Source organism: Crocuta crocuta, unplaced genomic scaffold (genome assembly GCF_008692635.1).
Source record: "Crocuta crocuta isolate KB4526 unplaced genomic scaffold, BGI_CrCroc_1.0 scaffold562, whole genome shotgun sequence".
Classification (NCBI taxonomy): Eukaryota; Metazoa; Chordata; class Mammalia; order Carnivora; family Hyaenidae; genus Crocuta; species Crocuta crocuta.
Genome location: NW_027531012.1, coordinates 2,150,728 through 2,418,583, shown reverse-complemented (window position 1 = coordinate 2,418,583; position 267,856 = coordinate 2,150,728). Strand labels below are relative to the sequence as shown.

The following is a 267,856-nucleotide window of genomic DNA, read 5'->3' as shown; positions in this document are numbered from 1 at the left end:
GTTGCACTCTTCAACCCAGGCCAGTCCCAGTCTCCAAATCCCAGTTCGCGCGCCCCACNTCAAGCCCAGCGATTAATTTTATGACTACTGTTCTAAATTCTTGTTCAGTTATGTTGCTTATATCTTTTAAGAGCAGTTCTTTAGCTGTCATTTTTTCCTGGAATTTCTTTGGAGGAGAGATCTTCTGTTTCATCATTTTGGTTACTTTTCTATCTCTTGTTAATTTTGAAAGCTTGAAATCTTCCAGACGGGAAGAAGTCTGGAACACCTCCAAAAACATGGAAGTTAAAGAACACCCTACTAAAGAACGAATGTGCCAATCAGGCAATTAGAGAAGAAATTAAAAAATATATGGAAACAAATGAAAATGAAAATACAACAATCCATACTCTATGGGATATGGCAAAGGTGGTCCTAAGAGGAAAGTACATTGCACTCCAGGCCTATTTCAAGAAATCAGAAAAAGCACAAGTACAAAATATAACAGTGCACCTAAACGAATTAGATGGAGAGAGATAGGAGCACCCCAAACCCAGTTGGAGAAGAAAAATAATAAAAATGAGGGCAGAAATAAACATTATAGAAACCCAAAAGAAAAAAAAAAACAGTTGAGCAGATCAACAAAACCAAGAGTTGATTTTTTGAAAAAAAAACAAAAAAACAAAATTGACAAACCTTTAACCAAGTTTCTCAAAAAGAAAGAGAGAGCATTCAAACAGGCAAAATCATGAATGAAAAAGGACTTATTACAACCAACACCTCAGAAACACAAGCAATTATCAGGGAATACTATGAAAAAGTATACGCTAACAAACTGGACAACTTAGAAGAAATGGACAAATTCCTAAACACACACTAACTACCAAAATTCACATGGGAAGAGATAGGAAATCTGAACAGACCCATAACTAGTGAGGAAATCGAATCAGTTGTCAAAAATCTCCCAACAAATAAGAGCCCTGGACCTGATGGCTTCCCTGGGGAATTCTACCAGACATTTAAAACAGAATTAATCCCAATTCTTCTCAAGCGATTTCAAAAAATAGAAATCAAAGGAAAACTTCCAGACTCATTTTACGAAGCCAGCATCACTTTGATTCCCAAACCAGACAGACACTTAGAGAAAAAAAAAAAAGAGAGAGAACTACAGGCCCATATCCTTGATGAATATAGACTCAAAAATCCTCAATAAGATACTTGCAAATCAAATCCAACAGCACATAAAAAGAATTATCCACCATGATCAAGCGGGATTCATTCCTGGGATACAGGGCTGGAACAATATTCGCAAATCAATCAATGTGCTACATCACATTAACAAAAGAAAAGGTAAAAACCATATGATCCTGTCAATATGCAGAAAAAGCATTTGACAAAATATAGCATCCCTTCTTAATAAAGACCTTTGAGAAAGTCGGGATAAAAGGAAGTTACCTAAACATCATAAAAGCCCTCTATGAGAAACGTTCAGTTAACATCATCCTCAATGGCGAAAAACTAAGAGCTTTCCCCCTGAGATCAAGAACACGACAGGGATGTCCACTCTCACCACTGTTGTTTAACATAGTGCTGGAAGTCCTAGCATTAGCTCATCAGAAAACAAAAAGAAATAAAAGGCATCAGAATTCGCAAAGAAGGAGTCAAACTCTCAGTTTTTGCAGAAGACATGATACTCTACATCGAAAACCCGACAGACTCCACCAGAAGGCTACTAGAGCTGATCCATGAATTCAGCAAAGTTGGCAGAGTACAAAATCAACGTACATAAATCAGTTGCATTTTTATACACCAATAATGAAGCAACAGAAAGAGAAATCAAGAAACTCATCCTATTCACAATTGCACAAAAAACCATAAATTACCTAGGAATAAATCTAACCAAAGATATAGGAGATCTGTGTGATGAAAACTATAGAAACCTTATGAAGGAAATTGAAGAAGACACAAAGAAATAGAAACACATTCCATGCTCATGGATAGGAAGAATAAATATAGTTAAGATGTCATTACTACCTAAAGCACTCTACACATTCAATGCAGTCTCAATCAAAATTGCACCAGCATTCTCCTCAAAACTAGAACAAACTATCCTAAAACTTGTATGGAACCACAAAAGACCCCAAATAGCCAAAGTAATATTGAAAAAGAGAACCAAAATGGGAGGCATCACCATCCCAGACATTAGCCTCTACTACAAAGCTGTCATCGTCAAGACAGTATAGTATTGGCACAGAAATAGACACATAGACCAATGGAATAGAATAGAGAACTCAAAACTGGACCCACAAATGTATGGCCAACTAATCTTTTACAAAGCGATAAAGAGTATCCAATGGAAAAAAGAAAGCCTCTTTAACAGATGGTGCTGGGAGAACTGGACAACAACATGCAGAAGAATGAAACTAGATCATTTTCTCACACCATACCAAAAATAAACTCAAAATGAATAAAGAACCTGAATGTGAGACAGGAAACCATCAAAACCCTAGAGGAGAAAGCAGGAAACAACCTCCTTGACCTCAACCGCAGCAATTTCTTACTTGACACATCCCTAAAGGTAAGAGAATCAAGAGCGAAAATGAACTATTGGGACCTCACTGAGATTAAAACTTCTGCACAGCAAAGGAAACAATCCATAAAACTAATAGGCAACCAACGGAATGGGAAAAGATAGTTGCAAATGACATATCAGATAAAGGGCCAGTATCCAAAACATATAAGGAACTCACCAAACTCCACACCCGAAAAACAAATAATCCAGTGAAGAAATGGGCAGAAGACATGAACAGACACTTCTCCAGAGAGGACATCCAAATGGCCAACAGGCACATGAAAGGATGCTCAGCATCCCTCCTCACCAGGGAAATACAAATCAAACCACACTGAGATACCACCTTTTGCTGGTCAGAGTGGCTAAAATGAACAAATCAGGAGACATTAGATGCTGGCGAAGATGTGGAGAAATGGATACCCTCCTACTCTGTTGTGGGGAACGTAAGCTGGTTCAGCCCCTCTGGAAAACAGTGTGGAGGTAACTCAAAAAATTAGCAATAGAACTCCTCTATGACCCAACAGCAGCACTGCTGGGAATTTACTCAAGGGCTACAAGAGTGTTGATGCATAGGGGCACATGTACCCCAATGTTCATAGCAGCACTCTCAACAATAGCCAAAACATGGAAAGAGCCTAAGTGTCCATCACTGATGAATAGATCAAGAAGATATGGTATATTTATACAATGGAATACTACATGGCAATGGGAAAGAATGAAATCTGACTATGTGTAGCAATATGGATGGAACTAGAGGGTATTATGCTGAGTGAAATAAGTCAGGCAAAGAGGGACAGATACCAAATGTTTGCACATATAGGTGGATTAGGAGGAAGCTAATGGAGGACCATGAGGGAGAAGAAGGGGAAAAATAGTGGAGGAGAGGGAGGGAAGCAAACCATGAGAGACTCTTGAATGCTAAGAACAAACTGAGGGCTGATGGGGGTGGGAGAGAGGGGAAGGGGGTGATGGGAATGGAGGAGGTCACTTGTGGGGATGAGCACTGGATGTTATATGTAAACCAACTTGACAATAAACTATTTAAGAAAAAAAAAATAACCATGCATGTTTTTCAAGGTGAGGTTGAATTTCCTTTGTCTTTTTATATTCTCTCAACAAACTATATCCCAAATATGTGTGCATTAAACAACAATATGCTTAAACAGAGGCTCTTACACACACACACATACACACATACATTCAACTCTGATATAATCCAGTTGTGTCATTATATTAAAAAAACATGAAATGGATTTCAGTTGTTATTTTAACATCACAATTCATAATTTATAGGTGCTCATTCTACAAAATATGAGTTATGCTTAGTACCATGCTTAAAATCAAAATGTGACATCCCAAATTTAATTTTATAAATTAGAGTTTGAAGAGAATTTAGAGTTACCATAACCCAACTTTCCCTTCTGAGACAGGAATAACTTCTTTCAAAATGACTTTTTCACTAACCACTCAATTTGTGTATAGGCAGTAGCTTCCAATACGATTTGATTATGAAATTTTAATTATCTTCCAGTAATTTCCATTTATTGATCCTAGTTTAGCACTCTCCATGTGAGAGTCAGCTGAGTTCTTGGAGGTGCTTTGTCTTTCTCCTTTTGTCACATGCCCTTCAATCCTAATACATTCTACCAAATCTTCAATGACACCATCTACAATATAATTTTGAGATCTTTTTTTCCATCTCTTCTGTCTTAAAGGACAAAGTATGCTTGACCAAGGCTACCATACCATACATGATTTATTCTGTGCCCTCTTGCATCTTACAAGTTTTTAAGCATAACATATTTGCTTTGAAGATTTGATGAAAACATTTGTCTTAGTCAGCTTGGGCTGCCATAGCAAAATACCATAGATTGGGTGACTTTTTAAAGACATTTGTTTATCTGGGTTCCACACTGAGCATGGAGCCTGCTTAAAATTCTCTCTCTCCCTCTGCCTCTCTTCCTGCTGATGTTCTCTCTCTCTCTCAAATAAAACAAAACAACGCACACTGTTTAAAGATATTTATTTATCACTTCATTCTTGATAAGGGCCCTTTTCCTGGCTTGTAGATGGCTGCCATCTTACTGTGCACTCTTATAGATTTTCTTTGCTACATGAACATAAAAAGTGAGAGCTTGCTTTCTCCTTCTTTTCTTATAAGGGCACTAATTCTATCATATAAGTACAACCTTTATGGCCTAACCTAAGCCTAATTATCTCCTAAAGACTACACACCCAATACCATCATTTTGGGAGTTAGAGTTTCTACATGTGAATTTTGGAGGGACATAAATATTCAACCCATAACACGATTCCTATGTTGATCTTCATATGGCTAGAGTGGAGTCTGGCACAAATAGATATACAGTAATGGAATAAAGTTTCATAACTTATATTGTCAATAAGTTTTCTTAGGCTATGAGCCACTTAAAGAAAAAAAAACATATCTTAAATGGGTCATTTCTCAGAATATTGCAAAAACTCCTTAAGAAAACTGTCAAGCTGATTGTCTAGCATGATTGATGCAAAAAGAAAACAAACAAAAAACAATGTTTTAAGAATGAGATCTCCATAATAACAGATTAAGGATTAGAATTTAATCATATCTCTTGGTTCTTTTACAGTTGGAAGCCAGAATAAGTCCTAAGGTCATACATAAAACTCTTTCTTTTAAATAGATATAAGCTGACTTCTCTGTGAACAACAACAACAACAATAACAACAACAAAATGCTAGGAAAAAAGCAGCTCTCCAGTCATTGCTGGTTTGTCATCATGTCAACATGGATTATTTCTCAATCCCATCATTAATTAAATGAGGCAGTCTAGGAAGTCAACAAATACTTGTTTATTCTCTCATTATATGCTTTGACTTGGGGAAATTGGTGGAAGTCAACCTTTTCTGTTTCCATACTAATTAGAGGCTAACATATTTTCAATTCAATACTCCTAAAGATGCATTAATAGTGGTCCTCTACAAAAAAAATTCTCTAAAGGGAGATAAGAAAAGAGCGAAGTAGTATATGTGGTTTGCAAAGCCTCTCTAAGTGATTTTAAAAACATTTTTTAATGTTTATTTTTGAGAGAGAGAGAGAGAGAGAGAGACAATGGTAGAGGGGGAGTGGCAGAGAGCTAAGGAGACAGAATCCTAAGTAGACTCTAGGCTCTGTGTTTTCAGCACAGCACCTGACACGGGTGCTCAAACTCACAAGGTGTGAGCTCTTGATTTGAACCACTCAGGAGGCCCCTCTAAGTGATTCTAACAAACAACTTTCAATACCTCCACTTGAGCTGAATCACAGGATTTCAAATTGAAGAGCATGGTGTTACATTAAACCCTACAACCCTAAAGGCAACCAGGGAATTATTCTCATTGTTATTGTTATTTTGGCCAGGAAAGACAAGTATGCTTCTAATTATTAGCCCAATGAAGGTAAAATTCAGTAAAATACTTTGATAGAAAGAAAGAAAGCATGCTCATAACCAACATATATTAGGTGAGAAATAGAGTAATCAATCAAAACTAGTCATAAAAACTTGGTATGCTCAAAAGTCTCTGCCTCTAATATTGAACTTTAAAATAGAGTATGTATGCATGCATTGAACAATGATCAATATATTGATGGCAAATACTGTCATTTGAATACACAATTATAAGCATCAGTTTCCATCTTGTTGGAACAAGTGTTGTTTTTGGTGCTTCCCAAAAGTTCAGGGGAAACGCTTTTTGTTTAAAATGAAGTGATTTGTAACAGCCCTAGAAAACTCACCTCTTGCGGCAGTATTGGCATTTTCCTGTCAAGCCATGCAAAAATGATTTAGGATTTTTGTTTCTGGGAAGTATGCAGACTTGAGGGAGGATTTTTTCCCCCTCTTCTAGCAAGCTTCATAATGAATGCCTTAATCATTAGGAAACCCATTTAAAATCTTTTACTCACAATTTCCTGAAAATAACCATACTTCTATATTGAAAACCTTCTAGGACAGCCTTTATTTTATGGCAAGAAAATAATAAATAATGTCCTCATGCTACTTTGAGTAGGGAAGCTGGAGGCTAATGTAGAATGAAGTTCAAGAGAATTTTTCTGAAACAGGAGTGAAGAAATGACACAGACATTATTTCCTTGATAATTTGGTACCTTATACATGCAATCACTTAAACAGTGATCTTAGCAAAACTGAAGGTCATTTAGGTTTCAGTAAAAGTAAACAAAATCTAAACTAAAATTGAATGCTACTTTTTTTCGTATAACGAGAATGTTTTTAAGGACATACTTCATATCAACAATTTTGTTACCCCAGGATAAAATGACTTCGCAAAACAATTTTTAACCTGTCCACAAATCTTCAAAGCCACGCCTCTAGTGTCACTGTGTTGCCATCACAGTTGTCTCTATCTTGGCCCCCTTGGGCATTCCCTTCCTTAGAAGGGCCATTATTATGACCTGCTGCCCTTTTCACCTTGAGCTATTTATTCCTGGCCCTCCACTCCCAGAGCCACTGTTTGGGAAGCCACTGCCATTAATTCTTCAGTTATCATGATCAGCATTAATATGGTATAAAAAACAACATCATTTCTCTTTTACATATGTTCTCTATGTCAAATACCCTTTAACCTTCACAAATTATAAAATATTTGTTTTTTATATAATTATGGTTACGTCCATAAAATGGATTCCTGCTAGAAGAAGATTTATTTATCATCTACTATCAGCCCTTTCCCAGGCTAGCTTTATTTTATAAGACTGTGGGTCAATGAGAGCCAGACTTCTTGCCCTTTATAAAATCTCATCTTTCTGGCGAGGTGATTAGTCTCCATGTCTAAATGCTATGCTATCATTACTTTGTTTAATCTCACCCCTTTATAGATTGGCCATTGTGATCCAAATTCTATGGAGATTATATACAGCCTGGAGGCAAGCTACTCACGTTGGTATCCTACATCTGTCACTTACTATGGTATAAACGATCCAACTCCTCTTCGACAAAAGACCACCAAAAATAGCCCTCAACTTTCAGAGTTGTTTTGAAGATTAAATGAGCTAATACTCTTACAGTAATTAAAACATTGCTGGACTTATATTAAATATAAGCTGGACTAATAAAAGCAAACATACACTGCCGTGGTAGTTGGAAGGGAATTAATTCCATTACGGAATGAAGAGCCAAAAACTGTACTAGATAGAAGTCACAGTACTGACTCTGGAAAAGTGGTAGAGATGTAGAAGAAAGAAGATCTAATATGAGCTCGCAATGCAAAAAAAAAAAAAAAAAAAAGATGTAGCTAAGAAAATGGTCATGAGTAAAATTACAAGAACACAACTTATAAAAACCTATGAGTGTGTTGAATAATACAGAGTTCGGAATTGCAGCAGGTCAGAGATATTTTAGAAATTCCAAATGAGAGTAGCAAAATTAATTACATTTAGAATACTACCCTTTTCAACATATGGAAAAAGCAATGAATACAGGTGGTACAGAAAGCCAAAGTTTAGTACTGAGTTTTATTTTAAAAATATAACTATGCGAAGAAATTCTAAACAGTGAATGAAAGGAGAGCAATTTTCAACAGAAATATTGCAATATACAAATGTAAAATCAGATAAGAAGTTAACTTGTCTTTTCTAAATACATTTTGGGGTCCATAACTGTCTTTATTTGGTTGGATTGTGAATCATGTGGTAAGTCTGGCTTCACTTCTAAAAAAAGTATTAAAAGTAAGTAAATGTAACTCAAAATTCCATGAAAAGTATTCTAGCAGAATCTTGCCCAAAGCAGAGAGGAGGAAGAAAGTACTAAGCCGTTACGTAGACAAGGAAACTGGCTACCATGAAAGATGATAGAACTTTCAGAGAAAGCTGAGGAAAAAGTTGCCTGGAAGACAGAGACCATCTAAGGAAAAGGTAACTGAAGCATATTTAGGATATGTGAAAGGATGATTGTGCAAAAAAAGAAAGATTAGGCAAAATAATTTCTAGGCTGGAAAATTAGAAAGATATCGAGTTCCCACTAAGGGAGCTAGTCACATAGCTGCCCAAAGCATAAACCTTCCTGGTTTCTGTCACTGTAGGTCAGCTTCCCTAGCATGGTTCACCATCATACCCAGCACACAAATAAGGTGTAGGATCAGTTATGCAACATCTCAGTCTTCTTCTAACTGATCTTACTGTTTTGAACTTACAATCAAGGTAAATGAGAAGCAGCCTTTATATTTTTGCCAGCCACATATTAGGGGATGATGAGTTTAAGTGTAATCGTACTCAAAAACTGTGTAGTTGCAAACATGCTAACAGTAAGAGAAGGCTTATACATGCTCTAGTATGCATATCAGAAAATTATTATGTACCACTTGAAGTCCTTTTTAGCATTATCTCTCTTGTGTAAGCCGCTGTCAGGTCCACCAGTTGTTTGTAGTCTCTGACTTCATGCAGACACAAGCTGAGAGTGCCTTGTTTGATGTCTACACTATACATTCCTCCGGAACTTCCCTGCTGATGTTGAGACATCAGATGCCTTATATCCCCACTCAGTGCCCACCCATGTGCAAACCAGAAGTGCAATGATGCTAAGACCTTATAAAGCAAACTTTTAAACAATAAGAAATAGGACCCAATGGATAATTTCTTTTGTTCTTTTGTTTTTTGTTTTTTGTTTTTTGGGTTTTTTTTGGCCTTTCCTTTCTTTACGTCTATGGTCCTCAGAAGCAATGATTTATAAGCCTTTTACAAGCCATCAGAAGATTATCCTGAGATTAGGCTATAAAGCATCTGACCTCCAGTGTCATGGAGGATGGAATATTCCCACCAGCAATTCTTGGACACTAGCTGGGTATCCTACAATTCAATTCAGTTCTAACACTATTTACCAGGAGATAGCAATGGACTCCATGGATTAAGTTAGTCCTCCAAGACTGCCTTCCAATCGCCCCCACCCCCACCATTTCAGACATCAGTTGCAAGTGTAGGTTACTACCTGTGTTTCAGATTGACTGGCTAGAGATGGGAGGTTCCAGTGATTCCCCACCCATTCCTTGGGTTCATTTAATTTGTAGAGTGGCTCACAGAACATAAAAAAACCTTTTACTTACTGGATTACCAGTGTATTATAAAAGGATATAACTCAGTACCAGTCAGATGGAAGAGATGCCTAGGGCAAGGTAGGAGGGAGGGACCTGGAACTTCCATCCTCTCTCTGAGTGCACCACTCTCCCCAAGTGTCCACTTATCCACCAAATGGGAATGTCTCTAAACCCTCTTCTTTTGGATTTTTAGTGGAACTTCATTACATAGGCAAGATTGATTTAAATTCTTGGCCCTTGGTGATCAATTCACCTTCCTGTGCCTCCCCAATTCCTGGAGATCAGATGGGTGGGACTTAAAGGTCCAGCCATTTGTTCATAGTTGATCCCCCTCACAATGAACTTTCATCCTTAAGTATTTTCCAAAAATCACCCCATTAATATATCCCCTTTTGTAGAAGAAAAGGAGCTTGCTATAAATAACAAGGATCTCTTTTCTGGGGATATTTGGTATCAAACTGATCCCAAAAAGAAAACTTGAAAAATAAGATCTGGGAACTATATCACTCACTTCTCTGATATTTCAGTGGATTTAAATGCTCACATGATGGTGCTAAATCCCATAAAGACACATGTCTGACAGAAGATTGGAGATAAAATCAAGTTTTCAGGAGCCCAATGGTATGGAGTATGGCAAAAATCCTCTCTACCAAAAATGACAAATAGATATGTCTTATGCCCCTACCACTAAGAAAGATCTGCAGTATTTGATTACCCTCTTTGGATGGGAGAGACAACATACATGAAAAGTTATTCTAACTCATTTATTGGTTAACTCAGAAGAATTTCAATTCCAAGTAGGGATTAGAAAATGAACCACGTCTTGGGTGTAGGCTACAGATAAGATGTCCTAGTTTCATTCAGAATATTTGACCTAACAAATCCAATGATGTTAAAAATATTTGTGGTAAATAACAAATTTATGGGCTGTCTCTGTCAGGTACAGTGAACATCATGAGGTTCAGCAGTAAAGTCATGCTTGCTTCTGGGATAATTGCTTTCCATTTGAAAAAGTGCCCTTGCATCTTTTGGGGCCCCAGTCCATTTGTAGGAAACAGTTGGAAAAGGAGAAGAAATCGAATCCGGTACAGATATATATGAATTCCTGGGCATTAGCAAATGGTTTAATTATGGTTAGAATCTAGAAAGATCCCAGACTATCCAAGACAAACCAGTCTGAAGAAAGGGTATGTGGAAGTGACCACTCATTCTTGGTTGGACCCCTCTAATGCTTGTACAGAGGACATATAAATTGAGTGTCCCTGATGGCAAGGATGGAGGCTATGCCTATATCCAATAGCATGTGTTCCTTCTCACCAAGGCTAATACAGCTACTCCCACTGCAAAATGCTTAATCCTCCAAGAGCAGAGATTGATGTAGACCACTTGATATGTCCCCATTAACTAAAAAGTATCGCACTCTTTCCACCACATTTTTTTGAATCATTTTGAAATTTTGTTGAAAGATATAAATTTAGTTTCAAGAAATTTGGTGAACACTGACTTGTGTAAATGCAAAGAAAACCCCAACAAAGGACATTATTTCAAACAGATAAAAGCCAGGAAAAAGAGAAAGTGTCATAAAGTAAAGTCGCACATCGCGTTTAAGGAAATAAAAATATGAAGGTCACTGACTTCTCATCAGAAACAGTGAAGGCCATAAGATAGTAAAATATGGGGTGCCTGGGTGGCTCAGTCACTTGAGCATCAGACCTCAGCTCAAGTCATGATCTCACATTTCTGTTCGTGATTTTGAGGCTGGCATAGGGTTCTGTGCTGACAGCTCTGAGCCTGAAACCTGCTTTGGATTCAGTGTCTCCCTCTCTCTCTCTGCCCCTTCCCCACTTATGTTCTGTCTCTCACTCAAAAATAAAATAAACATTAAAAATTTTAAAAAAAGGAAGGAGAATAATGTTTAAAGGGCTAAAAAGTCAAGACAGAATTCTTATATGGTGAAAATGTCCTTCAATGTAGGTGAAAATACACATTTTCAGATAAAATGAAACCAAGAAAATTCATCATTTAGTAGACCTTCACTATAATAAATGCTATACAGAAAGTTATTCAGACTGAAAGGAGAGAAATTAGAAATGAAACTCAGGTATTTAAGAAATACATAAATACAGAAGACTATTTTTTGGTTATGTTTTATGAAATACATAAAACTAAAACAAAAGTTATAATATCTTATTGTCGACTTATAACATACATGGATGCAGTGCTACAGCACTGTAGCATAAAAGATGGAGCTAGGTGTGGTAAATGAAATTTTATGGACTGCAAGTGTTAGAGGCCCGCTCCAGCCAGGGTGCAGGGGTCCCTGAAGGAAGGACGGTGTCGGCAAGGGAGGGGTGAGAGAGCCCCTAGAGTCTCTCTGGTCACCAGGCAGGCATCTCTGCTCTGACTGGGGCTCAACTTTATTTTATAATTAAGTGTTTGGGGGATGGCACAGAAGTGGCATTTGCCTTAGACAATGATTTCTGATGACAAACTTATTTGATATGTAAGAATTTCCCAGAACATAGATTTGTAGAGGACTCTACCTAACCTTTATCAATAGGGATTGAGGTAGGTGATTTAGATGCTTATCCTATGGGGAAGGAAGGTATCTTTAGCATACAGGACAATGTTTTTAGCATAAAAAGGGTAAAGTTACTTCTTTGTGAGCAGGGGTCAATAGCTTGTTTAAGGAATATTAAGAAAAACAGGTCTTTCAAAAACACCTTTGCTCCCATAATCACAAAAAAAGAAGTTCCTCAATAGGTCCCTTCACAGGGAGCAATCAGCATATTCAAGGCCAGAATAAGTCACTCACAAATGCCTTGGGGGGCCGGGGCTCCAAGCAGAAACAATTGGGTGGGGGTGGATATCTGTCCTTAAGTCTAAATTAGGCTCTTTGTCTCAGGGCCAGACTCCATTGTAACTCTTGTGTTCTTAGCCCCCTTTATTATGTAAGTCTGGGATCTGCAAGCCCCTTGGAAGACCCTTTTGACAATCATCCACAGTGCTTTCATCTGAAGAATCATTTGAAAAGGGAATATGCTTTTCCTTATGAGCAATCTGTGTGGGGAATATGGGTCTGATCTGGAATATTGTGAGGTCTGGTCAATACCAGCAGCCTCATTTCCAACATGAGCCAGTAGTAGCAGAAGGAGATACCAGTTTTCATTTCTCATGGCAGGAGCCATGCAAACACTGCCATTTCCTCACTATGACTGTCATCCAGCGAGGCCTGTGTGGCTCCCAGCATGCAAGAGGTTTACATTTTTCGAGGAGCAGTCCAGTGGGATAATTGAGAATGTATAGTGTGATCTATTTAACAATAATTTAAAAACAAGGTGAAAAGATAAACACTTAATTTAGGATGTCCACATGATGACCTTATCAACACTGTTGGATGAAGCTGAAGCAATGGGAAAGAAAAAAAAATCAGTTAATTCACTAATCTTAATTCAAAAACTATGGTACATGAAATCTTTTAGGTATTTTATGTTTCACTGTGAAGAAGGAGTGTGAACAAAACAGAATGAGAATCTGTCAACTATAAGGTTTTGTGCTGACTGAATAGTTTGAGGTATGTCTTATTGCCTTAGTCTTGAAAATACCCAATGTCTGAGATACACTCCAAAATTATTTGTCAGACAAAGATAAGGAAAATGTGACTCATTTCCAAAAGAAAAAAATAAATAATGAAAATTGACTGCAACATGGTGTAAAAATGTCCAATATATGTTTTCACACTGTTACATGATTACAAAATCACAAAATGGTTTTTACAAGCCCTTTTGAAACATATGGATAAAAGGACCAATGGTCAATAGGAAGTCATTACACTTCAGCAGTTTAAAAAGCAGTCACTAAAATCAGATATACATCGCTATTCAATTCCTTAAAATGTTTGTCACCAAAAGCAGAGCACTGGCTGTGTGGTTGGGGTAGAGGTGGCGTAACTACGAAGTGTATGATGTATATGTTGAAGGATAATAGAAATGTTCTATATCTTAACTATGATGGTGATTAGATGAGCATATAAATTTGCCAATACTCATTCATCTGGGTAGTTAATAAGGCAGATTTTGATATGCAACTATACCAGAAAAGCTTTTACTTATTTAAAAAATGTGGGGGTGCCTGTGTGGTTGAGTCGGTTGAGCATCTGACTCTTCGTTTCGGCTCAGGTCATGATCTCACGGTTTGTGGGATCAAACCCCATGTTGGGTTCTGCACTGACCATGTAGACCCTGCCTGGGATTCTCTCTCTTTCTCTGTCCCTTCTCTGCTTGCTCTCCCTGTCTCTCAAAATAAATAAATAAACTTTAAAAAATGTAGATCAAGTCCATTAATTTATTGTATTCCTAAGAAATAAAATAATCATAGTCAATAGTTACTAGCTAAAATGCCATTTGGTTTACATTTATATTTGAAGAGAAGTACTTTATGAAGAAAAATGCTTATTTCTTCAAATTAGTTGCTTAATTGGAAATACAGAGATTGTTATGTAACAACTTTAACCAGAACACATTTGATTTGTTTTTTCCTTAAGAGAAGAGCACCTTATCAAGTGATACCCAGAGAAGAGATTAAAAGGACAAGAGATAAAATTAAAGTAGTATATTTCCTGTTAATGAACCTCTACAAATGGGTATAAAATGTAGACTTCAGAAAGATAATACAGGTAGTTGAGAAAATGAAACAGAGTAATGATCCAGAAACATCATAAAGAGTTGCAGGTTCAGCTTTGCATCTTTACTATCAGCAAATATAGTTCCAAGTATATGGTAATGGCTTTGTCATTACTTTTCTGTGTTTCTCTCAGGTTTAACTTAATAGCACACTTTTAAATTCTGAGCTAATTGGATGCTTCAAAATGTTAACCTTTTCTGAACTCCTTTTCTTCTTTTTTGCCAGTTAATATCTATGTTATTAAATTCCTTTAGAATTGTTAATTTTATAAACATCTTACTTGGACTTTTAATAAGTAAGAATAAATAAAATAAAACTAAAGTAAACTAAACTAATAAAACAAAATAAACAAATAAAGTAAAATAAAATAAAATAAAAAAATAAAATAAAATAAAATAGAGCAACCAATTGGCCTGATAGAATTGGGCCTGTAGCTTGGTTATATTCACTCATCTATTTGGTGAACTACACTATGTGTATGACACAGCTACGTACCGAAGAGCTTGGAAAAGACATACTGCCTATTCCAAGACCTTTACATATGAAAAAGTAGAAATAGAGATGGTAAAAAAATATATAAGTACCAGAGCAAGGCCATATAGAATTGATTACCAAATAAATTATCTAAATGTCTAGCCAAGAAAATAATGACTAAAAAGATCATTGAAAATTAAGAACTTTCTAGTTTAGAGTCACCAAAACAAAATGAAGCTTGAGCTTGACCTTGAGAGATAGTTTAATGAATAAAGGAATAACAGAACTGTTTTTGTGATTTCTACTTTCACTTTGCCAAGGACAAATAGAAAAACAATGTTTTGCAACATGTTTTAGCATAACTACTAATTTAGAACTTAAGCACAAGCTTGCATTTTATAAAAGTATTTATTTTTATTTCTAAAATAGAAAAAGGACATTTTCAAAAGAGTATATTACCCTAACAGACAAAAGAACCCAAACTATTACATTTCTTTTCTGAAGCCACTTTCATAAAATATTAGATGCAATATGCTACTGGGAAGAGACACAGATTTGTATGCATGAGTTCACACTTCCTTGGCTCTTTTTCCATAGAAAATACAAATCAAATGTTTTCTATGGCCATCTTTTATAATGCAAAATTATTTCTTGGCTATAATTTTAAATATAGTATATGATCTATGTAAAGGGAGAATAAAATTTAATCCAAAGGGAATCCAAATATTGTTAAAATATATTAGGTAATATAGGGACGCTGGGTTCAATAGATTGGTCCAGTTGGAAAGAAGTAGCACTTTTGATATATTTAGAACATAGTAGGTTTGTAGGGGTTTAGAACTCTATTCTAAATTTTTCTTAGCATATTGGCTGTCTACGAGTAAAACAATTATCCACTTGTGTTTCAACAATTACATATATTTCCATTGAGAGTTAAAGGTCTTCATGATAATAAACACTAGTCTATCTCACTGTCTTTAGATAACATTCCAGAAAAATATCCAGATATAGGCATTTTTCCTCTACCATATAAAATACTTATAAAGACTATTCTGCAAATTCATGCACTAAAAATAATAGAGCTAATGGGAAAACAATAATTGAAGGCAAATCACTTAATAAAAGACTTATGAAACTTTTTTATCAAATCATATGTATAAACAGATATATAATACATATGCTTATAGATACATATTTACAGTTACATATTCACAGGAAATTGCACCCATTATTACTGTCAGTCAATCCTTTTCAGCCTTAACCTTGATGTTGTGCTTATATCTGATATATTGTCCCCTAGAAACATTTGCTTCTTTGTAGAATTCAATTCTATCCAAATTGAGAATCTAATCAACAGTGCAGATTTCTTCATCATTCTTTCTTACCGAATAAAGTTGCTGATCCTTGTTCTAACTGATGCCTGAGTTTCTTGTCTCTCTTTTTCAACATACTGTGCCTTGAGCTGATGAAAAAGTCATTAACAAGTAGCATTTTGAATATTTAAATCTCCACTTTAAACAGTTCCTTTGAGACTATAATTTCAAATCCAGTCCCTTTCTCCTAGTGCATTGATTTTCTCCATTAAAACCATGTCTCTGGCATCCACTTGAATTGGGCTATATAATTTTAAACATGTGAGGCTGTAGATGATTTGAGAATGTAACATTGAAGATTCAACTTTGTTTACATTTCTGCAGTGGAAATATCTGTATCCCTGAAGCATTTAATAAAGTCTGCTGTGATCATAATACATTAGGTCAGTGAAGATCAAGGAAAAACAGGCGGCTAGCAAAACAAAAAACAAACAGATGAAAAACCTAAACAGAACTGAGTTTGCAAGAAAACCTATAAACTAAATTAGGCTCTGAGCTTCAGGTCACCATAATCATTTATATTTCTACTTCAAATAGATCCTTCTTCCTAATCATTTTAATTCCATTCTTGTATTTAAATGTTCTTCCGCATTGCAAGTTTTCTTGAGATCTTTGAAATTTCCATAATTATCAGAGCCCATACTATCTACACCTTAAAAAGCAATGTGACCTCAACTGAAAATTGAGGTTTAAAAGATGATGGAGATATAGTCTCTAGCAACAGTGATTTCTAAGACCATATGCACATGCATACTAGACACTTTAGACACATGCATAAAGTACATTTCTGTGGATTTTGTATAGTTTCTGTGCTGTACACCAAGTGGTATGGGAGCAGAGAGGTGGTTTGGCACTCCTCCTGCTTGGAGATCTGAACATAAGCATCTTGATGAGAACTTGCCAAGGGTCTTCCCTTTTCTTTCATAAACTGCAAGGCTATTGAAATAAAGCACTCTTGACACTGGGTTCTTAGAGCAAGACCTCTCCATTAGGCTTTTGCAGTTAATGCAGAAGCAATCATATTCTTTTTTCTTTCCCTAGTCTAGATATGGGATATCACAACTTCTAGAACCCCCTACCCCCACCACATATACAGTTTTTTAATCAAGAAATGAAAGATTCACTTAAAAAAAACTCTCCTTGGAACAACTTAGCAATGCTCTTATAATTCAAAAAACATTAAGGATTAGGGTCAGGTTTCTTGATCCTCAGATCAACATGCATTTTATGGTTACATGGATGCATGGATGGATGGATAGATGAATGGATGGATGTCAGAGATCAGGGAATCCCTGATGATTCAGTTCACAATGCCATTCATATCAGAAATCACACTGTTCTTGTTTTGTAATTTCACTTTTGCTACTAACTCATAGTACACATTAGCTCTACATGAGATCTCTTGTCTGTAGAGCACAAGACCCATGGAAATATAACTTTTTGATAGGACATTTTTAAATGTGAGTTTAAAATGACTAGTATTTCCTAGTTCCTGCTTATGGCTAAGACATCATTTCATGTTTATTATTTAAAAGCCTCAATAAAATTCTCAAAGTTATGCAATGTTGTCCATTCTGGTCAACAAAAATTTTTATTCTGTGATAACATCAAAGAAGAGGTGAAATAAAAGCTGGACTTTAAGGTCCTTCAACTAAGAATGTCACATATAAGAAAGAAGTTTGTCTAGATGGAAGGAAAAAGACTGTTTCTAAAAAAGGAGGATTTAATGCTTACTTAATCCACTTGAAAACAGCATTTAGCTTTAAAATACTTTTTTTCTGTTCCAATCATGTACATTGACCTCTTCCTAGTTATGATATGCAGTGTAATGATAATATATAGATTTATTTGTTTCTATCCTTTCTTTTTCCAGAGAAGAATTTAGGTTGGCTACCTGAAATACCTATAATACAATATATTAAAATAAAACTTAAACCAAAGAATGAAGTGGTTAAAAAAACAAAAAGACACAGTTTATGGTAAAGTCAAAAGTGAGATTAATATGAAATTTCGTCAATAAACTTGCCAAATATGGGAGAAAAAATATACTTCTTTGCAATTCAGAAAGAAACAAAAAAGATAAGGTCAAATAAAAAATCATATCACGTATAATTAAAACTAAACTAGGTGCACAGAAGTAGTCTAATTACATCACATGCTGAGGCTAGCGAAAATGTCCTGTGAGCTTTCAAGAAGAGAATAGCACTCCACAGTACTATAAACACGTTCCTCAACGCCATCTTTACAGTGAATGGAGGCTATAGGAATTTTTTTTTTAATATTTTTATTTATTTCTAGGAGAGAGAGAGACAGCGTGAGCAGGGGAGGGTCAGAGAGAGAAAGAGTCACAGACTGAAACAGGCTCCAGGCTCTGAGCTGGCAGTCAGCACAAAGCCTGACGCGGGGCTCGAACCCACAAACCGCGAGATCATGACCTAAGCAAAAGTCGGATGCTTAATCGACTAAGCCACCCAGGCGCCCCGAGGCTATAGGATTTTTAAAAGCACTTTTGGATAATATCCTTCCAGGTGGGCTAAAAGCTTAATAAGAACAATTCTTTTAACGATCAAAATAATAGAGCCAAGCTTCTGGATAAGGATAAGGAAAGTAGAGTTTCTCTCTCATGAATTAAAACTAAAACACATGAATAAAAATTTTCAGTGGCTATAGACAGATCTCCAAGAAAATCACTCTTTTTTAGGTCAGAGAATTTGGAAGGGCCACCTCTGTATGAGAGTGGAAGGAAATCTTTTTGTTTTCTTCCTCTTTGTACTCTCCCAACACTGCCTCAGAGAATGTCTCTTGTAGGAAGCTGCATGGCCAAGCAGGCATGATGGCTGGCTCGGTAGATGTGGCAGTTATCTGGGCTCCTTACTGACAAGAGAAACTGGGGAAATAGGCCTCTGTGATCAAAGCATGGGATGGGGGTGGGGTGGGGGGATCTCTATTACCTGTTCTCTCTTTTCTTATCATTACTCTTCTTTCTTTTTTTAAATTTTTTTAATGTTGCTTTTTTTTTTATTTCTAGGAGAGAGAGAGAGAGAGAGAGTGTGAGCAGGGGAGGATCAGAGAGAGAGGGAGTCACAGACTCTGAAACAGGCTCCAGGCTCTGAGCTGGCAGTCAGCACAGAGCCAGATGCGAGATCATGACCTAAGCGAAAGTCGGACGCTTAACCGACTAAGCCACCCAGGCGCCCCTTATCATTACTCTTCAAAACAGACCTAACTGTAGAGAAAGCCCTCACAGCACAGAATGCAACGTTAGCTTTCAAGCCAGAGCACCAAAATCAGTTCTATGGGAGTTAAAGTACATGAGAGAAATACAGACAGAGTGTGCCAGAGAAGCACAAAGATATTTTTGGAAATTAAAATGAAAAGGGTTTAATATTGTCCTAGACAAAGGTGAAGGAGAGGAGCTATGAAGAATGGCTATTAGGATTATGATTGAACCACATGCTTAATGGGCTCTACTCACTCTATTTACTAACCTAAGAAGAGAACCAGATCTGATGGGTTAGATCTTGACTTTAATTTTGAATATAAAAGAGTTCTGAGTACCTTAGGAACATCAAATTTCATAGGTCAGGTATTTTTGGGTCCAAAGCTTAGGGAAGAGATTAGGGTTAAAAAAAAGATATATTTGGGAAATATTGGAGATACAGAGTTTTTAAAAGAGAATGTAATTAACAGTATTGAATTTCTTCAAGAATTCAAGTCATGAAAGACTCAAAAGCAAAATTTTGTTATTAGGTCGTTATTGGTGACATTTGTCATAACTGTAAGTATAGTGTTTTTATTTATTTATTTTTTGAAGTAGGAAGCAAGACTAAGAAGAAGAAGATTGATAATTATGAGGAACATAGAAATGTATCCCAATAGCATGCCAGGCCCAGTATGTTGGTGATTATAATCAATTCATGTTGTTACCAATCTACTCTATTTCTTTTTTCAGTAGTGATTAACTTACTGGCCATTGTTAAGTTCACATACCTCTTCAAAGAAGAAATTTAAAGGGGAAATAAAATATGTTGTGTTCTGTTCCTATATACTGAAAAGAGCATATCAAGGATCCAATATACTTTTTTAAAGAGGAAAAAGTCAAGGTGCCTGGGTGGTTCAGTCGGTTGAGCGTCAGACCCTTGATCTTAGCTCAGGTTATGATCTCATGGTTTGTGAGTTCAAGGCCTATGTCAGGCTCTGCATTGACTGTGAGGAGCCTGGTTGGGATTTTGCCTCTCCCTCTCACTGCCCTTCCCCAGCTCGTGCTCTCTCTCTCTCCTTTGCTCTGTCTCTCAAAATAAATAAATAAGCATACAATAAATTAATTAATTAAATAAAGAGGAAAAGGTAATCTCATAATAGACACAGGAAGCAGATGGACATTATTGCTAGTGGAGTATTTATCTTAAAAGAATTACTTTTAATTCCTGGGGGAGAGGGGAAGCATGGACTGTTCACACATGGTCATGGCTCCTTGGCCCAATTCACAATATTATGTTACTCACCTCCTCCCTGTAGACATTTGAGTATATAATTCTTCCCATACAATATGGTTACCATGATAGTATTTCTTGTATAAACAATTAAGTCATATATAATTCATTAAGAAAATCAATAAATAGGTTAATTTTGAACTTATCATAAATTAATGTACTTAAGAAAATGGATGTTATTATTAAACAAAACTGTTAGATTTTAGGGATATCAATAAAAGTAATAACTTTGATTTAAAAATAGAATGTAGGCTCTTCCTATCACTTGACCTATACTCTTGAAGAATGAATCCTCTTCCTTTGAGTTTGGGTAGAGCCTATTTATATGATGGGACATAGTTACCATGATTACATAATATTATATGGAACAAAAAGATTCTGAAGATGTCATTTGGGTTTCTGATCAGTAGATTTTAGCTAATCAAAAAGGAGTCTATGCGAAATGGGTCTGACCTAATCAGAAGGTGATTTTAAAAAGACTCAAGATGAGAGAGAATCTCCCACTGGCTTTAAAGTAGGAAGTTACCATGTGATGAAAAGGTCACATGGCTAGGACTTGAAGGCAGCCTCTATTAGGAGTTGAGAGTGACCCCCAGTCAACAGCCAGTAGGAAAATGAAGACTTCAGTTCTGTAACTCCCAGAAACTAAATTCTGTCAACACCCTAAACGAAATTAGAAGATGAACCCAAGGTTCAGATGAAACTGTGGACCAGCTGACACTTTGACCAAGCCTATAGGACTGAACAAAGAATCCAGTTACACTATGCATGAACTCCTACACTACAGATGGATGGATGAGTATTGTTTTAAGACACTAAGTTTGTGATAATTTTTTATGGATAATAATAACTGAATGTTGTTTTAAGACATTAAGTTTGTGATAGTTTTTTATGTTGTGATAAAAAACCAATACAGGGGTGCCTGCGTGGCTCAGTTGGTTAAGCATCCAACTTCAGCTCAGGTCATGATTTCAGGTTGTGAGTTCAAGCCCTGTGTCAGGTTCTGTGTGGACAGCTCAGAGCCTGGAGCCTGCTTTGGATTCTGTGTCTCCCTCTCTCTTCCCTCCCCTGCTCGTACTCTGTCTCTCTCTGTCTCTTTCTCTGTCTCTGTCTCTCAAAAGTAATAAACATTAAAATATATAAAAAAAGAAAATCAATACATGTATCAAGGCCACACCTATTTTGTAATAAGTAGTTCATAATATGCATCTACATGAGAATTGTCATATCTGTTTTCCATCTAGCAAAAATTTAAAAATATCTGTCAAACGTTGGAAACCCATTTTAGAACTCCATAAAATTCAAGAGCAATAAAAAATATGTACAGGCCATTTGTTTTTTCTGAAAAAGTGAATCCTTATAAGGTCCCATGTAGGGAGCTCAGGAGGAAATGTATAATCTTACAGTGTAAGATTAGCTACTTCATCATGTAAAAAATACCAGTGAAAAAGTAGGCAACTTTTTAGCACTAAAATGGTAACATCTGGGTATATATGAGAAGTAACAACATGAAGGCAACATTCAAATTTTTATATCCTGAAATTAGATATCAGGCTGTATTGAGAAGCCAGTCATGGCCAGAGTTTTTCATTGCCAATATGGACTATCAAGAAGCAGCAGTTTTAAAGAACTCATCTGGGCTTTTGAACTGCCACTTTTCTATGCATCATGGGACTTTATAGTTTCTAAAGGCAAAGGGAGTTCAGAAAAACCCTTAAAGCAGTATGGAAAAAATGGCTGGAATTCTTCACAAATACCATACAATGCAGTAAAAGAAATATTATCAGTATTGTTGTGTTAGACTTCTTATATAGCTTTCAATCAAATGTATTATTAGTTATTCCTGAACGTGTTTGAATTTGAAGCAATTTATTCAGCCTTTTAAAGAATCTTAGGCTTATCCAATCTTATGAGAAAATGAAAGAACACATTATGGTTGCAGTTTTGATGTTAGTTTTTGAAATTAGAAATAACTTTGAATTGTTAACTTGTTGGTTAAAAGGTAAGTTGTGTATTTGCGTTAATGCTGTTCAGGGAAGAGAATGGCATAGTTTTGAGCAAACCTCATGAATCAGCTTTCATTTCTATGTAAAGAATACTTACTTATAATTACTTTGTAGTTAAAGATCTGATTTTCTTCTTTAAAATTTGTATTACTCAAAATTATTTATGAAGATCTGTATTAACATTAGTCGCCTGTGTTGTGTGATAACCCCCTTCTTCCCTATCTCACTGGCTTATAACATCTAGCCTGTAGGAGCCAAGTATTTCACAGTGGAGAAGAGTAAGGGCTGAGCCAAACCTTGCAATAGTACTTAAAGCTTCTGCTCAGATGTGGTGTGTGTCATGTAGGCTCACTTCCCATTAGCTAAAGTAAGTCACATAATCAAGCTGGAGTGCAATGACACAGGGATCAAGGAGAGAGGTAAAATCACAAGGCAAGGTCAACGATATATAATTCTACTGAGAAGTGGTGGGGGGGGTGACTAACTGTAAAAGATAATACAATCAAGATCAGGATTGATGTTGAATGTTGTGGTAAAATGCATTTGAATAAAATCTGTCATTTAATTAGTTCACTATCATATTCAGAGATTTATACATTTATAGGTAGGAGTATAAACACTTTCAAGCATTAGATCATAAGTTTTTTTTAATTTTTATTTCAATATTTACTTTGTTTTTGAGAGAAAGACAAACCACAAGCTAAGGAGGGGCCGAGAGAGAGGGAGATACAGAATCTGAAGCAGGCCCCAGGGTCTGAGCTGTCAGCACAGGGCCTGATGTGGAGCTTGAACCCAAATCCCATGAGATCATTACCGGAGCCAAAGTTGGAGGCTTAAACCTGCTGAGCCACCCAGGTGCCCCGATCATAAGTATTAATGGAAATTTAGGCGTGAACAGTTGCTAATTTCTACTCAAGCACAATAGGAATAGAGACAAATATATTCAGAAAATGAAACATATTCAGGAAAAAAAAAAGGATCAAATACATTTCAAAGGCAAAATGAGAATATTCACCAATTTTACATTTACTTAGATTTCCCCCAAATCGTGATATACTGTGATGAATTTTTAGGCTGGCTAACCATATGAAGAATATAATCTTTAGAAGCATCCAGGGAACTTCTCTAGGCATACCCTTAAGAAATATGCTGTTAAATGTTTAATTTTGTTTTGAATATTCACATCTGATGATTTTATTTTTAATAAAGGAGGACTTATTCTATTATGAACTATTTCAAAAAATCTGTTTAAGTAGTATACTAAGCAGCGTTTTATAAACACTAGATCTCACTTGTAGATTTGCACTGAATTTGTTTTCACTTAAAATAAATGTCTTTGTCTTTAGCCTGACAAATAATTTAAGTTTGCCCTCTTTAAAATACTTTCATCTTAAAAAAATAAATAAATAAAATACTTTCATCTTGTAATCTGGTATCTATTTCTAAAACATTTTCACAATAATAGCCTTTAGTATTAATAACATATACATGCAGGTCTGTGAGTATATGTGTACCTACAATAATGTATACCAAATTGTTTATTATGATAATTTTGAAAGTGCAGTGGATAGAAAATAGGATTAAATATTTTAAAAATGTTTATGTGTTGACTTGAACAAGAATATATTCGTTTTTAAATAAATATGCTTAATGGTTAGTCCAGAAAGGAAATTCTGTTCATTCTTTTTTGTCCTCAGAATTTTATTCTGAATTTTATGTTAGTTCACCATAGATCCTTGGGAACATATTAAAAGTTCCAAATTATAAAGTGGCTGACTGTTATTCAATGATAATCCTAGATTCAGAATTCAAGGATGTTAAAAGATAAGTGTAGGAACATTTTCATTTTATTGGAAAATTTAACCTCCAAAGGTCTCATCTGGTCTCAGGATTGTGAAGCCATCAATGTTATTTCAAGGACACTATGCACATTTCTGAATAAGAAATATTACAGAAGAAAAAAGCTAAACAATTCTCTATGAAAGATTCATGTATATGTCAATTATTTTCCCATACTTACCAGGATATCACCTAAATCATTCGGAACATTAAATTGATTCTATTATCATTTTAAAATGCTACAATATTTTTCTAAATCTATATTATTTATGGCATACAATTGTGGTTTTATTTTTTGGTAAAGAAAATTTATTGTCTTTACATATTTTTATAGATTTTGTTGTTGTTGTTGTTGACAATATAATCAAATTTGTATAAGGAACTAAAGACCTTCTGGGAATTCAAAGCTACTGAATTCTGTCCTGTGGGTAGAGCTGATCTGTCTCAAAGCCACTGTCTGGTGAGAGTTGTGGGTCTCGAAGTGGTAAAGCTCAAAGCTGAGTCGTGACGTCAGGTCTCTCAGTGCAGACACCACCACGTCGTTCCCAAATGCATCATCCTGAAGGAAAGCAATTGTTCTAGAGAAAAGACTAAGAAGAATGGTGAGTAATTTTTTAAAGGAGCATAGTTTGGGAACCTCAGTTCAATTCTGACATCGGCTCAACTTTGGCAAAATTTGGCACAGCCAGAAGACGGTCCCACCTTGTATCTTGTGGGCCTGATGCAGGCCAGGGTGAGCTCTATCAGTTCCCTAGGCAAGAAACAGACAGGAAGGTTTACAAGTCACCTCCCTTCATTGGATAGGACATGGAATGGACTCCAGCCGGTACAACAGCCTCTGATAACAGACACCTCTTTTGGCCATTTGTGTGACCAGCATATGCCAGGCTCTTGTGGCAACAGAGTAGCACTGAACCAAGTCATTTGGAGCAACCAGCTTGAAGTATGATTGGGAAATTCTCTGTATCAGGGGGGCAGGTGAGTTCAAGGTCAAGCATAAGGTTCACAGAAGATATAGACAAGACAAAGGACAGTGTGAATCTGGGGGTTCTAAGACATCAACATTGGGAGAGTGAGTGGAAAGGGCACAAAGGCAGGAGACTGGACTTCCTATCAGATTGCTGAATATGGATGTGCTACAATTTGAGCTCTTTATTGCATATAACCTGAAGAGTTTGTGGTTTGTATCTCAAGATTTTAATAGGAACACTTTAATTAAAGAAACATTATCTCATTTAATTTCAAAACAACTCATTACAAAAACTATTATCTCTCTTACATGCCACAACGAAAAGAAATTTTGGTTATCTTGCCTCAGGACATACTGGGAGTAGAGAGTGCACAGCCAGGATTGTAAAGTAGGTTTATCTGACTCAAAGCCTCTTTCTTTTTAGAACGTCGGGGTGAAGAGAGTAAATGCTATAATTATATATCAGATATTGAAATGCTAATTGTGAATAGTGGAGTGGTTCGCTTCAGAGTCCAGACCTTAATAAGTAGCAAAGCCAAAATGAGAATACGAGTTTTCTCGTTCCTGGCATTGTACCTTATTTGCCCTTGAAATACGTTATTAAATTATTTTCCTGTTTACTTAATGACAAAGAACCTCAGAAATATACTACATGCTTCATTTAAGGTCATTTCCCTCATAATCTTAGATTTTGGAAACCCAAAATTTCCTAAGTGTGAACACTGAGACAGTATTTACTGCCAGAAATTTATCTCCAAGTGTATTTTTTTGAGGCTAAGGAATAAAGCTTTTGGCCAAAAATAGACCTCATGTTTGCACTGAAGTTCAGTCCTACAGGATGTTGAAAGAATAACTTAATCACATATTCATCAGTGTTTTCTTATGTTCTTGAAGCAGAGAAAGAGCATCGTTAATCTTGTTGGGCTGTGACAATTTATCTTCAAAGACTTCGAGTGGTGTAGAGTTTATCAAAAGATTAATAAACCTTGAGTGCAATTTGGGTTGAATTAGCAAACTGTCCAAAATATTTGATTTGGTTTAATATTAATCTTTATTTATGAAAATATAAATTTAAAAAAATCAAGAACCTGGCAAATCGCTTCAGACTTTGAAATATTTGCAGGTATATGTTTTTGAGAATGTGGAATTAATACCTATGGCTAAAATACTTTTAATCCTGACCATTTGAAGAATTTTTTAAAAACATGCTAATTAGTTTCAAGCTATAAGCTGTATTACTACTTAGCATGGTATTAGTGCATATATTTTCTTTGTTTAATTTTCTTAAATGACTACTTTTCTCAGCTTATACAGTCTTTTCAATCAACTTTTATGAAAATGGGAGAAATCAAATTTGTTAGGATTTTTTTTGTCGATGTGTAGGTTCCAATCAGAAATTATTCCTCGGGGCACCTGGGTGGCTCAGTCAGTTGAGCGTCCAACTTCAGCTCAGGTCATGATCTCACGGTTTGTGGGTTCAAGACCCATGTCGGGCTCTGTGCTGACAGCTATCTCAGAGCCTGGAGCCTGTTTCAGATTCTGTGTCTCCTCTCTCTCTGACCCTCACCTGCTCATGCTGTCCCTCTCTCTCTCAGAAATAAATAAAAAAAAATTAAAAAAAAGAAATTATTCCTTCATGTATCAACATCTATTTTTTTTTAATATTTTTATTTATTTCTAGGAGAGAGAGAGACAGCGTGAGCAGGGGAGGGTCAGAGAGAGAGGGAGTCACAGAATCTGAAACAGGCTCCAGGCTCCGAGCTGGCAGTCAGCACAGAGCCCGATGCGGGGCTCGAACCCACGAACCGCGAGATCATGACCCAAGCGAAAGTCGGACGCTTAACCGACGTCGGACGCTTAACCGACTAAGCCACCCAGGCGCCCCTCAACATCTATTTTTTTTTTTTATCACTTTACCAATTGCAATTTGTGATAAAATAATTTCTAGGAAAAAAGACTTTAGTTCATATCTTGCTGACAGCCAAATTTTTAGAGAAGGTCAAATCACATTGTTCTAAGAAAAATTTTGCAGCATTTGTACAATGATATCTAGTTTGCTTTGACAAAATAAAATTTCAGAATCATAGAGCATAGCCAGTTCAGGAGTATCAGTTAATGTACTCTGTTTATTCTTTCAGCAAACATTTATTGGAACTTACTATGAGCCAGGTAGTGTACGTGGCACTGTTAATATTAAAAACAAATAAAACTTAGTCCTGTCTTCATAAAGCACATAGTTTAATAAGAAGACATGTATATGAAAAATATAATTACAAGATAAAGTAGAAGTAGATGTGATGGGGGAATTAGCAAACCCAAAGCAAGGTGTGCCTCCTATGTCAAGGAACTGGAATGTTATCTATGGAAGGCATTAACTTGTCCCCCACCCTTTTTAAAATCTTCTAATTTTATTTAAACCCAAGTTTTTTTTAACATACAGGGTAATAATGGTTTCAGGAGTAGAATCTAGTGATTCATCGTTTACATACAACACCCAGTGCTCATCCCAGTAAGCGCCCTCCTTAATGCTCATCACTCATTTAGCCCATCTCCTTACCCAACACCCCTCCAGCAACCCTCACTTTGTCTCTGTTTTTAAGAGTCTCTTATGGTTTGCCTCCCTCTCTCTTTTTATCTTATTTTTCCTTCCCTTCCCCTATGTTCATCTGTTCTGTTTCTTTAAATTCCACATGTGAGTGAAATCATATGATATGTATCTTTCTCTGACTGACTTATTTCACTTAACATAATGCACTCTAGTTCCATCTACATTGTTGCAAATGATGAGTTCATTCTTTTTGATCACCAAGTAATACTCCATTGAAGATATGTTCCATGTCTTTATCCATTCATCAATCAAGGTACATTTGGGCCCTTTCTATACTTTGGCTATTGCTGATAGCATCACTATAAACATTGGGGTACCTGTGTCCCTTTGAATCAGCCTTTTTTATCTGTTGGGTAAATACCTAGTAGTGCAATTGTTAGGTCGTAGGGTAGGTCTATTTTTAATTTTTTTTAGGATCCTCCATACTGTTTTCAAGAGTGGCTGATTTTTTAATCAGTTGGGAAGTTCAGGGAGAATAGTTGAAGAAGACTGAAGGCAGGAGTGTAACTATGGGGATCATCTGAGTTCAAGAGAAGATCTGATCCAGGGCAGTGATAGTAAGGCTAGAGAAGATATATTCAATTTTTTTTTTTAAATTTTTTTTTTTAATGTTTTATTTATTTCTAGGAGAGAGAGACAGAGACAGCATGAGCAGGGGAGGGTCAGAGAGAGAGGGAGTCACAGATTGAAACAGGCTCCAGGCTCTGAGCTGGCAGTCAGCACAGAGCCCGATGCGGGGCTTGAACCCACGAACCGCGAGATCATGACCTAAGCGAAAGTTGGACGCTTAACCGACTAAGCCACCCAGGCGCCCCGAAGATATATTCAATTTTAAGAGATTCTTTAGAGGACAGATCAGCAGCATTTGGAAATACATAAGAAATATGTAAGAAAAAGAAAAAGTGAATACAGTTTAAAATTATTTGTTTTATCTTGTTTTATTTAATTTTCTGTATCTTTAATGAGGTGGGACTACATTACAATAATGTTGAGATCTCAAGTATACCGTTTGATGAGTTTTGAAAAATGTATACTTCTCTGTAGCCTACACCTTAATCAAGATATAGTACATTCCCATCTCCCCAGAAAGATCCCTTTTACCCTTTTCCTGTCTCTCTGTACCTTACCTGCTATATGGAACCACTATTCTAACTTCTATATCCTTGGGTTAGTTGGTTTGTTACTTAGTTTTCTTATGTATGCCTACCTTCTTTTTCTCAGCATGATTTTGAGATTAATGCCTGTTGCTAAGTGTTCCATCCTTATTATTGCTGAGTAGTAGTCTATTGTTTTAATATAGTAGAATTTGTATATGCAGTATTCTGCTCATGGATATTTAAGTCCCTGATAACTTATTTGTTCTTTCTGAAAGCTTCTGAAACTCCATCTTTGATTTATGGAACTTCCTCTTTGATTTATGGATTATTTAGAATTTTTTTCTAGTCTGGAGATTTTCTTTTTATGTTAATCACATTGAATTCTAATATACTTGCATTATGATCAGAGGACAAACTGTATGATGTCATTTCTTTTATATTTTTCAAGCTCTGGTTTATGGCCCAGGATATAGTCTGTATTGGAATTTGCTCCATGAGCTCTTAAAAAATGTATGTTCTGAGGCACCTGGGTGACTCAGTTGGTTGAGTGACTGACTCTTGATTTTGGTTCAGGTCATGATCCCAAAGTCATGCGATTGAGCTCTGTGTGGAGCCTGATTGAAATTCTCTTTCTGTCTGCCTCTGTCCCTTAACCCCTCTACCCAGCTATCCTTCTCTCTCAAAAGTTAAAAAGAAAAAAAAAAAGTATTCTGCTGATGTTGAATGGAGTATTCTAAGAATGTTGACTACATCTTTTTGTTGATGGTGTTGAATACTTCTAAGTCCTTGTTAATTTCTTGTCTGGTTTTTCTACCAATTATTGAAAGAAGGGTATTGATATAGCCAACATAATTGTGGATTTATGTATTCCTGTTTTAAGTTTTTAAATATTTTTAAAAATTTTAACTGTGGTAAAGTTCCATCACTGTTTGCTTCAATATTTCGCACCTCTGTTATTTGTTGCAAACACACTTAGGATTGCCATATCTTCTTGGTAGATTTACTCTTTTTCCTTTTTTTTTTCAAGTTTATTTATTTATTTTTAGAGTCAGAGAAGGTCAGAGAGAGGGAGAGAGAGAATCCCAAGCAGGCTCTGTGTGTCAGTGCATGACATGGGGCTTGATCTAGTGAACTGTGAGATCATGATGTGAGCCGAGATCAAGATTCAGATACTTCACTGACTGAGCCACCCAGGTGACTCTATTTTTTTTTTATTATATAATGTCCTTCTGTCTCTATTATTGCTTTGTTCTATTAGAGTCTACTTTATCCAGTTTAGCTACTCTTGCTTTTATAGAATAATTATTGAGGGATGCCTGGTTGCTCAGTCAGTTGAGCCTCCGACTTTGGCTCAGGTCATTCATTTTCTGACACTTTGTGGGTTTGAGTACTGCATCAGGCTCTATGCTGACAGCTCAAAGCCTGGAGCCTGTTTTGGATTCTGTGTCTCCCTCTCTGTCTCTGCCCCTCTCTTGTTCATGCTCTGTCTCACTCTCTCTCTCAAAAATAAACATTAAAACTTTTTATAATATAATTATTGAAAAATTTCTTTTACATATATTTATAATCATATCAGTGTTATAATTCTGCTTCAACCATCAAAGATAACTTAGAAAATTCAAGAGAAGAAGAAAAATCAGTTTTATTTATACACACTTGCCTGCTGTCTTCTTTTCTTCCTGATATTCTAAGGGTTCATTGTTTCCTTTGTGTTTAGAGAACTTTCAATTTGGGTAATATCTACTCCTCCATATTCTAGTTCACTGAGTCTTTCTTCTGTCTTCTTTTTTTCTATTGTTGTATTCTTCTGTTGACATTTTTAATTTCTGTTATGTATTGTGGTTCTAAAATTGTCATTTCTTTCTTATATATTCTATTTTTTGGAAGAGAATATTACATTGGTGAAATTTTCTAGTTTTTTATTTGCTGAAAGTGTGTTTGTAATTCTTCCTTGAGACATATTTATCATGATCACTTTAAAATATTTGTCAGATACTTCTAGTATCTCTGTCTTCCGGGTGCTAACATCTGTTGCTTATCTTTTTTCATTCACTTTGAGATTTTCCTGGTTCTTGGTGTGGCAAATGATTTTTTATTGAAACCTTGACACTTTTGTATTATGTCAGGAAACTATATCTTATGTAAATTTTCAAATTTAGCTGGCTTTCTCCCATACTGCTCTGGCAGGGGAAGTCAGGGTGCCAATTTGTTAATGCTAAGGTACCAATGACAATCCAGGCTCCCCACTTGGCTTCCATTGACACCTGAAGATTTCCTTCCTTGATGTTGGGCAAGGTAGGAGTTCAGGTGCCCCATGTGATTTCTAGTGACACTGCAGTGGAGATGGCTTTATGACCACTGGGCAATTGTGAAAGTGCTGACTTTCCACTTAACTCAAACACTATCCCAGTGGAGAGGGGGAAAGGTGTTGGTTGAGGATGGAAGTCTAGGCTCCTTAAGTTGTCTCCACTGACTGGTGAAGCTCATAGGCAGGAAATTGGTGATGGTCTTATTACTGGCTAATGTGGATGAAATTCTCTACTCTCTACCTGGACTTCTCTGAAACAACCACAACAGTGGCTTTGGGGTGTCTCAGTATAGCTTCAAGAGGGTGCAAGTCTAGTTCCCCAACTGGCTTTTGCTGGCATGGGTGAGTGTGGGGAAAAGGTTTATATCTTGCTTTATTGCCCATTTCTTGACCTATTAGCTAGAGAGTAGTGTTTGTCAGAGCTTTTGTTGTCTGTGCCTGTTGACATTTCTAGGTTGTCAGTTTCTTCAACTTCAGGTCTGGGAATCTATGAGATGAAAAAGAAAACCCAGGAGAATTCACCATCATTTCCCAAGACAGCCTCTTTTCTTCTCGTCACCTTTCAAATTTTTCTTGTATTTTGGCTATATATATAGCTCAGAGATTTTTGTTCTTTTGGAGGAGTAGTTCTAGTTTGTTCTTTTGTATATCTTTCTTCTGAGATTTCTGTATCTATTTATCAGTTATTTGGATTTTTCTATAGATTTGTTAATTTATTGATAACAGCTGCTTTAAAGTCTTTGACTGCTAATTCTAGTCTTTAGCTCATCTGGATAGTAACCTCTGCTAATTTATTTCTTGATTGTGTATCACATTACTTTCATCTTTGTTTTTCCAATGCTTTAAAAAATTTTTTTGTACTAGATATTTTACATAAAAAAAGAACAGTGATGAGGCAGGTATAGTAACATTTTGGTTTTTATTCGCCAGAAAGTGTGGGCTTATTTCTATGCTTTGTATCTAAGCTGAGATGTCAACTGTGCTGTCGTCTAGGATTGAGCCCCAGCACTAAGAAGATTGACCTCACTTCTGATTAACCAACTCTTACTCCACATTGCCACTGCTGCTGGGAGCTCATAACCTCATTGGTCTTAACAGCTTTTTAGCTTGAAGCCAAGAGTCTTGTTGAGCCAAGGTGAACAGTTTAGGTGAACAGTTCTAGACACAGGAAAATTAAGTGAAGCTGCCCACATTCTTTCTTCTGTTCGGTCTCAACTTTATTGACCTTTTCTTAGCAAAATTGGGATAAGTAGAAATATGCGTAATGCCAACCCAAATAATTGTTGTATTTTGGGTATACTGCGGATTTCAATCTTTCCCATCTGTCCCCATCATCACCAGTAGCTTGGCTGGCCTCTTTTAGACCCAGTGAGGTGACTGTTTTTGGCACATCTTTTAATCCATCTGTCAGAAAGACATGGAATTTGTTCCTACTTGTACTGTGATGGAATTATAGGTCTGGAAATCAATTCATAAGGTTTTCTTTAAAAAGAAATTAAAGAACCATTGGGATCTTTTGTATTCTAGTTATTAATTATTGTTTTATTTCATTTTGTTTTATTTATTTGTTTTTTTCATACATTAGTTTGCTTATTATGAGCCAGTTTGTGAAGAAAGACACTGAATTTGAGGTTTTTCAGGTAAAAAAAAACACCTCACACAGGTAGACATGCCATTCCATTCTGAAGCCAAGCACAGGTGTAGAAAGCGATGGGAAGGCTCAAATAGAGAGCAGGAAATAAGGATATGGGTAGTGGAATATTTATAGTCTTTCCTTTTTCTTTTTAAAGAGAATGTTCTATAATTTTACCAAAATTGACTATACATTATAGACAGAAACTTTTATACCTTAGATAATAGAAAGAATGTTCTAGAGGCACTCTGAATGGATTTGAAAATACTTACAAACTTTATCTGCACAAAGCATATGTGTCTTTTTCCGTTCACTACTTACATCCTCCTAAGGCTCATACATCTGTTTGCTGGATGTTTCTGCCTTTCTCCTTCAGTGTCCAGGTTCCGTCAGTTTTCTCTGTATCTCCATTATCTTTAAAATTTCCTTCTTTTCTGGCTATTTCTCATAGTCCTTTAAATGTTTTCAAATCTTTCTACCTTAAAACTGAACAAAGAATTTTCCCTCCCTCATCCTGACAGAAAAAAATTCCTTTCAGAATGATCATTAAGCATATAAAAACAAAACTCTGAAAAAAATATATAAAACAAGTCCCTGAAGACACTGGAGAGTAAATAACATCAGGTTGGTATTATAGGGGACTTAACATTTAGACAAGAGAACATAGGGTAAGTTTTCCACTTTTTAGGAGTTTTGATTTGTTTTTTACAGCTTCTGACCTGACATCTGCTCAAGTCAGCATGATATGAGAGGGTACCTGGAACTCAGATAGAAACCTTATGTTTTACAATCATGAAGAAATGGAAGGCAGACTTCAATGAAAACATAGGTACTAGAAATTGAGGTGTGAATCTCTGAAAGAAGGCATCTAGTGAGAGGAAGTCCAGATGCTATGTAAGCTTTACTCCCTCTTTTAACCATGTAGTATAACTGGCTGAGGAAAGGAAAAAAAAGTGAACTTCACTTGAGCTGTGGTTCTGCAGGTGACAGGAGCAGTTTCAAATGTTAGTTCATCCAAGTTAATTCCCTACTTAAAGAATTGCAGACATATTTTGTTTTATTGAGCTCTACTTTATTGCACTTTGCAATTACTGAATTTTTTACAAATTGAAGGTCTGTGGCAACTCGTGGGTTGAGAAACTCTATTGGCACCATTTCTCCAACAGCATTTGCCCACTTTGTGTTTCTGTGTCATATTTCAGTAATTCTCACAATATTTGAAGCATTCTCATTATTATTAAATCTGTTATAGTGATCTGTGATCGGTGATCTTTGATGTTACCATTGCAATTATTTCAGAATGCAACAAACCATGTCCATATAAGACAATGATCTTCACTGACAAATGTGTGTATTCTGACTGCTCCTCCAACCAGCGGTTCCCCACATCTCTGTCCCTTGCTTCAGGCCTCCCTATTCCTTGAGACACAACAATATTAACATTAGGGCAATTAAGAACCCTTACAAAAGCTTCTCGGTGTTATAGCAGAAGGAAGAGTCATATATCTCTCACTTTAAATCAAAAGCTAGAAATGATTAAGCTTTACAAGGAAGGCATCTCAAAAGCCTAGATAGACTGAAATTTAGGCCATTGTACAAGTTAGGCAAGTTGTGAATTCAGATGAAAAATTATTATCTTTTTTTAAAAGTTTATTTATATATTGAGATGGAGAGAGAGAGTTGGGGTGGAGCAGAGAGAGAGGGAGACAAGAGAATCCCAAGCAGGTTCTGTGCTATCAGTGCAGAGTCCAGTGCAGGGCTTGAACCCACAAACATGAGATCATGACCTGAGCTGAAATCAACTCAGTCACTTAACTGAGTAAGCCAGGCACCACAGGAAAAATTCTTGAAGGAAATTAAAAGTGCTACCCCAGTGAACACATGAATGATAAGAAAGTGAAATAGCCTATTGTTCATATAGGTGATCTGGAGAGATCAAACCAGACACAACATTCACTTCAGCAGTAGCCCAATTTGGAGCAAGGCTCTAAGTCTCTTCAACTCTATGAAGGCTAAGAGAAGTGAGGAAGGTGCAGAAGGAAAGTTTGAAGCTAGCAGAGGTGTGTTCATGAAGTTTAAGGAAAAAAGTCATCTTCATAACACTAAACAGCAAGATGAAGTATTAAGTGCTGATGTAGAAGCTGCAGGAAGTTGGCCAAAGATCTAGCCAAGATCATTAATGAAGGTGACTACACTAAACAGCAGATTTTCAATGTAGATAAAATAGCCTTATACTGTAAGAAGATAATATCGAAGACTTTCGTAGCTAGAGTGAAGTCAATGCCTGGCTTCAAAGCTTCAGAGAACAGGCTGACTTTCTTTTTAGGGGTTAATACAGCTGGTGACTTCATATTAAAGCCAATGCTCATTTATCAGTCTGAAGTCCTAAAGCCTTTAAGAATTATACTAAATTTACTCTGCCTGTGTTCTCCAAATGAAACAACAAAGCCTGGATGACAGCACTTCTGATTACAGTATGGTTTACTGAATATTTTCAGTTTGCTGCTGTGAACTACTGTTCAGAAAAAATGATTCCTTTCAAAATATTACTGCTCATTGACAATGTGCCTGGTAGCCCAAAAGGTAAAATTGAAATGTATAAGAGTAATGTTCCCACTTTGGTTAACCCATGGATCAAGGAGTCATTTCAACTGTGAAGTTCTACAACTTAAGAAACATATTTTGAAAGGTTCTAGCTGCCATAGAGAGTGGTTCCTTTGATGGAACTGAACAAAGTAAATGGGAAACCTTCTGGAAAGGATTCACCATTCTAGATACCATCAAGAATACTCATGATTCATGGGGAGAGGTCAAAATATCAACATTTACAGGAGTTTGGAAAAAGTTTCCCAGCCTCATGGATGACTGTGATGGTTTCAGGACCTTGGTGGAAGAAGTAACTACAGATGTGATCAAAATAGCAAGAGAGCTATAGTCAGAAGTGGAGTCTAATGATGGAACTGAATTGCTACAGTCTCATGAGAAAATTTGAGCGAGTGAGGAATTGCTCCTTATGAATGAGCAAAGAAGTGGTTTCTTGAGATGGAATCTACTTTTGGTGAAGTTGTTGTGAAGATTGTTGAAATGAAAACAAAGGATTTAAACTATCACATAAACTTAATTGATGAAGCAGAGTCAGGGTTTAAAGGAATTGGCTCCAATTTTGAAAGAAGTTCTCCTGTAGATAAAATTCTATCAAACAGCATCAGATGCTACAAAGAAATCACTTGTGAGAAGAAGACTTAATCAATGTGGCACACTTCATTGTCATCTTTTTTGACATTAGTTATCGGAGATATGCAAATTAAAACCACAAGACAGGACTATATCCCTACTTGAATGGATTCAACTGAAGAGACTGTAAATAACAGTTATTAAGGAGTATGTGGAGAAACTGGACCTCTTCTATATTGTTGGAAAACTACTTAGGAAAACATTCTGACTGTTTCTTGTATCACTAAATGCATAAATACTCTACAAGTATATGATCCCACTTCTAAGTAATTACCCAAGAGAAATAAAATCATATATGCACAAAGAAATCTTTATAATATTGACAGCATATTTATTCATCATGCTAAAACTGGAAACACTCTATGTGTCTATCAATCACACTGTTATGTATTCACTCAATAGCAGTAAAAAGAAATGAACTACTAATACATGAAATGACACGGATATATCTAAAAAAATAAGCTCATTGAAAGAAGCATTTAAAAGAATTAATAACTCAAATTGCAATTTGTATGATTCTAAAAGAGGCAAAAATAATATGAAGTGGAGAACATTAGAATACTGATTGTCTTTGGGAAGTGATTGACTGGGAAATGGTAAGAAGGAACTTTCTGTGTTTGACAGAAATGCTAGTATCTTGATAGGGATTCTCGTTGCAAATCCTCATGCATTTGTTACAACTCAAAGTAAGGTATACTTAAAAGACTTTTGCATTTCATTTTATATAAATTTTATCCCCCAAACTAAAAGAACTATAAACAAGCATTGGATCCTTTAATTATATGAGTATTTGGGGCAAAATGTATTGCTATGTATAAATTACTGAGCAAATCAAATTATTGATACCTACAAATTACTGATCCAAAGGATTGGATCAATGGATGTGTAGAGGGCTGGATAGATGAATACATGTAATAATGCAAATGTATTAAAATACTAACTGAATGATAATAATAATTAACAATGTGTTAGTGGTGTTTGTTTGGATTTTCACTGTAAAATTCTTTCAATTTGGGGGCACCTGTGTGACTCAGTCAATTCAGCTTCTGACTCTTGATTTTGGCTCCGGTCATGATCTCATGGTTGGTGAGTTTGAGCCCCACATCAGACTGCATGCTGACAGTGCCCTTCCCCTGTGCGCTCACTCTGTCTCAAAATAAATAAATAAACATTTAAAAAAATTCTTTCAATTTTTTGTGTTTTTAAGCTAATCTTAATTTTGTATATTAAGCTAATCTTAATAAAATGTAGGGAAAAATACACATCTAGCATATCTAATACGAATGAGCCTGACAAAAATAAACAAAAACTCATCCTCTCACAGCCCCTCTTTTTACCAGGATTTTGAAGGACTGGCTTACATATGGTCTTCACAGCTCACTTCTCATTTACTCATCAATGCATTACACTGTCTCTCTTCTCACATAATTTCATTGAAACTGCTTGCTTTAAAAGCCTTTTTTGCTAAATGTAAGAGTCACAGATATATTTGATATATTTGCTAAATAAATCTACTTCCTCTAGGATCCCATGACATTACACTCACTGGGTTTCCCATTACTTGTTTTATTTCCTCCTAATCTCCTCTTTGACCCACTTTGTTTATGACCATTCCTAAAGAGAGTGATGATTCTCAACATTCATTTCTGCCTTGGGATCTCCTGTATTCATAGACCGTTAGTGCTAGTACACATTCTAAAGTGGATTTTCAACTTTTGTAACTCTTCTGAGAATCCAAGTGGATTATCAAGTTGCCTACTTGATATCTACATTGAATTTTGCATGGGCACTTATATCTAAAAATGTGCAAAATAGTTCTCCCCTAATCCATATATTTCTCATATCAGTGAATGATTCTAATCTTTACTAAACCAAACAAATTCTAAACTAAGTGACATTCTCTTACTTTTTATTCCACATTCCACACATAATCAATCTTTAAGTTTAATTTTTGTTATCTCTTTCATATATCACAACTGTATTTCTCCCTAATGACACTGCCTTTATTTTAGTCAGTCACTGTTTTCCTCTTGTTCAGATGGTACAAATGCCTCCTAAATAGTATCATTATTATACTATTTAAGGAGTATCACTCTTTGAGATCTTGCTTTCTCCAGCCAATGTCAATATTATAGCCAACATGATCATTCTAAATGTAAGTCTGATTACATTGCAGGCCTTGGAAAAATTATGCAGCATTTTCCATTGTCGTCAGAATCAAGTCTTGCTTCTCACCCTGCCCTGTTCGGCTTATTATTATCTTCCCTCTATTTATATCTCTAGTCTCATCTCAATACTTACCCAGTGTGATAGGCTGAATAATGTCCTCCCCTGCAAAGTTATCCACACCTTAATCCTCAGAATCTGTGATAATGTTACATTACATGATCATAGAAACTGAGTATGTCCCCTGTAAATTCATATGTTGAAGACTTAACTCCCACTGTGATGACATTTGGAGGTGCGATTTTAGGGAGTTAATTAGAGTTAGATTTGGTCATGAGGTTGGGATCCTCAGGATGGGATTAATGGTTTTCTAAGGAAAGATATCTCTCTCCATTTGCATTCAAGTACCAAGGAAATACCAAATGTGTACATAGCGAGAAGGTGGCCATTTGCAATCCAGGAAGGCAGCTTTCACCAGAAACCACACTGGGCATCTTAAAGTGTGAGAAAACAAATTTCTGTTATTTAAGCTACCCACTCTATGGTATTATTTTATGACAGGCCCAGCTGAATAATACATATGGCAAAAGGAACTTCATAGAGGAAATTAAATTTACAAACCTTGAATAAGGAAAGTATCCTATATTATCTAAAGGGTACCACCTAATCATATGAGTCCTTGAAAGCAAAGACCTTTCCTTTGCTGAAATTAGAGAGATGAGGCAGAAAAGAAATCAGGAGAGAGGAGGTACAGGTAGGAATTGACCTGGGTTGCCTGTTTGAAGATGAGGAAAACCTTGTACCATGGAATATGAGAAGCATCTAGAAGGTGACAGCAACCCCAAGGTAACAGCCACAGAAGAAATGAAGCCTTCAGAACTGCCATCTCAAGCACCTGAGGTGTGCCAACAATGTACATGAGCCTAAAACTGATTCTCCACAAAGCCTCAAGTAAGAATGCAGTCCTGTTACATCTTGATTGTAATGCCTAGAAACCTTTGTCAGACTTCTGACCTATAGCACTGTGAGATGATGAACTTGTGAGATGATGAACTTGTGCTGTTCATCATCTTAGCCACTATCTTTTTAGTGATTTGTTACATTGGCTGTAGAAAACTCATACACCCATCCTGAATTACAAGCTTTAACACCTCAGAAACTTCCTATACATCTTTTGTCTCCAGACGTTTTCCTATGCTCTTCTCTCTGTCTGGTACACCCTTCTTTATTCTTACATCCATCGTTTCCATAGATATTTTTATCAATATTGTGTCTTATTATTGTAATATCCTATTTGCAACAGAGTTAGTTAATCTATCTGCCCTTCTGATACCAGGACTTTTTCCCCTCAAAGTGCTTGTCACATAGTAGTAAATTTTTCCATATTCCTGACTGTCTTACTCACTAGCCTCAGGCTACTTGAGGCAGGGATTGTATTTCTTTTTATTTTTTATTTTATTTTATTTTTTTTTACTTATTTCTGATAGAGAGAGAGAGAGAGAGAGCATGAGCAGGAGAGGGTCAGAGAGACAGGAAGACACAGAATCTGAAGACAGCCTCCAGGCTCTGAGCTAGCTGTCAGCACAGAGACCGACGTGGGGCTCAGACCCACGAACCCATGAGATCATGACCTGAGCCGAAGTCGGACACTGAAATGACTGAGCCACCCAGGTGCCCCAGAGATTATATTTCATTTATTATTTTATCTCCTTCATCAATCATAATTCCTAGAATATGGAAGACTCTCAGTAAATATTTTTGAGTGAATGAATAAAGGTTATTACAAAGCAAATAAACTCTGTTTAGAATTTAGAATTTAGTATTTGATAAATGTTATGCATGTTCTAAGATTACTAAAGTCAATCATTTTAATCAAATGGAAAAAAAGAGGAGGCTATTTACATATGATGTCTTTTGATTTCTCTATCTAGTAATCTTCCATCCTGTTATTTCCATCTGAAGATTGCTGTTGCTCATTGTTAACATGTTCTTAGTTACTGGATTTTTGTGGATTTTAAGTTTAGCTATTTCACCATCCCTAATATTATCATTACAAGTCTGTGTCAGCTGAGTGAATATTTTGCCTTTCCCAGACCTAGCTATTTGTATGTGTCTGTAAAAGAATGTTCTGGAATTTTATAATTTAACTTCCTCAGTCTCCCAACCACAACTTCCTATGTACAAGTGAAAGGCAAAACCCCATTAAGAGAAGGGACATATTGAAAGACAGTAGCTTGGAATAACTCTGGATGGAGGGGTGTATTTTGTGGGGCACTAATGTTTTCTACATTGGTTGCAATGGACTATAACATCACAAAACCCTCAAATCAATCAAAGACACATGGCAAAATGGGTAAATAATTGGGGGCATTATTATGTCTGGCATTTTTGTTTGTTTGAGTTTAAATTTTTTTTTAATGTTTTTATTTATTTCTGAGAGAGAGAGAGAGAGAGAGAGAAACACAGCATGAGCAGGGCAGGGTCAGAGAGAGAGGGAGACACAAAATCTGAAGCAGGCTGCAGCCTCCAGGCTCTGAGCTAGCTGTCAGCAGAGAGCCCGACGTGAGGCTCAAACCCATGAACTGTGAGATCATGACCTGAGCCAAAGTCGGAAGCTTAACCGACTGAACCACAGAGGCACCCCAATTGTTTGTTTGAGTTTAAAGTGACCTTTGAAGTTAGTCTCGATTATTTCTAAAAGAAGGAGTTGGGGTGTGGGACAATAAATGCAACAGCTCACAGTGCCTCATAGTTAACTCCAAGCTGCTTTCATATGAGTCCAACAATTGTCATAGGATAATATTGGGTCTATCAGAAATAATGGTCAGAAATCAGGGTGCCTGGGTGGCTCAGTTGGTTAAGCATTCGACTTTGGCTCAGGAGCCGGTTTCCAATTCTGTCTCCCTCTCTCTCTGTCCCTTTCCCACTTGTGCTCTGTCTGTCTTTCTCTCTCAAAAATAAATAAACATTAAAAATTTTTAAAAAGAAATAGTTGTCAGAATTGTTTTTGAATTATTTAAAGCAAGGACTTCAGTGACTGGTTTGTGCCCAGATGTGTTATATATACCCAATTCAGGGTTTCAAATGGTTCTATGAATCATATCTCTAATACAGACAAAATTTTATATGCCTGTATAAGTTTTAGGGGAAGGAAATTCATAACTTTTATTAATATCTCCCAGGAGGCAGTAGATGAAAAAGGTTAAGAACCACTGCATTTAAACCACTTTGTAAAATATATACCCCAAGTCTATCAATGGATTCACAATACACTAGTATAGTTAAAGTACTGTCAAATATAAATACTATAATACTCTTTGTAATAATTAATAACTCATAGTCATTCCTTATGAATGCTAAACAAAACAAATGTTATAGAGAATTTCCTAAGTTTCATTTTTCTCTTTATTTTCCTTACTCCACATTATGATAATTAAAAACCTAATTTAATTAGGTTTGGCATTTTTGTTTGTATCCTGAAATCTAAAATAAAGTCCTTGCTCCACCTTTTGCCAAGTAATGTATCTTTGCAATGATTTTCAAAGCTAAAGAAGGGTTTAAGAAAATGAACTTGTTGTTACTTTGGTAAAAATTTCACTAAGGCTTTGACCTCTAATTTAGGGGGACTCTGACTTTGGGCATCATAAATCTTCCTCACAATGGCCTTCACAGAGCAGACTTCATTTGCTGCTTTCACAAGCCACATGAAACAAAAGTTTCCTTATCAGTGACAACCATATAGGAACAGAGAAAACATTTAACCCTTTGGATGTTCACTATTCCAATTTATAGCAAAATAATTGGAACATATATGAAAGAGAGTGGATTAAAAGTAGGGCTTTAGATTTTAGCAATTTAAAAAAAAAGTCTCTACAGAACACTTGAGTCCTAATTACTGAACACAAGCTATTTATCAGCAATAATCAATGAACAGCTTCATTGCAAAAGAAAAAAAAAGACATGTATAAAAACTATTTTATAAAGTCAAAAAATTATGGGTTGACAAGCAGTTTAAGTGATTCTGACTGGCTCATATTGCTAGTTTGTTGTGAAATGAAGCTAATGAAATATGTAAACTTATAATCAGAAAGCCTTGATTAGAGATTCATCTCTAGAACTTTTCATGTATGTGAATTTTGGCAAATGAAACAATATCTCTAATGCTTAGTTTAGTTAGTTTGAAATAATATATCTATCTCACAGCTATTATTTATGAGACTTAAATTAGAGAATTTATAACACTTTATAAGTATAATAAATATGTAAGATCCTTCCAATATTTAGAGAGAATTCTCTTCTTTCATGCTTTTATATATATATATACATATATATGCATATGTATATGTGTCTATACATATTTATACATATATATTACTTTCTTTTTTTAGAGAGAGAGAAAATGTGTGCATAAGAGTACAAGTGGAGTAGGGGAAAAGGAGAGGAAGAGAGTATCGCAGCAGGCTCCACTCTCAGCACAGAGCCCCACAGTGGGCTCAATCCCACAACCCTGGTATCATGACCCAAGCTGAAATCAAGAGTCAGACACTCAAATGACTAAGCCACCCAGGCATCCCACTTGCTTATATTTTTAAGCTTTTGAATTGTATCTTTAACTGTCTCCTCACTATTCTATAAACTCTTCAGTGTTCATATATTTATTGTACCAAACACAATGCTTAACACACAGAAGAGGCTTAAATAATTTATATGTCTTAATAACTACATAAACATACCTACTAACCTACTACTTATTAATTTGCCTTTAGCAATGGTGATATGTCTCTAATTGGACATGGTAATAGTGATTTTCATTTAACTTTATTTTGGGGAAAGATGTCTTTTGTGAGGGGAGGGAGATGTCTTTAAAACTTGAATATACATAGGGGCATCTGGGTGGCTCAGTCGGTGAAGCATCCGACTTCGGCTCAGGTTATTATCTCACAGTTCATGGGTTCGAGCCTCACGTCAGGCTCTGTGCTGACAGCTAGCTCAGACCCTGGAGCCTGTTTCAGATTCTGTGTCTCCCTCTCTCTCTGACCCTCCCTTGCTCACTCTCTCTCTCTCTGTCTCTCTCTCAGAAATAAATAAAACATTAAAAAAAATTTTTAAACTTGAATATACATAAACATAGAATTTAAGAAACTGTGTCCTTGCCCCTCTCTGATTATATGTTACCTAAGAAATACTTCAATTCTAAGATAAAAATAAAGAAATTTGCCCATTGAAAGGGTGAAGATAACCTAAAATTCTACAAATAACCTTCTTTCACCTCTCCATTGTGGATAGTATTATGATCATACTCATAGTTGGTACTATTTATTGATTGCCTAATAGGTTCTGATACCTGTATTGATCTTTTTTTATATATTTATTTTTGAGAGAGAGAGAGAGAGAAAAAGAGGGACAGAGAACAAGGCAGAGAGGGTCAGAGAGAGAGGGAGACACAGAATCTGAAACAGGCTCCAGGCTCTGAGCTGTGAGCACAGCACAGAGCCAAATGTGGGGCTCAAACTCATGGACTGTGAGATCATGACCTGAGCCAAAGTCGGACGCCTAACCGACTGAACCACCCAGGCACCCCGTGTACTGATCTTTTATGCATCATATCACTGAGTCTTCTTAACAACCCATTAATTATAATTATTCTTATTGCCAAAAATGAGGAAACAAGACCTAGAGAAGTTAGTTTATTTTAACAAAAATAATGATAAAGCAAGAGTTTGTGTCTAAACATGATAAGCACACATATTCACAGTTTAACGAGTAATTCAGAATTATTTTTCTGAAGAATTTTTCAGCCTGTTAAATCATTAGTTCTAGAAATATCAGGAGAAGTCACAAGATTGTTCTTACAGACATCCTCAAATTTCTACATTTTTTAATGTTTGTTTATTTATTTTTGAGAGAGAAAGAGAGAGAACAAGTGGGGGGGAGCAGAGAAAGAGGAAGACAGAAAATCCCAAGCAAGCTTTGCACTGTCAGTGCAGACCTCAGGGGCTTGAACTCACAAACTGGGAGATCATGTGAAAGTAAATACTATTCTATAAGTTGTAAAAGTACATGCCTACAGAACCAAGAAGTTTTGCCCAAAGATGTGGATGAAGATGATGTTGCTATAATTGGAAATCTGTCATCACTGTCATCCACACTATCCTGACCAATAAGGACCAGGTTGAAGACAGTTAGATACTGTTTATGAAATAACAGTCAAGGAAACTATTATGCAGAAAAGTTTGCCCAGACAGAAGCTACAAAGCTATAGAATGCCCTAGAGTTCGGGTGGAGGAGAGGGCATAAATAAGGATTGGCTTTAAAAAAGAAATACAATGAGTTATTTAACCAAGTTATTTAACCAGTACAATGAGTTATTTAAGTAAACATGAATTGAAAGCGTGTCTATTTCTGTTTGCTTTTCAAGTAGTTTCTTGGTTCCTAGGATGAATTCCAGGAAAATGGTGGCATCTTGAGGATACATCTGATTCACACTTTCTCACTACTCAAAGAAATCACCTAGAAAATGTACAGTTTGGAGAATAACATCTTCTGGATTGGAAGGCTGAGACAAGAGCAAGCCAGAAACTCTGAGGAATTTGGCAGTTTAAATGCAGATGAAATCAGACCAAACAGGAGAACAGAATTCTGGCGGACAGGATACTTCTTCCAAGTAAGACCAGAAATTGGAGAAAGAAAGGGCAAACACAATGCAAGAAAACCCAAGATGAAGTGAATGAACAAAGTCTTATGAGGACTTAACACCTACCAAAAAAACAAAAACAAAACAAAACAAAAACCATTAAGTCCTTTTATTGCCTCTGAGCCAACACAGTTTAAGAATACCTGTGGATGGCCATCTGGGTGGCTCAGTTGGTTAAGTGTCTGACTTAAACTCAGGTCATGATCTCACAGTTTGTCGGTTCAAGCCCCATGTCAGGCTCTTAACTGACAGCTCAGAGCCTGGAGCCTGTTTCAGATTCTGTTCTCCTTCTCTCTCTGCCCCTCCCTCTCTCTTTCTCTCGGTTTCTCTCTTTCAAAAATAAATAAATGTACAAAAAATAAAAAAAATAAATAGAATACCTGTGGCATCACAAAACAGGGCATAGGTGACTACAATGGTTATGGTTATGATACAAAATGTAGGTGACTACAATGATTATGGTTATGTTACAAAAGATTATGGCAGAGATAGTTGTCAAAGCAAAAACTGTGCCAGGGGATGTTAAACAGGCAGGGAAGACAGTTTACTCAAGGCTCATGCAATCGGGTAGGGAGGCCAGTCTGAGCTCCTGTTGAAACAAAATGCAAGAGAGTTTGTAAGAGCTGGGATGGTGAGACTATAGAGGCCAGGAGATATCTGTGCAACTTAGAACAAGGCACCCACTGAAGTTGGGTTCTTATCCTCCCACAGACACCAGGAAATAGAAGTGCTGTCTTCCTTAATGATTAAATTCCAAAGCCCTGCGTTTCTGATCCTGAAAAATGAAATTCCTGGGTTTTAAAACTGGAGAGAGACTTTTAAAAAGAGTTACATCCCAAAGGAGTAAATAATTTACAACTGTAAGTTTTCTAAAGTAAATGCTCTAAGAAAAGGGCTTACAGTCTGGAAGTAGCTTGGCTAAAGTTTAGTCAAACTGAGGGAATTAAGTCATAGGTAAAGTCACAGTTTAAGGAATCATAAAAAAGATAAGATTTATGATATAAAAACAAGAATATTTTCTTAGTCTAACATGTCAGATTTTCCTTTTCCTCAATTTTTCCTGGTATTGCCTTTCAGTACTCAACCCTAAGATCACTTTTCAGTTTTTTTCCTCTGTACAGTTTCCTAAATAGATATCAACAACCTTCATGACTTTAATTACTGTTTAATGGTGACAATTTCTAAGCTATGATATTTTTACTCTCAAAAAAAATACATTTTACTGATTCAAAGGGGGTACATGCACCCTGATATTTATAGCAGTGCTATGGACAATAGTCAAATTATGGAAAGAGCCCAAATGTCCATCAGCTGATGAAAGGATAAAAATGTGGTATTTACACACACACACACACACACACACACACACCATGGAATATTACTCAACCATCAAAAAGAATGAAATCTTGCCATTTGCAATGATGTGGATGGGGCTGGAATGTATTTTGTTAAGTGAAATAAGTCAGACAGAGAAAGACCAATACCATATGATTTCACACAGGTATGGAATTTAAGAGACAAAACAGATAAATGTAAGAGAAAGAAAAAAAAAGAGTGGGAGGCAAACCATAAGATTCTTTTTTTAAAAAGTTTTACTTTATTTACTTTATTTATTTTGAGAGAGAGAGAGAGAGCACATGCAGGGAAGGGGCAGAGAGAGATTGGGAGAGAGAGAATCCCCAGCAGGCTTTGCATTGTCAGCACAGAGTCCAACTCAAGGCTTGATCTCATGAACTATGAGATCATAATATGAGCTGAAATCAAGAGTCAGATGCAGGCAGAGGATTGGATAATGGATGATGATGGGTTTTAAAGAGGGCATTTGTTGTGATGGTCACTGGGTCTTGTATGTAAGTGATGCATCCCTAAACTATAATCCTGAAAGTAATATGACACTATATGTTAAATAACTAGAATTTAAATAAAAACTTGAAACACAAAAAACTACATATTGATTCAAACTTCTATATTTAGTGTCTTTTGTTTGTCTTACTTATAAAAAAAAGATATATAAAGGGTACTCAAGCACAAAAACAAACGAACAACAAAAACATGAATTAAAATAACAAAGGAACCAGGGGTTGCATTAGAAAACTACTCTAAATACAGTTATAGGAGAATATTAAGATGCCAATGTTTCTTAAAAGAGATTTATTATAGAAATTAATTTTTAAAAAGTAAACTAGATATAAATTTCCATATTATCCTAATAAAACTGGGTAGGAAGATAATAAGTAGACAAATAAAGAAAATATTATGTGCCTAAATTATAGTCATTAGAATTGGTTTTATAATTAGAAAATTTTTTAGAGAAAAGAATATATGTATTTTCTTCATATACAAAGACTAGCATGTTGTATACATTTTTCTTTATTTTTCTTTTTCTTAACGACATACTCTGAATATCTTTCTATATGACTCCATGGAGAGACATAAAATGATAACATAAAAAGACATTAAATGATAAAATGGTAGAACCAATAACTGCACTGTCATCTAATTCATTAAATAAAGAGGTAATCAAGAGCTCAATAAAACATGACATGAATTATAAAACAGGGTAATAACTAAAGTTATATTAGGATATTTTTAAATAATAGAACATATATAATTCTTTACAGTTGAATTTAAATATCTCCATTAAATATATGCTATTTTAGGAAAACAGAAATGATCAAATTGACTCAGGGAGAAATAGAAGCCTGAAGAGTACAATAAAGTCTGAAGAATTTCCTTCAAGTAAAAATTGATAAAAGTCTTTCAAAGATGACATTGCAATAGCCTTTAAAATTTTTAATTTAGATATGCATTACTCTACTATTAAAGACTTGTCTTATATGCTTGCAGAAGCATTCAAATATATATTTCAAATATATAATTGCAACATCTTACATTTAAAAAATAGTCTAAATATCTATGAATACTTGCTTTAAAAAATCATCACAAATATCAAATATTAGAATATAAGCTCCATGTGAGTGTGAATCTTTGGTTTTGTGTCATTGTTCATCATGGCTTCATCAATAGTACCTTTGTTTGCACATAGCTGGCCCACAATAAATATTAAATGCACAAATATGAGGAATACTATCCTAGTTGTTAGGAATAATAAAATAGATGTTTCAGCATGTTTTAGGTGAAAAAGCATGTATTTACTTTTTCCCACAATTACTGTTCTTTTTAAAATTTTTATGTTTATTTATTCTTTGAGAAAGAGAGAAAGAGAGCATGAGCAGGGGAGAGGCAGAGAAAGGGAGACACAGCAGCTGAAGGAGGCTCCAGGCTCTGAGCTGTCAGCACAGAGCCCAAGAGTCAGACACTTAACCAACTGAGCCACCCAGGTGCCCCGCCACAATTAGTGTTTTAAAGGTCATTCTAATACACCAGAGGCAAAAGCAATAAATGAAACATGAATTGGGCTCTGTGCTGGCAGTGCCGAGTCTGCTTGGGATTCTCTGTCTCCCTTTTTCTCTGCCCCTTCGTCTCTCTCTCTCTCTTTCTCTCTCTGTCTTTCTCAAAAATAGACATTAAAAAAAATTCATCCACTACATCAACTTTAAGATCTTCTTATAGCTAAAAGTTGCCATAAAATCTTACAAGATAAAATAATAAATAAATAAGAAATGTACAGAATACTGTGGATGAAAAATTATTAATATATCTTAAATATATTAACATATCTTAAAAATCAATAACCAAATATGAGCCCATATGCAAATGATCGAATATTACCAATGAGTAATTTTAAAAGAAGAAATATAAATAAGAGGGGCATATGGTGGCTCAGTCCATTAAGCATCCAACTCTTGTTTTTGGCTCAGGTCATGATTATCTCATGGTTCATGAGATCAAGCCCCACATGGAGTTCTGTGCTGACAGCGTGGAGCCTGCTGGGGATTCTCTCTCTCCCTCTTTCTGCACCCTTTCCCCTTTGTGCACACACATACACGCTCTCCTTCTATCTCTCCCTCAAAATAAATAAATATGAAAAAAGAGTCATAAATAGGAAACAAAACAAATAAATAAATAGATAAATAGGAAACAAGCTTGTGTAAAAACCTTACTACTTATTAATAATCAAATAAATGCTACTCAATAAATTGACATCATAGATTTGTGACTTAATGGATCAGAGGAATTGTGTGAATTCTGGCCCTGTCACATACTACCTCAACATGTTCATTAAATTCTTTATTCCTTCTCTGTGTTTTGTTGTAAAATACAACAATGCTACTTATCTCAGAGTGATGTTAAAGATCAAATGACAAAAGCAAGAATACACCAAAGTTCTACTTTTACTTCAATAAGTAGAGTAGGCTTTCGAATATAAAAATAATGTATCAACTAGTTGAATGATATTTCTTGGCATTGAGGAACTTAAGTAAAATCAATGATCGTTAATTGGTTATTACCTTATTTAATTAGTATAACACCATTGATAACGAAGCAAAACTTCCCTTGCATTAATGCTAGTAGCATATGTAAGCATGTTATAGATTTCATTATGTGACTTTGTTAAAATTCTAAAGTTAAATTCTACACTTACAAATAGAACACTATAATAAATAATGATTTCTGCATCAAAAGAAAATTAAGAATATTAGAAAAAAATGCTTTTAGCTCAATCCTAAAAAAAGTACATTAAAAATCCTTTAAAAAATGTATATAATATTGCAAGACAGCACAATAGAAAATTAGATTTTATTATACTATTAAACATTTCTAATTGGTCTATTAACATTCTTACACCTAAAAAGTTAACCTTTATGAATTCTGTTGAATTTTTATTTCTGAAGTTTCATTTAGATTATGAGTCTTCCAAGCAGTCTTGTATAGGTATTCTTTACATCTTTTGAGGGTGAATTAAAAGCAGGTTATCAACTCTGCCATGTTAAAATTTTATAAGAACTCTATGTTCTATGTGGCAGTAACTAATTGTCTACATCCAGACACAATAGAGAAAAGAGAAGAAAATCCTGAAAAAGGAAGTACTCCTATTTTATGCTAATGAAACATTAAAACAGTAGACTTCACAAAATGGGTCTAAGATGTCTCCTTATAGTGCAGAATTATCATAGCTAAAAATTTATTATTATAATTTTTTTAATGTATGGATTCCAAGAGATGGCATTGGTCATTCCTCAGTGGGTAAACCGTCTATAACCTTTATGGGTCACATCAGTTTTAGGCTCTTTGGCTTATTGTTTAGCATTCAGTGCACTTTTATTCACAAGCATAAGGTGTCATGTCTGAGAAAATGGATGCTGTATATTCCCTTTTCATGTATCTGGTTGAGTGCTAAGTAGTAGTAAAGTATGGTAAAATTATGGACAAAGTGCATGCTTCGAGCATATGAAAGGAAAAGTTGCTATTTGCTTTATGCCAAATCATGTCTTTTTAACCTGGCCTCCACAGCAATACCAGGAAGCTATAAAATTGCTCACTTGTGAGTAATAGAGTCTGTGTAGTTTTGATTCATTAATTAGGTTTTACCTTCTATACTGTAAAAGACAGTATGACACCACAATCACATACGGTGGTAAAGAATGTACCTAAAATCTTACTCAGAATTATTGTGTGCCAAAGTGAATTCTTTTTTTTTTTTTTTTTTTTTAACATTTTATCCCTTTAGCTCATTTCTCCTATTGCCAATCCATCACCTCTGGCAACCAGCAATCTATTATCAGTATCTAGAAGCTTGTTTTATTTTGTTGTTTTTTTGTTTTGTTTTGTTTTAGATTCTACATACAAGCAAAATCATATGGCATTTTTCTTTCTGTGTGACCTATTTTACTTAGCATAATGTCCTGAGTTCCATCAATGTTGTACAAACATCAAGAATTCACTACTTTTTATGGTGGAATAATATTTCATTGTGTATGTATACACAACTTCCTTGTTCTCTCATGCATCAGTGCACACTTAGGATGCCTCCATACCTTGACTATTATAAACAATGCTGCAATGAACATGCACTGGTAGACATCTTTTCAACTTAGTGTTCACATTTCTTCTGATAACTGACTAGACATGGAATAGTTAGATCATATGGTTATTCTATTTGTAAATTTTTGAGAACACTTCTTATTGTTTTCCATAGTGGCTACACCAATTTATATTCCCACCAACAGTGCATAATGCAATGTCCTTGCCAATGCTTGCTAATTCTTGTCTTTTTGATAATAGCCATTCTGACAGGTGTAAAGTGACATCCTCTTGTGGTTTGATGTCATTTACCTGATGATTAATGATGTTAAGCATCTTTTGATGCACTTGTTGGCTATCTGTATGCCTGCTTTGGAAAAATGTAAATTCAGAATGTCTGCCCATTTTTAATCAGATTTTTTTGGTCATTGAGTTGTAGGAGTGTGTATGTGTGTATATATATATATATATATATGGTTATATATATATGGTAATATATATATATACTACCTTCTTATCAGATATATGATTTGCAAACGTTTTTCTCCCATTCAGTAGTTTGCTTTTCTTTTTGTTGATGGTTTCTTTTGCTGTGCAGAAGTGTCTTAGTATGACATAGTTCCAATTATCTGCTTTCCTTGCTTATGTTTTTGGTGTCAGATTTAAAAACCATCACCAAGATGTACGCCAAGGAGCTTATTGACTATGTTTTTATGGTTTCAGGTCTGACATTCAAATCTTTAATCCATGTTGGGTTTACTTTTATGTGCACTGTAAGATCATGGTATAGTTTCATTCTTTTGCATGTGGCTATCCAGTTTGTCCAGACCATTTACTGAAGATAATGTATTTTCCCTATTGTGTATTCTTGAATCCTTTGTTGTAAATTAATTTATCATATATTGTGGGTTTACTTCTGGGCTCTCTGTTCTATTTATCTATGTGTCCATTTTTATTCCAATACCATACTGCTTTAATTACTATAGCTTTGTAATATAGCTTGATATCAGAGATCATGATGCCTCCAGCTTTGCCTTTCTTTCTCAAGATTGCTTTGGCTGTTTAGACCTTTGTGTGGTTACATACAAATTTTAGAATTTGTTCTATTTCTTTAAAAAAGTCATTGGAATTATTTTAGGATTACATTAAATCCATAGATTGCTTTTAATTGTATGGACATTTTAACAATATTCATTCTTCCAACCCATGAGTGCAGAATATCTTCCCATTTACAAGACTTCATTAAGACACTTTTTCATAGTTTTCCATTATAGTAGCTAAGAATCTCTGTGTGTGTGTGCACATACACACATGCAGAAAGGTGCTTTTATTATAGCATGGAGACAGAATTGTGAGGAACAATTGAGTAGCTAAGAAATTAAACAGAATTTCTCTTTTGTATAATTGCTTGAGGCCATCAGCAATTTTCAGTAGTTGAAAAAGAAGGCTTATTCCCAAACTATGAATCTTAAGAACAATATTCCTTCTAGAAAATGTTGCTAAAAATATTTTTCCAGAAATAAATTCTCTGTACAAAAAAGACTAGTGATACTATTAAACATTCCAGTTAAAAGTAGACATTTTGTCATTGTGAAAATCACATTTTTAATGTGATCATAGGAACAAAGTAGCACCTGAAGGTTCTAAGAAATTGCTGTTTCTGGAAAATAAATTTCATTTACTAAACTTTTTAATAGTTAATAAAATAATAAAGTAAAATTCTAAAATTAGCTGTGTTTCTTTGCATCAAATTTCAATATTACTCTGCTTTAATGATACTCAACTTTGACTCCAGGTGGGAATGACTGTTGATTTTAGCATCTAACCATTTTTCAAATAAAATGTGTATTTTATGCACCTCTTCGTAATGTTTATTTATTTTTTAAATAAAGACAGAGTGTGAGTGAAGGAGGGACAGAGGGAGAGAGGGAGACACAGAATCTGAAACAGGCTCCAGGCTCTGAGCTGGCTGTCAGCCCAAAGCCTGATGCAGGGCTTGAACTCAGGAACGGCAAGATCATGACCTAGGCTGAAGATGGACACTTAACCAACTGAGCCACTCAGGCACCCCTTTATACATCTCTTCTTAAGATTTGCAAAGTATTTAGCATAGTGCCTAGCACATAGTCAATAAATCCTGTCTATTTAATATTACTATTACTGGATGAAATTAAAGATAATGTGATATATTGTATCATTTATATAATTAGATATTATTTTTTAAAATCTTACAACAATCTTTCGTGTTGAGGGGGTTGTAGAAACAAAAGTCCATCTTATACATTGATGATATAAGTATAGATTGGCCTAATTTGGACAATATGTTGTATCAATTCAAAGTCTTAAAAATATCACTATTCTTTGGCTCAACAACTCCACTTCCAGGAATCTATCTTCAAGGAAAAATTCACACAAGTTACCAAAGGTAAATGTGCTTGAAAGTTTACCTCACAAGCTAGATGTCAAAACAGAGGTTAAATAAATCATAGTCTATATAATCAGTACCAAGTTTCCATTTAAAATGAGAATTTAAAGAGGATATTTGTTGATGCAGAAATATTTTAGTAACATATTGTTACATAAAAAACAAGTTGTATCTATATGCATTACCATATTGTAATTTTATTTTAAATATGCATATTCATAACTATTATAAAAAGATTATGTATAGAAGGACAGCAAGAGAAAAGTAGACCCTGACATTCAAAACTAGCTTCATACTAGTGGCAGCATCTCAGTGCTCTTAGGCGCTACCCTGTCATTCTCATGAGGGCCACGGTGTCATCCTGTTGAACCCACACAATCTCACAGAACACTAACATCAGGCAAAATCATTTTTGTGACTTTAATGAAGTGGGATCAAACAAACAAACAAGCAGTACTGCTTCAGGGTCTTGTCTAAGCACAGACACAAACAGGGTCACTGTGCAAACCAAATGCTAAACATTCTCCTTTCCTGGCTTAGTGTCTGCAATTTATTTACAATTGTTAGCTTCACCAGATCTTTCCTTCCTTCTGCATGAAATTAACCAAGAAACCTGGTCATAGAATTAGCCTGCTGCCTCACAGCATCCAATCCAGAACATGTCCCGGCTTACTTCAAACTTCCCCAAATCACTTTGCTCAAGTCCTGTAAGAAGTCCTTTCTAACACCTTTTTATAAAGAGGCACATGCTTCCCTACGTCAACTCCTCCTTAACCCTGTTCTTCCTTGTTGCAATGAGCAAGGAGCCCAAGTTGGTAAAAGTACAGATATGTCTCTGATGGTTTTTGCAAGAAGACACTGGCAGTCTATATAACACATATTATATAACATTATATATATATATATATACACACACACATTACCATTTATTTTTAAAGCAACTGGTTTTAAAAATGATAGAATGAATAAGTCATGGGAATAAAAGGAACAACATCCGGAATATAGCTAATATATTGGAATAACACTGTGTGGTGACAGATGGTAGCTACACTTGTGGTGAACATAGCATAACATATAAACTTATTGAATCACTATGTTGTACACCTGCAATTAATGTAATATTGTATGTCAGCTATACTTCAAAAAAATCAGTTACTAAAAATGTAAAAATGATGTGATGTGAAATTTTTATTCTTTTTTAAAATAAATAAGTAATGTTTAGTTTCTAACATAGAAAAATCTGATATAACTCTGTTAGAAATTCTATAGAAAAGATGTAGGCAACAATAATTCAACACAGTATTGTGGACATACAAGAGAAATTTCTTTTAAGCCTTGAAAGCTGTGGGTTTTTTTTTTATGTTTTATTTATTTCTGAATGAGAGAGAGAGAGAGAGAGAGAGAGAGCATGAGCAGGGAAGGGTCCGAGAGAAAGGGAGATACAGAAACAGGCTCCAGGCTCTGAACTGGCTGTCAGCACAGAGCCCGACGTGGAGCTCAAACCCATGAACTGTAAGATCATGACCCGTGCCAAAGTTGGACGCTCAACCGACTGAGCCACCCAGGCTCCCTGAAAAGCTGTGGTTTTTAAGGACACTGTGAATCATATTACTGATGGTATTGCCGTGTATTTTATAATCCATTTCTAATAAAATGTGTAGTTACCATACATTTTGTCTACTGATATCACCACTAGCTTCATCTTATTTAGAATAATTCTTATTTTCTTGTGCTTCTTAAGTCATGTGAAGAATAATTTTACCCTAACTTTGTTTTGTAAACAGACTCACATCAACTTGATTGGAAAAATGATTATAAATAAAATAAAATAAATATTTTCCTTTGGTTGAGAGTGTAAAATTTATATTACTCATCAAAGTAGGTGTTTGGTCACACGAGTATTATCACATAGCCAACCACAGACCTTTTAAAAATGAATGAACAGAAATAAATTAACAAAATAAATGAGTAAGAATAACCTGATTATTTATAAAATAATCAGGACACATGCATATACATATACAAATAGATACATTCATTTATTCAAGATAAATTTTCATGATAAATTATATTTACTTGTTAGAGTTCAATTACTTGAAGAAATTTTGGGTGTTTCCTTTTTCTTAAAACTGGTTTTCTTACTGTTTAAGATGAACAGAATGTAATTATCAATTGCTATACAATAAACTAATCAAATAATTATTTTAAGATTTAAAAATAATCTGATCCTTGCTCTATATCTTTCAGGGAATTTTTTTTTACTTTTATAATGTTTATTTATTTTTTGAGAGACAGAGCACCAGCAGGGAAGGAGCAGAGAGAGAGGGAGACACAGAATCCAAAGCAGGCTCCAGGTTCTCAGCTGTGAGCCCAGAGCCTGACACGGAGCTCGAACCCACAAACTGAGACATCATAACTTGAGCTGAAATAGGATGTTTAACCAACTGAGTCACCCAGGCACCCCCCAGGGAAATTATTAAAATTCAAACTGAAACTATGGTACTGTTTTAGATAGAATCATATTGAGATATGACTCCGAGATTTAGGAGACAAATCAAAGGTTCCCTGCACTTAAATGTTTTGGTATTATGCCATTTTGTTTAATTATTTTAAATAAAAAGAATTCAGTGTAACAGTCAAGTTCATGGGCTGTACAGTCAGATTAATTCAATATGAACTATTATATGACCTTGAGCAAGTTACTCTTTGTGCTTCAGTTTCTGACATATTAATTGAAAGTAATAATAATATCTCTCATTTTACATGTTTACACATGTTAAATGAGTAACTACCTCCATGGGGCATCTGAGTGTCTCAGTCAGTTGAGCATCTGACTCTTGATTTTGGCTTAGGTCATGATCTTGTGGTTCCTGGGATTGAGCCCTTGTCAATTCTCCCTCTCTCTCTTTCTCTGCCCCTCCCCCAATGTGAGTGCATGCACTTGCTTGCTCTCTCTCAAAATAAATAAATAAAACATTTTTTTAAAAACAAGTACGTAACTCTAATGCACTAAGAACAGTGGCACAATGAAGTACTATAGGCAACTATTTACCTCTAAGTGTCATGTTGGTTTAATTTTTACTTTTTATATGAAAACAAGAGAAAAAAAAGGACTTTTTTTTAGAGTGTACCTAATTGGAATATGAATTTAATGAGGTTTTATTATCACTTACATCAACAATCCCTTCAAAAAGTAATCAAAATTTAATACTAAACAACTCGATCATGGTAGAAAAAAAATTAAATTATAATGTAATTAAGAAAAAGTGGAATACAACTGTTTGCTTTCATGGAAAATAATTATTTTCCCCTTATTGCTTTTGGTGTGTGAGTATTTCTTAACAACCAAAGATATGTTTGGTTTTCATTAGGAAAATAAATCATTTTCACAATTTGACCTCCTTTATAAGTTTATCATTCATAATTTTGCCATTTTTTGTATGATTTGTGAGAAAAGTTATAGAAGCAGGGGAGGTTTTGCTGTTGTTATTATCAATACAAAAGTTAAGTTACATAAATGTTAAGGACCATACCCTAAGTAATAGTTACTTCTAGTAAAAATAAGAGTAGAATTTTTATTCTCTGGCTGGTATTTCTTGAGGTGATTTATAATGTAACTTTCTCATTAATATTAAAATTAAATTTCCCATTTTCTGTCAAATTGAACATAATAGTTAGAGTGGCTTTCAGGCCTACAGGGTAGTATTAATAAATACATTTTCTTATTACCGGATAAAAATTACTATGGATCTTTGTACTATCAGCTCTATAGGTAATTAGTAGAACTTTCAAGAAATCAAACCCACAACTCATGATTTGAAATATTATGTTACTATATAAAACAGACATAAAACCCATCTGTTAAACCAGAATCAGGACAGTGCTTATAAAAGAAAAACAACTACTCTTTTAGAAAATACTTAGGGGCGCCTGGGTGGCTCAGTCGGTTAAGCGTCCGGCTTCAGCTCAGGTCATGATCTCACAGTTCGTTGGTTCAAGCCCCGCATCAGGCTCTGTGCTGACAACTAGCTCAGAGCCTGGAGCCTGCTGCGGATTCTGTATCTCTCTCTCTCTCTGACCCTCCCCTGCTCATGCTGCCTCTCTCTCTCTCTCAGAAATAAAACATTAAAAAAATTTTTTAAGAGTTTATTTCTTAAAAAAAGAAAGAAAATAGCTTAATATTTAGTCTGTGATACTGTTAAGATGACTTAAGTTTTTTCTATCTTGTGAAAGATTATAAAAGACTTTACAACTCTTATTTTTAGTCTACATTGCACACAATCTTTTCTTAAAAATACAATTAAGGTAGTTCTTCATAATATTTATGGGTTATGAGAATGTTTCTAGAAATTGATAGGTAATATAACAGATTTACATCAATCAAACATTATTAGGCATATCTAATTGGGATTTTTACAAAAAATACAAATATGGCTAAACATACAAAAATCATACAAAAATAACTATTATTTGAAGTAGACAAATTATACCTATGATGATATTTTAACAGTAACTTTTTTTTCCTGGTAATCCATGGATAAATTATATATTTCATTTATAGAAATTTAATTTTCTGTGTATAAGTCCAGGCTTACATGTTGAAAAATGTTTCAAATGCAATTATCTGGACAATAAGTGTTGGATATTTTAAATCCAGTATAAAAAATTAACAAGTAAAACTTTTGTAAGTTTCAAGACAGTTGAAAACATGGTTTTAATAATATAAGCATATAATTTCTGTTAAATGGGTGCTAAGATTATGATTAAGCTTCTATATAATGGTAGGCAAATCTCTATATTATCTTTAGCTATGGCAACAGTCATAGAGTCAAAGGAAAACACAGCATGTTGGTTTCTAGAATTTTAATTTTATTCCAAGATTTAAAAGAACAAATACATTATTTTATATTAAAATAAACATGAATATATTACAGTAAAATTTGAGAATTAGCATTAAATTTTAGAATAAAATGTTTTTGCAACTTTATAATACAACTGACGAGATCTGGCCATATTTCTGATTTTCAGGAGCTATTTTTGCTCTTTTGATTTTTCTTAATTTGAGAGAGAGTGTGTGTGTGTGTGTAAGCATGAGAGAGGGGCAGAGGGAAAGAGAGAGAATCTTAAGCAGGCTCCAGGCTCAGCATGAAGCCCAATGCAAAGGTTCAATCTCACCACCCTGGGATCATGACCTGAGCCAAAATCAAGAGTTGGACATTCAACCAACTCTGACACCCAGGTGTCTTTGTTTTGTTTTTTTTTTTTAATTTTTTTATGTCTTTATTTTGAGAGACAGAGACAGAGAGCAAGTGGGGGAGGGGCAGAGAGAGAGAGAGAGAGAGAGATACAGAAACCAAAGTAGGCTCCAGGCTCTGAGCTGTCAGCACAGAGCCTGACACGGGGCTCAAACCCACAGACTGTGAGATCATGACCTGAGCCGAAGTCGAACTATTAACCCACTAAGCCACCCAGACGCCCCTCTGTTGCTTATTATTAGCCTATTTGATGAAACCATTTAAGAAATATGAGATTAATTATTTCTGTCTCAGTTTTTGACATAATAGTTCCATAGTTTTATCAGGCCACCAGCCATCATTCTTTCTGGATGATTTTATGAATAAATTTTTATTAGTATACTTCTTCAATAAATATACATGTGCTGTCATTAACCAGATTAGGAACTCAGTAATGAACAAGACCCACTCCTTGTCCTCCAGGTGGCTCATGATAAAGAAATCAAATCTACAAAAATTATCAGCTACAATGCTACATGGATGAACTTGGAGGACGTTATGCTAAGTAAAATAAGCTAGTCAGACACACACAAAGACTGTATGATTCCACTGACATGAGATACATAAAGTCAAAATAATAATGACAGAAAATAGAATGGTGGCTGCCAAAAGCTGGGGGAGGGGAAAATAGGGCGTTAGGGTTTATGGAATAGAGAATTTCAGTTTTATAAGATGAAAAGAATGATGGAGATGGATGATGATGATGGTTCCACAACAATATGAATGTATTTAATAGCACTAACCTGTGCACTTAAGCGTGGTTCAGATGGCAAAAATTGTGTTTTGTATTTAACCATCCACACATAAATATTAAGTTACTATCTTAAAAATGTATCTTCTTTTTAATGGCTTGGCTTATAAATTTGCGTGAAAACACATCTAAAGAAGATAAATTATTTACCAGATTGTATTAAATGATTCACTTATAAATATTCATACTATACAATTTGCACAATATTTGGGATTTTCTGTCACATTGTAGAGTAGATAGAGATTTTGCATGGCGAAAAGTGTAAGGGCTCTGAGATTCTACAATTAACTCCTATGTTCTTGATTATGAGAAAACTTTTTAAAGGATTTCGTGAATACCTGAAAAATGAATATTGTGGCATTAGTTAGAATGAGAGACATAAAAGTTTGCCAGCCTCTGTTACAGATTTTGTCTTAGTAGGTAAGTGTTCTTGAGTCTGTAAGTTTTATTTCATCATATGCCTCCTCTTGAGCCCAGAATTTGATATTCTCCAAAGCGTATTTTTCTTATTCAAGCATTTCTGGCATTTCTGATCAGGGTTTTAGTGACTCTCTATCAGAAATTTAATTAACTCAATGTATTTTCTCCAGTGTGTCATCAATACTACAACTAAATAAGTAGAGATTTACCAGGCAATTATCTTTCCTGTTCTTAAAAAAATATAGCTTCCATGTAAGTAAGTGTTCTGGGTTTCTGCTAATTCCACAAAAATATAAAAATTCTCTATCTGAGAATAATTAGTTGAATGTAAATTATATAACCACGGCTAAATATATTATTGTTTAATTTCAACACAATTCTCTTTAATTCACAGTCAGACATAACTGATTTTTTAAAGTAAATCTTAAGTGTAATCACATATTTTAAAAATAGCAACTTTTACAGATGAAAGAATGGAGACTTTCACTTCTGGACAGACGGATTAGTCATACTGCTCTGTATTTCCCTGCTAAGTACAACAAAAATCCCTGCACATTACATACAGAACAAGTACAAGACTCTGAATGGGAGACTGAATAAGTCACACGAGCTAGGAAACTCAGAATTCATATAACAACATGGTGGTGATTCCTCTGGGATTCTTTTGTCTTTTTTGCCTCATGGCCTGGAGCTAAAAATGCTGAAAATTAAAAAACATCAATGGGCATGGAGAAAACAAAACAAAACAAAACAGAAACCCTCCAACAGAAGTATGCTTTTTCTAGCCAGAGAACCAACAATGGGCAGTATAATAGAGAGAAAATTTCTAATCACCATTCTACTCCAGCCAAACACCAGAAAAACTTTTTCCCCCAGCCGTCCATGCCAACCGAGCTGGGAGCCTAGACTTCCATGCTCCCAAGCTACAAGTAGGCAAGCCTATCCCCTCACTGTGATGGTGTCAGAGATGGAACCACAACTTTCAATCCCAGTGGCCAATAAAGAAGCCTCACCCAATACACAGCGACAATGGAGACTGTGTGGACAGCCAGGACTTCTACCTTTACCTGAAAGTAGCAAGATGCTCCTCTTGATTGAAAAGATGTTAAAACAGGCCTGGTGGAGAGTCATGGGTTTTACATCAGCAGCAGAAATGAGGCTACTTCTGCCCTTCTGCCCCCAGCGTGTCAGTGAAGACCACCTGGGGAGAAATCATTAGGTATTTCTTTTGCTATTAGTCAAGGAAGTATTAGTGAAGTTCTAAGGGAAAGCCAAAAATTGTACCTCCACCCAGCAGTAACAAGAAGCTCCTCACTCCCTTCAGGTGCCAACAGAAATTGATGGGGGAACCTGGATCTTCCATCCCCTCCCCCAGCTGCCAGTATGTAGGAAGTCCCTTTTCCTTTCTCTGCTAGAGTGGTGTTGGAGGAAGTGAGTTCAAATGCAAGGTGCAAGTAACATCCAGAGCCTTATAGCAAAATTCTTAAAATGTCTAGCTTTCGATAGAAAATCACATGTTATGTCAAAAACCAGAAAATCTCAAACTGAATGAAAAAAACAATGAATGAGAAGATAGAGATGCTCAAATGAATATAGAAAGTATGACTAGGAAAATAAAGGGATGGATAAATAAATGAGTGCCAAGATAATTTAACTTTCTAACAATGTATATGCCAATCAGATGGGCATAATGTATCTTCTAGCTAAAAAGAATACAAAATATTTCCTGCAGCATCACTCGCCCTAAAATTTTAAGCTTGTGTGCCCCTGAACTCCTTGTATCCAGAGGAAATGACTGTCAGGAAAGTAAACTCTGTTTCTCTTTTTACCAGAAGCTAGTTTTAGGATGGAAAAAATATGCAGAGTTTTATAGACTCAGAGTTAATACGTCTTCTTTTGGTTCTCAAGTGCAAAATTTTCCTTCACATAAATTGATTAGGTTTTTGGACTGAACAGAAAATATAGCTCTGAAATATGTGATGATAAATGAGGGAAACAATGGCATCATTTCAGGATTCAATAGAAAATTTTCCAGATGTTACAATGGTTTAAAATAGTTTTCTCAAGTACAGACTTCTGGCTGCTGGCAGTGTCCAAATCCATGCTACCAATCGCTTCCTTATTGAGATCTCACAAAGTGTCCCTGCCTGGAAAACTCCTCTTTACTTGGTCCCGAGACTGGCCTCTTTTCGGAGTGGAGGTTCCCAAACCCAGCCAGAGAATCACTCGGAGATTTGTTAAAAGACAGTTCCTGTGCTTCACCTCCAGAATTTCCCATTCAATAAGTCTGGGGCAGGGCCCCAAGTTCTGCATTCTTGTTTCCCCATGATGCTGATGTTGTCGGTACAGGAACCAGACTTTTATTAGCTCTGCTTTAGACTAGCATTTCCTAAGTATGAAATCATATTTATTCAAGATTGAGCAAATATTCTACACCATATCTCATAAAACCTACTAAAATAAGGATTTATGAAAAATCTGTTAGACATAACTTTGTTTATTATTATGAGAAACTCTATCTTTTTAAAATGTGCCACAACTGTAAAAACCAGGGAATTAAAAATCACCAGACTCAAATACTCATGGTTTCAAATTTCCCACAGAAGCAGCATTTCTTAACCATTTGACATTTTTGGTGTGATTGTTACTGGTCTATGTTGTATGTTCTTAGTAATATATATATATATATATATGCATATTTATATNACTTGATTATATTTTTTGATTACATTATTTATATATTATATAGAAAATATATTTATAAAATATATAAAATATATAAAAATAGGTGATATACATATTTATATATGTCTATCACATGATTAGATTATTTTTTATTTTTGTTTCTTACAAAACAAGAAGTACTATGGAATCAAATTTTGATCATTATACGGCAATAAGTCTGCTGGTTCATTTTTTACCCTGACCAGTTATTTCAAATTACAATAAGGGCCCAAAAGTTCTGATGGATATGTCACCCATGCATTATGAATTACAACACACTTTGTTATCATACAATCACTTAATAAAATACTCAAAAGCATTTTATCCAATACTACTCAGTAATATACTCTTTGATGAAGGTGGGCTAATTCAATACATCTATTAGAATATATTTTCAAGATGACCAAATTGATAATTCATCAGATTGGTTCTCATAGAAAGTCTACTCCTGTAACCAATACTACACAGTATGTTAATGAACCTGGATTTAAATAAATAAGTTTTTTAAAAAAAGAAATTTTATTTTTGTTTACTAATAACACTTTCTTTAAAAGTATAATTTGTAAGTGTGTAATGCAATTAGTTAGGCTTCATTTGGACACAGGCATTTGTTTTTGCCTGCAAGGTATATTTTATTTTGTTTTGGACAACAAGAATTCCAGTGAAGTCTCACTTATAAACCCAGATATGGCAACATTCCAAAAGCTTTTAAAGTGCCTTTCTAAAAATATTGGCAGGAGCCTATGGATTTTGGTGGTTTTATGTTGATTTCTTGTTGTATTTTTCCATCATGCTTTTGTTTCCTTTTTCTCTTTGGAGAATATAAGACTTTGCAAACAATTCTGGGGCTTGCCTGGAATGCTGTGACAGGGAATTACATCCTGTTTTAAAGGGAATTGTTTATGAGGAGGTATTTACACTGGATGCAGATCAGGCCCAAAGAACCAGACCCACAATTAGTAGGAGAGACATTTATCTCCCAGTGCACAGTCCGCCCGTGGGCACAGTCTGGAAGCCAGGCAAAACAGATGTAAATAGCCTTCTGCAAGCCAGCAAAGGTGGAGTCTGGGATGGTTTGAGGCCCACTGATTTTTGCCAGAAGAGTTGGCTCAGGATAAGCTAGAAAACACACATCTGTACATAGTTGTCTTCTCTCTTTTTCTTTTAAGTAGTTTGACTCAAAATCCTTATGCCATATTTTGCTTTCTATATATGAATAAGCCCTATCACTTTGTATAATTTGAAATCATTTAAGAATACAGATAGTCCCATGGGGCACCTGGACGGTTCAGTCTGTTAAGTGTCAGACTCTTGATCTACTTAAGATTCTCTCTCTCCCTCTCCCTTTGCCCATCTCCAACTCATGCTCTCTCTAAAAATAAATAAATAATAAAATAAAAAATACAGACAGTTCTGACTTGTAATAGTGCAACTTTGACTTTTTGGCTTTACAATGATGTGAAAGCAATATATGTATTTAGCAGAGATTGTATTTCAGATTTTAAATTTTGCTCTTTTCTTGGGCTACCAATGTAGTGAACAGTCCTCTCTGGTGATGTTGGACAACAGTAGTGACCCACAGCTCCCCATCAGCCGCAGATCACACGGGCCAACAACTGATACTCTTACAAGCATTCTGTACCCATACAACCATTCTGTTTTTCACTTTCAGTACAGCATTCAATAAATTACATGAGAGAGTCAACACTTTATAATAAAATACTGTTAAATGACATTGTCCAACTGTAGGTGTGAGTGTTCTGAGCACGTTTAAGATCAGCTGGGCTAAGTTATGATATTTGGTAGCTTAGATGTATTGAATGAATTTTTGATTATGACATTTTCAATTTACAATGGGTTTATCAAAATGTAACCCCATGGTAAGATCTGTATAACAATTTTCCAAATACAGAGTATATTTTTCAAGTTAGCAGAGCAAGATCATCTGACTAAAAATGTTTAACCTATGGTTTCTCATTGTCATCTCAAATGATGTGTAAAAGAAAATTTATCTCATTGATGAAAATTGCCTCTCATTATAATTATATGTTGATGATATTTTTATAGCATGAAATTGCAATGGTTAGTTCTGGAAACCAATTACAGAGCCTGGAATGGGGGAGAGTAGAGAAGAAGTAAGGAACAAAGACTGAAGGAGGAAGAAAAATGAGAAGCCGATTTCTCTGGTGAATCAAAAAGCATCCAGGCAATGCAGATAGAGAAGGCTGCATCCAGAAAAATGTAAAGTGTGAGAGCAGCAGTGGCACTGCACAAAATTAAACAGGCAAGGGAGATTTTACTTGAGTTATAACAATGGGGGAGGGAGACCAGAACTAAATTAGAACTCAACTCCAATGGAACAAAGAATGGACTACTTTGACAGGTTGGGATAACCTAGTGGAAAAGTGTGGGATGACACCAGGGGAAGATTAATCAATGGGATATGACAAGCACATGAATGTATTCCTGAGTTTGCAGGATTGGGCCATGTTGTGATTAGGCCATCTGTGTTTGCTAATTGGTGTCCACTGAGTTAGTTAGGTTTCTACTATCCTGGGGCATAAGGATGCTATCTTCCTTGATGATTATGTGTCAAAGGGATGGTTTTTAGGTCCTTGAGAAAGGCATTTCTGGACTATAAAACTGGCAATAGGCTTTTAAAAAGATTTACATATATCCCAAAGAGGGTGAGAGAGAATTTGAAAGTATGAGCTTTCTAAGGAAAATATCCTAAGAAAAAAGAAGTCAAGAAAGGGCCTAGAGCCAGGAAGAGATTCACCCAAAGTTTCATCAAGTGCTTATGGCCCCTCCAGCCTGTGGCAGGTGCCCCCATTCTGTCTCTGTCTCACTTTGGCCAGACAGACACATATAAATCATATCCCTAGGTCCTTTAAGCATTTAAATTAAGGTTTCCTGCACTAGCAGTTAGAGTGGGCAACTATACCTAATTCCTCTCATGAGGAATACATTCATTATAATAACTCCTGCAAAAATGCCTCAAGCTATGCCTGGCACAATTTGTGGTCTTCCATGAATACTAATAATTGTTATTTGTTACATTCCTTTTTTTTTTTTCTAGTAAGGATGGGACACAGGTTGGAACATGCTGTGGATGGAGGATGGTGAGTGACATGGATACTGTAAGACAATGTGCTAACAGCTCTAATTACTCTCCTTTTAGGGTTTTGCTGCCCTAATGTATGTGTGGACAAGTATTTTTCTTGAAATGATAAATGCAGAGTTCTCAATACTCACAAATACGTTTCCAACCATGATCACCCACAACATATTCAAAGAAGTATCATAGCAAGAATAGACAAACTGACAAAGATTTCTACCTAGAGAAAGTCAATAAACTCAGTTGCCATCAGAGTTTACAGCTTTGCAGAAAAGAAACCATATGAGTTACGTGTCTTCGGCCTTAAACTGACATTAGAATAAACTAATTGTTAATGGAGTGTGGTATCATCTCACATGCACAGTCACACACATCATCGCACATACGTAGATACATAGATCCATTAATATCCACATAATGTCCATTATAATTCTATTCTTTAGATTTATTTTGAAATAGGATGTGTCAATTCTATTTTCCTAAAAAGGTCACAGCAATATTTCTAGACCCACATGCTTCTTCAGGAACTTGCCATTCCCTCTCATGTGTTAGAATCTATCTCTTCTTCCCTTGAAACTGTGCAAGTCTTTGTGACTTTGTGATAAAGAGAATGGGGCCAATGACACTGTATCAGTTAGTATAACAGGAGTTAAAATAAAAATCTTAATTAAAAAAAATAGAGAGAGAATGGGATCAAAGAGGTGCTGCATAACTCTGAATACAAGTCTGAGCTACATGGCAAATGCCTGGAGTTCTCTCTCTTTCTGTCTGTCCCCATCTCTCTTTAATCTCTCTCTTGCATGTGCACATACCTTTGGATGATTTCACCTCCTAACTTTGGAGAGTTTTAGTTAAGACAGTCCCTGGAGCAGAAAAAGAAGCCCGTTCTTGTACCCAATCCAAATTCTCAACATGAAAAATCCATGATTATATTAAATGGTAGTTTTATACCACTAAGATTGTGAGTTATATGTTTTATAAGTAAGTAATCATAGCAGAGACAATGGGAGTTGTGACTTGTATATATTTCAATTATTTCTATGCTTTAAAAGTGTTTGTAAAAAGAGCTGGGGCTTTTTTTTTTATGTTGGCAAATGTAATACTCTCAAAAGAAAGGCAACAGTCTAAATGGCCACAGGTCATGACTGTATGAACTCGTGGCTGAGGACCTAAGAGACAATAGAAATCATTTAGCCTAAAACGTTCACACATTCTGGTTAAAACTGCCTTGATGTGTGTTTACCTAGGCTCCAAGTAATGTCAGACCTGAGGAATGTTCTCTGCTTGATTTTCAAAAATAGCTTGCTGTTGCAGTTTACACAAAGTTCAAACAGAACTTCATTCTATAGTGAGAATTTTTCTGGGGAGCTTATATTTATTTTTAACTTATTTTTTAATGTTTCTTTATATTTGAGAGGGAGAGAGAGAGAGAATCTGAAGCAGGTTCCAAGCTCTGAGCTATCATCATAAATCCCAACATGGGGCTCAAACCCAGGAACTATGAGATCATGACCTGAGCCAAAGTTGGATGCTTAATTGACTGAGCCACCCAGGAGCACATAATTTTATTTAAAACTCCAGTATAGTTAACTAATGTAGTTTGTATTAGTTTCTGGTGCACAATATAGTGATTCAACACTTACATAGGACACCCAGTCCTCATCATGACAAGTGCTCTCCTTAATCTCCGTCACCTATTTCACCCACACGCCACATACCTCCCCTCTGATGACTATCAGTTTAATTCTCTATAGTTAAGAGTCTGTTTCTTGGTTTCTCTCTCTCTCTCTCTCTCTCTCTCTCTCTCTCTCACTTCTTATGAAAGGGTTTATTGGAGTCTGAGAAAATTTTCAGCCAAATTCCATATCCTGAACCATTGTCTCTCAATATCCTGCAGAGTTGATAAGTGGATGACAAGAACATACATTATTTTTCTAAAAAAAAAAACGTGTGCCCTTGTTGTGGCTTTCACTCAGCTTGACTAACCCCCTTGCACACCCTAATCTTTTTCATTTAAAGTTTAAATTCTCAGAAGGTCAATAAGTGGGCACAAATGACAGATATCTTTCTATGTATGTCAGTGTCTATATCCTGGGCTCATATTGTCTGAGAATACCTTCTATTACTCAGTTCTTCAGTGACGGGAAAGAGACCATGAATATATGGCAATGCCTTTGTCCTTTATTTTAATAAGGAAATTTTACTGCATGTCCATTGCTGGGCTAATGAGTTCACTTCATAAAATCCTATTTCTAGATCTGTCTTAAATAGATGACCCAACTATCTTATTAAATTGTTATTTCCCTCCCCAATAAAAAACTTTCTTCAGAATCCTTTTAATAATTTTATCTTGATGAAAAAAATTATCCTTGATAAAGCATTCTTCATTAACTTACTAGCATAAAAAGTATCTTATCATTCTCTTCTATTTAAATGAGAGTAAAAAGTAACCACAGTGTTTCAGGGTTGGGAAACTTGAAAAGTAATGATGTCATTGTAATAAATAGGAAGTTTGGAAGTTTGATATCTGAATAGAGTCATGCAGGAAAACTTCCAATGAAGGGAAAGAGTCAAGGATAGAACCCTAGAGTTTTGAGATTTGTCTGTACAGACACAATAGCTGAAATCATTAAAATGAGCTAGCGCCTGAGTGAGTGTAAAGAAGTAAGAATACCACTTATGTATTAATTCATGGTATATTTCCAATTGTATTCATTTAAACATATTATTACTTTTGTCTCTTTATACATATCAACCCAATACTACTAGTTAAAGCAGCTTAGGGGCACCTGGGTGCCTCAGTTGTTTGAGTGTCTGACTTTGGCTCAGGTCATGATCTCCCAGTTCGTGGGTTCAAGCCCCATGTGGGGCTCTGTGCTGACAGCTCAGAGCCTGGAGCCTGCTTTGGATTGTGTCTCCCTCTCTCTCTGCCCCTGACCCACTCATACTCTCTCTCTCTCTCAAAAATAAATATAAACTTAATTAAAGCAGCCTGAAGTTTCAGACATGGTGGAAATTTAATATGCTTTACAAAATATTTGTTACAACACAAAATCCACTGAGAAGCTAAGAAAACTTTCATAAGCACCCTCAATCTTTCTCATTGGTTTGAACTCCTGCTAAAAATGACCAAAGGAAAAAAGAACACATATTCTGTGCAAGGCACTACCCCCAGGCAATGGTGATACAATGAAGAATGAAACACATTAACAACCCTGCCCTCATGAAACATATTTTATTAGTGATGGAGATGAATAGAGTCAATATAATCAACAAACAGCTACTTAACATATACAGTGTCAGATATTGCTATGTGCTTTGAAGCAAAGTGAACTTGTGAAGGAGGATAAGGAAATGCTGGGCTGGAAGGTAAGAGGTACAATTCAAATAAGGGGCACAGTGCAAGTTGCACTGAGACGTGGCAACTGCACAGCCGTGAAGGATAGGAGATGTATCTGGAGGAGAGCATTCCAGCAGAGAAAAAGTGCGAGGCCCTGGCATGGCAGATGACTGGAGTGTTGGGAGAACAAGAAGGATGGTAATATAGGCAGAGGGAAGTGAGCCAAGGATAGGTAGCAAGGGAAGTCAGAGGGAGATAGGAAGGGTAATTCCATAGACCTTCAAGGACTTTGTAAGGACATAGATTACTTTCCTTTTTGAAAGATGGGAAGCCTCTAGCAGAACATGAGCAGAGGAGGGACATGAACTACCTTACATTCTAAAATGGTATTTCTTTTTTTTAAATTTATTTCTGAAAGAGAGAGAGAGAGAGAGAGCGAGTGAGCGTGAGCAGGGGAGGGTGAGATAGAGAGGGAGACACGGAATCTTTTCATGATAGGTTTAAGGGGAGGATTGATAGAATGAATAGAAAAGAATATTAAAGTTTTTAGGGATGTATTTCATATAGAACTAGAACCAGTGGCCCATAGTCAGTATCAACTGTGGTCATTTCATAAAAATAGGTTAGAATACTACCTATGTCTGAACTGGATCATGAGTATATGGAGTTTATAATAAATGCTCTGTAAATATTGATGTATTTGAATTTTATTTGGAAGCTGCAGCATAGTAACATATGGATCCACCAGTCTGGTTGGCCAATTGTTCATTTCCATACTGCCCTATAATTATTCAAGCTGTATTGAACATTTTTAAATAACATGTAAGAAGAACTTCTCATGAAAATGCTATTGGGAGCACCTGGGTGGCTCAGTCAGTTAAGCATCGACTTCAGTTCAGGTCATGATCTCATGGTTTGTGGGTTCAAGCCCTGCGTTGGGCTCTGTACTGACAGCCAGCTCAGAGCCTGGAGCCTATTTCAGATTCTGTATCTCCCTCTCTCTCTGACCCTCCCCTGCTCACACTGTGTCTCTCTCTCTCTCTCAGAAATAATTTAAACATTAAAAAATTAAAAAAAGAGAAAATGTTATTTGATGTAAATTCTCATTAATAATTAGAATTTATAGAGCTATAAATATACTGAATTAACCGTAAACTGGATGTGGTTAATATGAGATACACACTATGTATGAATATTTCTTTTTTGTTCTACTCTATCATGAAATAATGTGGGGTAAAACTGTTAGAGAAAAGTATTTGGAGTTGAGTCAGTAATACAAATCATTAGCATTTATCAAACATTTTAGCTGTTGTTTAGAAAATATGATGGACATGTCTACCTACTAGAAGAGCTATAATTTTAACTATAGAGGGAGAGAGAGAGAGAGAAGGAGAAAAGGAGATTGAGAAGGAGGGAGGGGAGAAGAGAGATTTTTCCAGACTGAGCATGTCCTTATATCCCTGGGCCCAGATGATTTTTGGATCACCCACTGCTTTGCATAATTTCTGTCATTCAAAATCTCTATTGATGTCAGTAATCTAAAAATTGAATAATACCTTGAGGTGCATGCAACTCAGGAATTAGCAAACTTTCCATGTCTATTTACCTGCGTACTCTAGGAATGTGGGAAAAGAAGGGAGGATGGTGAGAATAAAGAAAGGGATCTGGACTTTTTGGAAGATCCTCCAGTCAACAAGATCTCCCTCATCTTGCTCACCATAGAGAGACACTATGAACTAACAGGTATCTCCTTTTAAATGCAAATAACCCCTGAGAAGTCCAGGTACTGGCTTTGGGGTCAAATATATCTGTTGTTGAATCCTGGCTCTACCATTTACTACTCATGTGACCTTGGTAAAGTAGCTATTATTTATCTACTGATTTTTATACAGACTTGCTTCCTTTCATATAGTAGAAAGTTATTAACTGCAAATAACCTCTCCCTCTCTGCATTCTTCTTGAAATACTAACACTCATTCTTCTCCTTCTCTCCCCTCTTCCCCTCTCCTCCCCTCACCACCTACCCACTCCACACACAGCGGTAGTTTGCCCTGAGAGATTTATATAACTTTATTCACTTATTTCCAGATAGAAGTATTTTATTCCTTTATTCATTCAATCAGCTAAAATTTATTAGGCATGCCAGTAAGTATTATGTCCCCTCAGTATACAAAACAGTATATAAAACAGACAGTGGTGCCTGTCTTCACAGAGCTTCATTTTTAGTAGAGGATGCAGATGATAAATATATACATAGTAAAACATCACTTTCTATAGAATTTTGGAAGGTGATGAATGCTTTGAAAAAAAATGAAGTGGAATACAGTACTTGGAGGGTATTAATCATGAATTAATTGGTTATAAAAGGTCTCCTTGAAAAAGTGACATTTGAATAGATGTGTATAAAGAAAAGGAACTTAAGGAACAGTCCAGAGGCTGGTGTAGCTAGGAAAGGAGAAAGATGGAGATAGGAACAGGGTGAGTTAGACCTGGCAGGGCTGAGTTGATGAGGGCATGACCAGTCACACACAGGGCCTTGTACCCAGAAAGGCCCTGAGCTTGGGGCTGAATGTTTCATGGCCACCTTCTTGAAATTAGTAATAATTTGTCTTTGAATTTATTTTTTGCAGATGTGTGCTGATAGGACAATGCCAGAGCTTGGAGAGCTCCAGAGCTTGGAGGCTCAGTACATGCGTGATCCCACCTTCCAGGGCTTCGTTGACTTACCCTTCTGTTCCCCCATCCTCCACCCTAAAGGCATGGTGGGGCCTGGGTAAGGACTGGAAAGAGTCTAGGTTAGTGCCTCAAAGCAGACCACAGTAGTGGCCATCTGGTTCAGGACTAGCAGGGCTATGTGCATTCTGTGGATGAGTTATTGGGGAAGCTTCACCCATCCCAGATCCAGGTGCCTCTGGCATCTTGGTACAAAGTTTGCAATAGCCTTGACAGTGGCTCTTCAACTGTATGTTGGGGCAATGGTCCTGTGGGAAGTGGACCCTCCTGGTTGTACTTCCTTCTCCCAGCAAAGGCACAGCCTCTGAGTCCTGTAGCTTGTTGGGAGGAGGGAAAGGAAACCCAGGAGCTAGTGAGTGCCACACCATATTCAGTAGTGAGGCAAGGCCACTGGGCATCAGGGATGGCCTTTCCTTTCTGGAGGGAACGCATGACAGGTCAAGAGGAACCATGAAAAGAAGAAAAACAACCCTATATTTTAGTACTTTTAATGGAACTTAGAAAAGCAGAAAAAGAGAACCTGAATTTTCATTTTGATCTGAGCCCCATAAATCAAGAAGCCAGTCCTACAGATAGGTAAGAGAAGGCAGATTATTTAAGATTGTATAAACTCTTCATTTCAAGGACAGTCCCTGCAGGGTTTTGAAAAGAGTGGATATGGCATAATCTGTGTTATATTTTTAAAAGTCTTTGCTGTTGTTTTGAGAGATCCTGAAAATGGGTTAGGACATCATTTCCAACCCAAGTGAGAGATGTGATGGAAGCTTAGACCAGGTGAGAGAGGAGGTGGTGAGAAATTGCAACAATCAGGATAAGATCTGAAGGTGGGGTTGAGATAATTTACTGATGGGTTGTGTAGATCTCTGAGCTACACAAGTATATACAATTTCCCAGACTCACTGAGCTGTATACTTATGATCTGTGTATTTTACTATATAGAAATTACACCTCAATAGAAGTAAAAATAAAAACAAAATGATAGTGCAGAGGAATTTTCATGGTATAGCCCCACGTGTGAAGAAAACAAGGAGGGGCTTTCTTCTTTAGAAAAATATTCTTCTGTGTGTGAAATAATAATTTCTAGGAGATTACACAAGATACGTTAGCAATGTTAACCTGTTCAGAATCTGGGTCAGGGAATAGGCAGAGAAATATAATTATTCTCTAAATACTTTTTATAATTTCTATATTCTTGAGCATATAAAATATTACCTAATAAACTGGTAAATAAATATATTTTAAATTATGTGCTTGGGGTACATTTTGAAAGTTTCACCATCCAGTCTCAAAGAAATAAAATATTACCAAACACTTTCAATACCAATAAAAGAAACTCTGGTTTGGGCTAGCACCAGGTATTAGCAATAATGTTTTTGGTGTTCTGAATCCATGAAATTCATACTTTCTATCCATGACTAGAACAAAGCATATTTCTACATGTCACTTTTGAAAAAGGACACAAAGAGGCTTTAATCAAGTATAATAAGTCAGGGGAATCAAAAAGTTGCATTCTGTCTTTGGCAAAATCCAAACAGAGCAGATAAAGGAGTAATTTTCTAAAACTAATAGAAAATGGACAGAAAGAAGTATAACAGAGAGCAATCATCACCCCTGGAAGAAAATATCTGACCTAAGTTAATACAAACAAGCAGCGTGTTCCAGGGCAGAGAACAAAAGCACCATCTGCTTTGCTTGGATTCAACACTTCTCTCTTACCTTAGCCAACTGTGTTCATCACCCTATTGCTCTGCCCCACTCCTGTTTGCTGTGCCTAACTTCCCCACACCAGAGAACATTTTTAAACTATAAAGCCAATCATTTAATCCTCTTGCTTAAATCCATTCCAAAGTGTTAACATGATCAACAATGGTCTGCACCATGTCTATTTCCATCTCCATCTGTAGTTACCCGCTTTTTTGTCTCCTCAGTACATTGGCCCTATTCATATCTTTCTTGATTCGGGATCTTTGCATATGCTTTGCATATGCTGTTCCCTAACTATCTAGTGCTCTTTCCTATAGTGCTTTGCTTGGCTAACTTTCAATCATACTTCAGGCCTCAGTAAGTGGTCTTCTGAGTCACTCAGTAAGTGAATTTCTGATCTAAGCTCATAAGTAGTCTTTGTTATAGTCTTTCTGTTACTTTTACTTAATGATACTTATCATGACTTACAATTTCATAATTATTTAGTTTCCGTCCCCTGAGGATACTGTTGACCCTATCAGTGCAGGAACTCAAATTACTCAGACAAAATGATAAATTTAATATTTACTAACTATGAGTGCCTATCGTCCCTATGTTATTGCAAATTTAAGAGATAGAAAGAGTAAAGAATTTTTTCTTAAATGCTTCTTGTCTGCTTAAGTCAGACTCTGGTCTCACTCTCCTGACCTTGGCTTACTCCTGTGTCTAAGTGTACTTCCTTCTCAAAGTCCACAGGATACATCTCCACTCTCCTTTAGGAAAATGCCATCTCTATCTCTGAGTTTACAACAGCAGTTCTCAATAGACAAAATAATATTCACTAAGGAATGTTTTGGAAATTGGTGGGAACATTTTTGGCTGTCAGATAACTGGAATTTAGTGGACAAAAGCTGAAGATGTTGGATTTCCTGCAACATGTACTATGCAAAGAATTGAAAGAATTCCATTTTCTAGCAGATTTCCTGATAACCAACTGGAAATTCATGTAGATGTGCAGGCAAAAGACTGTTTCATTAAAAAGAAGTGACACTTTTTAATTAAAAAGAGGAACACCATATTAAAAATAGTGACTGACTATCCTTGATTATATAAAACCAAAGCAGATAGTTTCTCAGCACTGTTTTGGTTTGTAATAAAATTTTAAATGAAGTTTATATGAAGGATTGCTAGACTGCCCATTTTTTTCTACTTTTTTGTTAAGTTTAGATTTCTCTCTAAGAAAAGGAAAAAAGTCTCAAGACCAAGAATTACTCAATCAAATAGGTAAGTGGCTGGGGCCAGCTAGAGGATAGAAAAGACCCAAGCTGGTTAGGTTTTGCACACACACACACACACACACACACACACACACACAGAGTTTATTAATTAAAATTACTCTCTAGGTTGTTATTGAATTATGTTTGGCACTAGGTGAACAAATACGAAAACTCTCTGTTGTCCTTATGTGATCTGAAGCAATTTTAAATAAATATAAAATGTACTTGACATATTCCTGTCATCTTCCTATTGATATCAATACAAATGTTTCTAGTATGCAAAATTTTAAGTGTTTTGCTGGAGCAAAGCTCCTTTTTTATAGAGCAATTCTCACACCAGAATTATCCTTCTTATCTTAATTGATTTATTTAAAAGGAACACCATATTATTCATTTGCTAATTCAGTGACAGTCAACAGGGTGCGTTATGGAAGGTAGCAAGAGAGAAAAAGAGAAGAGGCATATGCGAATTTACCAAGTTGTTTCTCAGATTTCACCCACCAGGCAGAGGTAAGAAAGAAATATTAGAAAGCCTACTATTCTGAATTTCATCACAATCCATTCTGCTCTACATCACCTTGACCTATTTAAGCCAGAAAGTACACATCTAATTACTAATACAGCCGACCGGTTCCTTCACTGGCTTTCTACAAGCAGGTGATCAGAGCATGGAGACGATGGCAATGTCACCTGTGTGTTTCAGGCTTCTGTTGCACATTGCGCTGCTGAGAGGGCAGGGGCTGGAAACTGAAAAGAAGGGCACAGAGCAGCAGGACTTCAATGTTCCCACTCCACAGGGCCTGCCAGCCATATGGCTCTCCCAATGCCCCGAAATGCACACATGCGTGCATGCACCAGCACATTTATTTCAGAGGACCTCATTATTTCACAGTTACATTTCTGTTTATGTGTATTAACAGAATCTTTGGTTGTCCTTTGAAATTTATTAAATTTATTATGGAAAATGTTGAGAAATATTAATTATGAAAAACAGTGGGGGGGTTTGTTTTAAAAATTGTATCTAAATTAGCAAGGAAAAGATGGATAACACAAGTGATCCAGAAAAACAGACCATGAGGAGAGTGTTGGGATTATGGAAGCTTTGATGGTTAACGTTAAAAAGAGGCTAAATAGAAATGTCAGGGAACTAGAATTTCCTGTCTCCCATTAGGTCTTTCTTGCTGGACTAAGAATTAAATTGACATGAGACAGAGTAATAGGAGAAAATAAAATTTAATGTCATACATATGGAGAATCCACATAGACATGGAAATCCTGAAGACAGGCAAAATGAATATATATAAGTCATCTTGAACTAAGGAGAAGGGAGTAGAGGTCTGGGACTTCAAAGAGAAGGAATGTAATTAGCAGGGTAATATGAAGAAGAGCAGATGTTTGGTAAATAAGTAGATGTTTGCCCTGCAGTACAGATGGGTCACTCAGTCAAATTTTATCTCTGGTATTAACCCTTATTCTGGAAAGGGCCACCAGTTTAGATTCTTCTATGTAGTTAAGGGAACAGCAAAAATTTCTCCTGAACCTGCAGGGTCTCAGTTGCATTCAGCTCAAAATAATGTTCATACCAGTGACCCATCTTGGGGTGGCCTGTCTTTGTCCCCTACAGTATCATCTAACCAATGCTCTCTCTTTATGGCCAAAAAATACGAAGATGTTTATGAAGTCAAAAGACTTCTCCAGGATCCTCAGGACCATGAGGAAGGGTACTGCTGTTCCCGGAACCCAGACCACATTAACCCCACTCCCAGCCCCTGTCCAACCAACCAGAAGATACATAGATATTGAAGGAAACAACTGAAATTTTGGAATAAGAAGTAGAAGACAACAAAACTGAGGAGGCTGAGTTTATAGTGTATTTCCTTGTTTATGTGGGTGATTTTTCACCTTGGCAGATGGAGTGGACATATGTAAAGCCCATTAATATTAATGGGCCCCTAATATTAATATTTTAATGGTCCATATTTATTTTTATTTATTACTTTTTACAGTTTATTTATTTATTTTGAGAGACAGAGCATGACAGTGTGAGAGGGGGAAAGGCAGAAAGAGAGGGAGAGAGAGAGTCCCAAGCAGACTCCAAGCTGTCAGCCCAGAGCCCATCATAGTGCTTGATCTCACAAACCATGAGACCATGACCTGAGCTGAAATCAAGAGTCAGACACTTAACTGACTGAGCTACCTGGCAGACCCAACCCATATTTATTTTAAATAATGTGAAATGAGAGTAAAGAGTTTCAAGAATTTTGGAGAAATTTTCAAAATACTGACAATTATGCAAGAATGCTTCATATTTGCACAATGCTTAGCTCACTTAGATCATAATGTTTGCAATTCTATTAATTAATAATGTTTCAATATTCTGAATGTAACATATTTTTTATTGGATTTTTTGGACAGAATTCTTCCAATCTGCTGTATCAACCTTACTGCTCTTCCTGAAAGGAATGTGAGAATACATTAAGAATATGACAAGATATTATATAAACATTATAAGAAACCTACTGTTTTATCTCTGATCTCATTGAACATCTGGGTTAATAACAATATATCATGCCCTGTTTTTAAAAGTTGGTCCTGCCTCCATAAGTTGGTAAAATTCATATTTATCTAAAATTCCTTTATAACATTATATATATTATATATGTGTTATATATATATCCAAATAGGATACAAACAACTTTTCAATGTATAAATTCTATACCTTTAAGACACTCAAATTCTAGAACTTAGTATATACCATTTAAAAAACTCTTGATGTGCTTTCGTATCCAAAGTTTCTAAATGACTGCTTCTTCATAATCTAATATAATAATTCCATCTGGAAGTATCCAGGCAATATGTTCTTTGATATTATTTCTTTAAGAGCTGCTAAACAACCTTCAGAGTTTCATGGGTTAGTAATATTTTTTCCTTATTTCTATTCATATAAAAACTTGAGAAAAAATCCCCATTTACATTTACTATAAATCATATGCCTTGTTCATCTGGGAGGCATGCAATATAACAGAACATATGTTCAGAATTTCACAGGAGTAAGGAAATTGTAAAAATGGCAATCAAACTGTAAAAATGTAGCTAGAAAAGTCCTTTTCTGAATTATAGTTTCACAGAGAGACTGGTTATTTGGGTGGTGGTAGGGAAGTTATTTTAGTCTGTATTTTAAAAAAAGTAACTTGTCCTAAGTAATTGTTTCCCTCTTCCTCTACACAGCTAAAAATCAAGAAATGAGTTTCCTTTTGTAGTGAATATATTTCCAAATTTTTGTGATCAAAAGTATGTTGGATATGTATATATATATTCAGTGTCTCAGTTAAACAAACAGTAGGTTAACTTCGAAAAATAAATGTTGGACAAAGAAAGCAACAATCTAATGAACAACCTGCACTCAAGAGACAACTTTGCCTGGCCCACACCCACCAGGCAGAGATTTTCTGAGCCCTATCGGACCACTATAGATTATGGTTCCTCTCAATTGAAACACACAATCAAAGCCACATGGTCTTTCAACCACCGCAACATGATGTTGTCTTTCTTGGCTTGAGCATTTTTGCATATACTTTCACAATATGTTAAACTGCTTATAAATGAAGTCAGACTTCACATATTTATTGTCCTCCCATCTGGCCTTATAAACTAACAAAGCTATCATATTAAATCACTGATTCATGTTGGTTTTTTGTTTTGTTTTGTTTTGGTTTTGGTCCTTAAAACTTCCCATTCTTTCCCATTCCCTTACCTACTTTCCATGCCAGCTAATTGAAGACACTCATTGTTTTCCAGATAGAGCAAGTACAAAACAACCTCTTAAATGGCTTACTTGTCTTCAGTCTCACCTGCATCCATCCATTCTCCCTGAGAGTTATGTTCCTATAATGCGAATTAAGGCTGAATCCCTCCTGCTTGAGATTCTTTACTTTCTCCCTTCTTTGTAAATAAAAAGTTGACTCTTTTGTGTGGCATTCAAGATTTTTTCAGAAATACCCTCCTCCAGTATATTTCTCCTGCATTCTTGTCACTTCTCAACCTTCTCCAATTCTTAAGCCCCACAAAATGTCCTCAAAAGTGTCACTCTTTGATTTTTACCCTTTTGGCTTCCTCTGCTTTCTTTCTTTTTAGCTGGGCTACCTCAACCTAAATGAAATCTTGATTCTCTGAACCTCAATTTGAGTTGAGATCCTTCCTTCATTTTCCCAAAGATCTCTGTGATTCACTCATATCCAGTTACTCTTTAGGTATTAAATTTTCTATTTTAGGGACCAAGGGCAGGCTGCTCCAAAATGTACCCCTTTGGAAGGCAGATTATTTCAAGCTAAAAACAATCAAGGCCCAAAAAACTGAAGAAGAAACTTTGATCCCCTCCCCTCAAAACTGCATTAAAATTTTTGGATGGAGTGCCTGCTTCAGAAAGAGAGCTATCACCATAGTTAGCTACCTTACAATAGAACCAAGTACAGTAGACAGGGAGGAACCTAGCAAGGCCTGCTTGATCAGAGTGTTCTCTATGCCCCATTCTCTCTATGCCCCATTGTTTCTGAATGGGCCCATAAATATTTCTTTTCCAAACATTTACAAGTGTTCATCTTCCTGTGAATTGTATTCTTTCCCTTTGAAGTCCCTTCCAATCCCTGAGACTTAGCGTGCTTGCCAATGAGCTGTGCACTACAATACCAACCCATTGAAGTCTACTACATTTTTGTTTCACTGAATTTAAGAATAAAACTCTTGACTTTCAAAATCTGCAAAAAGCTCTTATGCCCAAGCTAAATTACCTTATTCATTATAGGTTATATCTTAGTGTCATCTTTAATTTCTGTCTTCAATGGTCTTAAAAAAAAGACATACTGAAGTTATCTTGAGATTTTGCAAAAAACATACAGCTTTAAAGATTATAGTTCAAAATAGATAAAGATGAGAAACAATAGCTTCTCCTTAGCATAATTCAGGGTGTGTGTGTGTGTGTGTGTGTGTGTGTGTGTGTGTCTGTGTGTGTGTGTGTTTTAAATGAGGCCCAGGGTTGGGGTGCCTGGGTGGCTTAGTCAGTTAAATGTCCGACTTTCGCTTAGGTCATGATCTCACGGTTCCTGGGCTCGAGCCTTGCATCGGGCTCTGTGCTGACTGCCAGCTCAGAGCCTGGAGCCTGTTTCGGAGTCTGTGTCTCCCTCTCTCTCTGACCCTCCCCTGCTCACGCTGTCTCTCTCTCTCTCTCTCTCTCCTAGAAATAAATAAAACATTAAAAAAATTAAAAATAAAATAAAATAAATAAGGCCCAGGGTAGCCCTGCCACAGGCTGTCTAGAGGGCACAGTGGCTGTTTTTTGTCTGGCTCCAGTGAGAATCAAGGCCATAGCTGTCCTGTGTCCATTCTCATTTAGCTTCTTCTAAGGTTCTGTTGAGGTTCCAAATTCTTAGGGGTGAGAAGTGCCATTCCTGTCACAGAAAAGCTGAGTAATGGGCTGACAGCAATGGACCAGACTTAGTTTTCAGGTTGGATAGTGTGTTACCACTGCCCCAGCCAGCCTGAGGCCAAAGGCCACACCTGTCTCCCAGTCTAAACTGCCCTTATTAAAGTCCATTTAACTCAGTGGGTTCTTGAAGAGTGGTCCCCAAACCAGTAGAATAATTGCAAACTTTTTAGAAATGCAAATTTTTGGTACTATCCCAGATTGTTGAATCAGAACTTTGGGTTCCAGCAATTTTTTTTTTTTTTTAAGGAACAGTTCTTTTTTTTTTTATTTTAAATGTTTATTTATTATTGAGAGACAGAGAGAGACAGAGCATAAGCATAGGAGGGGACAGAGAGAGAGACAGAATCTGAGGCAGGCTCCTGACTCCGAGCTGTCAGCACAAAGCCCGACGTGGGGCTCCAAACTCACGAACTACGAGATCATGACCTAAGCCAAAGTCTGACGCTTAACTGCCTGAGCCACCCAGGCTCCCCAGCAGCAATTTGTGTCCTAAAAATCCTTTGGATGAATCTACTTTCTAAAATTTGAGAACCATTGATATAACTTTAATACTCCTAAAATTAGGTTCTGAGAATAAATAAAGCAAGAACTTGCGAAGAACTATTTTACTGAAGAGTCAACATTGCTTGTAGAAATTTTCCTCTTACTCCAATTCCCTGCAGTTTTCCAAACCTCATGCCTCTGATATGCAAAAGAGACGTTTTAAAGCTTTAATGAAGATTTTTGCTCTTCTTAAACTTGTGATGCATTTCTGTCCATCTGTTCTTAGAAATAAGGGGATTTTGATTAAATTAACCTGTAATATGAGAGAGTAATTTGGGTACTTAAACTCTTTAATTTTGACATTAAAGTGAGTGAGTGAAGGCTTTGCAAACCCTGGGCAATGCAAGTTTCTCAGAAGGCTAACCCAGGCTCTTTAAAGAGTTGTCCTTAATCAACAAGCCCTAAGCATCAGAATCACTTAAGGCAATTGGTAAGAACATTGATTTCTTTTCTTCACAATAAATCTACTGAATCAAAATTTGAAGATGAAGCTACAAAATCTTTATTATGAAATCGCTTGTGCTCTAATTCTCATGCCCACTGAAGTTGGAGATTGTTTGACCAGAGGGATACTTGGGAGTTTATACAGTTGTGACCAACCTACAAAGCAACAAAAACTGACAAATTAATTTGTATAATTGTCTCACACAGAAAATATTTGCACTTTCATGTGACTTAAAATATTTTTTTTTCTTATCCTGAGATTTCACCTTCAGAGAAATGGTATGCAGTGTCTCATTAGAGTCAGTCAAGTGTAAAAAAGTGAAAAGCGTGACTCAAAATTACAAAGATGTAGGAGTTAAAACAACTGCTACCCGGATTCTTCTATTCACAGGTACATCATGTGATGTACACAGGCACATTAAAAGACCTCAAACTATAACTGTTTCTGACATGCTCAGGGACAAGTTCTTTATAGATCTGTACCTGTGAAAGTTGAGGTTAGGTGCTCAGAGCCTTATACTTAATGGTATGCAATAATTTAATTAGGGAATAGAAAATAACAAAAATGTATGTTGTTTGGAGATTTTGAAAACTATAAATGCCTGATGTTTAACCTAATTATATTCAGCGCTAGAGCAAAAGGTAAATAATTATTTTGTGAATAGCTATATAAATATAGGTGTTTTTCTTTTAAAAATGTTTAATGTTTTATTTGTTTCTGACACAGAGAGAGAGAGCGTGAGCAGGGGAGGGTCAGAGAGAGAGGGAGACATAATCTGAAGCAGGCTCCAGGCTCTGAGCTAGCTGTCAGCACAGAGCCTTACGACCAGCTCAAACCCACGAATCGTGAAATCATGACCTGAGCCAAAGTTGGACACTTAACCAACTGAGGCACCCAGGTGCCCCAGTGTTTTTCTTTTATATTGCTAACAAATTCTTGCCAACCAGTCCATTCAAAGCATGTTAGTCTAGACACCTTGGTTTTATAAATGTCTCAACATGAAAATTTTAAAACTAAAATATTTTCGATATAATATTTCCAAAATCTATTAATGAATATTCTATCACATGTAACAGATAATTTTGAATGTACATATGTACACACACATTTGCTTTTGCTTATTGACTTAACAATCATCATGAATACCATGGTGTTATGCAGAGAAGAATGGCATAGTCCATTCAGGATCTTCTGAGGCGAAAGGACTATCTGCCTCTAAACCACATGGTTCTACCTCTGAGACTCCTGTTCTGCGGCCCATCTGTAGTATAACTCAATATATAGAAACTAAGTAATTGCAGTCCTGAGTGTTTTTCTAATAAAACTGCTGATAATCTTGATATTAAATCTACATTTTTTCTTCTTTCTTTCAATTGTGTATGCATAATTGTTTGTGTGTGTGTGACTGTGTGTGTGTGACTGTGTGTGTGTGTGACTGTGTGTGTGTGTGTGTGTGTGTGTGTGTGCATATGTGTGAGAAGGAAGAGTAGGAGTAGGACTCGTGGTAGTTGTAGTTATTTTTCCTGCATTCTGGTGGCAGCAACCTTATCTTCTTGCAGAAATTCGCCAATCTAAAAAGCCTTGTTAGAATTGCATGTAAGAGTGAATAGCTGTTGTCTCATAGCCCTGACTTTGAGATGTTTGAAAACAGAAAGAATATCAATAGCCGACATTTATGTAGAGCTTTCTATGTGTCTGGCATAGTCCTCTGGTCTTTGTGGACGGTATTCTATTTAAACCATACACAAGTATCCTTCAATCTTATAAACTCTTTTATACAGATGAAGAAATTGAAGTTTTAAGAGCATAGATTTGGACTGTGAGCCTGTGTTGTCTGACTCAGGCTCTGGGCTTCTACCCTCTAAGCTTTACTACTTTTCTTTCAGCAGAAATCTGGAGTTTGGCCTCCTATATATAATTTCACATCTAAAGGATTCTGATCATCAATGAGATTTGAAAACAAGTAAAAGGATTTTAAGTAAGGTCTTGAAAGAGTTTCCTTTGACTCAAAAACATGCACTGTGGTGTATTTTAAAAATTAAATTTTAAAAATTTTGTTTTGTTTTGTTTTCCTGCTTGTGCCCAGAGAGTTAGTTATGAAACAGCAATCTGTATTCTAGAAACCCATTCAAAAGTCTGAGAAACTAGAATATTAGACGATGTGAGGAAGCCATAAGGAATATCCAGTTATGCTTTCTGCAAAAGCAATCTCCCAAACAGCATTCACATAATTCTGTTTTGTCTGAAAACATATGATAGAACTAAATAGAACCTCCAAACTGATAAGCTGATTGGAAGAAATGAATATAGTTATTGTACGTTATTAACATATAATGTATTAGGAAATGTATCTTATATTGCTCTGATGAACATTATTTAAATCTCTCTTCACTTCAGTTTACTCACTTATAAACTGATAATAACATTTTCCACCTCTAAAAACTGTTGTCAAGAGTAAATCTACCCCCAAGGTACTACTATACTCTATATGAGTTATTCATCAGTAATACACTTGGGTATAGGTTTTAAAAATGTCTTCTCTATTCATAATCTTTTCATGGGCTATTGATTGACTCATACCACATTGTTCAAAAGAAAGAAAAGGTATAAAATGATTTGAAATTGGGCTGACTTCAAAATAAATTTACTTTGGCATGTTTTATGCATTCTATATCAAATCAAGATAAAGCAAGATCGAGGCATAACAGCCTCTTCATTCTGATTCTCTCCATTTCGGCATTTGGTCAGGTAACTGTTAACATCATAAAAAGCAATTGTAATTTAAAAGCAGCTAGTGACAATCCATTGTACATCTTCAATCAACTCACAGTGGGCCATTTATCATGATGATTAGCAGTTCCAGGTACTTTCAGGAATTATAATACTTGTCTGAGCCTTCATTCAGAATTTGAGCTCATTTCTACCATCTAATACCACTAAATGTCACTGAATAAAAGGAAACATTATGTACAGCTATTGCATGAAAAGCAAGAAAAATAATAAATGTTTCTATAGCTACAGGTTTGAAAAAAAAATGACATGTTGAGATATAAAGCAGAATAAAAGTCATGCACAAGTACATTGTGCACCCTAAATTCTTTTCTCTAAAAGCAAATAGATTAAAATACAAATGTCTAATATGTATGATGAAGTTTTGGGGTGATGGTGGGGTGGTCCGGAGCCAAAGCCAAGAAAGAATTCTTAAAAACATTTGCAGTGCAAAAAGGTGATTTTATCAAAGCATGGGGGCAGGAACCCAAGGCAGGAAGAGCTCCCTTAGGGTCATGATAGGTAACTAATTATCTACCCTCAGGTTGGGAGGGAATCAGGGATAGAGTAAATATCTAGGAATTTTGGAAACAAGGTTTCCAATATTTGAGGGACTAGTTGCTGTGAGGGAAATGTCACTTACTACCATTTAGTAAAATCTCAGTCATGAGACCCTTCGAATGCATATTAGGGGGCCATAACCTTGAAGTATAATTGGCAGTATATATCTTGGGGGAGTTGAGATAAAGGAAGTTTACAAAGGAATTTTCATATGTTAAAGTAGACTTACAGGATCCTTGAGGTTGGGATAAAGTTAAGCTAAGATTCTCTTTTGCCCCTAGCAAAATATTGTTGTCCAGGTATCTGAGCTCTTAGAGGGAGGCCACTCTGCTGGTTTCAAGGACTTGTCATCAGGTTAGGCTGTAAGGGAATTTAACTTTTCATTTGCCTTAGTTTCCCACGTTACCATGGTTCCCACAGAACCTTTCTTTTGTTCTTGGGTAGCTAGGACTGTTGAGAAATACCACACATGTTCCACCTGGTGGGGGCTAAGTGGTGCTGTTAGCCTGTATTTTGCCCTCAGCTTTCCATACCTTCCCTCATTAGGTAGTCAGGACACCATTTTCTTAACCAATGGATTCAAGAAAGTGTATAGGAGGTAAGTACAACGTGGTAAAAGATTTTGTGTGTGTTCGTGTACATGTGCACATGCACATACACACTATCAAAATCATATTTGTACAAATAAAATTAAAGGAAATAACTACCGAAGGCACCTTGACAAGAAAATAGACCATTCCAAAGGAGAGAATTTAGAGCTTTGCCCACTTTATCTTGATTGTTGCTGTTTTGAGTTACTGACTGTATGGGGTCACAGTTAACATGTAACCTCTACTGAGCACCAGCTACCAGATCACCTTTCCTTTCTACTTGGCAGAGTCTGTTTTTAACTCTCCAACGCTCACCTACTGAGAGCTCATCAGAGAGGATGGTGTGCCACTCTGGGTTGGTTTTTCTCACAGGGTGCTATGTTGTAGCTCATACAGCCCCATGACACATAAGGAGTGTGGTCTGTCAGCTGTACGGACTGTATAGATGCACTGCAGGCAGGCTTAGAGAGAGTTTTTTTTTTTTTTTTTAATGTTTTATTTATTTCTAGGAGAGAGAGAGAGACAGCGTGAGCAGGGGAGGGTCAGAGAGAGAGGGAGTCACAGACTCTGAAACAGGCTCCAGGCTCTGAGCTGGCAGTCAGGCACAGAGCCCGACGCGGGGCTCGAACCCACAAACCGCGAGATCATGACCTAAGCGAAAGTCGGACGCTTAACCGACTAAGCCACCCAGGAGCCCCAGGCTTAGAGAGAGTTTAACTCAATTTGCATCTGTCTAGGAGTATAACTATTAGAAGATATATCGGGTTTTTTCTTAGAATTCTTTTAGGGTTCTTTTCCATTTAGATGTAATTAAGGACACTTCAAGATCGAATTATGCATCTATTTTATTGTTTTAACTAATCAGAATGGTTTGCCTATTTCAAGGTCAGTGAGCCATGGTGGAGTTTGCAAAACAAGGCATGTTTTTACTTTCCTACCATTTGGGGCACTTTTCTCTCACCAATCCCAAAGTCTGAAGAAATTCTACATAAGAAAATAATAAAGCAATAAACAAGAGCCTTAAAAATAAATGCATTTGCTGTTTTGAAGTGATAGAGCATATAATACAGTTATAAAATAAGTACAGGGAATTAAGAAACAAGAACAAGTATTTAGGAAAAAGAAGCAAAAAAGTGCATTTGTTGTGATGAACACCAGATGATGTATGGAAATATTGAAATAGCGTATTATATGCTTGAAACTTCTATAACACTACATGTTAACTAACTGGAATTAAAATAAAAACTTAAAAAAAAGGCAAAGACTTTTTAAAAAATCAAATGAAAAATCTAGATATAAAAATATAACTACTAACATAAACTTTCAATAGAGGACTTTTATCTGTAACAATATTTTAAGTTTTATGTTGAGAAAAGTTCTTGCTGATTCAGAACACCAAAAATACTGGGATATTTGTAAAGTATTTTTAAAAGCATGGCTGATCAATAGATAGTAAAGAACACAATTCAAAACCAAGATTCAGACAGCTCAGATCTGCGGGTGTCAGCAAACCCTGGAGTGAGAATTTGATTTGATAACCTGTGTTTACCTGGAGCTGGGGTTTTAGTTGAACATTCAAACCTGGGGAACAGGAGGTAAAACCTGGGGTTTTAACAAGATAAAAGAAGATCCGTGACATATGGAATAAAGACAGAAACCCCAAACTACTTAGAATTCATGACAAATTGGGGGAAGAATGTCTTGTAGGAAAGGGTTGTGTACCAACTTGTTTCAGCCATGTCACTAGGTAAAAAGCTGAAAAAAATATTAAAAAAGTTAATTACAAAGCCATCCTCAGAGAACTGAAAACGCACAAACAAACAGAAAAATGAAAATAGTCTGGAGTTGCTCATGCTCATATATATATATGGAAAAAATAAAATGGAAATTTTTTCTAGGGTTTTGCACTTAAAATACGTGGCTGAAATATATGCTATGGGAATGAGTACACACACGAATACTCACACACAGACATGAACACACGCACAAGAGGAAAAAAGCCACATTATGCAAAAGGCTTAAGAAACAATAAAATCCAAAATGAGACCTACTCAGACTAATAACAGTAAAATCATCTGGTAAGCAGTAAGTCTTATAAGCAACAATATATGATACACATGTTATGTTTAAGATTGGAAAAATATTAATTGTATATTGAAAGATAAAGACTGTTTTTTAAAATTTAAATAGAACTTCTTGGGGCACCTGGGTGGCTCAGTCAGTTGGGCATCCGACTTCGGCTCAGGTCATGATCTCACGGTTTGTGGGTTCAAGCCCCATGTCGGGCTCTATGCTGACAGCTCAGAGCCTGTAGCCTACTTAGGATTCTGTGTGTCTCCCTCTCTGTGTCCCTGCCCTCCTCATGCTCTGTCTCTCTCTGTCTCTTAAAAATAAATAAACATTTTAAAAAATTTAAATAAAATTTAAAGAGATAAATAAAATGTGATAATTAACAATTCAATAGGCATACTTAAAGAGTAGAATAAAAAGAGACTTAAAAGCTTTGATATATTCTAAGAAAGACCTATTTGAGGAAATACTCAGAATGCAGACCAGATAGATGGTATAATAGAGAACATAAAAGTGATATTACAAGCCATGAAGCACACAGGAGAAAAGCTAATATAGGCAAGATCAGAATCTTGGAAGAAGAGACTAGGACATGGAGGAGAGACAATATTTGAAAAAAAAACACTTTATACGATTGATAAAGGACAACAAGCCAAATGGATATTGATACAACAAATAAAAAGAGATTCAGGCCTAGATACATATCAGAGAATGATTTTGAAATCTGCCAGAAAATACAGACAAGAACTGCAAATAAACTATAATGAAATTAACTGCTGACTTCTCAGCAGCAACAAAGGAAACCAGAGAGAAAGGATTAAAATTCTCAAAGCACCAAAAACCAAGCAAGTGTTGACAAGAACTCTGTGCCCTCAAATATGCATTTGAAGAGAAACTACTGATAAAACCTTTACAAGCAAGTAAAATTAATACTTTACCCAAACCAACTTCTATTAAATGGACTTATAAGTTATATGCAGACATACATCAAAATGAGGGAAAATCTCCCCACATGGAAAATCTGAGACTCAATAATGTAACAGTGAGCAAAATAAAAACGAAGATATTTGTTATATCTAAAAAGTCTTTATAAAAGAATAGCAATTGTTCCTATGATATTTAAAATAAGGGCAGAACCATAATACTAAACAGTAATAATGTTGCTAAGGGTTGACCTGAGACAAAATAGTCTAAAGTCCTTTCGGGGCGCCTGGGTGGCTTAGTCGGTTAAGCGTCCGACTTTCGCTTAGGTCATGATCTCGCGGTTCGTGGGTTCGAGCCCCGCGTCGGGCTCTGTGCTGACTGCCAGCTCAGAGCCTGGAGCCTGTTTCGGAGTCTGTGTCTCCCTCTCTCTCTGACCCTCCCCTGCTCACACTGTCTCTCTCTCTCTCTCTCCTAGAAATAAAAAAAAAATATTAAAAAAAATAAATAAATAAAGTCCTTTCATTGTTTGTGGATGTGAGTAGATTGGTTAGTATGTTGTTGATTCACTGATTGTAATCCTAAATATGCATTTTACAATTTCAAGGGTAAACACTAATTGAACGCACACAAATGTCTAATTTCTAAACCAATACATGGAGGACAAATGAGAATAGCAAACAAACATAGGAATTCAAAATATAAAAGTAAAGTCAGGGAAAAAAGTAAAGGAAGCATGGAAAAAGCAAGATATGTTAAAAAGTACAATATAAGATAGTCATGGATCACCTGGATAGTTTAGTTAGTTAAGCTTCCAACTCTTGATTACAGCTCAGGTGAAGATCTTAGGGTTCACGAGTTTGAGCCCCCTATTGGGCTCTGTGCTGACAATGAGGAGCTTGCTTGGGATTCTCTCTCTCATTCTTTTTGCCCCTCCCTCCCTCAAACTTTCTCTCTCTCTCTCAAAAATTTTAAAGAATGATATAAGGTAATATAAGAATAATATAAGAACAATAAAAGAATAATAATATGTAAGCAATCATAACAAGGGTACATAATCTAAGCTTACAAGTTAAAAGACAGAGATTGTCCAAAAGGACTTTTAATCCAGCTATAGTCTTTTTCAAAGGTCACTCATGAACAAAAAAGACATATAGGGCTGAAAGGAAAAAAGAGGGGAAAATATACCAGTAAAAAACTCACCAAAATAAAGCTGGAGTAGTTATATTAATAACAAATAAATATGTACTTTAAGATAAAAGCAACACCAAAAAATAGTGGTACTACCTAAAGAGAAAAGGTTTAACTTAATTTACCAAAAAGATAAAACACATTTAAACTTATAATCATTTCATGTCTCCAACTGTATTTTATAAAACTGGTAGAAACATGGAGAGAAGTTTTATAAATTCTACATCATACAGTAACTCTCAAAATATCTTTCAATTTTATAGATGAGGTGCCTCCCCAAAAAAGGTTACATATAGAGGAATTGACAACACCACTAATACCTCAATATTATTTATTTATTTATACATTTATTTATTAAACTTCTTCTATGTGGCAGGTACTGCTTTAGTCGGTGCTTCTTAATCCATATTCGCAACATATGCTAGAACTAAAGTAATGTTAACATACTGAAAAGGAGTGAAATCATGTGCAGAGATGAGTACAATGAGTACAAATGATAATTATATGCAATTGGAAATTACAACACTTCCAAATAACGTAAATGTTGAAAAAACAAAAAAGTAACATACAATGGAAAATCTTAAATACTTAGAACTTAGAGCTATTTGATAATAAAATTACATGTCAAAGTCATAGAAGTTGGTTCTTTGAAATGACTAGTAAAAAGGCAAACTTCTATTGAGGGGAAAACAAAAGACAATTAAAATATATCAAGAATGAAATAGGTAGGTATCTATACATGGAATGTAAATAAAATAAGATATATTGCACATAATTTCAGAAAGCCTGAAGTACCTCCAAACAATAAAGACGTTGAATTGGTATTTTAAAATTTTCTGAGAAAAAAATCAACATAAATAGTTATAAGCTAGAAGTTATTAAATTTAAAGCCAGAATTACTTTTCAGTCCTGTACAAACCATTCCTGAGAGAAAAGGAAGGGGAAATATACCCAATTTATTCTGAGAAACCAGCATAAACTTAAAGTGAACAAACAAAAACATACAAAGGCAGCATAATAAGGGGAAATTATAGGCTAACTTCATTAATGAAAAAAAAGGCAAAAGTACTAAATACAATATTCATGAAGTAAATCTACAAGTGCTTTTGAAATAATCAATCATGAGCAGACTACTCATCACATTATCATATTAAAGGAATAATGTGATTATAATACTTGCAGAAACATTTCAAAAAGATTAAAAATTTATTTATTACAAACAATTGACACACTTGGACAAGAAGACTATTTTCTGATCATGATAAAGTTTAGATACTAAAGAAATACAACAAAAGTCATTCTTAAAGCTAAAATGTGAAGTGTATTTGCTTTAAGTTAGTAATAAAATGAAGATACACACTTTTGTAAATATGGAGTTTTTAATTTTTAAAAACGTTTATTTATTTTTGAGAGAGAGACACAGTGTAAGCAAGGGAAGGGGCAAAGACAGAGGGAGACACAGAATCTGAAGCAGGCTTCAGGCCCTAAGCTGTCAGCATAGAGCCCGATGTGGGGCTCAACCCAGGAACTCTGAGATCATGACCCAAGTTGAAGTCAGATGCTTAACCGACTGAACCACCCAGGCACCTGAAGATGTCCACTTTTATTGTTTCTATTTAATATTTACAAGTCCTAGACTAAACTGCAAGACACAAAAAATATCGATTGATTGATTGATTGATTCAGGAATAAGCAACATAAAGGAAAGACAAACTTTTTCTTGGCACATGATATGATACTCAGCAAAGTAATTCTAAAAATATCTATAGATTTTTAAATATAATTGGAAAATTTTTGTATGACTATTTATAAGATTAAATCTGCTTAGAAAACTATGTAAAAACAATTAGATTTAAATTTCTAAAGCATACCATCTATTCTTTTCCTTTAAGACACAAATAAAGGAGAAATTTAATCTGTGATGTTAGAAGTCAGCAAGGTGATTTTATTTGGAGAAGTTTATTACTAGAAAGAATACAAGAAGGAGTTTTGGGGTGATGGTAGAGTTCTGTTTCTTGATCTGGGGCTGATATAGACATGTACAGTTTGTAAAAATCCATTCATCTCTATAGTCAAGATACTTAACGGAAAATTCTACTTTAACAAAAGAAAACAAGTAACTCAGGAATTACTTTAAAAAGAAATTAAATTATTTAAAGTGTAAATGAATTGAAAGAAAAAAGTAATTTTATTGAAAAAATTTGAGAAATAAACATAGTGATATACCACATTATTGGATGAGATGTTTCAATATTGAAAGATATCACCATGGAAAGATCTCAATCCCAGACTGACCTATGTATTCAGCACATATCCCAACAAATTTGGAATTCTTCAAGCTGAAAGTAAAAGTTATGTGGAAAAGCATATAGCCACATGCATAGCAAGATGCTACTAAAGAAACAGCATACTTACATAAAATGTAAAATAAATGAGGCTCACATATGCCAAATCAATTTCATGTAGATTAAGAAAATACTTGACTGAGACCAGCTCACTTCAAACTTAGAAAAAATACAAGGGTATCCAGATGGTCCCCAATTTATGATGATTCAACCTACAATTTTTCAACCTTGTAATGATGTGAAAGCTATACACATTCAGTCGAAACCATACTTTGAATTTTGAATTTTGATCTTTTCCTGTGTTGGTAATATGCAGAACCACCGTGAGCCACAGATCACAATCAGCTACACCATCACCAAGGCAAACCACCAATGCACTTACCAGCATTCTATACAACCATTGTTTTTCACCTTCAGTAGAGTAGTTCAATAAATTACAAGACATAGTCAACACTTTATATTTTATTTTTATTACTTTTAATGTTTATTTATTTTTGAGAGAGAGAGAGAGAGCCAGAGTGTGGGCAGGGGAGGGGCAGAGAGAGAGGGAGTCAGAGAATCTGAAGCAGGCATGACCTGAGCCGAAGTCAGACACTTAACTAACTGAGCCACTCAGGCACCATCATAGTCAACTCTTTATAATAAAATAGGCTTTGTGGCATTGTGTATTCAGACAATAAACTATTTATCATTAAAAAAATAGGAAAGACAACAACAAGCAACCCCATAGAATGTTGGGCAAAGACCAGAAAGATGTGTTCCAGAAGACTGAAAGAAAAAAGTGCTGTCTACTTATGAGAAATTCAGTTGCTTTGATGAGGTGATTCAAAATAAAATACAAAATACTGTATCTTACTGGTACACACACACACACACACACACACACACACACACACACAAAAGCACAACTTCCTGACACAGTGTAAATGTTGGCAAGTATTGAAAGTTCATGAGAATATGCAGCATAACATTTCTTGCACAGTATTAGTAGAAATTTAAATAGGGATGATCTTTTTAGAAAACTGCTCAGGAATTATGTAGCAAATATAAAAATGTAAATACCTTACAGACCAAGAATTCCACTATTTTACTCCTGGGTAGCTACTCTGGAAAACTCTTACACATTTCTAGTCTCTATTTTTTCTTTCTGAAACTCTAAATGGGTATTGGGGTTTCTGTATCAATGTTATATGACCCTTAAAATTCCTTTCATACCTTCAGTTTCATTATGTCTTTGTGTAATCTTCTTAAAGATTTCTTAATTTAATTTTTCAGCTCACTAATCTGCTCTCCAGCTATATCATATGCTATCTACTCACATTAGTTTTATGTCTTTATTTTGTAGTGTAGTTTGTATTGCACAAACTATAGGATATCTACAAGTATTGATAATTTTAAAAATTATAAACCGAATTCCTGATACACTTAAAATTCCACATAAAAAAGAATACACTGATAGTATCTTTGGAGTCCTCTTGATTATTCATAAGGAGAACACAACTAAAGAACATTCCCCTGATGGGATTTTGTTTATTTCTCATCAATTCCCTCCCTAACCTATTGTGGACATTTTCTTGCAGTGAGAAGGCTTAGTGCCGCTTGATGAAGCCCAGACTTTAATTAAACCAGTGAATTTTTCTCTTCTTCCTGTTATATTAAGACTTGTTTTGAGGATTGCTACAATACATGAGTCCCCTCGCAGATGCTTCAGAAGGAGCGACGTGGGTTTTCTTTTCTTTATGGTTGTCATCAACTCCATCTCTGCTGCCTCTCCATCAATCTTTTCTACCCATCAACTTGGTCACAGTTCCTGCGTTCCTCCTCTCCAACTTAAAGATAGTTGAGGTGAAAGGGAAAGAAAGGTGAAGAAAACTGGGTTCAATGAATAGAACCAAGTACTGTCAGATATCTTTTATCTCTACCTATTTGCATTCAAAAAAACACAAAATGACTGACTCACAGTGTTTTATTTACTAATTTGTCGTTTCACAAGGTTAGTAGACAATGAACCTGAGATAGACTTCAAAAATTAGGGCAGGAGGAAAGGGAGATGGAGCACAGTTCTTGCTCCTCATATTTGAAAATAGTATAAAGTCTTGGTAGCTTTTTCAATTACCCTCATCAACAGGGGGTGCGGGGAGAGGATGAGGATAGTATAATCAAATATAATTTGTAAATAAGGCAGATGCTACTGGTCCCCATACCCATTATTCCCTTTAATAATAAAATCTCTGAATTTTAGATGAGAACATAGCATTCAGAGTCAAGACTGGATTTCTCACTCAACATGCCTTGCAGCTAGGTGTGACCATGTAGCTCAGTTCTGACTGATAGGATGGGGACAGAAGAGATCTGTTGCCTCAGTCTTTCTGTTCTCACCTTCCTGAAAACTGATATGTGGACATAATGGTGGGAACAGGAGCATTGGACTATAAAATAATAGATGCATTTTAGTATTTCAGCAAGATAGAGGAAATTTTTGCATCCAACATGAACAAGCCACTGTAGTAGCTCTGAATCACATGCATACACCCAGGGCAAAAATGTACTTTCACCTTGATTAAGCCACTGTTGTTTAGGTTTACTTTGCTATAGTAAGTTAACTTGCAACCTAATTATTATAGCATCCTTACAAGACTAATGTGGATTTGTCAACATATAACACTAATATTATAAGGAAAATTAAAAAATCATTAAATTATGGATAAATTGAAATGTGTGGTATTTAAACATTCTGTTTGTTTGCTGAAACTATATTTTATTTTCTTTAAATAATATATGTATTATTTATAATATAATATGCTTTAATTTACTTCTACAACTAAGTGAAAATTATCTACATCTTATATTGATATCAGGGCTAGAGTCTACTGCTATCTTTAAGTAATAACATAAAATAAAAACATAAAACAAATAAATGACTACTTTCAATCTAGAAATGAAAATATATTCTAGTTATCATTTTCCAAGTATTCTTTGTTACAAGTGTGTTTTGGATCAATTCTGTTCCATTAAATATATATACATAAATAACCCTATGACTAATACTTGATCTTTTACTCATAATCTCATTACAGAAAATTTGTTGTGTATGTTAGTGAAAGTGGAAAGGGAACCTATTTCAAATCATTTAATATATATGGCATAAATATCCAATTGCTCTTCTAAGTTTAATGCTTTGCAAAAGTTGTATTAAATCTCATTCGATTTATATCAATCATTGTTATATCAAAATTACATACCAGTTCTTTCTAAACTTTATCAAAATTATTAAAATGATTTGCTCTACTTTCTGTTTTATATATTCCTACAGAATACATAGAAAAAGCTTTGACCAGTTCATATCAGCATTTGGTAACCCTAAATGCCTGGTTACATAAATCTGCTGATCACACCCAGGCTTTAGGAATAAACATGTAATTAATAGGAATAATAAGAAAACTCATTGCTTGTGTATCTCATAATATATTATTTCAGAGCAATTAACAGAGAGAGAGAGAGAGAGAGAAGTAGTTGGCAGTTCAAGCTCCCTTCAAAATAATTTTTGTCAATTCAGTTTATTTTAGGACAGGAAGCGCATCTGACACAAAATGTAAAAGAAACAAAATATCTTATAAAAATCTTCATTCTCTGCTGTCAGCAGCCATTCACTTCTGTCTAGAGATTAATGTTACTACTTTTAAGTGTTCTTCAGTCTGTTTATATTCTTGTTTTCACAGTAATATACATATCTTATCATACCTTGCCTTTGTACCTTATTTTAGTATTTATTTTTTGAGTCAGAATATCTTGGGGTATACATCTCTATTAGTGCTCATGGAACTACTGCACAGTATTCAATTATATGTATGTACCGAGAACTGTTTTTAACCAATTTCCAATATTTATGGGTAATTAAGATGTTTTGAAACTTCTATAAAAATATTGCAATTGGGGTGTCAGGGTGGCTCAGTTGGTTAGGTGTCTGACTTCCACTCAGGTTATGATCTCACAGTCCTTCTGTGGGTTTGAGCCCCACATTGGGCTTTGTGCTGACAGCTCAGAGCCTGGAGCCTGTTTCAGATTCTGTGTTTCCCCTCTTTCTCTGCCCTTCTCCTGCTCACACTCTTTCTCTCTCTCTCAAAAATAAATAAACATTTAAAAAAGGAAATTTTTTTAAAAATTGCAATTAATATTACCTATTATATATGTGTGTTTTCATATCGTATCTGTAATATTAATATCTAGAATGTTTGAGTCAAAAGTTACATACACGTTTAACTTGAATAGTCACATTTTTATTCATATTTATTGTAGTAATTTACTTTCCAACTAGTATTAGATAAAAATTCCTTATCCCTTACCTTTCTCTTACAATCAGTGCATTGTCAAACATTCTCACCTTTGCCAACCAATAATCAAAAATGAGTTCTCCCTGTAATTAGTTACACGTCTCTTATAATGAATATTATTCTTAACAAGCCATTTGTATTTATTTTTCTTTTTTATATGCCTTATCCACATTTTAATTGAGTCATAGTACTATCTGCTATCTAAGAAGTCTTTCTATATTAAGGGAATTCTTTTTCTTTCTGTAATATGAGTTACAAATAATTTACCTATCAGTCATTTGTGTTGTGATTTTTGGTAATGGTATTTTCTTTCACATTTTACCAATTTTAAATAATTCATTTATGAGTATATTATTATAAATCTTTGTTTTTATGTCTTATCTAAAAGTCCCTTTGAACTTTGAGATTATATATTGTATTTATTTTCATATTTTTAGCTTTAAATTATAGAAATATTAGAAATGAATTATCTTACTAACAATGAGATAGGAACTATAGAAGTTCTACACTACTTAGAACACTATTTAGTGGAAGTTTTTGATATTCTTAATTCTCTTTATAAACATAAGCTAGAATTATATTTCCCTACTTTTTAAAATTCATTGTAGTCGTATGACTTACTTTGTCCAAAAAAAAGAAAAGTGAAAATTGTCATGTGTCCCTTCCAAGTCAAAATTTTCAGTCAATGTACAATTCACTTTTCTTCCACCAAAGTTGTTTTTACTTATCCACAGAGAGTAGCTGTTTGGATAACTTGGGTCCTCAAAGTGGAAGTGAATATACCACTTGGCAGAGAGCTCCATTCAAACCACAGTGAACCTTGTGGCATGAATAGGGTGCTTTTTACTGAATCTTTACAGTTTTCCTCTTCCAAGCACATGTAAGGTTATTTTTTCTTATTATCCACCTTGTAAGCAAGTGCAAATGCACCTTACTTTGGCTAAAGACACGAAAATCAAAGTCATGTATTTGTCACTTTGTTTAGAAGCTTAAAGAACCAATGCATAATGTGCCATCTTTTTCTTCTACAGTTTTCCAGAAGGGGCATCAAGAAGGAACCTCATTCAGCTGAGTGCCTAAATACAATGCAGGGCAGTGTCTCCATCTAACCTACAATGCACATGTAGCATAAAAAAGAAATCTTCCTTTTTTTTAAAGTCATTGATATAAGGGGATTGATTAATACTGCAGCATATCTTAGCTATTCCTGACTTGTTTCCTCTGCCACCTTCTGATGGCAGAAGGGTTCAATACTACTTACTGAACAATCTACTTTTTTCCTTTTTTATTTACTACGTATTATATCCCTGAAAATATCTGGTCTTGTTTCTGAGTTTTCCATTCTATTCCATTAATCTGTGAATTCTTCATTGAAAAGTACAGTATCTAAATTATTGTAGGACTGTGACTTTTAATATCTAAAATAAAAGCCTACCATCATTACTCTTTATTTTCAAAATTTGCTTGGTTTTTCTTGTTTTTGTTTTTCACGTGAAGTTTACAGTTTAACTTTTTAAAAAAGCCTTATGTGTACTTTTGTTGGACTGTACGTTAATTGATGAGTTTGTTATCATTCTTATATTATCATTTGTTTTGTGATTTCTAGTAGTTAAGTGCAAAACTAAAACTATTGTATAGACTGTTCCAGGTATTTATTATTATTTTTTTAATTTCAGAGAGAGAGGGAGAGAGTGGGGAAGATGGGCAGAACGAGAGAGAGAGAATCTTAAGCAGGCTCCACACTCAGCATGGAGCCCAACTCAAGGCTCAATCCCATGACCAGAGCTGAAGTCAAGAGTTGGATGCTCAACCAACTGAGCCACCCCTATTTCAGTTATTTTAAAAATGATTCATATATACACAGGGTATTTATAACAACTTATTCCAAGAAAATATATAATTAAGATGGTCACTATGATTTAATCATTGCAGTTTTTTTAAATAAAATTTGTGCCATTTTCCATATAGCATGCAGAAAACTTTCATTCTATGGGAGTCCCAGCATACAACAGAGTATGACCAATCAAGAGGGAAAGACTGATCCTAAGACAATTTAAAAAAAGATATTCACTTCTTAGTTTAATGGTGAAGAGAGAAGACTGTAGAGCTAGACCACTTGGATTCTCATCTAGATTTTGTTATTTACTATCATGTAACTTTGGGCAAGTTATTGAACTTACCTGTATAAGACTATTTCCGGGGACAAAAGGAGACCTACAAACTCACAACAATGTGAAGCCTTATAAAAATTCCTCAGACTTAAAGAAAAATAAAGATAAAATATTTTAGAAAGGAAAAAAGAAACACAGATCACATAGAAATGATTAGGCATAGTTGCACCTGAGTGGCCCCTCGGTTAAGCATCCAGCCCTTGGTTTTGGCTCAGGTCATGATTTCACTGTTCGTGGGATTGAGCCCTGTGTTGGGAGCCTGATTAGGATTCTCTCTCTCCTCCTCTCCCTCCCTTCCCCACTCAAACAAGCACTTAATCTCTCTCTCACAAAATAAATAAATAACATTTAAAATAAAAGAAATGATTAGGCATCAGGCAACTTTGAGCTTTTCAATAACAACACGGGAAGCTGGATGCAAATGAAATAATGCCTTAAAAATTCTGAGGAAAATAAGTTTCCAGCTGGAATTCTACATTGGACTAAGCATTAACTACATAGGAGAGTAAAATGAAGACATTAACAGAGGTAAGGACTCACGAATTTTATACCTATGTACTTTTTTCCAGGAAGATATGGGAAGATTTACTTCATCAAAATGAGGTTATAAAATAAGACAGAGAAAGGAATGAAATTTAGTGAAGAAGAGATTTACTTTGGAAAAGAACCAAAGAAAATCTCTAGAAAGGTGAACAAAAGCCAAGGGAAGTCATTCTTCTGCTTGCCCATTCAGACAATTCAGATTGGTGCAAAATATAATGGGCACAAATAAGGATATATTTGGGGGAGAAAGTGGACCAGATGATCTGCAAGGGGAAAAGATTCAAGATGGAGAAGCAGTCAAGGGCCCAGGGCTTTGTAAGTACCTTTAGAGATTTCTATTTCACTATGATTACCATAGCTATCAGAAACTCAGAAGACACCAGGTGCCAGATAAGTTTCTTGGGTGTTTTAGGTTTTACATTATTTACTCCTCACAATGATCTATGAGGTATGTGGTAGTATTATTTCCTCTTTTAAGATAATGAGACTGAGGCATTGAGGGATAACTTCTCAAGGCAGTGACCTCATAAGAGGCAGACGTAGGCTTGAACCCAAGTCCTCTGGGCCACGAGTCCTTACATTTAACCATTTACAGTGTGCCTCAGAATGGTAGGATTTTAATTCTGTAACTGGTCAAAGAATACCTGATTCAAGATTTCCATGGCACAGGTATGAGGCAATAGCTAAGCTGGAATTTAAAGAATCCAAAGTCCACTGATATTTACTTTAAGATTTTTCCATCTCTGATTCAATCCCTTTATTGGTGAAATATCCTTACTTTTGTGAAGCTGTTGGACAATGTTGTCTTCCTACAATTAATCTAGTGTTCATGAGGTGATGACAGTCATACGGCACTTCCTTTAAGGCTGCTGGGTAAACCCCACACAAGGGCACCTGTTTGAACATGTGAGATGAGGCAAAGGCCAAACAATATTCTGTTTGTCCAGACCTGTGACCTGGCTTATTAAAGCCAGAGAAAGGGATGTACTTTTCTAATTTTGACAGAGCAGGGTTTCTTAACCTCAGTATGTGACATTTGGGGCCAGATTGTTCTTTGCTATGGAGGCTATCCTACACATTAGACACATCCCTACTTGCATGCCACTATTTATTGGTAACATTCCTCCACCCCTAGTTATAACAAGCACAGTGTCTCCAGATATTGCCAAATAGCCCTGAAGTGTGCATGTGTCTTAGGGTGTGGAGAGGCAAAACTGTCCCAGGTAGAAAACCACTGCTAACCGAACACGATCCACTCCCCACACCGTATGGCCGTGAGACTCTCTCTCCCTGTAGAGCTGGTATTTTTTTCTTAATCCTACGAGATTTCTGAAAGAGCTGGCAGAAAAATGATTTTCTGTTAGCTGCTTCTCAATCAGACTAGTGGCAGTATTAGTAATATTTATTTCCTAAAACAAAAAATAGCCAAACCAGATGTGCCTGGGTGGCTCAGTCTGTTGAGTGTAGGACTCTTGATTTCAGCTTAGGTCATGATCCCAGGGTTGTGGGATCAAGCCCTGTATCAGGCTCCTCACCGAACATAGAGCTTGCTTGAGATTCTTTCTCTCTCTCTCAATTATATATATATTGGAAATATAATATATAATATTGATATTATATTACTATATAAATATAATATATTGGAATATATATAAATATATATATTTCAAATATATATATATTTTTGAAATACTGGATGTGTATGAAATATACATCCATAAGGAAGTGGTTTAGTAAAATATGGTACATTCTTAATATGTAAAATAGTGTCATTAAAAAAACAGATACATATTTGTGACATGATGTATTTGATAGAATGGGAATTGAAAAAGGCAGGGGTCAGACAATATATTTAATCTTATCCCACATATGTTTAAAATATATATTATTTATTTGCTCATGGAAGTGTACAGGGAAATGTCTGAAGAATGAGATTAGGAGAGAATGAAATGAGGTGTGTGTGTGTGTGTGTGTGTGTGTGTTTAAACACATCATACTGCCTAGTTTCTGCATTTCAAAGGAATACAATCACTATTTCATTAAACATGGTAAACAGCATCTGTGTGGACTAGAAGGCAAAGAGTTCTACAGGCAATTTAGAAAAGCCCTATTTAGCTTCATGAAATAATTATTGATTTAAAATTTGACAAAGCATAAAAGCTTTACATTTTCCATCCTATGAAGGAAATGGACATTCAATCATTGCAACTAACCAAAGGATATTTTCTAGAGTTACTGTTTTCTAAAATATCTTTATTTAATGCTTATTTATTTTTGAGAGAGAGAGAGAGAGCAGGAGAGGGTCAGAGAGAGAGGGAGACACAGAATCCGAATCAGGCTCCAGGCTCTGACCTGTCAGCACAAAGCCCGATGTCGGGCTCAAGCCCATGAACTGTGAAATCATGATCAGAGCTGAAGTCAGACATTTAACTGACTGAGCCCCAGGTGTCCCATTTTTTTTAAGAAAATCTTTTTTTAATGATTATTTATTTTTGAGAGAAAGAGAGAGATAGAGTGGAAGTGGGAGAAGGGCAGAGAGAGACACACACAGAAAAGAGCTGTAGTTTTGAAAGATGGCTAATGGCAGTGGTACTTTAGTTTTCTTTTGCTAATAAAATGAATTTTGCTCACTAAAATTATAGAACTTATGGGTAGTTTTATTTTATTTTATTTCAATTCTAGATATTTTTTCTCCAATATCATTCTAACAAATGTAAGAGGTCAGTTTCTAAGTAAAAGTATAATAGAAGTGACCAGCATGGTGTATGCAGTCTTTAATATGAGACAAAAAGACTAAATTGAGCTTTAAAAATATGATTAAAAATATATGCTAAACAAAATGTATATATTTCATCTCTTAATGCATTTTTACTGCCCAGGAGGAGAGCATCAATAAAAAATAAAATTGTCTTCTAATTCTATTATCAAGAATCATTTTTTGCAGGATTTTAACAACATAATCATTAGTATCCCAGTGCTTAGAGAAATGAGTATTTTTTTAAATAATAAGTAGTTTCAATAATAAGGCTCATTCAAGGTTAAATTTTGGAAAGTAGAGGAGAGCTTCCTTTCTTCTGCATGTTTTATTTTATCCTTGAAAAAAAAACAGCCAATCATTTTCTATTCCAACATGTTTATAATGGATGGACACATAAATGATCGTATTCCTCTGGGATTTCCCTCTACTTGGTGGTTAGTTGGGTCCTCTTGTTTCTCCTTATCTATGGGGAGCTCCGGAAAGGTTGTTATCTGAGACTGCATTTTCTATTCCGTTTTCTCTCTTCTTGGTTTAATCTTGTTAGCTTTGTTAGCCTTGAAAAGGCAATGCAACTATGGCTATGCATATGTTTGTCTTTCTGTACAACTCAAACATGCACTTGGGAAAACAGAGTTCGCACATTCTGTTTCTACTTCAATTAACAGCTATATTATAAACTGACAGAAAACTAATGAAAAGTAAGGGGTTATGGAAATAATAGCCCAAGTGAATGGGTTGCAATTAAAAGCTTATCAATGCCCACTTTTGTTATCATTCCACGATGCTCTGAAGCCTCTAGAATGTAATTAATATTTCATACAATTTGCAGCTACTAAATGAAATTTTGCATTTACATCAATGGGCAAAAATTAATTAACAATCATCAACAGACTGCGTAGGAATGTCTTGTTTACACAAAGATTACTGTCCAACTCAAGTTTAGAAAAATAATTACCTGCTACACACGAGGGAGAACTTTACATTGTTATAAAGACCTCCACATGGATGACTTTTTGAGTGAATTCTTGTTAAACAAACTGTGGGAAAGTTGAAAACCCTTGTCCTACATGCAATAGCAATTAGGAGAGTTAATGGAAATTCTGCTCAGAAGACTGGAGAGGAATACAATGTGATGATCCTACCACTGCAGTGAGGAATGGGTAGAAATTCACCTGCAATAGCCCAGTATGGTATTATCACTCTTTTCTCATTAAATTAGATCTCTTCTTTAAATCTAATCAAAGACAATTATTATGCATCGCTTCTAAGCCTTTTAGTCACTCAATATTATATAATCTAATTTTTTCAAACAAATATTGCCTCCTCAGGGTGAAACTCTTTTTATGATTAGAAAATATGACCCAATGCAAATTTACAGACTGCTAACTCTGGTACACTATTTTCCCAAGGACAGCTCAAAAAAACCAAGCTAAATCTTTTCTAGAAAATGACAGTGAGTACATAGATGGGTAGATGGATAGACAGACATTGACAGACAGATAGGCAGACAGCAGAGAGATGATTCTTAACCAGAATGCTGGCGACGTAGATGACAGATACTTTCCGCTTTCTTCACGACAGCATCCTAGACCTAAGAAGCAGAATTGAAGATGGAATCATAGGGAAAAAAGTCATAGGTTCTAATTGCACAGTTTCATAATTTCTTCCCCTGCCATACCTAGAGAAATAAAATTCACTAAGCCCTCTATTGTTGGCATATGCATGAAAAAGAATACACTGTACTGTACTAAATCCTTTAGTTTTGTTAATATTTTTAATCTGGCTCTTAAACATTTGGCAATTGAATCTCTCTGTTTGAATTTATGAACTTAATCTCCTATGGCTAATGTCTCCAGTAGGAACCTTAAAACTGAAAACAATATCTATATTTCCTTAAACATTGATCTTTGAAGTAGCTGGGTGTAAATCTGATTCCCTTGTGAATTTGCAGTGTTCCATTCTAAGGACTTACAATATCTCAAAAGTGTACTTATTCTTTTTTGAACATCATTATAGGATTCTCTAAGACTTTACCTTTGAACTTGCAAGATATTGTGTTCCATGTGTATTGTACAAATGACTTTCCGAGTTGTAGTCAGAGTTAGTAAAGTCTGTCCCCTGAGACTTGGCATATATGGATGTAGTTGAATAGTGTTCATAACATAGTGCAGGCTCTGTCTAGACTTTCTGTGGCAGATGCATTAGAAAATAATTCTGACCTTGAGTCCAACCAATCAGCCACAACTAATTTACATGACAGTGTAATTATAGGCATCCATGAGGATTAGCTCTTTCAATTACAACACTATGTAGATATGCCAAATCTGACTAGTTTGATTAAAAGATACAGAGAAAAATACTGAAAAAGTTCTGCCCTCAAACAGAAGATGCTGCTTCAGTCGCTTAATCACCACTTAGCTTTTTGCTTTATACTGAATCTTGACACCTATTTTTTTTAATTTTGTCATGAATTATAGAATCAAAACCACTAAAACCAAGACACTATAAAGCTAGCACTTCTCTTCAACTACTAAACCTGTCACTGTGTCATTGGAGACCTTAAATGAATCTAATTCACTGTGTTCTCCATAAAGTCATGCAGATTTTAACCAGGAACTCTCTTGCTTTCAGGATATTGATATCAAGATTTTAAGAATCCATTGCTATGATTTTTGTCTTATTTTACTAGCAAGTAAATCAAGTCCATAAGTGTTCCTTTCCCTCCCCCTTTTTCACTCTCTCCCTTCTTCTCTCTCTTCCTCCCTCCCCCCCATTCTTTCTCTTCTATTTCTCTCAATATATGATATTTAGTGACAATGAATAATGAATATGGCTAACTCCTATTCTCTGTATAGATCTCAATATAACGTACATTAAAGCTTTGTTTTCATTTCTTAATCACCCTAGAAAAATGATCATTTAGCCAACAGTTTAGAGGTTTCACTGTCCCAGCATCAACTAAATTGCGTATTTATTGAGTATTACTATGTCTTGAATATTTTTAAGCTCCCTTGAAATTATACAAGAAGGATTTTAACAAAGCTTTCCTTAAGGAACTTAAGATGTAGTTAAGGAGCTTGCAAAATTATCCTTGTGACAAGAAGGGTATAGCTGGCCATGTTTGAAAGTAATGAATAAATCATTTTAAAGTTTTTCATCATTTCCTGTAGGCCACTGTAGAAGCATTCTGTTTTCTAGAAAATTTGTTCTCCTAGATTTAATCTGATCCCTTCGTCTATTGAGAATCAATATGATCAGTATCAGCAGAATCACCTGTCCTGAGGTGCCCATAGTGGCTAGAATGGAGAAAAGCATAGCCTTTTTTTGCCTATTTATAATTGTAAGGAGACTGAGAAATCCAAGTCACTCTAGGTCCTGTGGCCATGGGTCTTTTCTTTGGTTCTTGTAAATAGAATGCCTATATTTTTGATGTTTCTGAGAAGTTTCTCTTTATTTTTTTTTAATGTTTTTTTATTTATTTCTAGGAGAGAGAGAGAGAGACAGTGTGAGCAGGGGAGGGTCAGAGAGAGAGGGAGTCACAGACTCTGAAACAGGCTCCAGGCTCTGAGCTGGCAGTCAGCACAGAGCCCGACGCGGGGCTCGAACCCACGAACCGCGAGATCATGACCTAAGCGAAAGTCGGACGCCCAACCGACTAAGCCACCCAGGCGCCCAGAGAATTTTCTTTTTAAACTACTCATATTTTTTATTGGTTGAGTTCCTACTCTTCAATATGGAGTTTTTACAACATTAGTATGGATACATGTCCCTGAAAAGTTTGTTCAACATACTGATTGACTGCCTCTCTCCACATTCAACTGTGACTCAAAGGAGAAGGAATCTGTATTTAAATAAGTTTTTTGTTTTGTTTTTGGTGATTCTTTCAGATCATGCTTTGAGACACACAGCTTTCATAACTCTGATACTGGGTTTTCAATACGATGTTTCCAATTAGAGGAGCCATCTGTGACTGATTGTATTTGTGTCCATGGCTTTAATATGTCCGACCTGTAATCCATTATCTGTTTGTGTAACTACAGTATTCATACCATCAGAATAGAAACTGAAATGGCACTCAGACTGGAAAGAGGCCACGTGCCCTCTACCCTATGATCTGAGAGACATCGGCAGGAATTCAATGGCAGGAAGTGAGTGTCACCGGAGCCACTCAGGGAGAGCCCACTCGACAAGACAATGAATGAAGCAGTCCTCACAAGTAGGAGGAAGACCCTGTCAGAACAAAAATATTCCTTCAGCAGTATGGAGATTTTGTATCTTATCCTTTCTTTTCCTTCCAATTATATATCTCTTTAGTGTTAATCTGTAACCACCAGCTCCTCCTAGATAGGTCATGCTTCAAAGGAGCCCCCCTTTCCTATTTACTGCTGTATCCTCCAATGCTTAGAAATGGACTTAGCATATAGAATCAGTCTGAAAAAAAAGTCAAATAATAAGTAGGAAGGTCTTTGAATGCTGACCCAAAGGACAGATTTTTAGTGTTCTAATGGACCTTATTATCACTTATTGCAACTATATATTCAAAAGTTGAATCATCTCTCATTTATGTCTTTACTTATTGACATTTCTTTACAGACACAAATGTGTTACTTTCTGATGATGTCTATCCCATTTGGGAATTTCTGACTACTAAGTAGGTCTTCATTCTAGTGAGTAGAACTTTTATCTTCTTGTACATTGTATACTCTGGCCCTAGTTCTGCCTCTGAGATCAGCACTCACACAACTGGCATATCTTCTTTACAGCATCTGTTCACAGACTTTGGAAGTTGGCTATTAAGTTCTATTATCTCTTGTCCTCAGAATTCAATCTCTCCAATTATTTTAATCATTTTTTTAAATAATATATGGTTAGGTTTTTGGAATCATCTTTGTAATTTGCCTCTTGAACTACTCATCTGTCAATATTTGTCTAAAATTTAAGTCGCCAAAATTTGAATCAGTGATGCAGGTATGTTCTGGGAAATACTCTGAGCAGGATGGGACTCTCACCACACCAGACATCCTACTCCTGTTAATGCAGTTTACAATCTCACTTGGCTTATTTGCTTACATTTTCCCCATCAAACTTACAGTATAAAATCACATTGAGCTAATTGTTAATTAAAAGATTTTTGCTCCCTTTTGTATGCTATAATTGTTTCTTACCACTAGTGAGTGAATATAATTATATATGCATATAAAATATATAAATCTTTGCCTGTAAGAGCTATCAAAAAACTTTTTAAGGAAAAATGCTTTAGGGGAGCCTGGGTGGCTCAGTCAGTTATGCTTCCAACTCTTGGTTTTGACTCAGGTCATGATCTTGTGGTTCCTGAGTTCAAGCCCTACATTGGATGGTGCTGGTTGTGTGGAGCTTCCTTGGGATTCCCTCCCTCTCCCTCTCTCTCTCTGCTCCTCCCCTGCTTGCTCTCTCTCTCTCTCTCTCTCTCTCTCTCTCTCTCTCTTTAGTTCTCTCTCAAAATAACTAGAGGGTATTAAGTTGAGTGAGATAAGTCAGTCAAAGAAAGACAGATACCATATGTTTTCATTCATATGTGGATCTTGAGAAACTTAACAGAAGACCATGGGGGACAGGAAGGGGAAACAATAGTTACAAACAGAGAGGGGGGGAGGCAAACCATAAGAGACTCTTTAGTGCAGAGAACAAACTGAGGGTAGATGAGGGGTGGCAGAGAGGGGAAAGTGGGTGATGGGCATTGAGGAGAGCACTTGTTGGGATGAGCACTGGGTGTTGTATGGAAACCAATTTGACAATAAATCATATTAAAAAATAAAAATAAATAAACTTAAAAAAAAAACAATGTTTTAAAATATTAACAAAAGGCTATCCAGCCCATATATTTCTTCAGATACTCTAAAGAATACCCCTAGGTTAATTCTGACCATAAGCAAGCTGTATTTGTGGGCTTGTTAGCCTGAGTTGAATTTTAGTGCAATGCCATTGTCCAGTACAGGAAACTGTGTATATAACCTATGAATAGATTTTTTTCAAGGCATTATTTGAAGATATCATTTATTACTTTGCATAGACCCTTCGTTTAGGTGCATCTTGAGTTTATTTAGGAGAAGGGTGCTTACTATTTAGAATAGTTATTAATTATCTTCATTTTGCCTTATGAATGGTTTCTGCAGTTGTGGAACTGATTATATTTCCCCATCGGTTGTTAGAAAACTTAGAATCAAATTGATAGCCCAGTGTTAACATATCAGAGGAGTTTCATTACATTCACTTGTAATGCTGGCTTGATTCCTGGTTCCATTTCTTGTCCTTATTTCCCCCCACACACCCCAATCTCTCCTATTATTAGAGCAAACTGCCTCTGCAGCCCTGTGTCCCAAAATTTCAGCCCATCTCTGATTTCAGCTGCACCTTCAGTGAACATGTCCTAGGAAATATAGAATTGTCTGATGCCACACAGCTTTGTTCTTGCTGCCCTGGAACCTTCCCCAAGTCTAGGAAAACAGGGATTGATCTGAAGATAGATATGGTTGAGCTAAGTCAGTTGAGTCAAAGAGAATTTCAGGATTTTGATATGAAGACTAGGATAAATATGCTCCTTCTTCTCTGCTGGATATATACCACAGAAGATTATAGCTCCTAGATGTTCTTTTTGATCTCAAGGTGAGTCAGGATTAGGAGGAAGCCAATAATACAAAAGCATAATAGACTGATGAAAAAAAAAAAGATATCCTTGGAGACATGACTGAAATAGCATATCACTCTTCATATAAAGCTATATTTACCTCCAGTTTTCCATTTTCTGTGTAGCTTAATCCAGATGGAAATGGACTTTCCAATATTTTCACCAAGAGATATCTTGATATGTCCCTTTTTTAACTAAGTTTTTTTTTCATTATACAATGGATATAGAAATAGAACAAATCTAAAATTATATAAAATTATGAGAATTCTGTAAGGTAATAAACATAATGAATGTAACACAGTATTTAGCATAGAGCAAGTCCTCAATAAATATTAAATATATCAATTAAAATAGTCCCATTACTTGAAACACCATAAAGATTTATAATTTTCAAAATGAACTCTGTCCAGGTCTCTTTCCTGAATTATTATACATAATTAGCTACATGATATTATTACCTAGAAAAAAAATTATAATATATTAAATTTAAACTGTCCAGAAGTATACCTTTAGTCATTCCACCCTCTAACTTTACCCCATCCATGTAATTAGCCATCTCAGTAAATTGCAATATAACTAATATGATAATTAATGACAAAATTTAGAATTATCATTGTTTTCTCCATTTACTTTCTTACTCATGTCCAAATTTTCAGGAAGTTCTTATATTTCTACAACCAAAATTTGCTTCAATATTCACTTTCATTCATCTTTCTAGACACCTTCCTAGTCCAAGTTGCCATAATTTTTTACCAAGACTATGGCGATAGCTACCTACTTACCCTTTTCAAGCAGTCAAAAGAATCTCTTAAGAGTGTGGCCTCATGCTATTCACCTGCTTAAAAAGCCTTTAATAGTTTCCTGCAAGTAATTTGGAATGCAATTCCTTACAAGGACCAAAGGCCTTTGTTATTAGATCCAACTTCATTTGTCACAACTGTCTGCCTAGCTCACTAATGCCTAGCTACACTACCTTATGAGAGTTCTAGAATAACTTTATTTTCTAATAAATCTACATAAAATGTGCTTTTCCAGGCTCTATGAATGCATAACTTTTCATTGGCTAGATCTTATTATTAATGTTATCTGGGCTCCTTCCTCTTTCTGTTTTATCTTTATAACACAGTGCAAACATTTCTTTATAGAACTTATCCTAAATAATATAATTTTATTTATTTTTAAACTATCAGTATTTCTATTAGATAAGTAAGGTTCATGAAGGCAGGGACTGTACCATCAAATCCCTAGAGACTAATCCAATGGCTGATACATAATAAGACCTCAATAAATTTTACTTGAATAAATAAATGAATAAATCTGTTCACTGACCATGTTAAACAAAGATATTTTCTTATTAATTAGCTATATTTAATTTTACATAAATACTATCTTCAACTAAATTTGGTGAAGATTCACAATCTTTTTGTAGATGTATTAACTATCTTAATTTTATTATACTGCTTTTACTTTGTGTATGAAAGAAAGGTTCATTTGTCCTCAAAGTTCTAGAAATAAGCCCCTGCTTGAAATTTCACTTAGCAGAGAATATTTCAAAGCATACACCTAGCACTGTATTAAGTGATGAATTCCATCAAATGGATAACATTAATAAAATTCAAGAAAGGAAGAGATCAATGTTACTGAACATCTTAGGAAAAGTTTATCATTGTAAAAATAAATTGAACTAGTTTTGAAGGAAAACTAGCATTTAGATATTTGTAAGGGCAAATGCAAGTTTTTACAGGTTAGGGAAGCACTATACAATAATTATGGTAATGTATTTTCTGTGGAAAATTGACTTCCTTTAAATATAAAATACTTTCATTAAATAAAAATTGGATCTATTTTACTTTGATTCATGTTGTATATTATGTAAAATATGTTATTGGTTTATATCCAATATGATTTATAGCTTTCCTTCATCTTAATAACTATGTGTAGAACATGATATTCTTCAGAGTTTTTCACTTGATGAAAATTAAATTTTGTTTGACATGTCTCTTCTTTTTATTTAAGTTTATTTATTTATTTTGAGAGAGAAATAGAGCACAACGAGGGGAGGGGAAGAGAGAGGGAGAGAAAGAGAATCCCAAGCAGGCTCTACAATGGCAGCAAAAAGATTGACATGGGGCTCAAACCCACAGACTGTGAGATCATGACCTGAGCTGAAAACAAGACTTGGATGCTTAACAGACTGAGCTACCCAGGTGCCCCTGAAGTGTTTACTCTTACAAGAAATATTTTTACATGTAATAACTGAACTAGGCTAAGCTTATCAAATGTGATAGTTTTCTTTAGTAAAGCCTTAATTATAAGACAAAAATGGAGCAATGTGTATAGCAAAGACATTTGTAAAAGATGGTAAGAACAGACTAAAAAGAAGAAATTATAAAATTACATGAAAAATTAGATAAGTAAAATAAATGGAAAAAGAAGAAAACTCTTGTTCATTTTTTCTTCTTATTTAATTACTTACTTTTTCTTATACAAAATTATATCTTCCTATTAGAAGATGGATAAGATTTTTAGTGATATATGTGAATAATGCAAGGAAATAAAGGAAATTGTTTCACTATCCATAATAAATTACAGAAAGAATATTTCTTCTTGCACAAGTAATCCTAAATATCAATGATTTTTTAGACGTGTGTGTATTACTAAGGAAACAATTAAGCATCAGGTAAAGTATCTTCTATTCATTAACTAAGTCTTTCTGAAGTCCATATATAGCGTATATGGACTGGGTTGAGTAGTATCCCCTCAAAATTTATGTCTATTCCAATATTTCATAACATGACCTTATTTGAAGATGCAGATGTATTTAATTAAAATGAGGTCATACTGGATTAAGGTGGGTCCTAATATAATAACTAGTGCGTTTAGTAAGAGGGGAAAATAGACACTTTATGGTAGAAGGACATGTGAGGACAGAAACAGAGATTCCAGTGATTTGTCTATAAGCCAAGAATCACCAAAAATTGCCAACAACCATTCACCAAGACATTCTTAACATTTTCCTCAACTTAACGTTAAACAAATTTCTTCCTGACTAGAAACCCCTGACCTCCCTTTCCTTAGAGCATTTACTTTGGAAAACTCGCCATTGTAAATTATTTCTTTGTCCCTTTGAGACATAAATCTTCTCCCAGTTTCTTGCCAGTTTTACAACCCAGGAATGCCTTTCTCAAGGCACCTGGAAGTCATCTCCTGGAAATAAAATTATCTAAGGAGATAATACCCCTATCTTTCAGTCTCTGTGGGAGAGTAGGAGCCTAACGTTGATGTGCCAGTTATCAAACACAGATGGTCTAAACATATTGACTGCCCCACATAAACTCCTCCAGTATTTTTCTATGATGGTCCACCCCAGGGCTTAAAAACCTTCCTGCCTTTTGTTACAGCAGAATTGAGTTCTGTCTATCTCCTTTATTGAAATAGTCTTGACTCCTATTCTAGTAGTCTTGAAAAGGAAGTCTTCTTGCCTGTTTAACTGTTTGCTATCATCATCATCATCATCATCATCATCATCAACATTTTGACACCACCAGAAGGTAGGAAGAAACAAGGAAAGATCCTTACCTAGAAACTTTAGAGACAGCATGGCCCTGATGACATCTTGATTCAGGACTTCAAGCCTCCAAAATTGTGAGACAATGAATTTCTGTTGTTTTAAACCATTCAGTTTGTCATATATTCTTATGGCAGCCAAAAGAAATGAATATAACATGTAAATGTGGACTTTTTCTAATAATAAAGTGTTTTCTAAATGGATTACAAAAATCCTTCATACTATCATACATACATACATATATATATGTTTATATTATACATATAAATATATATATATTTAAATGTTTATTTATTTTGGGAGAGAAGGGGATGGGGCAGAGAAGGAGAGAGAATCTGAAGCAGGCTTCTTGCTGTCAGTGCAGAGCCTGACATGGGACTCAATCCTAAGCACCATGAGATCATGACCTGAATTGAAATCAAGAGTCAGATGCTTAACAGACTAAGCCACCCAGGTACCCCTCACACTCTCTTACATAATATTAATGAAGGAATTACTTTCTATTTTTGTCATTGTCAAATAAATATATAACATTTAAAATCTTTAAGAATTTATATTGAGTAAACTATGATCTTCTATTTGAAATAATACCTAACTGTAAACCCACAATTCAAAGGGAACATTTGAAGATATGACCCTTTTTAACTCACATTTTAAACTGAGACTAAAATACTGATATATTATACCAAGTTGTATTTACAAATGATTTATTATATCACTTATCCACAGGACAACTATAGAGTGATAGTTCCTAAATTTTCTTTGATCATTTGACAAACTCACTAAATATTTCTTAATATTATATTGTCTACATAAGCTCCCTACCGATTTTATTTAGAAAAAGAAAAAAACGTTTCTTAAAGTTCAATGATGATCAATTACAGAAGATGAATTTGGATTGTGTATTTATTGGACTCCAAACTGAGGTCTGCAAGAAATAGTCTACTCTTCAGTTTCTTTGAAATAAATTATAATCCATTTTATAGTCATTGTTGAGTTTCATTTATGTCCTGTCCACTAACAAACTATGGAAAATTAGAAAATGGGTCTATAGTCTTCATTGGAAAAGTGGTATTCTTGCTTTTAGTACATTGTTTTTGACTCTGACATCTTCAGGATTCAAGCTTAGTGGTCCCTTGAACTGTGCTATCTTTTCATATCTCTTCTAAGGATGGTAATTTTGTTTTCTGCCACATTCCAAATTTGTTCCATGGGGCATGATATAGCTCCTAATAAGTTTAAGACTCATTGGAAACATAGTTAACCTCTTCCCAGGATCTCAGAATCATTCTTTTCTTAAAAAATAAAAAAAAAAAACTATTCTTCTTTCATCTCCTTTTATGAACATTTCTATCATGTTTTTGGTTAGTCCAAAATGTATAAAGCAAAAAGCCAAAAAGGAGGATATTTGTATACAAATTCTCATTTTGGCCTTGTCTTAAGGTAAAATTTCTTTAAAAGTCTCAAACCCCTTCTTTTTAAAAAAAATATTTATTTTTTTAATATTTATTTTAGTTTTGAGAGAGAGAGAGAGACAGAGTATAAGCAGGGGAGAAACAGAGAGAGAGGGAGACACAGAATGTGAAGCAGGCACCAGGCTCTGAGCTGTCACCACAGAGCCCGACGTGGGGCCTGAATTCATGAACTGTAAGATCATGACCTGAGCTGCAGTCGGACGCTCAACCAACTGAACCACCCAGGCACCCCTCAGACCTATTCTTAAAATGGAATTAGGAAAAAAATAAAGAGAAAAATGTATAAATTGATATACTAATAATTATCCTACCTCAAAGTTGTAATGAAAAACAATAATATCCAAAGACAGAATGAAGTAAAGAAAACCTGTAAGAGGCTAGAAAAGAGAGAGTAATGTTACAGAACAAAAAGATGATCTTGTACCAAAACCTCAAAATGTTCTATGTATTCTTGACAAGAAGTGGATGTGTTTAAATATGGATGGATGGTTTTAAACGACTAAAATAGGAACCCAGACAACTGAAAAACCTATGTATATCATGCCTGAACATACACTCACACCACACCCAATATACGTGCTTCCCATTAAATATTATTTTAAATATTTGTATAAGACCAGGAATAATTATATTCTGAATAGTTAATGAACAGTGGTGTGTTCTGTTGGAGGTTATAGGTCTGGCTGTTCTAACAAAAACTGGAGAAAACTCATCCTAGACTAATTTTCACACACCAATATTTTCACTTAAACAATGTCTCATTCTTATTTCACTATCTTAAAAATACTATAAGAGCAAGGCATCTGGGTGGCTCAGTCAGTTAAGCATCCGACTTCGGCTCAGGTCATGATTTCACGGTCCATGGGTTCGAGCCCTGCTTCGGGCTCTGTTGACAACTAGCTCAGAGCCTGGAGCCTGCTTTGGATTCTGTGTCTCCCTCTCTCTCTGACTCTCCCCTGCTCACACTGTCTCTCTCTCTCTCCCTCAGAAATAAATAAAAAAAACATTTAAAAAGTTTTTAAAAATAAAAATACTGTAAGAGGAGTCTAGAAATCTTCTCTAATCAAGAATTTATAGAGAATAGTATCTTGTGCTGTTTGCTGTCATAAAATTGCAATCTTACATTGCCTAATTTTCTTTGATTTGATAAAACCCATCATCTAATTTTGTCAAAATTTTACTATTATAATTACTATGATTAGAATACTTGTGAAGGTTATTAATTCTTGAGCACAGAATTTAGAATGTAGGAAATGAGCTTGACCAGGTCAAGGGATTTACAACCTGGGAATTATATTACTTTGTAATGAGCAATGAGGCAGTTTGGTTTTATAGGTAGAATATTAAATATGAAGGGAGTCAAGAGTTATATTTCTGTTATTTTAAATATCATAATAATTTAATCAGTTGATAATTTAATAGCCATTACCTTTATTTGAATGATAATTCTTTAAATTTTCTAGGGACTAGAATTTTGATGCAAATACATATAAATAATCATTGTTACCTGAGTTTTGCTTAATATGAACATATCGATGAGTGTCAGAAGCTTACTCCCAATAGTTCTCTCTTTATAAATTTTTTAAATGTTTTTATTTATTTCTGAGAGAGAGAGAGAGAGAGAGAGAGAAAGAGAGGGAGCGTGAGCAGGGGAGGGTCAGAGAGAAAGGGAGTTACAGATTCTGAAACAGGCTCCAGGCTCTGAACTAGCTGTCAGCACAGAGCCCAACACGGGGATTGAACCAACGAACCATGAGATCATGACCTGAGCCGAAGTTGGACGCTCAACTGACTGAGCCACCCAGGCACCCCTAATAGCTCTCTCTTTAAACGCCTTCCCTTGGATGTGGGTTTATTAAAACTTTCTCAAGAGCAATGCCCTAGAAAATAGAACTCTCTTTGCTAGTTTAGGAACCTTTGATTTTTCCTAAATTGCCTGCTTTCTCTGAGAGGTAAATGAGAAACAAATTATGTTCCAACTGGTCAATGACTGGTACCCTAGTGTGGTTACCTCCCCTCAGTTCTCTAAGTCTTCTAGATAATCGCTGTCAGGACCCCAATGCTATAGTCACTTCTGCAGTGTGGGAAGTGGTGTGAAGTTGCAGATTAAGAGGAAGAAGAAGCCAAAATTCATAAATATTTCAGGCATCTCAGTCACATCGGGCAGCCTGATGGTTTTATTTAGGTAAGTTTTGGCTCTCAGGGATGTACGGGGATAAGGATAAGAGACATTCTTGGGTGACAATATTTCTTATCCCTTTTTTTCCTGGATTGTGTGAACTCACCCTTTCCATCAGCAGTCTTCGTTAATAGCTAAATCCAACTCTAAGTGTATCTGTGATTTCTACTTTCCTTGATTTTGCTTTTGTGGGTTAAGGAATCACTGCCACCATTTTAATAAAACTCAGGGTGTGAGATCCCACACTGTAAGATTTTCAGGCAGAATCCTCCAAATCCCCCAACTTTCTAGATTGAGGAACAGTAGTTTTTAAGTTGGCTCTGGCCTTCCACTATCCTACCTTCCAGACAATCATATCAAAGAAATTAGAGCATCTGTTAATTTTATTTTCCTTTTCCCTAAAAGACATAATTAATTACACACATTCTTATTCATAATATGTAAAACTGTCAACTCTTGGGGTGCCTGGGTGGCTCAGTCAATTATGTGTCTGACTCTTGATTTCAGCTCAGGTCATGATCTCATGGTTAGTGACTTCAAGCCCCACATTGGAGTCTGTGTTGATAGTAGGGTGCTTGCTTTGGATTCTCTCTCCCTCTCTCCTGCCTCCCCCCCCCCACCACACTCTCTCTTTCTCTCTCAAAACAAATAAGTAAACTTAAAGACAAAAGAGTTGAGTAAACATTGTGAAGTAGGGAGATCCAAAGTTCTCTGGTCCTTCAAACACAGCAGTATTGAGGCTAGAAGACTTGGAATTCCAGGAATCCAGGATACAGAGTGACAGAAACATCAGAGCAGGCCACAGGTACATGATTGTAAATTAGGAGAGATAAAAATGGGTGGCATAGGGGAGGGATCCTTTTTTGTAGAGAGACAAAAGGAAAAGAAAGAGAGGCTGTGGAAGTGTAGGATTATATTTGGACAAGAGAGAAACCTCTCCAGACTATGAACCAGGGAATGGACAAAATGGAGAAAGAGCCAATTTCTAACTTGCAACCAGCCTTAGGAATGACAACTCAGGGTTTCAGGACTTCCTCCGGACAAGAGCCTGCTGCCCTGTGCTCATACCTAGGGGGTAGTGGGAGCCAGCCTGCTTGGTGGCAAGCTTAGAGGCACGTTGAGAGACCAGTCCACTCACTCAAATGCTGAGGGAAGAAGGTATATAGCCTCTCCAAGAACAAAAGACTTTGCAGATACCTGCCAGCCAAAGTTCCTTTGTTAGCTGGGCAGAGTGGTGCTACCCCAGAACCTGGGTGAGGAGAGCAGGATCCTTTAAGACATTGGGGTTTAAATCCCAGCTGAGGTCCTGGGAGGTATGGGAAACTGTAGAGTGGACAAACCGATGATTCATGCCTGCACAGTGCTATGAGGACTGCCTAAACAGATTATTTTGGGACCCTGGGTCCAAGGAGGAGAGACTGGGGTGTTGCCATTTTTCTCCCCATCACGGACAAGGTGGTGATTCAGAAAACAGGACAGCAGGCCCACAGTGGAGGTAGGAACACCTACACAAAACCATGCCCCTCTGATGCCTGGTAGCTGCATATCTACTGGAGGAAGATTGACACTGATGGAACTATATGACCCCTCCTCCAGACCAACATAGCCAATAGTTCCAAGACATCAACAGACATCAATCCAACAGTTTTGCATTTTCTGATTTGAATCTTGGTCAACTATTATTATATATATTTTTCTTTTATTTTATTTTCTTCCTCATATTTTTTCCCTTCTCAATTCTGGTTGTTGGTTTGCTTAAGCAGACATTTTTAATTTATTTTCTTTACACCTCTTCTGTATCTCCTTCTTTATTTTCCTCTCTCTCTCTCTTCTCTCTTTCTTTCTCTCTCTGTATTAATCCATATCTTTTCTCTGATTCTCTGCATGGTCAGTTTTTTTCCTTGCATTTTCTCCAATGTTATCATTTCTCTCTTTGTATTAGATAAAGCTTCTTCCACCACCATCCCCCCCTTTAAATTTTTTCTAAGGTTACTTCCATAAACAAATCAAAGCACACCTGATGGAAGGTGCCAACAACCAGTCTGAGTAGAGAGATAAAGCAACCAAAGTCACAACAACAGAGAGCATACAACATACTCCAGAAACACCTCCAGAAAGGCCAGGCTCTGCACAGTGTATGACTCCTTCTTAATACAGTAATGTTTGCAGGCACAGGACACATAAGCTATTAAAATACATAAAGGACAGAACACTAGCCAAAATGATGAAATAGAAGAATTCTTCTCAAAAGAAACTCCAGGAAGAAAAGAAATGAAAACCAAAGAATTGCTCAAAACAGATATAAACAATATATCTGATCAAGAATTTAGAATAATAGTCATGAGATTAATATCTGAACTTAAAAAAAAAAACAGAAGACAGCAGAGAATCTATTGCTGCAGAGATCAAGGAACTAGGAAAAGTCACGATGGATTAAGAAAAGTGGGAAATGAGATGCAAAATAAACTAGGTGCAGTGACAGCAAGAATGGAAGAAGCAGAGGAGAGAATAAGTAAAATAGAAGACAAAATTATGAAAAATGATGAAACTGAGAAAAATAGAGATAACAAAATACTAGACTAGACTAGGGGAGGATTAGAGACCTAACTGATTCAATGAAATGTAATAATATTTGTATCAAAGGAGTTCCAGAAGAAGAAGAGAGAGAAACGGGAAGAAGGTTTACTTTACAAATTATAGCTGAGAACTTCCCTAATCTGGGGAAGGAAACCGAAATCCAAATTTAGAAGGCACAGAGAACTCCCTTTAGATTTAACAAGAATAGGTTTTCACCATGGCATATCATAGTGAAACTGGCAAAATACAAAGATTAAGGGAGTATTCTGAAAGCAGCTAGGGACAAACAGGCCTAGACATTTCAGGGTAGTAGCAAACTTGTCCACTGGAGCTTGGCAGGCCAGAATGGAGTGACAGGAAATATTCAATGTGCTGAATAGGAAAAATATGCAACCAAGAATCCTTTATCCAGCAAGGCTGTCATCTAGAATAGAAGGAGAGATAAAGGCTTTCCCAGACAAACAAAAACTGAAAGAGTTCATGATCAATAAACCAGCCCTGCAGGAGAACCTAAGGGGAACTCTATGAGTGGAAGCTCCAAAGATTACAAACGAACATAGACATCATGACAAGCATGAAACCTACAGATAAGAAAATGACACTAAATCCATATCTTTCAATAATCACTCTGGTTGTAAATGGACTAAATGCCCCAATCAAAAGAAATAGAGTATCAGAATGGATAAAAAAAAAAAAAAACAACCCAAGATCCATCTATATGCTATCTACAAGAGACTCATTTTAGACCTGAGGACACTTTCAGATTGAAAGTGAGGTGATGGAGAACCATCTCTCATGTTGCTGGAAGTCAAAAGAAAGCTACAGTAGCCATACTAATGTCAGACAAAATATTTTAAACTAAAGACTGTAACAAGAGATGAATAAGGGCATTATATCATAATTAAGTGGTCTATTCATCCAGAAGAGTTCACAATTGTAAATATTATGCCCCCAAATATATAAATCAATTAATCACAAACATAAGCAATCTTATTGATAAGAGTAGGGTAACTGTAGGTGACTTTAATACTCCATTTAAGGCAACAGATAGATCATCTAGGCAGAAAATCATTAAAGAAAAAATGGCCTTGAATGATACACTTGACCAGATGGAACTGGTATATATATTCAGAACTTTTCATCCAAAAGCAGCAGAATACACATTCTTCTCAAATGCACATGGAACATTCTCCAAAATAGATCATATACTGGGTCACAAAATAGTCCTCAGAAAACATAAAAGAATTGAGATTATACTATGCATATTTTTAGATCACAACACTATGAAACTTGAAATCAACCACAAGAGAAACTTTGGAAAGCCTTCATATACATGGAAGTTAAAGAATATACTACTTAAGAATGAACTGGTCAACCAGAAAATTTAAGAAGAAATTAAAAATGTATAGAAGAAAATGAAAATGAAAACATGACAGCCCAAACCCTATTCAACAAGGGCAGTCCTAAGAGGAAAATACATTGCAATCCAGGCAATCAAGAAACAAGAAACAAGAAAAACCCTGAATACAAAACCTAACCTATCACCTACAGGAACTATAAGCAGAAGAGCAAAGAAATCCCAAAGGCAGCATAAGAAGAGAAATAATAAAGGTTAGAGCAAAAATAAACACTACATAACTCAACCCCCACCTCAAAAAAACAAAAAAGACCCCCAAAAACCAGTAGTACAGATTAATGAAACTAGAGCTGTTTTTTTTAAAGAATAAACAAAATTGATAAACTAACAGCCAGACTTCTAGAAAAGAAAAGAAAGAGAGCCCAAATAGATAAAATCATGAATGGAAGAGGAGAGATCACAACCAACACCACAGAAATACAAACAATTATAAGAGAATACTATAAAAAATTATATGCAAACAAACTGGACAACCTGGAAGAAATTGACAAATTCCTAGACACCCACATACTACCAAACTCAAATGGGAAAAATTAGAAAATTAGAGCAGACCCATAAGCAATTAAGACATTGAATCAGTTATCAAAAATCTCCCAAAAAATAAGAGTCCTGTGCAAGATGGCTTCCCAGGTGAATTCTATCAGACATTGAAAGCTTCTCAAGCTGTCCAAAAAATTAAAATGGGAAGAAATCTTCGGGACTCACTCTATGAAGTCCAGTATTACCTTGACTCCCAAATCAGACAGAGACCCTACTAAAAAGGAGAATTACAGGCCAATATCCCTGATGAACATGGATGCAAAAATTCTCAACAAGATCCTAGCAAATCAAATTCAACAGTATATTAAAAGAATTCTTCACCATGATCAAGTGGGATTCATTCCTGGACTGAAGGGCTGGTTCAGTATTAGCAAATCAATCAATGTGATACATCACATTAATTGAAGAAAGGATAAGAGCCAGATGATCCTATCAGTACATGCAGAAAAAGCATTTGACAAAATATAGCATCTTTTCTTAATAAAAAACCTTCAAGAAAGTAGGGACAGAAGGAACATACATTAACATCATAAAAGCCATTTATGAAAGGCCCACAGTTAATATAATCCTCAATGGGGGAAAAATAAGAACTTTCCCAGAAATCAGGAACATGACAAGAATGTCCACTCTCACCACTGTTGTTTAATATAGTGTTGGAAGTCTTAGCTTCAGCAATCAGATAACAAAATGAAATAAAAGCATCCAAACTGTCAAAGGAAAAAGCAAACTTTCACTTTTTGCAGATGACATGATATTCTACATGGAAAGCCTGAAAAATTCCACCAAAAAGCTGCTAGAACTGATACATGAATTCAGCAAAATCATAGGATATAAAATTAATGTACAGAAATTGGTTGTATTCATTGATGAATGAATGGTAAAATTCATTTACCAATGAAGCAGTAGAAAGAGAAATCAAGGAATCAATCCCGTTTAAAATTGCACCAAGACCCATAAAATACCTAGGAACAAACCTAACCAAAGATATAAAAGATCTGTATGCTGAAAACTATAGAAAAGTTACAAAAGCAACTGAAGAAGACACAAAAAAAGGGGAAAATATTCCATGTTCAGGGATTTGAAGAATAAATATTATTAAAATGTCAATACTACCCAGAGCAATATACACATTCAATGCAATCCCAATCAAAATTGCACCAGCATTCTTCTCAGAGCTAGAACAAGCCATCCTAAAATTTGTATGGAACCAAAAAAGACCCCAAATACCAAAATTAATGTTGAAACAGAAAACCACAGTGGGAAGCATCACAATCCAGGACTTAAGCCTCTATTATAAAGTTGTAATCATCAAGACAGTGTGGTATTGTCACAAAAACAGACACAGAGATCAATGGGATAGAATAGAGAACCCAGAATTGGACCCACAAATGTATGGCCAACTAATCTTTGGCAAAGCAGCCTAGAGTATCCAATGGAAAAGGACAGTCTATGGGTGCCGGGAGAACTGGATAGCAATATGCAGAAGAATGAACCTGGACCATTTTCTTACACCATACACAAAAATAAACTCAAGATGGATGAAAGACCTAAATGTGAAACAAGAAACCAGCAAAACCATGGAAGAGAAAACAGGCAACAACCTCTGTGACCTCAGCTGCAGCAACTTCTTACTTGAAACGTCACCAAAGGCAAGAGAATAAAAGCAAAAATAAACTATTGTGACCTCATCAAGATAAAAAGCTTCTGCACAGCAGAGGAAACAATCTACAAAACTAAAAGGCAGTTGATGGAATGGGAGAAGATATTTGCAAATGACATATCAGATAAAGGGTTAGTATCCAAAATCTATAAAAATCTTACCAAACTCAAAACCCAAAAAAACAATGATCCAGTGAAGAAATGGGCAGAAAATATGAATAGACACTTCCAAAGAAGATATCCAGATGGCCAACAGACACATGAAAAGATGCTCAACATTGCTCATCATCAGGGAAATATAAATCAAAACCACACTGAGATACTACCTCACACTAGTCAGAGTGGCTAAAATTAACAATTCAAGAAACAATAGATATTGGTGAGGATATGAAGAAAAGGGAACCCTCTTGCACTGTTGTTAGGAATTCAAACTGGAGCAGCTGCTCTGAAAAACAGTATGGACTCTCCTTAAAGAATTAAAAATAGAATTACCCTAGGACCCAGCAATAGCACTACTAAGAATTTATCCAAAGGATACAAGAGTGCTGATTCATAGGGGCTCATGTGCCCCAGTGTTTATAGCAGCACTATTAACAACAGCCAAATTATGGAAGAGCCAAAATGCCCATCAACTAATGAATGGATAAAGAAGTAGTTTATATATACAATGGAATACTAGTTGGCAATGAGAAAGAATGAAATCTTGCCATTAGCAACAACATGGATAGAACTGGAAGACATTATGCTAAGTGAAATAAGTCAGTCAGAGAAAGACAGATATCATATGTTTTCACTCATAGATGGAATTTGAGAAACTTAGCAGAAGACCATGGGGGAAGGGAAGGGGAAAAAAATAGTTACAGAGAGGGAGGAAAGCCATAAGAGACTCAAACTCAGAGAACAAACTTAGGGTTGAGGGAGGGACTGCGGGGAGAGGAAAATGGGTGACGGGCACTGAAGAAGGCACTTGTTGGGATGAGTACTGGGTGATGTATATAAGTGATGAATCCTGGGAATGTACTCCTGAAACCAAGAACACACTGTATACACTGTATATTAGCTAACTTGACAATAAANTCAACTCTCAGGGACAGTTATATAGAAGTATATTAATTTATGAGATAAATTTTGATACATTTTTATACTGATTTCATTATTAAAATATGCATTATGAGTTAAATATGTTTTAGGTATTTCTTGTTTTTATAAATTTCTGTCTACATTATCTATGAAAAGGAAATCATTGATACTAGAGAAAAATAGAAGGTCAGATTAATATAAGAGGAGCTATAGGACCAAGGCACTTTCTAGAATATGAATAAATGTAATGCAATCCAAGAATTACGTAAGTAAATTCCTCAAGTGGTGATGAGGAAACTTATCATTCAAATAGAGAAGACAATTAACTGGGGTTTTCACCGCACATCAAAGAACAGAATACATGCCAGTTAATTAAAAGACAACCTTATACTTCAAAGTATGAAGTTTTATGAAAATGGATATAACATTTGTTAGATGAGGAAAATTTCTCAATAAATTTTTGAAGATAAAATCAATAGCTTTACTTACAAATTTAAATGTTCTGCATGTCTAACAACAAAATGAATGGCAAAAAATAGTCAACATAGAAGGTATATAAATTGTCCCTGGGTTGGGAGCTACTTTGAACTTTGATCATCTTAATGCACTTTATTGAATTTTGTCATCATCTGAGTCATCTTCTGATGTTTAAAGAAGTCCACATTCTACTGATGTCTGCAATAGAAGCTAGATGCTTGATTTTCCCACTTCTTTATCAGCTACTACAAAATACTGCACCAAAGCCTTGGCCTATCATTTGCATCCAGCTGGTACATTCATTCAGGAGTTGATTACTTAGCAAAGTGGAAAAGATGATAGTTCAACTGAACTAGGATTACTGAGTCACCAGTACCACATGTGATCATACTTATTTTTCATATTTACAAGGTCTCTTTCGGGTGCTTACCTTCTTAGATAATAACCACATTTTTTCTTACCAGCTCATCACCATCTGACCCTCCTCCTATAAGAATTAATTTTATTTTACATGCTTCAGCATGCACCTTCTCCCTTGGTTTAGTTTCTTTTATTTATGTGCCTGCACTAAACATGTAATGCATTACACCTGCCATCCTTCCTTTAATGATTTCTTGGAAGAACCCAAGAGGAAGTCAAATGGCAAATAAGTATGAGAAATGTAGCTTTTAGAGTCCTAGCACCGGGATCACTGCGTATAGAGGGTAGAGTTGAAGTTGATAACCAATACAAAAATAATCATAGTGCCTCATGCATTTGTTTTCATGATTGAGCTAGTTCTTGAAATGATCTTACAAATAGGTGCTAAACAATAATAGCAGTAATAGTTATAACTACTATAATAGTAATAACAATGATAATAATACTTTATGATTCACTCCATGACTCTTTTTTTCTTAGAAGTAGCATCTGTGGATGACGTTATTAGTTGAATTTGTGCCTTCCCTCAAATTTACAAGTTGAATTCCTAACTTTCAGTACTTCAGAATGTGATTTTATTTGGAAATTGGGTTATTGCAGATGAATGAATGACGTCCTCATAAAAAGGGGAAATTTGGGCTCAGGCATACACACATAGGGAAAACACCACGTGAAGATGAAGGTAGATACATATAACATAAGGAATGTCAAAGTCTGCCAGCAAATCACAAGAACTAGGGGAGAGACATAGTACCGATTCTTCCTTACAGCCTTCAAATGCAACACTGTTAACATTTTGATCTCAGACACTGGCCTCTGGCACTGTGCGACAACAAATTTCTGTTTGTTAAGCCTCCTGCTTTGTGGCATTTTATTACAGCAGATCTAGCAAAGTAATACCAATGGTAATATTTATTTGATTTCTCCTTTTATGCTGGCTACTAAGATCAGAGATATGCACCTGATACAAGGGTAGACAAGTTATATGGTGCCAGTAGTAGTTAACAGACAATATCTGCAACATTTGCTCACATGGATTAATAAAGAAAGCAGGGAACAGAAATTATAAGCAGGAAGAAGTAATGTATTAGAAGGGAAAGTACAGAATCATTAATAGCAAGGACAAGCATAGGTTAAAGACATATAGAGTTTAGGGGCACCTGGGTAAAGTGACCAACTCTTGGTTTCAGCTCAGGTTATGATCTCATTGCTCTTGGGTTTGAGCCTCGCATCCGGCTCCATGCTGACAGTGAGGACCCTGCTGTTGGGATTCTTCTCTCTCTTTCTCTCTGTTGCTCCTGCGCCTGCTCTCTCTATCTCCCTCAAATAAATAAACTTAAAAAAAGATACATAGAGTTTACATTAGTAATCAAAATGACAAAGCAATGAGGTTATAGGATAAAGCTAAAGCAGAATTTAGGGGAAAAATCTTATTCTCAATGCAGATATTGGAAAAGAAGAAAAAATAAAAGTAAAGTATTTGAGATTCAATATCAAGAATCTAGAAAACATAACAGCTAAGTAAATTCAAACTAAAATAAAAAATCAAAATAAAATAAAAATAAATGAAATAAAATATGTACAGCAAAGGAAAATCTATAAAGCCAGATTAAGTAAGTTCTGAAGAAAAATGAAAACAAAATTAAACTCTAGTTATAAATAGAAAAAATAAAGTGACAATAATCAATAATCAAAATTAGAAATAAAAGGGAGTATCACAACTGATCTTTCAGTCATTAATAATATTACAAGCAACTGTATGTCAATAAATTTGAAAATGTTGATGAAATGGACATATTCCTTGCAAACTGCAGCTTCACATAACTGGTACAGAAATAAAAAGCATGAATGTTTCTAAATCTGTTAAAGAAATTTAATTAATATAAAAAATATTTCTCTAAGGAAAATTTGAAGTCCAGATAGCTTTGCTGGTGAATTCCTCTACAGGTTTAAGAAGGAAATATGATAAATTTTACACAGTTATTTCAAAGAATAGCAAGAGAGAATACTTCTTAATTTGTTTCATAAAACCAGAATACCTTGATACAAAAACTTATCAAGGACATTACAAAAAACGAAATAACAGATGTTGGTGAGGATGCAAACCAGGAGAACCCTTTTGCACTGCTGGTGGGAATGCAACCTAGTGCAGCTGCTCTGGAAAACAGTATGGAAGTTCCATAAAAAATTAAAAGCAGAACTATCATATGACCCAGTAATTGTACTACTGGGTCATCCAAAGATTACAAAAATGCTGATTCAAAGGGCACATGTACCCCAGTGTTCATAGCAGTGTTATTAACAATAACTAAATTATGGAAAGAGCCCAAATGCCCATCAACTGACGAGTGGATAAAAAAGAGGTGGTTTATATACATAATGAAAGACTACTTGTTGATCGAAAAGAATGAAATCTTGCCAATTTGCAACAACGTGGATGTAACTACAGTGTATCATTTATATTAAAAAACAAATATCATATGACTTCACTCATGTGGAATTTAATAAAGCAGCTGAACATATAGGAAGGGAATGAAAAATAAGATAGAAACAGAAAGGAAGGCAAACCCAAAGAGACTCTTAAATACAGAGAGCAAACTGAAGGTTGCTGGAGGGGAGGTTGGTAGGGGGATGGGCTAAATGGGCGATGGGCATTAAGGAGTGTACTTGTTGGGATGAGCACTGGGTGTTATACGTAAGTGGATTCTACTCCTGAAATCAATACTACATATATGTTAACTAACTTGAATTTAAATAAATAAATAAAGTAAAAAAGATTACAGAACAATATTCCTCATTAACTCTGACAAAACCTTAAACACGATTGTAACAAATAAAAAACAAAAATACATGAAAAGTAAAATATATCATAATCAAATGAGGTTGATTTCTATAATTCAAATTTGGTGTAATATACAAAGTTAATCAGTTGTAAACAGAGTAAACAGGAAAATAATATTATTTCAACAATCAAAGAAAAACTATTTCAGTGAGATTTAACACCCATTCATGAGTGAAAATAAAAACAACAGGATGGATCTTATATGCATTGTGTTGCACTAATAGGACCAAACTCAGAAAAGTATATATTATATGATCACATTTATGTGAACTTCAAGAGCAGGTGAACTGACTTATAGTTTGGGATATAGAGTGGTTACTTCTGTGGGTAAGTGTTTAGAAGGGGCATGATAGAGTCTTTGAGGTGCTGGGGATATTCTATATCCTGATTTGATTAATAATAGCATGGATGTATACATGTATAAAAAATCATTGATATGCACACTTACTTTTTTAATATCTCAAAATAATTAAATGACAGAGCATTAGAAATAAAAAAAAAAATCTCAGCACTGAGAGGAGGACAAGTAAACTATCTTAGATGAATCACATGATTTTCCTCTGTTTCAGTTCCCTTGAGTTCTTGGTTGATCTTGCCTTCTTACCAAGTAAGTGTGAGGTCATCTTATCCTCTTTGGCTCTTCCCATGAGTACTGGATCTGTCGCGTGATTTATTCTCTTCCAGTTTTCCTAGTGTGTCTTCAGCAATAACCTGATCACAGAGTGAATCTCTGGGATGACTAAGCATCTCTCCACCCCAACACCAAGCTTACATCTCCCTTTGTACTTATATAGGTTTGTTCTTCCCATTCGGAAAGTTATCCCTTTTTCCTCTTCATTTATCCACAACCTATTACACTGTAGAACCCTTTAAAGTCACTGTTGACAGAGTATACTACCATCTCTAATAGTTTTTGCATTGCATCCATACTGCATAATGAACCCTTTATTTGATATTCCAGATATCCCCTTAGTCACTCTTTCACCTGATTCAGATTTCTGCTCAAATGTTTTTGGTCCTCCTTAAATCCTTTCTCATAATTGCAACCCCTCAACTCTCCTGCAGTCCTTATGCTTCTTTATTTTTATTTCAATTAATTTCACATACATATACACCAAAACAAAGAAAAACACTTGTGAACATTAAAAATAATGACTAGAACATAATGGGTATTCAGTAAATATTTAATGAACAACTGAATACTAGAATACTCCTAATTTTGTGCACAGCACAATGTTATGATATATTGCATTCTATTTTTAATGGCTAATATTTGTTATATGTGTATGTGTTGTAGTTAAATAGACTTTTTTATTATTAACTCATTTACTGAGGTACTATTTTCTGAGTTCTTTGAATATTTTCCACTGGTATCCCATAATATCTGATAATATTTTCTTTAAATTTATAGTCAGAAATAAATTAATGGCTTAAAATCTATTTTAATTTACTTCTTTTCCAATTCATCTGTTGCAGCAGAGGCATTATAAGCACTAGGGTAGTGAAAAACATAATGTTAGTCTACCCCGGAATATAGGTGATTTGAAGAAAACCAAGGCGGTATGTAAGTCAATAATATGCTTAAATCATAAGGGTAGAAGGATTCCAGAGGAAGCTAATATTAAAACAATATATGGTTGTATAATCAGAGGAGGGATCTTATTGAACTTAAGGATGATCTAAAAATTCAGATATATGTGCAGCAATATTCCAAATAGTAAAAACACAATCAGATCATTATTTTCTCCCATAAGGTATTTTATTACCTCATTATTATTTGTTTTTTCTCCCCCAATTTGCTGAAATATATATTTCCTTTGTTTCACTAAGTACCTTCTTGATTATATATTTACTGCCCAAAGCCATTTAAATAATGCTATTTATAAGACATAATTAAAATTCCTATTTTTTTTCAATGAAAAAGCACAATTCAACACTAACAATCCCAAATAATCAGTACAGCTTAAACAACTCAGGAATAGTCTAGTCATACAGAAGCTGGAGCAAATTAGTTGAGAATCAAGAACTACTTAGTTTCTTAAAGATCTCTAAATCCTAATAAATGAGCAGTTTGGTGTAAAAAGAGAAAATGGGTAAAGATTTTCAGCATGACCTCCACTATTTCTATAGGCTTCTTGAAAACAAAAAGGGGTGAACTAATATATGCTATTGTAGCAAATATTCTTAGTAGCACCAGTATCTTTAAATTGTACTGATAGTTTTAATTTAAATTAAACTCATTGTTATCAGTCCCTGCAGATGTGTGAAAAGTTTACTGTCTAAATGGCACCATAAAGTGAAACTGAATAATACAAAATAAAAATGAAGGCAGGTTAATTAAAATGAAACCCATGAAAATTTCTCCAGGAGAGATAGCCTATCCTATTTCATATTGTAAGTCAAATCCTTCCCTTTCTCCTGTTCCTCACATCTCCAAGTTCTTAGACTTACAATTGGAAATAAAATTTTATAATAAATTTGAGTAAAGAATGCATGTCAAAACATACAAATGTCTGTGGGCTTTTCAAAAATTCCATTTTTTCTTTTTCTGTTTAAAAATAATGAATTTAAATCATTCCAAACAGTATATTATGAAAGCAAACAATCAGCCCAGACAAGGTGAAAAGAAGAAAGAATTTGCCCCAGAAATAAAAGGAGGAGAACAGCTAAAGATGAAATATTTTGTGTTATTCAAATTGCAAATGTGGTTATTTTTTATCAATGTCTCCAATACCGTTTTGGCAGCTTTGAGTAAATGATGAAAGGTAGCATCTTTTTCTTGCCACTGTTATCAACAATTTAGACAGGGCAATTAGTTTCTCCTAGGTGCATGAGGATTCTTTTCTCCTCAAAAATTTTGCCATTATTTTTATGTTCAGGGTTTCCATCTCCTTGGTGGTAGATTTGATAATTTCATTAAAAAGTGTCCATGGTGAGGGATGGGGCAGGGGGGGGACGTAAAAGTGAAATTAGGACCAGAAAAATGATTACTTTTGGTAGAGAATTCATAAACATGACAGTTTTCTACCATTTCCTTCATTTTACAGTGACAAATTTGAGGTTGTATTTAGTATTTCAGCTTCTTGAAAAAATGATTTACAAATATTGATTTTTTTAAATGTTTGTTTAGTTTTCAGAGAGAGAGATAGACAAAGCATGAGCGGGGAAGGGACAGTGAGAGACAGAGAGAGAGCAGGAGACAGAATCAGAAGCAGCCTCCAGGATCTGAACTGTCAGCTCTGAGCTGTCAGCCCAGAGTCCGATGTGGGGCTCCAACCCACCAACAATGAGATCATGACCTGAGCCAAAATCAGATGCTTAACCCACTGAACCACCCAGATACCCCAATACTATAATTTTTTGAAGTGGCTCCTAAAACAAGGTGTTACTAAATGTGTTTAGGCTGTTTGTAATCTGGGCGTCCTTACAGTTAGTCCTTTTGGCAATGATAAGCATCCTCTAACTCAGTTTCTCCTAAACACAATATGAAGTAAATATGCCCGTCATTGTCATTTGAACTAAGTCTCATAAACTCAGAGAGGAGTGTGGTCAAAGCAATTCCTAGATTTCCTTCAGATAAAGAAAGTTCAGTTCCGGCATCTTGACCTCATAAAAGAGTGATTATTTTTGTTGTTAATTTACTGCCTACCTTCTTGGTAGGTCAAGCTACTTCTGAGGGGAAGGCTCCCTGCTTAGTATCACCTACAATCCCGCAAGCAAAGCCTTCACAGAAACTGCCCAGACCCTTGAGCCTGATTAGCAGGATTCAACCCCCAGGATCTGGGGAGATACTTCCAAAGAGAGAAATATCTCTCTTCTTCCCTATAGAAGATTCTCCTGGCATTAAGAACATAGGCTTGCCCATGACATTTATTTCCCCTCATGTTTCTTCCATGAGGGTGCAGCTAGAGCTGGACTGTTCAGATCTGAGAAAACCCACAGTGAGCATTATGAGGGTGGTGAATATGCACATGTGGTGCAGCAAATGCTTTCTGTCTGGATCTGGCCCTGGTCTCTGTCCTCTGACCCTAGCCAGTGACACTTTTGAAATTTAGGATGGTGCATCTAAGCAAAACAAAGCACAATTTAACAGTTTTACTCATCAAATATCAGGTTGAGAGGTTTTCTTTGTTTTTGGTTTTGTCTGTGTCTGTATTTCATCTGGGTGGTTGAATGGCTGCCCCACACCAGGAATCCAGTATTTGTAGGGAATCCAGAGGAACAGACTTTCAATTTTTCTAAGACACCCCCTCAGGAAAAATGACATTTGACATTGCTTGTAATAACTTATTCTAGAAGAATAACATATTCTTCTAGATTGTATTTTCACCACACTTTTGGTATATGCGCTTATCTATTGATGTAATTATCCCAAGAGTTTTGGAAAAGGCAAGAGGAAAGCTAAAATAAAGTTACAAGCAAATATTTGCCATAAATCTTTAACTGAAAGGGAGACCAGTATTTACTAATTTTATCAGCCCTAGCCAAAGCTGATCTTCTCTGTAAATATATTCTTTGACTAACCCACCCAGGCTTGTCTCTTCTTCCTCTGCTATTGTATAACAATCTTTAAAAAGTCAATTCATTTGGCAATTAATTGTATGTGCCTTGTCACATTTTTTTTGGTTAATGGATTAACTGTTATTTTGAAATTGCTCTTTTCTTTATTTTTTTTAAATAGGAATGCTTTCTTTTTTTAAGTGTTCATGTTTCAGAGAGAGGGGGGAGGAGGAGGGGCAGAGAGGAGGACAAGGGTCCAAAGCAGGCTCCGCATTGACAGCAGAGAGCCCCGATGTAGAGCTTGAACTCACAAAACCGTGAGAGCATGACCTGAGTTGAAGTTGGACACTTAACCTACTGAGCCACCCAGGCCCCCCTTCCTTATGTTTTTAAAATTTAATACAAATACATTGTGAGATTTTAAAACACACAGATTTATGTTTTTAAAACTCTATGACAGCAATGATAATAGTCAAACTGCATTGAGTTCTTACTGCATGACAGATATTGTTCCATATTGTTCCATATATTGTTTTATTTACATCAGCACATGGGGTCCTCACCACAAACTTGTGAGATTAGTGCCATTATCAAATCACCTTTTCATGGATGTGTAAGGCAAGTAATAGACAGTAAGTGCTTGAGTTGCATTTATTCTAGCCCCCAACATTTGGTCCAAAAAACAGCAGATATTTTATACACAGAAGATATTGAATTTGAACCCACTATGAGTACAATGAGGCCTTCAGGCTTCCACATATGATATTTACGAGTTTATAGTCCAAAGAGTTCATATTTCTACCTTTACATGGAAGGGAAAACCAAGCCTCTATCAAAAAGAAACAATAATATACAACACGAGAGTTAGATGAAATACCCATTTTCTAGTCTTTAACCTCTTCTCATGTCGCTGTCACAGAATCATTGGTGGGGAAGGCAGGACTCTGGTCCAGACCCTTTTCAATTTAGTCTAAGTTGAATTCCCAGGAAATATTTTTATTGGGTTACTACCAGGATAGGCTGTTAGTAAATGAATTTATAAAAGAAAGTTTCCCTCACAAAGGCCTTGGTAGGAAAGCTTTAACAAGATTTGCTGAGTACTCCATGAGTAATAGATTTAAGGAGGTCAACAAAAAAGACATTTTTATTATACACTATACGGTATTTTATTACATCAATCCTTTGGCTTCCATGTGGTAACCTTTCAAAAACTTTTTAGAGCAATTTCTTAAAACCACTTATTGAATTTAGCTATAATAGAATCTTACAGAGCTTTGCATCATTTTTTTCTTCATGATGAAATCTAAGACATTCTCTAATTAGCCTGATTTTTTAAAGCATAACTCAAATAAAGACAAGGTAAAGAGTTCTTGACATTTCTGTATAGCTTATTCTTCGTTTCCCAGTCATTTATCAAAAAATACTTTCAACATTAATTTTATTCCATATATATATTAAACTTTGTGATCACATGTACAGATAAGTTTAAATGTAAGCCGATTGTTTTCAGGAGTTTTTTGGCATGTTTTAAATTTTATTTTTTAAGTCTATTAATTTTGAGAGGGAGAGAAAGCATGAGTGGGGACAGGCAGGAGAGAAAGAGAATCCCAGGCAGGTTCTGCACTATCAGCATGGAGCCCAATGTGGGGCTCAAACTCATGAATCATGAGATCATGACCTGAGTTGAAATCAAGGGTTAAGCTTTTAACTGAGTGAGCCACTCAGGCTCCCTGAATGTTTTGGCATATTTTAAAATATGCTTCTAATTGATCATTAATTTATTCAATCATTCGATTGGTAAATATTGATTACAAGAATGTATTATATGCTAATTGTAGCAAGTAAAGATATTTTGCTCAGCAAAACAAACACATACCTTGCCCCCAGTCTCATGAGGAAGGCAAAAATTCATGGAGAAATTACATCAACATATAAATTCTAACAGTATCACCTCTAGGAATCAAGATATATTAGTAACTTTGAAAACCTATGGAAGATATGTATCATATCTTTAGTGAAATTCTCTAATACAGGCAAAGTAGTGTTACTGCAGAGCTTGCTTTTTGTTTGTTTGTTTGTTTTGTTTTGTTTTTCAGCATTTCTGTTGAATATTGAACTTTCATCCACTAGGTAAACTGGAGCCAACGAAGTATCAAAGTTGAGAAACCACACCATATAAAGAGACATTTCTTTATTTCCAATGCTAAGTAATAAAGCTTTAAAAATGGCAACAGTTGATGAAGGTATATTAGTGCATTGTTACTCTATAGGGGGAATAAGGCCTCAAGGGTCATTTCCTTATCAAAAGCATCATTCAAGGGCACCTGTGTGGCTCAGTCGGTTAAGCAGTTAAGCGCCAGACTTCAGCACAGGCCATGATCTCACGGCTTGTGAGTTCAAGCCCCGCATGGGGCTCTGTGCTGACAGCTCAGAGCCTGGAACCTGATTCAGATTCTGTGTCTCCCTCTCTCTGGCCCTTCCCTACTCTCTCTCTCTCTGAAAAATAAATAAACATTAAAGATTTTAAAAAGCATCATTCAAGAAATGTATTATTGTTTTTGCAGGTGAAATGTTTCCAGGTGAAAAAATCGACTGCAAACACAGATACTATTTACTTGAAAAAGATGTCTCTTCTTCTAAATTGATCAAAGTTAAGTCAAACATAGATAAAAGTCACTGTTAGGATCCTGTTCCCTAGCAATTTAGGACTCTAGATTTCTCTTCCAGAATGCATTCCTAGCTGTCTCGAACTGGCTTATGATCGTTGTTTCTGCTGATATCATTGACATTCTGTTTTATATTTTATCTTTACTTTGTGCTAAGAAATGTTACCTGAATGTTTTTAAGCTCTTTACTTCTCACTTATCACTTTAACTTTGTCTGAGGACAGTTGGCACTTTTAATAAAAAACAGTACAACCTGACTCATTTCTTCCCATGTATTCAATTGAAATGAAATCACCAGTTTGGAAAAATATACATTTTTAAAATGTATACCACCAGTTTTATAAAATTTATAGAGTAGTTTATTACCTGAGAATAAGATGATAAAAACAAAAACTCACTAAACCTCGCAATTATATTTTATTTATTTATATACTTATTGACTTATGTATTTATATTCTTTAATGTTTGTTTATTTTGAGAAAGACAGACACAGCCTGAGTCAGGGAGGGGCGGAGAAAGAGGGAGACACAGAATCTGAAACAGGCTCCAGGCTCTGCCGTGTCACCACAGAGCCCTTCGCAGGGCTCATACCTATGAACTGTGAGATCATGACCTAAGCCAAACTTGGATGCTTAACCAACTGAGCATTAAAGATAGATATAAAATGAATTAATTTATTGCCACTTTAAATGTTTATGTAAACTAACTTTAGGGAGCTAATAGCATTTATCGTTTATCCTAGAGTTTTGCATGAACACCAATTCATTATTTTTTTACATCTGTAAAATATATATTTCTTCAAAATACCTTAACTGAAATTATTTATATAGATGAAGTATAAAAATACATTTGAATCTGTTACTTTCCTGACATAAACTTGACTAATTATTTTAAAATCCAGATGGCAAAAATACCTTAGCACAAAATATCACAATACCTTTGCAATGCATTTAAATTTATACAGTGCTAAATTATGTTTATAGAAAGAACAAGATAATCAAAGGCAATTTGGAACAATTTTTTTCTGATGCTTTACAATAAAATTACTTGAATGGGTGTTAAACAAATGTATAGATATTATTCAGAATTTAAGAAATACCGTAGTTAGCTATCCAAATCAGGGCTAATCAGAAATAGAATTGACAACCTTGAGTTTACAAACCTGAATAAAAGGTTACTGCTAATATTTAGGTTTTTATTCTCAGAAGATTTATATTTGAACTAGAGTGATCACCAGCCAGCAGCCAGGTTAATCACACCACATTGTGTTAGTACCATGTTGTTCTCAAGCAGAAGTAATGTTAAAAGGCTGGATAATGTGAAGTCAAATATTCAAAGACAAACGATTGTGGAGCTATTCAAATTATAAAAAATGTGCGATGTTCATTTGAATTAACAAATTGAAGTGAGTATCTTTTTTCAAACGTCTGTTAATGTTAATAAGCAAAGAGGCAGAGTACTGAAGCTCCACTAATCAGGAGTTGTCAATGGTGGGTCAAAAGAACTAAGTGATGGAGGCAAATTTTATACACTTAGTAATAAGTAGGAGATTATTATGTATGATTTTATCTTAATTGGTTTGAAAATTAATTGGGTGGTAACAAAAGCTGGCATAAAGCTTTTCATTTGAATAGAACAATTTAAAACCCCAAAAGGCTTAGAGTTGATGATAACCACTCTACTGGATTAACTCCTAGCTATAAAATCAGAAGAGATTTATTATTTATCTGAAAATTGAGTTAATGTTAATGACTAATGTATGTTACTTAGCTGGGAACATTTCTACTTTTCAAAGCATGTTTCTTCGGTCAAGGTCAAGTCTGTATAAAATTGATATAATAGTAAGTGACTTCCGTGACTACATTTTTTTTTCTCATTCAGAATTGGAAATGTATGTAATGAAAGTAGTAAGACATAGTATTTATTACCCTTTACTTCAATAACTGAACTTTTTTTTGTCTTCTGTAATATCTGCCCTACTAAAGTAATATTTGTTTTAAATTAGAAATAAGAATAATCATTTCTATATTTACTTGTCTTCATAAGGTTACCATTATATATATCATCCTATTCTAAGTTTAATTTCTGAAAATTTCATGTTATCTTCTAATATAGTCATTAAAACAGAAATATGTGTTCTAGCCTTGACATTTGTTAAAGATACTTTGAAATGAGCACTAGTGTGTCAGCAACTGATGGATAGAGTCACTCTTAATCATGTTAACATTAACACTGATCAAATCTTTATTTCTATAATTTTAAGTGGTACAAAAATATTTATAACTATAGGATAATATTTAGTCACAAGTGACATGTATATATTTACAGTCCTGATGCAATGCTATGTATGTATTTCTAGAGTTATGCTTAACTGGTTAATATTCAAGAGCAAACTTTAGCTCTCCTTCTAGCTTTTATCAACTAATTTCTTTTATTTATTTATTTTTTTTTAAATATTTATTTGTTTTTTGAGAGAGAGTATGCGAGCAGGGAGGAACAGAGACAGAGGGAGACACAAAATCAGAAGCAGGCTACAGGCCCGAGCTGTCAGCACAGGGCCTGATGCAGGGCTCCAACAAACAAACTGTGAGATCATGACCTGAGCTGAAGTCGGACGTTTAACCAACTGAGCCACCCAGGTGCCCCTCTTTTAAAAATTTTTTAAAATGTTTATTTATTTTTGATACAGAGACAGAGTGCGGGATGTGGAGGGGCAGAGAGAGGGAGACACAGAATCTGCAGCAGGCTCCAGGCTCTGAGCTGTCAGCACAGAGCGCAACATGAGGCCCTAACCCCTGAACCTTGAGATCATGACCTGAGCCGAAGTCAGACACTTAACCGACTGAGCCACCCACGTGCTTTCAACTAATTTCTATCAGACATTACAAACCTACTTTGTCCATATTTTACCTTCTTACTATTTAAAAAAGAGTGGAAATGTTTTTGTATGTCATCAGATTTTTAAGCAGATTTAGAACCAATGCCAAACGCTTTGGGTATTTACATAAATGAAATGAAATGAAGGGATTAGTCTAGACTCTATTCTGTTTTAATATGAAATGTAGATTTTGTTTCCTATGAAGTTATGGATTTTTAAAAAAAACAAGATATTTTAAAGTGAAAAATATTTGTTTTAAATTAAGTGTAGATATCTCCCATTTAAAATATATTTGTAAAAAAATGTTTTATGTAAAATTAACATTCCTCAATTACATTTGTAATTAATTACTCTGGTAAGTCAATTTTATTTTAAGCTCACATTAACAAAACATTGGGATCCACTGGATATCTAGAGCATGTCTAGGCAGATGGACATAATAAATAAAGCAAGAGAATGAATGAACAGAGTGAAACAGCAGAAAGTATATTATCTCAACAAGAAATGCGGGATTTTGTCATTTGAAACCTGTTCCAAATCAGTAAGCTTTTTATATTCACCAGGAGTGTTTGTTTTCACATTTTCATAGTCGTTCGGCAGTCCTTGACAAGCTCTTTGTGGCTAAGAAAATTGAAAACTACTTTGAAATTCTCTGAGCAACTCACAGATACCATCAAAATATACTGCCATAGTATGAAGAAAAGTTGAAGAATTATGCCTTTAAAATTGTGCCAAGAAACCTCGCCAGCATCTTTCTCTCTTTCATTATCAAGCAGAATTCTACACTGCCTGCCTTTGGGCTAGGCAATTCCATAGATATTTCTCATACAACTGCTTACTGCAAAAGTTTTAGGCCAGAAAAGACTTACTTTTCTCACCCTGGGGAAGTAACATAGTATAAGAAGGAAAAATAGTTTGCAAAAGTGGGAGAACTGTGTCTGCCATTAACCAACAAATGATGGAAAGTCTACAGCATTTGATTTTTATATCCAGAAAATAATGGGAGTGCATTGTGGGATCTCTAGTGCCCCATTTAGCTTTCAAAGTATGAATCTGCTACCTTTCCGGTCAGTTCAATGTCCAGGTCTTATCATAAGGAGTGTGACCAAAATTTGACTACATTACACATTGCAATGCCTTCCTCTGAACTGTATAGTCCATTGAAAGGAACAAATTGTGGAGTGGCTGGTAAGTAAGGAAGGGAGGAAAGGAGAGTTTATATCCAGCTGCTTCTTGACATCTTGTATTATCTAAGTACCTCAAATAAAGCTCTCCTCTTTACAGATCTGATACTTTCCTACTGTTAGTCCTATTAATGAATGACACCACCATCCAGACATTTTGAAAGCAAAATATCTCTCCTTTAGGTCCCAAACTGAATCCATCATTAAATCTCATTTTTTATAGCTGCTAAAATCATGCAACTGTGTTCATATCTGTCATCTCCATATATTACAATATTTTCATTAGAGCCCATAATAACCTTTTAAGTTGTGTACTTCAATGCAATTTTCTCTCCCCAAGCCAAGCTAGTCTCCATTCTATAGCCATCAAGTTCTTTTCACAATACACCTTCTGATCATATCATTCCACACCTCAATTTGAAAAAAGTCCCTCTGTGACTCCCATTGCTCTTAGGATGAAGCTAAATCGAACACAATTTTATCCAGTAGAATTTCCGTGATAATGGAAATCTTCCCTGAACTTTCTAGTCTAATAACCACTAGACACAGGTGGCAACTGAGCACATGAAATGTGGCTAGTTCAGTTTAGGAACTAAATTCTTAATTCTATGTGATTTTAATTCCTGTAAGTCTGAATTTAAATAATCATGTTATCTGATGGCATCCACATTGGGCGCTCTAGCTCACAAATATGTCCGCTGCATCACCTGGTCTCTATCCCTTCTCAAGCCTTTTCCTGTACCAAGTCCTCTTGATCTCTCTGATTCACTCCTTTAAGTTTGGCAAATTCATTTTGTTCCCCACTGCCTCAGAGAAACTTTACACACATTATGACATCTGATGGGAGACTTATTTCCATTCCTTTTCTCCTAGTTAACACCAATCAACCTTCAGATTATCCAAGAATAAAAATAATATCCTTAGGGAATAAAGAAACGCTCTTCATTGTCCTTGTCATAGTTTCAGACTTACATTTATGTATGCGGTTTTTTGATAAACTAGACTACAAGATAAGGGTATGAACCGCCCTTGCCTCGAATTACTCTAGTGCTTGGCATATAATAAGCATTCCATAAATATCAATTACATGAAGGAGTGACTAATTATTCTGTAGCCCAATAGCTTCAATTTGACTTGAATTGTTCTGGCAATATATTTGGCAGATCTTTCTAAGCATACAAAGCAACAACTAAAGGAAATTTACCAAATTGCCAAACTTTTCTCAGACCAACAAGGGAATGGACCTTGAGAGTTTCCTTGGTATTTACAGATTTGGGAATCATCCAGTAACATCTAAGCTATGAGCTCAAACAAACAGGGATTGTTAGTATCCAATTTGCCTGAAACAGCCTAAACTCCATTCAGGCTGACAAGTTAGTGAAGAAAACTTTCATAACCTTCACCAACAACCTGAGCTGCACAAATCCCTCTGCTCTTGATATCTTAATTTAATCCCTTTTGAAGTCATTTGTTCCTATAACTGGCATTTTAATCTCCTTGTGTGCTTCCGGTTGTCCCCATTTCACACTTGTTATCAGTATACTCTGCTGCAGCTTAATGCCTTCAAAGAGCCAAGCATAGTTTTACTGTAACTCAGATTTTTAAGCTCCTTTTCAAGGATCTTCAACTTTTAATCTTTTTCTTCATCCTAGTTCCACGAATACGTCTTGCGTTTTTGAGGGGACAGGTTTACAGGGCAGTCTGTGCATTCATCCAGCTTGCCCCCTACCTTGAAGACAAAGAAATTGTCTCTCGAAATTCTCTAAAGGGCATGTAATGCGAACTAGTATACTCTACATCTAAATGACTGGCTGTACAAAATCATTCAGTAATCTATTCATTATAATTCCAAAAAGAACTAGAGACTTTCCAATAAACTTTACATCAAATCTCTGTAGTTAAATGACATATATGTGAAGGTGTGCTAAGAACATTTACATTTGGCCCCTTTCACTATAACAAAGGCTGAAAATGCATCATGGAATGGGGCCAAAAATTTGTATTTCAACAAGTACTTTTAATACTTACACTTATGCCACTATCTAACATTAGGAATCCTACCACATCAATTATAATAAGAAAATAACATCCATCGTTCACTAATATTAAATGGACTAATATAGTACAAGCTCCTAGTTATAGTACATTTGCAAACTTAAGTATTTTCCCGCCCTATTCCCTCTTTCAATCCTTTTATTTTCAGAGCCTTTCATCCAAGAATTTTATGTTATCGGCTCAGGCCTGTCACCCTCAGCTGAAAGCAATGATGACATAGTCCTTCAATATCTTCATTCTATTATCTAGCATTATTTTTTTCCACTAAGACCAAGTTTTCATTGTGGTTGGACCTCAGACAACAGCAAGTCTATGAGATGACAATGTAGTCTTCAGTGTCTTTCTGCCAGGTTACTAACTATCCTACATTATTTTGCTTGTTATCCCAGTTTCTTTTTGCCATTGGAGCACCATCACCTACCTAGGTTCTACCTAGCCAGAACCATGGCTAGCTCTATTCCTTTGTTCTTGGGAGGTAGATCCAATGGTCTCCATTCCTAAACACTGGCCTTATTTCGAAAGGATGTGTGGCTTGGAAACTCATTCCTGCCCTTCATTGAATCTAAACTCTTGAATGTCATTTTCACTTTTTTCATCATATTATGTCTTTGTAGATAACAACACCAGTTGAAGCACACCTAAGTTTGCCATTGTGTGCTCTATAGTCTAGCTGCCATTGCAAAGGCCAACCATCATAGCTGGTTAATTAATCTGCTCTTTTGACCTTACCTTTTTCTCCCCAGTTGCAAAGGCTCATGCCTCTGATGTCAGTGTCTGTCTATCCAGCCTAACAGAGGTTCCTTGTTAAAATGAAATCCTTTATGCAACTAAGAAATTAAGAGAAATGGGTTCTCATATAACAAACCTAAGCAAAAATGTGTTTTCCAGTAAAATATAATCATTGGCTATTATATAGATGAAATGATAATAGATAAAGAACAAAAATGATCTAGAAATAATTGACATCTCATTTTTAAAGCTAAGGAAAAGAACCTAACTTGTTGGTAAATCTTACCAAAAAAAAACGTAAAAGGTGGGGTACCTGGATGGCTCAGTCAGTTGAGTGATCGTCTTCAGCTCAGGTCATGATCTCACAGTCTGTGAGTTTGAGCCCCACGTCGGGCTCTGTACTGACAGCTCAGAGTCTGAAGCCTGCTTCAAATTCTGAGTCTTCCTCTCTCTCTCCCTTTCCCCATTCATGCTCTATCTCTCTCTCTCAAAAATGAATAAATGTTAAAAAAAAAAAGAAACAATAAACAAAGCACACAAACAACTAAAAGTGCATAGTTCTACTTTCCCCTGACACCCACTACCAACTCCCAGCACATGAATTCTCTAAGGTCATTGGTAAAATTTCTATTTTCTGAGTTAATGTAATGATATTTGAACAACCACTGACCTGGAAGATCTGGAGAACACAGCCTCCTAAGTCTAATAGCTTTTCCAGGTAAAATGCCTGTCTTCTGTAGTGGTAGCACAGCACACGCTCAATAGCAGGCATCTATCAGCTTGGCTTCCTCCAAAATGCTTGAGGGGCTAAGGGAATAGCTCAAAATATGAGATGGAAGCTCCAAGGCAGGTGTGTGTTCACTTGACTTCTGTTCTGCTCTACTTTTAAATTCTTTAACCTTAAAGCAAAACATTATAAAATCTGTTCTATTTTCCTCCTGTGGTCAAATTTGTTAACTTTCAAACTATTACTTCCATGAAAACAAAGAATTTTACTCCCTTAAAAGACTTCAAGAATGTCCAAAGATGCTTGACTTAAAACCTATGGAAGTTTTGTAGATCAATTTTTAGTCAACTGAGAACCAAAAGGATAAATGTTTATTATTGTCTGTCTCTAGTTGGGTTGACCATTTCTAATTAGAATCTCAAAAGAAGCATAATATACAAATGTATAGGCCAAATTTCATTACAACCATCATAATAATAAGCATCTCAAAGATAAACATACTATCCAATTCAGACAAATGTTTAAACAACCATCTTAGAAGCAATCACATCTAAAAATTTATAGGAAAAGAGATTTTACTCACTCATTGAAGTTTAATATCAAAAGGTATTGAGAAAAAAGCTTTTTGGCATAAGATCTATTCTGCCTATTCTAATAAATAAATAAGTTAATGTTAGTCTTATTATTGAAATATCTGTTAAATATCCTGTTTCTTCCCATAAAATGGATTTCACCTTTGGATAAGAAACTGATTAAGAAAGGCAAATAGTTTCAAGAAAATAAAAAACTAGGAATAAAAATGTTTATTATGTTTAATCCAATTGATTTTCTGTCTCTATATATGTATGTTTCCCTCAAGTTCAGATTACAGAGAATTATTATTAATCTTTTTCTCGTTATGTATTTCATGTCAAACAATTTCACAAGATATTAAGAATTCTTTAAAACCCTGGTTTTAATGAATGACTTATAATTATCTGAAATGGTGGTAATACCATATGCACACCTCACTATTATATATTTCAGTTATTTCTTATTTACCCTTTACTATAAAAAAGATGTTATGAAAATACTGTATATACATTTCTTCTAACTTACGAGTATTTTCTTGAGATAAATTTCTACAAGTGAAATTAACGATGCAAATAATATAAAAAATGTTATGATTTTTAACACATAATGAAAAGATGTTCTTTAAGAAAGTTTGTACCAATTCACACTCTACCATGACTGTATGGGAATGCGTGGTTCAATAAACTATCTTCAGCCTTGAGTATTATTTTTAAAATAAAATCTTGCCCTGCTTGACATATTGAAAAGAGATACTTGCTTATAATTCTTCTTATTAATAAGATATGATAAATTCTATACACATAGTGTTTACGAAGAGTTTGCTTACATCATCATATTTTAGTCTAGCCTGTATTTTATAAGAAATATTTTCCTAAAACACCATGTTTCTCTTAATTTTAGCTATTTCATTTTTATTTTGGTAAGGTACTTTTAGGTAGCCTTATTTGAAAACTTTTGAGTTTCTTCCACTGCTTTTACTTCTTTTATGGTTTCATACTGATAATTTTTAGTTTGTAGTTTGTAACCCATAACTTAACTTTGTTTAAATTGATGTCCAAATTGATGTATTTTCCTAAATTCATAATATTAAATACAATTTACCTGATAAAGGATTCCTTTTCTATTCATTCTGTGGTCTGCTTGAGGTCTACATTCTGCTCTTATACTCAGTTTTTTGCATCTTATACCAATACCAGATTGGTATAAAATTTTGAGTTTTAGAATGTATTTTTTTTAAAATGTTTTATTTATTTCTAGGAGAGAGAGAGAGACAGCGTGAGCAGGGGAGAGTCAGAGAGAGGGAGTCACAGACTGAAACAGGCTCCAGGCTCTGAGCTGGCAGTCAGCACAGAGCCCAACGTGGGGCTCGAACCCACGAACCGTGAGATCATGACCTAAGCGAAAGTCAGACGCTTAACCAACTAAGCCACCCAGGTGCCCCTAGAATGTATTTTAATATGAACTAAAATAGGTGAAAAACAAAGGAAATAATGATAGAAATACTTTATCTCAGATGCTTACCAGCCAAGGTGTTCTTGCTTATGTTTCATGTTTGTCTGGGTTGGCTGCAGCTCCTCTGGACGTTTTCACTCTGGAACATTGCAGATTCATGGGCTGAAGGAAAAGATACATCGCTGGCTATTAGAATATCCTGTGTACCCATACTTCATTGGCCATATCCGGTCATAATGCAAGGCCTGAATTCAAAAGGTTGGAATCCTCTACTCTTCCCACAGGAAAGGCACAATGAAACACAAGATACAAGTTTACACTAAATCAACTTTAAATAAATTAATCAAGTCCAAGAAAGATCCCATTTCACTTTTGACTGAAATTATCCAAAACCCATAAATTAATTTAAAAGGAACTGGCATTTTTACAATACCCAGTTTTCTTATTCAGATACACATTTCTCTTCATGTATTCAAATTTCATCCTTAAAACTGTCAGCTAAGTTTGTAAATTTTTAATACTTCTAAGAAAATTATTCATTTTATAATAGATAGGTTTTGGATATTTCAATGCAACAAAGAATTGAAAGAATTTTCCCATTATAATTTCAACTGCTTAATAATAGCATATGGAAAAAGTCATTTAAAAATACTGATATTGTATCTGCTATTTAGTTAGATGTTCTTAATTCAGAATTATAAGTGATTCCTTCAGGCTGTGCTGATCAATACAGTAGTCACTTGCCACATTTGGTTATTTAAATATAAATTAATTAGTATTAAATTAAATTAAATTAATATTCAGTTCCTTGGTCATATTTACCACATTTCAAATTCTTAATAAGAACATGTAGCTGATAGCTACTGCTTTGGACAGGAGCTTTCTGGATCTTTCTTTCATTGTAGAAAGTTCTATCAGTGCTGCTGTAGGGCTTCTAATTTTATAGCCCTATTATCTGTCTATAATGTTAATTTTTTTCCTTTTAATAGTAATGATTTTTCTCATTTCTCTTTGTGTCCTATTATGCTGACAACTTAAAGCAAAATGTGAATTACTGGCGGTGATAGTTTTGCATAGCATTTACTACTCTTCTGCTTTTGTTAGTTGAAATCATCACCCTGGAGTGCATGAATGGCTGTGTGGCCCTCACAGTCTGTCGAAATTGTAACTACTACTATTCATTTCATTATTACAAGTTGTATAGAAAGATGCATAATGAAAAAGAAAGGAAGCACCCATGAAAACAGTATTTTGGCTGTCTTCAATATTAGCACCAAAATAATAGAAGAAACATTGTCCAGTTTTTTGATAGGTAGACAGTGAGTCTCCAACATAATAAGAAGTTGAAAAGGGATGAAACATCCTACTTGCTGCTCTCAATCAATGCATGTAGCAAAGCATTTCCTGAACATAGATTGAAATTCTTAATGAAACTCCATAGATTGTATCATCAGTGGATTAGCCTCTTCTAATTCCACCATCCTATATTATAGTATTATATTTCCATAATTTTAGGTGTCCTGCTTTTTCCCTTTCTTTTTTTGTGTGTTCACAGATCATTTTTCAGTTGAAGATAATGATAAGTTTCCTCAGAGTTCACTAGACAAACACCATATTGAACCGGAAGCTCATGTTGACTTAATATTACATACTCCGACTTTTCATTTACTCACAGTTTTTGTGGATAAATGGACTTTACTCACCATTTTTGTAGATAAATAGATGTATAGACTTACAAATATGTTATTGACAATAAACTTAAGAGCTAATGAGTGCCATTTACTTAACCTTGTTTTGTGTGCAGGGCACTTTACTAAGCTTTTAAATCAAACTTCTGACGGTTTAAACACCACAATGATATTAAACATCACCTCATTTTAAATTGAGGAAGTTAAGGATCAGACAGATTTAGCAATTTTCCCAAGGTCACAGCTCTAGTATCTGAAGAAGCAGGAATTTGAAACTTAATCTATTTAACTCCAAAGAGATAATTTTTATTGATAAAAACTACGTGTATGTGTGTGTGTGTGTGTGTGTGTGTGTGTAAGCTTTTAAGAGAGAATTGACAAATAACATTGTGTAGTGTAATTTAATTAGGATATATTTAAAGAAAATATTCTTGATTCTTTCTAAAGAATAACAATAGAAAGATTTTCAGAAATAAAACAAAAATAGTCTTTGGTTCCCTTGTGAAACACTGGCGTATTGAAAATCTGAGATTAAATTTTCCTGTATTAAACATTTTTTAATATGGCTTGTGATTTTGTCACTATCTTGGGAATATAAAGGGAGGAGAATATTTGAAATAAAAGGAAATATATATACATAAACCACTTTTTATTCTCTGAATTTTATACTTCCTGACTTTGTAATTGGGCAACTGTGATAATCAAAACTTCTAGCTCCAATAAAACTTTCCAGAAACAAATGTATTTGTGGCACATATTGATCATGTATCTCATTATATTACCTTATTTAAAGTGAATATTTTGTCCCTCAATGTTTATATTTACATTCTTGACTTCCATAAATATCAACAGCCACAAACAACAATTGAGTAAATGTCCTAAAGGACAGTCACGTAAATTTACACTAAAATCTCATTTTGCTAATAAAAAATGCTTCTTTCTTAAATAAATTCACATACACAAAAAATCCTTATGTTACCTTCATAATAAAACATATTAAAACTCATTTATAAAATCTTCATACAGAAATTTCTCATAGAAAATATGAAGGAAAGTATTTTGATCAATACTGCCAAAGGAAAATTTTGCATTTAGTCATTCAACTAGAATATGAGTATGTATATTTCATCTTGAATGTTTCTATTTCTCTAATTTTAAATGTATATGAAAATGTTTTCAATTGCATACAATTAATGATTGATATTAGACACTGAATTTAGGGAAACTCAACTTAATCATAAAAATTACTAGTAGACATATATGGAAATATCTCTTTTCCTTTCTCTCTTTTTGGAAAAATATATGAGAAATAGAGAGTAAACCAAAGGGCCTGAGGAGAGAAATGGATGATTTAGGGAAAAGAGACTGCAAGCTTCATAAAAGCAGGGGTCATATCTGCCTTTTATATGACATCATCCTTATAATCCTGCCCTCAATAAATATCCATTCAATGAGAGAATAGCCAAATGAATGAATGACAAGTGGCATAGGCTTACCTGTACACAGTTTAAATTAATAAAAAATTAAATCTTATATTTTCAAAACAATTTTTTGTTTACTTTTATTTATTTTTGTCAAACATTATCATTCCACCCCTATTTCTCAGTCTCAAATATGATTCTCTGCTTCATACCTCTCTCCTACCTCTCACAATTATTTCTGATCTTATGTCACTGCCTACCAAGGTGTGCTTTCTCTAGGATGTTTTGAGGTTACCTCTATACTGTAGAGTAAATTGCAAAGGATGCCTATTCTCAGCACTCAGATAACTGGGATAATCTACCTACACATATCACACACTCAAACTCTCTCATGCACATTTAGTCATAATTTAATCTCCATGTAACTAATAACATATTAATAGTAAGCATTTATTGTTTATTAAGTATTGCTTAGCAAATATATTTTTATGTACTTGTATACTTGTAAGATAGTAAAGTATGTATATTAAGCATACTTGTATTTATAATAAGCATTTGTGCTTATTACATTCATGTTGCATATAAAAATGATTATGATTTCACAACCTTACAGGCACTCTTTATAGTCTTGCTGTCAACACAACTAAGGCCCAGAGCCGCTGAGTAATTACCTTCAATTACAAGCTGGTGGGTGACTGAGCCATGCTTCACAGGCATTCAGGAATGCTTTTAATTCTGATCTTATACTGTATGTTGCCGGGGTGGAAAATTTCTGCACCACATGTGGAGCCTGTCTTTTTGAGAGGCAAATATTTTTACAGAAGAATTGTTCTTTTCTGTCTCAGATAACAATCTTTATGCCAATTAAAAAGTTGCCTGGGTGGCTCAGTCGGTTAAGCCACTGGCTCTTGATTTCAGCTCAGGTTATGATCTCATAATTCATGAAATCGAGCCCTGCGTCGGGCTCTGTGCTGACAGGGCAAAGCCTGCTTGAGATTGTCTCTCTCTCCCTCTTTCTTCGTCTCTCTCTCTCTCTGCCCCTCCTCTGTGTACACGGGTGCTCTCTCTCTCTCTCTCAATAAATTAAGCTTATTTTTAAACTTAAAAGCAATTGTTGAATGAATGAGCAAATAAATAAATATTAAACTTACCTCTGAATGAGATGTTAACTTGGGATGTGGATTGTGTTTATTTATGAAATGTACTTGCCTTGAGAATAGGAAAAGAAGTAAGGTGAAAGAAATAAACTAAAGCTAGGAACTACTGAGTCATTCTCTACTTCTTGAAACATCACTCTAGGATGGGTATTATTATTTCTTTATCTATAAAATATATAGATGTGAGAAACTAGAGCTCAGAGAGTTTAAGAAATTTACCAAATAATGTATCTAGAATCAGCAAGGACAGTATTCAGAAGCAAGTACGCCTGGCTCGAAAGCCCATGTTCTTAAACTAATTTGCCATGTCAATGCCACCCGAGTATCTGGCATCTCTTGAAGTTTCAACTCTATACATAAATAATTAAGAGAACTTTCTCTGAGTTCTAGTTTTCTACTCATGGATTCCACAACTCTGAACAGTCATTTCAAAACTCTGTGGTGATGTATTTACTGAGAAAAGTAAGGAGTTTAAGGTAATAATAATCTAAAATGCATGCTTTACCTAATGGATGACTACTCCAAAATTTACCAGTTCATGTTTGAAATTACAATTTTTTCCGGCAACATTATCTTTGGTTTAGAAATGTGTATATGTTTAAACATATGAACACAAGCTATTGTTCTTACTGCAAATTCTACAAAATAGATCAACAAACAAAAAATGATGCCAGTTCGTAAAGTTATCAGCTATCGCAGTTCACCCGGGTAAGCAATCCAACATGCACAGTGGCATGAGTTTAATGACACAACCTTGAAAGAAAACTGTCCTAGCTGAATGATCTCTTTATAACAATAGTTTTCCTGATTCAGAAGTTACTTTATAAGTTTTAAAATGATTTCATATCTTCTGTTTGTTAAGATCTAATCTCTCAATGACAATGGCTAAGAATTGATGAATGGTCCAGTAGAGAATTACATGCTATTTAGCTTTTCTGGAGAGATATGACATTTTAGGTTTACGATGATTCATCACATGATTGATATGTCAAGTTTTCCTTTGGGATGTTAGTTATTGCAAGAAGTGTAATGGACATATCACTGGTGCATCTGGAGCTGGGACAGAGTCTGCCTGTCATTTTGGGTGGCTGAGCTAAAGCATTGACCATTTATTGGACAAAATCTACTGAATTTTGAGCAAATGGCTGTTTTCAAACATCTTGATATATTCTGTATGTCTAGTCAGTGTTCCCCCGGCTGGCATAGAGAGCCTTCCCACTCTAATAATTAGTTAACCCATTAAGGGAGTCTTATTGATCAACAATCTTTTATGTGTTGTCGAAACTTGTGCATAACCACAAGTCAATATTTGTGAGGGTTAATTCCCTACTATTTAGGATTCAAACTTTACACAGGACACTGTTCCTTTTGTGTGCTGCCTATTCATTTAGCTTTTTAAGAGAGGTTAATAAAAAGAGAAGAAATCTGCACACTTTAGGGCTTACCCATCGATTTAGTGAAGTTGCACCCACACTAAAGACCTCTGACACTAAAATCAATGTAGCAAGTGATGATCACTTATAAGAGGGAAGATTAGGCTCAGAATCCATTATTATTAGGGGGTCACCGTAGCCAGCTATAGGAAATCAAGCTAAGCAACTGTACGATGGTGAGAAATGAGCATAGACTAGATTCCAAATCACAGCTGTGATTCAAGAATGAAGTGCATCTCTGTGATTCAGTTTCACATGAAAAATGTCCTTCTTTCATGGAGCTAGATCCATTTTTTCCCAGGTTTTTGAGAAATCTGAGAGGTGATTATCAAAGAGGGAACAGGTCAGTGGCCAAATGGTTTCACCTCTCCCTTGAGTTTCAGTTTCCCTATTACTTGTTCACTTCTATTTCCCATATCTTGTCCTAGGCCAGGCTCTGGATGGGTACTCGTTCAACTCAGTCCAGTATTAGGCTCAATTTCCCTGAGTAGAGCTAAAACATGATTTTTGAAAAATAATTTTACTAAGGCATAGGATAAAAAAATTAAATAAAAAAGATAGCATAAAAACAGTCCAGCTAATGAAAAACATGTTTGGTTTTATAACCTAGCTATCTTATATTATTCATTAGCTTTGAAACCAAGTACCAAGGTTCTTTCCAAATAACTCAGATTGCCTCTCAAGGTGTGAATCCAATAATAAATTCTTTTGAATATAAGGTATTTATTTTTATATATTATAATCTGATGAAGCCTTAATCATAATGTATATTTTTACAGCTACCTAAAATTTATTTATTTTATCTATATGGCTGTTATGTGTATAAGCAGAATAGATAGAAGCCTGAGAAGTATTGTTGAGGAATACTGCTAACCAAATATATCTCTATCACTGGCTACAAAAGATAACTAAATTTTCCAAAATTTTTTCACCAGAAAGTATTGAAAGCTTTTGATAAAATAAAATACATCATTTGTTTTTGCTCACCGAGCCTTGGTTAAGAATGAACACTAAATATGAGTAGGGGAGATAAATTTGTAAACCATTGGAAAATGCTTTGTTAGATACCAAATAAAAACTGATGTTGAAACTGAAGTTATTTTTTCAGTTATCCCATACACTCAAACCGAACCCATTTTTTTAAAAATCTAGGAGAATCAGTTAAAACTATTTGGTGGTAGTTTATATTTCCAAACTAATTGTACAGTTTCAGCAAAAATGAGTCATGAATTATTACTGATCTCATGACAAGAAGCTCCAAGTTAATTAGAGGTTCAGCACGAGTCAACAATGTGAAGGGAGTCTGAAGAAGGCAATGTGACCTTGGAATGGCTAAACAATGTCATTCTCAATCCAGGCAAGGTAGTAATCACCTTACTAAATTCTACCTTAGACACCACTCACCTAAGTGATTTTGTAAGCCACATAATTAGAAGGGTAGAGCGGTAGATATCACCCAGAACAAAACTAACAAAAAGTCCAGAAATTCTTCAGTGTTACAGTCTAGATAGAGCTCCAGAAGTGGAGTCAGAAAGATTAGGTTCTAACTGAACCCTTTTTACTTGATGAAAGCTGAGCAGTTTTGGGCTAATCATTTTGTCCTTTTAAGGTCCAGTTTTATCACCCATAAAACTGATATAATAATACCATCCTCTTCCTAACGTTGTTGTATAGGTCAAATGACATGCATTATGTAAGTTGTGACGTGCTATGCAAATATTATATGAAAATAGTTGATCTGGTTCTGAGTATATAATAATAGACTGCATGAGATGGAGAAGTTTGTTACTTATAATTTCATAGGGTTTGGGACAGGAATAGAAGTGAAAACGAAGTAGATTTTGCTTAATGAATAAAAGAACCAAATAATGACCGATAATATATCAATAATATAACTGGTTGCCTCAAAAAAGCAGCTTTCCCTCTTAAGAAGAATTCAGTGAGAGACTAGATAAAAACCTGGAATTGATGGTCGTGGAAGAATTTATTGTATGGTCTGTAAATACCTTTCCTGGTGAAAGAGTTTCCCAATATGATGAGGTTTTGTTAGAATCCTAGTTTGTATTTCCAAATCACTAGGTTAAGGACAATTTTACATTTAATACCAATTATAACAATACCAATTGAAGGCACTAGCACTTATGAGACACCAGTCATATTACAATAAGTCCATATTATTTGTATGGTCCTTTACAATTTTTAAAGCTATTTATATACATACTTTACCTAGGAAAGAAGGAAAAGAATACACTTAAGCCCATTTCTCCTACCCCCGATATAATATAGCTGATAATAGGACAAGAATTCAAAAGTTTCTTGTCCAAAATGTTGTTCCGCATTTCCTGTACACACACACACTTTCTAATCTGGCCCCCAAGATAATGCTTATAAAAACAAGCTTATGTGGATCAATACTGTAAGAGCAAAGTAAGTCAACATAGGCAACAACAAGCAGAGTAGGCAGAAAAAAAAAATTCTACACCACCCAAAAAAAGAATTGCCTTGTGAAGTTTACAGCTTTACAAATCTTGTGTGGCTCTTTAAACAGAAAAATAGCTCAACTCTTTATCTGACAAACCGATAGGTGATTCTACTTGGAGAAATAAGAGTAATCAAATCTCACGCTTCAGAAATAAGCTCAACACTGTAGAGGTCAGGAAGATATTTTTTCCTTTGTAACCCTGTTCCACTTGACAATTGGCTCAAAGCAAAGAAAGTGGCACTTGGGGCTTCTTTGCTTCCTTTTGATGCATCAGTATCAGTTTGTCTAATAGCCATGAAGGGCAAAGGCCCTTAAGAGAAAGGACAAATGCCAGCTTCCTAATCTGAGGGTGTTATGCAAAATGCAGACAGTCTATTCTCCTTGTTGATCAAGGCTCCCATTTGTAGAATGTGTGAGAATAAATAAATACAATCTTTGCATCCTCCAAGTAACAGAGATTATCATTTAGGGCAGAGAAGGTGATTTCTTTATATGCGAGCTCACACGTGTATACACACACACACACACACATACACACACACTGCTTGTTTATTTTACTAATACAGTTTTTTTCTTTCTACCAATTCATTTCTAGTTTGGCTAGGATAAAAATGAGAAAAAAAATGTTATAAAGGGTAAATCTTTCATCATCCCTGGGTCTATTTCGAAGCCAACCTCTAACAGCAGGTTGAAAATTGTTGAGGAGAGCACCTGTCCATACCCTCAGTCGGTGATGACTTGTAGTGTATGAATGTGCCAAAGGGGAAATCCATGCATCCTTGTGAGTTACGGCCTCATTTTTAATGGTACAGGACAAAGAAATAGCAACAGACGACCATTGTAAATCCTTCTATTTTTCAGACTCAGCTTTCAAAGGGTTTCAAATAATCAGATAATTTAAAGCTGTTTGAGTTCAAATGAGAGAGATGGCAAGGTGAGTGTTTTTACAGTTTTGAGAGCCTTATTTTGTACAAGGAAAAGGTGACTCTGGGGAAAAGAATACTCTGGGGAGTAGGCACAGCTAAATAGGACTGTTAGAGGGGAGACAGGATTTTTCAAATTTGCTGATACAGATCTGAAAGGCTGTGCATGCTAGTGTATTTGTTGATGAAAACAAGACTTACAATGTAGACATACATTCATTAATACTTTAAGAAAGGGTAGGAATACAGACAGAAAGGTTGAAAAGCTTAAAACCTTAGCACCCACACGGCCACATATCCCCTATGGATAGTCATGGCCAGCAAGACTCATGTGGGCACAGATGGAACTGTTGCTGGAAACCAGAAGATGTATTATATTTATCTTCCTGCTAAGGCTATCTCCTATTCCAAATACTAGAGATGGAGACTGGCCTGCCTAGGTGAAAAGAGGAAAACAGTTAGGAAACATCTCTATATTAGTATTTATTGAAGGAGATGAAGAATCCTTCCACTATATAAAGCAAATATTTCAAGAAGGTGGATAAGGCAGGGGGTAGTAAGTTTCTAAAGAAGCAAGGGAGAATTTAAACAAACAAAAAGCGTTAAGAGTTTGACAAGTAAAATAAGATAATGAAAGAGTAGATAAATAAAAAGAACATAAAATTTCCAAAATACATAAAATGTATGAGGAACTTCTAGAGGTTTAATTATGGCATTCTACAAAATAGCAATAAACAACAATTTAATACATGACAAATAACAGATGCATGAGCACTGCTGTAATTCCAAGAAGAAATGATGGTGCATTTGTGTCTGGTGACTTTCTGCTGAGGCATATGGTGACAGCCATATGCATAGATGGCATGGCTAATTGGCTCTTACTCTGTCTTTCTGGAGTGTGAATCCAAGACATGACAGAAAGCCTGCCCAGAGTCATCAACCTTGTTCCTCTCCACTTCCACTGGTCCATGTGGGGTGAAGGATAAGGTCACAAAAAAACACATTTGTCCTTTCAACATATATTTATTGAGTAACACTGTGCTAGTGGAGAAACCATAAACAGTATGGTTTTGTTCTCATCAGGTCTACAAGCTTGTGTGCAGGCAAGCATTTGGAAGATAACCAATGAGAGTGATCCTTGCTATGACAGAAAAGTAAAGGACACTGTAAGATGAGTCTTTCCCTGAAGAAAGGATAGCCTGTACCAAATCTGGGGATAAGAAAGAGAAACATAAAAATAGTCAACTGAAAGTGGTGCATCTCTAATAATTTGACAATCTTAATTTAAAAATCACTCTAAATTTTCAAAGAAATTGAGACATCGGAATACTAATCCCAGCATTGACAAAATGAGGAAACGTTTGTAAATCCAAAACACAATATATAATGAAGGAAATTTGATTAAATAATTATAAATGACTGATCAGAAAAAAATGGGAAGGCAAACTTTAGTATCCTTAAAGGAAGAATTCAATGAGCTGCCAGATGATTCATCTTGAAGAACCTTAGAATATGTCAGAATTCTAGCAATATGAGGTGAAATAGAGTGACTGAAAATGGGACTCATGTATGAATATATATGTAAGGATCATTTAAACACCTGGCTACCTCCCCAACACTAACTAGACAAATGACTTCTCCCCCAAGGGTATATTTGAAAAGAAACATAAACCACAGAGTTTCCCAAATCCAAGGAAGTGTAACAAAGACAAGAGAAAGGGGAATAAAGATAAAAATAAAAGTATTTATTCATGATATCAAGCATTTGAATAATACGAATTTCAGGAAAAGAGAGCAAAGGACATTGGGTGGTGATATTATTACTAAGAAAAGAAAAATTTCCCCAGCCTGAAGGATTGAAGTTTTCTGATTGAATGGACTTACTGAAAGCCAAGTACACAAAACAAAACAAAACAAAACAAAACAAAAAAACCCCACAGCTAATCACATCTTACTGAAATATTGATATACCTGGCACAGAGAGAAGATCCTAAGAGCTTTCAGAAAGTAAAGCAGTATATAATTGTTGGCATTGTCAATCATTTATCTCAAATTAGATTTATATATATACTTATATATTATTGTAGCAAGAGCATTTTTTTAAAAAAAACTATGTTTTTTAAGATGGTAGAATACACTAAATTTTTTATTAAGCAATTCATTGTGAGAAAACAAAGGAAATTAAATTAGAGAACCAGTGTGAACACACAATAAGTTTACAGATGAATCTGAGTTATAAAAGGAAATAAGCTATATAAACAAGAAATACCAAAACAGATAAAATAAGTGAAAAGAATATTACAAAATGTTAAGAATATCAGAAAATATTGACACACAATGGAAAAGGCTTGATAAAAAAGTGATTAGAGAAATTAAAAGTATAGAGTAATCCATTATTGGAGGGAGCAGAAATGATATATACATACTATGCTGATAATGAAATACTCTTTGCCATCTTAAAGAGGATGACAAACAATAAATTGAAAAAGGAAGCCCAGTTTTCAAAAGGAGAAAACTATTTCATATGTCAATTGATTCCTCATTTGTAAAATTAGGATAGTTCATATGGCTGTTGTGAGAATAAAATGAATTAGTTAATGTAAAACATTTAGGAAAAATATGATATGTGATAAGTATCCAGTAAGATAAAAAATCGCTTGATTTTAATTATGATTATTATCTCATATATTTAATCTGTAAATTCCCAAATCTACCCTTACCTGACATGGATTCACTGTAAGATGGCTAGTGGCCTAGTGGGAATGGGAAGAGTAAGATCGTGATTAGAAGAAAGTTAGTCTCCAGAAAGTGGAAGAGATCTGGTGACAGTATTTCAATTTACTGTGTGCAGGGGAAGTTGGCAAATCCAGGTTTAATGTATACTATGATTCTATCTACTGATATATTAGTAGTGATTGTACATAGGGCCAAGCAAGGATCATTTGGCTGTTCATTTTTGATTTAGAGCTGGGTGTAGGGCATAGAATTGTTTTTGAGAAGCACTGGGGACCCACTGCGTGGTTAGATTGCAGTAGCCAGATAAGATCTTCAGTAGAAGCAGGGAAAGAGGACAGCAAGGCAGAAGTGCAGGTGCATAAATTGACTTCACAGTGAAGGCATGAAGTTAATTTTAAAGCTTCCTACTGGTGAGTATAGAGTTATAGGATGCTGCCAAAGTTTAGAATATAGTCAAGGACTGGTAAAGGTGAGCTCAGAGGAGACTTGGCACAGAGCCTGAGGTAGAGCAAGACAGGAGGAAGAAGGTGGTACTCAGAGCTCAGCAGCCACTCCTCCCATTATCTCCTGAGTCAACTTTCCCAAAATATTTTTTTATTTATCATTCACTCAGAATAATGCATTGAACGTTATGTAGGCTTCAATAAGAAATTTAAGCAATCAATGAAAATAAAAGAGAGCTATATTTTAATTTTTTTGAAAGTAAGAGAAAATTTAAGAAACTCTATTAAAATTATTAGAACTTGCTCTATAGACTCCACATATATTGAATATAAATAGAACCACACTAAGACATACTGTAATTAAATTGTCAAAAGTTGAAGACAAAAACAAAAGGAATTTTAAGAGCAGCAAAGACAAAAAAAGAGAAGTTACACGTAAGCAATGCTGATAAGATTATCAGCAGGTTTTTCAACAGAAACTTTTCAGGACAGTAAAGAATAGAATAACATAATCAAAACATTGAAAGAAAATAACTATCAACCAAGAATTCTATACCTAGTGAAGCTGTTCTTCAGAAATGAATGTGTTATAACCTTTCCCAAAGAAAAGCTGAGGGAGTTCATTACCACCATACCTGCCTCACAAAAAAATGCCGAGGGAGCTCTTTGAGTGGAAATAATGCTCATAAACATCATAATAACAAAAAAAGCTAGTGTAAATCTCACCAGCAATGCTAAATATGTTATCACAGAGTCTGCAATATCTTAATAGTGATGTATCATTCACTTACAACTCTAGTTTAAAAGTTTAAAAAATAAAAAGTAATACTAATAACCATAGCTATAATAATCTATTAGGTACATAGTTTAAAAATATCTAGATTGTAACAACAATAACCTAAATTATGAGACAGAGAAGAAATTAAAGTGTAAAGTGAATAAATTCTATTGAAGTTCTTCAATAGAAGAACTTATCCTATTGATAAGTTCTTATCAGTTTTAAAAAGACTAATAAGATATTTCTTGTAAGTCATATGGTAACCACAAGGGAAAATTCTGTATTAAATACCCAAAATAACATGATAAGAAGTCAAAATGAGGCACCTGGGTGGCTCAGTCAGTTAAGGCTTTGGCTCTTGGTTTCAGCCCAGGTCATGATCTCACAATTCGTGGATTCAAGCCTCGCATCAGGCTCCAGGTTGGCAGTGTAGAGCCTGCATGGGATTTTCCTTCTCTCCCTCTCTGCCACTTCCATGCTCACACTTTTTCTCTTTCTCAAAAAAAAAAAAAAAAGGACAAGCTTTTAAAAAAAATGTAAAAAGAAGTCAAAATATACTGATACCAAAAGACACCAAAACAGAAAAAGGGCAACAGGATAAACAAAACAAAAACAACAAAATACAAAACAACCAGGAAATAATTAAAATTTCAATAGTAAGTCTTTACCTACCAATAATTACTTTAAATATAAGTGGACTGAATTATTTAATGTAAAGACATAGAATGGCTGAATAGATAGAAAACAAGATCCAACAATCCAAAAAAAGGCTCACTTTAGCCTTAAAGACACACATGGACTAAGAGTGAAGGGATGGAAAAAGACATTTCAAATAAATGGTAATGACAACAATAGAAAAGATATGGTANTCTCAGAAAAAAAGACTCTAAAAATGGCAAAAAAAGACAAAGAAGGTCATTATATAATGATAAAGAAGTCAATATACCAAGAAGATACAATTGTAAATATTTATGCACTCAACATCAAAGCACCTAAGTATATAAAGCAAAAGCTAACAGAGGTAAAAGGAAAAATAAACAATAATACAATAATAGTTTGAGGTTTTTATACCCACTTTCGACAATGGGTAGGTCATTCAGACAGAGAATCAATAAGGAAACAGTGGATTTANAATCTCACAGACGTGTGTGTGTGTGTGTGTGTGTGTGTATTATATATACATATAAATATATATAATATATAAAACACAAAAATACATAAAATCAACATACAAAATTACTCTTTCAATATATGAACAATAAATTTTCTGAGAAAAAAAACCAATACTATTTGCAATGGCACCAAAAAAAAATATATATAAGAATATATTTAACCAAGGAGATGAAAGACCTGTACAGTAAAACTACAACATATTGATGAAAGAAATTGAAAAAGATATAAATAAATGGAAAGATATCCTGTGTTAATGGATTATAAGAATTAATATTGTTAAAAAGTCAATACTACAAAAATGTTCTATAGATTCAATGAAATCCCCTCTAATATTCCAATAGCATTTTTTATAGAAGTAAAAAGAACTCTAAAATTTATGTGAACCATAAAAGACTCCAAATAGCAAAGAAATCCTGAGAAAGAAGAAGCATCACAGTTTCTGATTTCATGCTATATTATAAATCTATAGTCATCAAAACAGTACGGTACTGGCATAAAAACAGACAAACAGACCAATGGAACAGACTCAAGAGTCCAGAAATTAATCCAAGCATACATATATATAGTCAACTAATATTTTACAAAGAAGCCAAGAATACCCAAAGAGACAAGATAGTTCTTTCAATAAATGGTGTTGGAATAATCAGATATTCACATGTAAAAGAAGAAAACTAGACTCATACCTTATATCACTCCAAAAATTTATTCAAAATGTTTAAAGGCTTAATGTAGTACTTGAAATCATGACACTCCTAGCAGAAAACATAGGAATAAAGCTCCTTGACATGGAGCTTCGTAATGAATTTTTGAATATGACATTTAGTGCACAAGCCAAAAAATCAAAAATAAATAAGTGGGACTACATCAAACTAAAAACTTTCTACACAGTGAAAAGACAACCTATGAAATGGGAAAAAGATATTTGCCTATATCTGATTAGGAGTTAATATTCAAAATATACAAAGAACTCATTCAAAAGCAAAACAATCCAAATTTTAAAATGTGCAAAGATCTAAATAAACATTTCTCCAAAAAAGATATATGAAAGTAAAACAGATACATGAAAAGACACTCAATGGCACTAGTCATTAAGGAAATGCAAATTTATTAAATTCACAATGAGATAACACCTAAGGCCTGTTAGAATAGTCATCATAAAAAGGACAATAGATAGCAAATGTGGACATGGATGTGGAGAGAAGGGAACTCTCGTGCACTCTTGATGTGTTGGGAGCCATTCTGAGCCCAGTAGTTGAGAAAGCTCCTGGTGAGGTTAAAGCTAGTTGCATGGTCTCTTGCCACCAGACAACGACCAATATCCACTCCCACTCAATTATTTCTTCCTGAGCACCGACCCCCAAGGTACCTTGTCGATCGGTATTGGGAGTGACTTGTCCCCTTATTCTGGCCCTGGTATGATGATTGCACTTTGTCAAGGAACTTATTATGGGAACTTCTTTCGGTTATGGGAACAGGCATCGTGTCTCCAGCAGGTCCTGTTTTCCTCCATACTTTCCCTTGAGCTATGAACAGGCTAATGACCTTTACTCATAGAAGATTGACCTTTATGTGTACAATTCTGTTTCTACCATTGCGTTAGTCCAAGAGGTTCATACAGCTCAAATCAACTAACCAAAAATGTTTCTCATGCCTTAGCTATTCAAGAAATCATAGACAAAAAACTAGACACAATGGTAAATACACTCAAAGAGACTATTCTATGTATTGAAAATGAGCTAAACTCTTTAAAGGTATGGTTGGCTTTCTGGTGCCATAAAGAATATAACTGGAAAATCAAGTCTTGCCTGGAGACAAAGAGCCTAATTTAGAGAGAAGGAACAGATAAGGGCAGAACATAAGTTACTACGTATACCTTTACTAACTGATGATGTATAGCAACCCCTTTGCTAAGGCCTACATTCCACAAATACCTTCCCTTACACTGGCAGCTGTGATGAGGATGGATAAGAGTATCTAAACTTAACCTATGACTTAATCTTAGCATTATTAAAATGTGTATGCTATCCTGTTTTTCACTAAGAACACCCTGTTACTTTCTTAGTTACTCAACCTCACTATAATTGGGGTAGTTCTGCAAGAATATTTCTGTAAAACCTGTTTTTGTACATTTTCCAAAAGATCTTATCACAGAGAACTATCCATTGTGAAAATTTCATTTTCTGATGCCATGTTAACATTTGACCTATAAATAAAGACACCAAATCCGACAGGGCAGAGATGCCTGCCTGGTAATTAGAAAGAATCTTGGGGCTCTCTCACTTTCTCTCACTGACATCGTCCATCCTTCAGGGACCCCTAGACCTGGCCGGAGCTGGACTATGGCATTGATGGGATTATACATGGTAAAGTCAAAATGGAAAATAGTGTGGAATATCTTCAAAAAATTAAAAATAGGACTACCATATCATCCAATAAGTTCATTTCTGGGCATAGAACTTAAGAAAAGAAACATAAACATTAACTCAAAAAGATATCTGCACACCCATGTTCATAGCAGTGTCATTTACAATAACCAAGACATGGAAAAATATCTAAGTGCCTATCTATAGGTGAATGGATACAGAAGTTGTTACACACACACACACACACAAAAACACACACACACACACACAGGAATATTATTCAGCTGTTAAAAAGGGAAAATATCTTACCATTTGTGACAGCATAGTTGGACCTAGAAAACATTATGCTAAGTGAAACAAGGCAAACAGAAAAAGACAAACATTTAAAACATTTATTCAGCCATTAAAATGGAAAAATACCTTAACATTTGTGACAATGAGGATGGACATAAAAAATATGCTAAGTGAAACAAGTCAGACAAACAAAGAAAGACAAACACTGTTTGCACTGTATGATCATTTATATGGGGAATCTAAAAAAATAAAGTACAGAAAAAGTGATCATATTTGTGGTTACCAGAGGCAGATGATGGGGTAGAAGGAATTAGAAAAAAAGATGGTCAAAAGACACAAACTTCTGGTTATAAGATAAATAAGCACTAGGGATATAAAGTACAACCTGATGATTCTAATTAACACTGCTGTATTATAAATAGGAAAGTTATTAAGAAAATAAATCCCAAGAGTTCTCATCACAAATAATTTTCTTTTTCTTTTCTTTTTATTGTATCCATATGAAAAGATGGATGTTAGCTGAACCTATCATGGTAATTTTTCACAATATATGTAAATCAAACCTTCATGCTGCATGCCTTAAACTTATAGAGTGATGTATTTCAATTATTTCTCAATAAAACTGAACACATTTAAAAAGGAATTTACTCTTATGAAATTGTAGGACTGAGATCCCTGAGGTTTCCTTGCTGGTTGTCAACTGGTGGCTGTTCTTAGCTTCTGGACACTGCTCACATTCCTTGGTTCCTAGCCCCTCCATCTTCAAAGCCAGCAATGGCTCACTGAATCTTCTCATGTTTTGAATTTTTATGACTCCCATTCTGACTTCCTTTTCTACTTTTAGGGGCTCATGAGGTCATTTGAAACCATGCCAAGTAGTCCAGGATAAGCTCCCTGTCATAAGGTCAACTAATTAGTAACTTTTAGTAATTAGACATCTGCAATGTCACTTTCACTAGATAACATGACATATTCACAAGCATAACACCAGGAGACAGAGATCATGGGGACAAGAAAGATGGTCATCACAGAAGAGAACACCAATCAAGGAAAGAGCTGTGGGCTCAGAGTCCTTCCACAGATCCAGCACTCATAGCTCATGTCACTTGCATCATCCAGCACTAGAGCTTAGCATCCCCAGTGGTCCCACCACCTATTGGATCCCACCATGCCCTGTCTATGCACCCCTAAGATTACAGAAACAATAAACTTCTGGAAAGATCACGTCCAACTTTTAGAATTGCAGGTAATTCCCGTAGTAACAAATCTCTGGGTTGCAACACTTTTTGGCTCTTTCAACTTTCCCTACACTTTTTAACATAAGCCTCTGTGGTCAATGCTCTCCAAATTATCTATCTTATTTTCATTTTGCTGATTAAATTCTGACTACTGGAGGTACCATAAGACAAAAGGGCCCTGTGGCCTTAGGAAACACCAGGTTATTCAAACCTAAGCAGCTTTCATTTCTGCAGGACTTTTTAGAACATTGCATACATTAAATGGGTGTTGTGAATACCCCCAAAAGGATGTAGCATGCAGCAGCACTGTTTACCACACAGTTTTTGTCAAGGGACCTTTGTCATATGGAGCATCTTGTAGGCTTAGAGCTTGTGAAACTTAAGAAACATTATTATAGTTGCGATCTTCTCAAGTTATTGTGTTACCTCTAATTATCACTAAATATTTGATTAACAAAAATGTTATCTATATTTGTAGAACTTAGAGTTGTATTTGGGAATTAATTTTGATGGCCAGAGAAGTTAAAACTGATAGATTAAGTTTTGTTTTGTTTTGTTTTGCTTTGCTTTGCTTTGTTTTGGTTTGTTTCCTCAGTTCCCTATAGCCATCTTTCCTCTAGGCATTGAAAGCCATTCCACAATGCAACCGAACAAGTCATTCTCCAAAATATCCATTAGTGAACCAGCTTATTGGGTAAGGGCCAGGCTTCCTTCCAGCTCTCACCTCTAGGAGTCTTTACGGATGTGCAAAGTAGGCTTCTTTCAACTTCCTCTGCTTGGTTCTCCTGGTGTTTTCTCCTCCTCCTGTTCCCTATTGCTTTGGTGCTTGCCCCCCACCCCTCACCCTGAGGAAAGAAGAGACACATGACATCAAGGGCAACCATGAAGGAGAAACAAAACTCTGAAAGTGTCTGTCACAAAAGGCCCCACAGCAGAACAAGGGTTAAGTAATCTACTTCCCTCTTGATGAACTTCTATAGTCATTAAAACGGATAATTATGATGATTTTTGAAACATGGAAAAATGCTTATGATATAATTAATACTAAGTAGAAAAATGCAGAACTCAAAATGAGAGCTACACTATGGTTATGACTATTTGAATTCTGTGTTCATGGGGACAAAAACTGGAAGGGAACATGAAACACATAAAAATAAATTGTTAGGAATGGCAGGGAAATTCTGGGTGAATATTTTCTCTCTTTACATTCAGCCAATGGTTCTGTAACACTCAAGCAAATTTTGAAAAACTAAAATAAAAAACAGACTTCAGAATGTGTGCAAATGGTAGACAACTGACAATCATTCTTGTTTGTGTAAGGGTGAGAAAGTAGGATATTATACAGAAGGAAAAAATAGTCGACCTGTTTTTTATATCAAAATGCAACTTGTTTAGTTGCTGTTTAAAAAAACAAAGCATCATGCTTCTAAGCAACCAAACAGGCCTTGCTTAGTAAAGCCAATTTTATGCTACTAAATGTCTGAGGCTCTAATTTGAAGGGTAATTCCATCCTCTCTAATTGGGCTTTGAAGGTCATTGTATCAGGAAAACAAAAAGATGGGAACGTGCTTTCTGCTGGGTAGAGGTAGGAAGTGGAAGAACCGGAAAAAAGGACTTCAAGACCTAGAATGGGCCCAATTTACTGAAGATTACATTCCAGAAGATTGTCTACGAAGATCTGTAGCAGGGAGATGCCAAGGAAAGAGCTATACCATCCACAGGCCCAGACGATCTCACCAGTCAACCAAATATAATTCTAACATGATTTTTAAATTTTAAAATTATCTTAAGTATAGGAAAACCTAATTATCTGATAATAACTAAGACAACAATTTTGAGAAGGGAACATCGCTCAACTTAACATATACTATAAGTTCATATAACAAAAAATATTCTGGAAATAACATATATAAGCAAAGAGTCCAAAAATAAGGCCCAGTACATAAGCATATTTAATATATTAAAAGGTACTATTTCAATTCAAAAGCAAAAAAAAAAAAAAAAAACAATGCTGGTTCAAGTTACTTTTCATGAAGCAGGATATACCTTTGGACCTTTCTCACATACCACAAACAAAATCAAATTTAGGTTTATAAAAATTTTTCATATAAAAGTAAAATAACAATATCTTAAAGAAGATTTAGGAGAATAAATATGTAACCTGGAAGTTAGACAACTTTCTTAATCAAGATTTGGAAAACTATGAAAATTTAGAAACTATAAAATGAAAGAGCACCATGATCCCTTACTTATAAACTACTTTTAACATAAGGTAAAATATCGTAACCAAGTAAAAGATTAAACCATAATTTGAGGAACATATTTTCCAAGCATTTAACAAACTTAACATATTCAATAGAAAATTTACAGTCCAATAGAAAAAAAAATAACCAAAGTTTAATAGCCTTGTATTTCTGGTTTAATAGAACTGCATGATCTCATTTCCTATGTAGGCCACGATCTTGAATTTTTGTGATCAGGTACCAAGACTAGAAAACTCAGTGTAGGATGTTTGAAACCACAAATGGGAGCAAAATATTTATTCACTGGAGTCTGTGAAAGTAATAGTCCTAAAAGAATATCACTGATCAGATTATACTTGGAATATTTTGTTCTATTCTGAGAGAAATATTATGAATCACTCAAAAATATGTAAACAGGGGCGCCTGGGTGGCTTAGATGGTTAAGAGTCCGACTTCAGGTCAGGTCATGATCTCGTGGTTCGTGGGTTCCAGCCTCGCATAGGGCTCTGTGCTGACTGCCAGTTCAGAGCCTGGAGCCTGTTTCAGATTCTGTGTCTCCTTCTCTCTTGGACCCTCCCCTGCTCACGCTGTCTCTCTCTCTCTTTCAAAAATAAGTAAAGCATTACTTTTCTTTTTAAAGGAATATGTAAACAGATGGATAAGATATCTGGAAACCTCACTATTAAAGAGATAGAATTGAAGACTGGAAATACATGAGAAACATACAGCTGCCTTTAAATATTTTATCCCTTCTTGTTCTATGGGATAAAAAACTTAAAAAGTAGTATATTATAGTAGTAGTATATTATATTCCATAATCAAAAAACTCAAGTGACATCTGGATGACCATTTTCCAAAACAGAGTATAAAATGTTACTGTTCATTATCAAAGGTTAGACTTTGTTTCAGTCTAACTTTTGTTCTATTTTCTCTTTGATACAGCTACCAAGCATATGAATTCCCTTTCACTGATTTTAAGAGTGTTTTAGGGGCACCTAGTTGGTTTAGCATCTGACTTCAGCTCAGGTCATGATCTCACGGTTTGTGGGTTCAAGCCCTGTGTTGGGCTCTTTGCTGACAGCTATCTCAGAGCCTGGAGCCTGCTTCAGATTCTGTGTGTGTCTCTCTCTGACCCTCCCCTGCTCATGCTGTCTGTCTCTTTCTCTCAGAAATAAACAAAAGATTAAAAAAATTTAAAAAAGAGTATATTTAATGGAGTAATGGCAATTTATCAAAAATGTCTTTCTGAGCCTATGCCAGGTTTCATATGGATGACTGGACTCTCCTGTTACACAAACTTGAGTTGTAAAATAAATATTATCTGACACCCACTGTGATTCCTAAAAAAATATTTGTATATCACCCATCATACTGTTTAGCACATAGAGAGTAATAGAAACCCAATTTAAATTTGCTTGAGATAATTATACTAATTATATTATTCACTTATTTAAAACAATATAGTAGTAGCAATTAATTCTGTTATTCCTTCTTTATTATAGCCAGTATAAAAATTCCATATTGTAGAAAATTTTGTATATTAACATTGTATCTTGCAACCTGCTATAATTGTTTTTAGGTCCAGTAGGTTTTCATTATGTGATTCTTTCAGATATTGTTATAGATGACAGTGTCTTCTGTTAAACAGTTTTATTTCTTCCTTCGTAGTCTGTGTGTATTTTATTTTTCCCTTTTCTTGTTTTATTGCATTAGCTAGGGTGTCCAGTACAATGTTGAAATTTAGGATGAGGAGAACACATCTTTGTCTTCCTCTTAATTTTAACAAGAGAAATTCCAGTTTCAAACTATTAAGTATTATGTTAGGTGTAAGTTTTTGTTGACATTCATTATCAAATTGAGGAAGTTGCCCTCTATTCCAAATTTACTGAAATTTTTTATCATGGGTGGGTGGTCTATTTTGGCCAATGTCTTCTCTGCATTTGTTTGCATGGTTATGTGATTTTTCTTCTGTGGATGTAATAGATTACATAATTGATTTTCAAATGGTGAACCAACCTTACATATATGGAATAAATCCCATTTATTTGTAGTATATAATTTTTTATACATTACTGCATTCTGTTTGCTAATATTTTTTGAGGATGTTTGCATATATGTTCATGAGACATATGGACTTATAGATATCATTTCTTTTAATGTTTTGGTGTGGCTTTGGTATTAGGGTAAAGATAACCTCATAGAATGAGTTAAGAAGGAATCCTACTTTTGTCTTCTGGGAAGAGATTGCAGAGGACTGATACAGTTTCTTAAATATTTGGTAGAATTCACCAGTGAGTCAACCTAGTCCTGTTACTTTCTGTTTGGGAAGTATTAGCTTCCCAAATTAGCTAATTGATTAGCATTGATTCAATTTCATTAATGGCCATAGATCTAATCAGATTGTCTATTTCTTTTCATTTGAATTTTAACAGATTGTGTCTTTTGAGGAATTGATCCATCACATCGAGGGGCTATCAAATTTATGGGCATAGAGTTTTTAATAGTATCCTCTTTTTATTCTTTTAACGTCCATGGGATATAAAGTGAGATTAAACTCACATGCAGGTGGATCAGCCACAAAGACCTTGATCTTTTCAGCAAGTGAACATATCTGATCAGTCTCCACAAAGGCAGACCCCATTTGTACCCACTGATAATAGGATGGGGTACTGGTGGAACAGTGGGGTAACCAATCTGTAAACATACACTAGCAACGTGGCAAACACCCTCCAGGAAGTAAATGCAACTTCCTCTGTGATATCAAGCACTTCAGGGTTGTAGATGTTGCCATCATCAAAACAACCCTCTGGATGATCAACCCAAAGGAGAAGGCAGAGATGGTCAGCAGTATGGCTTTGCTAGCTCCCACTTTCTCACCAGTCTTAATCATTTGCACATCACTCAGTATTTCAAGTTCTCAGTATTTTAATGGTTCAGTGGTTCAATGGTTCTCCTAGAGATTTAGAACTGGTGATTTATAAAGCCTGGAAGAAGGAGATTTTCTTTAGTCCCATACCAGTGTTCTGGACTGGTGCAGTGATATCATGTGGGGTTAAGCCATGAGAAGAGGCAGCTGCTGGCACTTTTTTGTCTAATAGCATGTCTCTGATCTCAGTGATCAGAGCTCTGATCTCAGTTCACCTTCTTGGTGAACATAAAGCCCACATTCCCTAGATATGGGTCAACAGTTTCTCCAGAGCTGAGATGTCCTCCAGATGCCCTCAGATGGCCTTGTGAATCATGATGTTCTTGCCCATAGGACCACAGCTTTCCCAGCAAGGGGCATGCCAATTTGCTACATCTGCTTGGAGCCCATGCTGTCTGCTCCCACAGTGAAGTCTTCAGGATAATCCTTGTAAAGTTGGATTATTTTAAGGAAGTAGTTGGGTTTCCAGATCATCATGCCTTCCCTAGGCATTACAGTAGTGCATGAGGGATTGCCATACAGGGTTTAATCACAACGTTACTCTCATGAAGTTGCCTGGTGAGAGGCTTATGTATCTATATTTTATGATCTTAACAACTTTATAAACTCCTTGATAAGACTCCTTGAGAGACATGTATGGACACTCCTTCAAATGCATGGTGCACATACTAGGCACTCATTAATAGTTAATGATTGATTGAATTAATTCATAAATACTTCTAGGAATATGTTGAACATATTGTGTGACCCCATTATTTACTGATCATCTGTATGTAAAAATATAAGTCTTTTTAATTATTTCAAACTTTGTGTGTTCTCCAGTATTCAGTTGTCATGGAAGGAGGGTTTCATGTCAGAAATACAAAGAGGTCTCCCTTTATATAGCACTGATGCAAATGTCCAGTATGTAGCAAATTACTAACTTTTTGAAACATTTCTACCCTATTATTTTCCACTTGCCTTAAACTGACAGAAAAATCCCTTTATAATGTATTCCTAAAACTGTCTTTTCAGCTTATTTCTTATGAATGCATGATGCCTGCCTTTCCCCTCTTCCTTCCTACTTTCTTCTACACACCTAAACACAGATATAGTCACTATTTACAATACTGCAACAGTATTTCAACAGAAACAGGTCTGTACACTACATACATTAAAAAAAAAAAAAACCTTTTTGCATTATGGTTAGAAGCTCACTCCCAGTTTAAAATTCCTTTTATCATACCTGCAAAATCTCCGTAATTGTTTCAGTGCAAAAGAAGCATGAGAGAATCAGTATCATAACAAACTGCCATTACATTAAGTGTTTTGTACATTTTACAAAAATGGTTCCCCATATAATCACATTGCTAGGCCACCAGCCAGAGCTCTGAAAGGGATTCATGTAAGTGAGGAGTCAGCTTAACCTTAGCTTTCAAATAATGTGCCTTTGGTCTTGGACATGAAGTGAGAGGTTCTGAGTGAAGACACAAATGTGGTATTGGGGACATACAGGTGGTATACATAACCATGAGTTTAAATGAGGCAATAAAGGTATGTTATGAGTTTGGAAAGAGGATTGAAGAGGAACAGGAACTAAGCCCAGGGAGAGGGAAGAGGACTCCAAAATTAAGTGGTAAAAGAGATGACAAATGGGCCAAGAGGCATGAGAAGGAGAAAATAATGAGGATGTGTGAAAAATAAGCTGCAAGTCAAGTGAAAAAGGTTATTTTAAAAAGGAAGGACATATTGTGGAGCACCTGGGTGGCTCAGTCAGTTAAGCATCTCACTTCAGCTCAGTGATGATCTTACAGTTCGTGGGTTTGAGCCTTGAGTCCAGCTCTATGCTGACAGCTCAGAGCCTGGAGCCTGCTTCAGATTCTGTGTCTCCCTCTCTCTCTGCCCTTCCTCTGCTCACACTCTGTCTTTGTCTTTCAAAAATAATAAATAAACATTAAAATTTTTTTAAAAGAAGGAAGGACATATTTTGTCAAATGCTGTTTACATGTTAAGCAAGAGGAGAACTAATTCTTGCCCATTGGATTTAGCAAAGCATAAGTCACTAGTAAGGAATGCAGTTTCAGTGGAGTGATCGGAGACTAGCATGTTGGAGCTTATGGAAGACATTGACAACGTGAGAAGAAGGATTAGAGAGAGCGAAGGAAGGTAACTTTTGATAACTGTTGTTACAAAGGAGACAAATAAAGCAGCAGCTATCTGGTAGAGTGACTTCAAGAAAAAGTTCTATTTCTGGGAGGGGAATTGAGACATAGTAGTATGATTTATGCTACTATAATCATGTCCTCTTTGATTCAAGAAGGAAGCATAGAGAACTGGCCTTAGATATGGCCATGAATTTCTCCTCTTGGAAAACAGACACTTCAGCAAAGCACCCAACCATACAGGCGCTGGTAGGTGATTTCATTTGACAACGGTGGCCTTGGCATTGTCTTTGTTTCAGAGTCAATAAAACAGCAAGCTTATCAGCTGACAGAGAAGGCAGGTTAGCAGGTATTGGAAATTTGAGGTGGTGACATTTGTTTAAGAGAGTGGGAATATGAGTAGACCAGGGATATATTGAGTCAGGGATTTTGTCTCTGTCTTCAATAGATGTTTGCTCTGACCCCTATGTTGGCAATTTTCACATTGCTTTGCAGTTGTGTTCCATTTGTTTTTGTTTTATTGTGTTGTATTTTTCCTCATCAGAATGTGAATTTTTCCTGAGCAAGAATAATCCTTGTTAGTATCCTGTCTGTTACATTACTTCTCGGCCTTTTGGGTCTAAAAAAAAATAGTATGCACTTACTCATATGATTTGTTGAATATTTCATAATCCATCAATATGTGTTTAGTCTCTTCAAAACCATAAAGCAAACCTTGAGGAGAATATTATTATCACCACCAATTATAATCCATAAGTGCACAGAAATGTTGGTTAACCATGGAGTACAAATTAAACAAGTTGTTTCTCTCATTAGTTGGCAGAGATGGTTGAGACACAAACTCCTGGTTAGGCTTATTTAATAGTTAAAAAGTGCTCTCTGAACTAATTTAACTGTGGATGTAGGCATTTATTATATCAGGACTCCATTGTTAACACTGACTTCTGTGACTGAAATATAAAACAATTCTACCTTGAATCCCAACAGCAAAATATAGAATGTCTTTGTTCTAACCACTTTCATCTATAATAAAGACTGTTAAATGCTTAAAATTGAAATGTTGTTAGGAAGTGATAAAATATTCCACTGTTTTATAAAATCGCACTTGAGGTTGGCTGCACATACTAATTTCCCACTCTAACATTGAAGTCAAAATGTATATAACATTTCTGTTGAAACTCAACAATAGGACTCAATTTTTACATTTTTATAAAGCAGCAATCTTAACTCTCAGATCCATTAAGCAGTTCAGAATTTGAAAGAAAATAAAATCTGTTGACTAAATTCTTTTTTTTTTTTTTTTTACTAAATTCTTATAATAGGGAACACTTTGGTATGAGTTGTGACTGGATAAGAAGCAGATAGATAGTTGTTCACTGCACAGAATCTGGAGAAGGACTTCCTAAATTCAAATCCTAACTCTGCCACTAAGTTCTCAGGGTAAAAAAATAACATCTATATCAAAGGATTAATGTGAGTTTAATGAATAGATACATGTAAAAAGAAACAAAAAAGCTTAAACTAGTGGTAAACATTTAATAAGCACTATATAGATGTAAACTATTATGTAATTTTCAAGGATTTAAGGGTGATACGAATAATTTAAAATTGTTTCTTCAAATAGTCAGAATGTGTATCATACTTAGAATTATTTTACCTCTCTCCTGTTGCATTGTCTTTTGTGTTGAATTCCCTTTTTTGTGGATGCTGTGTCTTGTTACAGTTGGCTTATACTTTCATAATGACAGAATACATTCTTCATCAGTTTTCCAAGAAAAGGAACATAGGAAGTAATTTTTTAAAGCATTCCATGCTTTCAAATATCTTTATTCTTGCTTTACTCTTGAGTGGAAATTTGGCTAGGTGTAGAACTTGGTTGGAAATTATTTTCCATCAGAATTTTGTTAGCATTGCTCTATAGTCTTCCAGCTTCCAGCTTCCTGTAATTATTGTAATCCCTGTAATTATTGCCACATTAATGTGGCATTTGAAATCCTGATCTTTCATGGATAAGTTGTTATTTATGTCTGGAAGATCTGAGAACCTTCAAGTTTCCAACCCCTCCTATGTTTTTAAATTTCAAAATGAGCTGTTTTCATCGGCACTGAGTTAGCTGTTTTAATCTAAGAATTCATGTGATTGATTTCTGAGCATTTTCTTCTACTATTTTTTGATATTACCCTTTTCTCTAATTTTTCTTTCTATTCTCAAACTCCTATTTAGGTTTTGGCCATGTTAAATTCTCTAATTATCTTGTATTTTTAAATATTATTTTAAAGTTATTTAAATAATATTTAAAATATTTTAAATATTATTGTCCAATTATTTTATTTTATTTCATTTCTTCAACTTCACCTTCAAAAATGTACTGAATTTTTAATTTCCTTTTTTTTTAAATCTTTTTTTCGAGCGTTGATTCCACCATCCTGAGATCAAGACCTGAGCAAATAATCAAGAGTGGAATGCTGAACTGACTGAGCCATCAGATGCCTCTCTCCTTTTTTTCTTTCTGATTCTACATGCTTTAACATTTTTTAAAGTATTCATTTATGACGTATAATTCTTTTTACATAACGATTCAAACTTTTGTCTTATGTCTCTGATGAGAATTTTTATCATGGATGGATATTTTATTTTGTCAAATGCCTTTTCTCTGTTGATATGATCATGTGATCTCTCTTCAACCTGTTGATGCCATAGATTATATTAGTTGATTTTTGACTGTGGAACCAACCCTGTGTGTATCTGGGGTAAATTCCACCTGGTCATGATGCATAATTGTTTCTATACATTGTGGGATTCTATTTGTTATACTTCTTTTGAGGATTTTTGCATTTATATATTCATGAGAAATATGGTTTTGTACTTTTTAAAAATTTTTAATGTTTATTTATTTTTGAGAGAGAGAGGGAGGGAGGGAGGGAGAGAGGAGAGAGGGAGACACAGAATCTGAAGCAGGCTCCAGGCTCTGCGCCATCAGCACAGAGCCCGACGCAGGGCTCGAACTCACCAACCATAAGACCATGACCTGACCCGAAGTCGGATGTTCAACCGACTGAGCCACTCAGGCACCCTGAGTTTTGTAATTTTCTTTTCTTGTAATATCTTTGTCTGGTTTGGATATTAGGGTAATACCGACTTAATAAATGCATTAAGAAGTGTTCCCTTTGCTTCTAAGTTCTGAAAGAAATTTTAGAGAATTGGTATAATTTCTTCCTTAAATATTTGGTAGAATTCACCAATAAATTTTTTAAAACATTCAATACATTCAAATATCTTTATTCTTTATTTAGTCTTGAGTGGAAATTCAGCTAGATATAGATTTAGTTGGAAATTATTTTCCATTAGAATTTTGTTAGCATTATTCTATAGTCTTCTTATTTCGATTTGCATTTTCCTGATGATGAGTGATGTTGAGCATCTATGTGTCTGTATGTTTTTTTTTGAGAAATGTCTATTCATGTGTTCTGCTTATTTTTAATTGGATTATTTGTTTTTTGGTGCTGGGTTGTAGAAGGTCTTTATATATTTTGGATAATAACCCTTTATTGGATATGTCATTTGCAAGTAATTTCGCCTAATCAGTTAGAATAGTTATTTGTGCAGAATAGTTATTTTTGTTCTTGCTTCCATTGCCTCAGGAGATGTATCTTAAAAATTGTTCCTACAGTTGATGTCATAGAAATTACTGCCTGTGTTCTTTTCTAGGATTTTAATTATTTCAGGTCTCACATTTAGGTCTTTAATTTATTTTTGAGTTTATTTTGATGTAAGGTGTAAGAAAGTGGTTCAGTTTCATCCATTTGCATGTACCTGTCCAATATTTCCCAAGCCATTTCAATATGTGTCTTTTTATTTAAAGTGAATTTCAGGGTGCGTAGTTGGCTCAGTCAGTTGAGTGTCTGATTCTTGATTTTGGTTCAGATCATGATCCCAGAATCATGGAATCAAGCCTCACATTGGGCTCAATGCTGAGTGTGGACCCCCAGTTAAGATTACCTATCCCTCTGCTTCCCTACCCCACTCTTGTTCTCTCTCTCTCTAAAATAAAAAGAAATAAACAAAAAGAAAAAAGTGAGTTTCTTATACACAACATATGACTGAGTCATTTTTATCTACTCTAAATTCTTAGTCTTTTATTTCATATATTTATTAGAGTTTTAACTGATTATTGATATAGTTGAATTAATAGTTACTATATTTCTTACTGTTTTCTATTTGTTCTCCCTGTTCTTTGTTCTTATTTTTTTCCTACACTTTTTTCTGCTTTTTATAGTTTTATTTTTTCTTTAATTTTTTAATGTTTATTTATTTTTGAGAGAGAGAGAGCACAGTGTGCAGGGGAGGGACAGAGAGAGAGGGAGTCACAGAATTCGAAGCAGGCTCCAGGCTCTGAGCTGTCAGCACAGATCCCGATGTGGGGCTTGAACTCACAAGCCGTGAGATCATGACCTGAGCTGAAGTCGGACATTTAACCAACTGAGCCACCCAGGTGCTGCAACGTTTTGCAGTTTTAAATGAGCATTTTATGATTCCAATTTTTCTTTTTTCAGCATATCCATTGTATTTCTTTTTTTAAAACATTTTTAGGGGATCCTTTAGAATTTGCAATATACATTTACAACTAATCCAAGTTCACCTTCAAGTAACATTATACCACTTCGCAAGTAGGGCAGTTACTTTATAACCAATATTCTTAACCCCTCCTTCCCATCCCTTGTATCTTTGCCATCATTAAATTAAGCACACATAATCAAATATATTATTACTTTGGACATATTATTGTCAGATCAAGTAAAAATAATAAAAATAAAAGGTTTTTTTATTTAACCTTCATTTATTTCTTTAGAATCTTCCTTTCTTTATATAGATCTGACAAATGCTTGTCACTTAAATTCCCTCTGAGAAATCTGATTAATATCTATCTCCCTTCATCAGATAGTTCACTCTAAAAACTCAGATCCATATACTTATTATCAATTCATTAATTACTTAATTTTACTCTTTTTCATTTTCCAGTAGTAACCACAAGGCCTGTAATAAGTTAAAGTTTAGTACATATTTCCTTATAATGAAATCATAGGTAAACAAAATAATTTGTACAGTGAGCAATGGAAAAAGTAACTTTAGAGTTAAAAGACCTGTGCTCAATTCTCAACACTATTGTTTACAGATTGTGACTTCAACAAATTAATTCATCTCACTGAAATCAGTTACCTCTTCAGTAACTTGGGTTTAAAATTGCCTTCCACAACTTATCAGAATGTTGTCATATCCTCCCTAAAAATGCTTAATCTAGTGGCCAGTATGTTAGAAGACCTCACAAAACACTGGCTAAATCTGTTAAATCAGAGGGAACCAACTCGAATGTGGATCAAATAATTAATTATCCTATACACGTTGATCTACATAACCCAGTTAATATACATTTGCAGCATTCACAGCTTAAGATTTAGTAAGTGACAAGGCTGTTAACAAGGAGTATGTTTGCCAAAAGTATTATCTGCTATGAAGTGTACGAAACTAGTGAGCCCTGCTGTGCAGGCTTGATTTTTCCCAAAAAAACATGTAAAACAAGAAAAATTAATTTTGATTACAAAGCAAAAAATAAGTATTACAGAAAGCTGTTTATATTACAAATTCAGGTCTCATTTTAGGTTTATCACAGAAAATATCTGAATAGACAGTACTTTGTTTGGAATAGTGTTAGATATCCTATTTACCAGAAAAGTTCCAGTAGATAAATGGAGTAAGCCAGGAATGATGAAAGAACTGCAATTTTCATCAAGTCACAAGATAACCTGGAAAAGTGTGGGGTCTACCTCCAGAGAGAATCACTCTATAAATAATGGAGCTAAAAGTATATGTGAAAAACAAGAATGAAAAATGTCTTAGCAAAGGTGAAATTCAAGGAGCTGACCCAAACATGAATACAAACACTTGAAGCCTTTCATATATATAAAATATTTGTAAAGAAGTTGAATATTACTTGTTCTCTATTGGAAAGATCTTTTACATTTAAAGGTGGCTGCAAAGAAGCCTGAATGTGTTTTGACCCACAAAATTACTTCCAGTAAAGAAATATTTTAAGCATGAAAATTTGTATACAAGGCTGTTTGTTCATCACAATTTTGTTTCAACAAGTAAGCTGGTGAAAAAACTAAGCATCCGACAATATGAGGGTGAATTATATATCCAAACAATTGAATTCCATAATACTCTATAACCATTATGTTTATGCTGGAGAATAATATTAATGGCAACATGAAAATGTTCATGATGTCAAGCAAAAAAAAAAAGCTTAATATCTACAGTCTGATCACATTTAAAAAATTTAACACTTATTTATTTTTGAGAGACAGAGAGAGACAGAGCACACACGGGGCAGGAGTAGAGAGAGAAGGAGACACAGAGTCCGAAGCGGGCTCCAGCCTCTGAGCTGTCAGCACAAGGCCTGACGCAGGGCTAGCACCCACAGACCGTGAGATCATGACTTGAGCCAAAGTTGGACGCTCAACGGACTGAACCACCCAGGCGCCCCATTCTGATCACATTTAAGTGCAATCATACAAACACACAAATATGGTAGTGATTTTAATTTAAGTAATATGATATTTTGTAATGAGAAGATATTACTTTTGTAACCAGAAAAAAAATTTAAAAAGTAGTGTGACATATAAACTATTAGCTGTCCAGCAGCGTTTGGAAACCTGACATGTCACACAAGGAATCATTTGCACAAGCTGGAAATAACATTGACAGGAATAATAAACCTGAGTAGAGACCTCAAACGCAGAGAGTAGGGAGGCATTATCTACCTAACTTAATTGGGCTGGATCAGTTTCATCACAAAATCCAGAACAGATTCAATTTCAGGTCAAGGCTCTATAGTTCCTACCCTCGAAATTTCTGCTCATTGGTTACAGAATAATTAGTGACTTGAATCCAAACTCCAGGTTCACAAACAGGAGAAAGAGAATATGGAAGAGAAATCAAGAAAATAGATCTTGTCATCACCCGATGTAACCAGAACATCATGATTTTAAGAATAACATTATAAAAAACAAAGCCAAAGTTGATTATGTTACCATATCACTTTTTCATAGGTTACCAAAATAGAGAATATTATCTGTTATAACTCAGTTGTGAATTTACAGTTAGAAACATAAAATTAAAAAACTGCACCCTGGGGGTGCCTGGGTGGCTCAGTTGGTTAAGCGTCAGACTTCGGCTCAAGTCATGATCTCACTGCTCATGGGTTCGAGCCCCATGTCGGGCTCTGTGCTGACAGCTCAGAGCCTGGAACCTGCTTTGGATTCTGTGTCTCCCTCTCTCTCTGCCCCTCCCCCACTCTCACTCTGTCTCTCTCTCTCTCAAAAATGAATAAATGTTAAAAAATTTAAAAAAAACCTGCACCTTGCTTTACTGCATTATTATCCTAGGAGTACAATGTTTCTAATATATTCCAGTTGATATAAGAAAAGTTGTTTAGAAAAGATAGTATGTTTTCCAGAAACTTTCTAATTATAATATTCCACTAAATATCAATATATTCATCTATGTATTCATAAACTGAACCAAGAGTGATGTTCTGGATGCTATATAAAGTGCAAAGACTAATAATAATACCAAGTTATAGGGGTTTTGTGAGTATTACATGAATCTAGTGAAATATCTTACTACAGAGTGGGACCAGTAGTAAGATCTCAATAAGTGTTAGCTATTAGTTCTACTACTACTAAAACTCAACTCCTAAACTTTAGGCTTGTAAAGGATGAAAAGTATGATACAAAGCATATTCCAACCCTCTCCCTTACCTAACCAAAGCTACTTCCTATATTGCGCTATCCATGAGCTTCTCTTAAAATGATCTTTGATATCTCCATATGTTTCAAAAATTGAAATAGCCTGATAGTGTACTAATTACCTGAACAAAGTACCCCTCCAGATACATTCTCTAAATCATGTCAAAATGTTAAATTGTTAAATTACACATAAAAATGCCCCAAAGCAATACAAAAATTAACATCATTTTGTCATCTTTAAACATTAAATTATGAAATTTCACCTGTTTAATGTGTCTGCCCATAAGATTCAGATTTGATAAGGAAGATGGAAGGGAGTGTTTTTCCTAACTCACAAAACTCGAACGTGATTAATGAATCCCTCTGGACATTTGGTGCCTCAGCAAGGTATGCATTTTCAGGAGACATTACCAAGAGCTACATTGTGTTTCCAATAGCCTGCCTGCCATGAGGCAAACCTTCTGGCATTTCAATGTAGCAATGTAAGAACACAGGACACATTTTCTAAGCATAATAAAATCATGGAAGTTTAGTGCTAGATAATACCTTTTCCACAACACACTACTTTGCCCATAGTGATTTGTTCTCCACATTTTATTTCAAATGTTTCAGATGGTCTCATTTTAAATGATTCATGAAAAAGTGATTGAGAAGCCTTTCTTGGTTTCCTCAGTCCAGTAAATATATCTGATAAAAAAATGTTTCTGGAACAGCCTTGCTCAACCTATTCCAATATATTTAAAAGATGATCCAGAACGAGATACTTCAAAATGACCTTAAAATTACCTAGATCATTCACTAAATGCCTATAAAGCAATTAAAATTATTATTTTTGATATTTTTCATGTTTATTTATTTTTGAGAGAAAGATAGAAACAGTGTGAGCAGGAGAGGAACAGAGAGAGAGGGAGACACAGAGCAGAAAGTGGGAGTGGTGGGGGGGGGAGGTTCAAACTCAAGAACCTCATGGCATGACCTGAGCTGAAGTCAGACACTTACCCGACTGAGATACACACAGGCCGCAGCAATTAAAATTATTAAGAAAATATATAAATATATACAAAAGTATGATTAAAATATTAGTTGAAACTTTTTCATGCTTTAAGTTTTTCCTAGTGTTATTTAAGAAAAGGGAGATGGTAATAGCGAAAATCAGTATAACAAAATGTTGATAGTATTTTTCCCCTATTTTATTTTAATTCCAGTGTAGTTAACATGCAGTGTTATATTTGTCTCAGGTGTACAATATAATGATTCAACAAGTGTAAATCTTACTCAGTGTTCATTAACGTAAATGTACTCTTAATCTCCCTCATCTATTTCACCCATCCCCCCACACACTTCCCCTCTGGTAACACTGCCTCTGTTCTCCATAGTTAAGAGTCTGGCTTTTTTTGGTTTGTCTATTTTTTCCCCTTTGCTCATTTGTTTGTTTTTTTAAATCCACGTATGAGTGAAATCTTATAGTATATTACTTTCTCTGATTGGCTTATTTCACTTAGCATTAGACTATCAAGTTCCATCCATGTTGTTGCAAATGGCAGAATTTCATTCTTCTTTATGGATGAATACTATCCCATTTGTGTATCTCTGTGTATGTGTATGTGTGTATCACATCTTCTTCATTCATTCATTTTTTGATAGACACGGGCTGCGTCATAATTTAACTATTGTAAATAATGCTGCAAAGAACACAGAAATACAAATATCCCTTCAAATTAGTGGTTTGGTATTCTTTGGGTAAATACCCAGCAATGTGATTACTGGATTGTAGGGAAGTTATATTTTTTACTTTCTGAGAAAACTTCCATACTGACTTCTATAGTGGTTGCACCAGTTTGCATTTTCACCAACAGTGCCCAAGAGTTGCTTTTTCTCCATATCTTCATCAACACGTGTTTCTTGTGTTTTTACTTTAGCTCTTCTGACAGATGTGAGGTGATATCTCATTGTGGTTTTTATATGCATTTCCCTGATGATAAGTGGTGTTGAGCATCTTTTTATGTATCCAGCAGATTGCCTGTTCAGGTATTTGGCCCATTTTCTAATTGGATTATGTGTTTTTGGGATGTTAAGTTGTACAATTTTTTATGTATTTTAGACCCTAACAATTTATCAGATACGTCATTTTCAAACACCTTCTCTTATTTAGTATATTGCCTTTTAGTTTTACTGGTGGTTTCCCTTGCTGTGCAGCTTTTTATCTTGATGTACTCCCAATAATTCAGTTTTGCTTATATTTCCCTTTCCTCAGGAGACATATCTAGAAAGATGCTGGGGCTAATGTCAGAGAGATTACTGCTTATGCTCTCTTCCAGGATTCTTCTGGGTTCAGGTCTAGTATTTAGGTCTTTAATCCATTTTAAGTTTATTTTATTGTATGGTGTTAGAAAGTGGCCCATTTTCTTTCATTTGCATGAAATGTCCAGTTTACCCAGCACCATTTGTTGAAGAGACTGTCTTTTCCATGCATATTCTTTTCTCTTATCAAAGATAAACTGACTATATAATCATGGGTTTATTTATGAGATTTTTTTTATTATCTTCTATTGGTCCATGTGTCTGTTTTGCATTAGTAACATACTGTTTTTCTTTATTACTATAGCTGTGTAATATAATGTGAAATCTGAAATTGTGATAACTCCAGTTTTGTTTTTCTTTACAAGACAGCTTTGGCTTCTCAGGGTCTTTTGTGAATCCTTAAAAATCTTAGGACTGTTTTTTTTTTCTAGTTCTGTGAAAAATGCTGTTGGTATTTTGATAGGGATTGCGTTAAATCTGTAGATTGCTTTGCATAGCATGAACATTTAACAATATTTTCCTTCCAACCTTTACAGTCTTTCCTTTAAAGTTTATTTTGTCCAACGTAAGTATTGCTACCTCAGCTTTCTTTTCACATTCATTTGCATGATGTTTCTCCATCCCTTCACTTTCAATCTGCATGTGTCTACCTCAGCAATGAGTCTTTTGTAAGAAGCATATAAATAAGTCTTGGGTTTTTTTGGTCCATTCCATCACCCTATGTCTTTTCATTGTAACAGTCAATCTATTTAGAATTAAAGTAATTGTTGATAGATATGCATTTGTTGCCATTTTGTTATTTGTTTTGCTTTCTTTGTTCCTTTGCTCTCTTCCTTCACCATAAGTTGACTTTCTTTAGTGATATACTTGGATTTCTTTCTCTTTATTTTTTACATATCTATTAATGGTTTTTGATTTGTGGTTACATTAGGTTTGTGTGTAACATCTTCTGCATATAGTAGTTTATATTAAGTTGATGGTTGCTTAAGTTTAAATCTATTCTATAATCCTCTGTCCCCCATGTTTTAGGTATATGGTGTCATACTTTATGTCCTTTTATTTTGTGAGTTTCTTGCTTTTGTGCTCCATACTTTTCTTATATTTATTTGTAGTCTTTCTTTTCCACTCAAAGAGTTCATCTTTATCATTTCTTGTAGGACTGGTTTAGTGGTCACAAAGTGCCTTTTACCTCTGTTTGTCCAAGAAATCTTTTTTCTCTTTCTTTCTATTCTGAATGATAGCCTTGGTTGGTAGAGTGTTCTTGGTGCAGATTTTTTCCTTTCATCACTTTGAATGTGTTATGCCACTCCCTCTGTTCTGCAAAGTTTCTGAAGCAGGATGATCATTGAAAAGACCACCAAACGCCAAATAGAAGTGAGGCAAGATTTTATTTACGGCGGGGCCAAACCTGATCTCCCGAACTCACAGAGAAATGCAGAGAATGGCCCCCAACAAAGGTAGCAGTGAGCTTATATCGAGTTTAGCAAGGCAGAGTATGTCATTATTCAGTTAACCAGTCACAGTTTACAATATCCCATGGTGATCAATTACATGGTAACACACAGACGTTAGTTTGGGCGAGAGCCTATCATTTCAAAGCTCTTTGTCTCTAGAGGTTGTAAAATAATCAATTATAGATTGACTTTTGAGAAATGCAGGGCAGTGACTACATGACAGACCACCTGCCACCAAATGGCAGTGAGGTATTTTGTAACCTGATATCTAGTTAGAACATTGAAACACAGGCTTGCGAAACAGATTTACAGACAGAAAACCGCATTGTTAGTAGTTAACCATGCTTGACGTTAACCTACAAAAGTTTCTGCCGAAAAATCTGCTTATGGCCTTATGGGGTTCCCTTGTATGTGACTGTTTTCTTTTCACTGCTGCTTTAAAAATTTTCCCTTTGGGGCACGTGTGTAGCTCAGTCAGTTAAGAGTCTGACTTTGGCTCAGGTCATGATCTTACACTATGTGGATTCGAGCCCCGTGTCAGGTTCTGTGCTGACAGTTCCGAGCCTGGAACCTGCTTCAGATTCTGTGTCTCCCACTCTCTCTGCCCCTCCCATACTTATGTTCTCTCTCTCTCTCTCTCTCTCATACACACACACAAACACACACACACACAAATAAACATTAAAAGTAATTTTTAAAAACTCATTAAAAATTCTCTCATTATCACTACTTTTCCCCCATTTTAATTATTATGTGTCTTGGTGTGGATCTCCTTGGGCTGATTTTGTTGTTTCCATCCTCAGATTCAGGAAGTTTTCAGCTATTTTTTTTTCAAAGTAGCTATTTTCTGCTTTCTTTTCTCTCTCTTCTTCTTTTGGAATTCTTATAATACAAATGTTATTACCATTAATGGATATACATACATATATATATATATATGCCTTCTCCTCATTTTGAATATATATATATATATATATATATATGCTGAGCTTGATTACTTTCCATTACTCTAACTCTAGGTTGCTGATTCATCCTTCTGCTTCCTCTATTCTGCTATTTATTCCATCTAGGGTATTTTTAATTTTATTTATGTTCTTCATCTCTGGTTCTTTTTAAATCTCTTCATTAAGCATCTTACTGAGGTCCTCCAATCTTTTCTCAAGTCCAGAGAGTATGTTTATCATCATCACTTTAAATTCTCTACCAGGCATATTATTTATCTCCATTTCACTTAGGTGCCTTGTTGTGTTTTATCTTATTCTTTCATTTGAGAATATTCTCATTTTGTCTCACTCTCTGTGTCTGTATGCTAGGAAAGTCAGTCAAACCTCTGCTTTGAAAGTAGTGGCCTTATGAAGAACGAAACTCATAGTGTCCTGCAGTGTAGTGCCCTCTGTTTACTAGAACCTGGCATTTCAAAGGTGTCTCCTATGTGTGTTGTGTGCACCCTGCTGTTTTGGCTAGGCCACATTTTTCTTCAGTCCAGTCACCTGGAGTGGCTTTTTTTTTTTTTTTTGCCGGTTATGGGCAGTGTTTGTTCCCTGTGGTGTTAGTGGACTAGTCTGGAGCCACCCTTGGATTCAGTTGAGTTAGGCCAAGTACTTTCCAGAGATAGAATGTCACTGAACTACAGGTTCTGCTTTTTCTGTGTTGTCCCTAGGAAGCTTTCATTACTGGGCAGGGAATGCAATCAGACTAGACCTCTGTCCCCTGCCCACTGCTGGGGCCAAAGTCTTACTGGTGAATGTGGTTTTCTTTCCCTCTCCCCAGGGTAGCAGTACTTTGGAGTGCTGCTGGCCCCTATTGGAGCTGCTTGCAAACTACCAGGCCTTGGTTTGAATGAGCTCCAGCCACAAGGCTATTGGAGGGGACGCTTCCTTAACATGCTTGGAGGTGAGGTGCAAAGCCTGTACTTGAGGAGTCTGAAATTAAGTCCTCCATGAAGAGCAACCTCGGGTTGCACGTAGCCCCAGTTCCAGGAAAAGCTTCAGCTGAAGCCACCCTCTGACCACCCTCAAATCAGCCAATCAAAAGAAATGTGTAATATTCCTGTGGTCTGATTCAGGGACTGAGGATTCTTGCCTAAAACCCCACGTGGGCCCTTTGAACTCACCTCATAATTGGTCATTTTCAAAGGATTCTCAAAGGTCATGATTGGGTCCCGCCAAATGTAATGAACGCCTCACAGATACTGAATGGTCAAAACTTTTACCATAGGTGCTGTACAATTATGATTGGTGCTTATGTGATGATGCTATATGTACAACGTGTGCACTGTAACACCCCCGTTCTTTACCCCATAAAAACCCTGCTCACTATTGTTCGGGGCTTCACCTTGCTGCCGCTGCACCAGTAGACAGGTGAGCCCCTGCTTGAGCTTGTAATAAAGACCTTTATGTACTTGCATTGGTGTTTGCTCCTTGGAGGTCTCTGGGGACTCACAATTCCGGCACAACGTACTCTAGGAGAGGGGGAAAAGCTGCTGCCAGATCAGGGTGGCCTGGACCAATCCGCAAAGCATGTGTGGGTGGGGTGTGCAGTGCACACAAGTTTGGCACTCAAGTCCTCTGCCAGAGGGGTGTGCCACTGCCTCCGGGATTAAGCCAGACAGGCTGGTTCACAAAGCGTTTGGGGCAGGGCGTGCAGTTTTACCAAGGTGTGTGCAAGTCTTCCCTAAGAAGGGAGCCACAGATACCACAAGGGGACTGAAGCCCCACAAAGTGCACCTTTGGGAGACAATGCTTTGGCAAGACTTTCACTAACTTTCTAGGGGGAGAGGACCTGCAGTGCTGAGGCTGAGGCAAGCCAGCTTGGAGGAGGTGGATCCCCAAAGTGTAAAAAGTTAGGGAGTGAATGCTGGCACGGTGCTGGTTCTTAGAGGTAACCAGTGTATTTATGCCAGGGGCCTGGGAGGGAAGTGGTACCTGCCAGCTCCTTCGTTCCTGGAAGAGTTTTCCAGAGATTCAGTCCCTCTGGCACCTGCTATGAGATTCATAAGTAATGTTCCTTCCCTTATGCCCCAGGCATTTTTCAAACTGCTGCTTCTGTGCTGTATCTCCTCAGGTTGTTTGCTGTGTTATCTTTTTAAGTGTGGGAATCGTTTCCTCTCACCCTCTGGGATCTCCCAGAACCATGCCCACTGATTCTTAGTCAGGCAGAGACAGACAGATACCATATGTTTTCTCTCATATGTGGCTCTTGAGAAACTTAACAGAAGACCATGGGAGAGGGAAAGGAAGAAAAAAGTTATAAAGACGGAGGGAGGCAAACCACAAGAAACTCTTAAAGACTGAGAACAAACTGAGGGCTGATGGGGATGGGAGAGAGGGGAAAGTAGGTGAGGGCATGGAGGAGGGCACTTGTTGGGATGAGCACTGGGTGTTGTAAGGAAACCAATTTGACAATAAATTATATTAAAACAAAAACAAAAACAAAAACAAACAACAACAAAACTCCAGGCTTTAAGTTCCTCTGGTTCTAAGAACTCATGAAACTTTGCCTCTTTGATTTTCAAAGCCAAATCTTATAGGGATTCATCTGCCTCTTCATTGGCTCCCTTGTGTGATAGTATGTTTTTATCCCTTTTCTGCACAGGCAGTTCCCTCCCACTAGTGGACCGTCTCCACAGTTTATCTATTTATAGATAAATGCTCTATAAATATCTATGTATAGAACTATTTATGATCTATATATCTCTCCACTGCATCTCTGCCCTTCCTGTCCTCTTTGATGTGGCCTGTTCTCTACATTTACTTGTAGAGTTTGTTCTGCCAGTCTTTGGGTGATTTTCCAGGTTATTGACACTGACATGTATGTTATCTAGTTGTGTGTGTGGGATGTGGTAAGCTTAGGGTACTTCTACTCTGCTATCTTTCTTTAATCTCACAAAATGTTGACAGTTTTTCAAGTTAGATAAAATGTGTATTTTCCACTTTTGCCTTATCTATCCTCCACTCACAGTTTTAGAAATATTTTCAAAATTGTTTTACTGATGTTTTTCAGAACAAAATGCATGCACCATATCAACTCACCTATAAATACCTCAATATGCATCTCAAAAGTAGAGAACTTTACTTAAATAATCCAACACCAATCACACTTAACAAAATTTATAATGTGCCTTAATATACCTAATATGTAGCCTACATTCAAATTATCCCAAGTGACAAAAATCTTTTTTAGACAGTCAATTCATTCAAAATAGGATTTAGACAAGAAATACTCACTATATTCAACTTTTATACTCATTTTAGTATCTTAAGTGACTAACAGTCCAAAATGTTTTCTTCTTTTTTCTGTTTTGGTTATCTGTTGTAATATTTGTATGTAATATTCTTTTGGAAAGCACATTAGACATCCATTGAATGCCCAACATTTTGTATTTGACTGATTGTTCCTTTAGTATGTCATTTAAATTGTCCCTTTAGTTCATGAATTTCCTATCAGTTGAATTTGATTCATGTTCTTTTTATTTTGTTTTCTTGGTACAAAAATACTGCATAAGATCTGCAGCATATTTGATATTGCATTCTATCAGTAGACACATAGATTTTTGTTTTTCTCACTGTGATGAGGGAGCATGGGACAAGCTGAGGGCAAAGTATAGGCTAACGGCATACACCCTCCACTCCCACCAGGTGGGATATATGTGACATTGCTCAAGCCCTCTACTTCGGGCTGCCCAAGGACAAAGGAAAGAACAGAAAACAAAAGGTTAAACTGATAGCCTCCATCAATTCACAAATATCTTAATAAATTACAAGAAAAAATGAAATTCCATCAATAGCTTAAAGTCCAGGAACTTCCTATTATATTAATGTTAATGCTTTGCTAGAGGGAAAAACAGCCTTAGTTTGACAATAGCTAGGCCTGCAGTAAGTCTTTAGCATATGAAAGTCTCCTTGGAAACTTCCTTTTGATTTTACCTCTCCCAGGTCCATAGTATATAACCCCACAGGCTCAGAGCAGTTCTTTTGGCCCATGGGTCCTGTCCCCATGTTTTAATAAAATCACCTTTTGCACCAAAGATATTCTCAAGAATTCTTCCTTGGTTGTCAGCTTGAACTCCAAGAACTCCACCATCACCCCCAAATCTCATCAGCTGCATGTTAGTGATGCATAATGATGTTAACACTAACTAGTTAATGAATTCAAGATAAGACAGCAGGACTATGTCAATTTAAAGTTTCCAATCAACCTTTCAACTGATGGTTTCACTATCCATTGAGGACTTGCCTGAATCAATTTTCCAATAGGGGTGAAAATGGTGATTTTACATTTTTATCATTTCTACTGCAAATTTTTAGATGGACTTATTGTTTATAGAACTCTCCTTAATCCATTCAAGCTATTTGATTACCCTCAATACAGTTCATACTAGATATCAAAATGAATGTTGAATCTTTTCTTACAATTCTTGATGTTTATTGTATTGAGTTGGTGCTGTAGTAATTTCCAATGGTGTCCAAGAGGTTTTATTTTTCCTTTCTCTTTATTATTATTACTCATTTTTAAAATGTTTATTGTTTTAGTCATATCAGTTATTACTCTTTTTTTGTTTTCAAGTTGCATCCATGTTGGCTAGAGCAGTTCAAGTTTTTCCATGTGTTCTTTTGACATACTAAATTAGCCTTTATGACATCTTTCTTCTTTTTTTATTTTACACTCTAGGCTTATCATATATTTCTTGACGTGTAATTATAAACAATCACTTATTCAAGGCACACTTTTATCTATTTACGTTTTTTTAAGGTTCAGAATGGTATTTAGAAGTCACAGTCTGAGGGTTAAGAGTTCATTGTCCTTAGCAACTTCCCCCAATGGATAAGGATTAAAAAATAGCTTTATTAAGAGAGTAATAATGTTTATACTCATATTTCATATTAAACTTTAAGGTTAGAGAGCTGTTGGGGCTCCTAGGTGGCTCAGCTGGTCAAGTGTCTGACTCTTGGTTTTGACTCACGTCATGATCTCACAGTTTTCTGAGTTTAAGTCCTGTATCAAGCTCTGTGCTTACAGGATGAAGTCTGCTTGGGATTTTCTCTCTCTCTCTCTCTCACTCTCTCTCTCTTTATCTCTCACTTCCCCTCCCCAAATCGCACTGTTTCTGTCTCTCTCAAAATAAATAAAGAAACATTAAAAAAAAAAAAAAGATTCAAGAGTTTTTTTAAAAAAAAAAAACTTTTTTCAATGTTTTATTTGTTTCTGAGAGAGAAAGAAAGAGAGATATCATGAGCAGGGGAGGGTCAGAGAGAGAGGGAGGTATACATATACATATGCATTTTGAAATATTTACCACCATCAAGTTAAATTACCCATCTATCACTCTATCATCTATAGCTGTCTTGTGTGTGTGTGTGTGTGTATGTGTGTGCACAAAGAGAATACTTAAGGTCTACTGTCTTAGCAAGTTTCAAATATATGTTATAGTGTTACTAACTATGGTCATCATGTTTTACATTAGATTTTCAGACTTTAATCATCTAATAACTGAAAGTTTGTATCCATTAACCAACACCTCTCACTGCCTTCACTTCCAGGCCCTGGCAACCACCATTCTACTCTCTTCTAAGAATTCCACTTTTTTTTTTATTCTACATATAAGTGATATCATATAGTATTTATCTTCCCTGGATGGCTTATTTCACTTAGCATAACATCCCTCTGATTTCATCCATATTGTTGCAAATGCCAAAATTTCCTTCTTTTTTATAACTGAATAATACTTCTGTGTGTGTGTGTGTGTGTGTGTGTGTGTACCACATTTTCCTTATCCATTTATGCATCAATGGACATCAGTTGTTTCTGAAACTTAGCTATTGTGAATAATGCTCAAGTGGACATGGAGATGCAGATATCTCTCCAGAGCAGTGATTTTATTTTCTCCAGATATACACTAAAAAGTGGGATTGCTGGATCATATGGTAGTTTTATTTTTAATTTGGGGAGATTTATCCTTACCATTTTCCATAACAGCTGTTATGGAAATTTTCACATTTTTTTGCATTCAGCAACATTGTTCAAAGAGTCCCTCTTCTCTATCTCCTTGCCAATACTTGTTATCTCTTGTCTTTTTGATAATGGACATCGTACTGGGTTTGAGAGGTGATATCTCATTGCGGTTTTGATTTGCACTTCACTGATAATTAATGATGTTGAGCCACTTTTCATGTACCTGTTGGCCATTTGTATGTTTTTTTTCTTTTTTTCTTTTTTTGAAAATAATGCTTTCAGGTCCTTTGAGTAGATTTTTAATTGGGTCATTTGTTTATTTGCTTTTCAGTTATATGAGTTTCTTATATTTTCAGACATTAACCTGTTTTTAGATATGTGGTTTTCAAATATTTTCTCCCAATCTGTATGTTACTTTTTCATTTTGTTGATTGTTTCCTTTTCTGTGCAGCATTTTACTCTGGATCATGAAGAAATAGTAAATCTGAATAGACATGTAACTAGTAAGGAGACTGAATTTGTAATAAAAAAAAAAATCTCCTAACAAAGAAAAGACAAGGACCAGATGGCTCCACTAGTGAATTCTGCCAAACATTTAAAGAAGAATTAATGCCAATTCCTTTCAAATCTTCCAAATAATTGAAGAGAGTGAAATACTTCCAAAATCATATTAGGGGCCAGCATTATCCTGATACCAGTAGCAGATAAGGACACTATAAGAAAAGAAAATTACAGGCCAATATCCCTGATGAGCATTGATGCAAAATTCATCAACAAAATATTAACAAATTGAATTTAACATCAAATTAAAGGACTATATACCATGAACAAATAGAATTTATCTCTGAGGTGCAAGACTGTTCCACAGATTGAAATCAATAAAGGTGATACACTACATTAACAGAACGAAGGATAAAATTATGTGATCTTCTCCACAGATGCAGAAAAAGCAGTTGACAAAATTTAACATAAATTCACAATAAAAACATTCAATACAATAAGGTATATAAAGAATATAATAGGTAACTTCATACTCAATGATGAAATGTTTGTCCTTAAAGATCTAAGACAAGTTATGTCTGCACTCATCACTTTTATTCAACATAGTATGGGAAGTTCTTTTTCTTTTTCTTAATGTTTATTTATTTTTAAGAGAGAAAGAAAGACAGAGCATGAGGGGAGGAGGGCCAGAGAGAGAGTGACATGTAGAATCTGAAGCTCTCAACTCAAGCTCTGAGCTCTCAACATAAAGCTCAATGCAGGGCTTGAACCCACAAACAGTGAGATCATGATCTGACCAGAAGCTCCCCAGGTGTCCCAGTGTGGAAAGTTCTAATCAGAGACATTAGGCAAGAAAAGAAAATGAAAGACATTCAAACTGAAAAAGAAGTAAAATTGTCTTTGCAGACAATAAGTTCTATATGCAGAAGATCCTAAAGATCACCCACACGTTGCTAGAACTAATAAATGAATTCAGTAAAGTTTCAATATACAAGATCAATATACAAAAATCAGTATATTTCTAAATACTGACAAAAAAGTATCTGAAAGAGAAATTAAGAAATTAATCTCATTTATAATAGAATAAAAAACAATAAAATACTTCGGAATAAAGGATTGTCTCTTCAATAAATTGTTCCACAAAACTAGATATTCATATGTGAAAGAATGAAAATCGATGCTTATCTTACACCAGTCATAAAATTAACTGAAATGGACTAAAGACTTAACTGTAAGACCTGAGACAATAAAACTATTACAAGAAAGCAGGTAAAATGCTCCTAGACATTGGTGTTTGCAATTGTTTTTTTTTATATGATACCAAAAGCACAAACAGTATTCTTGTTTATTTTCTATATAAACTTTAAAATCAATGTATATATCTACACTATAAAAAAGAACTGTTGGTATTTCTAATTGGATCATATTGACTTGGTATATGAATTTGGGACATTTATTTTTAATGATATTTGAGATTTAAAAAAATATATAATTCCTCTCTTTTCAAGTCTACTTTTATGATTTTAAAGAATGTTTTAACATTTTCTTTAGTTAGATCTGGCATATTTCTTGCTAATTTTATTCTAGGCATTTCAAAATATTTACTAACATAAATGCTCTACCATTTTAATATTTAATGGCTATTGTCTTTATATCAGCTTAATATTCCACTTCCTTAAATTGTTTCATTGTTTGCACTAGTTATTTATTCTCTTGGTTTACCAATTCTTATGCCTTTAATTGTTTGTTTCTGTTCATTTTCTTTTTTGTCCTTTATTTTGTTCATTGTCCATAGTGAGCACCTTATTTTGTTCCAAAATTTATATTAATGGCCTGATATGTTTGTGTATGTGTGTCCACCTACATATGGATAAATTCATTTTTAGCTGCTGGTTCTTCTATGAGGAGTCTGTGTAATCAAATTCTCTTATTGGTATCAATGGAAATAGCTATATAATATTTCTCTTTAAATATCTTAATATAATACCTTTTCAAAGATAAATTAAATTAGATGGAGTTAAACTGGCAAAGAACACCTTAATTCAATAATACTGTAACAGGGGAGAATGATTGAATCCAACTTGGTTGCAACAACATGGAATATTTTTAAGCCCTGGGGAATTAGTGAAAAAGAAGGACATTGGGAAAGCTTGGTCCATATCATTTGACCATCTATGTTTGTTTTTTGTTACTTATAGAAGTTGGTTCCATACCTTCTCAGGAGATAGGAGACCTATCTTTCTTGATGATTACATTTCAAAGGGATGGCCACCAGGTCTTTGAGAAAGACATTCTTGGGCTGTAAAACTGGCCAGAGGTTGGGAGAAGATTTATCTATCCTTCAAAACATCAGAGAAAGGATTTGCAATTAAAAAGTATCTGAAGTAAATTCTCTAAGAAAAAGAAGCTCAGAGACCTATAGTAGAAAGACATCTAATATTCAGTCATGCTGAGGGGAACATGAAGGCCATATTGGTCAATGTAGAACAATTTTCTTGCCATTATGAATAAACCTCTTTGGATAATATATATTTAAATATAATATGGGATTTTATTATCTAATATTTCATTTGAATTCTGGCATTGATATTCGTTAGTAATATTTGATTCAATCTTTATTAGATTGGCTTTTGAATGTTTTCCTTCTTTTAGTGTTCTCCAGAATAATTTCAGAAAATTTGAAACTATTAGATCTTCAAAGGTTTGTTGTAACCATCTGGGCATGATTCTCTTTGGTGAGGGATCTCTGAAAGTTTTCTCTATTTTTTTACATAGAAATGTATATATTTAGACACTAAGATGACTTTGTGTATAAGTATTTATTTGCCAGAATTCCATAAAACCTATTGTTTTGTTTATGTTATTTTCCCAAATAAATGTTTGATTAGCTCTATTTTCCCATTTTTTTATTCATTAATTTTTCTGCATCCTTGATACTTTTTCTGTTTTGCTTTCTTTCATGAAAACTTTTATTTCTTTTTCCAGCTTTTGGAGTTAATATATTTATTTATTAGCTCTTTTTCTCATTGTAATTGACATAAATACTTTTTCTTGTTTTACCTATATTTTAAGAATTCTATACACTGGAGTCATTTTTTAGAAACTCTGCAATTTAATTTTTTATTTCCCCTTTGATCCCAGATATACTTTATACCGTACTTCTAAGTTTCCCAATGTAAAGTTCTTTTTTTTTAACATTTTATTTTTAAGTAATCTCTACACCCAACATGGGGCTCAAAACCACAACCTTGAGATCAAGAGTTGCATGCTCCACTCAATGAGCCAACCATGCTCCCCTCCAAATGTGAAGTTATTTAGTATTAGTTTTGTTGCATTGTGATCAGAAAAATGTTGTTTGCCTTATGCACAGGGGTTTTTTTTTTTTTAGTTTTACTGAGTTTTTTGTTGTAGCTTAGCAATCAAATTTTTTCAGTAAAAAATTTCATATGCTTGTGAAAAAATATAATCTCCATTATTTGAGGAACAGAAATTGATACACTATTGATTATATCGTTTAGATCTCAATATCCTTACTGAATTGTTTTCCACTACATATGACCAGGTACTGTAGGGGTGTGTAAAATTCTCTTACCCAAAGTATATATTTCTCTCTGTTTTCATTGTAGCTTCTACTTCATGAAAGTTTCTGATGTGTTATTTGGTATATATGTATTATTTAGTATCAAAGTTTTGATGTGAATTTTATACCTTAATAATACAGAATGTTATTCATTATCTTGTTCATTGTTTTTGCTCTTCTGTCTCCCTTGTCTGATATCAAATTCTTGGCTATTGCTTGCCTTTTATTTGCACTCACCTGGTGTTTCTTTGGCCATCCTCTTCTGACAGTAATTCTAAGTGTAATGCTTTAGAAATTTTGTGAACACTTCTTGAAGTGATCTAGAAATGATCTTTGTACCTGAACCTGTATGAACTTTACTGATTAACGTTGGATAAATCACCACTTTCAGGTAATCTCACCAATAACTATCTGTACTCAGCTTCTGACTCTGGGTTTCTACAGATTTATCAGTATTCCAGTTGATATGTACAATGAGTGGATTAGGCTTTACTTTAGCATCAGGGTTTAGTAGTCTGATCTTTTCCTGGGAAGTCATTCAGACTGTTTCTAATTCAGAAGGAGTGGCACATGAGACTTTGCCCTCAGGAGGGAGACAAGATGGTAACAAGTATATACTTCTCACAACAAATAGTGATCATAGTAGAAAGTGCATAAATAACTTATGGATATTGTGTAAGGCATTATTTTTCATAAGCATATGATGTAGCTGGATGTGGGAATATATTTCTTTTTGATATTCATGTCACTTAGGTTTTTAATCTTAGCCAAATGGTTTATATGTGTATTAAAAACAGAGACAACATTTTTGAGGTTCTTCACAAGTTGTACTACAATCAACAACTCTTTTTCTACTTACTTCTAAACTTAAAATACTCCATCAATAGTAGGTGAACGTACTTCAGACGTATACCTACTTGGCCATCCCAGGCATTGCCAGTGTGCCCATTATATACTATGACTGCAGTATAGAATGGGACCTGTGACCCCTCCCACCTCCCCATACATTCATTTTTAAAATTTTCTGAATCATTTAATTTTGATGTGTCTCTTGGAAAAAGCATATTTTTGTAATTTACTTCTTTGCAAATATGATCTTTTCCTTTTAGTAGGTTAGTTATTCTCATTTACATTTTTGATAAAAACAATATGTTTGGTCTTCAATTTTCTCACATTGTTTTACAATGTATTTAATCTTTATATAAAATTTTGCATTATTTGATTTATTTTCCTGTGTTTTTTTTTAGAGGAAGGCTACTTTTTCTGATGGGTAGTTTGCATTTTTTCCAAATTGTATTTTGATACTAATATCCTTATGTAAAATCCTTAGCCAATTCTTCTTTAAATGCTATAAATTACCATCTTACTATAAACAACATTCTTTCTTCCCTTCCACCCTCTCCTTCATTTTCTGATTTTAGTCTATATTATCTTGGTCTATATTTTTAAAAAAGACAACACATTCTACCATCTCCTCCTTATTTTTATATTTTAGTTGTAAATTTACTCATAAATATATGTACTATTCATCCCAAACATATGTCAACATTTGTTGGCCATTTTAAGGTTACCAGAAATTTGTTCTCTAATAGATTTCAAGAAGATCATTCAAACAACATTTCCCAAGTTTTATTTATTTTTTAATGTTTATTTGTCTTAGAGAGAGAGAGGTAGACAGAAGGAGACAGAGAATCCCAAGCAGGCTCTGCTCTCAGTGCTTGAACCCATGAACTGCAAGATCATGACTAGAGCCAAAACCAAGAGTCTCATGCTTAACTGATTGACCCAGCCAGGTGCCCCTATTTCCCAAGTTTTAAAAAACTCAATATCTGCAAGCTGCTTTCATTCTTGAAGAACAGTTTGTCAGTATATAAAATACTTGGTTCATATTTTCTTTTCTTAACTGCCCTAAAAACACTGTCCAATTGTTTTCAATCTGTATCAGTGAAATGAAATATCACAGTTACATCTGATGCCATTCCGACTTTTTTTAACTGACTCTTTTTCTCATGTCTCAAAAAATTATTCTTGTTATGGGGCGCCTGGGTGGCTCAGTCGGTTAAGTGTCCGACTTTGGCTCAGGTCATGATCTCACGGTTTGTGGGTTCCAGCCCCGCGTTGGGCTCTATGCTGACAGCTAGCTCAGAGCCTGAAGCCTGTTTCAGATTCTGTGTCTCCCTCTCTCTCTCTGACCCTCCCCTGCTCATGCTATCTCTCTCTCAAAAATAAATTTAAAAAATTTAAAAAAATTATTCTTCTTTTATTTAAGGTTTAATTGTTCTAAGAATTGTCTAAGTTTGATTATTTTGAATAGAATTTCCAAGGTAGAGAGTGTACTTTTATAACATGCAAGCTCAAACTTTCTTTATTGCTAGAAAGCTTTCAGAATTACAGTTATACTTATTTTTTATGCATTGTTTCCTTGTGGTTTCTCTTTGGGGACTCCATTAGGCATACACTGGATCTTTCTGTATGTCTTTACGTCTATTAGATTTTCTCCAATCCATTCTTGACTAGTTTCTCATTGTTATTTATTTTATTTTCATCCCCTTTTGATATTTTTTCAGTCTATCGGCTTTAGATTTCTATTTAGTGTTGGTTTTTAAATTTTGTTCTATTTTTTTTCATTCTTCCCTTATGTCTCCTATTTCTTGACTCATCTCCTGCTGTTATTCAGTCAAATCATTTCAAAGCTTTTGTATTTATGACTTCTAAAATTATATGGCTAATTTTTAAATATTAGGTTAAATTGTCACCCTTCTTTACGAGCAACTTTGATCATGGTGTTTTATGTAACTATTAGAATATTGTTAATTTTATTTTCATCTTTTCACTTTTGGGGTCTTAGTTTAGAATTTAATACTCATTTATTTTCCTTTTCTTTAAAAATTATTTCTTTCCTTTTCCTTAGGCACTCCTGGGCTGTTAAGAAGGTGTTTCTTTAGTGGCAAGGATGGGTCAGTGCAGTTGTCCTATTTAACAACTAAAGTCTCCCTTCTCTGTTAGAACCATGAATTATTTAAAAATACAGTCTTTTTATAAAGCCACTTTTCAGGCATGCAAAGGTAAACTAGTCTCAGAAACACTCACTTCCATCACATTTTTATCCAAAGCTTTATGGGATGCATCCTGCATTATGGGTCTCTGTGAGGTTTGAGCTCTATTGTAAAGACAACAAAATGACTTGGATCTTCACTCTATTCTTATAGTTAATTCTTGTTTCACTTCCTGGCCCTTGTAACTGTAGTTACTTCTACAGCTAGGATTCAAGTTTAGGTGTGACTCTTCCCAAGGTCTTGCCCTTTAAGGTTTATTAAGATATATGATTAAGATTTCAGAATTGCTTCCTATCTCACTCATGGGCAGCCATTAAATAATTTTCCATGTTCGCAGCATCTAAGGCAAATTAAATACAAACCACTTAAAAAAAAGAAAAGAAAAGAACACAGCAGTGGAACTGATTAATGGAATGACCATTAACTGTGGAGCTGTATCTGCCCCAATGTTTGACGAAGTCCTTGCATATGGCAACAGTTAATGCATGTTCATATTTTTGAACACAAGTCAGCATATCTTATTGACCTTGCTAATTTTTTTTCTTATCAATATGGACAATGTAGGACCTGGTTTTTATATTTTTCTAGCATCAACAATTTTTTTGTGACTTCAGGAACAAGATGTTGAAGAATCAGCTTGATGTTTTAAAAACTCTTATTTCTTGACAAATCTAAAGTTGTGTGACTAATAAGGATAAGATGCTCATTCATTCATCTCTCCAGTTGCTTCACATCTGGCGTCCTTGTTATTCCACTTCAGTGAGATTCTTCCTCATCTAATTTTATTACAGCTCATATGGGGATGCTATGATTTATAAGTAAGTCTAATGAGATGCAGAAGCTGCCACTTTGTTGAGAAATAAAAAGTGGAAATTCTTATCCTTTCTAATTTGTTGAATTCTGATGAACTTGGTTTATTCATATATATATGTATGTGTTCATACATATATATATGAATATATAGGTAGATAGATTTAAAATGAAAACACTAAAAAAAATAGAAAAATAGAAAACATCATGATTTTGTGTGGTTACTTAAAGAAGTCAAAGAACAATACTTTCGGAGCAGTGAAATCAAATTTGAATCCTGGCTCTAGAAGTAATGAGCTGTGTATCCTTGGAGTTTACTTAATTTCTCTGATTCTCATTGCTTTTCTGGGAAAGTCAGCACAATAGTATCTATCTTACCAAGTACTTCTGGAAAAATAGTACAGTTTCTGGTCCATAGAATTATTCAAAAAATATGTTTGTTTTATTTCAATTTCTCTAGTCTTCATCTTCCTAATAATAATAATATTGTGTGGCTTGAGAGGATTCTCATCTACTTCTTCAAAAACCTGTGGGTTGTAAATTCCATTAAGGACTGCTTAATTTCATGATACATGATGAAAGGCATGGAAGTGGAGAGTGAGATTGGGAAAGGAGAGTTGGTTTACTGATGGAAATAGTATATTGATCACCTATTTGTTCTGTGTATCTTTTAGGGATTGTGTTTAGCTGCTAGTAATAGAGACTTGAATACCGTGCCTTAACCTAGGGTTGTTCTACAAAAAGTCGAGATTTAGAGACAGCAAAGCTAATACAAAAGTTCTGAAAAGACATCAGAGACCTAGATTCCTTCCATTTTCTCTTCTGCTATGCTAGCATATTGCTTCTGAAATTGCTTAGTGCATTGCTTCCTTCCTCAAAGTTACCTGAACCCTTCCTTCTAGAACTCTATAATATGGGGTGATACAGGCAGGAAAAATAGAAAATAAAAGAGGTTAATGCATTTTTCTAAAACCCCAAACATTGACTTTCTCTCACATCTCTAACTACAAAGCAGGCTGGGTAAAATAGTTTTTGAGCTCAGTGTGTTATCATGACTCCTTTAATGTTCTGTTACTAAGAAGGAAGAGGAACATATATAATGAAAAGCTAGTAACCTCAATAACACTGTTTCAGTCCAAGTAATCTTTCCTTTATTTCCAGAAAGCAGAATAAAAGCAGAATATTATGGGAGTGAAGTGGTAAGTAGCATGCCCTTCAGTGGGAGTTTATCAAAGTTGGAGAGATGCACTCAAAAAAGATAATGGCTGAGATTGTGTTGTTTTGGATAAGAGTAACATAGCATCCAAGGATACGTGTGAGAAACAGGTGGGATCAAGGAAAAACCAAATATAGGGCAAAACTGTAACATTAAGTAGCGATGATAAAACTTCCAGGAGAAAAAAAAAAACAAAAAAAAAAACACCTCTCATGCTTAAGACCTTGTTTTTGATAAGCTGAACAAAACTCTCTAAATTACTATCAAGGAGATAATTTATTTTCCTTAAAAGTGTTTTATATCATTCTCCTAAATTGGCTTCTCCATGTCTCTTCCTTTACAATAGCCTAAGTACCAACATGCCTCTAACCAAGCTGTAGATTCAAACACAAAGCCAAATAAAAGACAAAATGCTATTAGAAGAAAACTATGAGTATATACAAATTGCTGAGAAAAGTAGATTAGAGTGGCAGAGATTTGAGTCAGTCTTATTAAACAGAAAGTGAAAACCTCTTTCAGGAACATTTTACTTCAGGGGCACCTGGGTGGCTTAGTTGGTTAAGCGTCCGACTTTCGCTTAGGTCATGATCTCGCGGTTCGTGGGTTTGAGACCCGCGTCGGGCTCTGTGCTGACTGCCAGCTCAGAGCCCGGAGCCTGTTTCAGTCTGTCACTCCCTCTCTCTCTGACCCTCCCCTGCTCACGTCTCTCTCTCTCTCCTAGAAATAAATAAAACATTAAAAAAAAATTTAAAAGGAACATTTTACTTCAGAGAAAAGACATTGAAGATACCTGAAAATTCAATGCTATGTGGATAAAAAAAATATACCTTAAAAAATCAATTGGTAGCTTAATAAGCAATTGTAATAAAAAATTTTATTATGGCAGATAAGTTTATGAATATTTTAAAGTGCTCAGAAACTTTTTTTTAATCTTTCAAGGGGTTCATGGTCAAGTATTCAGATTCAAGTACTGTAGCCCAAATGTCAGATAGTAAAACTCCATCTGACTCAATACACACTCAGGTCTTACTGCCATGGTACTTTATGACCAGGCTTAGATCGTGGGAAAGAGACTATATTCCATTTCTAATAGTTATCATATAGTATATCGGGGCATTTGTGTTCTAAAGAAATAGCAGAGAACCATCCCATTTTCAGAAAATGAAAGATCATATTTGTCTAAATGTCTCTTTTATCACTGCATTTTTTGTCAGTTGTGACCCTGGCAGGCTTCACTCTATTTTTAAAGGACATATAAAAATGTGCTTCAATCATTTTCAGTTAATTATAACACTAACATGTTAAATAGTGGCTTCAAACGTGATGCCAATTTATGGATGGAAAGGGGAAATGTGGTAGCACATGTTGAAATACTGACTGTTAACAAGTACAGCTGTTTTGAGGAAACATCTGGAAATGGAAATGGAAAGACTACTGTAAGGGTGTGAACTTGTACAGAGACAATAAGTTTTCCATCATTTTTTTTAAATATGAATTTTTACTAGAGACAAATTGGTTAAGCCATTGGAAAAGAAAACCAAAGCTCATCACACAGAAGCTAAAAGTATTGACACACCTTATATTTTAGATTCTTTCTAAACTCAAGGCCTTTGCATAGCATGTTACCTCTCCCTGGACCACTTATTTCTTACCTTTGTTTTCCATCTCCTGTTTATCTTAAAGGTGATAAGCGGAATGTCCATTCTTTGCACAACTGCACCATCTACTATAGCCTTCATCCCATTATAATAGTGTTATCTGTTCATTCATATTAATTTATATGTCTTGCCTAATATTGTATAGTCCTTAAGAGTACTAGTACATTAATTGTTAGTCTATCTCCATACCAATTCTAAGCCTAGCAGCACTGAAGAAATCCTTGCTTAACGAATGAATGAAAATAATGCGCATCAGAGGCAGTTAAATATTTATTAAAATTTATATAGCTAAATTCACGGTCACTCCCTTTCCTACAACTTTATAATTATTTTCTGAGAAAGAAAGTCCCAAATTAGGATGTTATTTGGAAATAACTACCCCCTTGTCATAAAAAATGCATTTAAGAGAAATTTGGTTGTAAAAATCAGAAGTTTTCTTATCTCATCAAGATTAAAAATGTTTCCTTCCAGTCAATAATTTTCTTTTTTCTCAGGGGAAAATCTTTCCAAATCTTCCACAAAAGCCACCACCTCAGGATTTTTATGTACCCATGGCCTCGAAGCTTTACAAATGGAAGTTCTAGTGTGTTGGGTTTCTGTCTACTTTGAACCAAACTCATGGGTGATAACGGAGCAGATAATGTTGAGGCCTGGGGAATGTGACCTTCTGCCTCAGAACTTTTAAAGGACATGATACAAAAAGGTAATAAATAAAAGCACCTTTATAAGAACCGATAACATAGATTCCTAGAGGTGGAAGAAAGTAAGAGAACAAACACTTGTATTGATTATGACCTGTGTCCTAAGCCCTGTGTTGAATAATTTATAAAATGTGGTGGTTAAGAATATAGGCTCTGGACTCAGACTGCCAAGGCCCAAATTTTCCTTTGACACTTAGTAGATGTGTGACTTTGGAAAAACTTCGGAATCATCATTATATTTACCTACATGAGCCTCCATATTCTCATCTATAAAATGGAGAGAGAGATAGCTCACACTTCACAGGATTGGGGGAGTATTAACAATGCATGTGTTATGTAGGTAAAGTTTTCGAACAGTGTCTGGAACATAGAAAGTGCTTATATGTGTTTGCTTCAGTTATTATCATTATTATTTGAACCCAGATCTCTTTATTTTTTCTTCCTAAAATATCTACATGGGAAGTTTGGATTTCTTGTCCAACAGACTAACTAAAATGACAAATAGATATTTTCCTCTTAAGAAATCAGGAAAACGAAAAGTTTCATGATTTATTTGAAGAGAAAAACCAAAACCTTTATCACTTTTTATAAAACCAGGCTATTTGTGTGAGCGTTCATTACTGACAAAAAACATGTGGGCATTTTTATCTTTTAGGTGTTCATCATGTATATATACCAAATAGCACCAATAATTTTTTGAGAGAGATTTCTTATCCAAATTGAGTTTTGAAAAATATTTGTTAGAAAATGAAGGTAAAGACAATTGAGGAGTTGGAATATAATCAATCAATAGTCATTTGACTATACAAATATACAACAGTATATATTTGTATACAAGTATACAACCAGAGATGACTTTTGTAAAAACCGTATCAAGGAAACATTGTCATCTCAGTGCATATATCCAAGTGTGGTGTACATTTGACAGTGATGAAAATAAGGATTAGTATCTTGAATAAATGTGCTTAAGCAGTTACAAAGACTATCAAGACAAAGAAGGCAGGTTCTAAAGCAATCAAGACAAAGTCGCTATTGGTTGTTGGCAAGAATAATTGAAGAGGCTGCTGCTTTCCTGATATTTTGAGCTAAATAAGTTTTATATGTATACATCCTGGTCCTCTTTTGACAAATGATATATCAGAATAGTCCACTTTGTCACTCTCTGTGCCCAATTTTATAAGACATGCTGTACAGTGAGGAAGAATGCTCAAACACTAATGTGGTGTTTTCTGGTCCAGTGTCACCATGTTTTAAAATAGATAAATGATTCTTGTTCTGGTAGGTTTTTAAAAAAAAGTGTTTATTTATTTTTGAGAGAGAGCTAGTGGGAGAGGAACAGAGAGAGATGAAGACAGAGAATCCCAAGCAAGCTTTACACTGTCAGTGCAGAACCTGATGTGGGGTTTAAACTCACGAACCATGAGATCATTGACTTGAGCAGAAATCAAGAGTTGGACACTTAACTGGTTGGGCTAACTAGGTGCCCTTTGTTCTGGTAGTTCTGGTAGTTTTAAGGTGATCTGCTTGCCACTGAGATTAAAGTCTATGATGCCAAATAAGAAAACAAACAAAATACTTATAGATTTTATGTTAAATATATGACAATGGAAGGTTTTTAAAGGAAGATCTTTACTGATGTGAATGGTCAGATTCTAGTCAAATGGCAAAAAGCTTTTGGTACATGTTAATCTTTGTCATCTTTTGAAAATTCAAGTTTTTAAAATAGTGTTACTCAGCATAGTCTCTTAACTAAATGGAATTAGGAAAATTGGATGGCCACATGCAAAAGAATGAAACTCATCGGTGCCTTATACCATATAAAAATATTAACTCCGAATGGACTCAATACATGAACATAAAACCTGAAACCATAACTCTTAGAAGAAAACATAGGAGGTAACATCCTTGACATGAGTCTTGACAATAGTTTTTGGATTTGACATGAAAAGATAATGAAATAAGAGTGAAAATCAACAAGTGGGACCCCATCAATCTAAAAAGCTTATGCAAAATCAAAGAAAACAGTCAACAAAATTAAAAGGCAACCTACTGAATGGGAAAAGATACTTGCAAACCATCTATCTGATAAGAGGTTACTATCCATAATATATGAAGAATGCACACAATTCAATAGTAATAAACAAACAAAAACAATCTGATTTAAAAATAGGTAGAGGAGGAGGAAGAGTTAAGATTGCAGAGTAGTAGGAGGACCTTATGCTTGCCTCACCCCTTGAACAGATCTACATAAATATCAAGTCATTGTGAACACCCGGGAAATCAATCTGAGAAGTGAGAGAACAAACTGCACAACTGGAGAGAGAAAAGAGGCCATATTGTGGAATATAGGACATATGTGATTTGGGGGAGAAAAGAATCATGGTGCTGGAAAGACTAAGGAGCACTGATCACGGAGAGAGGGAGAGAGAGAGGAGCACACAGGGGATTGCACAAGAAAAATACTTCCCCCAAACTATTGACTGGGAAGAACGAGAGGGGCTGATTATCACAAGTTTTTACAAGTCTGAAGTTTTAGAAGTCCACACCATCACCAGGGTCAAGGTTGGTGAGCATAGCAGTGCTCCTGTGGAGAAGGAGAACAGGGACCTGGGCATGGAAAATGTGCTCTGAGTATCCCATGGGCTGTTCTGGGAGAGAGAGTCCCCTTTCACAGAGTGGTGGCCCTCTGCTTCTCAGAGGACAAAAGGGCTGGTGGACAACACTGCACTGCACTGTTCATTAGCACGTGGGCAGAGGCAGCTGGTGAGGGCAGCTAAACCAGTCGCTGGTGTTTTGCTGTGCTTTACCATAAGCCCCAAGCCCCTGCACATTCATGGGACTGCCCTTGTGGGACAAACCTGCACTGGCCACTGTGTGGCGAGGCCCTCCTCTGTGCCCAGTCACTAAAATTTGGAGTTTAGAAGCAGCCCCGCACCTGACTTAATAAAACGGGAGAACGGCACTGCCAGGTGGGCAGACAGCTCAGAAACACACAGGGTGAAAGCAGGGATTAGACAGAAGCCTGAGACACAAGAAGGGAGACTGTTCACTCTTCTGTAAGGGCTTCCTGAATAGCATTAGGAACAAACTCTCTTCCTTGGGAAAGAGAGCAGGCTGACACCATTTTTCATACCTCCCATCAAAACAGATGGAGTTCAGCAAGCAGCACCGCATACACAGTAGAGGCTTGAACTGCTTACACAAAGCCACACCCCCATGAATGCTGCAGGTGTCTTTTTTAATAGAGCAAGTATGATTAATAGCCACAGGAGTAGCAGGCTCTCTCCACAGTAAACCAGCACAACTCCCTACCTCCACACATACCAGGTCTATTGGTCATAGATTGCTGCAAAGCTTCAGCTCTAGTGGAAATAGACCCGACACAGTCTTTCCTAACATAAAAAGACAAAGATCCAGATAAAATGCCAAGACAGACAAATTCATCCCAAAAGAAAAAACAAGAAAATTTCAATGTCAGGGGGCTAATCAAAATTGATGTAAATAATATATCTGAACCAGAACTTTAGAAAAATATCATGAAGATACTAGCTGGGCTTAAGAAAAGCGTAGAAGAAACCATAGAGACCCATACCAGAGATAAAAGACCTAAAAACTAGTCAGGCTGAAATAAAAACTGAAAAAAAAAATGCGATGCAAAAGTGACTGATGTAATGAAGGAGATATTTTTAAATTCTGGTTTTTGTTGAATAGTGTTCCTAACATGATATGATTGGCACAGATAGGAATCTTTTTTTTGAAGTTATATTGAAAAATGAAATCATGATACTACAAGCTCTCTAGAAAACGTTTTCTCTTTAGTTGTAAAATGATTTATACTGTAAATCTTACCACTTCTCTTAACTACAATCAAAATCTGATATTATCAGTAAAATCAGAATGAGTACCTCACACTCACTGATCAAAGGGGGAAAACACTCTTTCAATTAAGCATTATTGATTTCCTTAATAAGGATATATATGATCATCTGAAGAATTACCTTAACCTATGTTCATATAAAATGGAATAAGGCAACGAGAAATAATTTTTCATTCCTTGGTGCCAAAAGATCACAAAAGTATTTCATAGATATATTTCCCAAATGATTATCTGGAGTATTTGTCTGTATTCAAGCATTAAAATTGCTAAATATTTTATTTCAAAAGTTCAATCAGCAGCTTGAAATTATCAATTTTCATGTATATGATTCCTAAAATTCTGCATATTTAACCCACACGTGTTGACCTGTGTCTAAAACTACAACTTTTTTAGAAAAATATGTTTATACTTTATTTTTTAAATTTATATTTAGTCATTTTGAGAGAGAGAATACAAGCAGAGGAAGGGTAGAGAGAGAATCCCAAACAGTATCAACACTGTCAACACAGATCCCGACACAGGGCTCGATCCCATGAGCCATGAGATCATGATTTGAGCCAAAATCTAGTGTCCGACACTTAACCAACTGTATCACCCAGATGCCCCGTTTTTTACTATTTTAGGTTCATTACTTTCATATGTATAATCTTTCCATAAAAGGCAATCTCATGTTATGAGTCACTTCATGTAATTATTATTTGAGATAAAAATTACATGCAGTGCAATGTACAGCATATAAAGCAATGAACTTTGACACATATATGCAATATATAAGTACAATAGAGATAAAGACCATTTCCATCAATCTAAGTCCATTTGTGCCTATTTCCAATCCGTCTCCACCTCTACCACCTCCAACCCCACAGCAAATCACTGCTCTCAATTCTACGTATAAAGACTAATTTTATATGTTCTTGAAACTCATACAGGAGTGCCTGGGAGGCTCAGTCAGATAAGCCTAAGACTCTTGATCTTGGCTATGGTCATGGTCTCACAGACCTGGAATTTGAGCCCCATGTTGGCTCTGTACTGACAGTGCAGAGCCTGCTTGGGATTTTGTCTCTCTGTCTCTCTGCCCCTCCCCAGCTTGTTCTCTAAATTAATTAATTAATGTATATATAAGTTTTTTATTCATTTATTTTTAGAGAGAGAGAGAGCAGGAGAGAGGAAGAGAGGGGAGAAAGAGAGAGAGAGAGACAGACAGAGAATCTTCACCAGATTCCACACTATTAGCATAGAGCCCTATGAGAGAATTGAATTCATGAACTGTGAGGCTATGACCTGATCTAAAACTAGGAGCCTGACACAACCGACTGAGCCACCCAGGCGCCTTTTTTTTTTTTTTTTAATTTTTTTTTTAATGTTTTATTTATTTCTAGGAGAGAAAGAGACAGCGTGAGCAGGGGAGGGTCAGAGAGAGAGGGAGTCACAGACTCTGGAACAGGCTCCAGGCTCTGAGCTGGCAGTCAGCACAGAGCCCGATGCGGGGCTGGAACCCACGAACCGCGAGATCATGACCTAAGCGAAAGTCGGACGCTTAACCAACTAAGCCACCCAGGCGCCCCAGGCACCTCTTATTTTTAAGCCTCATTCACAGTGGTTGTATATCCATTCATTCTTTTTACTAGCTTGGCAGTATTCAACTATATAAATATATCTATTAATCCATCTCTTGTTGATGGTCTCTCAGAGGACTTCTAGCGTTTAAAAAGAAATTTCATGAGGAAATATTCTGTATCTAGGATATTTTTGTAAATATATTTTATAATAAACTTAAGCATTTAACACATGTTGAGCTATTTAGATTTTCCATTCCTGCTTTAGTTACTTTTAGTGATTTATTTATTTCAACAAATCTGTAAATTTCATCAGTTATTTAATTTATTACCATAAATATTATCTTCATAATACTTCTAGGAATTACAGTGATATCCAATCTAACCATTTCTGTTATTATTAATTTGTGTTTTCTTTCTCTTTCGTTTCTTTTATTAGTCTAGTCATTGGTTACACTAATCTTTTCCAAAGGTTATTACCAATTAACCTTTCAAAACACAACAATTGAGGTTTTTAAAAAAACTTTCTCTATTGTTTATCTGTTTATTGTTTTTTTGCTTTATGTACTTCATTATTTTCTTCTCTCTGCTTCATTAGGTTAATTATTTTCTTTCTCTGTCTTTTTTTAGTATCTTATGGAAGAAGCTTATAATGGATTTTTAACCTTTCAATTTTCCTAGTATTAGCAGTTAAGGCTTAAATTTGCCTTTCAAGAAGAATTTTAGCTGTTTCCACAAAGTTAGATATTGTGTATTTTTATTACAGTTCATAAATACATCCAAATATATTTTTATTTGCAATGTGATTTATTCCTTGATCATGTATTATTTAGGATTTTTAATTTAAAAATAGTTATATAGTTACTTGTACTCTTTAATCTTATTTAATTTTAGTCCCATCTGTATTTTTGTTTCTCTGTTCTTCTTTCTTGCATTCCTTTTGGCTAATAAGATAAAATGAGTATTCATTTTATTTATTTATTCATTTCTTGGAATATTGTCTATAATTCTTTGTACTTTTGTTTGTATAATTCTTTGTACATTTGTATCGTGGTTACAATGGGGATTACAATATACATTTAGAACTTGTTCCACTTCATAAAACATATAAAAGGTATAAACATATTAGTTTCATTTAATGTCTCATTTTAATGTCGGTATTTTCATGTATTTTATTTTTGTGTATTTCGTGTATGCACTTTAACACTTTTTGTTTATTTCACATATATCTTAATTCTTACATGTTATTTTTTAATATAACAAACATATTTAAAAATTTTTAAATGTGGGGCGCCTGGGTGGCTTAGTCGGTTAAGCGTCCGACTTTCGCTTAGGTCATGATCTCGCGGTTCGTGAGTTCGAGCCCCGCATCGGGCTCTGTGCTGACTGCCAGCTCAGAGCCTGGAGCCTATTTCGGAGTCTGTGTCTCCCTCTCTCTCTGACCCTCCCCTGCTCACGCTGTCTCTCTCTCTCTCTCTCCTAGAAATAAATAAAAAAATAAAATATAAAAAAAAATTTTAATGTATTAAAAGACATAACATATGATAATCTTTTTCTTTTAACTTCATACGTAACATTCCTAACATATATGACTTTTCAAACTCTAAATCTGATGTAATTTCTCTTCTACCTGAAGAACTTCTTTTCAAATTTCTTTAATGTAGATCTGCTAGAGATCACTTCTTTTGCCCTTTATTTTCCATCTCTCATTTTTATCTGAAAGTGTTTGTCTTTTTCACCTTTAAAAGACATTCTGAATCTGCCTGTATCTCTCCATCACCTCTGGCACTGTCTCTGCCTGGCCCTCTCCCCATGTTTCTTTGTGTCTTTCCATCTTCCAATGTAGTCAACCATAGGATTTAGAGCCCACCCTAGTCCAGTATGACCTCATTTTAATTAATTACATGTGCAAAGATCTTATTTCCAAATGAGTTTATATTCTGTGGTTCCATGTAGTCATGAATTTAAGGAAGACGTTATTCAACCCACTACACATGTTTTATACTTTTGGGATCCAACATTTAATGAAAGTAGCTCCCCCTTATCCATGGGGATACTTCCAAGATCCCCAGTGATGCCTGAAACCACAAATAGTACGAAACTCTATACATACTATATTGTCTCCTATACATAAACACTTAGGATAAAATTTAATTTGTAAACTAGGTACAGAGAAACTAACAACAATAAATAATAATAAAAATATATATACTGTAATAAAAGTTATGTGAATGTGGTCTTTCAAACTATTTTATTGTACTCTATTCAAAATGTAAGATGATAAAAAGCCTATGTGATGAGATGAAGCAAGGCAACTGCAGTAGAAATTGTGACATAGCATTTATGCCATTATGGACATTGTGACTATGTCAGAAAGGAATCATCTGCTTCCAGACTGCAGTTGATTGTGAATAACTGAAACAGCAGAAAATACAGATAATGAATGGCTGTTATACTGTATATAATTAATTTTTTTCACAGATTGTGCAAGATCAGTTAATAGGTTGCAGTTTGCCCACCCAGCAATTTTACATCACTTATGTGTTATTTATTGTTAGTGGTGGTGTTTCTGTTGTACTGCTTTACATAAAAATTCACCAAATGACTCAAAGGCCTTAAAGTTATTTCAGTGAAGTAAAACATATGATGAAGTTATTAATGCACATTTGAACTCAGAGTAATATTACAGACACAAAAAGATTCCAGGCTTATTACAAAATATGATTCAATTGATATTAGATCAAATCAATGTCAAAAAGTGATTATTTTTCAACAGTCAAAAATAAAATTGCATAGTGGAAATAAGAGGACTAATTTTTGAAAGCTCCAATTCCTTCATTAAGCAAATGTGAAATAAAACAGCGAAAACTATGAGTCTAATAAAATTATGGTCATGAGGGATACATTATTGCCATGCATTATGTAAATAAAAGATAGAAAACAGGCTTTACTTCCTATAAGTATAGAACATAAGCCATTAAGGGAAAGATACTTTCACGAGCTTTCCAAATAAGGAATAGATCTTAAAATAATTACTTATGATCATGATAATATCAAGGATAATTTATGATATTTCAGGTTAGTTTTCTAAGTGATTTGTCAGTATTTCAAATAGTTTGAGAAAATTGTAATTTTTAAAGCTGAGTTTAGGAAAACAGTGTTTTTATAAGACCCAATTGTAGTGCAAATTGCTGAGACATTGATTTTTCTTTCCTAAACTTGAAGACATTTTCAACTGTCAGAGAAATTAATTAATGATATATTACTCTTGAGAATATTCAACACCACATATAAGTGATACACTAGAACAATAAAAACTTTCCACAGATGAATGAATCAGGATCTCACTTCTCTCACCCAAGTCAAGCATAAAATATGTATTTGTATTGCATATGATATTCTTAACCACTTAATGTCCAGTGGTTTTCAGTGTGAAATTCGTTCTTGGTTTCTCAGTTCATGGCCAGTCTGAACATTTAAAAGTATCTGTCAGATCTATGAAACTCTTGTCTTTCCCATCAACTAGTAAATAATTGTGTGCTATCAGTTTCTAATTTGTATAATGAATAATAAAATAAGCATGACTTGATAGGAAATGTGAGCTATAGCTCTAGCTGGATATCATTATCCTTAGTATAGGTAACTTCAGTACAAGGTTCTAAACAGTATTTCATCCTGCTACTTGATATTAAATAATCCTTAATTGTTCTGATATCATTTAACTTTAAATATATATTTATATTATTTAAAATTATGAGAATTTTTATTCATAAAAATTGAAAAACATTTTTTAATTTTTTAGTGTTTAGAGACAGAGAGAGAGACAGAGAGCAAGTAGGGGACGGACAGAGAGAGAGGAAGACACAGAATCCAGAGCAGGCTCCAGGCTCTGAGATGTCAGCACAGAGCCCAATGCAGGGCTTGAATCCATAGACCTTGAGATCATGACCTGAGCTGAAGTAGGATACTTAACTCACTGAACCACCCAAATGCCCAAAAAGTTTGAAAATTTTTAATTTAAGGGGAAAATATATGCAGAAAATAATAAAATTTATTAAAATGTGTAAAAATGTTTTAAATTAGAATGTGCAAAAATTTCATATCCAATTATGAGAGTCCTTGTAAATTAATGAGATAATCTGAACTCCAAGAAGAAGAATAAACATTTTAATTACAGAAAATTTTTAACAATCATTAAGTGATAGATAAATTAGAAGCATCAAGTATTTATCAAATGGGAAATTCATTTTATTTCATTACAAATCATACTTTTCCAGAGGGCTCTTGAGAAGTCTTCATTTACTGAGGGCTTATTCTTTCATGTTGTCTGTTGCAAATGACATCTCATGTTTTTTTTATGAACAAACAAGAAAAGAGAAACAGACCCATAAACAACCAGAGAACAAACTGCTGGTTGCCAGAGGAGAGGGGAGTGGGGACATGGGTGAAATAGGTGAAGAGGATTAAGAGCTACAAACTTTCAGTTATAAAATAAATGAGTCACAAAGATGAGAAGTTCAGCATAAGAGGAATATACTCTATTATCTCGTAATAATACTATATGGTGACAATTGTGACTACCCTTATCATGGTGGGCCTTTAATTTACATCTTGTTCCTTTTTTATTTTTCTTGCATTTTAAATATGTTGCAGAGATGTATTTTAATTTCCATTATATCTTCCATTGACTTTGCTCTTATACATGGAAATCTGATTTTCCCCTTTAATCCATAGGAGAAGGGTTTTCATAAATTAATAGTGAACATAATTGAGACGTTCTTTGATTACATCTTGGTGCCTTAGCACGTAGATTCAGAGCACATATTCTCAAATATATTTTAAGTGTTTTTTTAANATGTAAAGTAATAAATACATAAGTATTTATTTATTTATTTATTTATTTATTTATTTTCAAATTTTTATTTAAATTCCAGTTAGTTAAGATGCCATGCAATACTGGTTTCAGGAGTAGAATTCAGTAATTCATCACTTACAAACAACACACAATGCTCATCATAACAACAACCTTCCTTAATACCCATCACCCATCTAGCCTGTCCCCCACCTACCTACCTCGATCAGCCCTGTTTGTTCTCTATCTTTAAGACTCTCTTATGGGGGTGCCTGGGTGGCTTAGTTGGTTAAGTGTCTGACTTCAGCTCAGGTCATGATCTCACAGTTCATGGGCTGTGCTGACAGCCAGAGCCTGGAGCCTGTTTTTGGATTCTGTTTCTCCCTCTTTCTCTGACCCTCCACTGATCATGCTGTCCCTCTCTTTCTTTCTCAGAAATAAATAAAACATTTAAAAAAGAGTCTTTTATGGTTAGTTTCCCTCTATCTTTTTTTCTTTTAACCTGCCTCCCATATGTTCATCTGTTTTGTTTCTTAAATTCCACATATGAGTGAAATCATATGGTATTTGTCTTTCTCTGACTTATTTTGCCTATCATACATAATACACTTCAGCTCCATCTACACCATTGCAAATAGCAAGATTCCATTCTCCTTGATGGCTGAGTAATATCCCATTATATATATATATACATATACATATATATATTTCTTATTACATATGTATATATTTCTTAATATCAGATTTAATATCTTAATATTAATATATTTATATTAATATCTTAATATCAGATTCTTAATATCACACATATATACGTGTGTGTGTGTATGCAGAAATTTTTATACACACACACATACACACATATACCACCTCTTCTTTATACATTTGTCAGTCGATGGACATTTGGGTTATTTCTATAGGTTGGTTATTATTGACAATGCTGCTACAAACATTGAGGTGCCTATGCTCCTTTGATTCTGTATTTTTATATCTTTTGGGTAAATAATAATGCAATTATTAGATCATAGGGTAGTTCTATTGTTAACTTTTTGAGAAACTTCTATACTGTTCTCCAGAGTGGCTGCAACAGCTTGCATTCCCACCAACAGTTCAAGTTCCCACCCTTTTCTCCACATCCTGACCAGCACCAGTTGTTTCCTATGTTGTTAATTTTAGCAATTCTGACCTCACCATATATATATATATACCTCACATATCTTGTGGTTTTGATTTGTATTTCCCTGATGATGAGTGATGCTGAGCATCTTTTCATGCGTCTGTTAGCCCTCTGAATGTCTTTTTTGGAAAAACATCTACCCATTTCTTCTGCCCATTTCTTAATTGGATTATTTGTTTTTGGGTGTTGAGTTTGGTAAGTTCTTTATAGAACTTGAATACTAGCCTTTTATCAGATATGTCACTTGCATATATCTTCTCCCATTCCATAGGTTCCCTCTTAGTTATTGATTGTTTCCTTCATGGTACAGAAGCTTTTTGTCTTGATGGGTGCCAATAGTTCATTTTGGCTTTTGTTTCCCTTGCTTCAAGCAATGTGTCTAGTAAAAAGTTGCTGTGGCTGAGGTCAAAGAGGTTGCTGCCTGTTTCCTCCTCTGGGATTTTGATGGTTTCCTATCTCATACCCATTTTGAATTTATTTATATATGGTGTAAGAAAATGATTCAGTTTCATTTTTCTGAACATTGCTGTCCAGTTTTCCCAACACCATTTGTTGTAATTCCTTATTTTCTTCATCTATTTTCATCAATTTAAAGTGGTGAGCAAGAAGACAAAGTTTCATTAAGCTAAAGGTCTAATTATTATAATAAATTGGGAATTCTGTTAGGAAATATTATGATAAATTTAGGTCTTGACAAATTATGAAGTCTGTTAGGAAGGTCTTGGAGGGATATAAATTCAAAGAAACAGAGTAAAGAGTGCAAGGAATAAATATTCCAGGTTGGTGAAGAAGCATACAAGTGATTACTGAATAATATGGAAAAACAATAATGGACAGATGCGGAATGCTCAATTTTGATGGGAGGAATATGCTATTCAATTCCAAAAGAGATAAGACATATACTTAAGCCTTTGATCTGATATTATCAGGTTGATTTCTCTAATCAAAGTTTATCTTGATATTTCAAATTAAATTAGATATTGGAAAGCCATTGGATTAGATATGGCTCTAGGATAGGAAATTAAGTTATCCAAATTATCTATAGGGAAATGATCCAAAATAAGTACTATCATAATCCCAAAGATTTCACATTTTTATTTATATTCATGAGAGATATTCATCTGTAGTTATTTTTTTTGTGATGTCTTTATCTGGTTTTGATGTTAGAATAATGCTGGCCTCTTGGAATAATTTAAGAAATGTTTCCTCTCTGATTTTCTGGAAAAGTTTGCATGGAATTCTTAGCTTTTCTTCATTAAAAAATGGAGAGAGGACAATAGTTAAACTATCTGGTTCTGATGCTTTCTTTTTGGAAGGGTATTAATTATTGATGAAGTTTCCTTAATAGATATAGGCCTATTCAGATTATCAAGTTTTTCCCAGGCAAAGTTTGGTACCTTGCATCTTTCAAGGAATGGTCCACTTCATCTAATAATTTTACTATATTATCTCTTGTTCTTGTATGTATGTATGTGCATTTATGTTTTTGTTTGCTCAGTGTTAATGCCCAGTGTCTAATACTGCTTCTGGAAGTTAGTTAGTTAGTTAGTTAATATTTATCTATTTACTATTTAGCTTAATCAACTAATTAATTCACATATGGGTATAAAACAACACCTAACTCAAATGGATCTATCATGTAGTGATTTTGATTGTTTTGTTGTTGTTTTTTACTTTTTTTTTTTTAACCGATTAAGGAAAGCTCAGTGACTGGCCACTAAGTCATTAAATGATAAAGTTCTGTTCACATTTAGACAGTTAGAAGAAATAACCCTGAATAGTTGCAAAGTGTTATTTGCTTTGTTCAATTTGGTATTGGTGATGTAGAATAGTGAAGGAAATAACATTATTTTAAGCGCTTCGTGTACATAATTTCTTTCAGAAAAGCACATGTCTCTGAACATGCTGATATGATTATCTCATAGGCTGGAAATAAAGTTAGTATTTACAAAGCCTAACATTTGACCAAAACATGTTTCTCTTTTTTACAGATTGAACTCACACTTTTTTAAAAAAAAATTTTATGTGTATTTATTTTTGAGAGAGAAAAAGAGACATAGAGAACGAGCAGGGGAAAGGCAGAGAAAGAGGGAGACACAGAATCTGAAGCAAGCTCCAGGCTCTGAGCTGTCAGCACAGAGCCCAACACAGGACTAGAACTCACGAACCATGAGACTGTGACCTGAGCTGAAGCTGACACTAACCTACTGAGCCACCCAGATGCTCCATTGCATGAACTCACTCTTAAAGAAGAATGAACAGTATCAGGATGACGGTGTGGAAAACACATATGAGTGACCCTATATTACAACATTGTCATGGAATCTAGGCTAGTATATTTACCACCACTATTCTGTTTTTATAATGCAATATATAGATGACTTTCTCCACAATGTCATCAGATGCAGAACTATGGATTCATTCACTCTCAAGTTCTAAAAATTATGCATATATAGGCATCAGTCTGAATTAACAGACCTATTTTAGTTGAATTTTGAGAGGTTGTTTTTCATATAATAGTGAATATTTACATTTGAATATGTGAGGTACAGAAAGAAAAGCAATAAAATTTCACATGTATCCACATCCAGTATTAAAATGGCATTTTATCAGTGTTATTGATGAACCCTTTCCTCAATTGAATCTACCACCTTTGAAGGAAACTGATAATATTGTGTTGATTATGTTCTCCTTTTTATTATTGGTTCAGTACTTGAACCCTCGAGTTTTAAAATATTTTAAACTATTTTTTTAAGTTCATTTCTTTATTTTGAGAGAGATAGAGTGAGAGAGAGAGAGAGATGGAGGGGCAGAGAGAGAAGGAGAGGGAAAATCCTAAGCAGGCTCCACACCGACAGGGCAGAGCCCATCACAGGGCTCAGTCTCACTAACCACAAGATCATGACCTGAGCCACAATCAAGAGACAGATGCTTAACAGACTGAGCCACCCAGGTGCCCCAAGCTTATTGTTTTAAATGTAGGTTCCAGAACATATAAAAATGAAATTGTATGGGGCGCCTGGGTGGCTTAGTCAGTTAAGCGTCTGACTTCAGCTCAGATCATGACACGTAGTCTGTGGGTTCCAGCCCCACGTCTGGCTCTGTGCTGACAGTTCAGGGCCTGGAGTCTGCTTCAGATTCTGTGTCTCTCTCTCTTTCTGCCCCTCCCCTGCTCACTCTCTGTCTTTGTCTCTCAAAATAAAGATATAAAAATTTTTTTAAAATGTAATTGTACTCTATGTCTTTTTCTATCATTTGTTTTTTTTCTTCAATACTGTGTTTCTCCACATTCATCCTAATTGATGTTCATAGCTGTAGTTTGTTGATTTTTACTGCTGTGTAGTATTGCATCATTTGAATGTACCACAATCCTTATACATTCTGTTATCTCCAGTTTTTCACTGGTCTGAATGTTTGTAAGTACTCACAGAGAAGAAATGTTAGGTTTCATGCTATACACATTTTCCAGATACATACATTACCAGATAATACCAAATTGTTTTGTATACACTGGATCACAAATCTATCTACTATTGTAGTGGCATATTCTGTATTAGGAGAATAACCAGGATAAAATTATGCTGGTTTCTCCATATTACTCATACCTCATTTTGTGGGATTTTAAAAATTTCATCTGGGTGGTACATTTAAATTGATGTTTCATTGTAGTTTTAATTGTTTCCCTATAAATTGTATTTTTGTGAATGTGATACATTTTAAAATATATTTCCTATGAAGATTGTGGATAGGATAACATCTGCTGACAAATGTTAGAATAATTGGATGTTATTGTATTTGTATCTTAGGAGACTCACCTATCCTAAAGAGCCTCTCAGCCTTTATCTATACAATGAGTGGATAGCACAAGACCTCTTACCACAAAAATGTGTTTGCAAATTTATGAAGATTCTACTGAAATGAACAGGACTGCCATAATGTATATATTTCCTAAGTTCAAACAATCACACAACTGATATATCAAAAGAGTAATTTTTAAAAGAAGGAGTTTCTAAATTAGCACTATTTTCTATTATGGTTGAAGAAGTATATGTTTATGCATATTTCCTTTTTAGTAGTTCCAGTAAACAAACTATAATAAAGAAACAAATGAGATTTTCCTTCTTCTAAGTGATGTAGACAGAGTATTTACTGTTTTATCCTAAACAATGTTGAATAGATGCTTTTCAAAAAGTGTAACACATCTTTGGTCCTCACACCAAAACTTTTCTGTTAGTAGCATAGAGAATAATGGTACAAGAGCTGTTTGTGAATTACCAACCTGGAAAAGTATATAAAAGATGGGCTAAATGGGGTCCACTGGAACTTTTCTGTTTTCAGTTGACATTCCACCTTAAAGTGATATATAGTGAAAGACACCAGTATGAAACATTTTTAGTGGAAGGAAACTGACCAGGAGACATTAGGAACCATTTGTTTTTCAATGTATAGACTGAATAATTACCATCCTTCTTTATACTTTTTAAATCAATGGCCATTGCCAAATATATTACATTACATTAAACTACATTTTAATTACATGAATTTCAAGCATCACATGTTGCCCTATTGTTACATAGACTCCAGATCTAAAACAAGTAAAAAAGAAAAATATATATATTTAATACTATAGAAATGTAAAGCCAACTTTAATGTGGATTTCTACCAGTGATTCCCCCAACCATCAGGCTCAGTTGATTTGCTTAAACATTGCATAACTGACATGTGAGTAAATAGACAAGACAGTCTTTTCAAAACATGATTAAAGATTCTGGAATTTCAAAGATTTTTTTTTCAATAGATTCAAATTAGACCTAAGTAGTTTTAGTTTTCATTTTAACCTAATGCTCTTGCTTATTGAAATAACTACTTTTATAGTCCAGAAGTCTGTCACCACCGTTTCTCCCAAACCCTTCCCCAAATCACTTATTTCATCAATTTGTTCAAACTTGATCAAGTCTTTCACCAACGGATGTGAAGAATACACACACTGATTAAGTGGAAAGAGATTACAAAGAAGCCTTAACCTTGACATTTAAACACTTGAGCTGAAATCCCTAAAATGTGCTATGAGTCTTAACTAGCAATAAACGGCAACATTTGGATTAGAAGGGAGATATCTAAAGATATCTCCAAATTAGCACCTACAACAGGTCACTGAGTATCATTTTAAAATTTATTTTGAACAAAGAATAGTTTAGTCTATTTTGACTGTATTTCTTAATACTGAAAATTAATATTCTTACCATTTTGTAATTTTCTATTTTCAGTTTGTGAGTTATATTTGTTTCTCTTGAAAATTGCCCTGTTTATTCTGGGAGGATTAATTTCATATACGGTTTACTCTTTATAAAATTTTTTAAATTGAACTTGAAGAAATAATTTTACTTCATTTGTCTCAAACGTAACATGGTAACCATAATCTTCATTCTATATAGTTCCTGGGATTCATTTTGCACATCATACCACATAAAATATAAGAAAGCCCTTTATAAAATGTATAAATGCTATATAAAATAAAAGCAATATTGATTTATTTTTAAATGTATCCCACTGTGTTTCTAGCCTAAGAAGGAAAACAGATAATACTTAAAATTATTTTATAATTTATATTTTATATTTAACTAATGACGTAATATCAATGCTCAAATGACAGAATATATCCAGGAATCCACATAAATTAAATATGCTTCCTTTTTATAAAATTTTCAGCTAATATCATCTCAAACTGACTTCAACAATTTTGCAAAAAATGGATGGCACCACTCAATCAAAACGGAATTTTCTAATTTAAAGCATCTCCAGAGGCCACTAAATGGAGAGAGGAAAGAAACCTTTCATTTACAAGATGGGCTTCTGGAAGTTCAGAAGCATGAACTTACTGACTCAACATCCAGTGTCATTGCCAGAACCCACTTGTCCTAGCTTTCATATTAGTGTTCTTTCCATTATATCAACTGGTCATTTGATTGAAAGCCCAAAAAGGCTGCTTTGAAAATCAGAGGGCAATAAATCTAGCTCATCTACACATTTGAAGGTCAACTTTTAATTGATTGCCAAACGTGTGAGTTAAAATTTGCTCAGTGTACTGTATGGATTGGTATGGACTGGCTATCCTAGAATACATGAACAATTAGAATGGATTAAAACCTTTGAACAAGTTTGAAGTTATGCTAAAAATAATAACATTAGCTTCATACATCTTCGTGTTAAGTAAGTCCTGTCATGTAATGCATTTCATGCTAGCACTGGTTAAGATAGAGAGAGATACTGAAAAAATTGTGGGCTAATAAGGATTTTATGGAAAATGGAATACTAAAATATTTATCCATTTCATTGACCTTAAGCTACAGAGTTCTGAGGAGTTTTATGTGGCATTTTAAAAATCTTCTCAATAATGTTTAAATTTTTAGCACAAAAGATTGTGCTCTTCTCCCCGTGTTTCAGGAAACCTCCACCCACCAAGAGCACTCCTAGAGATTTATTAATCTGATGCCTTGTTTTCAGCCATAATGAAAATAAGGAAACCTCTACAAAGCTCATGCTACCATTATTGATCTTAAGCTTTGGGGGATAACAACCAAACCTCAAAGGTAGATAATATTGCAGACACTTCTCCCCATGACAGCAAACCAAGATCCAGACCAGAATTTTCATCAGTAAAGAATGCTGACCTGGGAAGCATATGGAGGGGGACATGGAACACTTAAAATATCAAGGGCACACTTACCCTTTATTCTAGCAGTGGCTGAACTAATAAAAGTCAAGGGTTATTGAAAATATATCTTTCCATCACTAGTATTTTTCTGTAGCAGTTATCACCACTGGGCCTAAGGGTTTTGTCAAAGGAGCTTTTTAACATGAAAACAGCCAGAAGCAAACCCCAGAGCTGAGCTGGTTGGAAGCCCAAATGGTGCTTTTTAAAAATAAGCTTGGAGAGCATTAAGCATCTCTGAGCAGGCACTTTCTTCCCCTTAGGATTTTAGATGCTACTTTTAGACTTTTTCCTCTTTCTTAAGGATCTGGAGGAAATGGGGACAAATGAAATAGCTCAGCAAACAGCCATTCTTTACCCCGCAAGATCTCTACTTCTTATCCCTAGTGAGGATGACTTTCAGAGGAAATTGAAGGGAAAAGTAAATAGACTCAGAAGAGAAAATGAAAGTGTAATAATCAATAGAGTTAACACTGGGATAGTCATGACAAATGATTAAATTTCCCACTTAAAACCTTGTAATCTTAAATGTATTTATTTCCCAAATATTCTATTTGCAAATATGAGATAAGATAAACCAAGTAACCAATATTTCCATTTGTTATTACATTTCATCATGAATCCTTGGAGGGATAGGCGGACAATGGAGGATGATCAGACTCAGCAAGTCAGTGGGTCAAGGTTAGTACAGAGAACTGTGGGACAAGCCAATAATTACCAATGTCAGAAGAAAGCATTCTGCATGAGGTGGTTGCATCTTCATACAGCAATGCCTCTTGCTTTTTGTATTTTTACTTAATATCAGGGCTTCTTGAAAAACTTTTGCACACTTGGCATTTATCTTGTGAAAAGATTACTGATTCATGGACCACCTCAGAAAGCTCATAGAATGATGAAGGCCGCAATCACCTCCCTTCTTACTATTTTTACCATGTTTATCTAATCATGTCTTTCTGAAAGATATTTATTAAATGCCTATCATGTCTGTGTTCACATGCCCAGAAATCCTGAAATCTGGAACCTACGGTAAAGGAATAATGGTTGTATGTAACATTTAAGAGGGCAGGTTTACTTATCACAAAGATCTTTGGCTCTAAATAGAATCAAATTTCTTTTTTTTTTTGCGATTATGCTTTCTAAAAAGAAATATTGTTTATTCCATAATCTATGCAAACACCCTAACATGTTAATTAGTATAGGAAGTCTGTAGCGCTGAATTAAAGCATCTCAACAGGAGGGACATATGGAATTCCCTTTCTGAGAGAACCTGTTTGTTAGTTACTAGACAGTAATTGCTATTATTGCCTCCCTATGTATCATAGCTATTCTGTACCCCACTGATATTAAAGCAGTTTTTGGAATTAGGGATAAAGATGCTTCTAATTTCAGAGACAAATCTTTCATTGTTTAAATAACACCACAGGCTACCGCTAAGCATTTTAGCAAAACAGAATAACCACAAAAAATTAAAGAGTAAAGATATCACATTAGAGTACAATTTCATCCACACATTTCTGTGGAAGAGCAGAAATGGTTAAGCCTTGAGCTTTCATTTCTATGTATTATGGATCATATATATTAATATGAAGGCAAACTAACATATACTGATCATGTATTATTTGCTAGGTTCTGTGGTAAATACATATTATTATTTCCCTTAATTCCTACAATTACCCAGTGAAGCTGATATCATTTTTATTTGTGTGTGAATGTAATGAGACCTAAGCATTTATGTAACTTTCCCAAGCTTTTGATATTTTCTCCATGTCACACTGACTACAGTGTTTCTTAAAGTAACTTAAAAAATTTTAAGTCTATTTATTTACTTTGAGAGAGAGAGTGTATGAACAGTGAAGGGGTGGAGAGAGAAGGCTCTGCACTGTCCGCACTGAGCCCAATGTAGGGAGAACTCACCAGTTGTGAGATCATGACCTGAGCCAAGATCAAGAGTTGGATGCTTAACGACTGTGCCACCCAGGCGCCCCATGACTATAGTATTTCTTAATCTCAGATTAATATAACATGTGATCTAATTATTACATCTACTTATTTCCAGTGTTTATAAATATGAACTGTTGTGTTTGCATAAATTAAATAAACCACATGTTTTATATGCAAGAAACATTGACAGATTATCTCTGAAATTTTCAGTTACTTCTGTTTTTATAAATATTTTCTACAGGCAATTATTAGGTTTTAAAGGACATTTATTTTTTTACAATAATTATACCTTTGGTGTTACTTATTTACTTTAGTAATTTCCATAGAAAATTTAAATATGTAAAAGACAAAAACTGTAACATGGGACTATTTATTAGCATATGAGTAGATTTAATAAATATCTTTCATATGCTAATGCATTTTTCTTATACCTAGGAATTACTTATTAGCTGCACGTTCATTTGTATAAGTAAAGATGCAAAAATTCATATTTTAATAGTAGATGATATACAAAATGATTAATTTTATAAATGATTATTAATTTATCAAATTCATTTAAAATATATGACTCAAGTATTTTCCTGGATTTCCTTTGCTAACAAGACTAACTCTGACATTTTAATCTCAGTTTATATTAAAAATTTGTTTCCAAAACACATCCCTACACACGCATTGCAATTTGCCCTCCAAGAATGTAAAGTCATTGAAGTTATTTCAGTATACAAAAGGATGGAAAAGACAATGCGGGGTACTCTACTGAATAGAGGTAATGGGTTCATATTTATCAAAAGTTTTAAAAGTGTGTAGGCCTTATCCATCAACTTTACTTCCATAAGACATAATTCAGAGAAGCATAGGCATCGATGCAAGGACATAATGCTTATTGAAAGATTTTTATAATACTGAAAAAAATGGACACTCTAAACATCCTTCAGTAGGTAGTGGGGAAAAATTGCGCATCAAAGGACGCCATCAAGAGACCAAAAAGGCAATCCAAAGATGGGGAGAAAGTGTTTGTAAATAATATATCTGATAACGGTTTAATATCTGGAATATAGAAGGAGCTCTTAGAATGCAATGACAAAAGGACAAACCGCCCAATTCAAAAATGAGCAAAAATCTTGGGGTGCTTGGCTGAGTTGGTTAAGCATCTAACTCGATTTCAGCTCAGGATATGTTCTCACTGGTTCATGAGTTCATGCCCCTCATCGGGCTCTGAGCTGACAGTGTGAAGCCTGCTTCAGATTCTCTCTCTCCCTCTGTCTGTCCCTTCCCTGTTAGCTAGCTCTCTCTCTCTCTTTCTCTCTCTCAAAAGAAATGAAAACATTAAAAAATTTTAAATGAGCAAATAACTTGAATAAACATTTCTTCAAAGAAATACAAATGGCCAATATGTATATGAAAAGACATTCAACGTCTTTATTAAGGAAATGCAAATCAAAACCATAATAAACTACTATTTCATACCCTCTCAGAAAGCTATTATTTTTTAAAAAAGGAAATGACAAGTATTAAAGATGCTATGGATAAATTGGACTCCTTATGCATTGCTAGTGGAAACACGAAATGCTACAACCATTGTGAAAACAGTTTATTTCTCTAAAAGGTAGACATAGACTTACAATGTGACCCAACAATTCACTCTTAGGTATATAACCAAAAGAATTGGAAACAAGGACTCAAACAAATACTTGTATGCCAATGTTCATAGCAGCATTATCCACACTAGCCAAAAGTTGGAAACATTCCCAAGGACCATCAACAGATGACTGGATAAACAATATGTGGTGTGCATATACACACAATGGAATGTTATTCAGCCATAAAAAGAAATAAAGCTTTGATATATGCTACAACATGGATGAACCTTGAAAACATTATGCTAAATGAAATAAGACATATACAAAAGAACAAGTAATGTATGATTTCACTAAGATGCATTATCCAGAATAGGCAAATTCATAGTGTCAGAATGATTAGAGATTATCAGAGGCTGGGGTTAAGGGAGAATGAGGTTATTGTTTAAGGGATACAGGGATTCTCTCTGGAGTGATGAAAAAGTTCTAGAAATAGTGATGATGGTTGCACAACATTATGAATATAATTAATGCCACCGAATAGTATATTTTAAAATAGTTAGAATGTCAACTCTCATTACATATATTACACCACAACAAAAAAGAAGACTGTGGGTTAAATAAGAATTCTTTCAGATTATCATTATGTGTACCTTAAAACATTGCTGTTTTATCTAAATTTATTGGTAAAGTAAGATATCCACCATCCATTTATGAGGAAAAAAATGTCCTCAAAAATCAATTTATAAAGTGTGAGGACATATGAGTAAATAAATGTGTATGGTGTGTTTCCATGTGTGTGAGTGAATGAGTGCGTATCTGCTATGTGTATGTGAGCAAGAGACAGAGACAAAGACATAGAGAGACAGAGAGAAATGATACAACTACATACATAGTGGTTAAAACTAAGCTGAGATTTCAGGTAATTTGTTTTTCTTTTCTGAACTCTGATGTTCTTTTGTATTTTTTAAATATATGGAACATTTAAAAAATTATGCTTTTTGCACTTCCAAAAAAAAAAGAGAAAAAAATGAAGAGTAACATGAAAAAATGGAAGAGGTTAAAAAAAGAAGGGAAGAAGGACAGAAGTAGAGGGAAAAGAAGGAGGAAAAGATACTGAAATCAGCCTATTGCTATTGGCTTACCTTAGAGAACAGTTCTTTATGGAAGGAAAAAGCCATAGCACTCTGAGCCACAGAGAAGGAATCAGGCAAGATCAACTCTTGAAGTTGCATCTGCTTCCTTTCTATTGAGTGCTTGCCATTCCATCTTCCCTTTAGGACACTTGCAGTAAGGATGTTTCTCCAATGAGGTTGAAGAGTTATTCATGTCATTAATAAAATCATGAAATTTATTATGAAAATAATTCAATTGTAGCAGGACTAGACTTAACATCCTTCCATTTCATTTTCCAGTTTCAATACGAGTACATGGGAGGATGGGATTTCCTTGGCTGTGTGAAGTTAATGTGATCATGCATTTTGCCTTGGCCAATGACATATGAATAGAAAAACCAGATGTCAAATCCAACTGGAACCTTTAGAGTTAGCACATCATTTCATGTTCAATTTTCATGCCTTGACAATGGTGGAAACACTGAGATGGAGTCTCCCTCTGCCTGGGTACATGACAGATGAAAATATAAATCAAAGTTCCCTTTGATCCGTGACCAACAGGTAGCATGAGTGAAAAATAGATCTTTGCTGTTTCACTCACTGAGATGTGGGGGTTTCTTGTTGCTACACCATAGCCACACTTGTCTAGAAGGATAGATTAGCAAAAAGCATTTCAGAGATACAAGAAGAAATTGGTTCATCAAATATTTCTTGAGCACCTATTTTGTGCCAGTTCCGGCTAGATGATAAAACTCAAGAAACAAAACCTGTCTTGTCCAGTTTTCATTTTAATGTGGGAAACAGATGCAAACAGTAAACATATACATATAAATCATATGCTATTCTAAAATATGACAGTGCTACAGAAAAAGCATTAGAGTAAGATAAAAGGGATCAAAAATGATAGGAATACAACTGGATTAAAATTTTAGATAGAGTGTTTGGAGTAGGCCTCACTGAGAATTAACATTTGCTCAAAGACTTGGAAAAAAACACACTAACTTGAAGTGACTCAAGATGAACTGAAACTGAGGAGTCAGAGGCAGTGAGTTGGTTAACATGCCTATTTGGAATGAGACAAGTTATTGGGAATATTATTGGAAAATAATCTCAACAGATACTTGGTTACTATGTGAATTCTTTGTACATACACAGTCACGTTTTCTTTCATAAGATAAAGGTATTAATTCTAATTTCTTAAATGAACTAAAAATAAAATGCATATGCTTATGTGTAGGAACTATGATCTCATACATTTCCATTTCACTTATCATTGCTTCCTCTGGATCATGAACTGGATAGGGTCTTAGAAATCATAGAGGGTTCAAAGAACTTTAAAGATTTGAAAACAGCATTCACAGTGAAATGCTGAGGGGATTGAAATTCATTTGCAACACTATAAGTATGTGTATATTTGCAAATAATGCATATGTATAGACCACTCACATAAAACACACTTATCCATGCATATAGATATATATCCTTAGAATATTTTAATGCCATTTGTCATACAATTTCTTGCCATACACAAAGTGAGAGTCCAAGTTGCAGTTGACTACATCCATAGGTATCTGAAGTTTCCACCCAGTATTTCTAGACTCAAATCACAACATGGTTAATTCTATGATAAAAAAATTAAATTGCTTTAGCCTGGCTACCCCATGGATGTTTTAGAGGAATGGCCTAAGAGATATGTGAACCATTTTTTCCCCTATGTTCATGAACCGTAGCAAGTTAAAGCCACACATTGATCTATAAAAACTCTGAAGAAATGCCTTTGAAAAATATGACCTAAGAATCTTCCATTGGCATAAGTGGTTCTGTATACCAAGAGAATAGTAAAATAATTATCAGTATAGTACTCAAACATTTCTAGCTCTTCAGTAAAGCAAAGCCTAGTTCATGGATTTGAGTCTCTGAACATCTTCATTCTTCAATGAAGGATCAAAAAATATGGAATAAAAGGGTAAAAATGGGAGGGCAACACTTGAGCAGGCTATCCTTTCCTCACTCATATAAACTCAGATAGTTGCTATTCAATGCAGGTGTCAAAGCATGCCCCCAATCGGATTTATATCCATCTAAAGCAGCTAGGAGATCAAGTAGGAGTATTCAGTAAAATTGTATTAACTTTATATTACACTCTACTGACAAATGTTTGCTCTCAGGGGATAAATAGTAGAAGACTAGTAGTTAGACTAACAGTAGGTACACTAAACTTAACATTTGGGATAATAGTAACACAAGCATTAGAATTTCAAGCAAAAGAATATTTTGACTGTAAACTATGGACACCAGTATACCATTTTGAGTAACGAGGTTAAACTTGTTTTTCCTTTCAAATATATTCCTGTGGATAAATTAGAAAGGATAGTTTGAACGGGAAAAGAACCCTTGAACTGAAGTTTGTCCTTGCCTTTTCATTGTTCAGCTGGGAGAAAACAACTACCAAAGAGGTCTGCAACCTTACTCTGCCATATCGTTCAGAATGTCAGCCATAGATCACCTGTGACAAGTATTTAATTCTTTGTCTCACCAGGGACAATGTGCAACCTTCTCCTGGAAGTGAGGGGTTTCATTTCATTTTAAAGCTGCCAAAAATAGTTGTATTTTTGGCCTTGCAGTCAGCTCTTTTTCGAGTTAGTATTCCCAACTTTTTCCTCTAAAAGCTGTGAAAATCATCACCTTTCTACTGATTCCCATGCTAAATCCTTTCAAAAGTCTATGACCTTCATGATTTTTCCCTTCATGAGCGTGCCTGTTCCTGTTTTCCCACAGAAGGCCACACAGAGCATTTCTGACTTTGTTTCTCCCAGCTGAACAGAACAAAGTATTAGGATGCAATGATACAAGAGGCAGACCAAATGAGCTTTAGTTTTTGAATTTCTGTTGAGGTGGAGATACAGATCTGAGCAAAGTTAGGTAAGCAGTTTTTATAGGTGATGCGCCGAAAAACACAAATGATATCCAACAACAGCTGACAGGCATCGTCATTGGAAGACGCATTCTACCTCTAAGAAGAGATTATCCGTGGTGTCAAATACTGCCTCATGCCATTTTTCAGATTGTTGACAACTCAGTATGCCTCTGTACCTAGACCAAAATGGAACCACATAGCAGTCTCAATTAAGCCTCCACTCCTCCAATTATATCCATCTTGACTGAATTTGAATCACTACCATAATGCTATTAAAAAATCTGAAATATCTGAAGTATTCTCAGCTGTACCTCAATTTCTAAAAAATTAATCAATAAAAGTGGGTGTATCCTATGTGGTCTATTCAAAATGAATTAAGAGCATTATTTTCTAAATGTGTGAAGATATAATGGATATCTATATGCTTTATCATGATATGAATTTGGCCCATTGAAACTTAGAAGAAACTGCAGTCTTCTGCTTCTCTCCTAATAGGGTTCTCACTGTTGCAGAGACAGTGATTAATGAAAAACCTAAAAATTGTGGGACTTTTAAAAAATTATTTTAGAGAAAGAGTGTGAGCAGGGGAGAGGGGCAGTGGGAGAGAGAGCGAGAGAGGGAATCCCAAGCAGGCTCCATACACAGCACGGAGCCCGACACAGGGCTCGATCCCACAACACTGGGATTATGACCTGAGCCAATATCAAATCATCCCACCTGAGTGGGATGTTTAACCTACTGAGCCACCCAGGTGCCCTAAAAACTGTTATTTTTAAATAGAAAAGAAGGTATGCCTATAGGAATTAAGTCCATTTAAAACTGGTTTGGTCTTAAAAGTTGTTAAATATGTGTGGAAAACATAAAAATAGACTAAAAAGCAATTTGTTTTTATTCTAGAGGTATAAGTTATCTAAGCAAGGGCAAATAAGAATACATATCAAATAATAAATTGTTGTAGGCCATTGCAGCAGATTTGAATTTAGATATTTACTAACCTGGAGGAGGCCAACTTTGTTCAAACTGTTTAAACATTCTAAGTAACTGCTATTAGTTTGTTAAGAAGATTTTCCTCAGAAATAAACTCTCATTTGTATATGAATGATTGTGATGTATATATAGCCTATGTTGGTTTCCTTTCACTTCACATAATATTTTTTAAAGGTAATGTGGATTTTAGAAAATAAAAGTAGGAAATAAATATGGGAAAATGCCCACTTAGTTGCTTGTGAACATAAGGAAAGCTTCAGTAAACTACATATAAGCTATCTGGAAATTTGCCGTAATTCCAGTGACAGTCATTCCCAAAGTTGCTTTCTTTGTTAAAAAACGTTTGCCAGAAGTGTGGAGACATTTCTCTCTGTTAGGCTCTGACTACATTCCTGAGCCCACCATGCCAGTAAGATATATGTTAGAAAATATTAGGGCATTTGTAATAATGCTTTCAAGTGGAACATATCCCTGTGGGACATATTTCACGTGTGCTGTACATAGTGGGAAGAAAAGCATTCGGGGGCATGTTACTCACAGTGAAGCTGTGGCCAGGTAATAGAGTACTACAGTACTTGGATGAAATGATACAGATAGACTTATTTCATTTTCCAGTGAAACATTTTAACTGACTTACTCTTAAGAGTCTGCAACTTGTCTAAGCAGGGGGGAAAAAAGCAGCAAGGCTGATAAAATCATAAATAGCTTTTCCATCATTGCTGAAACTCTAATTTTCTTGCTTATTGCTTGAGTTGATAAAACAAATAAAAGAAGGAATCTCAGAGAGAGATTTCTTTAATATGCAAAATGAATTTCAATGTACTCTCCTGCTGGTATTTTTATGGGAAACCTGACTACATGGTACACATGGAATGTAGAAATCTGCATTTAGATAGAAATATTATAAAATGCATGGTAGGGTACAAAGTCAGTCTTTTAATGGAGATGGTAAAGGCTGCATTATACGGTTGAGTGGAAAGACAGCATGCATATAGCTTTTCACTTCTTCGGTAACCAAGTGCCTGGTTTGCCCAAGAGAGTATTACATTATTTTGAACCTTTGAGAAATATCGATAAGGAAAAAATATATCAGATAGGTAGGCCTGTATCCAAGGGAAATTTTTGTGTTATCTATAAGATATGCTTGTAATGCATAAGTTTTCTTCATTTTCTTGAAATCTTTCTGGGAAATAGTGAAGATGGATTGTGTTGGAAGGTATTTCATTGGACTTAGGTGAATTTCCCTGTAAAGAATTGAGTGATGTCTCATGATTATATTAAAACAAGAGAGGTCAGAAATACTTGATTTTATTACCATAACCGATTTTGGGGGTGACCTCGGGAATGTCACAGTCCCCCAGTGATTCAAGCACCCTGCTAGTAAATGTAGAAAGAAGGTTGCCTCTCACCTAGTATTCCACAGGGCGAGAGGAAGGACTAATCAGTTGAGATTTGTGAAGACATTTGGAAACACGAAATGATCATTTGTGCTGTCTGTGGAATTGTTATTACAAACACAGGTAAAAATAGCTATCGTCTGAATGAGAAGGGAGTGAAGTAATTGTAATAGAGATATATAAATTGTCGAAATAAAGATACTTGATTAAAAGTAATTATATGCAGAAGCAACCATAAGGATTTGAGCTATTTTATATAAAATTATCTTTTATAATATGAGCACATTTGAATTATGAGCTCTTAACAGACAGAAGAAAAATCAGTGACTCAAACATGATAGGACGAAAACGTGTGTACCTGTGCTCTCTTCAAAAACCTCAGCCACATGAAGGAAAGGATAAAGGACCACGTCATATTCCGCAAGAACCAAGAGAACAAGATAAGAGCCGACGATGATAGAATTCTGGCACCTGGAAAGCACATGTACAGGGGATGCCTGATCAAGCAGACTGGAGAAAGTGGTAACAGGTCTGGAGGGACTGAAGCCAAGGAGTCAAGCTGAACATCCCCAGAAAACCTCAGACAGGCTTAGTCATTAGTGCGTTGAAGTGGGGGTACAGATGGGGCTAGAAGCAAGACCAGATGCAAGTCTGTGTGCTCAGCAGTTAGCAGCTCAGGGCCCCTTCCTCGGCAGGACAGAGGCGTGATGGGTCGCTATTGTAGAGGAAGAACCAGAGAAACTATATCCCAAATTTTCTGAAGGTGGGAAGGTTGTGCGGAAGCCTTGACAAGTAAGCGGAAGTCTGCAAGTGGCAAATCTTCATAGAACTACATTTTTCCATAGTAAAAATCCATTACCTCTGAAATGATTATGAGCTTGTTACTTGGAAATACGGAGACAACTACCCGAGAAAAAGAATAAAAAACTTAAAGAGCTAAAAGGAGTGAGAGCCAGTGGTATGCACAGACTACAGGCAGGGAGGATTTGCTCTCATTCTCCTAAGCTGGTGGAATTATTTGACTTTTAAAACGACCTGGTACATAAATTTAAAAAACAAAATTTAAATTAAAATGCAGAACCAATGACACTGTTTGTAAAAAGAAGAGTACACACAGTAAGCCAAGTACAGAGGCATGACCAGCACATTGATATATTCAGGAAAGAGCGTTGTTTCAGACACAGAATCTAAATGATCTGGCAAAATATTTTAGCAACCAAAGTGTAAATGAATCTCTTCATGGTTAGGAAGTGTATTTTTATTGCTACCCATTCTTTTCTCATACTTTCATACTTTTGAGAATTTCTTCACTCATCTTTTTTCTTTCTTTCTTTCTTTCTTTTTTTTTACAAATAATTTATTGTCAAGTTGGTTTCCATATAACACCCAGTGCTCATCCCCACAAGTGCCCTCCTCCATGCCCAGGACCCCCCTCCCCCCACACCCATCAGTCCTCAGTTTGTTCTCAGCATTCAAGAGTCTCTCATGGTTTACCTCTCTCCCTTTCTCCCACCATTTCCCCCCTTCTTCTCCCTCGTGGTCCTCTGTTAAGTTCCTCCTAATCCTTATATATGTGCAAACATATGATATTTGTCCTTTTCTGCCTGACTTACTTCACTCAGCATAACACCCTCAAGGTCCATCCATGTTGCTACACATGGCCAGATTTCATTCTTTCTCATTGCCATGTAGTATCCTATCGTATAGATAAACCACATCTTCTTGATCCCTTCATCTTTAAATTTCCTCTTTCTAACGTATTTTTATAATGGGACTTGACATAGTCCGAGTGATTTGACTTAACCCTGAGTTTGCCATTTTACTCAGGGTCAAAACAATTAAAAGTAAAAAAAGTAAAAAAAGTACTTTTTACGAAAAGTAAAGCAATTTAGGGCTAGTAAAATACATGGTTAAGTTCACATTCCTCATGTAAATTAAAAAAAATGCTTTAACAACACAGTACACTGAAGTTAAACACTAAAAAGAAAAAGGGAATGAATGATTTACATAATTCAATTTAAGGGTTAGAATGTGATCACATTGATTTTTCAATAAAATTTAAACAAATAGAATAAAGTAATAAAGTACCTTTAAAAATACATTTCCCCCAAAATTTTAGCCTTTTTGGGATTACAGTGTAGTCTTACATTAATCGTTTTGACCAAAAAGGGAAGCAAAATGGAATTATTTCCAAGTTTTTAGTGACCAAATATCATAAAATGTTTTTCATAAGCAGTCAAATGCAATTTTTATATAATTGAACTTATGTTTAATTAGCTCTTAATCTTAAGAGTTTCTGAATATTCAAAATATGTCTTTCTGCAGAAATCACCAGAAAATACTTCCGGATATATTCATATTCACTGTGTTCTCATGTCTGCCCACTGAAAGTAATGGAGACATTTTGTGAGGAACGTCTTGGGCTAGCCATGGAGCCCTAATTCTCCAGAGGTTAATGGATGACTATACTTTAGTTGAATTATCAAATATAATATTCTACCATACGTGCTATTGACTGGGAAGGCACAACTAGGCACTAGAAGCTCATGTCCATTACTTTACTCGGCTTTCAACTTTAAATATTGCTCCCAAGCATTATTTGCTTTACTGATGTTGACTGTTATTGACTTTAGGAACATCATTTTTTCCTGCCGTATTCATTCTCTCATCAGGAAAACCAAATGGAGTCTTCTTTCCTTTTATCAAAATGCTATCATTATGAAAACAACACCAATGTAATTGTGTATGTTTGAGACAGATTTTGTAAAAGGAAATTTAGAAGAGTCACCAACACTAAAGACATGTAATTAAAAAATAAAATCTTCCTTAGCTGGTTCTATTCTTTAGATATTAATCAAACGTGTTAAAAGTAAAAATGCACTGCAAGGATTTCATAGTTATTTAAGCCTAAAATAAGATAAAGATTGTTAAAGATTTATGAAGCATATTATGAAATTAAATTATGAGGCATCACGAATCTTTGACTCTGCACATATTCCACAGGCATATTTCAAGGAGTAAAGCACAGCATCATCCCTGTATCTACACAGAGAAGAGGAAAGGAAAAAATGACAGATGGACCAGGTTTAATATTATAGGCATTTGCAACTGAACAGTCTGGGTTCCTGTTTGAACTACTCAAGTTTCACTCTCAGAGTTCATTATATCATCCTGGTGCTTCAACTAAACTGCTGATTGTGATAATGCCAAATGCTATCTTAGTCTATTATGAGACTTTTGTTCCCCTAATTGTCATTGGGTCTTACTTGATTAAGGAAGGCAGAATGAGCATGCATTCTTCCTGTTCATATTTAATAGGATAAAAACGCTCTGGAACTCCCTATATCACCTTAAATATGAATAAATATTAGAATAACAAGGCTTCGGTTTTTAAGAATGAGTAGATCTTAGAATGTTTAATTTCTTCTATGACATCACTTCATCCATAACCTGCCACAGGATTCCTTTTGAGTGTCTAGGTCCGTTAGTATCAGGATGGATCTTTAGATATAATCTAATAAAATGGTTTTTTAAATCAAGCTCTTTAACCTATTTTATTAAATTTCCTTTCTTGTTAATGCAGAAGTTCAGTAATAATTAGGACTGTGATGGATTAATGATTGATAATTTTTCAAGTTAATATTGGCAAGCTGTAGTCAGAGACATGCATTATTGCTATTCATCCCTGCTCCTTGGCATATTGAACGTAAGCAAACTTGCTTTCCTTCCCTCTGTTTAATGGGCTGGAAGGTATTGACCTGGACCTGCAGCCTGCTCATTTCTGTGATTGATGTATTTCCACTTAAATACTGTGGATTCTTTTTGCAGTTTGTGTTGCTGTTGAGAATAGATTTAAAGGAGACCTGACATATCATTAATCCTTCAGCTCATATTTTAGATTATATGAACATAGCAAAAATCACTATAATGGAGAGAAGTAGTATTTGTTTATCCTGTACAACTCCACACTCAAGATGAATTCTAAGTAAGTTAGTATTTTTTAAAAATAGATGCCTACTATTTTATTCTAAAAATGAAAACCAACTAACATATTTTGGCACCTATGAGTAATGTGTGGAAATTAAGAATTTTAAGCATAAATATTAACCAGATTTTTAAAATCTCCATCTTATCACAGATTAGGTTTTGTCTTGTAAGCCACAGGGGATCATAAATATTTTGCTTTTATTTTGTTTTAAGCGTGGCAGTTATACTACTAAATCTATTTTTTTAAATTATGATGCCCCTTGCTCCATAGGTGATGGATTGGAATATAAGAGACTCTAAAGGCAGAAAGACTGGCCAGGAGGCTATTACAGGGTTCCAGGTGAGAGGTGGAGGGTGGTGCTGAAAAATGGTGAGGTGCGGAGTTATACGAGCAGCTGAGGAAAAGCGGAATAGGAATGGGATGAGAGGCAGTTCGGAATGATAGAAATAGTACTTCAAACCAAATGACAATTTGCCCATGAGTTTATGTGGATGAAGCCGGGGCAGGGGGTGGCAGGAAAAGCTTGAGGAGGGAAAGGAAGGTGCTAAAGATGACTTTGATCAGACTGTTTGGGGCAGGTAAAGGAAAGTTGACATCCAACACACAGTCACACCAAATGTGGCCAACGTCTCTGTTCTTGTAGGAAAAGAGAAGTGTGTGGGGTTTTGTTTTCTTTATGGAAACACAAACGCATAAAATAAATCACCATTTATCATTTATGGAATACAACTTCGTACCACGAACCGAGAATGCAAAGTTGTTTACATCATGTTTTCTTTCCTAAGAAACAAACGAACAAAAACCATACTGCAATCAAAGACATAGATAGCTTGAAAAGGTTGAAAACCACTTACTGTAAATGTGTATTGGAAAAGATAGAAGGTATAAAGTAAAAGTGTCTCTTTTGTCTTTATTATTTTTTCAAACTCTCTATCTCCTCACCACTACCATTTGCATTTGACTTACATGTTTCGAGAACTTTCCCTGCTTAAGTTGATTCTTGAAAAGGGAGGAGAAATTTTAAGGCTAAGCAGTAACCATACACTCAGACATTTTTCTATCTCAATCACAACTCCATCTAAATGGCATAGTACTTGTTTTTTTCTAAGATCTGTTGGCATAGGACTGTTACTAACCTCTTCTAGTGACTAAAAACCTAATCTTTTTATTTCATGAAATTGTTGAGCCAGAATATTTTATGCTCCCTAACCATGTCTTAGACATCAGCAATATATCTGATTTTATTACTAGTACATTTTGCCCAACCAAAACCCAGTTATGAGCACCCAAGTCTCTAGGATATCTATTTGTGGACTTTCACCATTTAGGTTAATGCATCAGTGCATTATAATGGAAGGCAGTTCCGGATTCTCCACCTTGAGCAATATAAACTATATGAGTTCTTTGTGTACAGCTTAGTCTTTATGATTATTTACCCTCCCTATAGCACTTTTCAGCAGAAAACACCATCTATTTATAGCTCAGCACACTTCAATAATTTAGTAACTGAAACAGTACAAATGAGTTTTTTTTTAAAGGTTAATAACATTTTTTAAATATGAAGAGAAGACAGTGACTTGAATTCTAATACTCTATATATCTTACAGAGAACATTTTTTTTTCTTACATAAGTGCAAATATCATCAAAACTGATTCATAAAACAGATTCTAGTTTTAAGTAAGCCTCTTAGTATTTACACAGCTACTAAAAACATAAGGTTAACTTTTTAAAGAGTTGATCTCCAAACACTGCTAGGTGTTCACAACCTTCAATCGCAATCCGTAATTTCAAGAAGCTCTATGGGCTCTGCAATAGAAATATCAAGTGTATTGATCCACATTCTTTCCTTGCCTATTGCCAATGTCATCTCTTGTTAATAATTTGGAAAACAACTGTTTCCAATAAAGATTACAAGATACAAGCAGAGTCTCTGAGTAAAGTTTATAAGAGACAAAAATCATAAATAACTATAGACAGAAATACTCTACATTATTATAGATCATTCAATGACTTACATGCCAAAATATCAAAAGTCTTCATATATAACCTATTCCATTCTGTTATACAATGTTTTAGCTTCATTAAAATTTATTTCTTGACATCCTATAAATATCAATATATTGTGAACAAAAAATTGTGTTTTGCTAGAATGTTTCAATCTAAGCATACACCTGAAATAAATACCATTAGAAGCTTTGTGATTAATGGCATAAAATCTCTTAGGTTTGATCAGAATAGACTTTAGACAGACTGCTATTAACAGTATAACATTCTGGTGAGTTTGGCTCTCTTTTAAATTTTTTAAAGGTTTCATTAATTACGTTTGGCTTTTAAATAGTCTTACAAACCAGTAGAATTAGAGTATGGAAATTATATTTTTTTAAACCAAGAGAAAGTAAAAGAGATTACAGATACCTCTAATGTAATACTTTTTTAAAAAAATTTATTAAATGCTTTCAACATTATCTCATGATTGTAGCTAATTGTACTGACTCTTTTTTCTTCTTCATTTAAATTCTGCCACCTTAATAATGTGCTATTGATGTTTTTATTAAAAAAAATCATTGTTCTCTTGTGTCAAACACACTTTATTTTACTTTTCTTTCAGATGTGTCTATGACTGTAATAACTTTTCTGCCAGGAATATTCTGGCTCAGTAATTTTATTAAATAAAAAGGATGATTTTTACTCATGAGAAGAGGCTTATTAACACAGGTCTATGCAAACAGGTATTAAAGAAAATGACTACATTGAGAGAACTGTGTTGTAGAAAAGCAGGCATGGATGTAACATTTCAAATATAAGCCAAAACCATGTTTTTCTCTCAGCTACATCAGTCATCATTTCATAGACAGGGAAAGGAACAGAATGGCAAAAAATTGGGGAAATGTCATTTGTGTTCAGCAGCCAAAGGGGACTATGTGTCTCCTAAAGTGTCAAAACACTAGGGGACTTTTGACTAATCAAAAACCATATCACTTAGAATGAATTTTTCAAATTCAATAATCAACATTAAAAATGCACATACATTTAACATGAAGTCCAAGAATTTTGTAAAACCATATGCCCATGCAACCTACATTTCTATCAAGATATAGAACATCTCTGTCATACCGGAAAGATCCCTCATAATAACTTTAAATGGTTTTTTAACTCATTCATTTTTTAACATCATATATGACTTGTAAAAGAGACAATTGTATGTTACATGCAAAAGATTGATCTATGTGGTCTAAAAGTATGAAATAAGCAAATTGGAAAATATATATCAAATTAATAGAACAAAACAGAGTATCCAATTTAATATTAATCACATTCAAATATCATGTACTGGCATCTAGTGGGTAGAGACCAGGGATGCTTGTAAACATTTATAAAGCACAGGACAGTTCCTACTTCTCCAGGTAAAAAATTATCTGGCCCAAATTGTCAATAGTACCAAAGTTGAGTAAACTTGATGTGGGGGTACAAGAGTGGCTCAGTTGGTCAAGTGTCTGACTCTTGATTTTGACTCAGGTCATGATCTCACAGTTTGTGAGTTCAAGTTCCACATTGAGCTCATTGCTGACAGCCTCTCTCCCTCTCCGGAGACTGTTTGAGATTCTCTCTTACCCTGTCTCTCTACCTCTCCTTCACTCATCCGCATACATGAGTGTACACAGCCTGTCTCTCTCTCTCTCTCTTTCTCAAAATAAGTAATCTTTTTAAAAGTCTTGATCTGAATCAAAGTCATATTCTGATGACAGAAAAAAATAAATACTGAATCTTAGAACATTTCTTAAGAACAATTGATATTTAAGGAATTTATAAAAGTATAACTGACAATTTTATAATAAAACAAATTTCAATAGCATTCTAAGCTTTAAAATGTATACCATATTCTCAGAACAAAGTGAAGTTTCAAACTCTCTAAAAATTTAATATTTCTCCTTGCACCAATTCTTCTGCTAAAAAGAAACAAGATAGAAACTCTAAAACAATTAGAAAAAGTTTTTTTAAGAAAACGCTGTATATCAGCAGAAGAAACCACACTTAAATGCTCAGATGATAAAGAATGCAGAAAAGTTAATTAGGTACCAAATTAAAAAAACTTGAAAAGGAACGAAAAATTAATACACTTAAGAAAACTGGAAAAGTGGAATTCACAAAGATAAAAGCAGAAATTAATTATCTGGAACACAGGGAAAAAAACCTCTTAACTACAAATCCAAGAGCAGACTCTATGAAAAAGAAAACCTAATAAAACTTAAAACTGCTAGCTACTATAATTTTTTTAAAGTACAAAATGCAGAAACACACAAAAGTAGAATGATGTGTTGGCAAATTTTCTTAGCCTGGGCTACTATAACAAAATGGCCTAAATAGGATGGAATATAAATAATAGAAATGTATTTCCTACAGTTCTAGGGGCTGGAAGCCCAGTAGCAGTCTGATGAGAGAGAGAGAGCCCTCTTCCCGGTGCAGACAGCTGACTTTTTGTCGTATTCTTACCTGCCTGAGAGCAGAGAAGAAGCAAGTTCCCTTATGAGTCTTACATGGGCACTAATCCCATTCATGAAGGCTCCATCCTCATGACCTCATCTAATCCTAATCACTTCCCGAAGGCCCCACCTCCTAACACCAATACCTTGAGAGGTATGATTTCAACATATGAGTCTGTTGGGAGGGGTGGGACACAAACATTCAATGCATAACACAAATGATTACAGATTCCAAGAAAACAGAAGAGCAATATGAGAATTATTTCCTTCTCTATATTATGTAGATATGAAAACAATATGGAATGATTGATTTTCCATGTATATGTAGAAAATCATTCAGCATTTATTCTTGATTAAAAAACATATAATAAAACAGCACTATAATAAAAAAGCAAGTAGCATTTCCATTTAAATCAGTGAAAACACAAGAATGTCAATATAACTTAATATTGTCATGGAAGTTCTACAAAAGAGAAAAAATTTATGAGTTGCCAAATTTTCAGGTATCACAGATACCTGGAAATTCTAAGAAACAATAGAAATGCTATTAAAATAATAATAAAATTCAGTAAGATGGTTGATTATAATAGTAACAGCATAAAAACACTTCCGTATTTAAATATAATTAATATTTAATTATACACTAAAACTGCACTACACTGAAAGAAAAGACAGCTTTTGAAAACTGACTTACAAATAATGTGTAGAAATTTATCTCTATGTTAAAAACTGTTCTGAGGTACATAGGAAACAAGTAATAAAAGAAAAAATAAATCACATTCTTAGGGTGAATATTATACAAATGTCATTTACCCCTAAATTAGTCTGTAAATAGTAAATATAAGTGTGACCAGTTTTACTTGTAATGTGAAAAACTGATTTAGATACATGTGAAATAATGGAAGTGAAAAAGACAGCCTGTAAAACTTTCAGGAAGAGGAATTATCTGAGTGTAATGACCTAGCAGATACTAAAACATACTAGAAGGATAGAGTAATTAAAATAGTTTGGTAAAGCTTTAGGAAGAAAAAGACAAGCCAGCGAAATTGAATAAAGTCACAAGTGCCTTGACCATTGGATAAATGATAAAGAAGACATTTTAAAACAGTGTGGAAATAAGGAATTATTTAATAAATGTTATTAGGATAATGCACTAGCCAATTGTAAATAAGAATAAAATTTCAGTGCTGTGCCACATTTTCCACCAAAGTAATTCTTTATTTTTTTATTTTTTTATTTTTACAAATAGTTTATTGTCAAGTTGGTTTCCATATAACACCCAGTGCTCATCCCCACAAGTGCCCTCCTCCATGTCCATCTACCCCCTTCCCCGNTAGTTTATTTTTGCTCTTGATTCCCTTTCTTTTGGGGATGTGTCAATTAAGAAGTTGCTGCATCCCACCAAAGTAATTCTTAAATGGACAAATGTTTAAATAAATAAAATAGATAATTAATGTGTGCAAGATATGATACCCAGAACCAGTAAGGAATATTTTAAAATATTTGTACAAGGAAAAAAGTCATCTAGATCCATACAAATTATAAAGGCCTAATACTAAAAAAAAAGTTAAGATGAAAGACTGACTTTTTAACACACAAAGAACAGCCATTAAATAATCCACAAATTCAAAACCAAACGCCAAATCTCTGAAAGTATTCTTTGGAGGGGACCTACAAACTACAACATAAGAAAACAATTCATAAATATGAGTGAAAGATTAAAATTGTCCCCTGAACAGACCTAGAACTGCCTGGGAGGGTGACATATGCCTTCACAGAGTGTCCTTACTTTTGAAATTTCTAAGTTGAGATAAATGTGGGATGTGAAGTACCAGGAGTCAAATTTTACTAGGAGGCCCCTGATTTGAATCATAGTTCAGAAAGCTATGATTCCACAGGGAGGTCTTGGGCCTGCGTGATTATAACATAAAAAAAGGGTGGAATCCAAGGTCACAGTTTCTCTGGGGCCAGGCAAACTACCTTGATCTCACTTTCGGGAGATGAACATTCCATGGATGGGTGAGAAGTGGGGTTAAAGAAACAAAGAAGCTGTATATGGGGGCTGTGTTATGGGGGCTCCCCTATGGAGGCTATATATGGCAACTGTGGGAAAATGAAGACACTGTGTGCGCTGGGTTTCCCATCCAGATGCCATCTATAAAAGCTAAACCAGAACAGAATTAGAGTAAAGTGATTGTGCTTCGTCAGTTTGATTGCCCTCTTGAACTTCTGGTCACTACTCATGGTGGGCTTTATGTCAGGAAGCATTATCAAATTAAAATGCAAATTAGAAGAATGACAGGAAATCATTTTTACTTCTCAGATTTGTAAGGATTAGCAGTGATGGTGAAGATATGGAGAAATAAACATCCCCATATATATTTTAAAAGGATCCTTTGGTAGTATCTCTCACTAGAAATAAAAATACCATTTTTTCTGGACCTTTCACTTGTTAGAGTTAATACCACAGAATAACTATTACATGCTCACATGAAATATATGAATAGTTATGTCTATTTTAGGATTGTTTGTAATAGAAAACTATCCACCTAAAAAGTTAGGAGTTAACTTTAATATTCATTACTAGAGTATGCTTTTAAAATTATGGTATATATGTTTAATAAAATATTAAACAAATATTTAAAAATAATGAGAAAATATTGAAATATATACATATAAAAATACTAAGAAACAAGTGTATATTGTTTGATTAATAAAAAAATACACATATACCTGTATGCCATGGAGAATTTCTTCTCTAAGACTATTGGCTATTTAGGAGATAGCTAAGATATTCAAATACTAAATATATCTTTAAAAGCCTTTGCAGAGTTGAGGCTATTCTCAGAATTGGGAAGAAAATACTACAATAGGAAATACAAGCTCATTGAGACTGTGTATGTCCCACCAACCTCTCTTCATATATGTGATAAACTGATTACCTTAATGACTTCTAGTGTGTAAGACACAGATTCATCAGTGATTATTTTTTCTCTCCAAACAGTAATAATTTAAGAAAAGAATATTCTGGGACACCTGGGTAGCTCAGTTGGTTAAGTGGTCCAACTCTTGATCTCAGATCAGGTCTTGATCTTAGGGTCATGAGTTCTAACTCCATGTTGGACTCCATGCTGGGCATGAAGCCTATTAAAGAATAGAAAAGAAAAAAAAAGCTCTTTTGAGACATCTTGAATATGTATTGGAAGATAAATTTGCCTCAAACTTATAAATAGTTTCTACTGCTCTATATTAATATTGAGTGCTGACATAACTACAAAAATTAGAAGGAAATGGGAAATCTGTGAATGAGAAAAATTCAAATACAATTATTAATTGTATCCAAAGTTAGCACAAAAGGAAATTTGGTTTGCATGTTGATTTAAGAATCTTTGTCCCAGTGAAATATAACTAAGCATGGCAAGTCATTGATTTATCTTTTTTTTTCCTGCAAAAAAGTAACACAATGTGTCATCACAATTTCCCAACAGGATCACCAGAAGAATTGTCTCTCATTCCAAGTCCTTAACAAAGAAAATAAAGCACAGCAACTACACCATCCACAAACTTATCCTGCTCTTCACAGTAGCAATCAGCATGCTTCTAAAGGACTCACATAATGGGTAGGAAGTTTCTGAACTACTTCTATTTTTAAGATATTTCACAACAAGTTGACATTCTAATTTTACAAATATTTTCTACAAATTAACTGGGAACTAATATTAACCTTCACTTCCATTGATATAATAGGAAATAAAACATAGAACCCAAACCATCAACTTCTAGTCAAGCTTTTGAATTTAGTGTCTATAATATATATTATACCTAATATGCATTTGCCTATAGTATACATATTTTTATTTAGTTTATTCAGATTTAAAAAAAACCACAAGACACAAAAATTGCTCACACATTTCTTTCATCTTCCTCCCCTCACCTCTGGAAACCACCAACCTGTTCTCTGTATCTATGAGTTTTGGGTTTTTTAAAATTGATTATTATTTTTATTTTTTCAAGATTCTACATGTAAGAGATCACACAATACTTATATTTCTGTGTTTGACTTATTTCACTTAACATAATGCTCTTGAGGTCCATCCATGTTGTAGCAAATGGCAAAATTTTATTCCTTTTATGGCTGAAAAATATTCCAGTATATGTGTGTGTGTGTGTGTGTGTATCACAATTTCTTTATCTATTCATCCATCAATGGACACTTAGTTTGTTTCCATACCTTGACTATTGTAAATTATGCTGGAATGAGCATATATATGCAGAGATATCAAATATTATTTAGAATCTTTTTTACCTTAAAGAAAAAAACGCTGGGGCTATAACAATTGAAGATGTTAGAACTGTATGATGAGTCATATTTGTTGAGAATATTTGGTTCCCTTCTGAGGAAAAAAGACATCCCTGTGGTTTGGGGCTTTATTATTCTGTTTTTCTGCTCCAGGAGCCAATATTATGTCTAGCTTATAGAAGACCCTCAACTCATGCTAGTGTAACAAGTCAATGATATTTGTCTAATCAGGGAATTGAAAAACTCCCTTTTTTTCCTATTCTGTTATAAAATGGACACATCCAATGGGAGTTATTTTCTGAGATGAGATGCCAGCAGCAATATTGATAATAAATCTCTTAAAAGTACAAGGCAAGGGATTGATAGAAATCTTTAATTAGTGCAAACCTGGTTTACCATCTCAACTCTCTAGGTTTCTCTCCATGCACTATGCTATTTTAATTTCATTAGCATTCCTGTAATTGTGTTTTCACATATATAAAAACAAAGGCTTCTTTGTTAATGTTTATTTATTTCTTTTGAGACAGAGAGAGAGAGCACATGCTGATGAGTGGGGAAGGGGCAGAGAAAGAGAGGTAGAGAGAATCCCAAACAGGCTCCATGCTGCCAGTGCAGAGCCCGATGTGGGGCTTGAACTCACGAACTGTGAGATCATAACCCAAGCCGAAATCAAAGATTGGGTATTTAACCAGCTGAGCCAGCCAGGTGCCCCACAAAGGCCATTTTAAATCACAGTGTAGGTGTCCAAAGTAGAACTCACCAGGAGGACTGATCCAAGAGCAGAGTGAGTGGATAACATTTGAGTGTTTTAAATTCTGAGAGCCACCAAGATAGAATCCTTCATAACCAAGAGAAAAGAAAGACCTTCAATGCTTAGGAGAAGGTGTTGAATGGTATAGTCTCATTATATGTTTGCAAAGCACTGATACATAGATTAAAAGTTTGACAATGTTCCATAGTCAAGATGAGCAGGCAGCTTTCTTATTGTTTAGCCAACAAGTCACTACATCTACACTTTGTCTAAACAGTGAAAAGATATTACATTACAGTATTTACATTTTAGTTAACCAACAATTAAGTTAATGTCTTTCAGAAAAATAAATTATATTTAAGCATAAGACATCATATTTCAAAAATTACCAAAAAAATAACCCCTCCTAATAAAAATGTCAATAGATCACAGAAGAAAGTATCTTCCAAAGCTAAAGATGAATTTATATTACCTTGAATTTAGTAAGTCTTATGTTTAGTCCATTGTTACTTTTAAAATTATGTTGAGTAGTTTTTTGGAGAAAAAGTATTTTTTCCTCTTTATATGTAAAATTACACCAAACCAACATCCAAAGATACAAAGCAGCCGCAAAAACATGACCTCCAAATTTCTTGGAAGCTACTTAGTGTTAAGAAATAAGGTGTGTGGGGGCACCTGGGTGACTCATTCAGTTAAGTGTTGGACTCTTAGTTTCATCGCTCAGGTCATGATCTCACCATTCGATGAGTTCAAGCCTCATGTGTCTGGTTCTGCACTGACAGCACGGAGTCTGCTTAGAATTCTTTCTCCCCCTTTCTGCCCCTACTTCACTCTTGCTCGCTCTCGCTCTCTCAACACAAATTAATAAACTTAAAAAATAAAAGGTTAAGAAATAACATGTCTTAAATTATTAAGAAAGCATAAGATTTCAGTAGAATGGCTCTATTGTGCAAGTGGAACCATTTATTTATAACTCATACTATGCCGTTAAGTAAGCATTATAAATATAAGGGTCTTTAGCATACAGCACTTGCTATCTAGAAATAGTGAAATGCTCTAGAGAATAGAATGTTAAAGTGTTTTGTGAAAAAGCCAAAAGTTATTATTTTTTCCCCTTTTAATATTTATCAGGTTCTTTAAATCTATTCATATTGTGAGATATGAATCTTATGACTAGGATGGTGGCAACTTCTTTGCCTTAGTCATTTAAAAAAAATTAATGTTTATTTATTTATTTTTGAGAAAGAAAGAAAGCATGGGCAGAGAGAGGGGATACAGAAGCTGCAGCAGTAAGTCCAATATGGGGCTGAGATCATGCTCAACTGACTGAGACACCCAGGCATCCAGCCTTGGCCATTTTTAAGGCACTTTTAATCCATCTCAAACTGCAAATTGATTCCATTTATATTCTGATTTTTAAAAATTGATTTGGAATATAGTTTCATTGTTTTCTTCTAGTAAAAACATGTTCAGTAGAATTTCATACAACTTTATTAAAAAAAGATTAACAGCTAATAAAGCAAATATTTCAAATAGTAATAACTTTGGGTTATACATTTTGAAATTAAGTAGTAAAGACTGAGATTTTTCAGTAATTAATCATTTTTCCACTTCAGTTTCTTTCCTCTTTTCAATGTATATTCTTAAGGAGTTTTACTGCTTAATAACATAGAATTCTAGCTCTATATCATAACTAAGTTCACCTCAATAAAATCTGCTGAGAATGGCCTATGTTTTATCAGCGACTTAAGAGAAGAAAAATTCAGTATTTTATTTGGAACAGTAAGAGTCAGCTAAATTACAGTTGATTTTTTTTTTCACAGCAAATTTCAATTTGGTGGTGGTGGTGAATCTAATTTGCTTTAATTACATGGCAGTCAGGGTTTCAGGAGCATGCCATTCTTGTGAGGAAAACAATTTCAGGACTGGACTGGAGTTATCAGACTGCCAAGAGCTATGCAGGACTAACACTGGTTCTATCAACAATCTCTTGCCCTGACATCTGTTAGTGTGATGCCTTGCAAAGATGTTCCTAAATATGATTACTGATTGGGGATAGGGAAACCCCATGCAGATAAAAGTTTGGAAAGTAAGGACTTTTTCCCATTTTTGATCTCTGATTTATCTAAGCCAAAATCATTTTAGTATATTCATTATTTTCAATAGAGGAAATTCTGTTTAGTCCATGATGAATGGAAATTTGAATATTTATGCTGATGATAAGTCACCTCTGGGCTCCAGCTTGGAACTGCTATGATTATGTAACAATAGTATATGACTTGTGGCACAGTTAGCACCCAATTGTTCATTTTTCAGGTCATTTTTACAAGTTATCTTATTAATTGATGATACACCAGTCCCTAGAACAACTTAGTTTTTATGGGAACTAATTGAAAGAAGTATTTTAATATTATTTATACATCTGGGTCTTGGGGTGCCTGTGTGGCTCAGTCAGTTAAGTGTCCGACGTTCACTCAGGTCATGATCCTCCGGTTGATGAGTTCAAGCCCTGCATTGGGCTTTGTGCTGGTTTAGAGCCTGGAGCCTGCTTTGGATTCTGTGTCTCCCTATGTCCCTCCCTCACTTGCTCTCTGTCTCAAAATTAAACTTAAAAAAAAAAAAAAAGCACTTAGCAGACTGACCAGGAAATACTGAACATGCACAGATACTGTCCATAATCACCAACCATCCTCATGGCCATTACCATATTACACATGGGAAAATAAAGCTTTCACAATTTCTGTGAAAACTCATCACATGAATTTCAAAATTCTCATGACTTTTATTGTTTATACCACATAATTTAGCATTATAACATACATATCCTAGCTTCTAATCATTTTTACACATTTCTATATTTTATATCACATATTTAAATTTATATTAAATTTAGATAAATATATATAGTTACATATTTAAATTTATACTAGATTCCATCTCTAAGAGTCTAATATAGGTCTAGGGAAATTTAACACCTGAAATACCATTAAATATATTTTCTTGGCAAATTAATGATTATTATCTGATGGAACGTAAAATGCAGTAATGTTATCATGGATGAAGGAACAAAAGGAACATCAGCAGATGTACCTGCAATGAAAGTACAGTGGCCGGAACAAAACTGTTCTGGATGCTTACATATCCAACATGTTGCTCAGATAGAGTGGTAAATACAAAAGATATTCACATAGTCATTTTTAAACTTACATAGTTTAGCTTATAATAGTTACTGAGAATCAATTAGATGTCAATCATGGAGTTAGACACTACAAATATGACTACAGCCCAACATCTGATTCAAGCTTATCTGGGGATACAAACAAGTAAGGATATAATTGGAACTCAGTGTGATCAAGGTATAAACAGTTCACAGGACAGTATGTTAACAGTTGGAACTGAGTCAATCTTGGGGATTCCACAAAGCTCCCTAGTGGAGGAACATGTAACCAGAGTTCCTAAAGAAAGAGATCTGGGGTATGTGTGTATCAGAGTCCTACCGAATAAAAAAGTTTAGAAAATTTGTAGATTTATCAGTAGTTCAACATGACATGGACACAGAATGACTGAGGATGGAGATGAGAAAAATAAAAAAGATGAAATGAGAAGAAATAGTACCAGTTCTTACCGGACTTAACACTGAAATCTAAGCACATTTAGGGTAATTTGGTAAATATCTCCTCTTGATTGAGTATCTGAGAACATGCTAAATTAATTAACCACTTGATCAATTCTAGAGCATGCCTAAGAGACAAACACACTCCTATACTGCATGTTAACACAGCCATATTAGCTTTTATACTTGAAATTTTTTCTATGTGGTGTTTCTCAAATTTAAGTGATTCTGAATATTATATTAGAAAATTACTGGACAAATAAAACATATGTAAAACATTAACATAACACTATGTTAAATGTATATAGATATATAGAGAGGGAGATATTACCCCATTTTGGATAAAATGTGCAAATATATATTTTAGAACAACATGAATGATAGTGTCTAGACTCAGATCACCATACTATATTAATATAAAGTGTTTGTGTATGCATTTACCTTAGTGCCATTTTTCTTTAGTATATTGATTTTCTTGAGGATAGTGTGCTGCTGCAGTAGTTTTTTAATATTTACTTCATAGCTCTTATTCCCTTGCTGAGTGCATTCTGAAGACTTAATCAATGCTGGAAACAGATATAATACACTTGCAATGTATTCATAACAACACTTCCTTCCCTCTCTGACTTTTGAGCTAATTTTGCCATTATCCTTCTCTCCATGGACACACTGGACTCAATAGTTCTGGTCAGTTGGTTTGGTTTCCTTTTCCCTTTTCAATTTTCTGGATATCTTTTCTTTTCATTCTTATTTCTGACTATAAAAATATATATATAGCGCTAAGGTACTCAAATCACCTCACTTTTAAAACACTTATTTTTAATGAGGGTATTATAGAGGAAACTTAAAATCATGGTGTTTTAATAAAATTTAAATGTATTTCTATAGCAGCCCTATAGAAACGAAATCATTTTCATCCAGTTCAGAGTAGCATTCATTGGTAGTATTATTTTAAACTAAGACTTTTTTTTCAGTTAGACTGGTCATCAAATAATTTTACTTCTAGTCTTTAAATTTAGGAAGTTGTTAAAAAGCCTCAATGATTAAGAAAAATGCCACTTTAAAGGAAACATTATTGTAAACCTTGTAAAATATTAATACCTGTAATAAAATAATAACACCAACAAATATTTGGTAGTTTTGTCATTGTACAAAGCGCCAATATATTATGATAGCACATCCAAATAACAATCTTTGCCATGAGGAATCAAGATCATTTTGCATATAGTAAAACTAGGAGTCCTGGTCATTAAAAATATCCAAAATAACTCAATAACAAGAGAGAAAAGTGTAGACCATAGTATCTAAATCCCCAGACTTTTCCAGATAATTCCAAAATTCTCCAAACCCTTTATCTATAATAGTTTTCTTTGATAGGAAGTAGCCAAGAATATATGAGTAAAGCTCACATCTTCCTTAATGTGTGTTTGTGTGCATGTGTGCATGTGTGTGTGTGTGTGTGTGTGTGTGTGTGTGTGGAGAGAAAGAGAGAGACAGAGAGACAGAGACAGAGAAACAGAGAAAGACAGAGAGAGACAGAGAGAGGGAGAGCACACTTATCATGTGACAGGAACTTTTCTAGACGCTAGAGAAATTTTTAAATAAAGTTCTTATATTCAAGGAAGTGACAATTTACTGGAGGTGGATGTATAAAAAATAGTTTTATATATGTTATAAAAATGTAGTACAATGTGGTAAGGAGTCTGACACAGATACTCATCATGGTTTTGGAGAACAAGAAGTTCAGTTAGTTTGACATCAGAGAATAGGGTAGTTTCAAGTATAGGAGATAAGAGCAAAAATGGCTTAATTTAAAACCCACCTTCCATGGACTTTTAGAAGATAAGCAAGATAATTCAAAAGGAAGATTTTTTTCCAAGGCTTAAAAGATAGAAAAAACTCATTCTTTTTAGCTTAGCAATCTATCACAGCTAATATGACCATATACCTTATCAGTTATTAATCAGTATCTAAAACAACAGGCATACATTGAGACTGTACTGTACTAACCCAGAATTGTGGTTACCCTACCTTCCCTCCAGAGAGAAAGGCAATACAGTACAAAAAAGATCCATGGAATTAATAATATTTTACTTCCCAGAACTCACTTTGCCATTCCTATCCTCTACATCATGTAATGTTATCATATGCTTTTTATTCAAGACAAAAAACTGAAGGTCATTCTAGAAGACCTCCCCTGTGTGCTACACACATTATGATATATCATCTAAAACATATCTACTACTTCTATTCCCTCTCGCCATCACCATTGTCACAACGTTAAGTCAGACCTTATCATCTCATGCCTAGGCTTTTCACTGCCTGCTGATTAGTCTCTCTTCCTTCAGCTCTGATCTTTTTTCTTCACCATGCTCTGGGTTAAATTGCCTAAAATTCATATCTTACCAAGGTACTCACTGGAACTTTAGGTTCAGTACATATATATGTATATATGTACTGAATCTTTAAAAAAGCACATAAGGCTTTTCCTGATTTGTCTCACCCATCAGTTTGCCTTATCTCTTGCTACTTGTCTCTCACTTCTTACACTCCAGTGATTTAATAACATGCCCCAAACACAGCATACTGTTTCCCCACCTTCGAATTTTTCTATGTGCTGCTCCTTCTATCTGGAATTACTCTCTCTTCTTTGTCATCTTAGAGGCCTTTAAAACCCTGTCCAATGCCATTTAATCTCCTTTTTTTCCTTTGATTAATCATAAATAAGAACAAATTGCTTTCTGTCCCTTGCTTTCATATACATTGAATAAAAATCTATTTCTGCACTCATTGTATTATGCCTTTGTTTATTTACGTCTCTACTTGACTGCCAGGGAAAAGTACAAGAAGAGCAAAGGTATTTCCTGCTCATCACTGTAGTCCAAAACTACCAACTGATAATTGGGATAAGGCATACCATCAATATATGTGAATTTTATTCATTGTCAAAGTGGTATGAGTGAAATGATGTGGCTCATTTGCCAATCAACAATAAACAAGCTCAGTTCAAAAGTCTTGCAAATGTTTTTTTTTTTTTTAATACACAGTTGGAGATATCCTCATATCATTCTGTGAAAATACTCTTAAGAAAAGATGATTAACAACACTAGTAAATATACTTGGGTCTGATAATTTTGAAGATTCATTTTTTTATAGAACTCTTTGTAAGGCAGTAACATAGATAATTCTTCCTAACTATAAACAATACCATAGGTCATTTGTAATCCTTATTTTTCAGCTTAATCATCTGTGTAATGTATATTTGCTGTCTGACCCTCAAGCAGATGCACTGGGCATAAAAGTCATCATCACTTTAGGAATCCAACAGGCACAGGAGTAGGCGGATGGGGACCATGTAGAGATGAAGCAAACGGGGTTCTAATATAATTTATGGTAGTTACCATAAATAATTACATCATAATTATTTCAAAATTGGAGGCAGATATAGGGCACCTGGGTGGCTCAGTTGGTTAAGCGGCCGACTTCGGCTCAGGTCATGATCTCACTGCTTGTGGGCTCAAGCCAGAGGACAGTCTCTGTGCTGACAGCTTGGAGCCTAGAGCCTGCTTTGGATTCCGTGTTTCCGTCTCTCTCCGTACCTCCCCTGCTCACACTCTATCTCTATGTCTCTAAATAAATAAACAAACACTAAAAAACATTTTTAAAAATTGGAGACAGATAAACAATTAATCCATTACATATTTGTTATTTGTTTAGAATAGAAGAAAACCCCACATGCTCCTTTCTAGTTGCCTTGAATAGATTAATTATAATGTCTAGAATGTATTTGGAAATATATAGAAAGTGATCTAGGGTATGTACAAGCTATTGTGATTTAACTGTAAAAAAAATAAAACAAAACTGTTCATTCTATAAACCATAAATTTAACTGCCCAACAAAGCTAAAATCTATTACATAGGCTAGGGAGAATTCTACAGGTTTTTTACTTGAAACTAGAAAGACCACTGGTTTCACAACTAAGACTAAGACTCTAATGAGTTTGTTTTTCTACTTTTTGCCAAATCTACAAATGGACACCACAAGCTGCATGACTGTATATCCATTTATGATATGAGTTCCCTCAGGATGATTGTGAAAACCAAGTTCATCATTCACAGCTGAGACTAGGAGCCACAGAGGTCATCAATAGCACCTCTGATCTTGGAAAAAAAATTCACTGTAGAAATGAAAAACAGGAAGTAACCTTAACCTCTGGACCTTGAAAAGTCTCAGAGAAGTACTGAAAATCATGTGTTCTACTGTTCTCTAATAAAAATATATCAAAATAACTGAAATATACTCTTTACCTGTAGCAAACTTCTGGTGAATTAATGAAAATTCAAAGTTTATATTGTTATATCTTTTAGCATGTTGTTTGGAAGTTGAAGAAAGAGTTAGAAAATGGGCCCTTGACCATGAATCTGTCTAATACACCAAAATGAAATATATTCAAAACTGTATATGCAAGAAGGCAGTCTAATTTTCATGTTAAAATATTTTCATATTGTGTCATATAGAATTTGGGGGATCACATATAAAGAAATAATTTTCTTTTCCTTTCTTTTCTTTTTAATTATAAGACATATTACAACTATCCCCCCATAGTCCTGATTTATTTACAATAACTAAAACCTGAAAAACAACAACTGAAAAAGTGTATCACCTGGTAAATGGATATACAAATTGTGGTATATCCAGACAATGGACACCTACTCAGCAAAAAAGAATAAATGAACTATTGACATATGCAACAATATTTGTGTGACTCAGAAAAGAATATGGGATAGAAAAATATATTTTAAGTAATACTAAATAAATATTTCTCAAATGTGGTGAATAATTTCACCTATACATTCAAGCTTAGTTTATCTTAAGCAGGATAATATGGAGAACACTATACATACCTTTACTCATCATAGACAGATTACTTAATATAGAAGTAAAGAGAAAAGCTTAAAAAATCCAGATTAAAATGACATTTTGTATACATGGTCATGTACGTAGAACCCCAAAAGTACAAGGTAAACAAACTTCTCATCATAAACAATGCAGATATGAGGAAGATAATTTAACAATGTTACGATGTTAAAAGAAAAAAAAAAGATTTTACCCCAAATTTTCTATTCAGTAAAATTATCCTTTGAAAGATGAAGATACCACAGATTAAAAAAAAATTATTACACAGACCTATGGTAAAAGGAAGTTTTTCAGGCTAAAGGAAAATTATACCAAATAGAAACTCAGATCTCCAGAAAGGAATACTAAAAACTAACCTTGGCTACAAAGTATTTAGCAATGCAATTATAATTTGGTTTGGACCACAAACATGGAGATTAGACAATTTCCACTATACAATGAATGGGTCAATCAAGAAGTCAAAGAGGAAATTAAATACATAGAAACAAATGAAAAGAAAACCACGATGGTCCAAAACCTTTGGGATGCAACAAAAGCAGTCATAGGAGGTATATGGCAATATAAGCATACCTTAAGAAGCCAAAAAAAGAACTCAAATAAACAACCTAATGTTAACATCTAACAGAGGTAGGAAAAGAACAAAAAATTAAGCCTAAAGCCAGCAGAAAGAAGGAAACAATAAAGATTAGAGCCAAAATATGATATATAAACTAAAAGAAACAAACACAATGGAACATATTGATGAAACCAGGAGCTGGTTCTTTGAAAAAATTAATGAAATTGATAAACCTGTAGCCAAACACATTAAAAAGAAAAGAGAAAGGACCCAAATAAATACAATTACTAGTCAAAGAGAAGAAGTAACCAATATCAAAGAAATACAATTATAAGAGAATATTATGAAAAACTATATGCCAACAAATTGGACAAGCTGGAAGAAATGGATAAATTTCTAAAAATACAAACTACCAAAACTGAAAAGGGAAGAAATAGAAAACTTTGACAGACCAAAAACCAGGAAAGAATTTGAATCAGTAATCAAAAAAACTCTCAACAAACAAAAGCTCAGGGTCTGATGGCTTCACGGGTGTATTCTATCAAACATTTAAAGAAGAGGTAATACCTATTCTAATCAAATCATTTTAAAAATAGAAAAGAAAGTAAAACTTCCAATTTCATTTTATGAGGCCAACATTACCCTGAAACCATAAGCATAAAAGAGAACACAGGCCAATATCGCTGATGAACATAGATGGAAAAATCCTCAACTAAATACTAGCAAACTGGATCCAAAAATACATTAAAAAAATCATTCACCATGATCAAGTGGGATTTATTTTTGGTTTGCAAGGGTGGCTCAATATTTGCAAATCAATCAACCTGATACACCATATTAGTAAAAGAAAGGATAAGAAGCCTATGATCATCTCAATAGATCTAGAAAAAGCATTTGACAAAGTACAACATCAATTCATGATAAAAACCCTCAAAAAAGTAAGGTTAGAGAGAGCACACAATAACATAATAAAAGCCATATATGAAAGCTAATATTATTCTCAGTGAGGAAAACCTGAGAGCTTTTCCTCTATGGTCTGAAACAAGATAGGAATGTCCATTCTCACCACTGTTATTTATCATAGTACTGCAAGTCCTAGCCACAGCTACTAGACAACAAAAAGAAAATACCACAGAATACAAAAATATTAATTCAAGGGTATACATGCACCTGATGTTTATAGCAGCATTATCTGCAATAGTCAAATTGTAGGAACAACTCAGGTATCCATCAACTTATGAATGGATAAAGAAGAAATGTTGATAGATGATAGATAGATAGATAGATAGATAGATAGATAGATAGATAGAAGATAGATAGATGATAGATGATAGATAGATATAGATATAGATATAGATATAGATATAGATATACAATGGAGTATTAGTCATTAAAAAACAATGAAATCTTGCCATTTGCAACAATGTGGATGGAGCTAGAGAATATTATGCCAAGCGAAATAAATCAGTCACAGAAAGACAAATACCATATGATTTCATTCGCACGTTGAATTTAAGAAACAAAACAAATGAGCAAAGGGAAAGGAAGAGAGGGAGAGAGACAAAGCAAGAAACTGACCCCTGACTACAGGAATAAACTGATGGTTACCAGAGGGAAGGTGGGTGGGGAATGGGTTGAATAGGTGATGGATATTAAGGAGAACACTTGTTGTGATGAGCACCAGCTGTTGTATGGAAGGGCTGGACCATTATTTTGTACACCTGAAACTGATATACTGTGTGTTAACTAACTGAAATTTATGTAAAAACTTTATAAAGGGAATGTACTCTCCATAGCATATTATATTACATTATAATTATATTTTATATCTGCAATATATAAGATATTGTTGTGTAATTATAATAATCATTTGATTTTGTCAGAAAATTTCTACAAGTATTAGACAACTCATTTCTGAAGAAGAATCTAACATAGAGACTACCTAGCACCTAAGTGCCCTTTAAAGAGAAATAAGAGTAACTCTTGAACATGCACCATATTGTGAATCTGAGCATGAAGGACTGGCTTAATCTTAAGACTGAGCATCAAATAATACTATATTTAGACTAAAAATAATTATTTTTCTCCTCTGTTACAATTCATCTTTCTTTGCCTCTCAATGCCTTGTTTTAAAATGTTCAAATACGTTTCTTAATTTTTTTACATAGACATGAGGATATTAACAGTGATTTTTATAATCCAATTCTTCTCTAAGTGCATTAAAGTTTAATGTAGTCTAGCAATGCCAATTTTAGCAAAAACATAATCTGCATAAAACATGAGGCAACATGAAACAGTTATTCAGAAGGGATTCTGGCTTCGGGTGTTAACACTCCCAATTTAATTCTATGTCATGAAAACACACATACAAGTATACTATTCAGAATTAATGAAAGTGTCATTGTTTTAATAGTGTTTCAGTCATATGTCTTTCTCTTATCTAAATACTTTCAACTATTCATATCTCAAACATGTAAGGGCTTATGACTATAGTTTGCCATATCGGACACAGCTTAACCATGTGCCAGCCAACATCTTCATGCATCTCAAAACATAATAGACTTTTCATATATTTTATATTAGAGGTATCCAAACATCAAAATGAGTTTCATATTATTAAAAAGTGTTCTAATGAATTTAGCCGTTTCACATATATAAAAGGGATTTACAGTGTGCCATTTTAATATTATCATGATCAGCCACCATCTGCCTTCTGTTTTATCCACAGCAAAGTAGATGTAGAAAAAAAGATGCTGACTTTGAGGAATGCAAACTTTTATTTTAAAACCTCAGATCTGGAAAACAAAAAAAGTGAAAGGCAGGATGGAACAAGCCATTTCTTGGGAATAAGAGATCTTTCATTTACTGCTAGGGTCTAATGAGTCATGCAATTGATAAACAGAACAGAGATACTAAACACATGAATTTACCCACATCCCTATAGCACAAGAACAGCTGGGCAGGAGTTGTTTTGACCTTCACATATCAAGAATAAACAAAAACTCAAACTTTTACTAAGCTAGCTCAGCTGTTAGTTTATTTACTTGTTATGGTTATTTGGGAAAGTTATTAGGTGGATATTTATTAGTTTGTTTTTAAACAAAACTATAATCCACTTGGGAAATCAGTCACTTTTATGAATACAAATTTGTTTTCCTCCCACACAAGTCACTTATGTCTATCATAAACCTAATTCAAACCCAATATTGAATGGAATGAGTCAGCCCCAAAGGTCTGTTGCCATCTCTCATTTTACTCTCAAGGGTTAATTTCCCAAATTCAGAAATATGTAGGGAGAAAAAAAAGGCAATGATGTATAATCTGTTTGGTTTTTCTAACTCACTAAGCTATACTCCACTAGAACCAAGGGCTGCTACATTCAGGAGTTAATTGCCACACGAATCAGACAGTGGTCATATTGGATTCACCAAAAAACTCCTTAAGTGTAAGTGGAACTCCTTACAAAGTTTGGCTCCATTTTAAAGTTGAGATGGTGACTAATTCAAATGCCTTTTTTTTTTTTCCAGATTGAACTGCATGTTATTGTCTCATCCTGCTTCATCTTGGGTATCCTTGAGCAAGACTGGAAGGAGAGATTGACACTTGCCCAAACGGAAAGAGAGTACTGAGGAAGTTTCACCCAAGCCTGTATTTCTATAAAATTTACTGCTATTATCTGTAGAGGAATAGATCAGTACAATGCAAAGCCAATACTTAAAATTTGCATAAGAAAACATTGTAATGTCAAAGTAGAGCTTCAGCACAAAATGAAAAAAGACACCACTGGGGCTTGACAGAAATGATCGTTTATTTTACAAGTCTCAGGGGAATCTCCCTGGTGAGAACCCATGCAGATATCCTCTATCAGTTCACTTTGTACAAGTGGATGTAAACTGCACACAAAGCGGAAGCCAATTTTATTGTAAATTTTTTTTCATTGCTGAGATTGACTCACAAGAGGCTCATTTTCTTGTGGGTCCCCAAGGATGGCAGTCATGCAGCGTTGTTTAAGCAAACTCATTACTGTGCAAGCAATGCCATGTAAACCTTCCATCTGAAACAATAGATATAGTATAAACATGCTTCTTCAAACAAGCACTTTAAACCAAAGAGAAACTGTAATTACAGCAAGAATCAAGACCTTTCTTATACAGACTATTAACATAGGCACCAGAGCAGATTCGTTTTTATCTATATATTTTTGAGTGCTTACTATGTGCTAAGTAATATAAATATGTAATTAGTACTAGAACAGAATTAACGCTCAAATCAAGTCTCTGCCCCTAAATTCTGGGCTCTTGATTAAAGGTACTATAATTATTTTAGCCCTGAGAGTTTTTAGCTCAATTCCTAGACTCCTACTTTTATTATTTGAATTTTAAGCCCCATTCCAAACTCTAGGATTCTTCTCGATTCTAGTCCCTGGAAATTTAGGAATTTTAGTAACAATTCATGTTGTCAGTTTTAGAGAGATAGTAATCCCTGGTGGGCATCAAGGTGCGGGCACTGATGATATCCAGTGCCTGGAAACAATCAAAAGACTGAGGGCTGTCATCTTCATCAAGCAAACATATGGCTCTGGCTCTCCTAAAATGGGAACCTATATCAGCCTCTAATTCAACCACTAGTCTCTCAGGCTCAGGACTCAATACCTGGTCAAAAATCTGTCTGCCATCATTTACCAGCTATGGGAGTTCCAGTAAACTTTTAATCATCCTAAACTTCACCTCTACTTCCATAAAATGGAAAGTGTAAAAGAAAAATTACATCAATAAGGTTAAACAGGCAAGGACTTTATTCAAGAATTTTTCAATAGGGGTAAAAAATATTGCAATAGAGGAAATTGAACACAACTTCTCTGGCACAAAAGACAGGAGGGTTTTTAAGCACTGGAGTGAGCTAGTAGAAAATTGGTAGAGGATATTCCAAAGTTGGATTAATGTGATAAGGTCATTTGTATTTGTAGTTTTTCCCAATTTTTTGAGCTATAACTGTTGTATAACATTGTATAAGTGGAAGTTGAACAGTGTGATAATTTGATACACTTATATATTGTAAAATGATTACCACAGTAGGGTAAGTGAACACCTCCATCACCTCATATAATTATCATTTCTTTTTTTTTTTGTAAGACCATTTAAGATATTCTTAACAACTTTCTTTTTTAAAAATATTTATTTTTGGAAGAGTGCAAGTGGTGGGAGGAGTAAAGAGAGAGGGACATAGGATCTGAGGTGGGCTCTGCACTGACAGGCTGACAGCAGTGAGTTTGATGTGGGACTTGAACCCACAAACCATGAAATCATGACCCGTGCTGAAGTTGGACACCCAATCAAACTGAGCCACCCTGGTGCCCCAACAACTTTCAAATATATAATATAGTATTGTTAACTGTAATTACCATGCTGTACATTAGATCTCCAGAGCTCATTCACCTTATAACTTGAAGTTTGTATATTCTGACTGACATTTCCTGATTTTCCCTATCCCGAATCCTTGGTAACCACCATTCTACTATCTGTTTCAATGAGCAACGTTTTAAAATTCTTTATATAAGTGATATGTTTTCTTTTTCTGTCTGATTTAGTTCACTTAACATAATGTCCTCAAGTTTCACCTATGGTAATAATGTGTATATATCACATAATAATATATAGGTATATCACATTTTTTGTCCATTCATACATAGACAGACATATAGCTTGTAGCTTGTTTTCATATCTTTGCTACTGTGAATAATGCTTCAGTGAACATAGGAGGGCAGATACCTCTTCAAGATCCTATTTTCATATCTTTTGGATATATACTCAAAAGTGGAATTGCTGGATCATATGATAGTTTTATTTTAAGTATTATGAAGAACCCAGACACTGTTTTCCATAGTGGCTATGCCAGTTTACATTTCTACCAACATTGTTGAAAGTTTACCTTTTTTTCACATGCTTACCAACATTCGTTAGCTCTTGTCTTTTGGATGCTAGCCATTTTAACAGATGTGATAAGATATCTCCCTGGTTTTGATTTGTATATCCCTGATGATGAGCAATAGTGAGCATCTTTTCATGTACCTGTTGGCCATTTTGGTTAAGAGATAATAACAGTAGCTTCCATGGTGGCTTTGAAGATTGAGACTCAGAATGCTTAGTAACCTATTGCCATTGTGATTGACATAGAGTAAGCATTCATAATATAATAGTGGCCTGTTGTCATTAATTATCATATTAATCTCTGTTTTCTTTCCCTTTCCTACCATGCCTATTCCTCCCCCTTGTTAGTCATCACTGATTTTGGATCCACCTTACATCCTCACTATCTACACAAGTAATTTTTCCTCCATCCTTTCTGATTCTCTAATAAGATCATCTAAGTCAGAGATTTCCAAACTATTTAGGTCCATGGTAAATTAGTGCCTTGGCATTTTTTTAATAGCACATCTAAGCCAAATGAAATCCTTAATAGCTCTATTTAGTAAGAAATTAAATACAAAAAACTTAAAAAGCATTTAGAATTCAACAATCTAGGTACTTTGAAAAAATAATAAAAGTAAATTTAAAAGATAGTATTTTTATTTCATTTTTAAGTAATCAAAATTACTTGCTAGTGGGATATGTGTACCTGGGTTCAACATAACTCTCAAACCCTGGAGTTACATTGTATAATTTCACTTTTATTTCTTCTTCTACACCTTTTTTTAAAGCATTATTTTATTTTTATTAAAACAGCCACCGAGTAGTATTCAATAGTTCTTTAGAGTGTTCAACAGGTTTCAAGTTAGTAGACAACTATAAGTATCAGTGACTTTAGTCTCCCTCCAATGGGCATCCAGCAAAATAAATGTTTTTTGTTTTTTGTTTTTTGTTTTCAAAGTGGCAGCTATTGAAGAGGCTTCCATGACACTGGAATGACACTACCCTTCTGGGTACATTGTTTGACTGGGTACACAGTCGAATAGAGCACTTGGACACACAAGCTTCATTAGAAGTACTGCATCTTACAAAAATGGCTAAAATACCCAATCCTAAATTTTTCAGGTCATGAATTTATTTATTCAAATATTTATTCATTTATTCAGTCAACATTTCAGAACCTTTTCTGTTCAAGGTACTAAGCTAGGTGTTGGGCACACAAAATAATAAGGCCTCAGCTCTTGAGAAGCTTACATTAGAATGGGACTTTGATACTGCCCTTAGATCCAAGCCCCACACTATGGATGTACCTACATATAGCAAGAACAAAAACAATTCATGTATTAAAGGATACATGGGTGCCTTTTACTGTCCGATTCTAATTTCAGCATTGACTCAGAGCAACTTATAACCCCAAACACCATTCAGACCCTAGGAAAATACCTTATATCTTATGCCTTGCTTTCAATACCAAAGTCCACCATGTCTAAATGCTGTGAAAGCTTGTGTCTTACGTTACTGTCAATGTTAGAGGAGACAGATTTGCTTTCGAGTATGGGCGCCACTTAAACAATGATGAGCTTAGATAAGAGAAAAGCAAACCAAATTGAACTGTAAAATCCTTTCTTCATGATAGCATATTGTAAAATAATCTCTTACATAACAAAGAATCACTTTCAGAACCACTGAACATTCACTTCCTTGCTACTTGCTTCAATTCATACTCAGAATTAGCATTGTATTCACAAGACCTTCCCATAGCAGCTGAGGAATATTTGGCCATATTAAACAAGTCAGATTGGGTGTCTGTGTGGCTCAGTAGGAAAAGCTTTGGACTCTAGATCTCAGCTCAGTTCATGGTCTCATGGTTCATGGGATCTAGCCTTATGTTAGTTTCAGGTTCCAGCATGAACATGGAGCCTGCTTGAGATTCTCTCTCTCCCTCTCCCTCTGCCTCTCCTCACTTAAAATAAATAGAGTTTAAAAAGAAAAAAAGCCAACATCTATTACTCTAAACTTGTGTATACATAGGCCTAGACATAAGATACTTGAAGTGTGATGTACATTCTTTACATTGCAGGTAGATGGACATTGAACATGGGAATTTCTAATAGTTTCTTCTCATAAAAAATGTTTAATAAGATTTCACAATTTAAAAAAAAATAACTAAAAAAATTAGCTACATTTAACTCATTTTGACTGGAGCACCTGGGTGGCTCAGTCAGCTAAGAGTCTAACTTCTGCTCATGTCATGATCTCACCACTTGTGGGTTCAAGCCCCACGTCAGCTCTGTGCTGACAGGTTAAAGCCTAGAGTCTGCTTCAGATTCTGTCTCGGTCTCTCTCTGACCCTTCCCCCTCATGCTTTGTCTCTCTCTGTCTTTCTCTCAGATATAAATGAACATTTAAAAAATGAATACATAAACAAAAATAAATAAATCTTTTTGACCTTAATGTTTATTTAGTAACTATAATTGTACTCTGTATTTATTAAACAATTTTAAATGTTTTAGAAGAAAAATATATTTTGACTATCCATGAAGATAATTTTAAACTATCTTTACTTTCTTTAAAAAAATATTTTCTTTTAAAAAATATTTTTTACATTTATATCTTTTTGAGAGACAGAGTGAGACAAAGTGAGAGCAGAGAGGGGCAGAGAGAGGAAATACAGAATCTGAAGCAGGCTCCATGCTCCTAGCAAGCATTCAGCACAGAGTCCGATGCGGTGCTTGAACCCACTAACTGTGAGATCATGACCTGAGCCAAAGTCAAAAACTTAACGAGCTGAGCCACCCAGAAGCCTCTAAACTATCTTTACTTTCATTTTAATAAAAAAGTATTAAGAGCTTGTTCACTTTGAGCGTGACTAATCACATTTTAGTATGTTAGATCATAACCACCAATTAAATCAAATTATTTGAAATCTTTATTTAAAAATATAAGTTTGCTGAAATAAAAATATTTTATAAGTAAATAATATTTTATATAATTATGTGTTTCTATTTTATTATTTTGGCAAAATTTTCTGACTCATCAATAGAAAAATGAGACATGTAATAAGAAATGTACAATACAAATTAAATTTAAGGGTTTTTATTTTGTTTTCCCAGCTTTTAGTCATAAAAAAGATAGAAAAGCAAAGTTTCTATCGTTTTGTTTGTTTAATCATTTTGAAGGCATATTTACCAAAGGAGGTAGTGAAACATTTTACTCGAAAATTTGTGGGCTCCTTTTCAGTTTTTAAATATTTGACATATAGCATGTAGGCTTTCATTTTTACTCTTGGCCTGGGCCTCACAATAGTGAGGGATGGGCTTGGAAGGACTACACTATGAAAGAAACCACTTCTAAATAAAGGTACAATTTCAGGTAAAAATTAGTGAAGATGTGATCACATGTGATGTGATAAAAATGACTGGTGGGGAAAGGCCTTATTTTAAATAGAAAACTAGCTCCTCAAGAAAAATCAAGCTTGAGAAAGATTGAATGACAAAAAGGAACTAAAAGAAAGAAGATTCAGTCAATACCAGCCATGCAGGCATGGTAATTAGTTTTCATCGGGTTTCTATGTCAGGACGTTTTGGGGCTTTTTTTATGTTTTCTTGTTTTGTTTTGTTTTTAGGAAAAAAATAGCACCAGATTCTAAATCTTGTGACACAGTGAGAAGTCTTCCTTTTTCCATCTGTTTGTAGACTTATGAACTCTCATGTGCTGTAACAACATGAAAGTGTATTATTTGTGCCTAACGTGTCAGTGGAGATGTGAATGATAACTTGTAAGGGCATAAATGCATCTCATCACAAATAAAAGCACAAAGAATATTTAAAATAATGGGAAAATCTGAGAATATGCAAAGGTTGGACCCATTTATAATGTCTTTTGCTAATCAAATATATGTTATAGGTGAGAACTTATATAAAATTTATCTAAACAATGGAGTTAGAGAAAATAAAATGGAGCCATTGTTTTATAAAGAGTTGAGCAGAAGTTATCAACAGATTGTACAACCTTCATGGTGTAAAGTCAGTAGTGGTTAAAGCATAGACTCTAGAATCACACAGATACGGATTCAACCCTGGCTGTACACACGTTACACATTTCCTTAGTCAAAATCCATAACCTCTCTGTACCCTCTTCTCATGATCTGTAAAACAGGGTTAATATGACCCACATTCAAATTTGACCTAAAAGAGATAGTGTTCAGGGGTGCCTGGGTGGCTCAGGCAGTTAAGCACCCAAATCTTGTTATCAGCTCAAGTCATGATCCCATGGTTGTGAGATGAACCCCAACATCAGGCTCTATACAGACAGTGTGGAGCATGCTTGGGATTCTCTCCTTCTCTTTCTCTGCCCCTGCTCTGCACTTGCTATCCCTCTCTCTCTCAAAATAAATAAGTAAACAAAAATAAAAGAGAGTGTTCAGAAAAGTGCTTGGCATTTAGCAGGAATAGTAAGCAACAAGTGATAATTTGTATATATTATTTTATTTTTTAATGTTTTATTTATTTTTGAGAGAAGGAGAGACAGAGCATGAGCAGGGGAGGGACAGAGAGAGAGGGGGCTCAGAATCTGAAGCAGGCTCCAGGGTCTGAGCTGTCAGCACAGAGCCCAACGTGGGGCTTGAACCCATGAACTGCAAGATCATGACCTGAGCTGAAATCAGGCACTTAACCGACTGAGCCACCCAGGCACCCCATGTATATAATACTTTAAAAGCTAACCTCTAGAAATTAATTCAGAGAAATAAAAATCAATTTTGTTAAGAGTGAGTCAGTTTTCCTATTTTAAAAAAAGTTAAATGAATTCTAAATTTTGTTTTGTAAAAAGCCTCAGTTATTATTGTTTTAATTTATGTTCATTACTGAAAACTTGATAGCAGGGGCTAAACTATCTCTTTGGTTAAGTTAATTAAATTAAAAAACACAAAGATGTACCTTAGAATGCACTAGGAAATTTCCAATTTCCTGTTTATTTTATAAGTTTAAAAATGTCTTTTCCTGATTTGTTTTAGCAAAATAAACAGACTATATCTCTCAATGAATTAATTAGCTTTTATTTATTAATTCATGTTTCAATATGATTAATATCCCATCTAATTAACAGATTTATTATTTCATCATTTATAAAATTTATGCTTGCAGATTCTTCTGAAACAACCATGTCCCAAAAGAGAAGCTAGCACAGCATAGATGTCACTAAAACTAAGGTTACATATATGTTTTTAGTTTTGTTTTAGTTTTTGTGTGTTTTTGAGTCAGTATTGTCATCACACCTTTTGCCTAAATCTTCAGGTAGTAGGTTTCTGATTTCATTCTTCACTTTATCTTTAAAAATGAGTTTAATAATTTTTAGGAATATATTCTGGATCCTCTTTTGGTGAAATAAAACCAGAGAATCTGTACACAAATGATATATATAAATTGTTCATCTGCTTAGAAAAATTCTTGCATATTTTATGAAAATGTTTCCATGTGAGAAGATAAAAACATTCCCCTAGAAAGATAAGGTAATGAAGGAGATTTCAAAAACAGCCATAATCCTTTCAAGTTGTATTAAGCTACTCCCATCAAGAGGTAGAGTATTTCTCTTCCCCTTGAATTAGGAATAGACTTATGACTTGTTTTAACCAGTAAAATATGGTACAAAGGATGTTGTGTAAGTTCTAAACCTAGGCCTCCAGAGGCATGCGTGCATCAGCTCTCCCTGCCTCTTGGTACTCCTCCACCATTTAAAAAAACAGAAAGTATAGAGGCACCTGGGTGACTCAGTAAGTTAAGCATCTGAGTCTTGATTTTGGCTCAGGCCATGATCTCATGATTTGTGGGGTTGAGCCCCAAGTCGGGTTCACCTGTTCAGCGTGGAGCCTGCTTGAGATTCCCTCTCCCTCTCTCTCCACCCCTCCCCCACTCTTTCTCAAAAATAAACATTTAAAAAATAATAAAAATTTAAAATAAAAATACAGAAAGTGTAAAGAATAATCTAAAGAATACTCATTTTCCTACCACTTGATTAGTAATGCTACTAATTTTACCACTTGATTAGTAATGCTACAAATTTTGTCAGATTTGCCAGTCATTTTTTAAAAATATAAAACTTATAAGTGAAGACAAGCTTTCTTTAACCTTCCCAGTATCACATTCCTTATTGTTAGCCCTCCATCACCACAGCAAATGCTAATAATTGCAGGCCCAGTTTTCCAGTAGTGTATCCATCCATCTCTCTCTTTCTCTCTCTCTCTCTCTATGTAAATACCATCTTTATAGATATAGATAGATGCACACACACAAATACATACATACATGTATATAAATATATGCATGGCACAATTGTGTGTGTGTTTGTGTGTGTACGATAATTAACCAACATATACTATTTGGGGATAGTAGCTTCTTTATTAGTTGCATATGTGTTTTTTTCTTTAAGTATCATTCTACACCTCTTCTTTCTCAACATTATGCTTTTGAGATAAATTCTTGGTAATATCAATAGATCTAATTTATCTTTTTCAAACACATCACAGTATTATATTGTTTGACTTTGTCAATATTTTATTCATTCATTCCTTCTATTTAGAGACATTGAGAATGTTTCATTTCTGGGATTTTAATATGCAGTGACAGACATCTTTCTTAGTTTATTTTGTACATTTAAAAAAATTTCTTTAGGTACATATTCAGAAATGATTTTATTTATTCAGAGGGTGTGATGGATATCTATCCTTCATTATTATCTAAATGTTAAGAATACATAATTCACATTTCAATATTCATACAAATTGTGAACTCTGACTTGAACATGAAATAAGGAAAAATATTCCCAGCCTCAGTTTCTAATAGAGTACAGATTTTGGAATTAGATTCCACCCATCAGACACTTCCTGGGATCCAGAAGACAGCTATTTAAGAAATAATGACAAGTACAGGGCATGCACTTTACTGTCAAGGAGGCAGGCGTAAAGGCAGTGGATTTCTGAGGTCAATGGGGTCCAAGGCAGAACCCAACTTAGCAAAAACATTACATCCTGGCACAGTCCCATTGTGATAGCCAATTCTGCAGTGTAGTTTTGGGCATTGTCCCTATAATACCAGCCTAGAGTTTATTTTTTTACCACATCCAGCATTTCTATACCTGTTCCTTGATAGATTTAATATAGTTTCATGTGTTTACTAGGCCTTCATATTTTCTTTTTTTAAGATTATTTATTTTAAGACAGAGAGAGAGCCAGTTGGGGAGGGGTAGAGAGAGACAGAATGAAAGATTGAGAATCCCAAGCAGGCTCTACGCTGTCAGTGCTGAGTCAGATGTGGGGCTAAAAACTCATCAGCTATGAATCATGACCTGAGCCAAAATCAAAAGTCAGATGCTTAATCAACTGAGCCACCCAGGTGCCCCTAGGTTTTCATATTTTCTTTTCAGTAAAGTGATTGTACACCTTACCACTTTTTCCATTGAGCTGTATATAAATTTATTAATGATAATGATTATATATTTTGGATCAATACATATATATTATATATATACTCTTTCTTTGTTGTTTACATGTTAATTTTATTATCATTACCTTTCACAAAACAGGATTTGTTGCATGTTGTCAAATTTGTTGAGAGTGCACTCTTGCAGTATGTTGTATTACAAAAAAGGAATTCTATCTATAATTATGGAATATGTCTCCATTTATTTTGTTCTTTTTTTTATTCAGTTCCTGCTTGGTTTCATCAGAGTTTGGTAGTTTTCCTCAGATAGATTTTGTGCATATTTTGTCAGATTTTTACCTAAGGTATTTTGTTTGTTTTGTTTTGTGTTGGTGCTCATGTAAAAGGTACTTTTACATTCAAGTTCCTCTTGTTTGTTGTTGGTGTATGGGAAAGAGATGGACTCTTTTATATTATCCTTATATCCTGAAACCTTGCTATAATTATTTACTAGTTTCAGGAGTTTTTTTGGTCAGTTCTTTTAGAGTTTCTACATAGATGATTATGTCATCTTCAAACAAAGATAGCTTTATGTCTTCCTTCCTAATCTTTACATCTTTTATTTCCTCTTCTTGCTTTATTGCATTAGCAAGGACTTCAAGTATGATGTTGACAAGGAGTCATGGGAGGAGACATGCTTGCCTTATACCTAATGTTAGAGGGAAAGCTTGAAGTTTTTCACCATCAAGTACAGTGAATCTATCAACTAGATTTTCTGTAGATAATCTTTATCAACTTGAGAAACTTTCCTTCTATTCTTAGTTTTCCTGGGAGTTCTTAACATGAATAGATATTGGATTTTGTTAAATGCTCTTTCTGCATCTATTGATATGATCATGCAATTTTTCTTTTTTAATCTATTGATATGATGGATCACATTGACTTTTGAATGTTAAACTTTTTTTTGAAAGAAAATCTTAGAGTGGTAAATTTTTTGATTCGTAATTAGTTATATGATATGCTTTTACACTCTCAAATAGATAAGTTCTTCTGGATAAAGAATTCCAGAAGTAAAGTTATTTTCCTTTAGTGCTTGCAAAATATTATTTCATCATCCTCTTGCATCTGTGTTCCTGAAGAAAATTTGAAAGAGTAACTTATTTGTATTTTCTTAAGCTTAGTACATATCTATAATGTGAATGACATCGCCTTAAATGTGGTGATCTTTTTCAGTTCACCACCTAAATGGCTACATGCCACACTGTAATATATAAGCAAAAGTCAAAATGGACACCAAAGTAAGATTCATAAAAAGGGAGTAGACTCAGATGAAAAAAACCCTTATGCTCCTCACAGTTCCTCATTTTTACTAACTAGAACATGTCTACAAGATTAAGAAAGACCACCTGTGGATGACAGAGAGAAGAAATAAACAGGATCTGAGAATTTATGGTACTGTTGTATGAGCACTAGACTTTCTAAGTTTTTTCAGGTTACTCTCATTTATTTACATGCAACCATATTCAATGTTTTGCCCTGTCTACTGTACTCCCAGCAGCTCCAAGCCCCCACTTGTGCACCACATTTCAGTATTCTGGATGGAGCAAGAAAGAAGTAAGTCTCTTTGACAACATCCTGCACAGCTGGGAAAGCTGGGCACTCACGAGTTCTCACTTCAGGGAGAAACCACTGGACAAGAAGGTGTCTGGCACACTGAGCTGTGCCACGTAAAGGGAAGGGTGTTCAGGTAGAGTAAAACTGTTCCTCTCATTGTCTTCAGTGCATCCAATCTCATATGTTTCTGTTCCAGTGGTATTCTGGAACTTCTCTACTGGATTCCTGGACTACAAGAAAGGGTTTCTCATCAATGGGTGAATGTCTAAACTGATGTTCTGTGGGAAAAGACAGTGGAAAAACTCTTATTCTGCCATGTTGATAACATCATTGCTGGCAATTCCCATTTTTTCAAATAGTGCTTCAACACTTTTCTTTCTATTTTCTCTTCTGAAGCTCTTAAAAAAATATTTATGTACCTCTTGATCACTTTTTCCTTGCTTTTTCATTTTGCATATACTTTCAGTTTATCCCTTTGTCCTACATTTTAGGTTGATTCAGTAGACCAGTCTTCAAGATACTGATTGATTCTTTTGCTCCCTCCACTCTGCTATTTAGACTCTATATTGAATTTTAAATCAATGTAAATTTATATTTCCAAAATCTCTACAAATTGTTTATACAATGAAATAATTTATTTCTCAAAGATATAAAATTAAATATAAAGACCTTTTCTTGTTAATAGATAAGTTTATTCTCTAAAGAGTGAGTTCTTTGTCATCTCTGATAATGTTGACATTACATGAATTTCTAGAAATTTCAATTTCTGATCTCATCTGTGCAATATATTACCAACTATACCCTCTACTGGCATAACCTGCTTGTTGTATGAGAGAAATCTGCTGAGCTTTGTTCTCTTGTTGCTGTGACTAATGTATGTCTAGTACACTGGCAGCTGACCTCTACGCTTATATACTACCTTCTTTTTCCACTCAACAGCAAGCCATCTGGAGCCCCTCTCTGCCTTTTTAGTTCAAGAACACTTACTACTTACACTAGAAAAATATTTTCATAATTTCTGCCCAAAGGAATTGGGATGATGTCTAGAAAGCCAATCTATCTGGTTGATAATGTTTAATTACCCCAATCAATTGCATTTTTGCCAGATGCTTCTATCACACTGAGCTTCCTCAATGCTGCTTCTGTGAAAAATAAATTCAAAGGTAGTTTTCTCTTTAAGCAACCTCATGTATCTCAGGATACTATGCCTCTCTTCAATCTGATCTTGACTGCTTTCATCAAGTATTTTCTACAGTTTCCTTTCTTTGAGACTTTCTTGTTACTTCTAGTGCTGAAGAAGAACAAAGAGTATGTTTATCTTCATTTTTGAAACTATATTGAACAATCATATTATTCAATGTCTCAGTTTTCCTTAAGATGAGAATAATATTAGTATTTAGTATTTATAAAGTAGTTGTAAAACCTAAATGAATAAATACCTGTAGAAGCTATAACATACCTTGACACATAATAAATGTTTGTAACAATGATGGTGATCACATGTTAGTAAACAAAGAATTGTGAATATGAAGTTACAAAATAAGATATTGGTTTCCAAAATTCTATGTGAAATATTTAATGTTGGGGTTACTTCCATTTGTTTGCATTTTTCAAATTTTATGCAATGTATAAGAATTATATTTATAATTAGAGAAAAGTAAAAAATACAGAAAAGAAAATGTATTTAATTAAGTTATACTTGTTTGAATTCAAAGGACCTTTACATTCTATTTCCTATGTCAGTTTGCTATAGAGATTTTATTATTAGCAAGAAAATTTGTAATTTTCCTTCTTGTAATGTGCTATGTTTTGCACACAATTTCATAAGTGTAACGATTTGCTTAAGTACAGAGATTTGCATGAATACCATGTCCATGATAAAATTACAACTCATAGTCCTTACATCATAATCATGCTTTTTATATACTCCTCACAACTCAGCTTAGCGATGACCTCCTCTAGAACTTCATAGCCCCTGGCTTCTTTCTAACATTTTCTTTAGCAGATTATGGCTTAAAAATCTATTCCTGTGACTTTCACCTCCAAGGAATTCTGAATTACTAGAAGATAGGAAGCACCTTATCTACAATGACACCCTTGTTTCTTGCACAAGAATTCCAAAATTGTGCTCAAAAAGTAAAAATGTATGATACAGTGAACAGAACTTCACAAGATAAAAGATGACCATTAAGTTAGAGTAAAAACGTGTTTGATGCTCACCATATATAGGTTATCTTTACTTGGGTCTAAAAATTGATCAGAGTAATAATTGTATGACCATTTTTGATGAGAAAATAAGCTCTCATATATCTCCGTCCACTGTTGGAGAATTTGTAGTCATATGTACTGACTATTATGAATATATTGTACAGAATTTGTTCTCATGTTTATCTTTGTTAGAAGCAAAATGAATTGCTTGAAATAGAAAAAAAATTTAAATAAAAACAATGTAAAAAATCATCATTTCTTGTAAAAGCATAAACTAATAGGGATAAATGTAAAGTTATTTGAGGCATGAAGTAAGCTCATCAATTTTACAAGGTAACATTAATTCCCTTGTGACCTCAGCTTCACCTCACCCTATATCTATTAATACTTAGGTAATTAGTAAGCCTTGGGTTTTTTAATACAATCTGGACTAGTTTTTCAAGTGAACAGCATAAAAATAATACCAACAACTTATTTGAGAGAAACACTTTTCCAATCAATCAACAGAGAGAGACACAGACAGGAAAATCGGCACAGGTACTGTAGTATAATTGCCTTGTTTTGATAGCTCATACAAATCCCAAGTATCCAGATTCAGGCCCAGAAAGTATACTTGCAAAGACTAATTGGCATAGGAACATTTTAATGACATTCTCAAAATTCTGCTGTTACCCATACTAATGTAATCACATTTGTATTTTTTATTTGGTGAATTTAATGTGTTTAATCCTGATTAAGGAATAAAATTTCACAATAAGAGAAAAAAAGTTAAAGACCATATCCATACAGATAGCTTAACATTATTAAATTAAAGGGAAAGGTAGAATCTATTTTGTCCCTGCCATCAATAAATTTATCTCCTCTCTAATGTCCTGGGCAGATGGTCAATCAGCCTTCAAAGGATCAAAGTTTGCTTCCACCAAAGGCAACCCAATCGATTGCTGAGATTTTTAGATTGTTAAAATCTTCTTCCTTTTATTTCTGTCTTATAAATTCAATCCATTGCCCTCTTCTCTAGAAACCTGAGTCTATTCTTACTTTTACATTAAAGCTCCTATTTTAAAAAACGGTTCTTATAGCCTTTCCTGTTCTCTCTTTTCAGAGCCATAATTTTTAAACTATGGCTTTTAGACACTTAATCAATCTGGGTCCCCTCATATATTTTGAACACGTACACAAACTCACACAAATTATCAATGGCTTCGATGAAATGTAAACGTGTTCAAAGCTATAATTTTTAAAGCAAA

At 34.9% G+C, this 267,856-nt stretch overlaps 2 long non-coding RNA genes and 1 pseudogene across 3 annotated transcripts; all 3 read right to left on the bottom strand.

The window, feature by feature from the left end:
• Window positions 1–24,841: 24,841 nt before the first annotated feature.
• On the bottom strand, window positions 24,842–85,057 carry LOC144237195 (uncharacterized). Of its 2 annotated transcripts, none has more exons than XR_013336781.1 (3): window positions 84,926–85,057; window positions 61,089–61,222; window positions 24,842–25,086 (listed from the first exon to the last, which is right to left on the bottom strand). It is a non-coding gene; the product is annotated as an uncharacterized LOC144237195 (long non-coding RNA). The 2 variants fall into 2 exon arrangements; XR_013336782.1 differs by lacking the exon at window positions 24,842–25,086 and adding an exon at window positions 60,535–60,721.
• An 8,298-nt stretch (window positions 85,058–93,355) lies between these two features.
• LOC144237191 (uncharacterized) lies at window positions 93,356–147,248 on the bottom strand. The gene is made up of 3 exons (XR_013336779.1): window positions 147,059–147,248; window positions 143,348–143,440; window positions 93,356–93,642 (listed from the first exon to the last, which is right to left on the bottom strand). It is a non-coding gene; the product is annotated as an uncharacterized LOC144237191 (long non-coding RNA).
• A 6,219-nt stretch (window positions 147,249–153,467) lies between these two features.
• LOC144237158 (large ribosomal subunit protein uL10 pseudogene) lies at window positions 153,468–167,068 on the bottom strand (annotated as a pseudogene).
• Window positions 167,069–267,856: the final 100,788 nt, after the last annotated feature.